Source organism: Heptranchias perlo, chromosome 1 (genome assembly GCF_035084215.1).
Source record: "Heptranchias perlo isolate sHepPer1 chromosome 1, sHepPer1.hap1, whole genome shotgun sequence".
Taxonomy (NCBI): Eukaryota; Metazoa; Chordata; class Chondrichthyes; order Hexanchiformes; family Hexanchidae; genus Heptranchias; species Heptranchias perlo.
This window is the reverse complement of record NC_090325.1, coordinates 39,349,879-39,559,024: the sequence shown is the minus strand read 5'-3', so window position 1 is coordinate 39,559,024 and position 209,146 is coordinate 39,349,879. Positions and strand designations below refer to the sequence as shown.

At 44.2% G+C, this 209,146-nt stretch overlaps 1 protein-coding gene across 2 annotated transcripts; it reads right to left on the bottom strand.

The window, feature by feature from the left end:
* Positions 1–3,059: 3,059 nt before the first annotated feature.
* LOC137321608 (mucosa-associated lymphoid tissue lymphoma translocation protein 1-like) lies at positions 3,060–140,085 on the bottom strand. 2 transcript variants are annotated; one of them, XM_067984066.1, is made up of 17 exons: positions 140,034–140,085; positions 139,416–139,699; positions 122,125–122,291; positions 120,400–120,524; positions 113,913–114,060; positions 88,833–89,011; positions 85,642–85,738; positions 83,161–83,187; positions 81,320–81,364; positions 65,340–65,543; positions 39,642–39,819; positions 36,145–36,219; positions 33,121–33,248; positions 30,611–30,760; positions 27,102–27,259; positions 18,550–18,675; positions 3,060–8,687 (listed from the first exon to the last, which is right to left on the bottom strand). In XM_067984066.1, exons 2-17 carry the CDS (start codon positions 139,565–139,567, stop codon positions 8,187–8,189), a joined length of 2,460 nt encoding a protein of 819 aa, XP_067840167.1. In that variant the 5' UTR covers positions 139,568–139,699; positions 140,034–140,085; the 3' UTR covers positions 3,060–8,186. The 2 variants fall into 2 exon arrangements, with proteins under 2 accessions (XP_067840167.1, XP_067840175.1); XM_067984074.1 differs by having other exon boundaries at positions 139,784–140,076.
* Between the last annotated feature and the right edge of the window lie 69,061 nt (positions 140,086–209,146).

Here is a 209,146-nt window from a genome sequence, read left to right as displayed (position 1 = left end):
GGGAATGGGGGGAGAGAGGGAGTTGAGGAATGGGTGGAGAGAGGGAGACGGGGAATGGGTAGAGAGAGGGAGACTGGGGAATGGGTAGAGAGAGGGAGACTGGGGAATGGGTAGAGAGAGGGAGACTGGGGAATGGGTGGAGAGAGGGAGACTGGGGAATGGGTAGAGAGAGGGAGACTGGAGAATGGGTGGAGAGAGGGAGGCAGGGGAATGGGTAGAGAGAGGGAGACTGGAGAATGGGTGGAGAGAGGGAGGCAGGGGAATGGGTAGAGAGAGGGAGACTGGAGAATGGGTGGAGAGAGGGAGACTGGGGAATGGGTAGAGAGAGGGAGACTGGGGAATGGGTGGAGAGAGGGAGACGGGGAATGGGTAGAGAGAGGGAGACTGGAGAATGGGTGGAGAGAGGGAGGCAGGGGAATGGGTAGAGAGAGGGAGACTGGAGAATGGGTGGAGAGAGGGAGACTGGGGAATGGGGGGAGAGAGGGAGTTGAGGAATGGGTAGAGAGAGGGAGACTGGAGAATGGGTGGAGAGAGGGAGACTGGGGAATGGGTGGAGAGAGGGAGACTGGGGAATGGGGGGAGAGAGGGAGACTGGGAAATGGATGGAGAGAGGGAGATTGAGTAATGGGTAGAGAGGAGGAGACTGGGAAATGGGTAGAGAGGGAGACTGGAGAATGGGTGGAGAGAAGGAGACTGCAGAATGAGTGTAGTGAGGTGGACTGGGGAATGGGGGAGAGAGGGAAACCGAGGAATGGGCGGGGGGGGAGAGGGAGACTGGGGAATGAGGGTGGGGGCTCTGGGTGAGAGAAGAGTACAGGATAGGGGGATTGGGGCTGGGCGGGGAGGGGAGAAAGGAGGACGGTGAAATGGGGTGAGCATGGGGTCCATTTTCCTGCAGAGCCAGGAGCAGCAGCGGAAGGAACCTGGTGAGAGTTGGTGGCTGTGGGAGAGGATCAGCCAGTTAAGGGGAGAGTGAAAACTTGGGACTTTACTGTGGGTAAATAGTGTAAGATTGTTGCACTGGTGGGCAAATGGGAAACAAGGAGATAGAGACCGAGGATTCTCACTGGAAGAACCAAGGGGAAAGGGAGAAGGAAGGTTTTTTGGACTGAGGGCTATTCGACCATAGGATACTTCACTACAAGTGCCTATCGAGGTAGGGACCAGAACATAATTTAAAAGGAAACAGGATAAATATTTGAAAAGGAGGAATATAAACAGATCAGAATGGATTGGGGTTACAGGAGAGAGTGCCAGCAACAGCATAGGGGGCTGAATGGCCTCATCCTGTGCTGTAATTTTTATCATTTTATGAAAACTCTCCTTTATTGAATCCCAGGTCCAGGGACATCCCAAAAATAAATTTTAAAAACTCTTAATTTTTAATGCCATTACATTGTGTTTTAAAAATTAAAATAATTCTGTGATCATACTTTTATGATTATCACAACTAGCAGCAGTACCACTAAATTCTTGTTGATGTCAGTGTTGAGCTATTGGAAGTTACTGTTCCTAACATTACCACAAGTAGCAACTTCTACCATTATTAACCTACACTTACGCCACAGGTATGTCATCAGAGTTTACATCACCAGTACATTGTTCATCACCAAGAATGGCTTGGTAATCCCAACACTGACCGAGCTGGCTGAGTCCTGGAGGACATAGCTGCCAGACTGGGCTTGCAGCAGGTGGTGAGAGAACCAACATGAGAGATTAACCTACTTGACCTCGTCCTAACCAAACTACCTGTGGCTGATACATCTATCCACAACAGCAATTGTAGGATTTACCACCGCACAGTCCTTGTGGAGACCAAGTCTTGTCTTCACACTGAGGGCACCACCCTCCATCCCGTGTGGCACTTCCACCGTGCTAAATGGGATAGATTAAGAACAGATCTAGCAGCTGAAAAGTGGACATCCATGTGATGCTGTGACTCATCATCAGCAGCAGAATTGTATTCTACCACAATCTGCAACCTCATGGCCCGGCATATTCCTCACTCCTCCATCACCATCAAACCAGATGACCAACCCTGGTTCAAAGAGGAGTGTAGAAGAACATACCAGGAGCAGCACAAGGCGCAACTGAAAATGAGGTGCCAACCTGGTGAAGCTACAACACAAGACTGCTTGCATGCTAAACAGTGGAAGCAGCATGCTATAGACAGAGCTGAGCTATCCACAACCAACAGGTCAGGTCAAAACTCTACAGTCTTGCTACATTCAATGGTGGTGGACAATTAGGCAACATCCCCACCCTCAGTGATGGTGGATACAGAATTTGAGACATGATGTGTTAAGTGTAGCATGCATGGGACGAAAAAGTTGACTTAGGGCGTATGGTTCCTAAAGCTCTCCACCATTGGGGTTTTCCTCGTGTCGTTTCTGGTTCTGTTGTAGATTAATTGATAGAGATTGATTGCTATGATTAGTCAACAGCGCCATTGTTATTGTATCATGTGACTACCAGGATGTTAGAAGGCGAACTAGATGAACCGTGGTCTTTTCTCGTTTAGCAATTCCTGTGTTCCTATGAAAGCAGTTCCATTGTTTCTCATCATGATGGACGGGGCCGTTGGTTCTATACTTCATGGGTCAAGAATGTTTGTACATTTCACACACCTACTCTGCCATTCATTCATTAACTTCTAAAGCATCAATACAACAATTCCCAATCACAACTGCGTTACAGTGTCCTTTTCTTCTGCATGTGTGTTTTAATTTTTTTCTTACTTTCCTTTTCTGCTTTTTTCTCTCTTTCTTAATCAATTTCTTTCTTGCCCTCTCTTGATTTCTCTTTCTGTATCTAATTTGACTCTAATTCACCCTATTTTCTTCTCTGTTGTTCACTCTGTGTCTTTCTCCATCCTTATTGGCTAAGGAGATAGACCAGTGGTCATGATGTTCATGCGGTCCCAGATGTGACGTTGACATCGTTGCACCATTATCACTTCGACGTTCCAGCAATTTGCGACGAGGTAAAAAGTCCAATTAACATCGCTTGTTGTGAGATGCACCATTTTAGCAATTTCTGGCCCATTGTTAGAGTCACAATATGGTTAAAGAATGTTTAATTACAACTATGTAGAAAACATTTCAGAATACAAAAGTAAATTTGAACATTTTCAACAGTTTTGACGTGGCTAAAAAACAGTAGTAGTATTGCTTCGAGTACTGTGAGCTCTTTGTTTTTCTATTAGGTATGTGACAATAACGTAGCTTGTACATGTTTACAAAATACATCACAACGCAATGTGTAATAAAGGGACTATTTGATTAATGCAACAGGAACAATGTTTGAGAACTTTGTGCAGACCCATAATGCACATCTTAACAGCTTTTGAGAAATGGAAACAAATAATGCAAGAGCTAGCATTTTCTTTTTTCCTCACCTCCTCTCCTGAAGATGCTGACTCATAATCTGTACGTTTCCATGCGTACTGGCTACCCACCAGTACTTCACCCAAGTGGCCATTCTATGTGTGAAAACTTAGATAGTGAGCGTGGACAGGGTAGTTGACTGTGGAGGCCGCGTGAATTTCCGCAGGCTGGCAGCCGGTTCCAGCCTGAAAGAGGTGGGAAATTGGCTAGCAGCATGTTAATGAGGCCCAGTGGTTAAAATCACTACACAGTTAAGATATCACATCTTCATGCAGAAGATGCTGAATATGTGGAATAACCTACCCATGGAGGTGTTGGAAGCAGAGGACATTATAAATTTCAAGAGAGTGATGTTTACATTTTTGGCAGATCCTTCTCTCCTACTCTTTTCAACCCAGTTATCATTTGGGTTAGCTGTAGTGTATATGGTGTTTTACATGTCTTGGCCCTTTTATTGAATAGATGAAACATAAAGTGAAGTATGAAGTTTGTGAGCTTTGTGACTGGCCTGATGGTTAAAAATAATGTTTTCTGGTCCTCTAGAGTTCTATATTCCTACGGTCACAGGAACATATCTGGAAGGAGGGGGGAAGAGAAAGGGAGTTTGGTTAAGTATGTCTAGTAATACATCATAAGGAAATATGATCTCCAGGAATTTGGTTGTCTTAGAGAGTGAGGGCAGAGTTCTCAGAGTTTTTCCTCTAATTGGCTCCAGGTCTATGTTTTTTTTTGCCTTTCCTGGGAGTTAGTAATTACTAGCTCTTGAGGGAGATGGTGGATGAGGTTGTATTGTCTAACTGAAAGGGTGGGCATTAATTGGCATGACCTCATATGTTCATATCCACAGGTAGAGAGATAGAGGGGGCAAGGCTGTAGCGAGGCCAAAATCACTCCAAAAAAAACTTCTCGCTGTATTCCCACCCACTGCCATTTTAGTTCGGGCACTATAAATATTTGTTGGAAGGGTCCAGATGGCGCCATAAAATGAAGCTTGAGTGGTTTGGGAGTGGCATCTGAATATTGAGATGTTTTAGTCTTAAAACACAGTGATCCGGAATTTCCACGGGGGTTGTCACGACCTCCCACCATAACTTTGGCGCAGACCCCCGAGGAGGGCCAAGTGCCCTCGGAAGGGGCAGGAAGGAGATAACATATTATGACCGGCGGCCATGCAGACCAGGTTCTGGTCACACTTGTCTGTGCAATGTATATAGCAAAAACCTAAATGGTTTATAAAAGTTTCACCAAATATAGTGGACAAAGGAAAACTTCCTCACAATGGGTCTCCAGTTCTATCTTTGTATTTGATAATAAAGCTCACTTTCACTAAGGCAATGCTGTTAATGCTACAATTCTGGAATGCCTGAACAATGATTTCCAGTCTAGCTCTAAAATAAATTTAGGGTTGAAATTTAGGGGGACTGAGAGAGATGAATTATTGTGAATGGCTGTCGAGTAAAAACCACTGCGTCCTCATTGTGTTGAAATCAAGACTTACCACCGCATCTTCTGCTCTAACTCGTTCTTTTCTAGAATCTCAAAACTATGGAACTTCTTACTCCCACTGTCTCCTCTTCCTCCTGCAAACTACAAGTTTTTAAAATTTGGATTTGGAATCTCCTCAACACGACTTCCTGGCTTACTCCCATCTTTTGCTACAATTCTTTTACCCTTGTGGTCTTTTGCACTATAGGCCTTGGCCCTTCACCTAAGTTTTCCAATAAATAATGATAATCATAGAATCATAGAATGATGCAGCACACAAGGAGGCCATCAGGCCCATCGTGCCAGTGCTAGCTCTTTGGGAGAGCTATCCAATTAGTCCCACTCCCCTTCTCTTTCCCCATAGCCCTGCAAAATTTTCCCCTTCAGGTATCTATCCAATTCCCTTTTGAAAGTTGCTATTGAATTTGCTTCCATCACCCTTTCAGATAGTGCATTCCAGATCACAACAACTTGCTATGCAAAATGTTTTTTTTCCTCATGTCTCCTTTGGTTCTTTTGTCAATTACTTTAAATCTGTGTCCTCTGGTTATTGACCCTCCTGCCACTGGAAACGGTTTCTCCTTATTTACTCTATCAAAACCATTCATGATTTTGAACACAAAAGTATATGATTGTATGCTGATATATTGAATGTATGCTGAACACGACACAGAAAACATTTCAAAACACCTGTTGCAACGCAGTAGTTAAATCTCACCATAATGCTATAAATTCATGTTACTGTCATTCACTGCATAGTTCTAACAAATAAAGCTTGTATAATGAACATGAGTTTTGGTTGGTTCTGGAATGGCTTAGGCACTCTGTTGACAAATAAATGGGTTGCAACTTCGACACAAACCTTTCTCATATTTGGCTGTTTGGCATTGGAACCGACAGAATCTTTTAAAAATACAAGGGCTCCAAAATTCTACAAGCGGCTATCCCAGCAATGCCCTCCAATATTGCCCCCCCCCCACCCCCCGGGGTTTGAAAGGTGAGGGCACCTTGTATGCATGGGGCAGGTGGGCAAATGTACTAATTCAGGCGCATCTTTGGCACCTGCCTGCCCCATGCCAGTGGAATTCAGTTGGCCACCTATGGGAGGTGGGGAGCTGCCCAGTGCCCCCTGTCCATGGCACTGATCAGATCGGTCCCCAAGGAAGAGGTCTTCTTCTTTATGTTTTTTTTTCTCTTCAGGGTTCAGACTTCTAGCCAGGCCTGGACCCCACCAGTGGGACTTTACACATGCCCTGGTGGAGACTGGTACATCTCACTTTCCTCGGTATACCAACCAACACTAGCAGGCTGTGTCCCAATTAAGGCTCAGGAGGTTGATCTCCTGAGACAGGGAGTCCCTGTCTAGGCCCTAACCCCAGCCTGTCATTTGCCTGGTAAGAGGCAGATGGAAGTTCCACAAGTCAACGTAGAAACTCCTGGAATATGGTGGAGACCAATGTCACCAGGTCTCTCCCATTTCCTTAGGCATTCCACTGATCGCCTGTCATGAATTCAGTGGGCAAAACCTCAGAGGAATTTCAGGGCCATGAATTCTTCCAGAGAGCGCCATTGATAAAGAATATTTAGGACATTGCATGACAACGAGGAGGTTAAGTGTATGCTGTGATTTTCTAAGAAACAGATAAATATTATTGCACAGTTGTCTACTACTGCAGTAATATCATTAGATAAAAAGATATTATCTTTCTAAACATACCCCCACCCAAGAAATTGTACAGCTTCTATAATAGGAGAAATGTAGTTTATGTCTAAGTTTATAAGGGATACTGGGAGATGGAAACAGAATATCATAAAAGCAACAACCACCATCAGAAGTGAGAGTTAAAGGATGGGGTAGTGTGGTGTGCTGGCACACTGTTCTTTCACCTCAGGGCTGAGTTAAAATCCAGCCCAGATGGGACATAAATCACCCTCCACTGATGTAAGGAATGGAATGTAAAATGAGTTTGGCCAGTCTTAATCCAACACTTAGCAGGTATGAGTCTACAGAACAAAACGTATTTGGCATTAATTGACCACAAGGATAGCTGATGCAGAAAATTGAAATGTAACACTGGTACACTATGAGATGCTCTTCTGAGGTGAACCCTTAAGGCATATTATTGAGGCAAAGTACAGGGAACTTTATACCCGATAGCTGCATGTGCTATCCCTTACCTGGGAGTTCTGAATGTCGATGCTGTTGCTGGAGTCAGTGGTCAGTCCTGCTTTAAAAATTATAAACCTGCTCATCCCCAAATATGCACATGAAATGGTTTTATGTGTTGAAATCACTAAACTCATGCTCTAAATGATTTCATGTCAATTGATATTAAAGTATCATGTCCACAATCAAGCAGGAAGGAGTATGTACAGATTGGCCACTAGGACTAAAAGGAGCACAACTGATGCAATTTCCTTTTGTATTGACTACTTTATAATGTGTGACTCAGTGGAGTGCGCAGACATTGTGTGTGTGTGTGTGTGTGTGTGTGTGTATGTTTGTTATGGGTCATAGGTCCAAGCTGTATGGATAAGTTCTGTATTAGAATGTGACACAGCAACCCGCTAAAAGCACAAGTTATTCTTTGATCATCCTTCAGTACCATGTCCCAGCATATATCTATATATCTATATTAAAGAATGAAGTCATCAGTGGTTAGCTGAAGTGGCAGATGCACTCTGAATTTCTAAGAGTACTCCTGGATTTTCAGGCTACCGCTGATAGTATAGGACCTTTGAGTAAGGGAGATTATTAAAGAAAGTTCAAGGAATATTAAACATTTCCTGATGAGATACACATCGATATATACAGGTATACAGATATATATTTTGGAGATAGTGGCCAACATTCTCCTCTCCAATGGAATCGCATTGAAGGTGGTAGCGGGGGGTCTTTCTCCCTGCCCATTTCCTACATGTCTGACCCTAGCCATCATTAGGAAGCCTGCCTGGGGAGGGGTGAAAAATGGCCAATGACCTCCGAGGCTGCCCAAATTTTGAAAAAATTGTTGACCAAAACCCACCTACCCTACGCAGTTGATTGGCCTGCATCCGACTGCATAGACTAAGTTGGCTCTTCAACTTTTAAAAACTCTCCTCTACGGTCCTAACAACCCTGGATGCTTGGTATTCCTAGTGATCAGTGTTACTAGTGTGCAAATGATGGGAAATATCTTGGATGATTTTTCCCATCATTTGCGTGTCATTAGGCTGTATGTATTCTATATCCTGTAACTTCCAGTGGGGTGCCAGCATTGCTCCAGTGGAAAATCCTCCCCAGTATATTCAGAATAATTATTTGTGCATTTACGCTCACTCAGTGAACTGCAGGCAGTCAGTGAAATCAGACTGCAGATCATTGATATCATTCTCAACAGGGACATTGATCTCCCTTATGTTGCTACTACAGAAGCGAGGTCTTTGACCCCAGTCTGACATGAGTGCATATGTGGTATATTTACAGCTGTCAGAAGGAATGGTGCAGCCCATAGCACCCATTACAGCCGAATTTGGGTTGTAGACCCCGAGATGAGAGTTATCTTGATAATGTTGGTTGTGATGGTGATGGTAATGCTCAAATTCCGGACTATACGTCATGCTTCGCACTGGACTATGAGACGGGCTGTGCACTGGGCTGTGCGATGGACTGTGAGGCATAGGACAGGTCACGAGGCAGCTGTTCCTCCTGATAGTACGGTGGATGTCCAGCTTTGCGATGAGCGGTTTGCCTACGTCTACCTCCTTGGCTTCTTCTACAGATTCATCGAGTCCTTGGTACTGGTACCGAAGGCAGACTGTGAACACTAGCCGCTCCTACAGCAGAAGAACATGAATTGAGGTCTTTTTTTCTCCATCATTTTATTTAAACAAACTAAACACAACAAACGGATTACAAGTTGAAACAGGAAACTGGATAACATTTAAAAACTAATGGCCCAGGTAAAAACATTTCTTAAACTTTAAAATAGAAAAGCCGTATACCGATTTTTCACACTGGTATAGTATGGGTGTGTATTCTCAACATGGCATTTATAGTATAACTGTCTTGGAGTTTCTCCCGCTTTGTTGTTGTAACTTAGATGTGTTATGTAAACCTACTAATGTTATGAAATAATGAGAAGACACTCCTCCTAAAAAGGTTACTATGTGAATAGGATATTACAAAATAGAGATTGTTCAAATGAAGTATTATAACCTTGTACTATGTTTTTCAACTTGCAAAACATGACTGTGGGTTGTGGTTGTTACAGCTCGAATGAGATTATCAGAAGGACATTACTGGCAGAAAAATAAATCTTTAAATTCTGATATATATATATATAGCGAACATCTGCACTCAAAGGGGGTAATTTTTCACTTTGTCGATAGTGTAAAATGAGTGATAGCGTAAAATTGTTGATAGCGAGTTGGCAGCCCACTTTACATTTCTCCCGATTTTTATTTCCATTGACAAAAGAGAAAAACAGTTAAGAGATGCCTGAAATACACTCACTTTAATAATACTGTATACTTTCCATCATCTCCAGTGTATTTGCCACTGCCTAGCAAATCTGGGATACCCTTTCCACATGGGCGTAATTAATGTCTTATCTCCTGCATGTCAGAATGGTGGGAAATAGCATGCAGGACTGGCACACCCACAAATTAATATTTGAATGAAATGCCCACCAGTTCTGAGTCAGGCATTTCCATCAGCCTAGTCCCCCTCTCCACAGGAAACTGCAACATGGTGTAAAGCGATTGTAGGAACATGGGAACAGGAGCAGGCCGTTCATCACCTCGAGTCTGTTCCACCATTATTGTGGCTGATCTTGTATCTCAACTCCATACCACTTGATACCCTTTACCTGATGAAAATCTACCAGTGGATTGTAGTTCCACTGGGGTGAAACTGGTGACCATTTGCTACTCCAGCTATCTGATTGATGCTGCAATAATATGCAGTGGAAAATCCTGCCCCATATCTTGGTCTAGGGGAAAAGTTTCATTCTGTTTCCTGGGCGACCGAATGGTGTTGTCTTCCATTCAGCTCACATCCTCTAGCCCAGCTTTGTATGGGAGAGTTGTAACAATCAATGGGCTGTAGGTTCCCATCCGCGGACTCCGATATCTCACATGGGTTCACTGACTTTTGAAATTGTAGTAAAGGTAACATATATATATACACATCCAATATTTATAGTAAACCCAGACTGTTTATCAAAGTCATTTTCCACAGCTGGGATGAGGCCAGTCAACTCTTCTTCATGGCATTGAGTGGAGAACCAAAAAACAGTTGGGAACTTTACCAGGGAAAATGTTTTTTTTAAACAGTTGTTTGGGGTGGGGTGGGGTGGATTGGAGATAATGGGAAAATTGATCTCACCTCTCATAATTTTACACAGTTAGGCTGATAGGGTTAGATGAAGAGGGGTGGGAGGAGGCTCATGTGGAGCATAAATACAGACATAGACCAGTTGGGCCGAATGGCCTGTTTCTGTGCTGTAGACTCTATGTAATTCTATGTAATTTATGAGCGTTTTTCTTGTGTCAGCTGTCTATGGAATGTTATTCTCAGTGGTTGAGGAGACCCCATTCCATGGACCTCCCTCTACTTAATCTTCAACAATAACAACAACAAATTACATATCTATAAGGGGTAATTTTACGACTTCATTTTGCTGACAGGGAGCCTTACTCACAAGTAGCGCATATTAATTTTAATGGTCATAAAATCAAGCACAACACAATAGGGTTGAGCGAGGACAGAGAGAGGTCAAAAGACATGGATGAGAATTTTAGAAGTTGATACAGTGGGAAAAGGTAGTCAGTCAGGGGGCGATTTAAAACTGCCGAACATCCATTTCTCACCACAAAAACGGGCAGCCATTACAGAGAAGTACATAGAATGTACAGAACAGAAACAGTCCATTGAGCCCAACAGGTCCATGCCGGTGTTCATGCTCCACACAATCCTCCTCCCTCCCTACTTCATCTAACTCTATCAGCATATCGTTCTATTCCTTTCTCCATCATGTGTTTATCTAGCTTCCCCTTAAATGCATCTATGTTAGTCGCCTCAACTACTCCTTGTGGTAGCGAGTTCCACATTCTAACCACTCTTTGGGTAAAGAAGTTTCTCTTGAATTCCTTTTGGATTTATTCGTGAATTTCTAATATTTACGGCCCCTAGTTCTGCCCACCCCCACATGTGGGAACATCTTCTCTACAAAGCTAGGTGGGAATGTAAGCTGTGAGGAGGACACAAAAAGTCTGCAAAGGGATATAGACAGGTTAAGTGAGTGGGCAAGAAGGTGGCAGATGGAGTATAATGCGGGGAAATGTGAGGTTATTCACTTTGGTAGAAAGAATAGAAAAACAGAATATTTTTTAAAATGGTGAGAAACGATTACGTTTCAGAGGGATTTAGATGTCCTTGTACATGAAACACAGAAAGTTAACATGCAGGTACAGCAAGATATTAAGAAGGCAAATGGCATGTGGGCCTTTACTGCAAGGGGGTTGGAGTACAAGAGTAAGGAAATCTTGCTGCAATTGTACAGGGCTTTGGTGAGACCACACCTGGAGTAATGCGTACAATTTTGGTCTCCTTACCTAAGGAAGGATATACTTGCCTGAGAGGCGATGCAACAATAGAAACATAGAAAATAGGAATAAGAGTAGGCCATTCGGCCCTTCGGGACTGCTCCGCCATTCAAAATGATCATGGTTGATCGTCTAACTCAGTACCCTGTTCTTGTTTTTTCCCCATATCCCTTGATCCCTTTTGCAATAGAAACATCCCTTTAGCAAAGGTTCACTAGATTGATTCCTGGGATGAGAGGGTTATCCTATGAGGAAAAATTGAGTAGAATGGGCCTACACGCTGGAGTTTAGAAGAATGAGAAGTGATCTCATTGAAACATGTAAGATTCTGAGAGGGCTTGAAAGGGTAGATGCTGAGAGGCTGTTTCCCCTGGCTGGAGAGTCTAGAACTAGGGGGCATAGTCTCAGGATAAGGGGTCAGCCATTTAGGACTAAGATGAGGAGAAATTTCTTCACTCAGAGTTGTGAGTCTTTGGAATTCTCTACCCCAGAGGGCTGTGGATGCTCAGTTGTTGAGTATATTCAAGACTGAGTTTGATAGATTTTTGGACTTTAAGGGAATCAAGGGATATGGGGATCGGGCAGGAAAGTGGAGTTGAGGTTGAAGATCAGCCATGATCTTACTGAATGGCGGAGCAGGTTCGAGGAGCCATATGGCCTACTCCTATTTCTTATGTTCTTTTGTCTACCCTATCAAACCCTTTCATAATCTTAAAGACCTCTATCTGGTCACCCTCAGTCTTCTCTTTTCTGGAGAAAAGAGCCCCAGCCTGCTCAATTCTTTCCTGATAGGTATAAACTCTCAGTTCTGGTATCATCCTAGAATTATAAACTGGATGGCCAGGTAGTGAAGGATAGAATACTGGAGCCTAGTCTTCAGCTGCTTCCAAGTCTTTATTCACAGAGCTCCACATTTATACCCACACCACACCCTAGATCAGCTCTCTTACAAATTGATACGAAAGTTCCCAATTGATACGCACCACCTGACACTAATTATCCACCAATTAACACTAATTGATATAAATAACAAAGATACAATTAATACCTAGTAAATCTTTTTTGCACCTTCTCCAATGCCTCTATATCCTTTTTATAATATGGAGACCAGAACTGTTCACAGTACTCCAAGTGTGATCTAACCAAGGTTCTATACAAGTTTAACATAAACTTTTCTGCTTTTCAATTCTATCCCTCTAGAAATGAACCCCAGTGCTTGGATAGTTTTTCTTATGGCCTTATTAACCTGTGTCACTCCTTTTAGTGATTTGTGTATCTGTACCCCCAGATCCCTCTGCTCCTCTACCCCATTTAGACTCTTATTTTCCAAGGAATATGTGGCCTCCATATTCTTCCTACCAAAATATAACACTTCACATTTATCTATATTGGAATTAATTTGTCAATTACACACCCCATTCTGCAAGTTTAGTAATGTCTTGCTGTATTTTGTCGCAGTCCTTCTCGGTATTAACTATATCCCCCAATTTGGTATCGGCAGCAGTTGAAAATCCGTGAAGGGTGGGGGGGAATGGAGCGTACCTTGGCCGCTTCACTGATACCCAAGGCCTTCCTGATGCAACTTTCAGATGGGTCTCCTCTCCCAGGCCTGACCTGCCGGTCGGCTTCGTGTGGGAGCCGGCTGATTTCCCACCCTCTCACAACTGGCAAGGTGCAGCAGTGCCCGCACCTCGCCGGCAGCATTCAAAATGAGACCCGAAACTGAAATTGGCCATGGAATTCTGTATAACTTGGGGCTAGGAACCGCTGTAAGGAGAACATTGGAGAAATCAAGCCTTGAGGTGATAAAGGTACAGTTGAGGCTTTGTGGTTGTGGCCATTATTTAAGGGTTCAGGTAAGCAATGATGTGAAGATGAAAGTAAGTGCTCTCAGCAATTGACCAAATGTGGGGTTTTTGAAGCTCAGGTCAGGGTCAAGTAGGACACTGGGACCACATACCTTCGGGTTCATTCTTAGCAAGCAGCCAGAAGAGAGATGGAATCGGCATTGCTAGGCATAGCAGGAACTGAACGGGATGGCTTTGCTCATGATATGGAGGTGGTGGCGCTTATGATGGTAAGTAACCAGTTCTTGGGAGTGCAGAACTACAGCGCACAGGTTTAAAATTAATATGGCTCTAGTAAGACAAGAGATAGGAAGACTTCGCCCCTCCTCCCTGCTGGTTATGTGGACATGCTTCTAGCAAACGATCCTGTGTAAAGAGCTGGTTTTAAGGTTATCGGGATATTTGCAGTTGGTGCAAATTGGCTGTCATTTTTTTTTTACATTTCCAGTGATTACACTTCAAAAAAATACTTCATTGGCTGGAAAGTGCTTTGCGATGTACTGAGGTCATGAAAGGCATGATATAAATGCAAGTTCTTTCTTCTTCCTTTAGTTATGGATTGAGATGATCAAATATTCCACAGGGCATCAATAGTTCTTGTGTTACTAGGAGCAGAGGGCTTGTTGTCTGCACAGTTCCGATATCAGGGTGATTATCTTTGCAAATTAGGGAGTATTTATGTCAAAATTTGCCTCTAGTATTGATTAGATAGGGTGGAGTTTGTGGTAGGGTAAATTTTACCAGGCTTGTGATGGGAACAGGTTCTGTTGTGTCATGTTTTCTTATGTCCTTATGAATTTTTTTTTGTTCATTCTGGGAATATGAGCATCACTAGCAAGGCCAGTATTTATTGCCCATCCCTGGTTGCCCTTGAGAAGATGATGGTGAGCCGCCTTGAACCGCTGCAATCCGTCTGGTGAGGGTGCTCCCACAGTGCTGTTAGGTAGGGAGTTCCAAGATTTTGACCCAGCAACCATGAAGGAACAGCGATATATGTCCAAGTCGGGGTGGTTTGTGACTTGGAGGGGAACTTGGAGGTGTTGGTGTTCCCATGCACCTGCTGCCCTTGTCCTTCTAGTGGTGGGGGTCACGGATTTGGCAGGTACTGCCAAAGAAGCCTTGGGGATTTGTTGCAGTGTATTCTGTAGGTAGTACACACTGTTAGCCACGGTACTCCAGTGGTAGAGGGGATGGTTGTTTAAGCTGATCGATGGGGTGCTGAGCAAGCGAACTGCTTTGTTCTGGAAGTATCAAACTTCTTGAGTGTTGTTGTCGCTGCACCCATCCAGGTGAGTAGAGTATTCCATCACACTCCTAGCTTGTGTCCTGTAGGTGGTGAAGAGGCTTTGAGGATTCAGGAGGTGAGCCACTTGCCACAGAATACCCAGCCTTCGACCTGCTTTAATAGCCATGGCATTTATGTGCTGGTCCAGTTGAGTTTCTATTCAATAGAAATCCCCACATGTTGATGGTGGGGGATTTGGTAATAGTAATGTCATTGACTGTCAAGAGGAGGTGGTTAGACTCTCTCTTGTTTTCAATGGTCATTGCCTGGTACTAGTGTGTCGTGAATATTACTTGCCACTTATCAGTCCAAGCCTGGATATTGTCCAGGTCTTGCAGCATGCTGGCATGGACTGCTTCATTATCTGAGGAATTATTAACGGAGCTGATCACAGTGCAATAATCAGCGAACTGCCCCATTTCTAACCTTATAATGGAGGGAAGGTCATTGATGAAGCAGCTGAAGACAGTTGGGCCTAGCATGCTGTCCTGAGGAACTCCTGCAGCGGTGTCCAGGGGCTGAGATGAATGGCCTCCAAACAACTATAACCATCTTCCTTTATTCCAGGTATGACTCCAGCCACACAGTTGAATGCTGCCATGATGTCACCTCACCTCTGGAATTCAGCTCGTCTCCATGTTTAGATCAAGACTGGTGGAATGGGTGGACACATGGCAGATGAAATTTAATGCAGAGAAGTGTGAAGTGATACATTTTGGAGAGGTAACACAAAATAAAAAGGTACAATTCTAAAGGGGGTGCAGGAACAGAGCGACCTGGCGGTATATGTGCACAAATCTTTGAAGCTGTCAGGATAGGTTGAGAAAACGGTTAAAAAAGCATACGGGATCCTGGGCTTTATAAATAGAGGCATAGAGTACAAAAGCAAGGAAGTTATGTTGAACCTTTATAAAACACTGGTTTGGCTGTGTCTAACTCTGGGCACCGCATTTTAGAAAGGATGTGAAGGCCTCAGAGAGGGTGCAGAAAAGATTTACTGGAATGGTTCCAGGCATGAGGGACTTCAGTTACATGGATAGACTGGAGAAGCTGGAGTTGTTCTTCTTAGAGCAGAGAAGGTTAAGAGGAGATTTGATAGAAGTGTTCAAAATCATGAAGGGTTTAGATAAAGTAAATAAAGACAAACAGTTCCCATTGGCGGAAGGGTCGAGAACCAGAGAACACAGAATCAAGGTTATTGACAAAATAACCAAAGGCAACATGAGGAAAAACTTTTTTACGCAGCGAGTGGTTGTGATCTGGAATGCGCTGCCTGAAGGGGTGGTGAAAGCAGATTCGGTCATGGCTTTCAAAAAGGTATTGGGTAAATGCTTCAAGGGAAAAAATTTGCAGGGCTACGGAGGAAGAGCGGGGAAATGGGACTAACTGGATTGCTCTCACAAAGAGCTGGCAAGGGCTCGATGGGCCGAAGGACCTCCTTCTGCTCTGTAACCAATCTATGATTCTATGATCCTATGAAGGCGGTAATGAGATCTGGAGCCGAGTGTTCCTGGTGGAACGCAGACTGAGCATCGGCGAGCAGGTTATTGATGAGTAATTGCTGCATGATAGCACTGTCGATGACTTCTTCTAACACTTTGCTGATGATTGAAAGTAGGCTGATTGGGCCGTAATTGGCTGGGTTAGATTTGTCCTAGCTTTTTGTGGACAGGTCGCACCTGGGCAATTTTCCACGTTGTTGGGTAGATGCCAATGTTGTAGCTGTACTGGAGCAGCTGGGCTAGAGGCACGGCTAGTTCTGGAGCACACGTTTTGAATGAGGAGGGAAATAGAATTCCGGAAAGTTAGACTACAAAAGTTAAAATGCGAGCAACAGTTAGAGTATGTGTGTGTGTGTGTGTGTGTGTCTGTAGGGGGGAATCAAAACCACAAACTATGAGGTGTCCTACTTTAAAATGTATAATCCAAGCAACAATTTTGAAGGACTAAAAAGGTTAAAAGATTTTAAATGTAACAGCAACCGAGGAAAACACCAGGAAAAAAAAGCTTGGCAAAAGAGTGACGTGCACAGCTACATCTATAAAAAGAAAGATCAGGTTTTATTTTTGTTTACGCCTGGTTAATGAAACATTTACAAATACTGAACAATGTTATTAGAGAATGAGTGGAACTTTGTTTTTGCAATATTTTAGTTTCATATATCCCTCTGTGACCTAGTTCAGAGTATGTTTATAATGTTGCAGCCAGGAGCATTTCACCATGGAAAGTACACCAGTTGACGTAAATGAGAAAGCCAAACAGGTGCATTAAAGTTAAAGCTGCTGCATATGTCTCTGTTTCTTCCCTTGGCATGTCTGAATCCAAACTGAAGAGTAATGGTGTACCACAGAAGGGCTCTGTTTTGTTTGAAGTAAGGAATACACCAGAGACAACTTAGTAGGTCAGGAGATTCATTGAGAAGGCCTGAAATTGAATCTCAGTATTTTTTCCTTCCTGCATTTGACAATTCTCCAATAGACCAGTTAGATGGTCAATTCACAGCTGTCTTTAGCAGTCCAAATCTGGAGCTCGCTCCCCCAAAAGGCTGTGGATGCTGGGTCAATTTAAATTTTCAAGACTGGAATCAATAGATTTTTATTGGGTAAGAATATCAAGAGATATGAAGCAAAGACGGGTAAATGGAGTTCAGGTACAGATCAGTCATGATTTGATTGAATGGCAGAATGGGCTCGAAGGGTGTGGGTGTGTAGGTCCTGATGAATGGGCACAGAACCTGACCTGCTCTGGAATCCCTGTGCTCGCTGACCTACATTAGCACCCGATCCAGCAACACATCGAATTGAAAATTCTCAATCTTGTGTTCAAATCCCTCCATGGCTTCACCCCTCCCTATCCCCTCCAGCCCTCTCTGCACTCCTCCAATTCTGGCTTTCTGTACATCCCCGATTTCCAACGCTGTGCCTTCCACTGCCTAGGCCCTAAGCTCTGGAATTCTCTTTCTAAACTTCTCTGCCTCTCTCTCCTCCTTTAAGAGGCTCCTTAAAATCTACCTCTTTGACCAAGCTTTTGGTCACCTGTCCAAATATCTCATTGGCTCGGTGTCAAGTTTTGTCTGATAACGCTCTATGATGTTTTACTACATTAAAGGCGCTATATAAATACAAGTTGTTGTTGTTAAGTCATTTCATTTTTCTAACACTTCAAATAGGGGGAATTCTATTAGGAAGCCAATTGGAGACTATAATGGTGCTGGGGAGGAAAGAATTACAACAATTGACACAAAGGCCCATGAGAACTCAAGTATCGATTGAAAGAGAAAAGCAAAATAATCAAAATAGGGCTGAAATACTGCAGGTCAATGTATTTACCTGTGCCTTTTAATTCAGCTGATTTCCTATTAATTCTGGATCCCCATGAGTATTGTTTAGAAATGATTGCCTGCATGCCAAAACATCGGGAAGTAGCAGCAGCATGTCCCTCTTCTCAAAGGAATGCAGAAATGAGGCACCGCCTGTTTTAGACGGGTACTTCCTACACTGTTGGTTCCCACCCCTAGTAAACTACCACCGTGGCCTAAGGTGGGCCAGCTCTAGCGGGATGGAACTCCCACCCATTTTCCTCTACTATCAGCCCAATCTTAGCTGCTATAACAGGTGCCTGACACTGGAATATTTTGGCTTAAAATGTCAGCAGGATCAGTCGTGACCTAACATTTATTCTTTTCACTACATTTTCCTTACATTTTTACAAACCAATCTGAAGTTCTTTATTCAAATTTGAATTATCTGTTACTTCGATTTTGTTTGAGCACCAATCCCACTTGTATTATTTTATTTAAGTTGCTTAATTCAATTCACACATTTTTATTTTGAGCAAAAACTGACTTCAAATTAAGAGCAGTGCACTTACCAGATTGGTTTTAAATAGCACGGAATAAGAATCAGACATCATCTATTACAATGGTTTCATACCTGCATTCGGAATATGAACCTCTTACCTTCAGTTTCTGTAAGGCGCTCAGCCTGGTGTATAGGCACTGCTCTGGTAAATCCTTGGAGAGTAGGTAGCTGCCTGTTTCTTCTGGCGTTCCTTTGTTTGTCTTTTTAGGATCTATGTCTAGGTCCTGTTCTCATAACAAAAAAAATCATGAATAGTATTGGTTTGTGGTTTCATGTCTCAGGTATCAATCATGTTGAAAATAAATATAAATTAGTTACTGATAAGATCACTCTCATTCAGTTTTAGGTACAGCATGTTAGCTTTCAATATCAAAAATAAATAAGAGGTATTATGACCATATTATTACTTTATCTGCCTTAAGTTTGAACATGGTCTATAATGTGGATGTCTATTATTATCATTAACAACTAAAGAAAAAGATCACATTTGCTGTTTGTATAGTGTTTTACAGATAAAACATTGAAAAGCTGGAAGTGGTACGATCTTTGTTGGGCTGACAGTGAAACTTGAGAGCATTAAATTGAACTATCAGAAAAGACTTAACAGGCTAGGGCTCTCTTCTCTAGAAAAGAGAAGGCTGAGGGGTGACCTAATAGAGGTCTTTAAAATAATGTTGGGGTTTGACAGGGTTGACGTAGAGAAGATGTTTCCACTTGTGGGTTAGTCCAAAACTAGGGACCATAAATATAAGATCGTCACTAATAAATCCAATAAAGAATTCAGGAGAAACTTCTTTACCCAGAGAGTGGTTAAAATATGGAACTAGCTATCACATGGAGTAGTTGAGGCAAATAGCATAGATGTTTTTAAGGGGAAACTAGATAAGTGCATGAGGGAGAAAGGAATAGAAGGATATGCAGACAGGGTTAGATGAAATAGGGTGGGATGAGGCTCGTATGGAGCATTAAAAACCGGCACAGACCTGTAGGGCCGAATGGCCTGTTTCTGTGCTGTAAATTCTATATAATTCTATTAGGTGGCATGGTGATATACAGTGAAAATTTGAAAGTAACATACTACTGGATATGATGAATTTGCAATTTAAAAAAACACACAAGGTTTGATCAGATCATGCTCTGCCTGATTATCAAAACATTTTGCTACTACTGCATTTCTGCTTTATAACAGGTTTCACCTGATTTTCACTAGAATACATAAAGAACCCGACATTGAAATTGTTACGGAACAAAACATCTCTGTATACAAAGACAAATCAGTTCAACAGAATATTCATAGACTGTTCAAGCTGCACATTTGTGCTGGATGAGGAATCAACCTCATTGTTCTTCTCCAAACTTTCAGCAAGACATTGTTTTCCTTTTAAAAAACTGCACACAATGGTGGGGTGGGGGGGGATGATTTCCTCTGTGCAGCATGTGTAATGAATCCCATTTACAAAGAATGCGTTTGCGATTTTGCTACACGTAACACACAGAAGAAATCTTCCAAAAGTTGTCTCATAAATGATCTTCTGTATATAAGTTAGAACAACTTGTTTTGACTTATAAGGGTTTATTCAGTGATCCTGTGCTCCCAGCTGGACATCTCACTCAATGAGACCGTGGGTCAAATAATCATTTCTATAGTATTGTAGCCCCACCTCCACGGGTGCCCCCGTCAAGTGAGTTTTTCTGCTGAGAGGGCAGTATTTCTGAATTTACCCTATAGTGAAATGTCCTAGAGATGCATCTGATTACATGATTAGCTTTATTCATAACAGCTTCATTCAGACTGAATAGGCACCTTCACAATTTTCTGCCTATTAAAATGAATGGGTAGACAATCATGCAGAGGGCAATGACTTCTGCACCCAAATTCCTAATATTCACTCATGTTGTATGATGCTCTGTGCCAGGAGCATTATGTCATAAAATCTACCCCTATATCCACTGGATAATCCCAGTTGTTTAACTTGAGGAAATGACACTTCAATTGTACGCAGCCTGGGTCAGAGTCCATCTAGAGTACTGATTTCTGTTTTGGGCATCGCACCTCAGGAAAGATATATTGGCCTTTGAGGCGGGTACAGTGCAGATTCACCAGAATGATACCAGGTCTTGAAGGATTAAATTCTGAGAAAGTTTCATAATCTTGGTTTGTATTCCCTGGAAGGTTGAGAGGTGATCTCATCGAGGTGTTTAAAATGATAAAGGGATTCTATAGGATAGATACAGAGAATAGGGGAATCCAGAACAATCTTATAATGAGAGTGAGGCCATTTAGGAGTGGAATCAGGAAACACTTTTCACACAAAGGGTAGTAGAAATCTGGAACTCACTCCCCCAAAAGGCTGTGGATACTGGGTCAATAGAAATTTTCATGACTGAGACCGATAGATTTTTGTTAGGTAGTCAAGGAATATGGAGCAAAGGCAGATAAATGGAGTTGAGAATCAGTCATGACCTAATTGAATGGCGGAACGGCTTCGAAGGGCTGAATTGCCTACTGCTGTTCCTATATTCCTACTCAGTCAGCATTATATTTGGCAAATGTGGAAATTTGCAGGATTTAGTGTGACATTTCACGCAGCGATCAATCACTTGCCTTCCTTATGGCTTGTGTGTTCTTGAGATGAGCATCAATAGCAAGCCACATGGTGCTAGTGAACATTGTCCCTACTACAGACATTAGGTTAACTAGTCTAGCTAAAATTCCCTGACTCATACCCCATCTTTTTTTTTAATATTGGAATGACATTTGCTATTCTCCATCCTCAGGTAGAGCTCCTGCATTGGCAGAGCTCCTAAATATTTAACCAAAGTCTCCACATTCCCTCAACTTCATACACATCTAACAGATATTTCCCTTTCAAGTGTATGTCAACATACCAGTGGAGTACAATGAAATGCTAGTTATTCATTTTCCCATCACAGACATATACAGTGACATTTCTTCATCATACTTCACCATTACATTGATGCAGAATTCATCAGATGAAACATTATTGTATGGCATTGGTCACATAAATGGTCTGAGTAAGTGGCAACCATTTTAGTATTCTCCTGCCCTTAATGGACTACATTTTCTGAATGGTGCTGTTCTCATATGAACACTTACACACAATCGTACTGAATTACTTTAATCAGCCTGGTTATTTTAAATGGGTAAATGATTGTGATAAAAAAATTTCACAGAGGAATTTAGTACAAATGCAACATTGGTCAGAAAATATACCTTAACTGGACCACAGGGAGGGATACGTTATGACTTAAGTAAAATTATATCAATCACTTATTTAAACCTTGCATTAACCTCTGCTTACAGTAATAAAACATTTGCAGTTTTCAGTGTTCGCCCCAAAAATGTGAAGGGGCTTTCAATTTCTCAAACCATATATATTCTGAACTACTTTATTGTTTACCTCTTCAAGATTTGATTTCCTATTCTGTTTTTTTTTCTATGTTTCATAGCAGTGTTTTTATATTATATATGCCTGGCGTATCTAAAAAAAGACATTCTGTAGATCTTACTTTAATTTCAATTTTATTTTATTTGATGTATTTTACTCCTTTTCAATCCTCCCCACCCTGAACTTCAACTGAAAAGGTAGGCAGGTAGACAGCTGGATATCTTGTGGACAATGTCCGTGCCACCCTGTGGCCAGCTAGTGTGGGAATTCTGAACAGAACTGGGCTCATTGCCAAATCCTGCCAGCTAGGCATGCCAGCTCTGCTCTGCACTAAGCCTGAGGATCCAGTTGAGATTGACAGCTCACCATCTGGAGAGAATCTGAATGTAAAAGAGACCCAAGATTTGACTTTTATATGGATTTAAATACCATCTATGCTATTTTAAGATACTGAAGATACAAAAGCAGGTGCACATGATTATATTTACAAAATATATTCAGCTGGCTGCATGTTGAAACTATCTACTGTCACACTGTTAATGATAAGCATTGTGGTGCTGGTCCCGTAGTTTTGAAAGGTCACTTAGCCCAAGACAGGGTAACGAGGACCCTGAGTGGCCCCCATCCAATTGTGCCTGCTGTACTCCTACCCACAAAACAAGCCGATCTTTAGTTAAAATGCATTACTGAGGTACATGCTAGACTCATGCAACAATGAATGCTCTCACAAATGCTACCTGAATAAAATGTGTAAGAGGGGTAATCTTCTGAGTCCAGGCTATCAGCGGGGAGCCTCACCACCACCCCCACCCCCCCACCCCATCCCGTGCATGCTCGGAAATCACAGGCCCACAGTTTTCCAGCCATTCATTTTAATGGACGAAAAATCTTGGGCAGTGCACCCATGATTTCCTGACACGCAGAGTGGGCAAGCAAGGCTCCCCACCAGTAGCGTGAACTCAGAAAATCATCCCTAATTCTTCAACCAAAGTGAACAAGTTACTAGAGTCTATAGTTAAGGATAGAGTGGCTGAACACCTTAAAAATTTTCAGCTGATCAGAGTCAGTCAGCATGGATTTATAAAGGGTAGGTCATGCCTGATGAACCTGATTGAATTTTTTGATGAAGTGACTAAAGTAGTGGATAGGGGAATATCTATGAATGTTGTTTATATGGACTTCCAGAAGGCATTCGATAAAGTCCCTCATAAGAGACTGTTAGCTAAAGTTGAAGCTCATGGAATTGAGGGCAAATTATTGACCTGGTTAGGAAATTGGCTAAGTGTTAGGAGACAGAGAGTAGGGATAATGGGCAGGTATTCAAACTGGCAGGATGTGGCTAGTGGTGTCCCACAGGGACCTGTGTTGGGGCCTCAACTATTCACTGTATTTATTAACGACCTGGATGATGGGATAGAGAGCCACATAGCCAAGTTTACCGATGACACAAAGATAGGCAGCACTGTAAGCAATGTGGATGGAAGCGTAAAATTACAGAGATATTAATAGATTAGGAGAATGGCCAAAACTATGGCAAATAGATTTCAATGTAGGCAAATGTGAAGTCATCTACTTTGGAGTTAAAAGAATAGATCAGAGTACTTTCTGAATGGTGAAAAGCTCGAAACAGTGGAGGTCCAAAGAGACTTAGGGATCCAAGTACATAGATCATTAAAATGTCATGGACAGGTACAGAAAATAATCAAAAAGGCTAATGGAATGCTGGCCTTTGTATCTAGAGGACTAGAATACTAGGGGGTAGAAGTTATGCTACAGCTATACAAAACCCTGGTAGACCACGCCTGGAGTATTGTATTCAGTTCTAGGCACCGTACCTTAGGAAGGATATACTGGCCTTGGAGGGAGTGCAGCGTAAATTTGCTAGAATGATACCTGGACTGCAAGAGTTAAATTACAAGGAGAGATTACATAAACTAGGGTTGTATTCCCTGGAATTTAGAAAATTAATGGTGATTTGATCGAAGCTTTCAAGATATTAAGGGGAACCGATAGGGTAGATAAAAAGAGACTACTTCCAATGGTTGGGGATTCTAGGACTAAGGGACATAGCCTAAAAATTAGAGGCAGGACTTTCAGGAGTGAAGTTAGGAAACACTTCTACACGCAAAGGGTGGTAGAAGTTTGGAACACTCTTCTGCAAACAGCAGTTGATGCTAGCTCAATTGTTAACTTTAAATCTGAGATTGATAGATTTTTGGTAACCAAAAATATTAAGGGATATGGGGCGAAGGCGGGTATATGGAATTAGGTCACAGAGCAGCCATGACCTCATTGAATGGCGGAACAGGCTTGAGGGGCTAAATGGCCTACTCCTGTTCCTATGAACAGTAAAAATCATTTTTTTAAAAAAAGGCCAAAGATTTACAGAAATTAGATTGTGATTCTGTTTCAAAAAACACTTGTGACTCCATGATAGCAGTCACTGAGGAGCAGACTCCCAATTAGACTTTTACCCCCAGTATTCTAATGATATAAACAGGAATTATCCACCTTGGTGATGTCAACGTTCTTCCCATTACTGGCTGTTTGACTCAAAACTTCAGCACAACACAATGAATGACTCCAATTCTGAAATGTCGAGCAGCTTAGATTGAACAAGAAATGGTCATTCAGTTCATCTCAACATTTATGCCCGTGCACAGTGCCCTAGTAAACTATTTTACCTTCGGCTTCCCTTCTAGGTAATTACTTAATATCAATAAAATAATCAGTAATTTTTACAGAACTTGGGAAACCCTAATTATCATTAAATGATTGATGGTTAGGATTTCCTAATTCAATACAATCGGTCATCTTTTTGCAATAAAAATACCCCAGTCTCTTTGGAATGTTCTATCCCAGGAGTGTCCATGATTTACGAACATAGGAACAGGAGTAGGCCATACGGCCCCTCAAGCCTGTTCCGCCATTCAGTTAGTTCAAGGTTGATCTGTACCTCAACCCTATTTACCTACTTTGCTCCATATTCCTTGATACCCTTACCCAACAAGAATCTATCGACCTCAGTCTTGAAAGCTTCAATTGACCTAGTATCCACAGCCTTTGGGAGTGAGAGTACAAACATACGAACGTATGAATTAAGAGCAGGAGTAGGCCATACAGCCCCTCGAGCCTGCTCTGCCATTTGATAAGATCATGGCTGATCTGATGGTGACCTCAACCCTACTTTCCTGACTTCCTACTATAACCTTTGACTCCCTTGTTAATCAGGAATCTATCTAACTCAGCCTCCACCGCACTCTGGGGAAGGGATTCCACACACTCACAACCCTATGAGAGAATTTTTTTTTCCTCATCTCCGTCTTAAATGGGAGACCCCTTATTTTTAAACTGTGTCCCCTAGTTCCAGTCTCTCCCACAAGGGGAAACATCCTCTCAGCATCTACCCCTCAGAGTTCCAATTTTCTACTACCCTTTGTTTGAAGAAGTGCTTCCTGAATTCACTCTAGACCAATATACTTTCCTGAGGTTTAGTGCCCAAAACTGAACACAGTACTCCAGATGGGGACTGACCAAGGCTCTGTACAACTGAAGCATAATTTCCTCACTTTTGTATTCCAACCCCCTTGAGATAAAGGCTAACATTCCATTAGCCTTTTTGATTACCTTTTATACCTGTGCACTAACTTTTAGTGATTTGTGCACTTGAATACCTAAATCCCTTTGCTCCTCCACAGTTCCTAGTCTCTCAGCAGTAAGAAAATATTCCAATTTGTCTTTCTCAGATCCAAAGTGGATGACTTTCACTATCCCATATTGAAGTCCATATGCCAAAGATTTGCACACTCACTTAGTCTGTCCATGTCCCTTTGCAACTTCCTGCTCCCATCTACACAACTTACTGTGCCTTTAAGTACTTTTGTACAGTGCCTTTTTTCCTATTTGTTCCTCTTCCATATTCTGTCTCTATCTTACTAATCCTCTTTTGTATTCTCTCGGTCTTATTTCTATTTAAAATTCAATTTTACTTTATTTTTACCGAATCTACCCTATCCTATTTTTCCAAATCATTTCTTCCTAATACAAAATGAAGGTGCTGATTTTAACTCTGAGTGGGAGGGTGGCCAGGCGAGTTAGAAACTCATCCGCTGCTGCAGAAAACAGGCCTGGGCTATTTTAACTCCCGGGCCTCATTAACATGTTGCCAGAACAGGCAGGAAGTGGGTGGAAAGTGGCCGCTGGCCTCCATAAAGTCAGGCAGCCCACGACCACCCGCCAGCATGCAGGTAAGTAGGGAAGGGGGTTGCAGGGGGCTCTTGCGAAAGGGAAGGAGTGGAATGCAGGGCAAAGGAAGCCTAAACTTTCCTGTGAGGCCATTAGGGGCAAGTCCCGATCCTCTTCTGATTGGCTTCAGACTGGTGAGAAAACTACAGCGACTTCCCCACTCAGGCCTGAGTTAAATTTACAGTCTTGACCCATGATCTGCATATTTAAAGAAGGACCCCGTCGGCTTCAGGTGGATGCTTTTTCCGCCTGCTCAGAAGAGATGGTTAAAATCAGGATCAGCGTAAAGCAGGTGGGAAATCAGCGGGTAAGTCACCCGAGGCATTTTAACTGCCCATCCGCCCAGTTTCCACTGGTTAAAATCCCCTCTACGTTTTAAACACTCTAATTACTTGTTTTCTTCTGGCTCCTACTCTCTACTTTGGACATGGAAGTTTTAAAAATAAATTTCTGATTGGTTGAAAAGTGACTTAAAGGACCAGAGTTCCAGTTACGTGTTAGAACCTGGAATGGCCAATGCATTCCTGCAGTCCACAGTGCTCAGGAGGTTTATTATGGCAAAATATGATCCCAAAAATCCTATGTTGGAACAGGGCAGAGAGCAGATTAAAACATGAGACAGTCCTTTAAAAATCCAAATGATTTTTGAATTTCCAGCTTCATTCTTAATAGTACAGAACTTTATTTGGATTAAAGCCTGTTCAGCAGCCAGTCAACCGGCATCATTTAAAAAAATAATCGAACATATTTAATAACGATTTAAGTAATAGTTTTCAGATTTGAGTTTTCAGTCATACATCATGTCGCACTTGTTAAATTTAACTGCAGTGTTAATTTAATTACATAAATTTAATTATGTTCCATGAACATAATCAAGAATTTTCCTCGACTACCTTTCTAACAGAACACTGACGTGCTGGCACTTAAACTGTGTCAGTGCAGCCAACTATCAATTACAACAATGAACCTCTTAGGAGAAAGAAAACAATTTTTACCAGTGGAAAATCCGTGACATATGCCTCGCACATTATAATTTCTTTTGGTTTCTTCACAATTCGTGTATAAATTATCATGACATTTGAGAACTCGGCAGCAAAACCAAGTTGAATTTGGACACCGCAGTCAAACTCAAGCCACATACTTTCAGGTAGTTCTGAAAACACATAAATATCAGATGACAGTTAATGGCAGTATAAACAGATCGGCTCGTACTACATCTGTTTTTCAATTTACTTATACCAAAAGTACATGAGATTGTAAATATGCAAATATAGGAAAGAAAATGGATAGAAAGGACCATCACGCTCATGAAACCCACCGCATCCAGACACTGGTGCAGCCTCGTACGCCATTTGCTGACCACTTAACCATGTTATCTCCTGGGAGAGGCAAAAAAAATAAAGAAAAAACCCACGGCCAATTCAAGAAAAACTCTGGGAAGTTCCTCTCCAAATCTTAGGCAATCAAACAAAACGCCTGGACACTGTCAAAGCCCATTATACTCCTCATCACCACAGCAAACTAACAATACACCTTTTGTCCCATGTCAAGTTTCCTTTTAAAGGGCAGTAGCAATTCCTTACCCATCGCAATTTTCGGCAGTTTGTTCCATTGGGCGAGGACTTTTTGCGAAACAGAAATACATCTAACTCTTTCCCTATGGATTTCATATGCCGGACCTCCAGTCCTACCACCCTATCCTTCTCTAATGACCTATCTAACCAGCCTGAGTCCAATATTGTCAGGATTTTAAAGCCTCATTCCCTCAAAGCCCAATATTTTTCCAAAGTAAATAATCCACTTTCATGGAGCCTGTCCTCAAACTCAAAGATTAGATGTTATCTTCTGAATCTTCTACAGAACTTCACCATATGCAGAGACCAAAACTGAACACAAAATTTCAATTGCGGACACACAAGAACCATATCTAGCCTAAGATAAGTGCCAGGCAATGACCATCTCCAACAAGAGAGAGTCTAACCACCTCCCCTTGACATTCAACGGCATTACCATCGCCAAATCCCCCACCATCAACATCCTGGGGGTCACCATTGACCAGAAACTTAACTGGACCAGCCATATAAATACTGTGGCTACGAGAGCAGGTCAGAGGCTGGGTATTCTGCGGCGAGTGACTCACCTCCTGACTCCCCAAAGCCTTTCCACCATCTACAAGGCACAAGTCAGGAGTGTGATGGAATACTCTCCACTTGCCTGGATGAGTGCAGCTCCAACAACACTCAAGAAGCTCGACACCATCCAAGATAAAGCAGCCCGCTTGATTGGCACCCCATCCACCACCCTAAACATTCACTCCCTTCACCACCGGCGCACTGTGGCTGCAGTGTGCACCATCCACAGGATGCACTGCAGCAACTCGCCAAGGCTTCTTCGACAGCACCTCCCAAACCCGCGACCTCTACCACCTAGAAGGACAAGGGCAGCAGGCGCATGGGAACAACACCACCTGCACGTTCCCCTCCAAGTCACACACCATCCCGACTTGGAAATATATCGCCGTTCCTTCATTGTCGCTGGGTCAAAATCCTGGAACTCCCTTCCTGACAGCACTGTGGGAGAACCGTCACCACACGGACTGCAGCGGTTCAAGAAGGTGGCTCACCACCACCTTCTCGAGGGCAATTAGGGATGGGCAATAAATGCCAGCCTTGCCAGCGACGCCCACATCCCGTGAACGAATAAAAAAAAAAGTATAGTACTCTTTGCTTCGTACTCAATGCAATACTCTATTTGCTTTCCCTACAACCATCACACACTGCTTGTGCACCTTTAACAAACTATTAACTATTACCCTTGAATCTCTCTTGTTCCATTACCTTAACAGATACACCTGCATGGTATAAACATACCTGGAGTTTGCTAACCTCAAGTGCATAACACTGCCCTTGTCCACTTTAAAGGCCATTTACCACACACGGGTCCATTCACTTGACTAAATCAGTCTGCAAACTAAAATACATGGCAGAAGCAGAATTATCTTCATCCACCATTCCGGTAACTTCTTCGCGGAATTCAATCAGATTAATGAGACGAGACCAAAGTTAACAAATGTCATGCTAGGAATTCCTAATAATTGCTGAACTCTCCAAGAGACCATAAATCATACCCCATATAATGCTTTCCAACATATTTCCTGTAACCAACATCAAACTGACAGGCCTATAATTAGCGGAATCTGAATTCTGATCCTTCTTCAATAATGAGACCACACAAGTTGTCCTCCAGTCCATGGGAACCAGTCCAGAACTTAAATCGGCTAATAAATATATGAGCCACTGGCTCACATACATTTCCTTGAACACCCTATGATAAATGGAATTGGGCCCAGCAGTATTATCAGCTTTTAGCGCATTAATGTTAGTTTAAATCTCTGCAGTTACTTCTTTTGAAGCAATTTTAGCAGTACACTTTATTTAGACACACTTCATAAAATACCATTGTTTCCATTTTTTCTTGGTACACTTCCACTCTTGTGTGCATACAGGGAAAAAGAGGAAAATTCACTAAGGAATATTGAGGAAAATGTGATGATGATTTGGAAGCACTGCAATATATGTACAAGTAACTTTAGCAATTCCCTAGGTTTGGGAATAGGGCAGGGTGGGAATTGGTATGAACTGTGCCCATTTTTCAATCTGCAATATTTCAAGCATTTGGCCCACTGCTAAATTCGTCAAGCCTACTTTTTATGCATCCTGAATGGTCTATGTTAATTAGGAGCCTAACGCCTGTTAAAGGACCCCTCTGCAAAATTTCGGGACGTCTCGGGTCTCTTGGTTCGGGCACACGCTGCTTCCGCAGCATTAAGTCGGGCCCAAAAAAAATTCTACCCTGGTGAGACTTACTCAAAACTAGAACTAAAAAGCATTTCTGGAGGAATGTAGACCATTTCCACAATCCATCTCAACCCCAACTCCAATTGTAAAAAAGATTCCCTGTTCTAGCGCTGCCATTCCTACGTTAATAAGAGGCAAAATCTATTGAACTAACTTTTATAAAATCAACAGTAGAGAAACTATTGCAAAGCTGCATCTGCAAACACCTTCAGCCGAGCTCTTTAGTTAGGAACATAGGAACATAGGATCATGATATTTGGGGTATGTTTTACAAATTAACATTGCCAGTGCAGAGTTTGCGCAGCAGGAGTGCACACTGGGAATCCAGTTGCGAAGATCAGTGTGTCTCGCGTCATTTTCCATCCACTAAAATGGAATGAAAATTGTGCGAGGCGCACTGACTTCTGCACCCGAATCCTCGACGTGCACTCCTGCCGCACAAAGCTCTGTGCTGGGAGAGCTGATTTGTAAAACCTAATCCACCCCCCCAACCCAATCGCTATGGCAGATTGTCGACATTCTTCCACTGGCTCAAATTTCATGTTTATTGCATACTTGAAATAACTGGACAACAAACTAGTGCTGTCACAGACCTAGCCCCAGTCCAAACCCCCCCAAGCCACTGCCAGATAGCAGGGATGCATTACCATGAGCTTTTGCCCACTGCAGGTTTCGTGCCAGGGATTCAGCGGAGCAGCCTGATGAATGGATCGGGTCGGTCAAGGCTCTCTTCTCACACAGACTGCTACGAATTTCCAGAGCTTGCTTTCCTTTAGTGAGGTCACATTTTCCCATATCTGCAATTTAAAATGTCAGTATTACATTAGGACGAGAAAAAAAAACTGCAAATGCGAAAAAATCTATAATAAAATCACTAAATGCTGGATATAAGCAGCAGGACTGCCAGACGTCTGAAAAGAAAAGTTAGCATTTTGGGCAGAAACCTTTCATCTGAACTAGAAAGATGAGGTAGAAGAGTTTAATAATTCTTTTAAAAATTGACAATCTTCAAATAAACCTGATAAGCGCCATTTCATAGATTTAAACCGATGTTTTTCAAAGGTCCTACTTGCACCATCACCTTTAGGAAGCTGGTACTAAAATCACTTTGACATATGGTTGGTATTTTAAACGGTACCAGCTGAAGCTTCAAGACCAATATGTCCTTTCGATTTACTGCACCCGCAATCTGTTGAAATGAATACACACCACATAATATAACTCCTTTGCCAGGATCTCATAACTGTGAAACATCTTCCCTTCCTCCTACAATCTAAAACTTGGTATCATCTAATCACAACTTCCTCACTCAATTCCAGTAGCCACCAAGGTCTGGCATGCAGGGGGTGGGGGAATTCTACCCTTCGAGGCAGGACTTCCACCCACCCTTCTGTTTCTGTCCCACATTCCTGGACCGGGGCTCAGTACAGATGCATGGCAGGCTCCTGCTGGTGCACAGGCAGAGAATCCGGAGAGGTGCTTTGGTGAGCATGCCACTGCAGCACTTGAAGAGGCAGTGAGAGATCTTAAAGGGGCGGAAGCAGCCAAAAGACTGAAAGGAAAGCTCCCAATGAGGCTTTAGGTGAGACCGAGGCCTTCAGCGGGTAAGTCTCTGGGGCCAGCTGGAGGGAGAGAAGGTGGCAGTAGGTCACACCGCCTGAATTTTTCAGCATTCTCCTTCGTAGTGCTGCTGATTTCAGGCAGGATCATAGAGGAGAATATCCCCCCCTCATTTGTTTTTTTACTCTAGATATAAATGTAACTTAAGTATATATCTATTGAAATAAAAACAGAAAATATTGGAAACACTCAGCAGGTCAGGCAGCATCTGTGGAGGGAGAAAGAGTTAACATTTTAGGTTGATGACCTTTCATCAGAACCACTGATGCATTTTCACCAATCAGGGATGAGGGACTTCAGTTACATGGATAGACTGGAGAAGCTGGGGTTGTACTCCTTGGAACAGAGAAGGTTGAGAGGAGATTTGATAGAGGTATTCAAAATCATGAAGGGTTTAGACAGAGTAGATAGAGAGAAACTGTTCCCATTGGCAGAAGGGTCAAGAACCAGAGGATATAGATTTAAGGCGATTGGCAAAAGAACCAAAGGCGACATGAGAAAAAACATTTTTACACAGTGAGTGGTTATGATCTGAAATGCACTGCCTAATGGGGTGGTGGAGGCAGATTCAATCATGGCTTTCAAAAGGGAATTGGATAAGTACTTGAAGGGAAAAAAATTGCAGGACTATGGGGATAGGACGGGGGAGTGGGACTAGCTGGATTGCTCTTGCAGAGGCTTGCACGGACTTTATGGGCCAAATGGCCTCCTTCTGTGCTGTAACCATTCTATGATTCTATAATTCTAATTTGGCATCATCTGCATCCGTCTTACCTGTGGAGAGAGTTGCTTCACCGTGACTGCAAACATGATCTTTTCAGTGCAGTCATTAGACTCAATTGTTTATTTTGACGGACTGGGTGGCGTAGTGGCCGTAATAACATTGCAACGCCTGGAATATACATTTAAATACAGCCTGTTCTGATGGATGAAAGTTTTATCTCTGCTAGCAGTAAAGGTTTTCCATGAAATATCTTGGATGGTATCAATCATTGTTCCAATGGGCGTCCACGATTTGGTGCAATTTGTCATAAAATCGGGAACTTTACTTAGAAAAACCATTAGGATTGCTCATGTGGTAAATGGAAATGTTTGCACTGATATAGCTAAGAAAGTGTTATGCGAACACAGCATGGTCCCACAATCAACGAGTTAATGGATGACTAAACAATCTGTTTTTGGTGTTGGTTGAGGGAGGAATATCGGTCAGGATAACTCCCTGGTCTACTTTGAATAGTGTCATGCATCCACCTGAGGAGGCAGATGGAGTTCTCTGCTTAGAGTATCATTTGAAAGATGGCATCTCTAACAATGCACCAGACCCCTGAAGTGTCAGCCTAGATTATGTGCTCAAGTCTGTAGTGGAGCTTGAACCCGCAACCATCTGACTCAGAAGGCAAGAGGGATACCAACTGTGTGGATCTCTCAGTAGTTTAGTTTGGAGACTCAAGTATGGCAATGGGTTTCCATGTATATCAAATATGCAGTTGACAAAAAAGAAGCACAACTACTCTAGTCATCAAAATAAAGCAATCACCTTCTGCAACTCTGTCAAGCAACACCGTGATCTTTTCATCCTCCAGCAGACGTTCCTTCAGAAATTTCATAAAAATTCCATTTGCTAATCCAAAATGCTGAATTTCAAAGGCTTCTGCCCCTTGACATCTTGAAACATAGAAAAGAAACATGTTACATGTACAATCTTTTTAAATTCTTCCTTTCCCTTTCATCACATGGGTCTCCTTGCATCATACACCATTACTAGACCAAGAGCGTGGGCAGAATACCAAGCTTCTGTCAATGCCACTGTTTAACTGTCTGCTGTAAGGTGTGTACGAACAATGGGAAAACAGATGAATCAAAAATTTAATTTGCCCTACCATTGTTATTTTGCTTCCAATGCTTCCTGCTAACTGAGCTAAAACTGCAAATATTAACATGGGGCAGTGCAGTGAGGTAGTGTGTTGCACTCTGCCACCTGGTCAGTTCTGCATTCCAGCTGTGCTAATGACAGGGAAGTGGAGGGTCATCATCTAGATTGACATAACCACCGACAAAACAATGGTAAGGACACTTAAGCGCCACTTAAAGCAAACTCTGCCACTCAGAGCAAACAATGCCCTGCCCACACACCCATGATTTAAGGCCGGCTCAAGTCAATTTTAATTCTCAATAAAAAGTTTGAACTTAACCATCTGATTCAGTCATTCTCAAACAATCTTAGCCTGGTCCCCACCAAAGAATTCTCAGCCTCTTATGACCCTCCAGCCAAAGATATTGGTAGTCCACAAAATACTCTCATCTTTCACTTCTGTTTTTCTTTGCTTTTACTCTTTTGCTTTCTCTATTCTCCACTTTTCTTTTGCTCTCCTCCATCACTTCTCTTTCTCTCTCACTGTCCTTGTCTTTGGTTTCCCTGATTTTCATCACTCCTCCATTGGCGGTCATGCCTTCAGCTGCCTAGGCCCTAAGCTCTGGAATTCCCTCCCTAAACCACTCCACCATTCAACCTCTCTCTTATCCTTTAAGACGCTCCTTAAAACTACCTCTTTAACTGTCCTAATGCCTTATGTGGTTCAATGTCAAATTCTGTCTGATCATGCTCCTGTGAAGTTCCTTGGGTCATTTTACTACGTTAAAGGCGCTATATAAATGCAAATTGTTGTTGTTTCTCTCTCCTGTTACTTCTGTTTCTATCTCTTTGGTGCTTTTGTTCCACCCACTCTCCTCCACTTCTACTTCTTGCTCTCCCCCTCACTTTTATCTCTTCTCCAGTTTTGTATTTCTCTTCTCTCTCTCCCTCTCAGGTTTTTCCTCTTTCACATTCCCTTTTTGTTCCCTTTCTCACTTCTTTTTGTCTGTTTTCTTTTCACTCTACTTCTTAGAGTATTGGAGCTGTCAGCTGGAGAGCAGTATGGGGAAGCCCAAAGGTTGGGCCTCTCAATAAGCCAGGGAGCAGGACTCTCTAAGAGAACAAAGAACAGGAGTGGGAGTTTCAAAAGATAGAGAGAGAATGGGAGGAGGACTTTCAAAAGGAAGAGAGAGGGAGAGAGATATCGGGAGCAGGACTTTCAAAGGGAACAAAGAACAGTAGCAGGACTTTCAAAAAAGAGAGAGAATGGAGGTGAGGCCTTCAAAGGGAACAGAGAATGATGGTAAGAGTTTCAAACAACAGGGAACTGGAGCAAGACTTTCAAAGAACAGAGGACGGCAGTAGAATCTTTAAGAGCATGGGGCAGCAGTAAATTGATAAGCTGACTCCTGTCAAAACGTTAGCCGAGACTGTCCTGACCATCCTGGCTGTTAGTTGTGCCAGTAGACATTCTGCATAACCTCGGAGAGAAGCATTAAAAGTCAGAGGGAGGCTCACCCTATTCTACTATCATGCATAGTAGCTGGTCATGTGGCTGCAATGACACAGGCCTGCAAGCAGTTTTCTTGCTCACCTCCCAACCAAACATGATATACAATGCAAGGGTGAAAATGTGTATTATGCAGCTAATTCCACAATCCCAAGGTCGCAGTGGAGAGCCACACTCACAGGCAGTGCGGTCAGAGAATCTGGTCTCCAATCTTGCAATGGGGGCCTCAAACAGGCATTAGGCCCCTTATTTGCATGTGCAAAGGCCAAATGCTTGTATCAGGCGTGAGCACTGCACACCGATTCTTTGGCTTTTACCAATATGGCGCACTTCCGGCTCGTAATGAGCGTGCACTTCCTGCCCGCCATATTGGCAGCTCAGGAGGTCGTTTAGCACCCGAAAAATGAGCACTGCGCAGAAGAATTTCTAGGCCCTTATGTGTTCAACACCTCCATCCACATAAATATTAGCAAAACACAATATGATTATGGGTATTGTTTTTCTGGCAACAGAAATATTAAAAACTGAATTTCAGACCATCATTTTTTTCTCAGATTTGTGTATTACTTTTACACCCTCTAGATCATCATCACATTTTAAAAATACAATATAACAGCATTTGCAAAATTATCTTTAAGGCAATGAAAGAGTTTGATAGGTTAGATGTAGAGAATATGTTTCCACTTGTGGGGGAGTCCAGAACTAGAAGTCATCAACATTAGATAGTCACTAATAAATCCAATAGGGAATTCAGGAGAAACTTCTTTAGCCAAAAAGTGGTAAGAATGTGGAACGCGCTACCACAAGGAGAAGTTGAGACAAATAGCATAGATGTATTTAAGGAGATAAGCACACAAAGGAGAAAGGAATAGAAGGGTCTGCTGATAGGATTAGATGAAGTAGGGAGGGAGGAGGTTCGTGTGGCACATAAACGCCGGCATAGACCAGTTGGGTTGAACGGCCTGTTTCTGTGCTGTAGACTCGATGTAACACAAAGTAACAAGAGGAAGTCTGTTAAATAACTTTTCTGCTTCTAATTTGATTTTTAAATAATCCAAGAAAAACCAAACAGTTGAGACCGATCTAGACTGCTTTGACTTTGATTTGCCCAAATTTACAAATTTTAATGACTAATTCAGCATGAATCTCTACATAGTTAATGGAATGGAATCCTTCGTCATGATGGTCAAAATGCTTACGTTGCATATCCAAACACAATATTGGCTGTAACTCTCAAGGCCTCCATATTCGGAATGGTATCATCGTGCACATTCCTGCAAACACAGAAATCGAGTAGTTCATTCCTCACAGTACATTATACCCACATTCACCCCTCACAGTGTATTGTACCCACATTCACCCCTCACAGTGTATTGTACCCACATTCACCCCTCACAGTGTATTATACCCACATTCACCCCTCACAGTGTATTGTACCCACATTCACCCCTCACAGTGTATTGTACCCACATTCACCCCTCACAGTGTATTATACCCACATTCACCCCTCAGTGTATTGTACCCACATTCACCCCGCACAGTGTATTGTACCCACATTCACCCCTCACAGTGTATTATACCCACATTCACCCCTCAGTGTATTGTACCCACATTCACCCCTCACAGTGTATTGTACCCACATTCACCCCTCAGTGTATTATACCCACATTCACCCCTCACAGTGTATTATACCCACGTTCACCCCTCACAATACATTATACCCACTTTCACCCCTCACATTACATTATACCCACATTCACCCTCACAGTGTATTATACCCACATTCACCCCTCACAGTGTATTATACCCACGTTCACCCCTCACAATACATTATACCCACATTCACCCCTCACAATACATTATACCCACATTCACCCCTCACAGTGTATTATACCCACATTCACCCCTCACAGTGTATTATACCCACATTCACCCCTCACAGTGTATTATACCCACATTCACCCCTCACAGTGTATTATACCCACATTCACCCCTCACAATACATTATACCCACATTCACCCCTCACAGTATATTATACCCACATTCACCCCTCACAGTGTATTATACCCACATTCACCCCTCACAGTGTATTATACCCACATTCACCCCTCACAATACATTATACCCACTTTCACCCCTCACAATACATTATACCCACTTTCACCCCTCACAGTACATTATACCCACATTCACCCCTCACAGTGTATTGTACCCACATTCACCCCTCACAGTGTATTGTACCCACATTCACCCCTCACAGTGTATTATACCCACATTCACCCCTCAGTGTATTGTACCCACATTCACCCCGCACAGTGTATTGTACCCACATTCACCCCTCACAGTGTATTATACCCACATTCACCCCTCAGTGTATTGTACCCACATTCACCCCTCACAGTGTATTGTACCCACATTCACCCCTCAGTGTATTATACCCACATTCACCCCTCACAGTGTATTATACCCACGTTCACCCCTCACAATACATTATACACACTTTCACCCCTCACATTACATTATACCCACATTCACCCTCACAGTGTATTATACCCACATTCACCCCTCACAGTGTATTATACCCACGTTCACCCCTCACAATACATTATACCCACATTCACCCCTCACAATACATTATACCCACATTCACCCCTCACAGTGTATTATACCCACATTCACCCCTCACAGTGTATTATACCCACATTCACCCCTCACAGTGTATTATACCCACATTCACCCCTCACAGTGTATTATACCCACATTCACCCCTCACAATACATTATACCCACATTCACCCCTCACAGTATATTATACCCACATTCACCCCTCACAGTGTATTATACCCACATTCACCCCTCACAGTGTATTATACCCACATTCACCCCTCACAATACATTATACCCACTTTCACCCCTCACAATACATTATACCCACTTTCACCCCTCACATTACATTATACCCACATTCACCCCTCACAATACATTATACCCACTTTCACCCCTCACATTACATTATACCCACATTCACCTCTCACAATACATGATACCCACATTCACCCCTCACAGTGTATTATACCCACATTCACCCCTCACAGTGTATTGTACCCACATTCACCCCTCACAGTGTATTATACCCACTTTCACCCCTCACAATACATTATACCCACATTCACCCCTCACAATACATTATACCCACATTCACCCCTCACAGTATATTTAATCCACATTCACCCCTCACAGTGTATTATACCCACATTCACCCCTCACAGTGTATTATACCCACATTCACCCCTCACAGTGTATTATACCCACATTCACCCCTCACAGTGTATTATACCCACATTCACCCCTCACAATACATTATACCCACATTCACCCCTCACAGTGTATTATACCCACATTCACCCCTCACAGTGTATTATACCCACATTCACCCCTCACAGTGTATTATACCCACATTCACCCCTCACAGTGTATTATACCCACATTCACCCCTCACAGTGTATTATACCCACATTCACCCCTCACAATACATTATACCCACATTCACCCCTCACAATACATTATACCCACATTCACCCCTCACAGTATATTTAATCCACATTCACCCCTCACAGTGTATTATACCCACATTCCTCCCACATTCATTCCTCATTGTGTATTATACCCACATTCACCCCTCACAGTGTATTATACCCACATTCCTCCCACATTCATTCCTCATTGTGTATTATACCCACATTCACCCCCGATTGTGTATTATACCCACATTCATCCCACACAGTACATTATACCCACATTAATCCCTCACAGTGTTTTATACCCACATTAATCCCTCACAGTGTTTTATACCCACATTCACCACCTACACTGCATTATACCCACATTCACCACTCAGTAGATTATACCTACATTAATCCCTCACAGTGCATTATATTCACATTCCCCTACCTCACAGGTACAGAGGCTAACTGTAGTGTCTTATTGCAGGCCCAACTAAGATCAGTTAATTCAGCACAAACCAAGAATTGAGAGATTTTCCTGTTATTTATGGCGCAAAGCCGCAGTGATGCATTTGCTCACTACGTAGCTGGGGAACTCTCCATTCCCCTTCTTTTGCCCCCCAGATTCTCCTAAGTTGAGAGGAAAGGTGGATGATCTGCCCTCAGCTGCTGCAAGGCTACTCTGACACTGGCATGAGTGACTTGAGATAACTCTCACTTCAATTTTCCTGCCCATCCCATGGCCTCTGCTCAACAGAGCATCTCCTTGTGGAAGCATGGCTAAGATTGGGGCCTCAGTACATGGAGCACTGCAAATACAAATGCACAACCTATCACATCATGGCCCAGCGAGGTTGGCTGACAGAAATGTGAAATAAAATGAATAAAGTTATCTGATAAAAAAAATTGGGATTTAAAAAAAATACTTCTACTTCTTTGCTAATATTAGCAATATTAATAAATCTGTGAAAGTTTGCTATCATTACTGTTGTACCTAAACCATTAGGGTAGGTCTTCTTTCCCCATCCCAGTCCCAACTATATGACAAAGTCAGTATTAGAGCTGTTTGGCTGTCACTGTCTTACTGACCTTGGGATGGCTCCAAAGATGGAGATGGAAGCTTACAATGAAAGCAATCTATCTAGTCCTATTAAATGAAAAATGGTGCAAGTTTCTCTGGTTGTTACATGTACCTTTTCCTGCACATGTCCAGCAGGAAGACATTCAATCCCGTCTCCTTCTCTTGCATCAGCTTTAGGATGCTCTGCACACACAAACAGTTTGCCGATCTATAGGGATTCGGAGCATTAATCGGCACCATAAAACTGTTTCCATAGTTTTCGTATCCGTGCCCAGCATAGTACAACAAACCTGTAATAATTAACCCAGACATACATTAAGTCAAACACAGTGATCACTATTAACAGACACTTTCATTGGGCACCAGGTATTAGGTGCCTTGAATTGGGTATGTCAGCCTTCAGCTGGAAACTCTCTGCACAAAGGCACACACAGAGGAAACTTGAATGTGAGATATGGGAATAAGTAGCAGACTCAGTCAACATATGAAAACAACACGCAGTTTAAGGGAAAAGAGATGAATAAGGAAATAAATGTCAGGCACGATGGCATCGAGGACTGACTTATTAACACTTCAAAAATCTAAAGCTTTCCTCTTTCAAACTGGTTACTTTTTATAATCACTGTGGAAACACAAGAAATTTCTCAATAAATGTTTTGCTCATCAAGGCAAGGGATGTCATTCCATTTTGGATATCAATGCTATTATCAAACATATCCAGGTCAGACATAGTGAAGTTCCTTCTACTCTGCCCAACAATGTGCCTCAGCTGAAAACTCAGAGGATCACTCCTATTGCAACAATGTGACATTCAGTTTCCCATACCAACCATCCTGAGGTCTCTCAAAGTGGGACTGCCAATTTGTACCAGTTTTGTGCCATGGGCACATCCCACTAAGAACTGGATTAAGAATTCCCAAACTCATTCCACATAGGATCGTTATAGAGAGGATAGTTTTAACCCATCACTCTGGGCTAGATGTGAGCTGACTTTCATGTATTTCGCTGCAGGTGGTGGTGTAGAGAGTCTGTCTCCATGCCTTTTCGATATTCCTCCTCCCTTAGCGGAGACCTAGTTTTCATTCCCAGGCTTCCTTCAGGTTTTCTATCAGGTCTATGGTTGTGGAGATAAACATGGTGCAGGAGACTAACCTGTTAGGAAGTGGAAGAAGTGTTCCAGGTGTTTTGGCTAATGTGAAGTCCTCAAAATATTATGTGGTTCTGGTGGTAGTGCCTCATCTGGAGATAGCAATATAGGCACTATAGGACATATTGGGAGAGATGAAATCTGTCAACTAACTGGTGGAAGAGCAAGATTTTACCATGTAGGGCAGCTGACCTAATCTGGTGAACTTTGTCACAGCAGGCTCTGAATCCACCAGAGATGAGTACTCCTAGGAGCACTCCATTGTTCTATATTTTGAAGAGGGCTAGTAAATATGGTAGGAATTTCCATGAGGCATAGACCTCACTCCAGACTGGCAAGGTTACAGCAACAATGGGGAGTTTGTGGCCCCTTGGTGGTCTTTTCTGAGGTAGACTTTGTAGTGGAATTAATAGGAGAAGTCCTAGTCTCCATTTCCAGCTATGAGTTTTTCTGGAAGGCCAGGGGCCCAGGAGTAGTGTCTGAAGTTTGGGAGGCCAACACCCCTCTCTTCTTTTGGACATTGAAGGCATTTGCATATCCATCACCAATTGCCTGCTCAGAGAAACAACTATCTAAGTCAGAGCATTGTTCGGCTGGTAACTTGACAGGCAGCATCTTAAATGCTCATACTTTGCAGGGGTGCCCATTAAAGGTAATGGATTAAGAAAGAGACCTGGGGGTAATAGCTGATAACTCATAAAGGTGCACAAAGTGTGAGATGGTTATAGGGAAGGCAGTTTTTAGGTTGCTTTGCTAGGACTATCGAGTATAAAATGAAGAGTATTATACTTAGGCTATGTAAGGCTTTGGTACTTGAAGTATTATATCCAGTTTTGATCCCTGCATTTGGCAAAAGATATCAAGGAGAGCAACCATAATGATACCTAGCCTCCGGGCTCTTAATTATCAGAATAGGCTCCAATTGTTAGCTTTTATTCCCAGATTTCTCTGGTTTTATGGTTACGGAGGTAAGCATGGTGCAGGAGACTGTTAGGGATTGGAGGAAGAGTTTCAGGGATTTTGGCTAATGCGAAGCCTGCAAAATATTGCAGGATTCCGGAGGTAGTTCCACATCTGCAGAAAAGAAAGCTCAACTTACTTTTTGAGGCCTTCCTGACCTTGCTGCCTGCCCTCCTCGGGCTCTCTGATCTGAGGGAGGACCAGGCACAAGGACCAACTGCAACTTCTTTGCGCACCCCTGTAAAAGGGTGCCGGCCCAGTGAACCTGAAGGAAAATTAGATGGGATGCCCCAGTAGCCCACTCCCATCTCATTTTCATGACTTACCGATGCTGTGCCTGCTCCTGCTCCAAATGCAAGCACTCCGCCCCCACTTTGGTGGAGCCCAGGAAGGCCCGAAGTTTGTTCCCTGATCTATGCTGTTAGCTGATCTCAGCCAAGGTAGCAGTTGGGGTGCCACAATTGCCATCATCCTCATTGAGACCCAGATCAAGTTCTAGTGACTCCTGCTAGAAAGCCGAGGTGAGGACAGGATCAAGCTCAGCTGTGATCACCCACAGTCAAAGAGCCTATCCACAGTCACTCATAAAGAGTGAAGTACCAGAGGGTGAATGGTGAATGCAGAGAACAGAATAAAAATGGGTGAAAAAAATCATGCATCTTCTTTAATCTGTACTGTCAGAACAGTGGAGCAAAGCTGGCAGTGGCCCAAATAAGATTACATCTAAGACGTGGTTTCACTTCACTTTGCTTCACACCAGTAGTAGTAGTAAAAGAGATCAGCTTGTCATTCATCACATTGCAGTACGTGGGATGCTACTGATGCAGAATGACTGCCAAGTGTGCCTGCATGAGAACAAGCTCCGTGCTTTGAAAAATAATTCATTGCATCAAGTGCTTTGAGGTGCTTCATCATTTTCTTTGGTTGACTGGCTGTCTAGTACAATTGGAAACCTATCACCACACTTGAGTCTCCAAGGCAAACTGCTGAGAAATCTGCATAATAGGGTTTCCATTTGTTTAATGTAGAGTCACACTTTATCCCCTTGTGGATACGCCCCATTTACCTAACCTGAGAGAACTGAGTCACAGGTTAGCATCAGCCAGGACTTAGTGGTTGCAGGAGTACTGCTAGAGTTTTGAGAATTGGTTAACAGACAGAAAACAGAGAGTAGGAATAAACGGGTCTTTTTCAGGTCGGCAGACTGTGACTAGTGGAGTACCGCAGGGATCGGTGCTTGGGCCCCAGCTATTCACAATCTATATCAATGATTTGGATGAGGGGACCAAATGTAATATTTCCAAGTTTGCTGATGACAGGTAAGCTTCCTGCTGCTTGTTTATTACCCATTAGGGCTTTAACTTGTAGGGTCACCTGGAACTAACTGGGAGGAATCCCAACCCCCACTGACACTGTATCACTGACGATATTATTAGTATTAAATGACCACTATCTTTTCCCCTGGCACCAATTTTCCCCTTCATTTCTCTTCTGAAGACATTGTCCTAAAAATGCCATACAGCGAGTTGCACTGCTTTTAGGCCAATGGAAGATGAACTTCACCCGCCAATGGCCTGGACAGGTATTTACATCAGAATTGTATATCCATTGGAGTCATGACTAGCGTAAAACTCTCGTAAAATAGGAGCAATGCGTTGGTATGCATGGAAAATAGCCAGTCCTGGCTGAAGATTGCAACAGCAGACTGGGGCAGCATCAGATAAGGAACAGTGCCTAAATCAGTGAGTTGACTGTCAAATAGCTTGACTGGATGTCTCATGACTGTCTTTGTGCCACTTTATAAGAATGTCTAACACAGGAGAACCCGGCAGAGGCGGGCATAGAAGGTAGCAGGACACGACGCAGAGGAAGAAAAAAGATGCCACAACATAGACACCTACACGGTCATTGTGGCATTCCTGTGAAGCACCACAGCCACAAGATTATACCCACTTCTGTGTCTTCTTAATCCCAAGGGGCATAATGTTCACACATACTTAGCTGGTGTGAGATTTGAATGCTTTTTCTTGCAATATGGAATTGGACATTAACTTAGAAACAATTGACAGCTTTTAAAGATACAGCATCAGCCAAACAGACAGAACAAACCGCTGTTACCATGGTCCCTTTGTGCCGCTGGACTTTTGATTATTTTAAAACTGCAGTTCGTATGGGAAAGCTTCCAGAAGTTTTAAACAAGTCAACACACCACAGAATTGATACTATTGAGAAACTGTGAGATAGTTAAAATCATGGTCACAAAAAATCAGATGAGCCACAGATAATGGGGGCCTTCACATTCCAAAGTGCTTGAAAAGCCAGATGAGCACAGATAAGGGAAGCCATCACATTTCAAAGTGCTGAGCTAATTGTACCTGGTTTTGAATTGTCCATCAAAGAGGCCTAATCAGAGGAGGTGATTGGACAGAATGACACTTCCATTACTTTACTTAAGCTCTAAAGTGCAAAAACAACATAAAAAGAAGACATCGCAATGGAACTGACACTGCAGTCAGAGGACAGAGCATCAGGGGCTCACCTCAAGAAGGAGGACAACATCAAGAAGAAGACACAACACCCCTGGGTGTGACAGACTGATCACCCAGCAATCTCAATGACCATTCTCTACTTCGGAAAGGTTGTACGAACTTGTGCCAATAAAGTTGTCTAGCCTTAAAACAATTTGTTCGTGAAGTACTTTTCCAAAAGTTACCGTCCAGAGTTCACCAACCCTTGGGCATTGGTAAGGATTGGATAGACAAACCCTACACTCGTATTCTCCTTTCCTGCAGATCACCACAACAAGGCACAGGAAGAGGAAAATGATGATGATGAGGAGGAGAAATAACAGACACAAAGCCACAACTACTTCCTTGTGAACTATGATAATGAAGAGGATGAGGAGGATGATAATGAAGAAGAAGATGAATTTGGACTGAAAGTCACCCACGAGTTCCCGCAGAAACCTCCTGCTCCATGTTCCTCTTCCCAAATCCCTTAAATTTACCCCCTACATCAATTGCTTTCTCGTCCCCACACGCTACTTCAGATGCTTTCACCCGGGGGAATTAGATAGTGTTAGTAAGGATGTGGCACTAGTGATTCACAGAATACGAGGGAGCCAAAGGAATGGGGAGTGGGTGAGGATGTGCCCCCTTCCCAACAGAGGCTGAGGAGTTGTGGGATCCAGAACTAATGGGCATTTGCCTGAAAAGAAGGATGTTCGAGGGACATACCTACCTGCAGGCTCTGAAGTCAGTCTCTGAGCATGTGCAGAAACTGTATCAAAAGTGTCAGCCTTGGCTCAGTGGTAACACTTTCACCTCTGAGGCAGAAGGTCGTGGGTTCAAGCCCCACTCCAGAGACATTGAGCATTTCATCTAGGCTGACACTTCAGTGTAGAACTGAGGGAGTGCTGCACTGTTGCAGGTGAGGTCTTCTGGGTGAAATGTTAAATAGAGGTTCCATCTGCTTTCTCAGGTGGATGTGAAAGATCCCATGGCACTATTTGAAGAAGAGCAGGGGGCTTCTCCTGGTGTCCCAGTCAAAATGTAATCTTCAACCAACATCACTAAAACGGGTGATCTGGTTTTTTAAATCTCATCACTGTTTGTGGGATCTTTCTGTGTCAAAATTTGTTGCTACCTTTACCTACATTATAACAGTGACTACAATTGAAAAGTACTTAATTGCCTGTGAAGCACTTTGGGATGTCCTGAGGGAGGAAAATAGGTACCTAGTAGTAATTACAAGGCAGAAATCTCATCAAGGAGTGGATTAAAAAATCTGCTTAGTCTCTTTCTGAAAGTTTTAAAGTGAACAGGAATCATGAAATATTTGTATCAGAGGAACAACAGAATGGCACTGGCACAGCTACAGTTAAATGGCCCTTAGTAAAAAAAAAAGAGCAGGTCATATGAGAAGGTGTAAATCACGATCATAAGAGCTGTACATCTTACTTTACATCTAATAATACATGGTATTGTAAAAAAAACTTTGGCTAGTGAGGAACTGCCTTAGTTAACGAAAAGCTGGAGGCTCCAGTTGCTTCACACGTTAAATGAAACTTGGGAATACGTAGATGTAAGTCTGTTACTTGATATGCAAGTGAATCATGCTCGCTGCTGACAAGTGACTCTAAGCTGTTATAGATGTCAATGAACCTTGTGAGTAGGCCTAATTTTCACCTTCTTGACAGTCTATCAATATATAGAAACAAAACTGCCTCTATAGTCTGCACGCAGAATCATTCATTGCTATTTATGTCCCAGTGCTTCATGTTTGCATCTGTTCAGGTTGGAATGTGGCAACATGAAGAGTTTAAAACTCCTTCAACAGAAATATCAAAGTCAAGACTAGAGACGCCACAGTCTTAAAACCGTGCCTATAATTATCCTGATTTAAAAGGCAAAACCTATCTCTAAGCTAGTTTATGTGATTAATTAGCTTGCTGGAATACTGCTTTACATTATGCCCTTTCAAAAATGATATACATTGCACATACGCACTAGGACGCCTGTGAGTCAACTTCAAGTGTTTTCACACATGCCTTAAAAATAAAGGCATTCAGCAATCCTTCAGTGAGTCAGGAGCAGCTTTAGATGGCTAGAAGTTGGAGACAATGTTTTCTGCTCTAACTTTGTTTTGATTGACTATTGATATACCAGGCTAGATTCTTCTATCGGTGTTTCCCATTTAAAATAAACCGATAGTTAACCATTTAAATTAAATGGTTCACCATGATGTTAAATAAAACAGATGAGAAAATCTAGCCTACTGAGTTTTTGGACATGGAAATAAGATCTTATACCCACATTTTTGAAAATGACCATTCTTTTCCCCACCAATAATACAGCTGCCTTCTACCAGCCCCAATATACCACTCCACTTGTTATAGGGCTACTCTTGATTGGCCCTCAGAAGCTGTCTAAAAATTTCTCAACAGGAAAAGCAGAATGCCTAACATGACCAACTGAAAACTCCAAAAATAGGCGTGCCATCTGTCTGATTTAGGATTGACAGACTGATTTTTGAGTGAGGTATCTGTGAATTCTACCAAGTAAACTTATACATCAAAGGTTTAATTTTCATCTTTAGCGCTCCCAGTGCAAAGCTTAGCATCTGAGACCACACATCTGGAATGCCAGCATGTTCAGCTCTGAGCAGAGAGTACTACAGATGAAAATTTACCCACAAAATTTATCTTCCCACAAATATCAATATCTTATGATGAGTTATTAAGGTTTTCAACAATCAGCAGCAGCAAATAAGACATCAAAGGTCCGATTTTCAGAACGCATGCAGCCAGTTGGGAGCCTCGCCCACCGACCATGCACATCAGGAAATCGAGGGCACACTGTGCACGATATTCTGTTGCCTTTAATGAATGGGAACTCTGGGTGCAATTTCTAGATATGCATGGCAGGCAGGCAAAGCTCCTCACCCATCGCTTGAGCTCGGAAAATTACACCCTAGAGCTCAAGAAATGATCCCTATCTCGCTCCCCACCTGACTCTGGACTTAGGAAAAGCTGGCAACCCTGTCCACAGCACAGCAGATATTTTCTACAACATAGGATTGGGAACCATTTCACCCTTGCCCCCAAAACTACATCAATGCAGGACATACTTGGAGAGAGGGTTGGAGTCACAAGGGCACTGCAGAGGATGGTAGATTTTCCTCTCCATTGCACCCAGGAAATCAGAATTTCCCAGGTGTAGTGCAGAGGAAAAAGGGCTGGTGATCCTTGACAACAGGCCCACCATTCTGATTTTTATAAGATGGGAGGGCTCCGTTCCTGGCTTCCTGCCTCAGTTTCCATGTCATCCATTTGTGCCCGAAAAAATGAAAATTCTGTTATCACTCCTATAAAACTCTGTAATAAAATGCAATAACTAAATGTTCACTCATCCAGATGTGCTGACTAGGCACCTCAACATAAAGGTGCCTAATCACTGGGGTAAGTGTGCAAGTTTGTGAATTGTACTGTTAGGAGGAGCATGGTGGAGGCCCAACTTTGTCCAAAGTGACAGAGTGGCCTCCTGCAATGAGTGAGGATCTCCCCCCACCACCTGTCAAATGGACCTTTGCAGCTGCCACAGGCTGATCGCTGCAACACGTCCATTTCAACTGGGAGTTTTTCCCCCAGTACGGGAAACAGTCTCAGTTGTTTGGAAAATCCCACCCCTCCTAAAATATCTCGTTAATCAGGTCTGTAAACGACCTGAAGTACCTAAATAATTACCTTAAGTGGCATCCCGCCGGCTTTAATTGCCGGGAATCCCAAGTTTACCAATAATGACACAAAAGCTGATTTTATAAACATCGAAATGTCATTCATAACCCAGGAGGTCCTGGTCATGATAGCGATGTTTTTTTTTGGCACCAGATCAAACCTTATGTATTCAGATATAAGTTAGAGGTAAGGTAGGCAGATGATCAGCAGTATCCTCGTTAAAAAATCTACCAGCACAGAGATATGGCTTCTCCTCAAAGTATTGAATCACCAGGACATGAACAGCCACTGAGCACGAAGCATGTGCCAGCTCCAAGATTGAAGGTAAAATGGAAGGGCCAGTGGGAACTTCTAGGCCCAATGAGATGGACTAGGAGAATTGGAGGTTGGCAAGAGTGCCTTTAAAGTATGTGCTGGTTCATCAAAGATATGACAATGTTTTGTCCATCACATACACAAAGGTGGACAAACGCTGTTAGGAATTGAGGCATGCAGCTCAGAAACATATCCTTCCATCTCTGGCATACATAATGTGCAGCAGTAAAAGCAGAAAATGCTGGAAATACTCAGCAGGTCAGGCAGCATCTGTGGAGCAAGAAACAGAGTTAACGTTTCAGGTTGATGACCTTCCGTCAGAACTGGAAGAACTAAAGATTTAACTGTTTTTAAGCAAGTACAGAAACAGGGAAAGGGGGGGGGAAGGGAAGAAGAGATGGGCAGGGAGAACAAAATGTAAGGTCTGTGATAGGGTGGAGGGTAGGAGTGATCAATTGACAAAAGGGATGATGGTGCAAGGCATGAGGGTGGTAATGGCACAAGTAAAGTAATAAAAGATGGGTCTAGAGGAGATGTAAATGGCAACATCAGAACCATTACCAGCACCTGCTCTCCGAAAAAATGGGAGCAGTGGTTATAATCTGAAGTCATCGAAATCAATGTTGGTTGTAAAGTGCCTAATCGAAAGATGAGGTGCTGTTCTTCAAGCTTCCGTTGAACTTCATTGGAACAGTGTAGGAGGCCTGACCTAATGAGTATTTCCAGCATTTCTGTTTTTATTTCAGATTTACAGAACCCGCAGTGTTTTGCTTTTGATAATATGCAGCAGTAATTGCAATCTCCACTGTACTCCAGAGTGGAGAGAATGACATCTCACACAGTGAAAACCTCTTTGATCACTGGTGAAGAAACGTAAGAACAATGTTCTGATTGCTGCTACCTATGGCATGGGCTGTAATATGCAACTCCTGAAGTCAGGGCTAGACGATTTTGGAGAGAGAATCTAGTACAGAAAGCTGTCGAGTATGTTAAGGACACTGGCACCATTCCTGGGGAAAGAGGGAGTTGTTCCAACAGGACAGGCTCCATAAAAACCGGGCTGGGACCAGCGTCCTGGTGAATCGAATAACGAGGGCTGCAGACAGGGCTTTAAATTAAAAAGGTCGGGGGGGGGGTCGGGAGGTCAGGTGAGGGGAAATTTAGAAATCTAATGAGAAAAGTTAAGAAAATCAAACGGTGTAGTGATTTGGGTAAAGATAAGCAGTGTGTGGCAGGAAGGGACAGAAAGTTTACCAATAATAGTGCAACAACAAGTAAGGTCAAAGCAGGAAAAAAATTATAAACATCAGAATTAAAGGCTCTTTATCTGAATGCACGGAGCATTCGTAACAAGATAGATGAATTAATTGCACAAATAGAGATAAATGGATTTGACCTAATAGCCATTACAGAGACATGGGGCTCGCTTTTAGCACCCCCGAGCGGGTGTGTACGTGACGGGGGGGGGGGCTCCGAAAATCGGGGATTCCCGGGTTCCCCAGTGACGCGCTGACATGCGCGCGCAGCTCCCGCATGTGGGATTCCCGGCAATTAAAGCCGGCGGGATGCCACTTAAGGTAATTATTTAGGTACTTCAGGTCGTTTACAGACCTGATTAACGAGATATTTTAGGAGGGGTGGGATTTTCCAAACAACTGAGACTGTTTCCCGTACTGGGGGAAAAACTCCCAGTTGAAATGGACGTGTTGCAGCGATCAGCCTGTGGCAGCTGCAAAGGTCCATTTGACAGGTGGTGGGGGGAGATCCTCACCCATTGCAGGAGGCCACTCTGTCACTTTGGACAAAGAAGGGCCTCCACCATGCTCCTCCTAACAGTACAATTCACAAACTTGCACACTTACCCCAGTGTGCAGACACGTTTACCTACCTTACGGACCCCCTCTTCCGAATGGGGGCCGCCGTAGCTGCAGTCATGACTTCCTCGGAGGACGAACAGCATCACCAGCCTCGCCGGCCACACCGTCCACCTCTGACACATGGAGCTCCACAACACAGTGCTGTGACACATCTACCTGCACAGCAGGAGGGAGGACACTCACAGAGAAAGATGCGTTGCAGAAGGCACTACCCTCGCCACAGGGTCTACAGACCAAGGCTCAGCTTCCTGGACCTCTCTGAGCAGCAGTGCACACGGAGGCTCAGAGTCACGACATGTAGTCGTGGACATCTGCAGCCTAATTCATGCTGAGCTGCTCCCGGCTGGCCCGAGCACCATCTTCCTACCTGTTGCTGTCAAAGTCACCACTGCCCTCAACAACTTCTCCTTCGTATCCTTCCAGGGTGCCACCGGGGACATCGCCGACGTCTCTCAGCCGTCTGCACAAAAGAGCCCTGCAAATACACCTACACCCACTCTGCAGTGACACAATGGGTGGCATCAGTTGTGGGTCTTCATAGTGATCCTCAGGAAAGGGCATTATTGCACAAACCAGACAAGATTCGCAAAGACGTGGCAGTAGTGGTGACAATATAATATGTAATGTGAGTTGATCAGAAATCAAATATAAGTAAAAACCATGACAAACCCTCAAACATCCTTGATCAGCTCCTTCATGCTCATGACACGTTTGCCTTACGCTGCCTACTGCACATATGTGATGCATGCCCTGTGGCTGCAGCACAGGTAGTGGCAGGTTGAGTGAGGCTGACCGTGAAAGAGATGCATGAGAGGGTGAGTATGAGATAGAGCCATGAGATTGTATGAGGATTGGGTTGAGTGGTAGTGGTGGGATGAGTACTGGTGAGGTGAGTAAATGCAGTTAAGATGAGGATGAGCTTTGAGCGGGTGTGAGGAGTGATGTGACAGAGTAGTGTTGGCAGTGCAGAAGGAGATGTGGGGCGGGGGTGGTGATGTGGCAGACGGAGTGTAGGGGAATGAGTAAGTGTACTCACTTCGGCTGACCTACTTAGGTCATTGAAGCGCCTCCTGCACTGTATGCAGGTGGGCGATATGTTGTTGGTGCTGGTGACCTCCTCTGCCACCTCAAGCTAGGCCTTCGTGGTGGCAGAGGCAGGCCGCTTCCTCCCGCCCGCTGGGGAGAAGATCTCTGTCCTCCCCCTCCTCCTCACCCCATCTAATGATACCTGGAGTGAGGCATCATTAAACTGGGAGCAGCTTTCCCCCTGGGCTGCTCCCTGCTATAATTTTGCCTATTTTCTGCAGCATCAGTCAGTGGAGGACTGCCCCTTTAAATAGGGCTCCTCCAGCTGACAGCCTATGCTGCGAATGCGCAGTCCGCCCGCTGCGCAGCTTTCGAGCGCGAAACCTGGAAGCAAAGGTAAGCACCTTCAATCAAGCTGTGAATGCGTGTGGAGCACCCAGATTTCACTGGGCGCGTTACATTATGGGGGATTTTAACTATCATATTAACTGGACAAATCAAATTGGGCAGGTAGCCTTGAGGAAGAGTTTATTGAGTGTATTAGGGATGGATTTCTTGAGCAGTATGTAACTGAACCAACAAGGGGGCAAGCAACCTTGGACCTGGTCCTGTGTAATGAGCCAGGATTAATTAATAATGTCCTAGTTAAGGATCCCCTTGGAATGAGTGACCATAACATGGTTACATTCCATATCCAATTAGAGGGTGAGAAGGTTGGTTCTCAAATAAGCGTACTGAGCTTGAATAAAGGAGACTATGATGGTATGAGAGCGGAATTGATTAAAGTGGACTGGGAAAATAGATTAAAGGGTAAGACGGTACATGAGCAGTGGTGTTCATTTAAGGAGTTATTTTACAACTTTCAAAACAAATATATTCCACTGAGGAAAAAAGGGTGTAAAAGAAATGACAGCCATCCGTGGATAAGTAAAGAAATTAAGGACAGTATCCGACTAAAAACAAGGACATATAAGGTAGCCAAACTTAGTGGGAGGATAGAAGATTGGGAAGTCTTCAAAAGACAGCAAAAAGTAACAAAAGGATTGATTGAGAAAGGGAAGATAGATTATGAAAATAAATTAGCAAAAAATATAAAAACAGATAGCAAGAGTTTCTACAGTTATATAAAAAGAAAAAGGGTGGCTAAGGCAAACGTAGGTCCTTTAGAGGATGAGACCGGGAAATTAATGGTGGGAAACATGGAGATGGCAAAAATGCTGAACAAATATTTTGTTTCAGTCTTTACGGTAGAGGACACTAAGAATATCCCAACACTGGACAAACAGGGGGCTCTAGGGGGGGAGGAGCTAAATACGATTAAAATCACGAAGGAATTGGTACTCAGTAAATTAATGGGACTCAAGGCAGATAAATCCCCTGGACCTGATGGCTTCCATCCTAGGGTCTTGAGGGAAGTGGCAGTAGGGATTGTGGATGCTTTGGTAATAATTTTCCAAAATTCTCTGGACTCGGCAAAGGTCCCGGCAGATTGGAAAACTGCCAATGTAACACCCTTATTTAAAAAGGGTAGTAGGCAGAAGGCTGGAAATTATAGACCAGTTAGCTTAACATCTGTGGTGGGTAAAATTTTGGAGTCTATTATTAAGGAGACAGTAGCAGAACATTTGGATAAACATAATTCAATAGGACAAAGTCAGCATGGCTTTACAAAGGGGAATTCATGTCTGACAAATTTGCTTGAGTTCTTTGAGGACATAACGTACAGGGTGGATAAAGGGGAACCAGTGGACGTAGTGTATTTGGACTTCCAGAAGGCATTCGACAAGGTGCCACATAAAAGATTATTGCTCAAGATAAAGAATCACTGGATTGGGGGTAATATTCTGGCATGGGTGGAGGATTGGTTATCTAACAGGAAGCAGAGAGTTGGGATAAATGGTACATTCTCGGACTGGCAACCTGTAGCCAGTGGTGTTCCGCAGGGGTCGGTGCTGGGTCCCCAACTCTTTACAATCTATATTAACGATTTGGAGGAGGGGACCGAGTGTAACATATCAAAGTTTGCAGATGATACAAAGATGGGAGGGAAAGTAGAGAGTGAGGAGGACATAAAAAACCTACAAGGGGATATAGACAGGCTGGGTGAGTGGGCGGAGATTTGGCAGATGCAATACAATATTGGAAAATGTGAGGTTATGCACTTTGGCAGGAAAAATCGGAGAGCAAGTTATTATCTTAATGGCGAGAAACTGGAAAGTACTGCAGTACAAAGGGATCTGGGGATCCTAGTGCAAGAAAATCAAAAGGTTAGTTTGCAGGTGCAGCAGGTGATCAAGAAGGCCAACGGAATGTTGGCTTTTATTGCTAGGGGGATAGAATATAAAAACAGGGAGGTATTGCTGCAGTTATATAAGGTATTGGTGAGACCGCACCTGGAATACTGCATACAGTTTTGGTCTCCATACTTAAGAAAAGACATACTTGCTCTCGAGGCAGTACAAAGAAGGTTCACTCAGTTAATCTCGGGGATGAGGGGGCGGACATATGAGGAGAGGTTGAGTAGATTGGGACTCTACTCATTGGAGTTCAGAAGAATGAGAGGCGATCTTATTGAAACATATAAGATTGTGAAGGGGCTTGATCGGGTGGATGCGGTGAGGATGTTCCCAAGGATGGTTGAAACTAGAACTAGGGGGCATAATCTTAGAATAAGGGGCTGCTCTTTCAAAACTGAGATGAGGAAAAACTTCTTCACTCAGAGGGTAGTAGGTCTGTGGAATTTGCTGCCCCAGGAAGCTGTGGAAGCTACATCATTAAATAAATTTAAAACAGAAATAGACAGTTTCCTAGAAGTAAAGGGAATTAGGGGTTACGGGGAGCGGGCAGGAAATTGGACATGAATTTAGATTTGAGGTTAGGATCAGATCAGCCATGATCTTATTGAATGGCGGAGCAGGCTCGAGGGGCCGATTGGCCTACTCCTGCTCCTATTTCTTATGTTCTTATGTTACCCACGCGCCCAGTCGATCCCCCGCTGCCAACCCACTTCCCTCCTAATATCGGGCCCATGGTTGCAAAATGACCAAGGTTGGGAAGTAAATATTCCAGGATACATGACATTTAGAAAAGACAGGCAGAATGGAAAAGGAGCGGGTGTCGCCCTAATAATAAAGGATGACATAAGGACAGGGGTGAGAAAGGATCTTGGCTCGGAAGATCAGGAAGTAGAATCAATATAGATGGAAATAAGAAATAACAAGGGGCAGAAAACAGCGGTGGGAGTAGTTTATAGGCCCCCAATTGTAGCAATACCGTTGGACAGAGTATTAATCATCAAATAATAGGAACTTGTAACAAAGGAAATGCAGTCATCATGGAGGACTTTAATCTGCATATAGACTGGGCAAAACAAATTGGCGAAGATAGTTTGGAAGTTCATGGAATGTATTCCAAATTGGCAAAGGAAGTTTGGAAGTTCATGGAATGTATTCAAGATAGTTTCCAAGAGCAATACGTCATGGAACCAACCAGGGAACAGGCTATTTTAGATCTTATATTGTGTAATGAGATAGGGTTAATTAGTAATCTCACAGTAAAAGAGCCTCTGGGGAAGAGAGATCATAATATGATAGAATTTCACATTGAGTTTGAAAGTAACATACTTAAGTCAGAAACTAGAGTCTTAAACCTTAAATAAAGCCAATTACATAGGTATGAGGGGCGAGTTGACAAAGGTAGATTGGGAAATTAAATTGAAGGGTTTGACAGTTGAAAAGCAATGGCAAAAATTTAAAGAAATATTTCAATAGTCTCAACAAATATATATTCCTTTGAGAAATAAAAACTCCACAGGAAAAGTGATCCACATGTGGCTAACTAACGAAGTTAAGGAGAGTATTAGATTGAAAGAAGAGGCCTATAATATTGCTAAGAAGAGTAATAAGTCTGGGGATTGGGAGAGTTTTAGGAACCAACAAAGGACGACCAAAAAATTGATATAGAGAGAGAAAATAGAATATGAAAGTAAACTAGCATGAAATATAAAAACAGATTGTAAGAGCTTCTACAAGTATGTAAAAAGGAAGAGAGTAGCAAAAGGAAACATTGGTCCCTTAGAGGCTGAGACAGGAGAAATTCTAATGGACAATCAGGAAATGGCAGATGCATTAAACAAATATTTTGTATCTGTCTTCACAGTAGAAAACACAAAATGAATACCAAAAGTAGTGGGGAACCAAGGGGTGAATGAGAGTGAGGAACTTAAAACAGTTAATATTACTAGAGAAAAAGTACTGGACAAACTAATGGAACTAAAAGCTGATAAATCCCTTTGACCTGATGGCCTACATCCTAGAGTTGTAAAAGAGATGGCTGCAGAGATAGTGGATACATTGGTTATGATCTTCCAAACTTCTCTAGATTCTGGAATGGTCCCAGTGTAACTGGAAGGTAGTAAATGTTACCCCACTAGTCAAGGGAGGGAGAGGGAAAACAGGGAACTACAGGCCAATTAGCTTGACAACGGTCGTCGGGAAAATGCTGGAATCCATTATTAAGAAAGTGGTAACAGGGCACTTAGAAAATCAGAATAAGATTAGGCAGAGTCAACATGGTTTTATGAAAGGGAAATCGTGTTTGACAAATTTATTAGAGTTTTTTGAGGATGTAACTAGCAGTGTAGATAAAGGGGAACCAATGGATGTAGTATATTTGGATTTTCAAAAGGCATTCGGTAAAGTGCTACATAAAAGGTTGTTACACAAGGTAAGGGCTTATGGGGTTGGGGATAATATATTAGCATGGATAGATGATTGGTTAAAGGACAGAAAACAGAGAGTAGGGATAAACAAGTCATTCTCAGGTTGGCAGGCTGTAACTAGTGGGGTGCTGCAAGGATTGGTGCTTGGGCCTCGGCTATTTACAATCTAAACTAATGACTTAGGTGAAGGGACCGAGTGTAATGATTCCAAGTTTGCTGACGATATAAAGCTAGGTGGAAAAGTAAGCTGTGAGGAGGACACTAAGAGTCTGCAAAGGGATATAGACAGATTAAGTGAGTGGGCAAGAAGGTGGCAGATGGAGTATAATGTGGGGAAATGTGAGGTTATTCACTTTGGTAAGAAGAATAGAAAAACAGAATATTTTTTAAATGGTGAGAAACTATTAAATGTTGGTTTTCAGAGAGACTTGGGTGCCCTCGTACAAGAAACACAAAAAGTGAGTATGCCAGTACAGCAGGCAATTAGGAAAGCAAATGGCATGTTGGCCTTTATTGCAAGGGTGTTGGAGTATAAGGTTAGGGAAGTCTTACTACAGTTGTACCGGGCTTTAGTGAGACCTCACCTGGAGTACTACATACAGTTTTGGTCTCCTAATCTAAGGAAGGATCTACTTGCCTCAGAGGTGGTGCAACGAAGGTTCACTAGATTCATTCCTGGGATGAGAGGGTTATCCTATGAAGAGAGGTTGAGTAGAATGGGCCTATACTCTCTGGAGTTTAGAAGAATGAGAGGTGATCTCATTGAAACATATAAGATTATGAGGGGGCTTGACAGAGTAGATGTTGAAAGATTGGTTCCCCTGGCTAGAGAGTCTAGAATTAGGGGGCATATTCGCAGGATAAGGGGTTGGCCATTCAAGACTGAGATGAGGAGGAATTTCTTCACTCAGGGTTGTGAATCTTTGGAATTCTCTACCCCAGAGGATTGTGGATGCTGAGTCATTGAGTATATTCAAGGCTGAGATGGATAGATTATTGGACTCTAGGGGAAATCAAGAGATATGGGGATCAGACGGGAAAATGGAGTTGAGGTTGAAGATCGGCCATGATCTGATTGAATGGCAGAGCAGGCTCAAGGGACCGTATGGTGTACTCCTGCTCCTATTTCTTATGTTCTTATGAAAGGCTTTTGCCACCTAAAGTATGCATAAACACAGAGCTTTCGGTGCTGCTCTCTGCATGTTGCAAAGAGGCAATATTCCTTTCTGCTGTCAAAAGTAGACTGATTCTTATCAAATTTTCATCTGCAACAGAAAAGACTTCTCAGCAACAGCCACAGGATGCGTTGGTGGGCACTTGAAGCCTCAGACTCGCAGCCTCATGCATTCAGCTATCTTGCTTGCAATCACAATTAGTAGGGTGTTTGAGCATGCTCCTGCTTGAAAGAGATCAAGCTGCCACAGAAAGAACTCAGCTGCACCAACTATTGTTAGTTTGGTTTGTCCTGAGTTCACCACTTTTTAAATCCACACTGAAAGCAAGGCTGACTTATATTATCTGGTGTCATCTAAAGAGAACAATACACCCAGGCTATATGCACGGGGTGAAATGAAAATGAGCACAGAAATACCTACAACGCATCGATTCCCTTGACACTTTCAACTCCCTGATCATAAAACATTTTTACAGTAATTACAAAGGTTATTTTTGACAGCCATGTTCATGCAGATCCCTTGAAAAATGATTCCACTGTACAAAACTTCTGTTGCTGATTTTAAGTTGACTTATTTATCCAATTTATGGAATGCACTGGCCACAACTGGATTATTCATTGACTAAATGATAAAATCAGAAAACTAACTCGATCTTTTAAAATTAATTCTGCAAATATTTTAAAACTTTTCCCTCCTTTTCCCCCCTCCTCTCCATTCTGGAGCATGGTTTCACAGACTGGCAAGCTCTCTTCACTCAAGTGCTCGTTTTTCATCAGTTTTCCGACTCAAATGGGCCCGAATATTTACGGGGAGGCGGGGAGGGTGCAGATGAGGCCAAAAAAGGCCGAAGAAACCGGCAAGGCCAGGGACGGGGAGGTCCTGCCACTCTTAACAACAGGACCTCATTAACATCTTGTAGCTCCATCTCCCGCCTGGCAGCCGGCCAAATGGACAGCCTGGCCGGCGGGCAGAGGGTATTACCAGCGGCAGGAGGCTGCAGCCAGGGACCCTTGAGGACGGTCCCTGGCTGTCGGGAGGGGGAGAAGGTCAGCAATAGGGGCTGAGAGGGGGGTGGGAGGGGGGAGATTAGCAATTGGGGGTGGTAGGGGTGGGCGGAGAGGCCCCTAAGGGGGGCTGGGGGGATGCTGGAGATCAGGGCTGGGGGAGGGAGGCTGGTGATTGGGGTGGGGGGCCGGGGTGGGGGGGGGGGGGGGGGGGGGAGATTGGCGATCGGGACTAGGGGAGGCTGAAGGATTCCTTGAGGGGCACGGGGAGCATTCCTGCTCCTTCTGGCCCCACAAGGAGTGCTAAAATAGACTTACCTTGGGGAGCCAGCAGCTCACGCCTCCACTGCCGAGTTCCTTGACCCCCTGGGAAACCCGTGCAGCATGAGTTAATTGCAAATGCACTGTAGGAGCCTGATTTGAATATGTTAATAACGTCCCACCGTCGGACACCCCGATATCCGCTGCCGTAAAAATGGCGTTTGCAACCATCTTCAGCCAGAAGTGCCGAGTGGATGATCCAACTCGGCCTCCTCCCGATATACCCATCAACACAGAAGCCAATCTTCAGCCAATTCGATTCACTCCATGTGATATCAAGAAACGGCTGAGTGCACTGGATACAGCAAAGGCTATGAGCCCCGACAACATCCCGGCTGTAGTGCTGAAGACTTGTGCTCCAGAACTAGCTGCACCTCCAGCCAAGCTGTTCCAGTACAGCTACAACATTGGCGTCTAGCCGACAATGTGGAAAATTGCCCAGGTATGTCCTGTCCACAAAAAGCAGGACAAATCCATTCCGGCCAATTACCGCCCCATCAGTCTACTCTCAATCATCAGCAAAGTGATGGAAGGTGTCGTCGACAGTGCTATCAAGCGGCACTTACTCACCAATAACATCCTCACCGATGCTCAGTTTGGGTTCCGCCAGGACCACTCGGCTCCAGACCTCATTACAGCCTTGGTCCAAACATGGACAAAAGAGCTGAATTCCAGAGGTGAGGTGAGAGTGACTGCCCTTGACATCAAGGCAGCATTTGACCGAGTGTGACACCAAGGAGCCCTAGTAAAACTGAAATCAATGGGAATCGGGGGAAAGCTCTCCTGTGGCTGGAGTCATACCTGGCACAAAGGAAGATGGTAGTGGTTGTTGGAGGCCAATCATCTCAGCCCCAGGGCATTGCTGCAGGAGTTCCTCAGGGCAGTGTCCTAGGCCCAACCATCTTCAGCTGCTTCATCAATGACCTTCCCTCCATTATAAGGTCAGAAATGGGGATGTTCGCTGATGATTGCACAATGTTCGATTCGCAACCCCTCAGATAGTGAAGCAGTCCGTGCCCACATGCAGCAAGACCTGGACAACATCCAGGCTTGGGCTCATAAGTGGCAAGTAACATTCACACCAGATAAGTGCCAGGCAATGACCATCTCCAACAAGAGAGAGTCTAACCACCTCCCCTTGACATTCAACGGCATTACCATCGCCGAATCCCCCACCATCAACATCCAGGGGGTCACCATTGACCAGAAACTTAACTGGACCAGCCATATAAATATTGTGGCTACAACAGCAGGTCAGAGGCTGGGTATTCTGCGACGAGTGACTCACCTCCTGACTCCCCAAAGCCTTTCCACCATCTACAAGGCACAAGTCAGGAGTGTGATGGAATACTCTCCACTTGCCTGGATGAGTGCAGCTCCAACAACACTCAAGAAGCTCGACACCATCCAGGACAAAGCAGCCCGCTTGATTGGCACCCCATCCACCACCCTAAACATTCACTCCCTTCACCACCAGCGCACTGTGGCTGCAGTGTGCACCATCCACAGGATGCACTGCAGCAACTCGCGAAGGCTTCTTTGACAGCACCTCCCAAACCCGCGACCTCTACCACCTAGAAGGACAAGAGCAGCCGGCACATGGGAACAACACCACCTGCACGTTCCCCTCTAAGTCACACACCATCCCGACTTGGAAATGTATCGCCGTTCCTTCATCGTCACTGGGTCAAAATCCTGGAACTCCCTTCCTAACAGCACTGTGGGAGAACCTTCACCACACGGACTGCAGCGGTTTAAGAAGGCAGCTCACCACCACCTTGTCAAGGGCAATTAGGGATGGGCATTAAATGCTGGCCTCGCCAGCGATGCCCACATCCCGTGAACGAATAAAAAAAATGTGCGACGGATTGGGGTCATGTTCTCCGCATTTCACTTTTTAACCCCCGACCCTCTCCCGGGGCGGGGGGGGGGGGGCGGGGCGGGTTGCGAGGGATATTATCGAGGCCTGAGTGTCAGCAGGGTATTCAACTGTGGAAAGTATTACAGCTGGATTCAATCCTGTCCTCACCTGGCATTCACGCACTTTCCAGCAGGGGCCAGTAGATAATAATCAGGACCAGCTGACAGCAACTAGGTCATCACAGATCATGTAACACGCATTACACTCAACATCTCCACCTGTGGCACACACACCACTCAACAACTTTCTGCAGAATGCACAAGACCCTCAACCTCTCCCGTCTATGATAACACACAATAGCAAATGTCTCCTTGAGCAACACACACTCAACCTTTCCCCATTTGATGCACACACTATCTGTATCTAACTCTATCACTATCACTATCTAACTCTATCTGTGAGGCTGTCTTGTAATTATCCAGTCAGCCTCAGTCCTGAAAACTCAAATTCCATTTCTTTTTCATGCAAGACCAGAGCGGGGTAACTAAGCTAAGGCAAGTCATGGCAGCAGACCTCGCACCCGTGATATGCTCCTCCTGCAAGATGTGGGAAGTCATGGACACTACCAGTGTCCCTGCCGACCATGTGTGCGGGAAGTGTGTCCACCTGCAGCTACTGACCGATCGTATCTCGGAGCTGGAGCTGCGGGTGGACTCACTGTGGAGCATCCGCGATGCAGAGAAACTCGTGGATAGCACGTTTAGCGAGTTGGTCACACCGCAGGTAAAGGGTATACAGGCAGGAAGTGAATGGGTGACCACCAGGAAGAGTAAGAGATGCAGGCAGGTCGTGCAGGGGTCCCCTGTGGCCATCCCCCTCTCAAACAGATATGCCACTTTGGATGCTGTTGGGGGGGATGACTTATCAGGGGAAGGCAGCAGCAGCCAACTTCCTGGCACCACGGGTAGCTCTGCTGCACAGGCTGGGAGGAAAAAGAGTGGCAGAGCTATAGTGATAGGGGACTCAATTGTAAGGGGAATAGACAGGCGTTTCTGCGGCCGCAACCGAGACTCCAGGATGGTGTGTTGCCTCCCTGGTGCAAGGATCAAGGATGTCTCGGAGCGGCTACAGAACATTTTGGAGGGGGAGGGCGAACAGCCAGCTGTCGTGGTGCACATAGGCACCAACGATATAGGTAAAAAAGGGGATGAGGTCCTAAAAGCAGAATATAGGGAGTTAGGAGGTAAATTAAAAAATAGGACCTCAAAGGTAGTAATCTCAGGATTGCTGCCAGTGCCACGTGCTAGTCAGAGTAGAAATAGGAGGATATTTCAAATGAATACGTGGCTAGAGGAATGGTGCAAGGGGGAGGGATTCAAATTCCTGGGACACTGGAAACGGTTCTGGGGGAGGTGGGACCAGTACAAACCGGACGGTCTGCACCTGGGCAGGGCCGGGACCGCTGTCCTAGGAGGAGTGTTTGCTAGTGCTGTTGGGGAGGGTTTAAACTAAAGTGGCAGGGGGTTGGGAACCTGAGCAGGGAGAGAGAGGAAAGCGTAACAGGAAGGGACAGAAGGTATGGAGTAATAGGTAAAGTGTTAAAAAAGGAAAAAGCAGGAACTAAGCGTCACAAAACAGATTTGAAAGTTCTTTATCTGAATGCACGTAGCATTCGTAATAAAATGGACGAGTTAACGGCACAAATAACTACGTATGGGTATGATCTTGTGGCCATTACAGAAACATGGCTGCAGGGTGACAACGACTGGGAATTAAATATGCCAGGGTATTTAACAATCAGGAAGGACAGGCAGGAAGGAAGGGGAGGTGGGGTGGCTATGTTAATAAAGGAAGGAATCACTGTAATACAGAGAAATGATATTGGGACAAAGCATCAAGATAATGAAACAGTTTGGGTGGAGATAAGGAATAATAAGGGGAAAAAAACATTAGTGGGTGTAGTATATAGGCCTCCTAATAGTTGCAACTCTGCTGGAAGAAGTATTAATCAGGAGATAGTCGGGGCATGTAATAAGGGAACAGCCATAATTATGGGGGATTTTAATTATCATATTAACTGGACAAATCAAATTGGGCAGAGCAGCCTTGAGGACGAGTTCATTGAGTGCATCAGGGATGGATTTCTTGAGCAGTATGTAACTGATCCTACAAGGGGGCAGGCAACCTTGGACCTGGTCCTGTGTAATGAGTCAGGATTAATTAATAATGTCCTAGTTAAGGATCCCCTTGGAACGAGCGACCACAACATGGTTGAATTCCATATCCAATTAGAGGGTGAGAAGGTTGATTCTCAAACAAGCGTACTGAGCTTGAATAAAGGAGACTATGATGGTATGAGAGCGGAATTGATTAAAGTGGACTGGGAAAATAGATTAAAGGGTAAGACGGTACATGAGCAGTGGTGTTCATTTAGGGAGTTATTTTACAACTTTCAAAATAAATATATTCCACTGAGGAAAAAAGGGTGTAAAAGAAATGACAGCCATCCGTGGCTAAATAAAGAAATCAAGGATAGTATCCGACTAAAAACAAGGACATATAAGGTAGCCAAACTTAGTGGGAGGATAGAAGATTGGGAATTCTTCAAAAGACAGCAAAAAGTAACTAAAGGATTGATTAAGAAAGGGAAGTTAGATTATGAAAAGAAATTAGCAAAAAATATAAAAACAGATAGCAAGAGTTTCTATAGTTATATAAAAAGAAAAAGGGTGGCTAAGGCAAACGTAGGTCCCTTAGAGGATGAGACCGGGAAATTAATGGTGGGAAACATGGAGATGGCAAAAATGCTGAACAAATATTTTGTTTCAGTCTTTACAGTAGAGGACACTAAGAATATCCCAACACTGGACAAACAGGGGACTCTCGGGGGGGGAGGAGCTAAATACGATTAAAATCACTCAGGAGATGGTACTCAGTAAAATAATGGGACTCAAGGCGGATAAATCCCCTGGACCTGATGGCTTCCATCCTAGGGTCTTGAGGGAAGTGGCAGTAGGGATTGTGGATGCTTTGGTGATAGTTTTCCAAAATTCCCTGGACTCAGGAGAGGACCCGGCAGATTGGAAAACTGCTAATGTAACACCGTTATTTAAAAAGGGTAGTAGGCAGAAGGCTGGAAATTATAGGCCAGTTAGCTTAACATCTGTGGTGGGTAAAATTTTGGAGTCTATTATTAAGGAGACAGTAACGGAACATTTAGATAAGCATAATTTAATAGGACAAAGTCAGCATGGCTTTATGAAGGGGAAGTCATGTCTGACAAATTTGCTTGAGTTCTTCGAGGATATAACGTATAGGGTGGATAAAGGGGAACCAGTGGACGTAGTGTATTTAGACTTCCAGAAGGCATTCGACAAGGTGCCACATAAAAGATTATTACTTAAGATAAAAAATCACGGGATTGGGGGTAATATTCTGGCATGGGTGGAGGATTGGTTATCGAACAGGAAGCAGAGAGTTGGGATAAATGGTTCATTTTCGGACTGGCAACCAGTAACCAGTGGTGTTCCACAGGGGTCGGTGCTGGGTCCCCAACTCTTTACAATCTATATTAACGATTTGGAGGAGGGGACCGAGTGCAACATATCAAAATTTGCAGATGATACAAAGATGGGAGGGAAAGTAGAGAGTGAGGAGGACATAAAAAACCTGCAAGGGGATATAGACAGGCTGGGTGAGTGGGCGGAGATTTGGCAGATGAAATATAATATTGGAAAATGTGAGGTTATGCACTTTGGCAGGAAAAATCAGAGAGCAAGTTATTTTCTTAATGGCGAGAGACTGGAAAGTACTGCAGTACAAAGGGATCTGGGGGTCCTAGTGCAAGAAAATCAAAAAGTTGGTATGCAGGTGCAGCAGGTGATCAAGAAAGCCAACGGAATGTTGGCTTTTATTGCTAGGGGGATAGAATATAAAAACAAGGAGGTATTGCTGCAGTTATATAAGGTATTGGTGAGACCACACCTGGAATAGTGCATACAGTTTTGGTCTCCATACTTAAGAAAAGACATACTTGCTCTCGAGGCAGTACAAAGAAGGTTCACTCGGTTAATCCCGGGGATGAGGGGGCGGACATATGAGGAGAGGTTGAGTAGATTGGGACTCTACTCATTGGAGTTCAGAAGAATGAGAGGCGATCTTATTGAAACATATAAGATTGTGAAGGGTCTTGATCGGGTGGATGCAGTAAGGATGTTCCCAAAGATGGGTGAAACTAGAACTAGGGGGCATAATCTTAGAATAAGGGGCTGCTCTTTCAAAACTGAGATGAGGAGAAACTTCTTCACTCAGAGGGTGGTCGGTCTGTGGAATTTGCTGCCCCAGGAAGCTGTGGAAGCTACATCATTAGATAAATTTAAAACAGAAATAGACAGTTTTCTAGAAGTAAAGGGAATTAGGGGTTATGGGGAGCGGGCAGGAAATTGGACATGAAGCTGAGTTCGGATCGGTCAATGCCCTGTGGGTGGCGGAGAGGGCCCAGGGGCTATGTGGCCGGGTCCTGCTCCGACTTCTTGTGTTCTTTAGATTTGTGGTTGGGATCAGATCAGCCATGATCTTATTGAATGGCGGAGCAGGCTCGAGGGGCCGATTGGCCTACTCCTGCTCCAATTTCTTATGTTCTTATGTTCTTATGTTCTTAAGACAAAGACACAGAGGAACTCTGTTATCTATCTCACCCTGTTTCAGGAGGGATGTACAAGGGGCAGCTAATCCCATATTGCCTGTTGTTACACTATCGCCCAATGGCCAAAATTACCCCATCTGACTCACAATTAATGAGTCACAATGCACATAACCCAGAAGCAATGAAGTGAATTGAGATTAGTACAGGCCAAAAATCGAATTTGGGACCTTCCTGGTCTGTGTGACACAGTTCCACACTGAGCATTGTATTTATTAACTGAGCCACTGCGTACCCAGGGATATTCATTTGATTGAACTACAGTTCTTCTACTCCTTGATCACACTAAGACCATATGGAGAGTTGTTTTAAAACATGAATAAACAGTATAAATCTAAGCCCTCAAAAGGCCATAGTGTGTCAAGTAATTTGCTTTGAATTTGATCCCCTCCCTCCGGAAACTGCCATTTTGAAGTAACATGATTTAACTGCCAGAGCACATTGAAATGTATTGAAAACAAACATACCATACACTCCCTTGTCCAGCAAGAGTAAGAATTCATACACTGCATTCCGCATCTCCGATTCGGTGAGGTCCAACAAAGATACCACTTTAAAATCGAGCTGCCGCAGCAAATTGGTCAGTTCGTATACATCCACCATTGGTGCCTTTAGCTTAGGATGGTTGTGATAGGACATGTTGCCAATCAGAAGAGCCACCTTGTCTGTAGCTACAAAGATAATGATTTTAGAATAATATCACTTTCATAGCACCAAAATGTGCTCTTTTTAAATATCTAGATGAGAATTACAGTACTGAAACGCAGTAATTTTTTCTCTGACCCTTTATTTATTCTGCTTACACTCAATTGTCAGAATGGAATTTGTTAAAAAGGTTACTCTAATATTGGCATTTTTTCACAGCCCAAAACTGGATAGAGTCTGGGATTTTGGGCAGGACTTTAGCATGATTTAATTCATCTTTATTTTGTCCATTTTTGGCTTCAAATCTCCCCTCTACTTTTTCTACAACAAAATAAAGTTCATCAGTTTGCACCTTCAGTAAGGAGTAAAGTTCTAGTTATTTGATATGATATATTTTATATTCTATATATATTTTGCCTCTAATTACCAGGCAGCAAACTTCAGTCCTAAATGTATATACGAATGATCTAACTGATATAAATCTAAAAACCCATGCAAGCAGAACTTTTTTAGCCACTCTTGCTATCTACTAACTAACCACTGTTCGTACACAGACAGAAACACAACTAGGGGCTGCCAACAAAAAAAACGTTTTAAAAAGAAGAGGCTTGCAAAACACAGAATTCTGTCTGCTGAAAATATGGCAATAGTTTTTCAATTGACCCTGTACCAGGTAACTGAGGTAGCATAAAGATGCAGTTGATGTTTTACCTCCTGAAAGCGTTAGTTGCACACAGTTAATAAACAAATAGGTGCAGCAGCATCACATCACAAACTCAGGATAGCGAGAGAAAAAAGACTGAGGGAATGGAGTACAAAAGTTGGGGAGAACAAGGAAAGATTGTCCAAGTTTTTACTATGAACCAAGATCACCATGAATAACTTTACACTTTTTACACTTCCAATTGTAAAAACAGTGAACATTTGGTATGTCGTGTAAACAGTAGTGGTCAGGGGAGTGCACCACTTTAATGAATTAAATGCAAATCACTTTTACTCATACTGAACTTGCCTCTCAGCAGTAACCAACCTTTACACGGCAGCTGGGACAATATAGAAATTCAGAGAAGTCTTGGGGAGAGAAGCACAATGTCGGGGTGGGTAGGGGCAGAAGCAGAAAAGTCAGGTAGGTCAGGTGAGAAGTGTGCAGCGAGAGAAACCCGAGAGTTGGGTGGGTGGAGAGAGAAGCACAAGAGAGTGGCTAGAATACGGAATCCATAAATTTTTTAAAAATGCAATTAGATAGCTGCTTGAAAAAGAGGGATATTAATGGGCATGGGAGTGATCAGGAGAGTGAGATTAGGCTAGGTGGTTTGTGGGGAAAAACACTAGCAAACACTTGATGGACTGAATGGCCTGTTTTTGTGCTGTAACGTTCTATGAATCTAAGAGTCGGGGTTTGAGAGAAGAAGTACAAGGGCCGAGGAATGTGGGGAAAGTCGTGCAACAGTTGGGTTGGACATGGGGGTGTACTCGTGTACACTTTTTAATCTCCTGAGGTGGTGAAAATAAATGCTGTACCTGGCTCCTCGCTCAGAACTCCTGCTGTCCCTCTGGGAGGGTGCAGTGGGCAGGAATGTCAGGAATCCCAATCTTGCAAAACTATTGTGAAAATTCCTGCCTTCGACAGCATCCCATCTCTCGGAGCAGCAGAAGGTAGGAGCAGAGAACAGCGTAGAGGGAGAAAATCAGCAGGAACTGAGGAGTGAGGGGAGAGAAATGTGCCAGTGGGTACTGAGGGGGTGGAAAGTGCCAGCATGAACCGAAGGGGAGAGAGGTGTACCGATGTGAACTGTGGGGAGAGAGGGTGAACAGTGAGAGTATGATTTGGGAAAAGAGGAGTGTTAGCATGAATGGAGGGAAGGGGAAGAAGGTGGTCATCAGGATTTGAGGGAGGAGAAGGAGAAGAGTGCTAGCATGAACTACAGGTGGGGGTAAGTGCCAGCAAGAACTGAGAGGGAGGAGTGTGAATTGAGGTGGAAGAGAAACAAGAATTCCAGCAAAAAGAGATTAAAGTATATCAGCTTGAACTAGAGGAACGAGGGGAAGAAGAAAACTGCTTCTTGAATTTAGGGTGGTGTGAATAAGGTTGCCTCCATGTCCGTGCCGGAATCCGAGGAAATTAAACTAAGTCTTTAATTTACTATACGCACTATATTTTTAACTATAAACTATAAATAAATAGCTAAATAATTAAATATTCAGAATAATTAATTGCTAATTAATTTAAAATCAAGCTAAAATCCATCTAATAAATATAATCTAGACCTTAAGTATTTCTGATAGTTCTAGAATTAAATTAATATTAATTAATAAATAAATAAATAAATGGCCATGCAGGCTGTATGTCAGGACTGTGATATGTGAGTTTGTGGACAGTGAGACTGTCCCAGATTGCCACGTCTGCTTGAAATGTCTCTTTCTTGAGTCACTCCAGCTCAGAATCCTTCAGCTGGAGTGCGAGTTAGAGACACTCCGACACATAAGTCAGCAGGGGAACAAAGGGGAAGTAGAGAAGGAGGTCCCGTAGACACTGGTCCTATCCAGCAGGTACAATGTACTTTCTACCTGTGAGGATAAGGTTGTAGGCTGTGGGGAGGACAGCCAGAATGCTAACCATGGCACCATGGAGCAGGAGGCAGTCCAAGGTGGGGAGGAGCAGAATAGAAAGGTTGTAGTCATAGGGGATTCAATAATTAGGGTCCTCTGCAATCGTGACCAAAAATCCAGGAGGGTGTGTTGCCTACCTGGTGCAAGGGTAACGGATATCTCGGAGCAACTGGAGAGGAACTTGGAAAGAGAGTTGTCGTGGTCCATGTTGGAACCAATGACATAGGGTGGAAAAGGGAGGAGGTCCTGCTAAGGGAATATCAGGAGTTAGGAATTAAATTTAAAAACAGGACCTCATGGGTGGTAATCTCGGGATTACTACCCGAGCCATGTGCTAATTGGCACAGGGATAGACAGATCAGGAAGGTGAATGTGTGCCTGAAAGAATGGTGTGGGAAGGAGGGGTTCCATTTCATGGGACACTGGCACCGGTACTGGGACAGGAAGGAGGTGTACTGCTGGGACAGGCTCCACCTGAACTGGAATGGGACCAATGTCCTAGTGGAAAGGATAAATAGGCCTGTTGATAGGACTTTAAACTAGTAAGACTGAGGGAGGGATCTGGTGAGCATAACATAAGTGGGAGAACCGTCACCACATGGACTGCAGCGATTCAAGAAGGCGGCTCACCACCACCTTCTCGAGGGCAATTAGGGATGGGCAATAAATGCCGGCCTTGCCAGCGACGCCCACATCCCGTGAACGAATAAAAAATTTTTTAAAAAATAAATAAATAAATAAATAAATAAATAAAAGAAATAGGAAATGAGAGTAAAGGTCAGACCAAGATAAGAAATAAGGGTAACATAAATGGTCAGTTAAACAAATACTTTGGTTCTGTCTTCACAGAAGAGAACACAAATAACTTCCCAGAAATGCTAGGGAACCAAGAGACCAGTGAGAAGGAGGAATTAAAGGAAATTAGTATTAGTAAAAAAAAAGTGCTGGAGAAATTAATGGGACTGAAAGCCGATAAATGCCCAGGGCGTGATAATCTGCATCCCAGAGTACTAAAAGAAGTAGCCAAGGAAATAATGGATGCATTAGTTGTCATCTTCCAAAATTCTATAGATTATGGAACAGTTCCTACAGATTGGAGGGTGGCAAATGTAACCCCACGATTTAAAAAAGGAGGGAGAGAAAACAGGGAACTACAGATCGGTTAGCCTAACTTCAGTAGTAGGGAAAATGCTAGTCTATTATAAAGGATGTGATAACAGGACACTTAGAAAATATCAACGGGATTAGACAAAGTCAACATGGATTTATGAAAGGGAAATCATGTATGACAAACCTACTGGAGTTTTTTGAGGATGTAACTGGGAGAATAGATGAGGGAGAACCAGTAGATGTAGTTTATTTGGATTTTCAGAAGGCCTTTGATAAAGTCCCACACAAGAGGTTAGTGTGCAAAATTAAAGCACATGGGATTGGGGGTAATATACTGGCATGCATTGAAAATTGGTTAAAAGACAGTAAACAGAGAGTAGGAATAAACGGGTCTTTTTCGGGGTGGCAGGCAGTGACTGGTGGGGTACCGCAGGGATCAATGCTTGGGCCCCAGCTATTCACAATATATATCAATGATTTGGATGAGGGAACCAAATGTAATATTTCCAAGTTTGCTGACGACACAAAACTAGATGGGATTGTGAGTAGTGAGGAGGATGCAAAGAGGCTTCAAGGCGATTTAGACAAGTTGAGTGAGTGGGCAAATACATGGCAGATGCAGTATAATGTGGATAAATATGAAGTTATCCACTTTGGAAGGAAAAACAGAAAGGTAGAGTATCATTTAAATGATTTGCCTTCCTAACTGCTTGCTGCACCTGCATATTTACTTTCAGTGACTGGTGTACAAGAACACCCAGGTTCCTTTGTACATCAACATTCACTCAGACGGTGGTGAACCTGTGGAATTCTCAACCACAGAAGGCTGTGGAGGCCAAGTCACTGAATATATTTAAGAAGGAGATAGATAGATTTCTAGACACACAAGACATCAAGGGGTATGGGGAGAGAGCAGGAATATGGTATTGAGATAGAGGATCATATTGAATGGCAGAGCAGGCTCGAAGGACCGAATGGCCTACTCCTGCTCCCATTTTCTATGTTTCTATGTTTCAGTCAACAAATACAGTAATGGAACATCAGTACAAAATGACTGTTAAAAATAAAGTAAGGGGAACAATTATTAAAAATAAATTAAATTGCCTGTATAGGAGGGAACTGGAGGCAATAATTCATAACGAGGACCCAGATGTAGTAGGGATGACTGAAACATGGCTTAATAAAGAACAGGACTAGCAGTTAAATATTGCAGGATATCATGTATTTAGAAAGGATAGGGAAGGAAGAAGGGGGAGGGGCTGGGGTAGCTGTACTAATTGTACTAACATAATGGCAATAGAAGAAGGGGACATTAGTAACATTAAGATAGAAAAAAGAATCCATATGGATTGAGACAAAGAATAAGAAGGGATTGATCATGTTACGAGGTATATTTAGAGAGCACCTAATAGTGGAAGAGAAGTGGAGGGTGAAATATGTAGGCAAATCTATGAAATGAGCAAAAAACATCGAATAATAATCATGGGAGATTTCAACTACCCTCAAATAAACTGGCAAGAAGAGGTAGGGAAAGGGGAAAGGGGAATGGAGATTTTACTGTGTGTACAGGATTCCTTTTTTTTTATTCGTTCACGGGATGTGGGCGTCGCTGGCAAGGCCGGCATTTATTGCCCATCCCTAATTGCCCTCGAGAAGGTGGTGGTGAGCCGCCTTCTTGAACCGCTGCAGTCCGTGTGGTGACGGTTCTCCCACAGTGCTGTTAGGAAGGGAGTTCCAGGATTTTGACCCAGCGACAATGAAGGAACGGCGATATATTTCCAAGTCGGGATGGTGTGTGACTTGGAGGGGAACGTGCAGGTGGTGTTGTTCCCATGCGCCTGCTGCCCTTGTCCTTCTAGGTGGTAGAGGTCGCGGGTTTGGGAGGTGCTGTCGAAGAAGCCTTGGCGAGTTGCTGCAGTGCATCCTGTGGATGGTACACACTGCAGCCACAGTGCGCCGGTGGTGAAGGGAGTGAATGTTTAGGGTGGTGGATGGGGTGCCAATCAAGCGGGCTGCTTTATCTTGGATGGTGTCGAGCTTCTTGAGTGTTGTTGGAGCTGCACTCATCCAGGCAAGTGGAGAGTATTCCATCACACTCCTGACTTGTGCCTTGTAGATGGTGGAAAGGCTTTGGGGAGTCAGGAGGTGAGTCACTCGCCGCAGAATACCCAGCCTCTGACCTGCTCTCGTAGCCACAGTATTTATATGGCTGGTCCAGTTAAGTTTCTGGTCAATGGTGACCCCCAGGATGTTGATGGTGGGGGATTCGGCGATGGTAATGCCGTTGAATGTTAAGGGGAGGTGGTTAGACTCTCTCTTGTTGGAGATGGTCATTGCCTGGCACTTATCTGGCGCGAATGTTACTTGCCACTTATGAGCCCAAGCCTGGATGTTGTCCAGGTCTTGCTGCATGCAGGCTCGGACTGCTTCATTATCTGAGGGGTTGCGAATGGAACTGAACACTGTGCAGTCATCAGCGAACATCCCCATTTCTGACCTTATGATGGAGGGAAGGTCATTGATGAAGCAGCTGAAGATGGTTGGGCCTAGGACACTGCCCTGAGGAACTCCTGCAGCATACTTTCTTACCAAGTATGTGAGAGGACCAACAAGAGAGGAATCACTACTGGATCTAGTAATGGGAAATGAACTGGAGCAGGTAAGAGAAGTAACTGGAGCAGATAAGAGAAGTAAGAGTAGGAGAACATCTAAGCAATAGCGATCATAACATAATAAGGTTTCAAGTAATGATTGAGAAAGACATAAGTAAGACAAAGACCAAAGTAATAGATTGTAAAAAAGTTAATTTTATGGGGAGAAACATAAAAACGGACTGTAAAAGCTTCCATAGATATGTAAAAAGGAAAAAAATGGCGAAGGCAAATGTGGGTCCCTTACAGACAGAGAAGGGAGAATTTATAATGGGGAATAAGGAAGTGGTAGAGAAATTAAACAAATACTTTGGGCTCGAATTTAGCAGGCCTGCGGGTTCCCAGCGGGTGGTCCTCCGGGAGCGTCGAAAACGCGGACGGGTAATTGTGTGCGTCCCCCACGCGATCGCGGGATAATTGGACACATTAAGGCCTGCTTCCGGGTTCTGCGCTCCCCAGCTGCGTGCCGGCCGGCTGCGCATGCGCAGTACCGTCGACGCGATGTAGGAGCTCCAGTTAAAGGGGCAGTCTCCCAAAGCCCCTCCTGCTGCAAGCAAGAGGTCTGGGAGAATGGCTCAACCAAGGGGAAAGGCTGCGCCCCGTTTTTCAGATCTGGCACTGCAGCTGATGCTGGAGGGCGTGAGGAGGAGGAGGGAAACACTCTTCCCTGAGGATGGGCGCAAGTTCCCTGCCGCCGCAACCAGGAAGGCATGGGCAGAGGTGGCGGCGGAGGTGAGCAGCAGGGGCAACACCCCAAGGACTTGGGAGCAGTGCCGCAAGCGCTTCAATGACCTGACTAGGTCTGGCAAGGTGAGTACACCAACGCACCCTCCCACATCCCGTCCCCACCATCACGCCAAGCAGATCACAACCCCCTCCTGCACAGCCACCACTGCGCTCCATCAGCAATCCTCACAGCCACTCATTCACCATCCTCGCCGTGCACGCAAGTACCCACCGTCCCTGACCCCACCCGAACACTACCACACACCCCAATCCCCATGCAATGGGATGGGCACGTGGCCCACACTTCCTCCCATCCGTTCCGCGCCACGCTCAACCCAACCACACCGATGCTCGATGCGTCTCACGATGCAAGACGCACCCACTCACACATCTGTGTTTTGCCTTCACAGGAGAAGAGGAGCAAGAACAATAGGGAAAGGGCACGCACCGGAGGTGGGCCGCCGCAAGTGGTGGAGCTCACCGACGCAGAGGTGGAGGCGCTCGACCTCGCCCGCACGCGACATTGCCTGTCGGTGGCCGATGGCGAGTGTGTCGCTGCCGAAACGGCCGGTAAGGGAAAGCTGACACTCAACACCCATGATCGCGAGTGACCGTATCATCACCTGCCATCAGGCGCACTGTCAAGTTGGTCCACATGCCTCAAAGTGCCCTCTGTTCTCTTGCAGGTGCGTCTTTGGATCAAGCGAGCATGGAGGGCGATTCCTCAGAGGACATGGCGGTCTCTGAGGGTGCATCGTCACATCAGAGCCAACCATCCACCAGCGCAGAGACACGCACCTCGGTGGGTCCCCCTCGCCAACTAGTTGGGGTAGCACTTGGTGAGTCACTGCGCACGAGTGAGCATGAGCAGACCCTGGTGGCAGGGGCAGCCGCGGAGGGTCCGCGACGGAGGGAGCACTCATCTCCAGGCTCTGCTCAGCCGGACCCAGATGCTGAACCCAGGGGGCCACCAGAGAAAAGGAGAGTCGTCGAGGGCCACCAGCTAATTGCTGAGGTGCTGGCAGAGGTGCCGCGCGCATTGTCCACAATAGCGCAGGCGATGGAGGAGTCCACCTCCTGCATGTGGGCATTGGTGGCGCAGGCACAGGAGGGTACCGGCGACACAGTGTCGCGGGTAGGTGCGGGACTGTCTGCGGTGGAGGACAGGCTGGCCTCCCTCGAGCGTCACGCACAGCTCCACTTCGAGTCCTTGCAGGCCCTCACAACGTCTGTACGGATTCAGGGTGAGCAACATTCCGACGCCACCAACAGGCTGAGGGATACAATAGGGGTGGCCTTGCAAGGCCTCACACATGCCATCCAAACTGCCGTCCAGCAGGGTGGAAGGGGTGATGTGGGCCGAGGCCAAGAGAGGGATGATGGTGACCGGGGACATGGAAGCGGGGACGCCTCTCAAGGCGTCCCCACGTCCCACCCGTCGCCCACCTCTCAACCAGTACCCGCAATGGTGCCTCCTCTCCAGGTGGCCGAGTCTGCCCCTGCCCCGGTGCAGGAGGAGCAGTCTGTGGAGGTGCCCTCACGGGCACCGAAACCCAGGGGCCGTCCGCCAAAAGCATCTACCCGGTCAAGGCAAGAAGACGAGCAACCTGCCACTACCTCTGCTGGAGCCACAGGGGTAGCACCACGTAGGGGTTCCCGGAGAAGAATTCCAAAGGCCTTATAATCACAAAGGGAATACACCAGGGTGTTTATTATTTTGTACTTTGTTTCTTAAATGATGTCACATTCCACATATTAAATAGTCTATTCTCACCACTCCTGCCACCTCTCGTCCATTCTTCCGCGGTTTGTGCAATAGTTGCGTTCCGTGGAGGCCATCATGACGGCGAACACCTGCTGCCACCCATTGGGCACACTGCTGTGGGTGCAGGATTACTGGCAGCACTCTTCAGTGGAGGGGGCTGGTATGGCCGCTCGCATGTGCAGGTGAGGAGATGCGAGCGCCTCGCAGTGTCTGACTCTAGGAGAACCGTTGACGTATGAGTGCGTCCCTGGCCCGGCGACCATCCCGGTGAGTCGCGGCTCGGCGCATGGGTCGTCCAACATCCTCGGGCGCGTCCTCCTCCTCCGCCTCCTCCGCCTCCACCTCCTCCTCCTCCTCCTCGCCCTCGCCTTCCTCAATGTGGGTGGCGGGTGTGGATGGGGCCTCCTCCAGCGGCACCCCTCTCTGTTGGGCCATGTTGTGCAGGGCACAGCAGACAACTATGATTCGTCCCACTCTGAATGGTGTGTATTGGAGCGCTCCCCCAGAACGATCAAGGCACCTGAAGCGCATCTTGAGAAGCCCGATGGTCTGCTCAATTGTAGACCTGGTAGCAGTGTGGCTGTCATTGTACCGACGCTCCGGCTCGGTGATGGGGTTCCTCAGAGGTGTCATGAGCCACGTGTGGAGGGGATACCCCTTGTCGCCGAGGAGCCAGCCGTTGCCGGCGTTGGGTGCCTGCAGGATGGGCGGGACGGCGGACTCCCTGAGGACGAAGGCATCGTGGCAGCTGCCGGGGTATCTGGCGCACACGTGTAGGAATCTCTGGCGGTGGTCACAGATGAGCTGGGCGTTCATGGAGTGATACCCCTTCCTGTTGATGAACAGCCCTGGCTCATGCGGAGGTGCCCGTATTGCGATGTGGGTGCAGTCGATTACACCCTGCACCCGTGGGAAGCCGGCCATGGCATGGAATCCAACCGCCCTCTCCATCTGGCTGCGCTCGTCCATGGCGAAGTTGATGTAGTGGGAGGCCCTGCGGAACAACCCATCGGTGACCTGCCTTATGCACTTGTGTGCAGAGGACTGACAGACCCCGGTGATGTCCCCGGTGGCACCCTGGAAGGAACCGGATGCGAAGAAGTTGAGGGCAGTGGTGACTTTGACAGCGACAGGTAAGAAGATGCTGCTTGGTCCATCAGGGAGCAGCTCGTCGTTAAGGAGGCTGCAGATGTCGGCGACTACCTGGCGATTGACTCTGAGCCTCCGTATGCACTGCTCCTCGGAGAGGTCCATGAAGCTGAGCCTCGCTCTGTACACCCTGTGCGGAGGGTAGTGCCTCCTGCGACGCATCTCTCTCTGCGGTTGCCCTCCCTCCTGCTGTGCAGGTGGGTGTGCCGCAGCACCGTGTTGGGGGGCCCCACCTCTCCGAGGCGGACGGCGTGGACTGCGAGGCTGCTGGGGCTGGTCATCCTGTTCGTCCTCCGACGATGTAAACGCACCACCCATCTGGCAGGTGTTGGTGTGAGGGGTTGTGCAGGGTAGGTGGGTGGGTCCTCGGACTGGGGCTGCGGTTTCGTGTCGGTCTGTCCTCTGGCTTGGCGGGGGTTGGTGGAGGGCAGGGGTTGCCCTATGTGACGCGGTGGCCTCCTGCGTGGGTGAGGGCGCTCCCCCGTGGAGCGCACCTTGGCACCTGGCACAGGCTGCTGGCTGCAACACGCCTGGTTTGAAGGGTCCTGTTTCCCCCAGTGTGGGAAACTGACTGCTTTGACCGTAAAATCCCACACTTCCTCTTTTAACAGCTGCTTCAGCTCATTAACTGACCACAACGAGCAAGTTAAGTGCTCTCAAGTGGAACCCCGCTGGCTTTAATTGCCTGCGGGATTCCCACCAGCGGGGCTTGCGCGCGCAGCCCCGCACGTCAGCGCGGTACCCGGAAGTGGCCGGGATTTCGTCCGAATCCGGTCACGTGATCGGAGATCGGGATTTTCGGGGCCCCCCCGCTGGAAACCCGCAGGTAACCCGACCCTAAAATCGAGCCCTTTGTGTCTGTCTTCACCTCGCAGAAATACTAGAGAACCAAGGGTCTGGCGAGTATGAGGAACTGAAAGAAATTAGTATTAGTATAAAAATAGTATTAGAGAAATTAATGGGACTGAAAGTCGATAAATCCCAAGGTCCTCTTGATCTACATCCCAGGGTTTTGAAAGAGGTGGCTATAGAGATAGTGGATGCATTGGTTGTCATCTTCCAAAATTCTATAGATTCTGGAACGGTTCCTGTAGATTGGAGGGCAGCAAATGTAACCCCACTATTTAAGAAAGGAGGGAGAGAGAAAACAGAGAACTACAGACCTGTTAGCCTGACATCAGTAGTAGGGAAAATGCTGGAATCTATTATAAAGGATGTGATAACAGGACACTTAGAAAATAATAATAGGATTTGGCAGAGTCAACATGGATTTATGAAAGGGAAATCATGTTTGACAAACCTATTGGAGTTCCTTAAGGATGTAACTAGTGGAATAGATATGGGGGAACCAGTGCAGAAGGCTTTCGATAAGGTCCCACACAGGAGGTTGGTGAGCAAAGTTAGAGCACATGGAATTGGGGGTAATATATTGGCATGGATTAAGAATTGGTTAACAGACAGAAAACGGAGAGTAGGAATAAACGGGTCTTTTTCAGGTTGGCAGACTGTGACTAGTGGGGTACCGCAGGGATTGGTGCTTGGGCCCCAGCTATTCACGATCTATATCAATGATTTGGATGAGGGGACCAAATGTAATATTTCCAAGTTTGCTGATGACACAAAACTGGGTGGGAATGTGAGTTGTGAGGAGGATGCAAAAAGTTTCTAGGGGAAATAGACAGGTTAAGTGAGTGGGCAAGAACATGGCAGATGGAATATAATGTGGAAAAATGTGAAGTTATCCACTTTGGTAGGAAAAACAGACATGCGGAGTATTTTTTAAATGATGAGAGATTGGGAAATGTTGATGTTCAAAGGGACCTGGGTGTCCTTGTACATGAGTCACTGAAAGCTAACATGCAGGTGCAGCAAGCAATTAGGAAGGCAAATGGTATGTTGGCCTTTATTACAAAAGGATTTGAGTACAGGAGTAAAGATGTCTTACTGCAATTATATAGGGCCTCGGTGAGACTGCACCTGGGGTATTGTGTACAATTTTGGTCTCCTTACCTAAGAAAGGATATACTTGCCATAGAGGGAGTGTAACAAATCCATCCTGAGATGGCGGGACTGTCGTATGAGGAGAGAATTGAGGAGAGACTAGGCCTGTATTCTCTAGAGTTTCGAAGAATGAGAGGTGATTTCATTGAAACATACAAAACTCTTACAGGGCTCGACAGGGTAGATGCAAGGAGGATGTTTCCCTGGCTGGGGAGTCTAGAACCAGGGGTCACAGTCGCAGAATAAAGGGTAGGCCATTTAGGACTGAGATGAGGAGAAATTTCTTCTCTCAGAGGGTGGTGAATCTTTAGCATTCTCTACCCCAGAGGGCTGTGGAGGCTCAGTCATTGAGTACATTCAAAACAGAGATCGATAGATTTCTAGATATTAAAGGCATCAAGGGATGTGGGGATGGTGCAGGAAAATGGCGTTGAGGTAGAAGATCAGCCATGATCTTGTTGAATGGCGGAGCAGGCTCGAGGGGCAGAATGGCCTACTCCTGTTCCTATTTCTTATGTTCTTATGGGATGAGAGTGGAACTAGGAATTGGATAAATATTTGAAGGGGAAAAGTTTGCAGGGCTATGGGGAGAGAGCGGAGGAATGGGACTAACTGGATTGTTCTTACAAAGAGCCGGCACAGACACAATGGGCCAAAAGGCCTCCTGTGCTGTAATGGTTCTATGATTCTATGATTCTATGGTAAACTGGAAAAAAATGTTGACAGACAAAGAAATAAAACAGCAGTGGGAAATATTTTAAATGGTGATCAATAGAGTTTCGGAGAAATATATTCTTCTAAAAAGCAAAAACAAACTAGCCAACAATGAAACACCATGGATGAATAAAGAGTTAAGGGTAAAATTGAAACTAAAGAAAAAGGCATACTCAAAGTACATAGACAATAAAGGAGAGGATGATAAAAGAGAATAAGAGGAGGTTAGGAAAGAAGTCAAAAAACAATTAGGAAAGCAAAGAGGAACTACGAGATTAAATTATCAAGGTATATAAAATATATAGTGAAGTATTCTACAGACAAATAAATAACAAAAGAAAAATCAGGATAGGGATAGGGCCACTAAGGGATGCACAAGATAAACTCACAGGTAATGACAGTGAAATGGCAGAAATATTGAATAGCTACTTTGCCTCAGTATTTACCAGGCAGACTAACAAGGTGGGCATGACACTAGAAGAAGAGATCAAAAAAGATATTAAAATATTTAAGATAGAGAGGGGGGAAATAATTGATAATCTAATCAAACTTAGAGAGGATAAAACCCCTGGTCCAGATAGATTGCATCCGCAAATATTAAAAGAGGTTAGGGAGGAGATAGCAGAGGCACTATTACATATATATAAAAATTCATTAGAAAAGGGAATAGTGTCAGAGGACTGGCGTTCAGCTAATGTTATTCCCATATTCAAAAAGGGAGATAGAACCAGTCCAGGGAACTAGAGACCAATTAGCTTAAGGTCGGTGGTACGAAAGATAATGGAATCTTTACTCAAAGATGTAATAGAAAAACATCTTTTTTTTTTGAAAAACATCTAGAGAACGAAAATATAATAAAGAATAGTAAGCATGGATTTCAGAAGGGAAAGTCATGCTTGATCAACCTTATTGAATTCTTTGAGGAAGTAACAGAAAGAGTAGACAAGAGTAATGTAGTAGATGTAATATATTTGGATTTTCAAAAGGCCTTCGATAAGGTGACGCATTGTAGACTCATGACTAAGATCAGAGCATATGGAGTCAGGGAGCATATAGCAGAATGGATAGCAAGTTGGCTACAAAACAGAAAACCGAGTAGGGGTTAAGGGTAGCTACTCAGAGTGGCAAAAGGTGGGAAGTGATGTTCCACAGGGATCGGTGCTGGGAACATTGTTGTTCACAATTTACATTAACGATTTGGATTCGGGAATTGGAAATATAATTTCAAAATTTGCAGATGACACCAAAATTAGGAGGTGTGATTAATACAAAGGAGGAATTCGTCAAAATGCAAGAGGACATTAATAAACTTGCAGAATGGGTGTGTAATCGGCAATGAATTTCAATATAGATAAGTGTGAGGTGGTGTATTTTGGCAGGAAGAATAAGGAGGCCACATACCGCTTGGATAATCAGAGTCTATATGGGGTAGAAAACCAAAGAGATCTAGGGGTACAGATACACAAATCTCTAAAAGTAACGACATTGGTTAATAAGGCCATAAAAAAAAGCAAATCAAGGGCTCATTTCTGGAGGGATAGAATTGAAAAGCAAAATACTTTGCCCCAGCATTTTGGAGAAGTTATGTGAAATTTGTATGGAACCATGGTTAGACTACATTTGGAGTACTGTGCACAGTTCTGGTCTCCATATTATAGAAAGGATATAGAGGCATTGAAGAGGGTGCAAAAAAAATTCTCAAGGATGATAACAGATCTGAGAGGACATACTTATCAGGAAAGGAAAAGAGAAGTCTGAGGGGTGACCTGATAGATGTCTTTAAGATAATGAAAGGATTTGATAGGGTAGATGTAGATAAAATGTTTCCACTTGTGGGGGAGTCCAAAACTAGAGGTCATAAATATAAAACTGTTGCTAATAAATCCAATAAGGAATTCAGGAGAAATTTCTTTACCCCAAGAGTGGTAAGAATGTCGAACTCGCTACCACAAGGAGTAGTTGAGGCAAATAGCATAGATGCATTTAAGGGGAAGCTAGATAAACACAAGAGAGAGAAAGGAATAGAAGGGTCTGCTGATAGGGTTAGACGAAGTAGGGAGGAAGGAGGTTCGTGTGGAACATAAACGCCAGCATAGACCAGTTGGGCTGAATTGCCTGTTTCTATGCTGTAGTTTTGAAGTAACTCGATGTATGCCTGTGGCCCACTGTATTTTCATTGTAACTATGTGTCATAGGCCTAATACTCAGCTATTTTGGAACAGTTGGTCAATTTTTACTATTTCCCTGCTGCTGCCCATCCTTAACAATCTTTGCCACAAGTGAGAAATCCTGGTCTCTGATGCCAAAATGAAACAGAGCTGGCAGTTAGGAGCATCAGCCAGGACCCACACTAAGGAGCACATCAAGGTAGTAGAGTGTTTCTGTAATCTCGGGAGGGAGGTGGGGAGGGGGAGGGGGTGCGGGGATTAAGAAACAGAGACCCCTCTGTGAACTGCAGGGAGCAGGTAAGAGGGAGTGAGTGCTTCTGTGAAGTGGAAGGAGAGCCTACCTGTGAAAAGAGGAAAGTGGCTATTGATGTAACTTTTTAGGAAATGTGGTCTGGTTGGTCTGATCATTATGGATTAACAAAAAAACAATTACTTTTTCTATAATTTATTAGATTAAAATATCAATCATGAAGTAAAATGTTTAAAATGCACCATTTTTAACATATTCTTAAAGCTCCCTAGAAATGTTTGCACCCATACACATGGGCAGGGGAAACATTAACAGGAAGAAGTAACGTATAAGCTCAAATTTACTGCTGATGCCCCAGGACATCCAAAAGTACAAAAGTCAGGACAGGTGGACTAAGGAGAAAAGGAGATGAACATCACATCCAGACTCAACCAGAACAGAGCCAGTAAAAGTTGTTGAAAGATCAGAATGCCATATCGAACCTCTCCGCCTCACTTTAACACCAATTCATAATGGACTTGAATCAATAAGATTTGGGTGAAGTTAGTTTAGTGATACAACCAGAGGGAGAAAAAGTAACGCTTCACACGAGCTTGATTTATTGTATTTGTATCATATCTACACAGTGAGAACAGAAAAAGAAGGAAACTGTACTCACCATAATGTCTTTGGTTAAATCCTAGGTCTGGCTGTCCAACCTCAGCTGGATTACCCGATAGCAGAAAAAGAAAGTTAATACTTTTGATTACATAATCGCAGTGCTATCTTGTTCAAGGCCTTGCTTTCTATAGCAACTGTCCACCAATTTACAACAATCATAGTCAGGTCAAGGCAATATTTATAACTACATTAAAGATTTAACAGCTTTTATGATTCATCAATTTCTATTACAACCATCCATTTTTCTTCTTTTTATGTAAATCTAGCTAACTCCTACTCTTTAGGAAAATACTAGCTTGGATTTTTTCATTGGACACAAGCCCGATTTTAAGTGGGACAAAGCAAGATTCATGCCAGCCAAAGTCATGACTATTGACTTCAATTTAATTCCTGAGTAATTTGAGACATGTCATGTGGAAAGTGTAGCATGCTTGGGAGGAATCTATATATGTAAGGGGCCTCTTGCCTGTGTTAAGCAGCTGCCATGGAGATGTCCTTAGGGTGCAGGATGTTGGTCCTGGAGATTGGGCCTCATTACGCCAATTTTACATTTGTAAAACAGGCACAGCAAGGTCCAATTTCTACCCCTAGACTTTTCACACCCTTCCTATTAATTTAAATCTTCCTCCACTGCTATTTATCCTCTCCATAAAGACACTGTTTCCTGTTCAGTCCTTGTACCTGTTACAAATTATTAAACAGGTAAAGGCACACTCTAGATCATAGGAGTGAGGACTGACCTATGGGAATGGTCTGAGATGCTGAATCGGAGAAAAATATCCAGAGACAAAACATTTCTGGCTATCCCATCTCTTGGGAAGCGCCAAACAGATCCCCCCAGTGATGTGTTTCAGATTGGAAACTTATCTGACTCACTCAGATTGTGTCCTATCATTCCACTGCACAGTGCATGAGAAGGTCCAACATCTTGCCCCATAGGACCACCCTTGTACTGTCCCTGTTTGGTTAATGCATGGCCCCAATGTAAAATTGAACTATACCAATCCAATATTGATCCCCAGTCACAGCTGAGTTAAAATATCAGTCAGGGGAAATTAACATGTCTGGCTGTCTAAATACTTACCTTATTTCTTAATTGATGTTTAAGATTTCAATGAAGTTCATAGAACAAGTCCTACCCTCAAGCAACCTACTGAGCGATTGAATACTTTACTGGTTCGAAGCTCTCCTGTGCCATACTGCAATGGTCTAAGTGGGTGTGGCGATCACATCGGCGTTAATTCAGCAAATTCGATCTGGCCATTGATTTTAATGGGGGGCGTGGCTATGATAATTAGCTGTTCGACATTTTCGGCGCGAGTCTGCGAGGAGCAGCCAAAAGTCCCAGCAAATGGTGGCATGGGGTACATAATGGCACAAGTCACTCACAATATAATTTCCTGGAATTTCTGCACCGTAACAATGACGTACGCTGCAGATGCACCACGACCATGACGCAAGTTTTCAACAAATTCGCACATAAAGAACAGGTACTTGGGCAGCGGTTCTGGAGGGCTGCTGGCAGCTATGGAACTGTACCCAAACAAGTCAGTGCCATCAGGAGAAAAGGAGATTAAAAAAATCAGGATTTTTTAAAAAAACAACTAGGAAAGGGAAAACATTTTTTTCCTCAAAGTAGTTGCGCTAACAATATTTTATAAAATAGACTTAAACTTGCATCGGCAAATGGTTATGAAGCTAATAGCAGCACTGTGGGGGCAATCCACAAAGATAACAATACCTGCGGGCCCCATAAGCATCCACATAACATCTGCCACCATGAAAACTCAAAACCTATTTCCGTAGAGACTGGGACACATTGCAAAAAAAAACACTTACTTGTTTCTTCAGGGACCTTCAACTCATCTGAAAGAGATCCAACAAAGAAAACGTTTGGTAATGGTTAAAAATATAGTCCCTATTTTCAAATTTCAAAAAATCTATCAGAAATCCCATCTGACCTGCAGGCTAAAGTGACACATGCAAAAAGATACACCAGCAATGGTACTTAACTCACAAGCTTAGTTTCCAGTCAAGAGTTCAATTGGTTGAGATACCAGACAAGCCACCTTAACCATCATACTACTCATCTCTGGCTTTCTTACAGTAAAAGCTTATACTACTTTGGTCCAAAGAGTAATTGGATTAAGTTGATTAACCCCCGAAAACGGGCGCTGGATTCGCAGTGCGCATTTAACCCGCGCCCAGTCGTTGAGATGCAGGCAGCACGTAACATTCGTGCTGCCTGCTGTTTTACATGATTGCTGCATGCAGCCAGCACTACTTGCACTGTTGAGTGGCTGCTCACCAGCAGGGGGCCCAGATATCACGAGTGGCTAGCACCACATAAAGGCAGCCTGCAGGAAGTGGTGGAAGTCAATGGTGATGTGAATCTGTGTTGCAATATAGTGAAGCATGGTGATGATGGGAACTCTGGAATTTTTAATGAGCAACAACCTGGCTGCTTAAAGTTTGCGGGACTCTTATATTATGAAAATATAAGATATGGTTCTGAACGGAGATTAGACATCGCACATGTAAAACACAGATGCAGGTCCTGTCCCCATGTTTACAAACTGTTGAGTTATATTAAAACATTGAATAAAGAATGCACACTATTAAATCCCACATCCTCCAATCTGCACGCCAGATCCCACCAATCTGCCGATCTGAGTTTGTACCAGGCCTGCGAGAGAGTGTGCACCAAGGTTCTCTGATGATGCTTAAGAGGCCTTGGTGCAAGAGATGGACAGGAGGAGGAACATCCTATATCCGCAGGGGGCAAGAGGCCCTCCAGACATATGCTCCCGAGGAAGTGGGAGACAGTACGGGACGAAGTCAATGACAGGCACATAGCACCCCGAACATGGATGCAGCGCAGGAAGAGGTTCAATGATTTAACACGAGTGGTCAAAGTGCGTGAATTCAACTGTCAAGTGGCATCTCCTACCAACTGCATCACTAGTCGCATCCACTGCTTGACGCACTACACCCCCCATCACCCACCCACTAACAAACTCTTTCAATCAGTACTCAACTCTTCCAATCAGATGCTCCATCACACCTTCACACATTACCACTATTGCAAGCTGCACACCCACAACTCACAGGTCACACACAATAGCAGCTATTCAACCATGACAACCACATCACCCAAACATTTTGCAGGACAGTCAACGACACACGTCCCACTTCCTTGCAGGAGAAGGTGGCACATAACAGGAGGCAGCAAGTGGCAGTGGCTCCATGGAACATGAACCTGCTGTCCTCTCTCAGGATGACAGCATTCCTGTCCCACCCCTGCCACTCTGCCAGTGCCCTTGCTGTTGTTAGACAGCCCACTCCCTATAGAGTACTGAAACTTCATTATAGGAACATAGGAACAGGAGTAGGCCATTTAGCCCCTTAAGCCTGTTCCACCGTTCAATGAGATCATGGCTGATCTGTGGCCTAACTCCGTATACCCGCCTTAGCCCCATATCCCTGAATACCTTTAGTTAATAAAAATCTATCAATCTCAAATTTAAAATTAACAATTGAGCTAGCATCAACTGCCGTTTGGGGAAGAGAGTTCCAAACTTCTACCACCCTTTACATCTAGAAGCGTTTCCTAACTGCATTCCTGAAAGTCCTGGTTCTAATTTTTAGGCTATGTCCCCTCGTCCTAGTATTCAAGTATGGAAGACCTCCAAAAACAGGTACAAATGCATCAGCAGCCAGAAGCAATAATCCAGCAACGAATCTGTAACTCTTGCATGATTCCTTTAAATAGCACTGGTGGGGCGGGGGGTCCTCCATGCCGTTTAAGACCTGTTCAGCTGTGCGAGGCTGGAGCATGGAATTCCAAAATCGCATCTGTCCTTTTAAATCAGCGTTGCACACTGATCTGCCGCATAATCTCCCTACTTTACATGCTGCCAGTGTTCGTTAGGTGCATGTGTACAAACACCTTTACCAATATGGCGTCCTGCGCACGTCACACTGGAAGTGTGCACGCGCATCTCAGATGCCATTTTCAGTGCTTAGGAGTCTGTGTAACGCCTAAACAGGGTTATGTGGCCCAATTTAGCCCTCTATGCCTATGATGGGATAACATTTTCTCTCTCATCCCCACTATCCCAAAATTATAGTTTTACACAACAAGCAACAGCAACTTGCATTTATATAGCGCCTTGAACGCAATAAAGATTATAGTAAATGCAGCATCATATTACAATGTATCATGGGCTGATATTGATTATATGTATTTGTTATACAAGGTCAACTCTCAATAAAGTTTTTGAATAATGTTGATGAATCTCAAATAGAGTAACTCCTTACCTATAATGATGTCTGCTTCCATACTCCATTGTTCTGCCTTGTCATTGAACACATGGCAACGGTACTGTCCCTGGTTGTCCAGATTTATTTTACTCAACTATTTTCAAATAAAGGTGTGTTTGGATAAGTTACTTACATGAACAAAATGTAAAGTACAACACCTGTATCAGGAGCAATTTTCCAAGCTCACACTGCTGGTGAGGAGCCTCGCCCAACAGGTGTGCAAATCAGGAAACTGTGGAGGTGCTGCCCATGATTTCCCAATATGCATTTCTAGCAAGCCAGGCTCCCACAAGCAGCGTGAATATGGAAAATTGGCTCTAATGCAGATGCAATTTTTTTAAATATAAAATAAATCAATAGTATTGTACTTAACCATTAGAAAGAAGCAACTTGAGCATAGGGAGCAGGCCTTAGCATGAAATCTAAGATTTTCTACCTTTCACAACCTCAGGATGTTTCAAAGCGCTTTACAGCACATGAAGTATTTTTGAAAGTGTAGTCACTGTTGTAATATAGAAAACGTGGCAGCCAATTTGCACACAGCAAGCTCCCATAAACAGCAACGACCAGATAATCTGTTTTAGTGATGTTGGTTGAGGGATAAATATTGGCCAAGACACCGTGGAGAACTGCCCTGCTCTTCTTTGAATGGTGCCGTGGGATCTTTTACAGCCACCTGAGAGGTCAAGCAGGGCCTCGGTTTAATGTCTCATCCGAAAGATGGCACCTCCAACAGTGCAGCATTCCCTTAGTGCTGCACTGGAAGTGTCAGCCTGGATTTTGGGTTCAAGTCTCTGGAGTGGGACTTGAAACCACAGCCTTTTGACTCAGAGGCAAGAGTGCGATCACTGAGCCAAAATGGACACACTTATCATAAAACATATTGGGGTGGATTTTGACTTTTAGGAGACCGGCCAGCAGAGTATGCTGACCAACGATGAAGAGACCCCTGCACGTTTGAGGCCCCAGCCTCATTTAAATTCAGCAGGCGAGCTGCGGGGCCCCAAACAGGCAGTGTGCCGGAATGAGGCCTCAAGATCGGGCTGGGCAGCCGCAAGCAAGATAAGTTGCAGGGGTCCGGGGGTGGGGGGGGGGGGGGGGGGTGGGGGGAGGGGTGGGGGGAGGGGGTCGCGATTGCCAAGTACCCTGAGGAGACCACGGCCTCCTCCGGGGCCCACAAAAAAATTCAACACTTACCTTTGGCAGGTCTGTTTAGTTCCATCAACCATGGAATTGGTCGGAGTGTGCACAGCAGAGGCTCCGACCAGTTCCGACCTAAAATGGCAATCAAGGTCCTATTTAAGTCACAGGACCCCTATTTACATATTTGAAGGGGCCTTTTGCCTAAAACTTTAGGCCCCTTTCAAAATGGAATCGGCCGCATCACTGGGGTTAACAGGGTGGTAAGACTTCCAACCAAACTGTGAGGCTGTTACTGTCCTGTTAATGCCAGGCGAGGGCAGTGAAAATCGACACCACCATCTTTTGTTAAAAAAAAATCCTAAAGGCCGTAGTATTAGGCACATCACAAGTTATAAAACAGAGAAACAACTGTTATTGATTCAGGGAAATTGTTGGCCAGAGCACCAGGATAACTCCCTGATTTTCTTCAATTGTAAACAATTTTACAACACCAAGTTATAGTCCAGCAATTTTATTTTAAATTCACAAGCTTTCGGAGGCTTCCTCCTTCCTCAGGTAAATGTTCAGGAGCTCCTCGAAGCCTACGCATTTATACATATAGAACAATACATGGTGTTTACAGAATGCCCCTGCAACTGCCCGTTGGCAAGGCAATCACCGTGTTCAGACAGAGAGGTGTCACCTGCAGAACCCCCGAATACACATTCAACAAAAAAACAAACAGGAAAAAAAACAGAGAGAGGCAGAAACATCTGGAAGGCAGAGAAAGCCAGCAAATGGACGCTGTTCTCTTGAAAGCTAGGTAATTTGCTGCGAACGATGGTCTGTTTGAGGTTGGGTGGCTGTTTAAAGGCGAGCAAATTACCTAGCTTTCAAGAGAACAGCGTCCACGACACCACACAACCCTGCCACGGTAACCTCTGCAAGACATGCCAGATCATCGACACAGATACCACCATCACACGAGAGGACACCACTCACCAGGTGCATGGTTCATACTCCTGTGACTCGGCCAACGTTGTCTACCTCATACGTTGCAGGAAAGGATGCCCCAGAGCATGGTACATTGGCGAGACCATGCAGACGCTGCGACAACGGATGAACGGACACCGCGCAACAATCGCCAAACAGGAGGGTTCCCTCCCAGTCGGGGAACACTTCAGCAGTCATGGACATTCATCCACCGACCTTCGGGTAAGCGTACTCCAAGGCGGCCTTCGAGACACACGACAACGCAAAATCGTCGAGCAGAAATTGATAGCCAAGTTCCGCACCCATGAGGACGGCCTCAACCGGGATCTTGGGTTCATGTCACGCTACACGTTACCCCACCAGTGAACAAATGTTATCTGTTTTTAATATAATGGGTCATTTGCTGGCTTTCTCTGCCTTCCGGATGTTTCTGCCTCTCTCTGTTTTTTTTCCTGTTTGTTTTTTTGTTGAATGTGTATTCGGGGGTTCTGCAGGTGACACCTCTCTGTCTGAACACGGTGATTGCCTTGGCAACGGGCAGTTGCAGGGGCATTCTGTAAACACCATGTATTGTTCTATATGTATAAATGCGTAGGCTTCGAGGAGCTCCTGAACATTTACCTGAGGAAGGAGGAAGCCTCCGAAAGCTTATGAATTTAAAATAAAATTGCTGGACTATAACTTGGTGTTGTAAAATTGTTTACAATTGTCAACCCCAGTCCATCACCGGCATCTCCACATCATGATTTTCTTCAAACAGAGCAATGGGATCCTCAATATCTACCTGCCACAGGCAGATGGGACCTCGGCATCTCCAAAAATGCAGCACTTTTGCAGTATTGCACTGTAGTATCGGGCTAGATTGTGTCCTGGTATGAGTTTCAAGCCCACAACCTTCTGACTCTGAGATAGCTATTATTCATCAATCAGCACAAGTGTCCAGAGAAGTACATCCAGGGGTGGTGGGGGGAGGGGGGTTGGGGGGGAGGGTGGGAGAAAAAAATTGTACATTTAAACATGGTATACTTTTCACAGGGTACACATAAACAGAGCCTTACGGCACTGGAAATTACCTTGTAGTGCCTTTCGCAGCCATTGCTGACTGGTAGTCCATTTCTCAGCCATTGATAACATGGCATCGGTATGCCAATTGCCGTACATTCTAATACCAGTGTGTCTCCTACCATCAGGTTTTGGGCTTGGGGCTGAGTTATAATCTGAAGCCTGGCCTCCGTGGTATAGAATCTTCTTCCTGGAAAGAAAACAATTCTATTTTCACCAGTTGGTCACCAAATATCTATTGTTTAAACTTTCACCTCTCCTAGGAGATCACATGGTTTTGAGCGGATTGGGGAGAGTATATTTTGTGATACACAAGTTGTCACAATTGTGTGGGACAGGCTGGATGGACCAGAGGGTCTTTTCCTGTCGGTATTGTTTGTATGTTCAATTATAAAGAGATGACATATGAGCTTGACCTATTTTATAGGCACAAAGTGACAGTTTTAGGATCAAGGCAGTGTCCACACCACAGAAGTTGAATCTCCTGCGGGGGAGGAGGAGGAGGGAATACTAAAAGTAATAGAAATGACAAATATGGCTGTCACTGGTAAGCTGAGGAAGATAAAGAAAGACAAGTCACCATGCTCAGATGGATTCCATACATCTTTGACAGCACCTCCCAAACCCGCGACCTCTACCACCTAGAAGGACAAGGGCAGCAGGCATATGGGAACAACACCACCTGCACATTCCCCTCCAACTCACACACCATCCCGACTTGGAAATATATCGCCGTTCCTTCATCATCACTGGGTCAAAATCCTGGAACTCCCTTCCTAACAGCACTGTGGGAGAACCTTCACCACACGGACTGCAGCGGTTCAAGAAGGCGGCTCACCACCACCTTCTCGAGGGCAATTAGGGATGGGCAATAAATGCTGGCCTTGCCTGCGATGCCCACATCCCATGAATGAATAAAAAGATAAAGAAGTGGATTGTGAATTCGGTCATATCCTTGACACTGTCTCTAGGGAATTAATAGAAACAGGAGCGGTGTCCAAGAATTGGAAAGTAGCTAACATAACATCAACTTTTAAAAAGGGGCATAGGAATGACCCAAGAAATTACAGGCCAGTGAGCCCAATGTATTTTTTTATTTTGTTTTTTTTATTCATTCTCAGGATATGGGTATCACTAGCAAGGCTGGCATTTATTGCCCATCCCTAGTTGCCCTTGAGAAGGTGGCGGTGAGCCTTCTTCTTGAACCACTGCAGTCCGTGTTGTGAAGGTACTCCCACAGTGCTGTTGTATAGGGAGTTCAAGGATTTTGATCCATCGACAATGGAGAAATGGCGATATATGTCCAAGTTGGGATGGTGTGTGAGTTGGAGGGGTGATGGTGTTCCTATGCACCTGCTACCCTTGTTCTTCTAGGTGGTTGAGGTCGTGGGTTTGGGAGGTGCTGTCGAAGAATCCTTGGCGAGCTGCTGCAATGCATCCTATAGATAGTACACACTACAGCCACAGTGCGCCGATGGTGGAGGGAATGATTACAATGGTGGATGGGGTACCGATCAAGTGGACTGCTTTGACCTGGATGGTGTCGAGCTTCTTGTGTGTTGTTGCAGCTGCACTCATCCAGGCAAGTGGAGAGTATTCCATCACACTCCTGACTTGTGTCTTGTTGGTGGTGGAGAGGCTTTGGGGAGTCAGGAGATGAGTCACTCGCCGTAGAATATCCAGCCTCTGACCTGCTCTGGTAGTCACAGTTTTAATGTGGTGGTCCAGTTGAGTTTCTGGTGAATGGCAACGCCCAGGATGTTGATGATGGGGGATTTGGCGATGGTAATGCCATTGAATGTCAAGGGATATTGTGAGTAAAGTATTATAAGGCATTCTGAAAGAGGAGAGAATGAAAGATCTAGATGGGTATTGTATCGTAAGAGAGAGTCAGCATAGATTTATGAAGGGAAATGTAGTATGACAAATTTAACTCCTAACTGGGTAAACAGAAATAAAACTGTCCAAGTTTACAGATGAGACCAAATAGGAAGGGGGTGAGGTTCAAACAATGGGGAACAAGCTAACCAATTTCAATGGGTTGGGAAGGTACACTGATGAGTGGAAAATGGCACTTAATGTGGGCAAATGCAAGATAATGAGACAAGGGAAGGGAAACAAACAGTGTGACTATAAACTAAATGGCTTTAGGATACAGGACATAACACAAGAAAAGAATGTGGGGTTATTTGGGTATAACTCACTGAAACACACAGCACAGAATGCAGCAGCAGTAAGGAAAACTAACTGATCCTTGGCATTTTTGTAAGGGGAATAGAGCACAAATCCCAGAAGGTGATAAACCGGCAGGAGTCCTTGTTAGAGGCCTGGCAGATTTTACTGTCGGTCCCCATTTGAATGCCGCTGCTCACCTGTTTTGGCGGAAAGTGGCAGCTGGCTGAAGGGGGTCGGGGTGGGAACACGAAGATCGCGTGGCACGGAGGCCACCCACCTGCACCAAGAGAAGGCTGCCGGCAGCAAGGAGACTCCGGGAAAGGAGGATCCAGGAAAGGAGGGTGTGTTGCCCTAACCCCAGCTGATTTTGCAGCCTCAGGATTATTTCTATCATTTCGACAGGCTCCCTTGCCTGACTGGAGTAGAGGTGCAGAATGTATGTTGTTAAGATATGCCTGCTCTGACAAAAATGTTTTGTTTTTGGCCTATATTCAATGTTTTAATTTGTAATTTGCGTTGCTAGAAAAAGGATATAAGGGGTTAACTCCCAGGGTCACACAAAGCATTTTTTTTCCCCACAAAGAGCCATCAGCTCAAGCCACGGATTGATTGCTAGGTTTTCTTCAAGGCATGAGTTTCTCATATCCACACAATGGTGGTCCAAAGTGTTAATTGGTTAATCAACCTGGGAGGTCATTATTTACAAGCCCAAACATCTTTTGCCATTGACAGATTGCCCAAAGTATTGTTTCTCAGAAATACTTTGAGACACCTTTTTGCTTAAATTGGTGATCTATTTAATGTGCTCAGCATGGCACACAGTCAGGCTACAAGAAATCTCCTTCGCTAGACCATTCCAAGCATCTGTTAATCTGTGAATAACTGCTGGTCTGCGGTGATTATGAGTGATGCATTTACCTGTTGCTTTTTGTTTCAGGATAGCTGAGGAGCTGATCACAAGCCCTCTGGACACAGATCAAAGGAAAGGCCACAGCCTGCGGCTGTGACTTTCACTGACAGCTGCTTGAGATCTTTTGAGAAGAGGGTTGAGTCCTCGATTGGGTAGAGTTGTCATGTGATGGACAGTTTGGGGGTCAGAGGCAGCTCCTTAAAAAATTATTTTGACAGTCCACAGCCACAGTCAGTCAGTCAACTTCAGTCTCAGAGTCGACAGCTATTGAGATATTTCTTTTAAAGTCAGTGCCACTTAAATGAGGGAGTTAGGCTAGATTGAGTTTACAGTAATTGGCCTTTTATTTAAGGTCTGTGTTAAGAAAGAAAGCAACTCACATATTTATTATTTTTATGTATTTGAAGGATGTAGAGAAATGTATATTCACTGTGTTGGTTATTATTCATTTACTTGCCTAATGTAAGTAATGATGTGGAGATGCCGGTGATGGACTGGGGTTGACAATTGTAAACAATTTTACAACACCAAGTTATAGTCCAGCAATTTTATTTTAAATTCACAAGCTTTCGGAGATTTTCTCCTTCCTCAGGCAAATGTTTCAAGATCTCCTTGAAGCCTACGCATTTATACATATTGAACAATAATAAATGGTGTTTACAGACTGCCCCTGCAACTGCCCGTTGCCAAGGCAATCACCGTGTTCAGACAGAGAGGTGTTACCTGCAGAACCTCCGAATACACATTCAATAAAAAAACAAACAGGGAAAAAAAAACAGAGAAAAAAAAACACAGAGAGAGGCAGAAACATCCGGAAGGCAGAGAGAGCCAGCAAATGACCCATTATATTAAAAACAGATAACATTTGTTCGCTGGTGGGGTAACGTGTAGCGTGACATGAACCCAAGATCCCGGTTGAGGCCGTCCTCATGGGTGCGGAACTTGGCTATCAATTTCTGCTCGACGATTTTGCGTTGTCGTGTGTCTCGAAGGCCGCCTTGGAGTACGCTTACCCGAAGGTCGGTGGATGAATGTCCATGACTGCTGAAGTGTTCCCCGACTGGGAGGGAACCCTCCTGTTTGGCGATTGTTGCGCGGTGTCCGTTCATCCGTTGTCGCAGCGTCTGCATGGTCTCGCCAATGTACCATGCTCTGGGGCATCCTTTCCTGCAACGTATGAGGTAGACAACGTTGGCTGAGTTACAGGAGTATGAACCATGCACCTGGTGGGTGGTGTCATCTCGTGTGATGGTGGTATCTGTGTCGATGATCTGGCATGTCTTGCAGAGGTTACCGTGGCAGGGTTGTGTGGCGTCGTGGACGCTGTTCTCTTGAAAGCTAGGTAGTTTGCTGCGAACGATGGTCTGTTTGAGGTTGGGTGGCTGTTTAAAGGCGAGTAGTGGAGGTGTGGGGATGGCCATAGCGAGGTGTTTGTCCTCATTGATGACATGTTGAAGGCTGCGGAGAACATGTCGTAGTTTCTCCGCTCCGGGGAAGTACTGGACGACAAAGGGTACTCTGTTGGTTGCGTCCCGTGTTAGTCTCCTGAGGAGGTCTATGCGATTTTTTGCTGTGGCCCGTCGGAACTGTCGATCGATGAGTCGAGCGTCATATCCCGTTCTTACTAGGGCGTCTTTCAGCGTCTGTAGGTGTCCATCGCGTTCCTCCTCGTCTGAGCAGACCCTGTGTATTCGCAGGGCCTGTCCATAGGGGATGGCCTCTTTGACGTGGTTAGGGTGGAAGCTGGAAAAGTGGAGCATCGTGAGGTTGTCCGTGGGCTTGCGGTAGAGTGAGGTGCTGAGGTGCCCGTCTTTGATGGAGATTCGTGTGTCCAAGAAAGAAACTGATTCTGAGGAGTAGTCCATGGTGAGCTTGATGGTGGGATGGAACTTGTTGATGTTATCGTGTAGTCTCTTTAGTGATTCCTTGCCGTGGGTCCATAGAAAGAAAATGTCGTCGATGTATCTGGTGTATAGTGTTGGTTGGAGGTCTTGTGCAGTGAAGAAGTCCTGCTCGAACTTGTGCATGAAAATGTTGGCGTATTGGGGTGCGAATTTGGTCCCCATGGCTGTTCCGTGTGTTTGGGTAAAGAACTGGTTATCGAAGGTGAAGACATTGTGATCCAGGATGAAGCGGATGAGTTGTAGGATGGCTTCCGGAGATTGGCTGTTGTTGGTGTTGAGTATTGATGCTGTCGCAGCGATGCCGTCATCGTGGGGGATACTGGTGTATAGTGCCGAGACGTCCATCGTGGTGAGAAGTGTTCCTGGTTCAACTGGTCCGTGGGTACTGAGTTTTTGTAGGAAGTCTGTAGTGTCACGACAGAAGCTGGGGGTTCCCTGTACGATGGGTTTCAGGATGCCCTCGATGTATCCAGAGAGGTTCTCACACAGGGTTCCGTTGCCTGATACGATGGGACGTCCGGGTGTGTTGGCTTTGTGTATCTTTGGGAGGCAGTAGAAGTCTCCCACGCGGGGATTACGTGGGATGAGAATGCGTAGGATGCTTTGAAGGTCTGGATCGAAGGTCTTGATCAGTTTGTTGAGCTGGTGGGTGTGTTCTTTGGTCGGATCTGCGGGTAACCGTCTGTAGTGTTCCTGGTTGTCCAGTTGTCGGTATGCTTCTTTGCAATAGTCTGTTCTGTTCTGTATGACTATGGCTCCTCCTTTGTCCGCTGGTTTGATGACGATGTTGCGGTTGGTCTTGGTCCTCCCAGTCGGGGAACACTTCAGCAGTCATGGACATTCATCCACCGACCTTCGGGTAAGCGTACTCCAAGGCGGCCTTCGAGACACACGACAACGCAAAATCGTCGAGCAGAAATTGATAGCCAAGTTCCGCACCCATGAGGACGGCCTCAACCGGGATCTTGGGTTCATGTCACGCTACACGTTACCCCACCAGCGAACAAATGTTATCTGTTTTTAATATAATGGGTCATTTGCTGGCTCTCTCTGCCTTCCGGATGTTTCTGCCTCTCTCTGTGTTTTTTTTTCTCTGTTTTTTTTTCCCTGTTTGTTTTTTTATTGAATGTGTATTCGGAGGTTCTGCAGGTAACACCTCTCTGTCTGAACACGGTGATTGCCTTGGCAACGGGCAGTTGCAGGGGCAGTCTGTAAACACCATTTATTATTGTTCAATATGTATAAATGCGTAGGCTTCAAGGAGATCTTGAAACATTTGCCTGAGGAAGGAGAAAATCTCCGAAAGCTTGTGAATTTAAAATAAAATTGCTGGACTATAACTTGGTGTTGTAAAATTGTTTACTAATGTAAGTAAAACCACTTGTTAATTTACAGCCTACATCTTGATTTGGTAGAAGTGCATATCCAGTCCACTCTTTGATGAGGGGAAAAGCATGTAGCAGCATGTGATACATTCCTGTAGCCGGTGTTCTTTATTCTTTACAATACAAGGTATTCAAAATCATGAAGGGTCTAGACAGAGTGGATAGAGAGAAACTGTTCCTATTGGCGGGTCAAGAACCAGAGAACATAGATTTAAGGTGATTGGCAAAAGAACCAAAGATGACAGGAGGAAAACTTTTTTACACAGTGAATGGTTAGGATCTGGACTGCACTGCCCGAGGGAGTGGTGGAGGCAGATTCAATCATGGCCTTCAAAAGGGAACCGGATAAGCACTTGAAACGAAAAAATGTGCAGAGCTACGGGGATAGGGCAGGGCAGTGGGACGAGCTGGATTGCTCATGCATAGAGCCGGTGCAGACTCAATGGGCCAAATGGCTTCCTTCCATGCTGTAACTTTCTATGATTCTAAGTCAGCAGAAACAAGGAGAGCCTATCTAACCAATTCTGTTTGAAATATTTCTACATCAGTTTTCAGGATGAGTTCAGTTCATTTTCATTTCAAATGTCCTTGAGCTGCTTTGTCTGAGTCTGCATTCATTGTACTTCATTTATACAGTGCCTTTAATGTAATAAAATGTCCCAAAGCAGCTCACAGAAGTGAAGATGGATGTCTGAGCAGTGGTCGAAGAGGAACTAGGGAGCTGACAAAATGTATGGTAAAAGAGGTAGATTTTGAGGAAGCTTTTGAAGGGAGGCAGAGAGATAGCAAGGAAGCAGAGTTTGGGGACTGTGTTCCAGAGTATAGTGACCAGATGGCTGAAAGATAAATTTATTCACGAGATCATAAGATAATTGTGGGTGTATGCACCGTATGCAAGTATCCTCCTGGGCAGCATATTAGCTGCAGTGTGAGCTCGTCTTGCGACAACTGATTTTGCTGCCCCAAGGAATTACCCAGGAGATCACTGCTACCAATTTCTGTGCTCCCAGCTCCATTCCTACCTGACACTTTTACTTTGCTCTGGGAGTGAGCTCTTTACTGTGGGCTGGAGGGTTAGATGAAGAGGGGTGGGAGGAGGCTCGTGTGGAGCATAAACACTGGCATGGACCAGTTGGGCCGAATGGCCCGTTTCTGTGCTGTACATTCTATGTAATTGTATATAATTCTATGAAGTCATGATCTCGCAATAGTTTTTGCCAGATAAGAATTTCCACTTGCAGTGTAGGGTACAAGCGTGATCCTGGAGTGAAGCGGCAGCATTCGGTAAGAATGGAGCCTGGACCAGCAACGAGAAAAGTGTGAATGAGAAGCAATGGGAGCAATTTTAACCTAAGTGCAAACTGACGGAATCAGCAGCAACACTGGTTTTACCTCTAGCACGATTTTATTCTCCACTGAAGTCAACAGAGAGTAATATTGGGTGGGGTGTAAAACCAGTGTTCCACCCGATCCCATGGGTTTCCCACCCAGCAAGTTAGGTTAAAATTACCCCCAGTATTTCTGTGAACTGGCAGGAGGAGAGGGGGCCTCTGTGAAAGGAATAGAAGGGGATTGTGACTGCTCACATAGCTTTTGGGGAGGTGATGGTCTGTTTGCTCTGTGATTATGAACAAACTCAAGTGTCACCTATTTTTCTTATAATTTTTTTAAAACTAAAAACAAACTTTTCATTGCAAAAATAGCATTCTAAAATTAACCAGAATACAATATTTTTAAATGTAATAATTGAAAATTTTCTGGGGAAACATGTCTCCAAAACCTCTAGAAATAAACACACCAGAGGAATGGAGGCAACATTTGGACGGAATGTGTACCATCCCAGATTTGCTACCCTTCTTGATTAAAAACATTATGAACTTTTGGGGGGAATCAAATATAGATCAGGTGACTGCAATGCTGAACACCTCCGTTTTATGCACAGGTGTGACCCTGACCTTGCCATTTTAACTGCCCCTCCCATTCCCACTCTAACTGCTCCATTTTCCTCCTACCATACTGTTCCAGCCAGGCTTAACTCAAAGCTTCAAGAGTATCTCATGGTCTCATTTTTCTGCTAGGCACTCTGCAGCCATTTTTCAATGGGGAGGGCCATGGGCAAGTCTTCCGCCCACCCCTCCCCCCCAAACCAAGAGAGCGTTCCTGAAGAGTTCCTGGGCTACCCTAGGAATGTTGCCATTTACGTCCTAAAACAGACTCAGTGGAAATCTCGCCAGCTGAGAACTGCTATCAGTTTTGCTAGGGCCCATGGAAAGGCTCCAAACCTTCAAAAGTGAAAAGTAATCAATCTGAGTGAAGTACCAGAATTGCTCCCTTCAGAGCCAAAAACTTCTTGCACAATTTTTTCTTTCCAGCATGGGAAGGGACTCGGGCTCTTCAGGCAGGGAAGCTGTGGGCTGCTCCACCTTTCAACGGCAGACTGAAGCAGGGGTAGCTGAAGTTCCTTTGCCAGCAGCCCATCCCTACTATGCTAATGGTCCCATCCCCACAACTTGGGATGATGTCAGAGTCCTCGATCATGGGAATAATAAGGCTCTGGTCTACCTCACATTCATTGGTGGAGTGAGACCATTGTAGGTTTGCATCCAATGACTTCAATAACGTCAGACTTTAATATTTGCTATTTTCTTTACAGCAGGAGGTGCTTGTAATGTAGCTTTGGTATCCTTGGAGAGAGTAGATGTGTTAAAACTTGGATTAGAGACCCTTCATCAGAACACAGTGCTGATGGGCATTGAGTGGGGGGGAGGTTGACCCATGATGTCCTTTTTTTTGAGATCCACTGTTTTTTGCTAGCACTTTCTGTTTTAATTTCTGATCTGTTGCAATTGTAGCCTTTCTTTTTCTTTCTCCATTCCCCTCATTTTTTGTGTGGGCCTCTCCACATTTTCATGTTCTTTTGTCCGTTTTATGTCTGTCCATCACCTCACTGATGATCGTTTATAACATCTAATAGTTTTTGAATTAACAGTTTTGCAGGTCATTCAACCCATTAACTCCCTCTCTGTAATTGGTAGATCTGTTGATTCGCTCCCCTCTTCCCCTCCACCTTTTTTTCTCTTTTATTTTTCCAACCTTACTCAAATGAATGCTCATCTTTCAGTCTTCAGTTTTGATGAAGGGTACACACCTGAAACTGCATAACCTGCCTTTTGTCTTTACAGATGCTGATTGACCTGCTGTGTATTTCCAGAAATTCGTGTTTTGTTTAGATTTTCAGCATTTGCAGTTTTCTTCTATTTGATCTTTTAGGCACAGGTAAATGCCATTAGGTCCAAACAAGGTTGGCTTTTTTTGATGGATCAACCAGATCTACTCAGCACGGCCCTCAATCTCTTCATTCTCCAGAAATGCACAAAATTGTCTCTTGAACCCCATTTATACCAACTGCTTCAATGATCTTTTCTGGTAACTTATTGTACAACACAACCCCACTATCCTTTGAGTATAAAGGTTTTGTTCAGCTTCCTTTCTAACTTCCTAATTTTTAACTTGGTATCCCCTTGGTATTTGAACTGTTCACCATAATGAACAATTTGTCTTGTTTCCTTGATCATCCCTAATTGTTGTTCAAGGTTTAATTAGATTGTTGGCTTTTATTTCAATGGTGAAATTGAGAGAATTTGTCTGTTCTATTCATCATCCCAATGGAAAAGTTTCTTATTCATGTATTTTATAGGGAAGTATATGCAGCCCACACAGTTGCCAACAAATATTCCTGATCTTTATCTCAGTTCCTGTCTCCATTACTCAAGCAACTGACATTCATAGTTATTGTCACAGAGAGATTTCTACTTTGCATAATTGTATTAGTCATACTCACAATACCATTTTCTGTATTTAATGGAAAAAATGAGGAATCACAATTTGAATTCCCAGTGTATCTACTGCTCTTTGTAGCGTTGCTCCATATCCAAAGGTATTATACCCTTTTCTTCCTGACATCTGTAAGGTGCACTTCATGTAACTATAAAAAGTGGCACCTTCCCAAAATCCACTCTAACATCAATCTATCTGGATAACTAACAGATGAGTATTACTATAATATCACAAAAATAACCTGCAATTGATAGTCCGAGGGACATCGAAGGTTCTGTGAGTAATTTTCTTTGTAGACCACCACCCAAGGTAGTTTCCTTACAGTTAACAGGGAAATTCCCTGTGTTTTGGGAAATCTATCTGTAAGTGTGAACACCATAGTTAGCAATGCGTGTGTGCACACATGCATAAGAACATGCGGTTAGCAGTTTGTGTGTATCTATAAAAACACAGGGTCACGAGTGTGGGAATGTGAACGGGAGTTAGAACTGATTATATGCAGGGTTAGGAGTATGTTTGTGAGCCAGTGAATGATGATTAGGATGAAATGAGTGAAATGGTGATTAACAACCAAAGCCATCATTTTCATCCCCTGCAACAAAGTCCATACCCATGCCACTAACTCCATCCCCCCATCCCTGTTCATCATCTTCGCCTGAACCAGACTGTACGCAATCTAAGTATTCTGTTTGACCCTGAGCTGAGCTTCCTATTCTCCCCACCATAAAACCGCCTACTTCCAGCTCCATAACATCAGCCGCCTCAGCCCCCATCTCAACCCCACTGGCTGCTGATATCCTCATCCATGCCTTTGTCACTTCCAACTCCTCCATCCTCCTCTGTAAACTTTAGCTCATCCAAAAGTCTTCTGCCTGCATACTATTCCACACCAAATCCCCCTTACCCATCACTCCTGCCAATGCCTCAAATCTAAGGTAGTCATCCTCACATTTTAAATCCATCTGTGACCTTGCCCCTTCATATCGCTATAACATTCTCAAGCTCTACAAACCACATTCTCTGCTCTTCTAACTCTGGCCTCTTGTGCATCCCACCATTGGTGGCTGCGCATTCAGCCACCTAGTTACCACTCTCTGGAATTCCCTTCCTAAACCCCTCTCCCTCCCTCTCCTTCTTTAAGACACTCCTTTAAATTCACCTCTTTGACCAATCTTTTGGTCACCCGGCCTAGTGTCTCCTTCTTTGGCTTGGCAACCTTATGTTTTTGTGAAGTGCCTTGGGACATTTTTTATGCTAAGGTTGTTACGTCGAATTACATTGAAATTACAGCACAAAAACAGGCCATTCGGCCCAATTGGTCAATGCCAGCGTTTGTGCTCCAGACGGGCCTCCTCCTTCCCTACTTCATCTGATCTTATCAGCACACCCTTCTATTCCTTTCTCCCTCATGTGTTTATCTAGCTTCCCCTTAAATGCATTGTTGTTGTACAGAGTGGTTCTGTTTACTTCTTAAAAATTGCTACTGGCATCAAGCTGTGCATTCTGGTAAATATTGTAAGGGGAATTGATTGCACAGAACGGCATCTGAACAAAGTAAGGTCAAGAATTGCAGCTGGGTTTTAGTGTGGATTAGTAGAAACAAACAAACAATGAACCTGTATTTATATAGCACCTTTTACAAGTACCTCAGGACTTCCCAAAGTGCTTCACAGCCAATAAATTACTTTTTACATGCAGGCATTGTTGTAATGTAGGGGCCTTAGTTTAACGCATCATCCAAAAGACAGCACCTCCGACCATGCAACACTCTCTGTAATGCACTGAAGCATCGGCCGAGATTATGTGGTCAAGTCTCTGAAGTGGGGCTTCAACCCACTACCTTCTGACAAAGGCAAGAGTACTATCATTGGGTTGACACTGATTGTAGAGCATTATACACAAGAGTGATAAATAGGAAATAGGTACCTACAGAAAAGGTGGAAAAAGGATTTCTATGTGCCCGATTTTACCAGGGGTGCGGGTTCTCGGCGGATCGGCCAGCGGGCGCGTTAGTGGGTTGCCCGCGCGATCGAGGCAGGCAACAAACTAATTGGATCCAATTACCTGCTCCTCCGGGTTCCCCGATGCTGATCTGCGCGTCGGGCGGGCTGCGCATGCGCAGTAAGATCTGTCAGCTGGAGGCGCTCTATTTAAAGGGGCAGTCCTCCACTGACAGATGCTGCCACAAACAGCAAAAATTACATCATGGAGCAGCCCAGGGGGAAGGCTGCTCCCAGTTTAATGATGCCTCACCCCAGGTATCATTAGATGGGGTGAGGAGGAGGGGGAGGACAGAGATCTTCCCCCCGGCGGGCGGGAGGAAGCGGCCCACCTCTGCCACCAAGAAGGCCTGGCTCGAGGTGGCAGAGGGGGTCACCTGCGCCACCAACATATCGCCCACCTGCATACAGTGCAGGAGGCGCTCCAATGACCTCAGTAGGTCAGCCACAGTGAGAACACGTAGTCTTTCCCCTACACTCCGCCTGCCACAACACTGCCCCCACCCCACATCTCCTTCGGCACTGCCAACACTACTCTGTCACATGACCCCTCATACCCACTCAAACCTCAACCTCAACTTACCTGCACCTACTCACCTTGCGAGTACTCACCCGCCACTAACACACAACCCAATCCTCATACAATGTCATGGCTCTATCTCATACTCACCCGCTCGTGCATCTCTCTCATGGCCAGCCTCACTCAACCTGCCACCACCTGTGCTGCAGCCACAGGGCATGCATCACATATGTGCAGTAGGCAGCGTAAGGCAAACGTGTCGTGAGCATGAAGGGGATGCACAAGGGTGTTTGAGGGATTGTCATGGTTCTTACTTCTATTGAATTAAAGAACAACTCACATCACACATTATATTGGCACCACTACTGCCATGTCTTCGCGAATCCTGTCCGGTTTGTGCAATAATGCCCGCTCCTGGGTATCCCTATGAGGACCCACCACTGATGCCACCCAGTGTGTCACTGCAGAGTGGGTGTATTTGCAGGGTTCTTCTGCGCAGACGACTGAGAGACATCGGGGATGTCCCCGGTTGCAGCCTGGAAGGCTGTGGAGCAGAAGTTCGGGAGGGCAGTGGTGACTTTGACAGCGACAGGTAGGAAGATGGTGCACGGGCCAGCCAGGAGCAGCTCAGCATGAAAGAGGCTGCAGATGTCCACGGCTACATGTCGAGTGACTCTGAGCCTCCGTGTGCACTGCTGCTCAGAGAGGTCCAGGAGGCTGAGCCTCGGTCTGTGGACCCTGTGGCGAGGGTAGTGCCCTCTGCGACGCATCTCTCTCTGCGGTAGCCCTCCCTCCTGCTGTACAGGTGGATGTGTCACAGCACTCTGTTGTGGAGCTCCACGTGTCAGAGGTGGACGGCGTGGATGGCGAGCCTGGTGAGGCTGGTGATGCCGTTCGCCCTCTGAGGAGGTCATGACTGCAGCTACGGCGGCCCCCATCCGCAAGATGTACATCTGATGGGGTCCGCAAGGTAGGTACATGTCTCCAGACCCCTGGGTAAGTGTGCAGGTTGGTGACTTCGACCATCAGGAGGAGGGTGGTGGAGGCCAAACTTTGTCCCAAGTGACAGAGCGGCCTCCTGCAATGGCTGAGGGTCTCCCTCCCCCCCCCCCCACCCCCACCCCCCCCCCCCACCTGTCAAATGGACCTTTGCAGCTGCCACAGGCTGCCGGCTGCAACACGTCCATTTCAACTGGGACTGTTTCCCCCAGTGTGTGAAACAGTCCCATGTTTATCCAAAATCACACACAGTCCCTTAATCAGGTCAGTTAATGACCTGAACAACCAAAGTAAATACACTCAAGTAGCATCCCGCTGGCTTTAATTGCCTGCGGGATTTCCACCAGCGGGGGCTGCGCACGCACCCCCGCATGTCAGCGTGGAACCCGGACGTGGGCGGGATCGAGGCGCGATCCGGTCCCGCTCCGGGATTTCGGGATTTTCGGGGCCCCCCCGCCGAGAACGCACCCGGTAGCGGGTGCTAAAATCGGGCCCTATGTGTTTCCATTCACTGTGAAGCTGTTTTCAAGCTGCCTAAGTGAATGCTGAGAGAAACCTTGGGGGTGTTTAATTACAAATTGAAATAGTTTCTCTTAACCCTGTATAACTCATGGGTGAAGGCACATTTATTACGTTGTGCTGTTTTGGGCATCATATCTTCAAAAGGGCATTGATGAGTTGGGGGGGGTGGCGGTGGTGGTGGTGGGGAGGAGACAGATGATTCTCGGACAAAGAACTGATCTTTAATTTCGAAAGAAGATAATAGTGAGAGAATGTGAAGCACACCTCTGAAATGCTTTAAGGTGCTAACAGGCATAGATAATGTTGATTAAAGCAGGTTATTTAACTTCAGCAGTGATTGTAAAACTAGAAGGTGAGTACAAAATTAAGCATGTGTAGAGAACAGAAGACTTCTTTATACAGTTTCAGATGTAAAATTACTTCCAGACAAACATATAGAATCATAGAAAGTTAAGGCACAGAAGGAGGCCATTCGGCCCTTCGTGTCTGTGCCAGGCATGATGGGCCAAAAAAGAGCTATCCAGCTTAAGCCCACTTTCCAGTACTTGGTCCCTAGCCCAGCAGGTTACGGCACTTCAAGTGCACACCCAACTACTTTTTAAAATGAGTTGAGGGTTTCTGCCTCTACCACCCTTTCAGGCAGTGAGTTCCAGGCCCCCATCACCCTCTGGGTGAAAGAAGTTCTCCTCAGCTCCCCTCTAATCCTTCTACCAATTACTTCAAATCTATGCCCCATGGTCACTGACCCTTCTGCTAAGGGAAATAGGTCCTCCCTATCCACTCTATCTAGTCCCCTCATAATTTTGTACACCTCAATTAAATCACCCTCAGCCTCCTCTGTTCCAATGAAAACAACCCCAGCCTATCCAATCTTTCCTCATAGCTAAAATTCTCCAGTCCTGGCAACAACCTCGTAAATCTCCTCTGTACCCTCTCTAGTGCAATCACATCTTTCCTGTAATGTGGTGACCAGAACTGTATGCAGTACTCAAGATGGGGCCTAACCAGTGTTTTATACAGTTCCAGCATAACCTGCCTGCTCTTAGATTCCGTGCCTCAGCTAATAAAGGAAAGTATCCCGTATGCCTTTTTAACCAACTTATCTACCCGTCCTGCTACCTTCAGGGATCTGTGGACATGCACTCCAAGGTCCCTCTGCTCCTCTAAACCTCTCAGTATCCTCCCATTTATTGTGTATTCCCTTGCCTTGTTTGCACTCCCCAAATGCACTACCTCACACTTCTCTGGATTGAATTCCATTTGCCACTTTTCTGCGCACCTGACCAGTCCATTGATATCTTCCTGCAGTCTACAGCTTCCCTCCTCACTATCAACCACACGGCCAATTTTTGTATCATCTGCAAACTTCTTAATCATTTCCCTTACATTTAGGTTTAAATCATTCATATATACCACAAAAAGCAAGGAACCTCGTACTGAACCCTGTGGAACCCCACAGGTAAAAGCCTTCCAGGCACAAAAATACCCGTCGACCATTATCCTTTGCTTCCTGCCACTGAGCCAATTTTGGATCCAACTTGCCACTTTCCCTTGGATCCCACAGGCTTTTACTTTTTTGACCAGTCTGCCATGTGGAACCTTGTCAAAAACCTTGCTAAAATCCATGTAGACTCCATCAAATGCGCTATCCTCATCGACCCTCCTTGTTACCGCCTCAAAAAATTCAATCAAGTTAGTCAGACACAACCTTCCCTTAACAAATCCATGCTGACTGTCCTTGATTAATCCATGCCTTTTTAAATGACGATTAATACTGTCCCTCAGAATAGTTTCCAATAATTTGCCCACCATCGAGGTTAGGCTGACTGGCCTGCAATTACTCGGTCTATCCTTTCTCCCTTTTTAAACAACGGTACAACATTAGCAGTCCTCCAATCGTCCGACACCACGCCTGTAGCCAGAAAGGATTTGAGTAAATGAAGATTTGAAAAGTAGCCAATACCAAGCTGCGTAAGTCATTTTTAAAAAAAAGCTAGATCTTGAAGAGTCGGTGGGTGAATGTCTTACAAGGTGTGGTATTGGGCCACACAGATCAGGGAAGCTACAACTTCAATCCCTGGTCTGCTCTAAGTTAGTCAATTTCAACCAAGCAGTAGTGGAAGTACTGCAATTGGCCATGGAGCTCCAGGATTTGAAAGGTGAAGGGTAAAACAGACAAGGTTAGTCTTCTTGATTTCTATATAGAAACCCCGGCTGGAATTGCAAGTTTGTGGATGTCAGAGAAGAACAGGATTGGGCTCAGCTATAATGATCTGCCATGACCATATGGCCTACCAAAATGTAAAGAATGGCCAATTGGGGCAAGGTAGCAACTGGCTATTGCCACCTGTGGAACTGTATCTCAATGAATCACCACCTTTGGAGGGTGGGAGGCAGGGGACGTGGAGTAATGGAGAAATTTGTACATGTATAGAGATAGATGATCAAAATAACTAATGAAATACAATGACTCTTGTGTTGTTAGGGTCACGGAAAATCATGTGTAAATACAGCTTGTCAAGGTTGAGTAATAGAAGTATTAATATTACGTTTACTTGACTGAAGATTTGCCTAGGGAAGTCATGGAGATTTCATAGGCCATTATTTCTCTGGTCCAACTAATTGTGTCTTTTTATCAATGGGGAATACATGCTATAGTCCAAATTTATTAGAACCATTATTTCAAAAATAAAGCTTTAGCAAACTATCCCATTTCACCTGATAGCAAAACATATCCAACAGGAACTGAAATGTCAGCATGTTCCTAGGTTATGTCATGTCTGCAATATGATAAATGTAAAAGCTATCCTTTCAATGACGTAACTGGCAGATTAAGCTCTGTGCCTAGACAGTTTCCTCACCACAGGGTTTCAAATCAGAATGAATGAGTCACAGAAGAGCTGGAGTAGTAGTTAGGGTGCAACAATTGACCTCTGCAGTCCTAGATTAGGGAGAGGGGGCAAACCATTGTTCCTGTTCCTGATCAGTATTCAGAATCCCTGCTGCTAAGTGTGCATGCATATATGTACTGGGTGAGGACAGGATAAATTGTGATGCCTTTCATGAATGAACAGCCTACTGATACTCAGACTTAGAAAATCAGGCATGCCCATTTTTGGGGGGCGCACTCCTGCTCCTACTCCTGCTGGCTCCACATTCAGGGAAGTATATTTTAAAAGCTTACTTTGTTAGTTGCAGCCTAACAGGTGGTCCCTTTAAGGACTGCCTGTTAGACCGCATGTAGGCCTGGTTCTCCTGAGTGCAGCCAGGACTGGCTGTCTCAAGGCAAACCAATATTGCAGTGGGGGCCACAAACAGGCATTAGGCCCTTTATTTGCATATGCAAAAGACCTAACACCTGTTTTAGACATGGGCACTGCATGGCAATTTTTTGTCCTTTGCCAATATGGTGGGTGGCGCACTTCCAGCTCGTAATGAGCGTACACTTCCTGCCCGCTATATTGAAGGCTTAGGAAGCCAGTTAGCACCCTAAAAATGGCCGCTGCAGAGCCGAATTTCTGGGCCTCAGTATCTAAATTCACATAGAAAAAGAATGGTCATTGAGGCAAAATAACAACAGGGGACTGCCATTGTCCGTGAAGCTTATCCTAGCAAGAGTCAGTGCTTTCAGGAGAGAAGGAAAGGAAACTGAGAAAACAAAAAGGACATCAGTTCAACTGACTGCAGTAGCCATTTAAGGCAACAATGAACATTAAGATCTGTTTCAATACCAATGCATTTCTGAATTCACTGAAACATAGTTCTTATGGCTCTTATAAAATCTGAACTGCTTACAGATACAACTTAATTTATTCTTGATGCAGAAATGCAACAATATCAACATGCCTTATGTCAAGGAGAGTTCTGCATTTGTGTATTTTAGTTTTATTCAGAAACGTGCTGCTGCTTGTGAGCTACAAGGATACGCAATGGATAGAATGTATTACAATTCAGTTGCACATTCAGGGCTTCTGATGCTTTCATAAACTACAAGAGTGAAGTGAATGGGGTTTATCAAATTCTACTGAACCCCAAGTTTTATATTACATCCATAAAACACATCCAGTCTGTGCTAACACAAATCTATACAGATGCAGCTCTTGGTAGTGGTAGAGGGTAGATAATTTAATAGTATTGTCACGGAGGTAAGTTGGAATCAATATTCCATAAGAATTTCAGCCAATACTCCGTAATGTTGGCCTAATTCACTTCTTGTGCAATTCTTTTAGTTTATCACCTCAAATTTCTCTGACCAATAGCAGCAACAGTGACAGGCCTTCAACTACCAGAACATCACCCAAGGCAAATACAGCTCAAGTTGTTCTCTCTAGATCTTACCCATATTTTTTTTTAATTCATTCATGGGATGTGGGCGTCGCTGGCGAGGCCGGCATTTATTGCCCATCCCTAATTGCCCTCGAGAAGGTGGTGGTGAGCCGCCTTCTTGAACCGCTGCAGTCCGTGTGGTGAAAGTTCTCCCAATACTGCTTAGTATTTTTCACAATTTATGTGGACACATTATAAACATTTGACAAGCACACCATTAACTTTACTGAAATCCTAGTGTCAACAAAGTCGCATCTTTTTCAACACCAATGGTTGTTGTCATAGATACTAGCAACTGACTCCTACAATTGAATTACATGATTTGAAAGGGACCGCTATAATAGTACTTTTTTTTATTCGTTCATGGGATGTGGGCGTCGCTGGCGAGGACAGCATTTATTGCCCATCCCTAATTGCCCTCGAGAAGGTGGTGGTGAGCTGCCTTCTTGAACCGCTGCAGTCCGTGTGATGACGGTTCTCCCACAGTGCTGTTAGGAAGGGAGTTCCAGGATTTTGACCCAGCGACAATGAAGGAACGGCGATATATTTCCAAGTCGGGATGGTGTGTGACTTGGAGGGGAACGTGCAGGTGGTGTTGTTCCCATGTGCCTGCTGCCCTTGTCCTTCTAGGTGGTAGAGGTCGCGGGTTTGGGAGGTGCTGTCGAAGAAGCCTTGGCGAGTTGCTGCAGTGCATCCTGTGGATGGTACACACTGCAGCCACAGTGCGCCGGTGGTGAAGGGAGTGAATGTTTAGGGTGGTGGATGGGGTGCCAATCAAGCGGGCTGCTTTATCTTGGATGGTGTCGAGCTTCTTGAGTGTTGTTGGAGTGTTGTTGGAGCTGCACTCATCCAGGCAAGTGGAGAGTATTCCATCACACTCCTGACTTGTGCCTTGTAGATGGTGGAAAGGCTTTGGGGAGTCAGGAGGTGAGTCACTCGCCGCAGAATACCCAGCCTCTGACCTGCTCTCGTAGCCACAGTATTTATATGGCTGGTCCAGTTAAGTTTCTGGTCAATGGTAACCACCAGGATGTTGATGGTGGGGGATTCGGCGATGGTAATGCCGTTGAATGTCAAGGGGAGGTGGTTAGACTCTCTCTTGTTGGTGATGGGCCATTTCAGAGGGCAATTAAGAATCAACCACATTGCTGTGGGTCTGGAGTCACATATCGGCCAGACCGGGTAAGGACGGCAGGTTTCCTTCCCTAAAGGACATTAGTGAACCAGATGGGTTTTTACGACAATCCGGTAGTTTCATAGCCATCATTACTGATACTAGTATTTTAATTCCAGATTTTTATTTAATTAATTGAAGTTATACTGGGTCTTATTTCACAGCACACTATATGGAAACTTTGTATTTCAATTTTGCACATAATATATTCTTAACATGGCAGAAGCACACCAATGGACAAAACCAGCTCAGCATGTTAAGCAGGTTGCAGAGGAGGCAGTTGTTCTAGCAACAGAGGCAAGGCCAATGAATAAGTTGGTCTTCTCTCATGTTATGATGTGGAGATGCCGGTGATGGACTGGGGTGGACAAATGTAAGGAGTCTTACAACACCAGGTTATAGTCCAACAGTTTTATTTGAAATCACAAGCTTTCGGAGGCTTCCTCCTTCGTCAGGTGACAAAGGAGGAAGCCTCCAAAAGCTTGTGATTTCAAATAAAGCTGTTGGACTATAACCTGGTGTTGTAAGACTCCTTACATTTCTCTCATGTTGGCTGTATGGAGTTCAGATGGTTTATGGTTCAGAGTGTCATTGATACCAGGGAAAGTTTGCATCTTCACTTCATAAAGGTAAAAGCGTCCGAAGTTAAAACAGTTTTACTAAATCAGAATGAGTGCTTATAGAGCTTTCTAATACAGGCTGTGGCATCCAGTTTGTTCTGAGTGCTTATACACATTTCAGGAAAAGGAGGTGAGGAGACATTAGTTTGATTATGCAATGGTTACAGTGTCTAAACCATAGAATAGCAACAGTGTGACTCTTGCTAGGGTATAGATTTGACATGCTGGCAGCCTGCAGGTACCTCTCCTTTGTGATCATTCTTTTTGTTGAACCCAAACAGTGAGTGTTCATCTCTCTGGGACAGCACAGCCAAGTCTGTCCTTTATTCATTCAATGGCCCCGATATTAGCGGGGAGGTGGGTTGGCAGCGGTGGGGGGCTTGAGGCAAACCCGCATGAACCAAACTTACCGTTTCCGACGCAATCGCACGTTGATTGCTGATGATTAATGTCCTCTCCAGGTTTTGCACTCAGCAGCCAGCCTGATTGATAGACTGGCTGCCATCAGGAGCTGCAACACGAGGGGTGGGGGGGTGGGGAGAGAGAGGGTGTGACGTCATCAGGCGCTGGACTGGAAGATTGGGGGGGGAGTAGAGGGAGAGATCGGGGGGGGAGGAGGAGAGGAAAAGGGAGATCGGGGAGAGGAGAGGAGAGGAGAGGGGGAGGGGGAGGAGAGGAGAGGGGGAGAGGAGAGGAGAGGGGAAGATCGGGGGGGCGGGGGAGAGGAGAGGAGAGGGGGAGATCGGGGGGCAGAGGAGAGGAGAGGGGGAGATCGGGAGGCGGGGGAGAGGAGAGTAGAGGGGGAGATCGGGGGGGGAGGGGAGAGGAGAGGAGAGGAGAGGAGGGGGAGATCGGGGGGGCGGGGGAGAGGAGAGGAGAGGGGGAGATCGGGGGGGGGGGAGGAGAGGAGAGGGGGAGATCGGGGGGGGAGGAGAGGAGAGGGGGAGATCGGGGGGGAGGAGAGGAGAGGGGGAGATCAGGGGGGGAGGAGAGGGGGAGTTCGGGGGAAGATCGGAAGTGTGAGATCAGAGGAAGATCGAGGGGACATCGGGATGGTGAAGAGGGGGATATCGGAGCGGGAGACATCGGACATCGGAGCAGATTTCAAAAGGCAGCTGCATTTAGTGTTTTAACTGGGCGTGAATCAGAAGCGATGGGCAAGCCGCCCAGGTAAGTTAAAAATCTTTCTAATCACTTACTCTGTCACAGGTTAAGTGCCTTAAATACCTCAATGAGGTACATTTGGCTCATTAACTGTCATCCCGCCGGCTTTAATTGCCGGCGGGACTTCCGATTTCGGATCGCACGGGTGCACACAGATGAGTCCCTGGGAAACTCAGAAGCCGGTGGGTTGGAGCCGGCATCCAAACCCGAACAGGATTTGCGCGATTTTCAGAACCCCCACACTCTCAACGCACCCGCATTTGCCTCCTAAAATCACCCCCAATGTCCATGAGCATGTGTAAGGAATCTTACAACACCAGGTTATAGTCCAACAGTTTTATTTGAAAATCACAAGCTTTCGGAGTTTACCTCCTTCGTCAGGTGAGTGAGCATGCACCTTCCAGCAAGCTCACTAGGTAGGAATGAAGACTGGGAAGCCTGGCTGATTTTTTTTTCCATCTTACTCATTGTGGACAATTGTAGCACCCCTACTACTGCCCTGGCTAAGATTAGTTAACTCCGTACGGACTGAGGCCTTCCTGGTCAGTATGTCTTAGTTCCACAATGGGCGCTACACTTACAAACTGAGTTATCAGGGGAACCTCTGGGTACTTTCCATTTCCATTGCCAATGTACAGCATAGAACATCCGCAACAAATCATATTCATATCATAGTAGGTACAGCACAGGAGAAGGCCATTCGGCTTATCGTGCCTGTGTTGGCTCTTTGAAAGAGTCATAGTCATAGAGTCATAGAGTTATACAGCACGGATAGAGGCCCTTCGGCCCATCGTGTCCGCGCCGGCCATCAAGCCCTGTCTACTCTAATCCCATATTCCAGCATTTGGTCCGTAGCCTTGTATGCTATGGCATTTCAAGTGCTCATCCAAATGCTTCTTGAATGTTGTAAGGGTTCCTGCTTCCACAACCCTTTCAGGCAGTGAGTTCCAGACTCCAACCACCCTCTGGGTGAAAAAGTTCTTTCTCAAATCCCCTCTAAACCTCCCGCCTTTTACCTTGAATCTATGTCCCCTTGTTATAGAACCCTCAACGAAGGGAAAAAGCTCCTTAGTATCCATCCTATCTGTGCCCCTCATAATTTTGTACACCTCAATCATGTCCCCCCTCAGCCTCCTCTGCTCCAAGGAAAACAAACCCAATCTTCCCAGTCTCTCTTCATAGCTGAAGCGCTCCAGCCCTGGTAACATCCTGGTGAATCTCCTCTGCACCCTCTCCAAAGCGATCACATCCTTCCTGTAGTGTGGCGACCAGAACTGCACACAGTACTCCAGCTGTGGCCTAACCAGTGTTTTATAAAGCTCCATCATAACCTCCTTGCTCTTATATTCTATGCCTCGGCTAATAAAGGCAAGTATCCCATATGCCTTCTTTACCACCTTATCTACCTGTTCCGCCGCCTTCAGGGATCTGTGAACTTGCACACCAAGATCCCTCTGACCCTCTGTCTTGCCTAGGGTCCTCCCATTCATTGTGTATTCCCTTGCCTTGTTAGTCCCTCCAAAGTGCATCACCTCGCACTTTTCCGGGTTAAATTCCATTTGCCACTGTTCCGCCCATCTGACCAACCCATCTATATCGTCCTGCAGACTGAGGCTATCCTCCTCGCTATTTACCACCCTACCAATTTTTGTATCATCAGCGAACTTACTGATCATACCTTTTACATTCATATCCAAGTCATTAATGTAGACCACAAACAGCAAGGGACCCAGCACCGATCCCTGTGGTACCCCACTGGCCACAGGCTTCCAGTCACAAAAACAACCTTCGACCATCACCCTCTGCCTTCTGCCACTAAGCCAGTTTTGTATCCAAAGTGCCAAGGCACCCTGGATTCCATGGGCTCGTACCTTCTTCACCAGTCTCCTGTGGGGGACTTTATCGAAGGCCTTACTGAAATCCATGTATACCACATCCACTGCGTTACCCTCATCCACACGCCTAGTCACCCCCTCAAAAAATTCAATCAAATTAGTCAGACATGATCTTCCCTTGACAAAGCCATGTTGACTATCCCTGATTAATCCAAAAGAGCTATCCAATTAGTCCCATTCCCGTACTCTTTCCCCATAGCCATGTAAGTTTTCTTCCTTCAAGTATTTATCTAATTCCCTTTTGAAAGTTACTATTGAATCTGCTTCCACCACCATTTCAGGCAGTGCATTCCAGATCATTACAACTCGCTGCGTTAAAAAAATGTTTCCTCATGTCGCCTCTGGCTCTTTTGCCGATCACATTAAATCCGTGTCCTCTGGTTACCAACCCTTATGCCACTGGAAACAGTTTCTCCTTATTTACTCTATCAAAACCGTTCATGATTTTGAACACCTCTATCAAATCTCCCCTTAACCTTCTCTGTTCTAAGGAGAACAACCCCAGCTTCTCCAGTCTCTCCACATAACTCAACTCCCTCATCTCTGCTCCATTCTAGTAAATCTCTTCTGCACCCTCTCGAAGGCCTTGACATCCTTCCTAAAGTGTGGTGCCCAGAACTGAACACAATACTCCAGCTGAGGCCTAACCAGTGTTTTATAAAAGGTTCAGCATAACTTCCTTGCTTTTGCACTCTATGCCTCTGTTAACAAACCCCAGGATCCCATTTGTTTGTCCTGTCACCGTCAAAGATTTATGTATGTGCATCCCAGGTCTCTCTGTTCCTGCACCCACTTTAAAATTGTACCATTTAGTTTATATTGCCTCTCATCATTCTCCCTACCAAAATGCATCACTTCACACTTCTCTGCGTTAAATTTCATCTGCCATGTGTCTGCCCATGTTCTCCAGAAGTGTGTTACTATCCTCCACAATGTTTACTACATTTCTGAGTTTCATGCAATCTGCAAACTTTGAAATTATATCCTCTATACCCAAGTCCAGGTCATTAATGTATAACAAAAAGAGCAGTGGTCCTAATACTGACCACCGGGGAACACCATTGTATACTTCCCTCCAGTCTGAAAAACAACCATTCACTACTACTCTCTGCTTTCTGTCCCTTTGCCAATTTTGTATCCACACTGCAACTCTCTCTTTAATCCCATCGGCTTTAATTTTGCTAACAAATCTATTATGTGGTACTTTATCAAATGCCTTTTGAAAGTCCATGTGCACCACATCAACCCTCTCCATTACCTTGTCAAAGAACTCAATCAAGTTTGTCAAACACTATTTTCCTTTAACAAATCGTGCTAACTTTTATTTATTAGCCCATACTATTCTAAGTGCCACTTAATTTTGTCCCGGATTATTATCTCTCAAAGTCTCCCCACCATCGACATAAGACTGACTGGCCTGTAATTGCCGGTTTTATCCGTCTCCCCTTTTTTGAACAGGGGTGTAACATTTGCAATCCTCCAGTCCTCCGGTACCATCCCCATATCAAAGAAGGATTGGAAGATTGGGGCCAGAGCCACTGCAATTTCAACCCTAATTTCCCTCAGAATGAACTAATTTTTTTTTAAACTATAGGCTACAGAATATTTTACACAGCATATTCTACAGCCAGTGTAATTTTTGATAGAAGTTGCTACTTACCGTAGGCAGCACTGAAATTATAAACTTCCAGCTGTGCCCAGAGACTAAATTCAAAAGAACAGCCACTGTTCACTCTGCAGATGTACCACCCTGTATCATTTATAGTGACTGGATTAATCACAAGCTCTGGGGTGTTGCCATTTGGAACCTATGTGTTAATGAAAAGAAAAATCATTTTTTAAATATTGGTCATCCAATTCCAAAAATATCTATTCCAATTCCAAAAACATCTATCCACTTTCTAGATAATGAATTGATCGCCCACGGTGCTGCTCACCGAAAAAAATTATAAATGTGTGTTGCTCCTGTAACTGTCCCTCCATTTGTTTCTCATTCTCTAATGGTTAAGTTGTTGGCAACTTTCTGCATTGTTTCATTTATGTAATATTACATATTCTTACTGATATGTACTGGGATGCGTGAGGATCTATCATGCTAGGTATATTTTGGAGAATCTTTTCATTGCAATCTGACATTCAAACGCTGGAGGCAGTGCAGAGAGCCATAAGATTGATCCCTAGTGTCGGGGGTCTGAATTATAAGGAACGACTGGGCAGATTTGGGCTTTTCTACTGCGAAGGAGGTGTCTAAGAGGGAAAAGATAGGAAATGGCATGGAAAAAGTTAATCCAGGGTGCTACTTTAAATTAAACTGTGGGAGTAGGACAAGGAGACACAGGTTCAAACTAATACAAAGTAATTTTAGGACTGATACCAAAAAGGTCCTCTTTACACAGAGAGTGACCAACACATGGAATTAACTTTCTGACAGAGATAAAAACTCTTGAGTCATTTAAGAAACAGTTATATGTAGCAATGGAAGGTGTGTCAGATTATTCTGGATGGATGAATTAAGATGGGCCAAATGGCCTTCCTGATCCATGCAGATCTCATGAACTACTGGAACCACAGACTATTTCCTCTGGTTAGGCGTGATTGACGATGGGGGTCATCAAATTAAAACTGTCACTAAGACAGTGAGGAGATAGGTTGGTCGAAATTTATTTATGCAGAGTTGTTGAAGCATGGAATGCTGTGTCACAAGGTGTCGTTGTAACAGAGACCATTGCATCTTTTAAGGGAAGAGTATATAAACATTTTAAGCAAATAAAAATACAGGGCTATGGGAAAAGATCGAGGCAGTGGGATTAGTTTTGGTTTGCTCTAGTGAAGAGCTAGCACAGGCATGGAGACCAACTTTAAGTGATGAGGTTTCTGGCTCTGAAAATGGACGGTAGGTTGGCAGACAGAGAGAGGAATAGAGGTCATGTTTTTAGAACTGTTTACTTTGAACTGAAACAAGTACATTTTATATTACAATTATAAAGTTGATTCCATAAGCTTGAAGGATTTAGAGGAGCAAATTTGCAGGGAAATTACACAGATGTGCAAGAACCATAGAGTAGTGATAATGGGGGACTTCAACTATCCTAATATAGACTGGGATAGTAATAGTGTAAGGGGAAAAGAGGGGGAGGAATTTTTGAAGTGTGTTCAGAAGAACTTTCTTGACCAGTACATTTCCAGCCCAACGGGGAAGGAGGCATTGCTGGATCTGGTCCTGGGAAATGAGGTGGAGCAAGTGTCAATGGGGGAACATTTAGGGAACAGTGATCATAGTATCATAAGGTTTAGTTTAGCTATGGAAAAGGACGAGGACCACTCTAAAGGAAAAATACTCAATTGGAGCAGGGCCAATTTCAATGGGATGAGAACAGATCTGGCCCAGGTAAATTGGAATCAAAGATTGGCAGGCAAAACTGTAATTGGACAATGGGCGGCCTATAAAGAGGAGATGGTTCGGGTACAGTCTAGGTCCATTCCCACGAGGGAGAAAGGTAGGGCAACAAAAGCCAGAACTCCCTGGATGACAAAAGAGATAGAGAGTAAGTTGCAGCAGAAAAAAGGGACATGTGACAGATGTCAGGTTGATAATACAAGTGAGGACCAGGTTGAATATAGAAAGTTCAGAGGAGAGGTGAAAAAGGAAATAAAAGGGGCAAAGAGAGAGTATGAGAATAGACTGGTGGCTAGCATAAAAGGGAATCCAAAAGTCTTCTAAGGCATGTAAACAGTAAACGGGTTGTAAGAGGAGGGGTGGGACTGGTTAGGGACCAAAAAGGAGATCTACGCATGGAGGCAGATGGCATGGCTGAGGTATTAAATGAGTACTTTGTATGTGTCTTTACCAAGAAAGAAGATGCTGCCAAAGTCACAGTAAGTAAAGAGGTGGTTGAGATACTGGATTGATAAAGATGAGGTACTAAAAAGGCTAGCTGAACTTAAAGTAGATAAGTCACCCGATCCGGATGGGATGCATCCTAGGTTGCTGAGGGAAGTAAGGGTGGAAATTGCAGAGGTACTGGCCATAAACTTCCAATCATCCTTAGTTACAGAGGACTGGAGAATTGCAAATGTTACACCCTTGTTCAAAAAAGGGCTTAAGGATAAACCCAGCAATTACAGGCCAGTCAGTTTAACCTCAGTAGTGGCAAAACGTTTAGAAACGATAATCCTGGACAAAATTAACAGTCACTTGGACAAGTGTGGATTAATTAAGAAAAGCCAGCATGGATTTGTTAAAGGAAAATCGCATTTAACCAACTTGATTGAGTTTTTTGATGAGGTAACAGAGAGGGTCTATGAGTGCAATGCGGTTGATGTAGTGTATATGGATTTCCAAAAGGCGTTTGATAAAGTGCCGCAAAATAGGCTTGTCATCAAAGTTGAAGCCCACGGAATAAAGGGGGCAGTGGCAGCATGGATACGAAATTGGCTAAGTAATAAGAAACAAAGTAATGGTGAATGGTTGTTTTTCAGACTGGAGGGAGGTATACAATGGTGCTCCCCAGGGCTCGATACTAGGAGTATTGCTTTTTTTGATATATATTAATGACTTGAACTTGGGTGTACAGAGCACAATTTCAAAATTTACAGATGACACAAAACTTGGAAGTGTAATAAACAGTGAGGAGGATAGTGTTAGACTTCAAGAGGACATGTGGCAGATGAAATTCAACGCAGAAAAGTGTGAAGTGACATATCTCGGTAGGAAGAATGAGGAGAGGCAATATAAACTAAAGGGTACAATTCTAAAAGGGGTGCAGGAACGGAGAGATCTGGGGGTACATGTGCACAAATCATTGCAGGTGGCAGGACAGGTTTAGAATTTGGTTAAAAAAACATATGGGATCCTGGGCTTTATAAATAGAGGCAGAGAGTAAAAAAGCAAGGAGGTTATGATGAAACTTTATAAAACACCGGTTCGGCCACAACTGGAGTATTGTGTCCAGTTCTGGGCACCGGAATTTAGGGGGCCTTAGAGAGGGTGCAGAAGAGATTTACCAGAATGATTCCAGGGATGAAGGACTTCAGTTACGTACATAGACTGGAGAAACTGGGGTTGTTCTCCTTTGGGCAGGGAAGGTTGAGAGGAAATTTGAAGGGTCTGGACAGAGTAGATAAGAGAAACTGTTCCCATTGGCGGAGGGTGTCAAGAACCAGAGGACATAGATTTAAGGTGATTGGCAAAAGAACCAAAGGTGACATGAAAAAAAACTTTTTTTGCACAGTGAGTTGTTATGATCTGAAATGCACTGTCTGAGGGGGTGGTGGAGGCAGATTCAATCGTGTCTTTCAAAAGGGAATTGGATAAGTTCTTGAAGGGAAAAAACTTGCAAGGCTATGGGGGTAGGGCAGGGGAGTGGGACTAGCTGGATTGCTCTTGCAGAGAGCTGGCATGGACTCAACGGACCGAATGGCCTCCTTCCGTGCTGAAACCATTCTATGATTCTATGATTCAAAACAAAGGAGAAAGGACAGACGGCAAAACCAAATTAAGGAAAGTCAGCATACCGCAAGAGGAAAAATGACAATGAAACTCGGTCAGAGTCAAGGTTTTAAAATCAGTAGACATACTTAAAAATTCAGTTACTCGATACATTGTAGCACTAATATAACTTGCCACAGTGCAGTAGGATGCACAGTCAGTCCTTCAGTCCACCACATTCCTGATTGTAGGTGTGTCACTGCAGGGAGTTTATCGAGAGCTTACATCTCCCATTTGTACCTACTGAACTGACAGCTCAATAAACAGCCAGGGCGTCATCCTGTGAATGTATTTCACCACTATCCTCTTATTTGCACTATATTAAGAAGCAGCGGATTTGTTTTTTTAGATTGAGAAATCTAGGTGAAGGCCAAAGTCCACAGTTAAGTCACTAGTGAAAATCTGTCACTATATTTTGAATTACTCTGCTATAAATGAGAGTTCACATATGGGTGAAGAGTAAGGAACACATTCCCAGTAGAATTAATTTTCAAGTGAACCCAAAAGCCAGTGACATAAAAACATTTACAAAGTTTGGGAGAAATCCAAGAAATCATTTTGTAATTACTGAAATCAATGAAAATAAAAGTTCACATTTTTGATGGCTTTTAAATAACAAGGGAGGTGCAGGCTCAAATCTTGGCTTCTGCTTAGTTCGCTGATCTCAGCTTGGTGACAGGAGGGATGTTACAATTGGTCTCACGGCCCACTGACTGGAGAGAGAATGAACAAAAAAAATCAGCTGGGAGTCTTACTCCTGATCGCCATCCAGTGACGCTTTCTGAAAAGTGCAGACATCGGGTGAGGACAGCACCGAGCTCATCTGTAACACCCCATAGCTGAAGTCTGCTGAATATCAAGGATCACACATAAAGAATGACCACTAAGCTAAAGTGGCCAATGGCCCTGGTAGAATCATACCCCAGCAGGAGTCAGCACCATCAGAAGAAGTGGGGAGCAGAGGGAAGAAAACTGAAGGGACTCAAGGCAGATAAATCCCCTGGACCTGATGGCTTACATCCTAGGGTCTTGAGGGAAGTGGCAGTAGGGATTGTGGATGCTTTGGTAATAATTTTCCAAAATTCTCTGGACTCGGCAAAGGTCCCGGCAGATTGGAAAACTGCCAATGTAACACCCTTATTTAAAAAGGGTAGTAGGCAGAAGGCTGGAAATTATAGACCAGTTAGCTTAACATCTGTGGTGGGTAAAATTTTGGAGTCTATTATTAAGGAGACAGTAGCAGAACATTTGGATAAACATAATTTAATAGGACAAAGTCAGCATGGCTTTACTAAGGGGAAGTCATGTCTGACAAATTTGCTTGAGTTCTTTGAGGATATAACGTATAGGGTGGATAAAGGGGAACCAGTGGACGTAGTGTATTTGGACTTCCAGAAGGCATTCGACAAGGTGCCACATAAAAGATTATTGCTCAAGATAAAGAATCACTGGATTGGAGGTAATATTCTGGCATGGGTGGAGGATTGGTTGTCTAACAGGAAGCAGAGAGTTGGGATAAATGGTACATTCTCGGACTGGCAACCTGTAGCCAGTGGTGTTCCGCAGGGGTCGGTGCTGGGTCCCCAACTCTTTACAATCTATATTAACGATTTGGAGGAGGGGACCGAGTGTAACATATCAAAGTTTGCAAATGATACAAAGATGGGAGGGAAAGTAGAGAGTGAGGAGGACATAAAAAACCTACAAAGGGATATAGACAGGCTGGGTGAGTGAGCGGAGATTTGGCAGATGCAATACAATATTGGAAAATGTGAGGTTATGCACTATGGCAGGAAAAATCGGAGAGCAAGTTATTATCTTAATGGCGAGCAACTGGAAAGTACTGCAGTACAAAGGGATCTGGGGGTCCTAGTGCAAGAAAATCAAAAAGTTAGTTTGCAGGTGCAGCAGGTGATCAAGAAGGCCAACGGAATGTTGGCTTTTATTGCTAGGGGGATAGAATATAAAAACAGGGAGGTATTGCTGCAGTTATATAAGGTATTGGTGAGACCGCACCTGGAATACTGCATACAGTTTTGGTCTCCATACTTAAGAAAAGACATACTTGCTCTCGAGGCAGTACAAAGAAGGTTCACTCGGTTAATCACGGGGATGAGGGGGTGGACATATGAGGAGAGGTTGAGTAGATTGGGACTCTACTCATTGGAGTTCAGAAGAATGAGAGGCGATCTTATTGAAACATATAAGATTGTGAAGGGGCTTGATCGGGTGGATGCGGTAAGGATGTTCCCAAGGATGGGTGAAACTAGAACTAGGGGGCATAATCTTAGAATAAGGGGCTGCTCTTTCAAAACTGAGATGAGGAGAAACTTCTTCACTCAGAGGGTAGTAGGTCTGTGGAATTTGCTGCCCCAGGAAGCTGTGGAAGCTACATCATTAAATAAATTTAAAACAGAAATAGACAGTTTCCTAGAAGTAAAGGGAATTAGGGGTTACGGGGAGCGGGCAGGAAATTGGACATGAATTTAGATTTGAGGTTAGGATCAGATCAGCCATGATCTTATTGAATGGCGGAGCAGGCTCGAGGGGCCGATTGGCCTACTCCTGCTCCTATTTCTTATGTTCTTATGTTCTTATGAAAATATATAAAGTTAAATTAAATGATGCCATTTTTGGGAAGGCTCTTCCATATCCATACCTCTGTATTCTTTCTAAACCACTGATATTCAACATTCGGATGTCCTGCTGCTTGGCAATAGAGCCTCACCGCCTGACCAGCCAGTACTGCCTGGGAAACTGGCTGAATGAGAATCTTCAATGAAGCTGAAATGAAAAGGCATCATAAAGAAACAAAACAAAGTTTCAAAAATCATTTGGATATTTATCATATACAGTCAGCTGCTTCCTAAACTAACATGCTTTACTGTGACACAAATCCATGTTCACATGGAAAGACTTTAGAGCACTTCAGATGCAGTATTTTCCAGCATGTGGGAGCATACTGTAATCATTCCAGGCAGCTTACTTCTTTCTGTCAGTTGAGTTTAGGGAAACTTATGTCCTAGCTATACTGGCCTACAAAGGAAAGGTCACATCTACAATTAGGACTTGGTGGTGTAGTGGTTATTGTACCGAGTGAACAATCTCGAGCTTGAGTTCAAATCCCACCATGGCAAACTGTGGAACTGAATTCAATAAATCTGGTAATTTGTGGGCTAGCACCAGAAAAGCCGCCACATTATTGTGAATAACCCAACTGGTTCACTAATGTCTTTCAGGGAATAAAACTTACCAACCCTATCCAATCTTGCTCACATGTGACTCTAGTCCACATAACATGATTGACTCTTAATGGTCTTTCAAGTGACCCAGTAAGCCACTTAGTTGTTCAAGAAGGCCCATCACCACCTTCTCAGCACAACTAGAGATTGGCAATAAATGCCCAAGAAGAATTTTTTTTAAAAATTGACTTCATCTCCACCTTTATTTTCCAATATAATTGGTGCAAATCGCAGGTGTTGAATTAAATAACTCTCAGCAGACCAATCTTCAGCAGGTGTAACATTCAATGGAAGGCCCAGAGTTTTCATGGTGATCACCTAATGGATACTTCCTATTTTAGGCATCCACTATCGGCATCAAACACCGAGACCTGAATTCCATTTACTATGATAGACTCCTCACTCGGTGAGATCCAAATTTAAAGTTGCATTGACTTGACCAAAAGTGGAGCGTCAACACTCACTTCACCTTCTTGCCTGTAAGAGGATTCTGAGAAACTTGAAGACTTCAAATGAATCCATGAGCTAAGTAACTAACAGCTGATATTTGAAATGCTGAGAAATAATGGGAGCAATTTTAACTTTGGGTGGAGTTTGGACGGGTGGCAGGAATTTCAGCGGCGCTTCTGCAGAGCCAAGCCAGAGGTTGTATGTTAAAGGAGGGGAAGACAAGCAGCAAGATGCGCCAGCAGCAGGCTGGAATGCTTTAAAAAAAAAACTTACCTTGCGCTGTTTTGTTAACGGTTTGCAGCGGTCCCTTTAAGGATGGCTGGTTAAGCCAATCAATGCTTAGTACCAATGAACTGAGCACGCCCGGTGCACCTTCCACCAATTGGTACCTCAAAATTGTATTGGGTCCTATAACTGCTGTAGGATCCTGGTTTGCATATTAAAAGTGGCCTCCCGCCTGAAACAGGTGGGTGCTCTGGCCACCCATTTTCACTATGGGTCAGAAATGGCAGCAGCCATATCACAAACGGGAACAAGGCAGTAAGTGGTGTGGTGCCATGTTCAGCCCACTATTGCCCCGTTCCCACCAGTCGAAGGCTCTGGGACCAATGGGTCTATTATAGAAATGATAACGTTTAGCAAATGTTCCACATACTCAGTAAACAAATGATTGAAAAGCCCTTGAAACCAACCTGAAGATCTCAGAAGCTGAAAGGCTTCGGTGTGTCCCATTGCTTGAAGGAACTCCAACAGGTCTTTCACAGTCACGCCCCGGTTACCCATCACATGGAGTAAACTTCGGCTAGGGCTTCCTTCTGGATCCAATACTTTCAACGAGCACTTATCTAGGTCCTCTGAGCTGTAAAAAGAATATTTGCATGTGATGTCTTTGAGATCATGAAAGGAACTGACAAAGTGGATCCAATAAGTTGTTAATCATTAAATAACAAAAAGTACTAACTTAGAAGCAAGAAGGGAAGCTAGGCAAAACTTTTGAAGCCAAAAAGTAATAAACTTAAGAAGTAAGTCACCATGAGCGGCACTGAAGTAATTAGTATAAATGGGTTCAAGAGGCAACTAATGCATTTCATCAAGAAGAGAATGGATTGAGGGATGTGGTAAGAAGCATGTAGGTAGGGTTCAAATCAATCAAAAAGGGGCTGAATTGTTGGGCCGAATGGCCTTTTCCTGTTAAGCATCATTTTGAGTTCAAGAGTTGCTGGCACAAGTACTGTATACAATTCAGGCTTTTCTCCCAACACTTGGCTGAAAGATAATTTCCATAAGCAGATGGAGACTTGTATGAACCAAAATCTGTGACCTTTTATGTATCTTGCATGGGTTAGCATGTCATGTTAAAGAATTAACCTCTTATCTCAAAAGATCACTCACTGGAGATTACTTGGGATGCTCACCTCAATCTTCTCGTACTTCTGAAATGTGGAAAATAACAGGTTGACAGACCAAGGCTACATGCTTAATTTATTTACTGCTTACATAATACGCAGAAGCCAAAAGGTACAGCTAGATACTGAAACAGCACAGATTCTTAGAAACAATAAAACTGGATCAGTCCACTAGGAGTTAATGTATCTTTTTCAGAACAGAATTCTTTGAATATGATAAGTGACAGAGCTTTTGGATAAAATCGTTCATAGAACTTCAAGATACAATGTTGTAGATACACTTCCAGTTCACCCATGAAGTTTGAACCTTTTACCAGAACTAAAAATTACAGAAGAATCACACTGTGCCTTTAAACACCCATAGTCAAAGATACAATAAGAGAGTATTGCATCGAGTGCAAATTACATAGAAGTACATAGAAATTACAACACAGAAATAGGCGGTACAGCACAACTAGCCCACATTGGTGTTTATCCTACATATGAACAGTAGTCCTAATCCCATGTGCCCCCCTGCTCACATTTCCCTTTATTCTCCTTCCCTTCAACTACCAATCTAACCTATTTTTAAATGTTGATATTGTCTTTGGTCCCCGCCACAAACTCCATCCCTCTCCCTGGCCACTGTCTGAGACTGAACCAGACCATTTGCAACCTTGACATCCTATATGACCTGGAGATGAGCTTCCGACCACATATCTACTCCATCATCAAAACCACCCATCTCCACCCCTACCTCAGCTCATATGCTGCTGAAACCCTCATCCATGTCTTTATTACCTCTGAACTGGACTATTCCAATGCTCTCCTGGCAGGGCTCCCATCTTCCACCCTCCATTAACTTGAGCTCATTCAAAACTCTGCTGCCCGTATCCTAACTCACACCAACTCTCGTTCACCCATCATCCCTGCGCTCACTGACCTACATTGGCTCCTGGTCCGGGAACACCTCGATTTTAAAATTCTCATCCTTGTTTTCAAATCCCTCCATGGCCTCGCCCCATTCTATCTCTGTAACCTCCTTCAGTCTTACAACCCTCCAGATCTCTGCGTTCCTCCAATTGTTGCCTCTTGGCGGTCGTGCCTTCAGCTGTCGAGGCTCTAAGCTCTGGAATTCCCTCCCTAAACCTCTCTACCTCTCTCTCCTCCTTTAAGACCCTCCTTAAAACCTACCTCTTTAACCAAGCTTTTGGTCACCTGTTCTAATACCTCCTTATATGGCTGAGTCAAATTTTGTTTGATAACGCTCCTGTGAAGTGCATTGGGATGTTTTACTATGTTAAAGGCGCTATATAAATGCAAGTTGTTGTTGTTGTTGACATGGTCTCTGCTTCAATGATTAACTCTGGTAGTGCATTCCACAGCCTCACCTAAAAAAGGTTCTCCTGCTCTCTTCTAAACCTCTTACATTTTATATATATACATCCCCTCAATCGCTGAAACAGTCTGTTTCTATCTACTCTGTCCCATCCCTTCATGGTATATATTTGTGGTATATATTAATGATTTGGACTTGAATGTAGGGGGCATGATTGGCAAATTTGCAGACAACACAAAAATTGGCCGTGTAGTTGATAGTGAAGAGGATAGCTGTAGACTCCAAGAAGATATCAATGGGTTGGTGGAGTGGGCGGAAAAGTGGCAAATGGAGTTCAACCCGGAGAAATATGAGGTAATGCACTTAGGGAGGGCAAACAGTAAAAGGAATACGCAGTAAATGGGAATATATTGAGAGGGGTAGAGGAAGTGAGAGATCTTGGAGTGCACGTGCACAGGTCCCTGAAGATGGCAGTACAGGTGGATAAGGTTGTGAAGAAGGCATACGGAATGCTCTCCGTTATTAGCCGAGGTATAGAATACAAAAGCAGGGATGTAATGATGGAACTGTATAAAACGCTGGTAACGCCACAGCTGGAGTACTGTGCGCAGTTCTGGTCACCACATTACAGGAAGGATGTAATTGCTCTGGAGAGAGTGCAGAGAAGATTTACAAAAATGTTGCCAGGGCTTGAAAATTACAGCTACGAGGAGAGATTGGATCAGCTGGGGTTATTTTCCTTGGAGCAGAGGAGGCTGAGGGGATTCTTGATTGAGGTGTACAAAATTATGAGGGGCCCAGATAGAGTAGACAGGAAGTACCTGTTTCCCTTAGCGGAGAGTTCAAGAACTAGAGGACATAGATTTAAGCTGATTGGTGGAAGGATTAGAGGGGACATGCGGAAAAACTTTTTTACCCAGAGGGTGGTGGGTGTATGGAATTCACTGTCCCAATTGGTGGTAGTGGCAGGGACCCTCAACTCTTTTAAAAAGTACCTGAACCTGCACCTAAAGTGCTGTAAGCTGCAGGGCTACGGACCGGGTGCTGGAAGGTGGGATTAGAATGGGCACCTGGTTGTTCTTCGAACTGGCGCGGACACGATCGGCCGAATGGCCCCTTCTGTGCTGTATCTTTTCTATGGTTCTATGGTTCATAATTTTAAACACCTCTTTTAATCTTCTCTGTTCTTATGAGCAATTTATCATACATTTTCCAAATCTTAAATAGCAGCTCAGGCCTTAAAATGTACAATTTTTTGCTACCAGAAGAAACCCCCTTTGGCCTAATTTCCAGATCAATCAACATTGAGTGTTCCTGTAGACAATTCATCTCCCATCCTTCATTTTAAACCTTGATAAGGGAAGACAACTTCCATTTTAACACTAGGCATTTCAAAACTGTATGAAATAAAAACAGAAATTTCCCTATTTGGCACAGCTTCCACAGTAGATAAAGCAGTGTGTATAACATTCCATGGAGATATTTAGCATTAAGACAGGAGGCCACTTTGTAGCTGCAACACCTCTGGTCTGGTCTGACTCCTATAGTGCTTCCCCAGTCACGATCTTCCAAGATGCTGTCAAAAATAGAAATAACCTATTCTATTCCTGAATGTTGAAAGACATGCCAAACAAGAACCATCGAACCAAGATGGCTGATGAGATTACAATGGGCTTATGAGTTAAATGAAGGTACAGCATTAGTTGCACCACAGTACGCTGTTATTTTTACCTGTGGAAGACAGGCAGACAAGTGGTTTTCCTGAGTCTAGACCATATCTACTGCTGCTGCATTTGCACTCCTGCATTGACGACTTCACTTTTCTCGGGTTAAAGATTTTTCTCTCTAAGTGAAGGGTTGCATCCAGGCACAATCAATTCCTGCCTGACTTGCATGAAAAAAAAACACTAAGAGATTTCTAGGAATATTAAACCTAACATACGGGCAGATAACATAGCCATGTGAAAGTTCATGCATCTCTTGGTAGTATTTAATCCTTCACATGTTTCTGACCAGATGTCCCTAACAGTAGCTATCGCAGCGTAAATTCTGTGGTCCCAGCATTGAGCTATGCTGAAAGGGAGCATGGATCAGAGAATTAGGCCTAAGGTGTTGTAGCCCTCTCTCTGACCAGCACTTCCTTGATGAGCAGCTCAACATTTGGAGCACAGGATTGCTGAAATTAAAAACAAAATTCTTTTACTTAACTCTCATTATAACTATATTTAAGTAAGAGTTTTTCTTTAACTTTATACACAAAGAAAAATGTATCTCAGTGTGTTTTGTATAGTTTATGCAATAATGAAGGATCCAATGTGTTACATCACCACAAGTACCGTGAGTATTTCCCCTTAATTTACACACATAAAAATCCATTCTACACCCTAACTGCAACATACTGCAGCTCTATGGTTTGTAATCAGGTCTACAAAACCCTACACTACAAAGATTATTACAGGACTGCTTTATCCCAAAGTAGTCATGCAAAAAATATTCTCCTTTTCTGACTCGGCCACCACCTTTCTGTCACATCTAAGGCTGTGGTGTCAAACATGACATTTTATCACTTGAGTCTCAGTATTGACACCATTCCTGCTGCTCCACTGAAATCATTAGGAGTGGGGAGGGGCAGTGAGACTACAGACAAGGCTAAGCACCAAAATTCCAGCATCCCATCATCAGAAAGAGCAAAATATGACATTAATTAGCCTCCTGATTAAAGCTGTGTTGCAGAGATTTTTTTAAAAAATGTAACTTCAAAATATATTTCAATTAGATATGGGGACGAGGTTAACCTTGAGTCTTCTGCAAAAAGTAAGGTCATCACAGCACCTTGTTGTGGCGTGTTCCTTTAAACAGCAGGATCTTATTGCATTACTTGCTAGATTATATCCTGCTTTTTTCAGTCTCCTTACTGATAGCAGCTTTCCCTGACATTGGCCTCTTAAGGTTGTCATTGCTTTCATATTTTCACACTCTTCACCTTTGAAGAACAGTGTGAAGTAGTGGAAGGATTCGCCAGCTAATTAACAGTCTGACAGGCTGCGATGTAAATGCTCCTTCCATGGCTGTAACCGTCTTCATACCAGCCGATAGAGTGGTTAGGGCCACTTAAGGTGACTGCACTATAATTTTACAGACTGAGAGACCGACATGTTTTTGGAGGGGCTTCCCCATATTTAGTCACATGTACAAATATTGAAGTAAGGACTTTCCACTGGGGACTTTCCAGCATTTAGTCATGTGCAATTTGAGCATCAAACAAACAATTATATCCAGGGCCCTTTAATTATCTGAAACATCATAAATTATAATTAACAGAACATTCTGTAACCACAGAAAAGAAATCTAATCCATTTTATAATATTAGCTCCGCAGTGAACACTTTACATCAGTTAAGACTATATTTCGACATGAATATTTGGCCTCTAGTTTGTAATTTATGTATAGAGGATATGTAATGAGGGACATTCGAACATACAGCTCACTCCATGAGTGAACTATAACTCACAAAGAAGTCTGTGCTTCTACACCACAGCTGCAGTCTAGGGCATGCAGACTGCACTGTTTATATTTCATATCTGGATAACATTTTATTGCCAAATTCTTGTGTTACTGTAGAAAGTGCACAAGTATCCTCACACAAGTAGAAGTAATATACCTTTATTCACCTAATCAAGCCACGGAATCGAAAATAAAACTCATCATACTACATGTGACATTCCAGAAAAACAAATAATGAATCAAGGACTGGAGCTCACTAAGGTTAACGTAAGCAAGAACACGGTATAGAATCATAGAAGGTTACAGCACGGAAGGAGGCCTTTCAGCCCATCAAGTCCATGCCGGCTCTATGCACGAGCAATCCAGCTGGTCCCACTGTCCCGCCCTATCCCCCTAGCCCTGCACATTTTTTCGTTTCAAGTACTTATCCAGTTCCCTTTTGAAGGCCACGATTGAATCTGCCTCCTCCACTCCCTCAGGCAGTGCATTCCAGATCCTAACCACTCGCTGTGTAAAAAAGTTTTTCCTCATATCACCTTTGGTTCTTTTGCCAATCACCTTAAATCTACACCCTCTGGTTCTTGTCCCTTCTGCCAATGGGAATGGTTTCTCTCTATCCACTCTGTCTAGACCCTTCATGATTTTGAATACCTCTATCAAATCTCTTCTCAACCATCTCTGTTCCAAGAAGAACAATCCCAGCTTCTCCAGTCTATCCACATAATTTAAGTCCCTCATCCCTGGAATCATTCTAGTACATCTCCTCTGCACCCTCTCTAAGGCCTTCACATATTAGAAAAAATAATAGCACTAAAGACAAATCCCCAGGACCTGATGGTTTCCACCTTAGGGTTTGAAAGGAAGTAGGTGAGGAAATTGCAAATGCTTTAGCCATAATCTTCCAAAGCTCTTTCGATTCAGGAATTATCCCTTTAGATTAGAAAATTGCAAATGTAACTCCATTAGTTAAGAAAGATGAGAGAGAGAGAAGCCAGGACATTATTGACCTGTTAGTCTAACATCTGTTGTGGAAAAGTTATTGAAATCTATAATTAAGGACAGGGTGACTGAGCACTGAGAGAAATTTGAGCTCATGAGAGAGAGCCAACATGGACTTGTAAAGGGTAGGTCATGTCTATTGAACCTAATTGAATCTTTTTTGAGTAAGTAACTAAAGTTATAGGCAGGGAAATGTCTATGGATGTCGTTTATATGGACTTCCAGAAGGCATTTGATAAGGTTCCACATAAGAGACTGTTAGCTAATATTAAATCTCATGGAATTGAAGACAAATTATTGACCTGGTTAGGAGATTAGTCAGGCGGTAGAAGACAGAGAGTAGGGCTAATGGATATGTACTCAAATTGGAAGGAAGTAACTAGTGGTGTCCCACAAGGATCTGGGCTCTGGCCTTAACTATTCATTATATTTATTATTGACTTAGATAACACAATAAAGAGGCTTATATCCAAGTTTGCCGATGACACAAAGATTGATGGCATAGTAGGTAGTGTAGATGGGAGCATAAAATTACAAACAGACATTGATAGGTTAAGTGAGTGGGCAAAACTGTGGCAGATGGATTTCAAACACAGGTAAGTGTGAGGTCATCCATTTTGGACCAAACAAGGATAGATCCAAGTATTTTTTAAATGGTGAAAAGCAGGAACAGTGGAGATCCAAAGAGATTTAGGGGTCCATGTACAAAGATCACTAGTCAGGTACAAAAAGATAATCAAAATGGCTAATGGAATGTTAGTCTTTAGATCTAGAGGGCTAGGATGTAAAGGGAAGTTTTGCGCAGGCTATACAAAACCCTGGTTAGACCACATCTGGGACAGTTCTGGGCATTGCACCTTAGAAAGAATATATTGGCCTTGGAGGGAGTGCAGTGCAGATTCACTAGAATGTTACCAGGGCTCCAACGGTTAGATTATGAGGAGAGATTACATAAACTGGTCTTGTATTCCTGGGAATATAGAAGGTTAAGGGGTGATTTGATTGAAATTTTTAGGATTTTGAAAGGAATTGATAGGGTAGATAGAGAGAAACTTTTTCCACTGGTGGGGGAGTCTAGGACTAGGGGACATGACCTTAAAATCAGTACCAGGCCATTCAGGAGAGAAATTCAGAAACGCTTCTTTGCTCCAAGGGTGGTAGATGTGTGGAACTCTCTCCCACAAAAAGTAGTGGAAGGTATCTCAATTAATCATTTTAAATCTGAGATCGACAGATTTTTGCTAGCTAAGGGTATTAAGGGATATGGAGACAAGGCAGGTGGATGGAGTTAGGATACAGATCAGCCATGATCTCAATGAATGGCAGAACAGGCTTGAGGGACTGAATGTTCTACTCCTGTTCCTATGTTCCTACTTAAAATAGTTGGTCACTGTTGTTTTGTAGGCAAACATGCCAGCCAATTTGCACACAATAAGGTCCCATAAACAGAGAATGAGATGAATGACCATTTAATGGGTGTTTGGTTGCGTTGGCCGAGGGAGAAATGCCAGCCAGGATGCCAAGAAAACTTCCTGCCCTTCTTCGAATATTTTTAACACCCACCTGCAATAATAGACCAAGTAGATAGGACCTCGGTTTAATGTCCCATCTGAAAGACAGCACCTTCAATAATGCAGGACAAAGGATCAAACCAGCAATCTAATTGGTCAGAACAGCTCAGGTGCACAGTACACTATACTGTTTACAAACTGAACCATCAGGAGAGCTCCAAAAGTAAAACATATCACACTATTTGCTTGGCTCATCTGCCAATCAAAAATAAAACATTTGAACAACTTAGCTGATCTGCTCACATAATGACAAATAAGAAAAACTCACCATATTATTTGCCAATATGATGCATAACTAGAATCATACAGCACAGGAGGCCATTCAGTCCATCGTGCCTGTGCCAGCTCTTTGAAAGAGCTGTCTAATTAGTCCCATTCCCCTACATATTCCCTTGTAAGTATTTATCCAATTCCCTTTTGAAAGTTACTATTGAACCTGCTTCCACCACACTTTCAAGGAAGTACATTCCAGATCATAACAACTCACTGCATAAAACAATTTCTCCTCTGTGTCATCTGGTTACCGACCCTCCTGTCAGTGGAAACAGTTTCTCCTTATTTACTCCATCAAAACCCCTCATAATTTTGAACACCTCTATTAAATCTCCCCTTAACCTCCTCTGCTCGAAGGAGAACAATCCCTTCTGAAGTCCCTCATCCCTGGTACCATTCTAGTAAATCTCATCTCCAAGGCCTTGACATCCGTACAGGGTACGGTAGCATAGTGGTTATGTTACTGGACTAGTAATCCAGGGGCCTGGACTAATAATCTGGAGTCATAAGTTCAAATTTAAATTTAATTAATTAAAAATAAAATCTGGAATAAAAAAAACTAGTATCAGTAATGGTGGCCATGAAACTACCAGACTGTTGTAAAAACCCACCTGGTTCACTAATCCCCTTTAGGGAAGGAAACCTGCCGTCCTTACCCGGTCTGGCCCACATCTGACTCCAGACCCACATAAATGTGGTTGATTCTTAATCGCCCTATGAAATGGCCCAGCAAGCCACTTAGTTGGCAAGAAGGCAGCTCACTACCACCTTCTCAAGGACAATTAGGAATGGGCAATAAATGCTGGCCTTGCCAGCGACGCCCACATCCCTTGAACGAATAAATTTTTAAAAATCCTTCCTAAAGTGTGGAGCCCAGAATTGGATACAATTCTGAGGCTGAGGCCCAACCAGTAATTTATAAAGCTTTACCATAATGTCCTTGCTTTTGTACCCTATGCCCCTATGCATAAAGCCAAGGATCCGTATGCTTTTTTAACAGTGTTATCAACCTGTCCTGTCATCTTCAAAGATTTATGTACATAAACCCTTGGGTCTCTCTGTTTCTGCACCCACTATAAAACTGTACCATTTAGTTTATATTGCCTCCCCTCATTCTTCCTTCCAAAATGCATTGCTTCACACTTCTCTGGATTAAATTTGATCTGACATGTGTCTGCCCATTTCACCAATCTGTCTATGATATATAGCTGATAGTTGATCTATAACTAAATATATATTTGATAAATTTTATTGGTTTACACATTTAAATTTAGTGTCTATGTGGACTGAAGACTATCTCCCTGAGCTGTTTAAACTTCCCAGGCCTTGAGGATTAAAAAAGGCAGCTCCCTGATTGCTGCGTTTAGACCAACGATGGGAGTAGCCTTTTTCACCAATCAGGCAGTAGCCTTTGCCAGTCCTCTGGGCTTGAGAAAAGGCTGAAGGTTCCAAACTCTGCGCTTTATGATTGAACTTACAATTAGCAGCTAATAAGGAGGACACATCAATAGAAAGTGCAACAGGCAAGGAAAACACATCAGTGTGCATGCTGGACAAGGAGGACAAGTCGATTCCAGTTGCGGTCTAACCAATGTCATGTACAAACTCAACATCACTTCCATATTATTATATTCAATATCCCTATGTATAAAACTCATCTACCTTTCTGGGACTACAGAATTTTACAGCACAGAATGAAGCCATTCAGCCCATCGGATTCATAAAGAGCTAACCATTTAATCGCATTCCCCTGCCCTTTTAAATTTTTCTTTTTCAAATATTTATTCAATTCCCTTTTAAAAGCTATTATGAATGCTGCTCACACTACTGCTTCTGTTAGCTCATTCCATATCCTAACAACTCTTAGTAAAATGATAAAAGGAAATAAAGCAGTTATTTTTTACAATTTAGCATATATTCTTTCTCCAAAAGTATATCACCTCACATTTACTGCATTAAATTTCATTTTCTACCTGGATTCCCACATTTACTGATCTATGTACTTGCCCCCTAGATCTCTCTGTTCCTCAATTCTGTTTTGAGTCTTACTGTTCAGGGTTTACTTTCGTTCACTTTTTCTTTAAAGGGACTATTTTACATTTCGTTGCATTGAACTATATCTACCATCTAGCTGCCAATTCCACTGAGTTGTCTATGTTCTTTTGACATATTTTGCATTCTTCCTCGCAGTTTGCCAAGCTCCCCAATTTGGAGGTATGAGCAAACTTTGATATTATTCCTCCTGTGCCTATGTCCAAACCATTTCTATAAATGTAAAACAAAAGAGGTTCCAGCACAGATCCCTGGGGAACACAACTACCCCAATCCAAAAAGCATCTACTTACCTCTATTCTTTGCTTTCTATTCCCAAGCCATCCCTCTATCTCCTTTAATATCATGTGCCTTAATTTTCGTAACAAGTCTATTTTGTGCCACATTATCAAATACCTTTTGAAAATCCATTTATAGAACATCCATTACATCCCCTATACATTCTGTGATTTCCTCCAAACATTCAAGTAAATTAATCAAGCACAATCTGTCCTTTACAAATCCATGCTGTCTCTTACTGACCAGTCATGTCTTTCTGAATATTCACCAATTTCCTCCCATATTATTGACTGTCTGGGCTTTGGAAGTTTTCCCACAATAGGGGGAAAGACTAATAGGTCTATAATTTTTTAGCTTAGCCTTTTCCCTTTCCTGAACAGCGGGGTAACATTTGCACCTTCCACTACAGTATTCCCATTTCCAAAGGTTTTTGGAAACTTAGGGTTAAATGTCTCTGCTATCTTATCCCAAACTTCTTGCATATCAAGGTATGGTGCTTTTTCTATTTTAATCCCATTAACTTTGACATGGATGGGTTTCTGGGGCTGAGAAAATTGATCATATATATTTAAAAGTATGAAATAAAACTTTTGAACATAAAATGGGTGAGCACTTTGAACAAAAAGTATTTATACCTTAGACTTTCCTTCACCTTTAATGCTAAATACCTTAAGTTCTGATTAGAACTTAAATTTATTTGGCAAAAGAAATTACTGAACAAGTACTTTCAATTAAGTATTTGAATCACAAACTAGCTCACGTGTCAAATTTTAGTAAGCATTCACCTTTCTTATGCTCCATTTTGCTTGGATTTTTGTTTATTTTCAGTAATTTGCTGCATTCAGGTTTCTGGTGAATGGTATATATTTTTTAAACTTTTCTTAGTTCAGTATTTGCAGCAAAATTGTAAACACATTATAAAGAACACGTTTATGATCTTGTAACAAATAGCAAACACAGCAAATCTTCTCTTCCCACCACTCCCCCATCCCACCTAAGTCAGGTATAGCAGTTAGCTGTAGTGTAAAACTTCCCCTACTCTGTCCCAATAATGTACCTTAATCTCAGCCGCAGAAAAATAGCCCCTATTGCACCAGCATGAATTTTTCCACTTATAGGAACCCGAGTAGGCCATTCAGCCCCTCAAGCCGGTTCTGCCATTCAATGAGATCATGACTGATCTGTATTATAACTCCATTTACTCATCTTGGCTCCATATCCCTCAATACCCTTGGCTAGCAAAAAACCTATCGACCTCAGATTTTAAATTATTAATTGAACTAGCATCTACTGCTTTTTGTGGGAGAGAATTCCGTACTTCTACCACCTTTTGCGTGAAGAAGTGTATCCTAACTTCTCTCCCAAATGGCCTGGTACTGATTTTAAGATTATGTCCCCTTGTCTTAGACTCCCCCACCAGCGGAAAATGTTTCTCTCTATCTACCTATCAACTCCTTTTAAAATCCTAAAAGCCTCAAACAAATCACCCCTCAACCTTCTATATTCCCGGGATTACAAGCCCAGTTTATGTAATCTCTCCTCATAATTTAACCCTTGGAGCCTTGGTAACATTCTAATGAATCTGCACTGCACTCCTTCCAAGGCCAATATATTCTTTCTAAGGTGCGGTGTCCAGAATTGAACACAATACTCCAGATGTGGTCTAACCAAGGATTTGTGTAGCTGAAGCAAAACTTTCCCTCCTTTATAATCTAACCCTCTAGATATAAAGGCTAACATTCCATTAGCCTTTTTGATTATTTTTTCTATCTGACCACTACATTTTAGTGATCTGTGTACATGGTCTTTGGACCTCCACTGTTCCTAGCTCTTCACCATTTAAAAAATACTCTGATCTATTCTTTTTTGGTCCAAAATGGATGACCTCACACTTACCCACATTGAAATCCATCAGGCTAATTTTCCCACTCAATCTATCAATCTCTCTTTGTAATTTTATGCTCCTTTTTTACGCTACTTACTATCTTTGTATCATCGGCAAACTTGGATATGTGTTATCCCAGTCATTAATAAATATAGTGAATAGTTGAGGCCCCAGCACAGATCCTTTTAGGACACCACTAGTCACTTCCTTCCAGTTCGATAATACCCATTATCCCGACTCTCTGACTTCTACCACCTAACCAATCTCCTAACCAGGTCAATAATTTGGCATCAGTTCCATGAGCTTTAATTTTAGCTAACAGTCTCTTATGTAGCATCTTATTAAATGCCTTCTTAAAGTCCATATTAACTACATCCATAAACAGTGCCCTGTCTACTACTTTAATTACTTCCTCAAACAATTTAATTACATTCATTAGACATGACTCACCCTTTACAAGTCCATGTTGGCTCTCTCTAATGAGCTCAAATTTCTCTTCTCTAAGTGTTCAGTCACCCTGTCCTTAATTATAGATTCCAATAACTTCCCCACAACAGATGTTGGACTAGCAGGTCTATAATTTCCTGGTTTCTCTCTCTCTCATCGAATGGAGTTACATTTGCAATTTTCCAATCTAAAGGGGACAATTCCTGAGTTGAGAGAGCTTTGGATGATTAAGGCTAAAACATCTGCAATTCCCTCACCAACTTCCTTTAAAACCCTAGGGTAGAAACCATCAGGTCCTGGGGATTTGGCAGTCTTTAGTGTCATTATTTTTTGCTGATACTGTTTTCTTGCTTACGTTAACTTTAGTGAGTTCCACTTTGCTCACTAGCTATGGCCTGCATTAAATTGCCAATTTACACAAAATCAGAAAGCTGTAGTGCTGTCGTGCCACCATTTGTATTTGTTTAAGCATTAGAATCTCAAATTTGCTCTAGTTTGCTTTTGAGTTTGGTTATTTTGGTATTGGGTCACTTCTTTAGCAACTTTTATTCTGAGCGGGGAAGAAGACGGGGGGAGGGTGTGGGGCGAATTCCTGGCAGGAAACCCGGAAGTATAGGTTTTGACGTAAGACGTCTTTTATTGTTTTTTTTGTCGGTTTCCCGCCCTACAGATCAGCCTGATTGACAGGAGGGCCGCAGTCAGACGGGAGAAGAGGAAGGAAGCGGATGCGAGAAGGTAAGTCTTAGATGTTGGGAGGGGTCGGGGTCGGGAGTCATGGACATCGGGGGGGGGGGGGGGGTGGGTGGGAGAGATCGTGGTGGGGGGGGGGGGTGGGAGAGATCGTGGTGGGGGGGGGTGGGAGAGATCGTGGTGGGGGGGGGGTGGGAGAGATCGTGGCGGGGGGGGGTGGGAGAGATCGTGGCGGAGGGGGGGTGGGTGAGATCGTGGCGGGGGGGGGGGTGGGAGAGATCGGGTGGGGGGGGGTGAGAGAGATCGTGGTGGGGGGGGGTGGGAGAGATCGTGGTGGTGGGGGGGGCCGGAGATCGTGGTTGAGGGGGCCGGAGATCGTGGTTGAGGGGGGGGGAGGACGGAGATCGTGGTTTGGGGGGGGGGGCGGAGATCGTGGTTTGGGGGGGGTGGAGATCGTGGTTTGGGGGGGGGGGGGCGGAGATCGTGGTTTGGGGGGGGGGGCGGAGATCGTGGTTTGGGGGGGGTGCGGAGATCGTGGTTTGGGGGGGTTGCGGAGATCGTGGTTTGGGGGGGGGGCGGAGATCGTGGTTTGGGGGGGGGGGCGGAGATCGTGGTTTGGTGGGGGGGGGCGGAGATCGTGGTTTGGGGGGGGTGCGGAGATCGTGGTTTGGGGGGGTGCGGAGATCGTGGTTTGGGGGGGGGGCGGAGATCCTGGTTTGGGGGGGGGGCGGAGATCGTGGTTTGGGGGGGGGGCGGAGATCCTGGTTTGGGGGGGGGCAGAGATCATGGTTGGGGGGGGGGGGCAGAGATCATGGTTGGGGGGGGGCAGAGATCGTGGTTGGGGGGGGGGCAGAGATCGTGGTTGGGGGGGGCAGAGATCGTGTCGTGTCTTGGGCCTGGGGGAAGCACTCCTGCTGTGCTATAAAAGCACTTACCTGCAGTTTCGTGCCTTGTCGCCTCCTCTCACATTGCATGAAGTAGAAAAGGCCCGGGAATCCCGGCCCCCAGGGGTTAAAAACAAAAAAGCAGTAAAAATGGAGGCCCACAGTCATCTTGAAAGCTTTTAGTGACCGACCCGTCTTCTAAGAGCGGGTTGGTCACCCACCCCTCGTCTCGCCTCCATTAAAGCAGGAATTGGGAGTGGTTGAAGGCGGGTTTTAGATTTTTAAAATTTTAACTGCTGCCCTGCCCCGCCCCCAACCCACCCATTTTTCTGAGTTAAAATTTAGGCCCAAGTTTCTACTTACTCAATGATGCAAATTATTTTTTCCCCTGCATTTATCTTATGTTCCTCTGCCGTGTTCTCAGAGGCTAGACTTCATCCTGTTTTCTCTTTTACATATTCTCCCTGAAAGACTTTCTTCAATCTGATTTCTTTGTCTCCTTTCTGTCTTTATCACTTAAACTATTCTCCTATTTTCTCAACTCAGCCTTTTCCTTTATTTACCAGCTTTTACAATTTGCCTGTTCTACTATCTGACCCTTTATCTTTTTCCCTATCTCTTCATGGTACTTGTCTGCCTCTCTTTATTCCACTACAATACACCATCAACTTTTTCAGGATTTTGGTTTTGCAGCCTTTCCAGTGACCTTCTGCTCAAACTGAATCTCACACAATTTCAGGCTCTCTTTCATGCTGTCACTTAAAGAGGGGCCATGGCAATAGCACCAGCCATTGCAGTACCCAAACTTGAGAAAGGTAATTGGTTAGGTTCTAATGTACAAAAATTGCCCACAAGGGAGAATTCCTAACAAAAAGAGCAGTAGGAAGGAGGATTTCCCCACCAACCGATCAGGCAGATATCAGCCCAAACTAATGGAAACCCAGGTACTCTAGCTGGGAGAAGAAATTACATCCTCCAGCGTGAACTGCACATCAACAAGCATTGCATAGTCTGAAAAATATAATAGGGCTGGACTAAGCCATATGGACCATGAACATCCCAGATTTCATTCCCAGTTTTTGCTAAGTTTTTCTTGCTGGTCAACTAATTGTCTGACATTTGCAGACACCCATCACCAAAGCAAGCTATTGAGAAATTTATGCCTGTACAGTTCCAGTTTTCCCAATGCGGAGTGCATACTTTCTCCCCGTAGGGACACACCCGCTTAGCTAAATCCTGAGAGCTTAGAAGCAGGTTGGCAGAGCCAAGGCTTAGGGATCTCCTAAAATATGCAGAGGTACTGCTGGAGCTTAACCAATCAAAACCATGTAGTTTACCAAAACAGAGCACTGGTAAGTTTCCCACGGCTTGTCCAATTAGGGCCACCCTACCCTTTAAGGCAGTGTTTTGCAGTTTTATCTGGAACTGGGGGAAGAGTCCCAGTCCCAGTGACAGGTCTACAGTTCCATTAGGGAGTGAGGCAGGCTATTACATACCTGACTGCTTCAGGTATCAGAATACAAATCTGCCACAACAGGTTCCAAAAAAGGCATGTCATCTTCGAGCTATCTTAACTCCAATGATGCTCCCTTGCCTTACCAGCAAGAAGGATAGTATGTCATTAGACAAGCACATGTTTGAGCTCTTATTAGATGGACAGCAGGTACCAGAAGTTCTTCACAAGGCGAGCAGTACACGCAAGGTAAAATTTGCAGATGCATTCTCACCATCCTGCTGACCAAAGCATGGATATACACTACACCTCTTCCCCTTTTACTGCAACTATTAACTTTTTACTGACTTAACTAGAAAGAGTGCAGAAAAGATTTACTAGGATGCTACCGGGACTTGATGGTTTGACTTATAGGGAGAGGTTAGATAGACTGGGACTTTTTTCCCTGGAGAGTAGGAGGTTAAGGGGTGATCTTATAGAAGTCTATAAAATAATGAGGGGCATAGATAAGGTCGATAGTCAAAATCTTTTCCCAAAGGTAGGGGAGTCTATAACGAGGGGACATAGATTTAAGGTGAGAGGGGAGAGATACAAAAGGGTCCAGAGGGGCAATTTTTTCACTCAAAGGGTGGTGAGTGTCTGGAATGAGCTGCCAGAGGCAGTAGTAGAGGCGGGTACAATTTTGTCTTTTAAAAAGCATTTGGACAGTTACATGGGTAAGATGGGTATAGAGGGATATGGGCCAAGTGCAGGCAATTGGGACTAGCTTGGTGGTATAGACTGGGCGACATGGACATGTTGGGCCGAAGGGCCTGTTTCCATGTTGTAAACTTCTATAACTAATCTCAACTGGAGTGGCAGTAGAGACAATACAAATGGCCTCTAGGCTAAGGAAGTGGGAGGGGTCAATCGGGCTTCTTGCTCCTGATCACTATCCATTAACATCTGCTGTCAATTGCACTTGTGAAGTCAGGATAAGGCTTGGTTGTGATGCCCATCACAGTTGATTAGCCTGTGAGCACTCAAATTCATGCATTAATAATGGCTGCTTGGGTAAGGCATGAGAGGAGTACCCATGAAATCGTACATCAATATCAGTCAGCTTCAGCAGAAGATCTGAAGAAAGGGGCCAATTTTTGTTTTTTTTAAAAAAGAAGTGATTCTTGTGAAAAGTTAGTTGTTTTTATAAAACAAAGTCCAATACTTTTTTTAAACACTATACCTGAGTCTGAAACGCTTATCAGCTCCCACAATCTCTGCCAGTTTCCTCCATCCGCGGTTGTTGGTCTTGTCCAGCAGATCACTTATTTTCTTCAGCATAGGCTCCTTCAGGCTGTTGATGTTTAACGGGGTGACCTGCATGGATTCTGCCATTGCAGCAAGTCAGTGCAAAGGACCTTCCTTCCTCCCAGCTCTGGCGGCGTTGCTGTCATTGAATGCTCGGAGTGCCAGTAGCCGCCTGCAATTCTCGCAGCCACCCACTCGCCCGGTCAGGAGAGGCAAAACCTATCAAAGAGAACATGTCCAGTCAGCTTTCAAAAGATCACCTCGATTGGACGCCTTTCTATTAAAAAAAAGTGCAACACTTACTGGAAATGGAGATTTCAAACTGCTGATTCCAAAAGAATTTTTAAAAGTTGTACAAAGTTATTCTAAATATAAATTGATCAACTGTCGAAGCCCCTATCTCACTCGCGATCTTGCTGTTGTACTGAAACAGTCAGCTCTCAGTAATAAAGTAGGAAGCGATCTCATCTCTGTCTAATAACTATCCTCTTTCCGTTTAACTGTAAAGATAACACAATGACTCAAACTAAGAAAAGACGTTCTGTAAAAGTACCTACTACTGATGATCTGTGCACAGGTAGGCACTTCCTGGTACTTTGGTGATACAACACTGAATCAGGAAGTATTGAAACTCCCCACCCCCCAGAAAAAAACTCGATGCAAAGACCCATGGGCATTGTAGTTCTTACTTAATATGAAATTGACTTCCAAATAAAAACAAAGGAACTTGCATTTATATAGTGCATTTCGCGGTCTCAGGATGTCCCAAGTTCACTGCTTTTGAAGTATATCTGTGTAGTTCGGAAATGCAGCAGCCAATTTGCGCCCAGCAAGGTCTCACAAACAGCAGTGAAATAAATGACCAATTAAGCAGTTTTTCAAGGTGAGTTATTATAGCTCAGTTTACACAATAATACATTGAAGTATTTTCATTATAGCTCTCTCCATGGCTTGGTCAGTAAATGAAGGCACAATGTGGTACTGAGCCATCCAAACTACAAAGGTCACAAGTTCAATTCCTGAATTTGTTAACTTATCTCAGCCAGGGTGGGTGGTGCCAGAGATACTGGTCCAGAATTATATGCAGCGGTGATATTGGCGATGAGCACCATAAGTTAGACTGTTGTGCCCACCGATCCTCCAATGGTGAATTCACGCTACAATTTTCTGGAAAATAATGGTCCAGAAATCGCTTGAAAAATAATGGCGACTTTATGGTGCACGCCATTATTGCTGCGTAAAAAACCCAGCAATTTGTGGCGAGGAAGAGATACACCATGAGTTACGAATCACCACAAACTGCTGGAAGATTTGCACCTTTCCGTCGTTAGCCTCGCAAGAATGGGAGCTCACCGTCAACCTCCCAATTGAAATGAATTGTGTGTCAAGAAATTGCTGGTTTTGTGTTATAAATACTTTTCCTTTCTGCTCTCTCCCTCTCAATCCACTCCTTCTTGCCCTCTCTTCATTTCTCTTTCTGTATCTAATTTGATTCTAATTCACCCTATTTCCTTCTCCATCGTTCGCTCTGTTTCTTTCTCTGTCTTTAAATTTCATTTGTTAGGGAGATAGACCATTGGACCCGATGTCCAACGGGCCGCAGATGCCTCGTTGACTTCGCCACGCATTATCAATTCACATTTCCAGCAATTTGCATCGCATAAATGACACGTGGGAACATGGGAACACCACCACCTGTATGTTCCCCTCCAAGTCACACAGCATCCCGATGTGGAAATATATCGCCGTTCCTTCAACATCGCTGGGTCAAAATCCTGGAACTCCCGACCTAACAGCACTGTGGGAGAACTTTCACCACACGGACTGCAGCGGTTCAAGAAGGCGGCTCACCACCACCTTCTCGAGGGCAATTAGGAATGGCCAATAAAAATGCTGACCTTGCCAGCGACGCCCACATCCCATGAACGAATTTAAAAAAACGTCCTGAAGGGTCAGGTAAAAAATCCAATTTCCGTGCTTGCCGCGAGATGTGGCACTCCAACAATTTCTGGGCCAATTGGAATACAATGCAGCGAGCACAGCAGCGGATTAGGAATGGCACAGCCAATGTCTGATACACATCTAAGGGCCCGACACAGAACGGACCAATATGTTATTTAGCAGGGATGCATTGCCGAGCGATGGCTCTGATCTGATATCGTGAGGATGGGCCGCAGTATGTACAAACAGCATGTCCAGGTCGGGTTTAATTTGATTGATTAGTTTGTACTGAAACAGTATAAACATAAAAATTGGTATTAAGAAGAGGCCTGTATGCATAGGGTTGTCTCCTGAATGGCGTGCGGTCCTTAGCCATATTTCATTACCAGTTGCAATCCATGCTTAGCGCACAAGCTCAATAAATAGTAATATAAAAATAATATCAGTCATAAGAAAATCAGTACAGAAGCAAAATACTGTGGAGGCTGTAAATCTGAAATAAAAACAAAAAATGCTGGAAACAGTCAGCAGGTCAGGCACCATCTGTGGAGAGAGAAACAGATTTAACATTTCAGGGCGGTGACCTTTCATCAGAACTGAAAGATGTTGGCTTCGGGCTGCACATAGTGACACCACTATTCCCAGCCAGAATGGAGATGATGGGGTAATTCTCCCGTCAATCACACCTGGAGACCGCACTGCTGTAAGTGACTGGGTTGATTTTATGGAGGATTTATGTCTGAGTAAATAAACTTTGTTTACTTTGCTGTTTGCTCTGTTTTGCTGTAAAATTCACATAAATCTTGCCAGCGACAAGTCCCACCCCGCCTCCAACTCATTGGCTGACACAGTGGTGTCAATAGTCATCGTGAAAGGTTAAGGATGAATCGCTTTTAAGTAAGTGCAGAGCCAGGGGAAGGGGGGCAGGGAAAGAACAAAAAGGAAAGGTCTGTGATAGGGTGGAGGGTAGGAGTAATTAAATGACAAATGTGATGATGGTGCATAGAACCATAGAAAAGATACAGCACACCGGCTCGAAGAACAACCAGGTGCCCATTATAATCCCACCTTCCAGCACCCGGTCCGTAGCCCTGCAGCTTACAGCACTTTAGGTGCAGGTTCAGGTACTTTTTAAAAGAGTTGAGGGTCCCTGCCTCTGCCACCAATTCGGGCAGCGAATTCCATACACCCACCACCCTCTGGGTAAAAAAGTTTTTCCTCGTCCCCTCTAATCCTTCCGCCGATCAGCTTAAATCTATGTCCTCTAGTTCTTGAACTCTCCGCTAGGGGAAACAGGTACTTCCTGTCTACTCTATCTGGGCTCCTCATAATTTTGTAAACCTCAATAAAGTCACCCCTCAGCCTCCTCTGCTCCAAGGAAAATAACCCCAGCCTATCCAATCTCTCCTCATAGCTGCAATTTTCAAGCCCTGGCAACATTCTTGTAAATCTTCTCTACACTCTCTCCAGAGCAATTACATCCTTCCTGTAATGTGGTGACCAAAACTGCGCATAATACTCCAGCTGTGGCCTTACCAGCGTTTTATACAGTTCTATCATTGCATCCCTGCTTTTGTATTCTATACCTCGGCTAATAACAGAGAGCATTCCGTATGCCTTCTTCACAACCTTATCCACCCGTACTGCCATCTTCAGGGACCTGTGTACATGCATTCCAAGGTCTCTCACTTCCTCTACCCCACTCTATATATTCCTGTTTACTGCGTATTCCCTTTTATGTTTGCTCTCCCTGAGTGCATTACCTCACACTTCTCTGGGTTGAACTCCATTTGCCACTTTTCTGCCCACTCCACCAACCCATTGATATCTTCTTGGAGTCTACAGCTATCCTCTTCACTATCAACTACACGGCCAATTTTTGTGTTGTCTGCAAATTTGCCAATCATGCGCCCTACTTTCAAGTCCAAATCATTAATATATATTACAAACAGCAAGGGACCAAACACTGAGCCCTGTGGCACACCACTGGAAACGGATTTCCATTCGCAAAGACATCCATCGACTTTTACCCTTTGTTTCCTGTTACTGAGCCAATTTTGGATCCAATTCGCCGCATTTCCCTGTATCCCATGGGCTTTTACCTTTCTGACCAGTCTGCCATGTGGGACCTGCATTAGGGTTAGGGTTAGGGTTAGGGATAGTATTAGATCCAAAGAGGAGGCATATAAAATTGCCAGAAAAAGCATCAAGCCTGAGGATTGGGAACAGTTCAGAATTCAGCAAAGGAGGACAAAGAGATTGATTAAGAGGGGAAAAATAGAGTATGAGAGTAAACTAGCAGGGAATATATAAACTGACTGTAAAAACTTCTATAAATATGTCAAGAGAAAAAGATTAGTGAAGACAAATGTATGTCCCTTACAGTCAAAAATGGGGGAAATTATAATGGGGAACAAGAAATGGCAGAACAATTAAACACATACTTTGGTTCTGTCTTCACAAAGAAGGACACAAATAACCTGCCAGAAATGTTAGGGAACCAAGGGTCTAGTGAGAGGGAGGAACTGACGGAAACCAGTATTAGTAAAAAAAAAAGCGCTAAAGGCTGACAAATCCCCAGGGCCTGATAATCTACATCCCAGAGTACTAAAGGAAGTGGCCCTGGAAATAGTGGATGCATTGGTGATCATCTTCCAAAATTCTATTGACTCTGGAACAGTTCCTACAGATTGGAGGGTGGCAAATGTAACCCCACTATTTAAAAAAGGGAGAGAAAAAACAGGGAATTACAGACCAGTTAGCCTAACATCAATAGTGGGGAAAATGCTTGGATTCTATTATAAAAGATGTGATAACAGAACACTTCGAGGGCATTAACGGGATTGGACAAAGTCAGCATGGGTTTATGAAAGGGAAATCATGCTTAACAAATCTGCTGGAGTTTTTTGAGGATGTAACTAGTAGAATATATAGGGGAGAACCAGTGGATGTGGTGTATTTGGATTTTCAGAAGGCTTTTGATAAGGTCCCTCACAAGAGGTTAGTGTGCAAAATTAAAGCACATGGAATTGGGGGGAATATACTGGCATGGATTGAGAATTGGTTGACAGACAGAAAACAGAGAGTAGGAATAAACGGGTCTTTTTCTGGGTGGCAGGCAATGACTAGTGGGGTACCGCAGGGATCAGTGCTTGGGCCCCAGCTATTCACATTATATATCAATGATTTGGATGAGGGAACTAAATGTAACATTTCCAAGTTTGCAGACGACACAAAGCTGGGATGGAATGTGAGCTGTGAGGAGGATGCAAATGTGCTTCAATGTGATTTAGACAAGTTGGGTGAGCGGGCAAGATATGACAGATGCAGTATAACGTGGACAAATATGAGGTTATCCACTTTGGTTGTAAAAACAGAAAGGCAGATTATCTGAATGGTGATAGATTGAGAAAAGGGGAGGTGCGACGAGACCTGGGTGTCCTTGTACACCAGTCGCTGAAAGCGAGCATTCGGGTGCAGCAAGCAGTTAGGAAGGCGAATGGTATGTTAGCATCATTGCAAGAGGATTTGAGTACAGGAGCAGGGATGTCTTACTGCAGTTATACAGGGATTTGGTGAGACCACATCTGGAGTATTGTGTGCAGTTTTGGTCTCCTTATCTGAGGAAAGATGTCCTTGCCATGGAGGCAGTGCAACAAAGGTTTACCAGACTGATTCCTGGGATGGCAGGACTGTCGTATGAGGAGAGATTGGGTCGACTCGGCCTATATTCACTAGAGTTTAGAAGAATGAGAGGTGATCTCATCGAAACATATAAAATTCTAACAGGACGAGACAGACTAGATGCAGGGAGGATGTTCCCGATGGATGGGGAGTCCAGAACCAGGGGTCACAGTCTCAGGATATGAGGTATGCCATTTAGAACCGAGTTGAGGAGAAATTGTGGAACCTGTGGAATTCTCTACCACAGAAGGCAGTGGAGGCGTTAGGTGTATTCAAGAAGGAGATAGATATATTTCTTAATGCTAAAGGGATCAAGGGATATGGGGACAAAGCGGGCAGAGGGTACTGAGTTAGACGATCAACCATGATCATTTAGAATGGAGGAGCAGGCCCGAAGGGCCGAATGGCCTACTCTTGCTCCTATTTTCTATGTTTCTCTGTCATTCTTGTGACTCTGTGCTCTACCCTTTCAAAGGCAAATATATCTTTCCTGAGGTTCAGTACCAAAAGCTGAATGCAATAATCCAGATCGGGTCTGAACAAGGCTGTGTACCACTGAAGAGTCACTTCCTCACTTTTGAATTCCAACCCCTTGAGATAAAGGTCATTATTCCATTAGCCTTTTTGATTACTTTATGTATCTGTGCACTAGCTTTATTGATTTGTGTACATGGATACATAAATCCCTTTGCTCCTCCACAGCTCCTAGTCTCTCACCATTAAATAAATATTCTGATTGTCTGTCTCGTATCCAAAGTGGATGACCTCACACTTCCCCACATTGAATTCCATCGGCCATAGTTTTGTCCATTCACTTAGTCTGTCTATGTCCCTTTGTAACTTCCTGCTCCCATCCACACAACTTACTGTGCCTTACTGCACTGTGAAAATCCATATAAATCATATCCACTGCATTTCCTTTATCTATTGTTGCTTTTTATTTCTTCAAAAAATTATATCAGGTTACTCAAGTAAATCCTGCCTTTTAGAAATCCATGCTGGCTGGTCTTGATTAATTCCTATTTCTCCAAGTGCTCAGTAATTTCTTCCCGTTTTATAGACGCCAGTGATTTATCAATACCTGAAGTAATGCCAGTTGGCTTATAATTTTCTATCTTTTCCATGTTTCCTTTTTTGAAGAGGGTTATCACCTTTGCCATCCTTGAGTCTTCTGGCACAACTTTTCTTTCCACAGAATTTTGGAAAATTATAGTTAGAGTTTCCGTTATTTCTTTGCAAGCTTCCCTCGGGATTCTTGGCAGTAAACCATCAGGTTGGTGAATTTACTGCCTTATTTTTGAGTAACTTCTTCAGTACCATTTCTCTTTGATTTGTAACCTCAACCAACGGCTCTACATCTATCCCTGATAGTTCCATAATCTCAATAATCACCTCCTCTGTGAAAACTGAGGCAAAGTACTTATTTAGTGTCTTTGCCAATCCCTCACTCGTCAGCTTGCCTCTTTCATCTCTTAGCAACCCTACCCCGACCATTGTTATTCTTTTACTACTGAATTGCCTATAGAAAGCCTTTTTATTGTTCTTTATGTTTATTTTCTAATTTTCTCTCATCCTCCCCAGTCTTACTAATCTCCCTTTTTGTAGCTATCCTATATATTCTTTATATTTGTCCCTATATCTGCCAAGTCTTTTTTTAGTTTCAAATCTGATCTAAGTCTCTTTATTTATTCATGAAACCTCAGTCTTTGATATAGTCCCTTTTTTCTTTACTTGATTTCTATCCATTCCATCCCCTGTTTAAATGTGTCCCATTGCTGATCTAAGGTTCTATTTGTCAATTGTTCCTTCCCTTTAATTTGGGGAATCACACTGTAATTTGTTTTTTCCAATCAAGGATCCTTGACCTCAACTCTTTTTTTCTCTTTTCTATTCTTACATTGAAACTAATTAAACTGTGGTCACTGCTTTCCAAATGTCCCCATAATTTTAGATCACCTATTCTTCTTCATTCCCTAGAACCAAGTCAAGTAACACTTCCTCGTTGGAGTAGCAACATATTAACTTTGAAAATAGTCCTGAACACACTGCAAAATAAATTTCCCCTTTCTCAGTCAAACATCTTCCCTATCCCATTCTATTTTTGAATAATCAAAATATTTTTAAATTATAACTACATTGTTAATACCTACATCTGTAATTTGTCTGCAAATTTCATCTTGATTTCGTTTCCACTGTTTGCCGGTTTGTAATATACTCTCACTAATGTGATTAAACCCTTGTTGTTCCTCAAGTCACTCCAAAGGGATCAATTGGATTGTTTTTCTATTTAAATCCTTATGTTCTAATTCTATGCTATTGCATCTAATAACGCTATCTTCCTCCTTTCCCTGTTATTTAGCATTTCTGCCATTTTATGATTTTCCCATATTTCCACCCAAATTGGTCTTTAATGCTCCAACTACTTTATATGTAGATACAAAATTTCTTGACACTCTCTTGCTGGTATTTGCAATCTATCTTTCTATTGCCTTCTCTATTTTATTTTATTTTTCCTCAAATCACATTTTAGGATTCACAGTCCAGTTTACTTTTTGAGCAGAGTGGTGGAGGTGAAAACCCTGGAATCATTTAACAAAAAAATATATATATGCAGCAACGGAGGAAGTGTTTTGGATGAATGTGGGAATTGAATGATGGTGTTCGTTAAATCAACAACGCACAAATCCAAACGCTTATCTTCTGAAACATCCAGGAATTGTGTAAAGTCAGCCAACATCCCAGACTCTTCCATCACCATCCCTGGGTACGTCCTGTCCCACCGGCAGGACAGACCGATCAGAGGTGGTGGTACGGTGATACACAGTCAGGAGGGAGTGGCCCTGGGAGTCCTCAACATTGATTCTGGACCCCAGGAAATCTCATAGCATCAGGTCAAACATGGGCAAGGAAACCTCCTGCTGATTACCACCTACCGCCCTCCTTCAGCTGATGAATCAGCCCTCCTCCACGTTGAACACCACTTGGAGGAAGCACTGAGGGTAGCAAGGGCACAGAATGTACTCTGGGCAATCGTGCCCATTGTGATAGGAAGTGGATATCACGTCTTTCGCATGTTTACTCGGCCAATCTCTTCCCTTCCATCTTCCTCTGTATTCTGGGCTCTAAAAAAAGGTCAGAGATAAAGTTAACTATATAGTTATAGAATCATAGAATCATAGAAGTTACAACATGGAAACAGGCCCTTCGGCCCAACATGTCCATGTCGCCCAGTTTATACCACTAAGCTAGTCCCAATTGCCTGCACTTGGCCCATATCCCTCGATACCCATCTTCCCCATGTAACTGTCCAAATGCTTTTTAAAAGACAAAATTGTACCCGCCTCTACTACTGCCTCTGGCAGCTCGTTCCAGACACTCACCACCCTTTGAGTGAAAAAATTGCCCCTCTGGATCCTTTTGTATCTCTCCCCTCTCACCTTAAATCTGTGCCCCCTCGTTATAGACTCCCCTACCTTTGGGAAAAGATTTTGACTATCGACCTTATCTATGCCCCTCATTATTTTATAAACTTCTATAAGATCACCCCTTAACCTCCTACTCTCCAGGGAATAAAGTCCCAGTCTGTCTAACCTCTCCCTGTAAGTCAAACCATCAAGTCCCGGTAGCATCCTAGTAAATCTTTTCTGCACTCTTTCTAGTTTAATAATATCCTTTCTATAATAGGGTGACCAGAACTGTACACAGTACTCCAAGTGTGGCCTCACCAATGCCCTGTACAACTTCAACAAGACATCCCAACTCCTGCATTCAATGTTCTGACCAATGAAACCAAGCATGCTGAATGCCTTCTTCACCACCCTATCCACCTGTGACTCCACTTTCAAGGAGTAATCATAGCCACTGAGTTGCATTTCCCATGCAAGTGTGCACATAATCATCGAATTCCAGGCTGAAAGTATCATTAACGGAGCTGCAATCAGTGACCCTGATAATGTATTGTACATTACAAAGAGTAAAACAGTGTGCTCTTCAACTCATTGTGAACAACAACACTTATTATTAACAAAAATTTGGAAAAATGGGAGAAGATTTTCATCTAGGCGTCAAGCATTGTCTGAGCAGAGCACAGAGGGGAACATTTTGCACAAAGGATTGCACACCAGGAAAAGAACCTGCCTGATTTTCCTTACATTTAAATTAATCAAAGGAAAATCCAGCAGCTTCTGTAAGGGGTATGTGATCCTCCCTGCCAGTATTTCCTTTCTGCCCTCCTCCCAGGCGATGCTTAACTCCCAGGCATTAAAGATGAAAATCTACCCCATGCTCTCATAAAAATTACACTGTACTAAAAGGTTACTGCAAGATTTCAACACAAAAAAAGAATGATTGTGGCATTAAGGGTTCTTTTGTACATGGAACTTCAACGATTCTGCGAAGAAAAAAAATAACAGACTCGGCACAAATTTCTGCATCAACTCTGCAGCCTAAGGCACAAATTGGGTGCACACACTTCAGCTCACAAATTGCAGCAGATTGCAGAATAACAATCTAGTAGGAAAAGACCTACTCTCCCAATTCTGTTACACCCCCCGTGCCTGTTGCACACCTGCTCCGCCAATGCACAACACTGCAGAATCTAACCTTAGATCTTTTCAATTGGAATATAGATAGCAGAATCAATTCAATGTCGATAGTGAAAAATAATTATTAACATAAGCTGAACTGAGGTACACAGTGGTGATCAGGAAAGAGATCTACAGGTTATAGAAACCATCAGTAGCAACTATTTACATTCATATAACACTTTTAACAAAGTAAATATCCTAAGTAGCTTTCCAGGAATTGGGGGGGGGGGGAGAGAAATAAATTGAATAGATAGAAGGAATAAAGGAATGATCACTGAGCAACAGTGGGAGAGTTAGGAGAGATGCCTAAAAGCTTGGTGAAGAAATGGGTTTTGAGAAGGTTTTTAAATATAAAGAGAGAAGAGGAGAGGCAAAGGGATTTGGGAAGAGAGTTTCAGGGAACAGAGCTGACGTGAGGCGACTTAAGGCTCTGTCACCAATGATGAAGTGAAGGAAGGGCAGATGCACGCAAGGCGGACTGAAGGATGTGGGAGAGGATATAAGGCTGGAAGAATTTTTAGAGACAGGGTTGGGTAAGGCTGTGGAAGGATTTGGACATGAGGACAAGGATTTTAAATTCAACGTGTTAGGAGACTGGAAGTCAATGTATAAAAGTGAGGACAGTGGTGATGGGTGAGCAGGATTGAGTGCAGGTCTGCAAAGAATATAGAAAGACTACACCTCAAAAAAGTAACCATTGGAACAATTACATAACTGAAATGATTATTATCAATAACTAAAACAAATAATTCCAATAAATGTAATCATTATAAATTTGTTTCAGAATTTATCGCAGTACCTAACTGGAGTGATAGATCAGCCATTATTGGGTTAATTATTGGGTTAATTATTTACTAATGATATGATAATGCTAGGAAGCAATTTGCTATGTTGGAATATAATACAGCAGGCATCAGGGATATTGCTATTGGAAGACATTATCATACTGCTGACTAGCGATGATTAAACTGGAACATCGGGTAATATTGCCTACAAATAATTGAAAATAATTTGCATGGGCATCAGGTAGAGCAGTTGAATTTTGTAGGTTCTATTTAATAGTTTGGTCTCTTAGTAGAGGCTGCATGTATGCCTTATCTTTAAGCATAAGGTTTTATTAAGAGTTACAATACAAGATAAGTAGTAAAAAATGTTAAAATACAATAGTACAAGTTATAACACACTGAGTAAGATGTTGCAATATAACCTAGCAAAAGCTTTACACCAACAAGGTTCCCGAGGGGATCAAATTTGACCCTGTGTTAAGATATTGAGCTGTCCAGTCGCTCCAAGAATATTCAAACAAATACATTTTATGCTTCTTCCTTTATACCCACAATCATAGATCAAAATCTGCTGTATCCCAAACTTCCTTTGTGTTCACATGTCAATCAATTTCTCTGTAAGCCAAACACCATCTGCTGACTCCTTACTTTCCCCAACAAGTAACGCTTCCCATGCCATCATGTTTATAAACATCGACAGTACTCAGAGACATCGCGTCTCATGACGTGATCAACCAAGAACATTTTTAGTTAACAAGTTTGAGACAATCTTGAATACATTCAGAACAATATCCAATGAAAACCTTCAGGAAAAGTACTGTTACTGACAAATGTTTCCATTTGTTTCACCTTTCCTGATAGCACTCTCTCTTGTGGTAAGGTTTCACATGTTAGTTCTCTGCTACCTTTCCCAAATGACCATTCTTCCTGTCCTCACCTGAAATCCATTTTCCAGTTGTAGACAAGAATAGGAACCCTTACAATATATTTCCCCTCCTTAACCCAGGTGCACTGACTGCAGCCTTGACTGAGATCAACTAATTTTGCACAGAATAAGAAGCGAATTTGGGTTCTTCCTTGTTTTAATAGCTCAATACCATGGCAAGCAATATATTTACCAACTGAGCCATCGGAGGAGCTTCGAATTATCTTAAGGATATAAGTGTGCTTTCCCTATAGGATCCATCTTTAAAATAACTGATAGATCAGTACAAATAGAAATAGAAATATTCAATATAATTTAATATAATGGGCACCATGTTAAATTATGCAACACAATCCTATCGAAGGGAAATAAAGTAAATAGAGGTTAAAGCAAAGGGAATTGCTTACTAATAGATTGAGAAAACTGACATATTGAATAAGAACAACAGTGCATACTAACACCATTCACTGAAATTAGTCTCCAGTGTTGTCCAAAACTCAAGTTACCCAGTAAACCTACTCACCACCATAATGTATCACGTTTTTATACACTATAACTGTAATGTGTGATATTTTAAATCAAAAGAATTGCAATAGAGTGAGAAAGAAGAGAGATGAAATTGCGTGAGTTAAAATTCAAATCAATTTTCTATTCCAGTTTCTCATTGGATGTTTCATTTATGCAATAGATGAATGATTTGTAAACATATAGTTATGACAGAAAATGATAATTATATGGAAATTTATAATTTGTATTGTGTAATTTAGCAGCTCCCTTTTTAGATGCTGTGACCCTAAAAATTCTGAGTCCCGTATATGTGTGTGTGTGTATGAGGGGGGGCGGGGGTGGGGGAGAGCAACTGCATATTTAAAGCTGTGTCCTCAGAAGCAGAACCAGAACCAACACGATGCAAGGTGAAGACATGGCTCCAACTTGAAATAGTGGAAGTGGCAAAAGATCTGCCAACACAGCAGCCAGGACTATGTAGCAGGAGGTGGCACAGGCAATGGGTGGCAACTCCCTTACTTCCAGGATCCCTCTCAAGTGCAGAAAGATATTTAATGACCTCACAAAGGCAGCAAAGGTAAGTGTGATAACACCAAGCTGTCATTCGTCAAACTTCAGATCAATATTAACCCTAAAAGTGCAGCAACAAATTCAAGGATATAAGCATGTGAACTAAATGAGCTATGCTGATTGCTTCACATGAAACATGAAACACAGGAAAAGCTTTTTACGCAGCGAGTGGTTAGGATCTGGAATGCACTGCCGGGGTTGGGGGGGAGGGGTTTGTGGTGGTGGAGGCAGATTCAATCATGGCTTTCAAAAGGGAACTGGATAAGTATTTGAAAGGAAAACATTTGCAGGGCAACGGGGATAGGACAGGGGAGTGGGACTTGCTGGATTGCTCTTACATAGAGCCGGCACAGACTCGATGGGCCGAATGGCCTCCTTCCATGTTGTAACCTTTCTATGATTCTATGAAAGAGTTACATTATGCCACTGATGAATCATTTTCAGTAATAGGAAGTCCATAAGAGAAATGACATGCATTCTCCGACAGCTGTCAAATAAACCAGTCTGAGACCAAGAGCAACAACCAACCTGTTGTCATGCAGGAAAAATGACACATAACTTGTGGAAACAACATCTATTGAAGGAAGAACAGCAATCATTTATCCATTAACCCAGCAGGTGGTGACAATTGAGATATCGGATCCCACTCAGCTGAGATGATTGCAGAAGGAGATGTGGGAGGTCCAACATCCTGCATTGGTTTGGTTTGAGCAGAACAAGTGATAATGCTCAAAGACTTTTAAAAAATCAGTTTTTTTGACATATTCTAATTGGATTTTAAAGGAATGAAATAATGGTGTGGATTGACATTAGGGGCTCTTATGACTATGAGTGCAATCCAATGAAAATTAATGGACCACTCACTCAATGTATCTTACTCCTGTGTCACACGTAATGAACTGGGCTGCCCTGACCAACAGGGCATTAATTACCTTATGGAACTAAGGGCAGCAAACTGAGTGACCTAACTAAAGTCATCTGGTGCCCCGTGGAATGAGCCAGTGACCAAAAAATTAAGTATAGTACTGCCCTGTTTTATGAGGATGTTTGAAGATCTCCCTGTAGAATAGTTCAAAATTCGGCTAGGGCTTCTGGGGTGAACTGTATTCTCCTTACATATAATTCTAAGGAGATATTCAAATAATATTTGGGTGTATACACCTTGTGGCTGGATACCTGATGTCTTTTGGGTCAAATTGGCTTCAAGATGACAGATCTGGTAATGAAAGACTGGAACCAAATCAACCCTCTATGGCAGACTTGGTAATCAGATACCTGAACTAGATGTCTGCCATACTCCAGGGCAGTGATGATTGACTAGCAATCCTGGAGCATTAATGTGACCTATTAATGTGTCACTTGGCTCCAGATAACCTTGTAAGCCAGTGCCTTAAAGGGGTATGGTGATCTTAGCTGGACAAGTAGCAAGATGCTTATCAAAGCTCTGTGCTGCTTTTAACTGGTTAAACACCCCTGTGCAAACCTGAGGGGAGTCTCTTGCCAACCTGCTCTCTGGACTTGGGTAAATGGGATGTGACCTTATGAGAGAAGAGAGCATACATTTCATATTGGGCAAATAGAAACTCTACCTGTGCTGTTATCAGTAAAAAGGCTTGAAAGACTTACATTTATATAGCACCTTTCATGACCTCAGGGCGTCCCAAAGTGCTGTACAGCCAATGAGGTATTTTTTAAGTGTAGTCACTGTTGTAATGTAGGAAACGCAGCAGCCAATTTGCACCGAACAGTGAGGTAATGACCGGATAATCTGTTGTGTTTTAGTGATGTTGGTTGAAGGATAAATATTGGCCAGGACACCGGGGAGAATTCCCCTGCTCTTCTTTGAAATAGTGCCACAGAGTCTTTTACGTCCACCTGAGAGGGCAAATAGGGCCTCGGTTTAACTTCTCATCCAAAAGACAGCATAGTATTCCCTCAGTACTGCACTAGAGTATCAGTCCAGATTTTGTGCTCAAGTCTCTGGAGCAAGACTTGAACCCACAATGTTCTTGACTCAAGAGGTGAGAGTGCTACCAATTGAGCCACAGATGACATAAGTAGCTTGGTGTGAAGACTCTTCAGTATGTTGATGAGCTTCTATGCATGTCAGGCACCCACTGACCAAACAAGGAAGGCAAAAGAATAAGACAAAACACCAAACCTCTCTGATCTGCAATGTAAACAAGCAATTCAAGGTCAACTGCAAAAAAGTCAAAAACTACAGACACTGAAGTTCTGAAACCAGAACATAAAACGCTGGAAATACAGCAGATCAGTCAGCATGTGTGGAGGAAACAGATAAGTTAACATTTCAGGTGTGTATTCCTCATCAAATCTCAGTCAACTGTAGTCACTAAAAATCAAAACTGGAGCTCATTCTAATATTAATTGTAGTTGGTACTTAACATTAAGTACAAGGCTTTGCTTCTTAATCAAGTTTCATGGAAGTGGAAGCAATTCATTGCTTTTCTTGGTTACTAAAATTATGAATTATTCAATGTATTTAAATAAAATCACCCACTATTATAAGTAAGCGTACAGATAAATTGAAGCTGGAGATGTTGGAATCTCCATTAAACATGGCATATTGCATGACATTTTTAAAAATAATTTAGTGCTGAATTACATTTCTCAGCAGGGATTGCCATGGTCTGGTGTAGAACACTAACAGCTGCTTAATAAAGCGCAAAGGCATAGAATCATAGAATCATAGAACTTACAGCCCATCGTGCCTGTGCCGGCTCTTTGAAAGAGCTGTCCAATTTAGTCCTAAACCCCAGCTTTTTCCCCATAACCCTGCAAAATTAGTTCTCTTCAAGTACATGTCCAATTGCCTTTTGAAAGTTCCTATGGAATCTGCTTCCACCATCATGTCAGGTAGTCTGTTCCAGATCTTAATAACTGTCTATGTGAAAAAAATTCTCTTCATTTCCCCTCTAGTTCTTTTGCCAATTATTTTAAATCAATGACCTCTGGTTACCGACCCAATTACCAGAGGAAACAGTTTCTCCCTATTTGCTCTATCAAAACCCCTCATTATTTTGACTACCTCTGTAAGTCCTCCCTTTAACCTTCTCTGCTCTGAGGAGAACAATCCCAGCTTCTCCAATCTTTCCACATAACTGAAGTCACTCATCCCTGATATCATCCTGGTAAACCTCCTCAAGGTCTTGACATCTTTCCTAAAGTGTGGTGCCCAGAATTGTACACAATACTCCAGCTGAAGCCTAACCAGTGATTTGGAAAGGTTTAGCATGACTTCCTTGTTTTTGTATTCAGTGCCCCTATTTACAAAGCCAAGTATCCCATACGCTTTCTTAACCACCTTATTAAATTACCCTGCATCTTCAAATATCCACCCCCAGATCTGTCTGCTCTTGCACCCCCTTCAAAATAGTTCCATTTAGATTATACTGCCTCTCTATGTTGTTCCTCCCAAAGTGCATCACTTTGCACTTATCCGCATTAAATTGCATCTGCCCATTTCACCAGTCTGTCTATGTTCCCCTGAAGTCTGTTACTATCCTCCTCACTATTTACTGTGTTGCCAAGTTTTGTATCATCCGCAAACTTCAAAATTGTGCTCCCTATGCCCAAGTCCAGGTCATTTATATATAAAAAGAAAAGCAATGGTCCCTGGGAGACCCCACTGCATACTTCTCTCCAGTTAGAAAAACATCCATTCACCACTACTCTCTGCCTCCTGTCACATACCCAAGTTACCACCATCTCTTTAATCCCATGTGCTTCTATTTTCTGAATGTCAGAGGTGGCAGCAGGCACCAACTAATTAGTTACTAATTCTTACAGGTTTAGGGTTTTGTTTTAGATATTTTCTTGGGTACAGCGGTGCTGGCCACTCCCATAAGTGATCTGAGCATCTTATAATCAGAACTACGCCCTTACTGGCCAATATCTAATTATATGATAATGTAACCCAAGCACCTAACAAGAGGACCCTCTTGTGATCAAAGCTGGATATCAGGACCTGGAAATTAATGAGGCCGCAATCTGCTTGTGTAAGTGCCACAAAACAGAACCCCTGCCTGTTTTTGTTCAAGGCCGGATACCCTGTCCTAAAATATGTGGAAGGGGTATAGCAGAGGTGGGTTACTGATTTTAAGCCCTTCTCAGGTTGAGTGGAGGCCCAAATGGGCCGAAGATAATTTTTTTTCTTTCTTCTATCTTCGACTCTCAGTGGAGCCACTTAATGCTAAAAAAAAGTAATTGATCCCCTCTGGGATAAACTACCTTTTTGTGGTGAAGGTTTGGGGCCTTTGGAAGGCCTCAGTGGAACTCATGCCAGCTCTCAACTAACGTGAGCTCTACTGAGGCCTATTAAAGACGCAAAGGGAGTAATTTCTTGGGCAAACTCTGGAACTCCCCATGACACGTTCCCTTGGCATGGGGCTGGGGGTAAGCAGAAGATCCATCCATGCTCTCCTCTCAACCAGAATTTAAAGGTTCCATCTAAACGGTGCAGAATCTCGTGGAGCCAGATCCAGCCCATATTCTGAGCCTCTCCCAGGTATAAATATGACCCTGTGTGCACTTCTCCAATCTTTATAAAAATGGAACAAAATACTTGGTAAGACGAAGTCAGATAAAATCATTCAGCTGCGTTATTTCACGGACAGCAAGTGAATATACAGAGCAAATGCTCTTATCAAAGCAAATTCAACCTTACCTCTGTCTTTGATATGAGGAAAATAATAATAAACCAGCTCCCAACTAGAAATTATCCCTCTTATAAAGGGGGCCAATTTGAAAATTATCTGTACTTTTAAACTGGTGTTGTCAGCTTTACCTACACGTGTTTTGCAATTGCTGCATTTTGATTCCTCTCAAAATCTGCCAATACTGGCGCAAATACCCGTCTGATTTATGGAAGTAGCCTATCTCTAAACTGACCCCAGAATCTCCACCATATTTATGTGGCAGAGCAGGATCATGGATATTGGGGCCAAGGAGACTAAAACCAGAACCTCAATCAAATGTTTCAAATTTAAGTCAGTTAGAGACTTGAGAGGAATAATTTAAATTTTAAAAGTGCTGTGTCATTGGCTCAGATTGTATATAGTTGACAATTCCCTTTTAAATTTGAATGGTTAGATGTTCAAAAATTGAGTCAGTTCTAGTAATCTCTTCTGGGATAGACAGATTTTTTACTTTTCGTGTAGTGCCAGGTCGAGCAGGAGTACTCTTCCAGGCCCCATAAAGATGGCCTTAAACTCGCCTTCTTCCTGAATGTGAGACAGTCGAGGAAGCCGATCCATCCACCGACCTTGTGTAAACGGGCAGCCTCTGGGCTGTGTGATTTTCTGCCGCATTCTGCCCATTTTGGCCAGCTGTATTTAAATGAGGCACGGGAGTTCAGATAGCTCATTTCTGGAGCAGCGGACGGCTTAGAAATTCGATGGTGCCGCGCCCATTTTTCCGGTTCTAAACAGGTGCCTAGTTCTCCAATATGGTGGGCAGAATGTGCGAGCTGCAAGTACGCTGCCCGCCATATTGGTGTTGACAAAAATACAGGGCCCACACCTGGTACAGGCGTTAGGTCCATTGCATATGCAAATAAGAGCCTAATGCCTGTTTGAGGCCCTCTGTGCAATATTGTATTACCCTGAATGTAGCTGGGCCGACTCTGTTCACAAAAGCCAGGTCTACATGTAGCCTAACCAGTGGTCCTTAAAGGGACTGCTGCAAGTTGCCACCATAAAGGTAGGTTTGTTGAAAAAACTTACCTGAATGTGGAGCTGAGTGGATGCATCCCATCTGGTCCGGGTGACCTACCTATTTAAAGTATAGCCAGCCTTTCTGGTACCTCCTCTTTATCAATTATTAGCTCATCCAGTATCTCAACTACTCCTCTTTTACTGTGACTTTGGCAGCATCTTCTTCCTTGGTAAAGACAGATACAAAGTACTCATTTACTACCTCAGCCATGCCCTCTGCCTCCATGCGTAGATCTCCTTTTTGGACCCTAATCGGCCTCACCCCTCCTCTTACTACCCGTTTACTATTTATATGCCTATAGAAGACTTTTGGATTCCCTTTACTGTTAGCTGCCAGTCTATTCTTATAATCTCTCTTTGCCCCTCTTATTTCCTTTTTCACTTCTCCTCTGTACTTTCTATATTCAGCCTGGTTCTCACTTGTATTATCAACCTGACATCTGTAATACACCCCCTTTTCTGCTTCATCTTACTCTCTATCTATTTCATCATCCAGGAGCTCTGACTTTGGTTGCCCTGCCTTTCCCCCTTGTGAGAATGTACCTAGACCACACCCGAATCATCTCTTCTTTAAAGGCCACCTATTATTCAATTACAGTTTTGCCTGCCAATCTTTGATTCCCATTTACCCGGGCCAGATCCGTTCTCAACCCATTTAAATTGGCCCTCCTCCAATTAAGTATTTTTATTCTAGATTGGTCCCTGTCCTTTTCCATAACTAATCTAAACTTTATGATACTATGATCACTGTTCCCTAAATGTTCCCCCACTGACACTTGCTCCACTTGGCCCACTTCATTCCCCAGAACTAGATCCAGCAATACCTCCTTCCTCATTGGGCCGGAAATATACCAATCAAGAAAGTTCTCCTGAACACACTTCAGAAATTCCTCCCCCTCTTTGCCCTTTACACTATTACTATCCCAGTCTATATTAGGATAGTTGAAGTCCCCCATTATTACTACTCTATAGTTCTCTGTAATTTCTCTGCAAATGTGTTCCTCTCTATCCTTCCTTCTAGTTGGTGGCCTATAGAATACATCCAGTAGTGTAATGGCGCCTCTGTTGTTTCTTAACTCTAATCAAATAGATTCTGTCCTTGACCACTTTAGGACATCCTTTCTCTCCAGCATTGCAATATTCTCCTTAATCAATACTGCCACCACCCCCCTCCTTTTCTTCCTTCCCGATCTTTCCTGAACACCTTGTACTGAGGAATATTTAATACCTAATCCTGCCCTTTTTTGAGCCAGATCTCCGGTATTGCCATTACATCATATTGGCATGTGGCTATTTGCACCTGCAGCTCACCAACCTTATTTACCACACTTCATGCATTTACACACATGCACTGTAAACCTATCTTAGACCTTCTCGTATTCTCTCTTAGTCTGATCCCACCTAATACTGTGCTATTTCTTACCCTGGTGCTATTTGTCTCTCCCAATCCTTTGTGCACCTTTCAAATGCTAATTGGACAAAAAGATGACATTCCTTAATCCTATGTCCTTTTGGTCAAAAACAATATAAAAAGAAGACCTCATGGTGAAATTAGTCTCTCTCCCTACCACGCTGCAGTTGAAAAGACCCACGCAGCATTTGAACATCGCGCAAGAAGAAGAGGACCTCGAGATACGAGTAGCTGATCACTTCTGAGCTGCCTTGTTGATGCAAAATCCTTGGTTTAAAGATTGTATATAGAATGTGATTTGCCTGATGTGTGTATCAATTGTTAAGTCATTAAATAATAATGTTGCGAATTACTAAGTGTATAACGGGTAAAGAAAGCTCATATGTATGGTTTGATTTTTCTTCATGATTGCCTGCATGAATTATAACGTCATTAAATAATTACTTTTGATTAACGGAACGACCGTGAGGGTAACTTTCTTTGCTTGACTATTCGACCAGGATATTCGTCAAGAATCACAGGAAATCAGCTGTTCCCTACACATCTCAACAATATTTGGATTTAAATAATTAGGATGTCCTCCCAGGTAAAATCAGATCTCAATTTGTGACTTTATTCCCCACAGCAAAACTCTACAGATTCCTTGGAGTGCCAACTTAGACACGGGAAAAGATTTGCCATTTTAAAAATAAAGTCCCTTCGTTCTGCTGGCTGATCCCCTGTAGCATTACTGATTATGAGTAAGAAGATAGTCTATTTCTTAATGACAGGAGAATTTTTTTTTTATTCGTTCACGGGATGTGGGCGTCGCTGGCGAGGCCAGCATTTATTGCCCATCCCTAATTGCCCTTGAGAAGGTGGTGGTGAGCTGCCTTCTTGAACCGCTGCAGTCCGTGTGGTGACGGTTCTCCCACAGTGCTGTTAGGAAGGGAGTTCCAGGATTTTGACCCAGCGACAATGAAGGAACGGCGATATATTTCCAAGTCGGGATGGTGTGTGACTTGGAGGGGAACGTGCAGGTGGTGTTGTTCCCATGTGCCTGCTGCTCTTGTCCTTCTAGGTGGTAGAGGTCGCGGGTTTGGGAGGTGCTGTCGAAGAAGCCTTGGCGGGTTGCTGCAGTGCATCCTGTGGATGGTACACACTGCAGCCACAGTGCGCCGGTGGTGAAGGGAGTGAATGTTTAGGGTGGTGGATGGGGTCCCAATCAAACGGGCTGCTTTGTCTTGGATGGTGTCGAGCTTCTTGAGTGTTGTTGGAGCTGCACTCATCCAAGCAAGTGGAGAGTATTCCATCACACTCCTGACTTGTGCCTTGTAGATGGTGGAAAGGCTTTGGGGAGTCAGGAGGTGAGTCACTCGCCGCAGAATCATAGAATCATAGAAGTTACAACATGGAAACAGGCCCTTCAGCCCAACACGTCCATGTCGCCCAGTTTATACCACTAAGCTAGTCCCAATTGCCTGCACTTGGCCCATATCCCTCTATACCCATCTTACCCATGTAACTGTCCAAATGCTTTTTAAAAGACAAAATTGTACCCGCCTCTACTACTGCCTCTGGCAGCTCGTTCCAGACACTCACCACCGTTTGAGTGAAAAAATTGCCCCTCTGGACCCTTTTGTATCTATCCCCTCTCACCTTAAATCTATGCCCCCTCGTTATAGACTCCCCTACCTTTGGGAAAAGATTTTGACTATCGACCTTATCTATGCCCCTCATTATTTTATAGACTTCTATAAGATCACCCCTTAACCTCCTACTCTCCAGGGAAAAAGGTCCCAGTCTATCTAACCTCTCCCTATAAGTCAAACCATCAAGTCCCGGTAGCATCCTAGTAAATCTTTTCTGCGCTCTTTCTAGTTTAATAATATCCTTTCTATAATAGGGTGACCAGAACTGTACACAGTATTCCAAGTGTGGCCTTACTAATGTCTTGTACAACTTCATCAAGACATCCCAACTCCTGTATTCAATGTTCTGACCAATGAAACCAAGCATGCTGAATGCCTTCTTCACCACCCTATCCACCTGTGACTCCACTTTCAAGGAGCTATGAACCTGTACTCCAAGATCTCTTTGTTCTATAACTCTCCCCAACGTCCTGGCCCGATTCGATCTCCCAAAATGCATCACCTCACATTTATCTAAATTAAACTCCATCTGCCATTCATCGGCCCACTGGCCCAATTTATCAAGATCCCGTTGCAATCCGAGATAACCTTCTTCACTGTCCACAATGCCACCAATCTTGGTGTCATCTGCAAACTTATCTGACCTGCTCTCATAGCCACAGTATTTATGTGGCTGGTCCAGTTAAGTTTCTGGTCAGTGGTGACCCCCAGGATATTGATGGTGGGGGATTCGGCGATGGTAATGCCGTTGAATGTGGTTAGAGTCTCTCTTGTTGGAGATGGTCATTGCCTGGCACTTATCTGGTGCGAATGTTACTTGCCACTTATGAGCCCAAGCCTGGATGTTGTCCAGGTCTTGCTGCATGCGGGCTCGGATTGCTTCATTATTTGAGGGGTTGCGAATGGAACTGAACACTGTGCAGTCATCAGCGAACATCCCCATTTCTGACCTTATGATGGAGGGAAGGTCATTGATGAAGCAGCTGAAGATGGTTGGGCCTAGGACACTGCCCTGAGGAACTCCTGCAGCAATGTCCTGGGGCTGAGATGATTAGCCTCCAACAACCACTACCATCTTCCTTTGTGCTAGGTATGGCTCCAGCAACTGGAGAGTTTTCCCCCTGATTCCCATTGACTTCAATTTTACGAGGGCACCTTGGTGCCACACTCGGTCAAATGCTGCCTTGATGTCAAGGGCAGTCACTCTCACCTCACCTCTGGAATTCAGCTCTTTTGTCCATGTTTGGACCAAGGCTGTAATGAGGTCTGGAGCCGAGTGGTCCTGGCGGAACCCAAACTGAGCATGTTATTGGTGAGTAAGTGCCGCTTGATAGCACTGTCGACGACACCTTCCATCACTTTGCTGATGATTGAGAGTAGACTGATGGGGCGGTAATTGGCCGGATTGGATTTGTCCTGCTTTTTGTGGACAGGACATACCTGGGCAATTTTCCACATTGTCGGGTAGATGCCAGTGTTGCAGCTGTACTGGAACAGCTTAGCCAGAGGCGCAGCTAGTTCTGGAGCACAAGTCTTCAGCACTACAGCTGGGATGTTGTCGGGGCCCATAGCCTTTGCTGCATCCAGTGCACTCAGCCGTTTCTTGATATCACGTGGAGTGAATCGAATTGGCCGAAGACTGACTTCCGTGATGGTGGGGATATCGGGAGGAGGCTGAGATGGATCATCCACTCGGCACTTCTGGCTGAAGATGGTTGCAAACGCTTCAGCCTTGTCTTTTGCACTCACGTGCTGGACTCCGCCATCATTGAGGATGGGGATGTTTGCAGAGCCTCCTCCTCCCATTAGTTGTTTAATTGTCCACCACCATTCACGACTGGATGTGGCAGGACTGCAGAGCTTTGATCTGATCCGTTGGTTGTGGAATCGCTTAGCACTGTCTATAGCATGTTGCTTCCGCTGTTTAGCATGCATGTAGTTCTGAGTTGTAGCTTCACCAGGTTGGCACCTCATTTTTAGGCACGCCTGGTGCTGCTCCTGGCATGCTCTTCTACACTCCTCATTGAACCAGGGTTGATCCCCTGGCTTGTTGGTAATGGTAGAGTGAGGAATATGCCGGGCCATGAGGTTACAGATTGTGCTGGAATACAATTCTGCTGCTGATGGCCCACAGCGCCTCATGGATGCCCAGTTTTGAGCTGCTAGATCTGTTCTGAATCTATCCCATTTAGCACGGTGGTAGTGCCACACAACACATTGGATGGTGTCCTCAGTGCGAAGACAGGACTTCATCTCCACGAGGACTGTGCGGTGGTCACTCCTACCAATACTGTCATGGACAGATGCATTTGCGACAGGTAGATTGGTGAGGACGGGGTCAAGTAAGTTTTTCCCTCGTGTTGGTTCGCTCACCACCTGCCGCAGGCCCAGTCTAGCAGCTATGTCCTTCAGGACTCGGCCAATAGTGGTGCTACCGAGCCACTCTTGTTGATGGACATTGAAGTCCCCCACCCAGAGTACATTTTGTGCCCTTGCTACCCTCAGTGCTTCCTCCAAGTGGTGCTCAACATGGAGGAGGACTGATTCATCAGCTGAGGGAGGACGGTAGGTGGTAATCAGCAGGAGGTTTCCTTGCCCATGTTTGACCTGATGCCATGAGATTTCATGGGGTCCAGAGTCAATGTTGAGGACTCCCAGGGCCACTCCCTCCTGACTGTATATCACTGTACCGCCACCTCTGGTGGGTCTGTCCTGCCGGTCGGACAGGACATACCCAGGGATGGTGATGGAAGAGTCTGGGACATTGGCTGAAAGGTATGATTCTGTGAGCATGGCTATGTCAGGCTGTTGCTTGACTCGTCTGTGGGACAGCTCTCCCAATTTTGGCACAAGTCCCCAGATGTTAGTAAGGAGGACCTTGCAGGGTCGACTGGGCTTGGTGTTTTGCCGTTGTCGTGTCCGGTACCTAGTGGTCCGATGCCTAGTGGTCCATCCGGTTTTATTCTTATTATGACTTTTCGCAGCGAGATTTTACAACTGAGTGGCTTGCTAGGCCATTTCAGAGGGCAATTAAGAGTCAACCACATTGCTGTGGGTCTGGAGTCACATATAGGCCAGACCGGGTAAGGACGGCAGGTTTCCTTCCCTAAAGGACATCAGTGAACCAGATGGGTTTTTACGACAATCCGGTAGTTTCATGGCCATCATGACTGATACTAGTATTTTAATTCCAGATTTTTATTTAATTAATTGAATTTAATTAATTGAATTTAAATTCACCAGCTGCCATGGCGGGATTTGAACTCATGACTCTGGATTTTAGTCCAGGCCTCTGGATTACTAGTCCAGTAACATAACCACTATGCTACCGTACCCATGTAAGACATAATGGTTCATAATAAAATTCATATCTCAGACATTGCTTATGGATAACAACAGGGGAAATAGTCTCTCTTCCTCTAAATGCCTTTGCTTCTTTTTGTTTGTGTATATGACTATTAAACACTCACTGTGGTGTCTGTATCTCTCTGTCCAATTTTTCACATTGTTTTTTCCTCACCCTTCTGTCAAGGGTCTTCGGATTTTTTTTATATTAAGGATAGGGGGATGGGCACCAGAATGTAGCATTAGAAAGGAGATACAAGGTGCACAAAGGATTGGGAGAGACAGAGGTGGGATTAGGTGGGATAAGACTAAGAGAGAATATGAGAAGGTCTAAGATATGTGAACGCACAAAGTGTGGTAAATAAGGTTGGTGAGCTGCAGGCGCAAATTGCCACATGGGAATATGATCTAGTGGTGATAACGGAGACCTGGCTCAAAAAAGGGCAGGATACAAGATCCAGGATTTTAATATTCCAGTGGGATGTCAGCGGGATTGGGGGAGGGTTAATGGGGGCGTGGGAAACCCGAAAAAATATCCCTACCTTTCCCCATGCGATTGCGGCCTAATTGATGGCCCTTAATGTGACTTCCGGGTTTGCTGTCTGAAAGCTGCGCAGCGGGCGGACTGCGCACCGGGATGACCTGCTGCCAGCTGGAGTATTTAAAGGGCCATTGCATCAATGACTTTTGTTGGAGAAAGGAGGATTTTTAAGTTAAGTTCTGTCCATTCCAATCGAAGTACGTTTTAATGAAATGCTAACTGTTCATTACTGCCAATCAACCCTTCTGGCACTGAAAATTAACATAAGTGTGGCGTCTCATTCCTTCAAGTTTTAATTGTTCGTTGGAGATTTTAATATTGTCAACTTTAAAATTTTTTTTTTTACTTTCCCTCGCTGCAATATTATCAGTTCGCACTTTCAGCAACTTGCCACTCAAAAAATTTAAAAACCTAAACTGCAAGGGCAAGTCTAACTAATGGCAGACACTATTAGATTCATTCCTACAGCAAAATCTGGCCCATTAGGACAGGTAACCAAAAGCTTGGTCAAAGGGATAGGTTTAAGGAGCATCTTAAAGGAGGAAAGAGAGGTAGAAAGGCGGAGAGGTTTAGGGAGAGCTTAGAGTCTAGTCAGCTGAAGGCACAGCCGCCAATGCTGGTGCGATGAAAATCGGGGATGTGCAAGAGGTCAGAATTGGAGGAGCGCAGAGATCTCGGAGGGTTGTAGGGCTGGAGGACATTGCTGAGATACGAAGTGGCAAGGCCATGGAGGCACTTGAGAGCAAGGATGAAAATTTTAAAATTGTGGTGTTGCCGGACTGGGAGTCAATGTAGATCAGCAAGGGTGATGGGTGAACGGGTGACCCCAACTCTCACAGTCTATCCTGATAATTAAGAATTGGAAGATTTTATATCACCCTGTTATCCTTTCTGTATCCTCTCCAATGCCTCAATATCCTTAATCAATTCCGGGGTCCAAAACTGGTCGCAATACTCCAAGTGCGATGTACCAAAGCCTAAGTAGAGTATTCTTCATTTGCCCTCAGCGGTCCGACCAATACAGTCTAAAATAAGGTTTTCTTTTGCTATAGTAACCTCACACAGCTTGTGCACATTTAATATTGATCAACTACTACCTCCAGGCCTCTTTCTTGATTTGTTTTGTTAAGCGGACACTTTTGCACAGTATAGACATTCCTGGAGTTCCCTTGCCCAAGTCCACATTAAGTAATTTAAAATTGTGAAAGGGTTTGATTGATAGGGTAGACATAGAGAAGATGTTATGGGGGGAATCCAAAACTAGGGGCCATAATTATAAGATAGTCACCAATAAATCCAATAAGAAATTCAGGAGAAACTTCCTTACTCAGAGAGTGGTGAGAATATGGAATTTGCGACTACATGGAGTAGTTGGGAATAGAATAGATGCATTTAAGGGGAAGCTCGGTAAGTACATGAGGGAGAAAGGAATAGAAGGTTATGCTGATAGGGTGGGATGAAGTAAGGTGGAAGAAGCATGGCTTTACGGAGGGGAAGTCATGTCTGACAAATTTGCTTGAGTTCTTTGAGGACATAACGTACAGGGTGGATAAAGGGGAACCAGTGGACGTAGTGTATTTGGACTTCCAGAAGGCATTCGACAAGGTGCCACATAAAAGATTATTGCTCAAGATAAAGAATCACTGGATTGGGGGTAATATTCTGGCATGGGTGGAGGATTGGTTATCTAACAGGAAGCAGAGAGTTGGGATAAATGGTTCATTCTCGGACTGGCAACCAGCAGCCTGTGGTGTTCCGCAGGGGTCGATGCTGGGTCCCCAACTCTTTACAATCTATATTAACGATTTGGAGTAGGGGACCGAGTATAACATATCAAAGTTTGCAGATGATACAAAGATGGGAGGGAAAGTAGAGAGTGGGGAGGACATTAAAGACCTACAAGGGGATATAGACAGGCTGGGTGAGTGGGCAGAGATTTGGCAGATGCAATACAATATTGGAAAATGTGAGGTTATGCACTTTGGCAGGAAAAATCAGAGAGCAAGTTATTATCTTAATGGCGAGAAACTGGAATGTACTGCAGTACAAAGGGATCTGGGGATCCTAGTGCAAGAAGATCAAAAAGTTAGTATGCAGGTGCAGCAGGTGATCAAGAAGGCCAACGGAATGTTGGCTTTTATTGCTAGGGGGATAGAATATAAAAACAGGGAGGTATTGCTGCAGTTATATAAGGTATTGGTGAGACCACACCTGGAATACTGCATACAGTTTTGGTCTCCATGCTTAAGCAAAGATATACTTGCTCTCAAGGCAGTACAAAGAAGGTTCACTCGGTTAATCCCGGGGATGAGGGGGCGGACATATGAGGAGAGGTTGAGTAGATTGGGACTCTACTCATTGGAGTTCAGAAGAATGAGAGGCGATCTTATTGAAACATATAAGATTGTGAAGGGGCTTGATCGGGTGGATGCGGTAAGGATGTTCCCAAGGATGGGTGAAACTAGAACTAGGGGGCATAATCTTAGAATAAGGGGCTGCTCTTTCAAAACTGAGATGAGGAGAAACTTCTTCAATCAGAGGGTAGTAGGTCTGTGGAATTTGCTGCCCCAGGAAGCTGTGGAAGCTACATCATTAAATAAATTTAAAACAGAAATCGACAGTTTCCAAGAAGTAAAGGGAATTAGGGGTTATGGGGAGCGGGCAGGAAATCGGACATGAATTTAGATTTGAGGTTAGGATCAGATCAGCCATGATCTTATTGAATGGCGGAGCAGGCTCGAGGGGCCGATTGGCCTACTCCTGCTCCTATTTCTTATCTTCTTATGTTCTAAAGTTCTTCCTGATTTCGCTTCTGAATGGCCTATCACTAATTTTAAGATTAGCCTACAGGGTTTGCCAAACACTGTTTCATCAAGGTGAGGCCCGTTTAACTGGACGGGTCACATCATGACATCACAGGGCAAGCCTCAAGCTCACACTGCACATCACAGTGAGATCAGACATCACAATAGGTTTGTAAACCAGGTCAATTTGAGGCAGGAGGCTACACTAACAGTTTAAATGAAGGAAAGGGAGCTGCACTGACTGTAAATAACTGGCTGATCTATCGAGGAGTGATTGTGGTCGGGAAGAAGATCTGAACATGTTTACTTTGTGATGGGAACACAAACAATGAAAACATCATCAACCAGCAGATTAGACAGAAGGTTGTAGACATTGAAAGGTTTATCTTGTATCATTATTTGTGAAAATCATGACGAGCAATATGAAGTTTAACAGACCCAGTAATATTGATGCATAGCAGGGTGGAATAGTTGCATTTGTTACCACCAGTAGATTTTCCATGGTGTTGCCGATAAGTTGTCTGGGAACTCGAGCCTGGGTATTGATGTTAACGGTGCCCCACTCCCGGGTCCCTCACTGTTGTCCCTCACTGACTGGCTACTACCAGTTCACGAGTTTGGTGCTCACTTCTGTGAATGGACACAACTACTTAACTTCATTGGTAGATCTTCCATGGCATTGCTCACAGGTAGTCAAAGAAAGTCAGCATGGATTAGTGAAGGTTTAATCTAATAAAACATTTTGAGGAGGTCACTAACACGGCGGACAGGGAGTGTCTATGGCTGTTGTCCATATGGACTTCCAGAAGGCATTTGATGAGGTTCCACACAGGAGAACATTAGCAAAAATGCATGGAATTGGAGGTAACCTTCTGATATGGGTTGGTAATTGGTTGGGAGATAGGAGACAGAAAGTAGGGATAAAGGGTATATTCTCTGATTGGTGGATGTGACGAGTGGTGTTCTGTACTGGGGCCTCAGCTTTTCACTATATTTTTCAATGACTTAGATGAAGGAATAGAGAGCCATAAATCCAAGTTTGCTCACAATACTAAGTTAGGTGTCATAGTAAGTGGTGTGGATGGGAGCGGAAAGTTGCAAAGGGACATTGATAGATTAAGTGAGTGGGCAAAACTGTGTCAGATGGAGTTCAATGTGGGGAAATGCAAAGTCATCCACTTTAGACTGAAGAAAGATAGATAAGAATATTTTCTAAATGGTGAGAAGCCAGGTATTGGTGGACAGGTCTAAAAAATAATTTAAAAAGCTAATGGAATGTTAGCCTTTATCTCAAGGAGGCCAGAATACAAATGGTTGGAAGTTATACGACAGTTGTATTGAGCTCTGGTTAGACCGCATCTGGAGTATTACGTTCAGTCCCGGGCAGCACACCTCAGGAGGGATATATTGGTCTTGGAGGGGGTGCAGAGCAGATTTGCCAGAATGATACCAGGGCTAAAAGGGTTAAATTATGATGACATGTTGCATAGACCAGTATTATGTTCCCTTGAGTATAGAAGATTAAGAGGTGATCTAATTGAGGTGTTTATGGTGATTAAAGGATATGATAGAGTAGATAGAAACTATTTCCTCTCGAGCTAGGCCGTCCAGGGCTGATGTCAGGAAGTACTTCTTTACACAAAGGGTAGTGGAAAGTTAGGAACTTCCTCATCCAAAAAGCTGTTGAGGCGAGATCAATCAAAAATTCAAATATTAGAGTGAAAGACTGATGTTAGATAGGTTATTAAGGGATATGGCGAGTAGATGGAGTTAAGATCCAGATCCTCTACTCCAGTTGCTATGTTCTAAGTTTATCAAGGGTGATGGATCAAAGGCAGGTAAATGGAGTTGAGATACAGATCAGCCATCATCTAATTAAATGGTGGAACGGGCTGAATGGCCGACTCCTGTTGTTGCAAATGTATACAACTACTTAACATCATTGATAGAAGGCAAACAATCCCATCACTGCCGATCGCCTGCGCACCCTGTTCTCTAGATCGTAACCACATGGAAATCTGTTATTGCATTCTAGCACATCAAGTCATTGTAACCTAAATGAAGCCCAAGGCTTTGCCAAACACTGTTTCATCAAGGTGAGGCCCTTTTAACTGGACGGGTCAAACTGTGACATCACAGGGCAAGTTTCACCCTCACACTGCGCATCAGAGTGAGATCAGACATCACAATAGGTTTGTAAACTGGGTAAATTTGAGGCGGGAGACTGCACAACCAGTTTAAGTGAAGGAAAGGGAGCTGCACTGACTGTAACTAACTGGCTGATCTATTGAGGAGTGAAAGAAGTCGGGTAAAAGATCAGAACATTTTTTCTTTGTGAAGGGAACACAATCGATGAAAACATGAACCAACAGATTAGGCAGAAGGTTGCGGATATTGAAAGGTTTGTCTTTACCTGTTTATCTTGTATCATAATTTGTGATAGTCATTACTAGCAATTTGAACAGTTTAATAGACCCAGTAATAGTGATGCACAGTCGGGTGGAATAGATGGATTTGTTGTCACTAGCAGATCTTCCATGGCATTTCTCATGGGTTTTCTGGAGCCTCGTTATTGATGGTTACTCAGCTCCACTCTCAGGTCTCTCCCTGTTGTCCCTCACTGACCAGCTGCAGCCAGACCTTGAGTTTGGTGCTCATTCCCTGTCCTGTAAATGTATACCACTACTTAACATCATTGGTAGATCTCCCATGGCAATGCTCAGGATAGTCAGTTGGAGGGCAACAGTTATAAATGTTTACTGGGCCTCACTCTAAAGGCAGACATTTACCCCTGCTACCTGCAGGTACATAATAGAGCTTAACGGAGCTGGTTCATCTCCCGTGGCCTTTCTCTCAGGCAAGGACTTGTTGAAAAGCCTCAATTCCAACAATATGTATGGCCCAACAGGTATTAGGTTCAGTTACATCTAAGTTCCCCACCAGCACCAGCCAGCTCGGCCGCTACACTGGCACCAACCCAGCATCAGTCAGTTCTGGTCAATGGTATCCGGCACCACCGATGACCTGGAGCGCCCAGCCCTACTGCATTCCAAACCCAAGATTGCAGACATTGAAAGGTTTGTCTTTACCTGTTTATCTTGTATCATAATTTGTGAAAGTCATAACGAGCAATTTGAACAGTTTAACACACCCAATAATATTGATACGCAGTCGGGTGGAATAGTTCATTTTGTTGACACTAGGTAGTCTGGGGCCTCGACCCTGGTTACTGATGGTTACTGAGTCCAATCTCAGGTTCCTCACTGTTGTCCCTCACTGATCAACTGCATGCTGGTCCTTAAGTTTGGTGATCACTCGCTGTAGCTGTAAATGTATACAACTACTTAACATCATTGATAGTTCTCCCATGGCATTGCTCGTAGGTAGTCAAAGAAAGTCAGCATGGATTAGTGAAGGTTTAATCTAATAAAACATTTTGAGGAGGTCACTAGCACGGCGGACAGGGAGTGTCTATTGCTGTTGTCCATATGGACTTCCAGAAGGCATTTGATGAGGTTCCACACAGGACATCATTAGCAAAAATGCATGGAATTGGAGGTAACCTTCTGATATGGGTTGGTAATTGGTTGGGAGATAGGAGACAGAAATTAGGGATAAAGGGAATGTTCTCTGATTGGTGGATGTGACGAGTGGTGTTCTGTACTGGGGCCTCAGCTTTTCACTATATTTTTCAATGACTTAGATGAAGGAATAGAGAGCCATAAATCCAAGTTTGCTCACAATACTAAGTTAGGTGTCATAGTAAGTGGTGTGGATGGGAGTGGAAAGTTGCAAAGGGACATTGATAGATCAAGTGAGTGGGCAAAACTGTGGCAGATGGAGTTCAATGTGGGGAAATGCAAAGTCATCCACTTTAGACCGAAGAAAGATAGATCAGAATATTTTCTAAATGGTGAGAAACCAGGTACTGGTGGACAGGTCTAATAAACAATTTAAAAAGCGAAAGGAATGTTAGTCTTTATCTCAAGGAGTCTGGAATACAAATGGTTGGAAGTTATACTACAGTTGTATAGAGCTCTGGTTAGACCGCATCTGGAGTATTACGTTCAGTCCTGGGCACCACACATCAGGAGGGATATATTGGTCTTGGAGGGGGTGCAGAGCAGATTTGCCAGAATGATACCAGGGCTAAAAGGGTTAAATTATGAGGCCATGTTGCATAGACTAGTATTATGTTCCCTTGAGTATAGAAGATTAAGGGGTGATCTAATTGAGGTGTTTATGGTGATTAAAGGATATGATAGAGTGGATAGAAACAATTTCCTCTGGTGAGGGAGTCCAGAACAAGGGGTGGAACCTTAAAGATAGAGCTCGGCTGTCCAGGGCTGATGTCAGGAAGTACTTCTTTACACAAATGGTAGTGGAAAGTTAGGAACTCCCTCATCCAAAGAGCTGTTGTGGCTAGGTCAATGAAAAATTTCAAATATTAGAGTGAAAGACTTAAGTTAGATAGGTTATTAAGGGACATGGATCAAAGGCAGGTAATTGGAGTTGAGCTACGGATCAGCCATCATCTAATTAAATGGTGGAATGAGCTGAATAGCCTACTTAACATCATTGATAGAAGGCAAACAATCACATCACTGCCCATCGCCTGCGCACCCTGTTCTCCAGGTCGTAACCACATGGAAATCTGTTATTCCATTCGCGCACATCAAGTCATTGTAACCTAAATGAAGCCCAAGGCTTTGCCAAACACTGTTTCATCAAGGTGAGGCCCTTTTAACTGGACGGGTCAAACCGTGACATCACAGGGCAAGTTTCACCCTCACACTGCGCATCAGAGTGAGATCAGACATCACAATAGGTTTGTAAACTGGGTAAATTTGAGGCGGGAGGCTGCACAACCAGTTTAAGTGAAGGAAAGGGAGCTGCACTGACTGTAACTAACTGGCTGATCTATCTAGGAGTGAATGTGGTTGGGTAAAAGATCTGAACATGTTTACTTTGTGAAGGGAACACAATCGATGAAAACATGAACCAACAGATTAGGCAGAAGGTTGCGGATATTGAAAGGTTTGTCTTTACCTGTTTATCTTGTATCATAATTTGTGATAGTCATTACTAGCAATTTGAACAGTTTAATAGACTCAGTAATAGTGATGCACAGTCGGGTGGAATAGATGGATTTGTTGTCACTAGTAGATCTTCCATGGCATTTCTCACGGGTTTTCTGGAGCCTCGTTATTGATGGTTACTCAGCTCCACTCTCAGGTCTCTCCCTGTTGTCCCTCACTGACCAGCTGCAGCCAGACCTTGAGTTTGGTGCTCATTCCCTGTCCTGTAAATGTATACCACTACTTAACATCATTGGTGGACCTCCCATGGCTATGCTCAGGATAGTCAGTTGGAGGGGTGCTGATTTCCTGTCCTGTAAATGTATACAACTACTTAACATCATTGGTAGATCTCCCATGGCAATGCTCAGGATAGTCAGTTGGAGGGCAACAGTTATAAATGTTTACTGGGCCTCACTCTGAAGGCAGACATTTACCCCCTGCTACCTGCAGGTACATAATAGAGCTGAACGGAGCTGGTTCATCTCCCGTGGCCTTTCTCTCAGGCAAGGACTTGTTGAAAAGCCTCAATTCCAACAATATGTATGGCCCAACAGGTATTAGGTTCAGTTACATCTAAGTTCCCCACCAGCACCAGCCAGCTCGGCCGCTACACTGGCACCAACCCAGCATCAGTCAGTTCTGGTCAATGGTATCCGGCACCACCGATGACCTGGAGCGCCCAGCCCTACTGCATTCCAAACCCAAGAAACACAAATGCTGTTTCAGAAGGACATTGGAATGTTGGAATCATCCTTCACCAAGAGAAGGGGTCACAGAGAAGGCAAACAATCCCATCACTGCCCATCGCCCGCGCACCCTGTTCTCGAGATCGTAACCACATGGAAATCTGTTATTGCATTCTAGCGCATCAAGTCATTGTAACCCAAATGAAGCCCAAGGGTTTGTCAAACACTGTTTATCAAGGTGAGGCACCCCTTTAACTGGATGGGGCAAACCGTGACATCACAGGGAAGCCTCACCCTCACACCATGTATCACAGTGAGATCAGACATCACAATAGGTTTGTAAACTCGATAAATTTCAGGCAGGAGGCTGCACAACCAGTTTAAGTGAAGGAAAGGGAGCTGCACTGACTGTAACTAACTGGCTGATCTATCTAGGAGTGAATGTGGTTGGTTAAAAGATCTGAACATGTTTACTTTGTGAAGGGAACACAATCGATGAAAACATGAACCAACAGATTAGACAGAAGATTGCAGACATTGAAAGGTTTGTCTTTACCTGTTTATCTTGTATCATAATTTGTGAAAGTCATAACGAGCAATTTGAACAGTTTAACACACCCAATAATATTGATACGCAGTCGGGTGGAATAGTTCATTTTGTTGACACGAGGTCGTCTGGGGCCTGGACCCTGGTTCCTGATGGTGACTGAGTCCAATCTCAGGTTCCTCACTGTTGTCCCTTACTGATCAACTGCATGCTAGTCCTTAAGTTTGGTGTTCACTCGCTGTTGCTGTAAATGTATACAACTACTTAACATCATTGATAGTTCGCCCATGGCATTGCTCGTAGGTAGTCAAAGAAAGTCAGCATGGATTAGTGAAGGTTTAATCTAATAAAACATTTTGAGGAGGTCACTAACACGGCGGACAGGGAGTGTCTATTGCTGTTGTCCATATGGACTTCCAGAAGGCATTTGATGAGGTTCCACACAGGAGAACATTAGCAAAAATGCATGGAATTGGAGGTAACCTTCTGATATGGGTTGGTAATTGGTTGGGAGATAGGAGACAGAAATTAGGGATAAAGGGTATATTCTCTGATTGGTGGATGTGACGAGTGTTGTTCCATACTGGGGCCTCAGGTTTTTACTATATTTTTCAATGACTTAGATGAAGGAATAGAGAGCCATAAATCCAAGTGGTGTCATAGTAAGTGATATAGATCGGAGCGGAAAGTTGCAAAGGGACATTGATAGATTAAGTGAGTGGGCAAAACTGTTGCAGATGTAGCTCAATGTGAGGAAATGCAAAGTCATCCACTTTAGACCTGAGAAAGATAGATAAGAATATTTTCTAAATGGTGAGAAACCAGGTACTGGTGGACAGGTCTAAAAAATAATTTTAAAAGCTAATGGAATGTTAGCCTTTATCTCAAGGAGGTTGGAAGTTATACTACAGTTGTATCGAGCTCTGGTTAGACCGCATCTGGAGTATTGCGTTCATCCCGGGCAGCACACCTCAGGAGGGATATATTGGTCTTGGAGGGGGTGCAGAGCAGATTTGCCAGAATGATACCAGGGCTAAAAGGGTTAAATTCTGAGCACATGTTGCATCGACTAGTATTATGTTCCCTTGAGTATAAAAGATTAAGGGGTGATCTAATTGAGGTGTTTATGATTAAAGGATATGATAGAGTAGATAGAAACAATTTCCTCTGGAGAGGGTGTCCAGTTATTAAGGGATCAGCCATCACCTAATTAAATGGTGGAACAGGCAGAATGCCCTACTCCTGTCGCTGCAAATGTATACAACTACTTAACATCATTGATAGAAGGCAAACAATCCCATCACTGCCCATCGCCTGCGCACCCTGTTCTCCAGGTCGTAACCACATGGAAATCTGTTATTCCATTCGCGCACATCAAGTCATTGTAACCTAAATGAAGCCCAAGGCTTTGCCAAACACTGTTTCATCAAGGTGAGGCCCTTTTAACTGGACGGGTCAAACCGTGACATCACAGGGCAAGTTTCACCCTCACACTGCGTATCACAGTGAGATCAGACATCACAATAGGTTTGTAAACTGGGTAAATTTGAGGCGGGAGGCTGCACAACCAGTTTAAGTGAAGGAAAGGGAGCTGCACTGACTGTAACTAACTGGCTGATCTATCTAGGAGTGAATGTGGTTGGGTAAAAGATCTGAACATGTTTACTTTGTGAAGGGAACACAATCGATGATAACATGAACCAACAGATTAGGCAGAAGGTTGCGGATATTGAAAGGTTTGTCTTCACCTGTTTATCTTGTATCATAATTTGTGATAGTCATTACTAGCAATTTGAACAGTTTAATAGACCCAGTAATAGTGATGCACAGTCGGGTGGAATAGATGGATTTGTTGTCACTAGCAGATCTTCCATGGCATTTCTCATGGGTTTTCTGGAGCCTCGTTATTGATGGCTACTCAGCTCCACTCTCAGGTCTCTCCCTGTTGTCCCTCACTGACCAGCTGCAGCCAGACCTTGAGTTTGGTGCTCATTCCCTGTCCTGTAAATGTATACCACTACTTAACATCATTGGTAGATCTCCCATGGCAATGCTCAGGATAGTCAGTTGGAGGGCAACAGTTATAAATGTTTACTGGGCCTCACTCTAAAGGCAGACATTTACCCCTTTTACCTGCAGGTACATAATAGAGCTTAACGAAGCTGGTTCATCTCCCGTGGCCTTTCTCTCAGGCAAGGACTTGTTGAAAAGCCTCAATTCCAACAATATGTATGGCCCAACAGGTATTAGGTTCAGTTACATCTAAGTTCCCCACCAGCACCAGCCAGCTCGGCCGCTACACTGGCACCAACCCAGCATCAGTCAGTTCTGGTCAATGGTATCCGGCACCACCGATGACCTGGAGCGCCCAGCCCTACTGCATTCCAAACCCAAGATTGCAGACATTGAAAGGTTTGTCTTTACCTGTTTATCTTGTATCATAATTTGTGAAAGTCATAACGAGCAATTTGAACAGTTTAACACACCCAATAATATTGATACGCAGTCGGGTGGAATAGTTCATTTTGTTGACACTAGGTAGTCTGGGGCCTAGACCCTGGTTACTGATGGTTACTGAGTCCAATCTCAGGTTCCTCACTGTTGTCCCTCACTGATCAACTGCATGCTGGTCCTTAAGTTTGGTGATCACTCGCTGTAGCTGTAAATGTATACAACTACTTAACATCATTGATAGTTCTCCCATGGCATTGCTCGTAGGTAGTCAAAGAAAGTCAGCATGGATTAGTGAAGGTTTAATCTAATAAAACATTTTGAGGAGGTCACTAGCACGGCGGACAGGGAGTGTCTATTGCTGTTGTCCATATGGACTTCCAGAAGGCATTTGATGAGGTTCCACACAGGACATCATTAGCAAAAATGCATGGAATTGGAGGTAACCTTCTGATATGGGTTGGTAATTGGTTGGGAGATAGGAGACAGAAATTAGGGATAAAGGGAATGTTCTCTGATTGGTGGATGTGACGAGTGGTGTTCTGTACTGGGGCCTCAGCTTTTCACTATATTTTTCAATGACTTAGATGAAGGAATAGAGAGCCATAAATCCAAGTTTGCTCACAATACTAAGTTAGGTGTCATAGTAAGTGGTGTGGATGGGAGTGGAAAGTTGCAAAGGGACATTGATAGATCAAGTGAGTGGGCAAAACTGTGGCAGATGGAGTTCAATGTGGGGAAATGCAAAGTCATCCACTTTAGACCGAAGAAAGATAGATAAGAATATTTTCTAAATGGTGAGAAACCAGGTACTGGTGGACAGGTCTAATAAACAATTTAAAAAGCGAAAGGAATGTTAGTCTTTATCTCAAGGAGTCTGGAATACAAATGGTTGGAAGTTATACTACAGTTGTATAGAGCTCTGGTTAGACCGCATCTGGAGTATTACGTTCAGTCCTGGGCACCACACATCAGGAGGGATATATTGGTCTTGGAGGGGGTGCAGAGCAGATTTGCCAGAATGATACCAGGGCTAAAAGGGTTAAATTATGAGGCCATGTTGCATAGACTAGTATTATGTTCCCTTGAGTATAGAAGATTAAGGGGTGATCTAATTGAGGTGTTTATGGTGATTAAAGGATATGATAGAGTGGATAGAAACAATTTCCTCTGGTGAGGGAGTCCAGAACAAGGGGTGGAACCTTAAAGATAGAGCTAGGCTGTCCAGGGCTGATGTCAGGAAGTACTTCTTTACACAAATGGTAGTGGAAAGTTAGGAACTCCCTCATCCAAAGAGCTGTTGTGGCTCGGTCAATGAAAAATTTCAAATATTAGAGTGAAAGACTTACGTTAGATAGGTTATTAAGGGACATGGATCAAAGGCAGGTAAATGGAGTTGAGCTACGGATCAGCCATCATCTAATTAAATGGTGGAATGAGCTGAATAGCCTACTTAACATCATTGATAGAAGGCAAACAATCACATCACTGCCCATCGCCTGCGCACCCTGTTCTCCAGGTCGTAACCACATGGAAATCTGTTATTCCATTCGAGCACATCAAGTCATTGTAACCTAAATGAAGCCCAAGGGTTTGCCAAACACTGTTTCATCAAGGTGAGGCCCTTTTAACTGGACGGGTCAAACCGTGACATCACAGGGCAAGTTTCACCCTCACACTGCGCATCACAGTGAGATCAGACATCACAATAGGTTTGTAAACTGGGTAAATTTGAGGCAGGAGACTGCACAACCAGTTTAAGTGAAGGAAAGGGAGCTGCACTGACTGTAACCAACTGGCTGATCTATCGAGGAGTGAATGTGGTTGGGTAAAAGATCTGAACATATTTACTTTGTGAAGGGAACACAATCGATGAAAACATGAACCAACAGATTAGGCAGAAGGTTGCGGATATTGAAAGGTTTGTCTTTACCTGTTTATCTTGTATCATAACGAGCAATTTGAACAGTTTAACACACCCAATAATATTGATACGCAGTCGGGTGGAATAGTTCATTTTGTTGACACGAGGTAGTCTGGGGCCTGGACCCTGGTTACTGAGTCCAATCTCAGGTTCCTCACTGTTGTCCCTTACTGATCAACTGCATGCTAGTCCATAAGTTTGGTGATCACTCGCTGTAGCTGTAAATGTATACAACTACTTAACATCATTGATAGTTCGCCCATGGCATTGCTCGTAGGTAGTCAAAGAAAGTCAGCATGGATTAGTGAAGGTTTAATCTAATAAAACATTTTGAGGAGGTCACTAACACGGCGGACAGGGAGTGTCTATGGCTGTTGTCCATATGGACTTCCAGAAGGCATTTGATGAGGTTCCACACAGGAGAACATTAGCAAAAATGCATGGAATTGGAGGTAACCTTCTGATATGGGTTGGTAATTGGTTGGGAGATAGGAGACAGAAAGTAGGGATAAAGGGTATATTCTCTGATTGGTGGATGTGACGAGTGGTGTTCCGTACTTGGGCCTCAGCTTTTCACTATATTTTTCAATGACTTAGATGAAGGAATAGAGAGCCATAAATCCAAGTTTGCTCACAATACTAATTTCGGTGTCATAGTAAGTGGTGTGGATTGGAGTGGAAAGTTGCAAAGGGACATTGATAGATCAAAACTGTGTCAGATGGAGTTCAATGTGGGGAAATGCAAAGTCATCCACTTTAGACCTAAGAAAGATAGATAAGAATATTTTCTAAATGGTGAGAAACCAGGTACTGGTGGACAGGTCAAAAAAGTAATTTAAAAAGCTGATGGAATGTTAGCCTTTAACTCAAAGCAGCTGGAATACAAATGGTTGAAAGTTATACTACAGTTGTACAGAGCTCTGGTTAGACCGCATCTGGAGTATTACGTTCAGTCCCGGGCACCACACCTCAGGAGGGATATATTGGTCTTGGATTTCCAGAATGATACCAGGGTTAAATTATGAGGCCATGTTGCATAGACTAGTATTATGTTCCCTTGAGTATAGAAGATTAAGGGGTGATCTAATTGAGGTGTTTATGGTGATTAAAGGATATGATATGATAGACTCTGGTGAGGGAGTCCAGAACAAGGGGTAGAACCTTAAAGATAGAGCTAGGCCGTCCAAAAAGCTGTTGAGGCGAGGTCAATCAAAAATTTCAAATATGAGAGTGAAAGACTGATGTTAGATAGGTTATTAAGGGATATGGTGGGTGGATGGACTTATCAAGGCATATGGATCAAAGGCAGGTAAATGGATTTGAGATACATCATCTAATTAAATGGTAGAATGGGCTCAATAGCCTACTCCTGTTGTTGCAAATGTATACAACTAAACATCATTGATAGAAGGCAAACAATCCCATCACTGCCCATCGCCTTCGCACCTTGTTCCCTAGGTCATAACCACATGGAAATCTGTTATTGCATTCTAGCACATCAAATCATTGTAACCTAAATGAAGCCCAAGGCTTTGCCAAACACTGTTTCATCAAGGTGAGGCCCTTTTAACTGGACGGGTCAAACCGTGACATCACAGGGCAAGTTTCACCCTCACACTGCGCATCACAGTGAGATCAGACATCACAATAGGTTTGTAAACTGGGTAAATTTGAGGCAGGAGGCTGCACAACCAGTTTAAGTGAAGGAAAGGGAGCTGCACTGACTGTAACTAACTGGCTGATTTATTGAGGAGTGAATGAAGTCGGGTGGAAGATCTGAATATGTTTACTTTGCGAAAGGAACACAATCGATGAAAAAATGAACCAACGATTAGGCAGAAGGTTGCGGATATTGAAAGGTTTGTCATTACCTGTTTATCTTGTATCATAATTTGTGATAGTTATTACAAGCAATATGAACAGTTTAATAGACCCAGTAATAGTGATGCACAGTTGGGTGGAATAGATGGATTTGTTGTCACGAGTGGATCTTCCATCGCATTTCTTATGGGTTTCCTGGAGCCTCATTACTGATGGTTACTCAGCTCCACTCTCAGGTCTCTCCCTGTGGTCCCTCACTGACCAGCTGCAGCCAGACCTTGAGTTTGGTGCTCATTTCCTGTCAGACATTTACCCCGTGTTACCTGCAGGTACATAATAGAGCTTAACGGAACTGGTTCATCTCCCGTGGACTTTCTCTCAGGCAAGGACTTGTTGAAAAGCCTCAACTCCAACAATATGTATGGCCCAGCAGGAATTAGGTTCAGCTCCATCTAAGGTCCCCCCCAGCATCCGTCAGTCCTGGTCAATGGTATCCGGCACCACCGATGACCTGGAGCGCCCAGCCCTACTGCATTCCAAACCCAAGAAACACAAATGCTGTTTCAGAAGGACATTGGAGCATTGAAACCATCCTTCACCAAGAGAAGGGGGCACGGAGAAGACAAACAATCCCATCACTGCCCATCGCCCGCACACCCTGTTTTCTGGATCGTAACCACATGGAAATCTGTTATTGCATTCTAGCGCATCAGGTCATTGTAACCTAAATGAAGCCCAAGGGTTTGCCAAACACTGTTTATCAAGGTGAGGTGCCCCTTTAACTGGATGAGGCAAACTGTGACATCACAGGGAAGCCTCACCCTCACACCACGCATCACAGTGAGATCAGACATCACAATAAGTTTGTAAACTGGATAAATTTGAGGCAGGAGACTGAACAACCAGTTTAAGTGAAGGAAAGGGAGCTGCACTGACTGTAACTAACTGGCTGATCTATCTAGGAGTGAATGTGGTCAGGTAAAGTCACTCGGCTATCTGAACCATTTACAGGCAGAAGCATGCAGAACCAGTTAACTTTGTGCACTCCTAACTGTTGAGTTCATTTGAAACAAATAATCTCATATGAAAGTTTCCCCCCACATGTTTACTTTTGAAGGGAACACAATCGATGAAAACATGAACCAACAGATTAGACAGAAGATTGCAGACATTGAAAGTTTGTCTTTACCTGTTTATCTTGTATCATAATTTGTGAAAGTCATAATGAGCAATTTGAACAGTTTAACACACCCAATAATATTGATACGCAGTCGGGTGGAATAGTTCATTTTGTTGACACGAGGTAGTCTGGGGCCTGGACCCTGGTTACTGATGGTTACTGAGTCCAATCTCAGGTTCCTCACTGTTGTCCCTCACTGATCAACTGCATGCTGGTCCTTAAGTTTGGTGTTCACTCGCTGTTGCTGTAAATGTATACAACTACTTAACATCATTGATAGTTCTCCCATGGCATTGCTCGTAGGTAGTCAAAGAAAGTCAGCATGGATTAGTGAAGGTTTAATCTAATAAAACATTTTGAGGAGGTCACTAACACGGCGGACAGGGAGTGTCTATGGCTGTTGTCCATATGGACTTCCAGAAGGCATTTGATGAGGTTCCACACAGGAGAACATTAGCAAAAATGCATGGAATTGGAGGTAACCTTCTGATATGGGTTGGTAATTGGTTGGGAGATAGGAGACAGAAAGTAGGGATAAAGGGAATGTTCTCTGATTGGTGGATGTGACGAGTGTTGTTCCATACTGGGGCCTCAGGTTTTTACTATATTTTTCAATGACTTAGATGAAGGAATAGAGAGCCATAAATCGAAGTGGTGTCATAGTAAGTGATATAGATCGGAGCGGAAAGTTGCAAAGGGACATTGATAGATTAAGTGAGTGGGCAAAACTGTTGCAGATGTAGTTCAATGTGAGGAAATGCAAAGTCATCCACTTTAGACCTGAGAAAGATAGATAAGAATATTTTCTAAATGGTGAGAAACCAGGTACTGGTGGACAGGTCTAAAAAATAATTTTAAAAGCTAATGGAATGTTAGCCTTTATCTCAAGGAGGTTGGAAGTTATACTACAGTTGTATCGAGCTCTGGTTAGACCGCATCTGGAGTATTACGTTCATCCCGGGCAGCACACCTCAGGAGGGATATATTGGTCTTGGAGGGGATGCAGAGCAGATTTGCCAGAATGATACCAGGGCTAAAAGGGTTAAATTCTGAGCACATGTTGCATAGACTAGTATTATGTTCCCTTGAGTATAAAAGATTAAGGGGTGATCTAATTGAGGTGTTTATGATTAAAGGATATGATAGAGTAGATGGAAACAATTTCCTCTGGAGAGGGTGTCCAGTTATTAAGGGATCAGCCATCATCTAATTAAATGGTGGAACGGGCAGAATGCCCTACTCCTGTTGCTGCAAATGTATACAACTGCTTAACATCATTGATAGAAGGCAAACAATCACATCACTGCCCATCGCCTGCGCACCCTATTCTCTAGGTCGTAACCACATGGAAATCTGTTATTCCATTCTAGCACATCAAGTCATTGTAACCTAAATGAAGCCCAAGGGTTTGCCAAACACTGTTTATCAAGATGTGGAGATGCCGGTGATGGACTGGGGTTGACAATTGTAAACAATTTTACAACACCAAGTTATAGTCCAGCAATTTTATTTTAAATTCACAAGCTTTCGGAGATTTTCTCCTTCCTCAGGTAAATGTTCAGGATCTCCTTGAAGCCTACGCATTTATACATATGTATAAATGCGTAGGCTTCAAGGAGATCCTGAACATTTACCTGAGGAAGGAGAAAATCTCCGAAAGCTTGTGAATTTAAAATAAAATTGCTGGACTATAACTTGGTGTTGTAAAATTGTTTACAACTGTTTATCAAGGTGAGGCCCTTTTAACTGGACGGGTCAAACCGTGACATCACAGGGCAAGTTTCACCCTCACACTGCGCATCACAGTGAGATCAGACATCACAATAGGTTTGTAAACTGGGTAAATTTGAGGCGGGAGGCTGCACAACCAGTTTAAGTGAAGGAAAGGGAGCTGCACTGACTGTAACTAACTGGCTGATCTATTGAGGAGTGAATGAAGTCGGGTTATAAATGTTTACTGGACCACGGTTATAAATGTTTACTGGACGTCACTCTAACGGCAGACATTTACCCCCTGCTACCTGCAGGTACATAATCGCCAGCTCCGCCGCTCCACTGGCAACAACCCAGCATCAGTCAGTCCTGGTCAATGGTATCCGGCACCACCGATGACCTGGAGCGCCCAGCCCTACTGCATTCCAAACCCAAGAAACACAAATGCTGTTTCAGAAGGACATTGGAGCATTGAAATCGATGAAAACATGAACCAACAGATTAGGCAGAAGGTTGCGGATATTGAAAGGTTTGTCTTTACCTGTTTATCTTGTATCATAATTATTAGTTATTACAAGCAATATGAACAGTTTAATAGACCCAGTAATAGTGATGCACAGTCGGGTGGAATAGTTGGATTTGTTGTCACTAGTAGATCTTCCATGGCATTTCTCATGGGTTTTCTGGAGCCTCGTTACTGATGGTGACTCAGCTCCACTCTCAGGACACTCCCTGTTGTCCCTCACTGACCATCTGCTGCCAGACCTTGAGTTTGGTGCTCATGTCCTGTCCTGTAAATGTATACAACTACTTAATATCATTTGTAGATCTCCCATGACTCTGCTCAGGATAGTCAGTTGGAGGGCCAGAGTTATAAATGTTTACTGGACCACGGTTATAAATGTTTACTTGACCACGGTTATAAATGTTTACTGGACGTCACCCTAAAGACAGACATTTACCCCCTGCTACCTGCAGGTACATAATAGCCAGCTCCGCCGTTCCACTGGCAACAACCCAGCATCAGTCAGTCCTGGTCAATGGTATCCGGCACCACCGATGACTTGGAGCGCCCAGCCCAACTGCATTCCAAACCCAAGAAACACAAATGCTGTTTCAGAAGGACATTGGAATGTTGGAATCATCCTTCACCAAGAGAAGGGGTCACGGAGAAGGCAAACAATCCCATCACTGCCCATCGCCCGCGCACCCTGTTCTCGAGATCGTAACCACATGGAAATCTGTTATTGCATTCTAGCGCATCAGGTCATTGTAACCTAAATGAAGCCCAAGGGTTTGCCAAACACTGTTTATCAAGATGAGGCACCCCTTTAATTGGATGAGGCAAACCGTGACATCACGGGGAAGCCTCACCCTCACACCACGCATCACAGTGAGATCAGACATCACAATAGGTTTGTAAACTGGATACCAGTTTAAGTGAAGGAAAGGGAGCTTCACTGATTGTAACTAACTGGCTGATCTATCTAGGAGTGAATGTGGTCGGGTAGAAGATCTGAACATGAAAACATGAACCAACAGATTAGACAGAAGATTGCAGACATTGAAAGGTTTGTCTTTACCTGTTTATCTTGTATCATAATTTGTGAAAGTCAGAACGAGCAATTTGAACAGTTTAACACACCCAATAATATTGATACGCAGTCGGGTGGAATAGTTCATTTTGTTGACACGAGGTAGTCTGGGGCCTGGACCCTGGTTACTGATGGTTACTGAGTCCAATCTCAGGTTCCTCACTGTTGTCCCTTACTGATCAACTGCATGCGAGTCCTTAAGTTTGGTGTTCACTCGCTGTTGCTGTAAATGTATACAACTACTTAACATCATTGATAGTTCTCCCGTGGCATTGCTCGTAGGTAGTCAAAGAAAGTCAGCATGGATTAGTGAAGGTTTCATCTAATAAAACATTTTGAGGAGGTCACTAACACGGCGGACAGGGAGTGTCTATGGCTGTTGTCCATATGGACTTCCAGAAGGCATTTGATGAGGTTCCACACAGGACATCATTAGCAAAAATGCATGGAATTGGAGGTAATCTTCTGATATGGGTTGGTAATTGGTTGGGAGATAGGAGACAGAAATTAGGGATAAAGGGTATATTCTCTGATTGGTGGATGTGACGAGTGTTGTTCCGTACTGGGGCCTCAGGTTTTCACTATATTTTTCAATGACTTAGATGAAGGAATAGAGAGCCATAAATCCAAGTGGTGTCATAGTAAGTGATATAGATCGGAGCGGAAAGTTGCAAAGGGACATTGATAGATTAAGTGAGTGGGCAAAACTGTTGCAGATGTAGTTCAATGTGAGGAAATGCAAAGTCATCCACTTTAGACCTGAGAAAGATAGATAAGAATATTTTCTAAATGGTGAGAAACCAGGTACCGGTGGACAGGTCTAAAAAATAATTTAAAAAGCTAATGGCTTTTATCTCAAGGAGGTTAGAAGTTATACCACAGTTGTATCGAGCTCTGGTTAGACCGCATCTGCAGTATTACGTTCAGTCCTGAGCAGCACACCGCAGGAGGGATATATTGGTCTTGGAGGGGGTGCAGAGCAGATTTGCCAGAATGATACCAGGGCTGAAATGGCTAAATTCTGAGCACATGTTGCATCGACTAGTATTATGTTCCCTTGAGTATAAAAGATTAAGGGGTGATCTAATTGAGGTGTTTATGGTGATTAAAGGATATGATAGAGTGGATAGAAACAATTTCCTCTGGTGAGGGAGTCCAGAACAAGGGGTAGAACCTTAAAGATAGAGCTAGGCCGTCCAGGGCTGATGTCAGGAAGTACTTCTTTACACAAAGGGTGGTGGAAAGTTGTTGAGGCTAGGTCAATGAAAATTTTCAAATATTAGAGTGAAAGACTTGTGTTAGATAGGTTATTAAGGGATATGTTGGGTCGATGGAGTTAAGATAGAGATCCTCTACTCCAGTTGCTATGTTCCTAAGTTTATCAAGGGATATGGATCAAAGGCAGGTAAATGGAGTTGAGATACAGATCAGCAATCATCTAATTAAATGGTGGATTAAATTAATTAAGGCAAACAATCCCATCACTGCCCATCGCCCGCACACCCTGTTTTCTGGATCGTAACCACATGGAAATCTGTTATTGCATTCTAGCGCATCAGGTCATTGTAACCTAAATGAAGCCCAAGGGTTTGCCAAACACTGTTTATCAAGGTGAGGTGCCCCTTTAACTGGATGAGGCAAACTGTGACATCACAGGGAAGCCTCACCCTCACACCACGCATCACAGTGAGATCAGACATCACAATAAGTTTGTAAACTGGGTAAATTTGAGGCGGGAGGCTGCACAACCAGTTTAAGTGAAGGAAAGGGAGCTGCACTGACTGTAACTAACTGGCTGATCAATTTGGAGTGAATGTGGTCGGGTAGAAGATCTTAACATGTTTAGTTTGTGAAGGGAACACAATCGATGAAAACATGAACCAACAGATTAGACTGAAGATTGCAGACATTGAAATATCATAATTTGTTGAACAGTTTAACACACCCAATAATATTGATACGCATTCGGCTGGAATAGTTCATTTTGTTGACACTAGGTCGTCTGGGGCCTGGACCCTGGTTACTGATGGTTACTGAGTCCAATGGTGAGAAACCAGGTACTGGTGGACAGGTCTAAAAAATAATTTAAAAAGCTAATGGCTTTTATCTCAAGGAGGTTAGAAGTTATACTACAGTTGTATCGAGCTCTGGTTAGACCGCATCTGCCCATCGCCTGCACACCCTGTTCTCTAGATCGTAACCACATGGAAATTTGTTATTGCATTCTGGCACATCAAGTTATTGTAACCTAAATGAAGCCCAAGGCTTTGCCAAACACTGTTTATCAAGGTGAGGTGCCCCTTTAACTGGATGGGGCAAACTGTGACATCACAGGGAAGCCTCACCCTCACACCACGCATCACAGTGAGATCAGACATCACAATAGGTTTGTAAACTCGATAAATTTGAGGCAGGAGACTGCACAACCAGTTTAAGTGAAGGAAAGGGAGCTGCACTGACTGTAACTAACTGGCTGATCTATCTAGGAGTGAATGTGGTCGGGTAGAAGATCTTAACATGTTTAGTTTGTGAAGGGAACACAATCGATGAAAACATGAACCAACAGATTAGACAGAAGATTGCAGACATTGAAATATCATAATTTGTTGAACAGTTTAACACACCCAATAATATTGATACGCATTCGGCTGGAATAGTTCATTTTGTTGACATTAGGTCATCTGGGGCCTGGACCCTGGTTACTGATGGTTACTGAGTCCAATCTCAGGTTCCTCACTGTTGTCCCTTACTGATCAAATGCTGTTAGTCCTTAAGTTTGGTGATCACTCGCTGTTGCTGTAAATGTATACAACTACTTAACATCATTGATATTTCTCTCATAGTATTGCTCCGGTCGTCAAATAAAGTCAGCATGGCTTTATGAAGGGTAGGGTCATGTCTGACTAATCTAGTAAAACATCTTGAGGAGATCACCATCATGATGGATGTTGTCTATATGGACTTCCAGTAGGCACTTTATAAAATTCACACAGGAGATTATTAGTAAAATCGAGAGTGCATGGAATTGGAGGTAACCTTCTGACATGGATTTGTAATTGTTTGGGAGATAGGAGACATAGAATATTGATAAAGGGGAGATAGGAGACATAGAATATTGATAAAGGGAATGTTCTTGGATGGGCAGGATGTGATAAGTGGTGTTCATACAATTGGAGAATTGCAGAATGGGCTATTTGGCCCATTGTGCCTATGCCGGCTCTTTGAAAGAGCTAACCAATTAGTCCCATTCCCCATGGCCCTGCAAATTTCTCCCCTTCCAGTAATTATCCAATTACCATTCTAGTAAATCTCCTCTGCACCCTTTCTAAGGCATTGACATCCTTCCCAAAGTGTGGTGCCCAGAATTGGACACAATACTTCAGCTGGGGCCTGACCATGGAAGAAATCGGGCGAATTTGGAAATGTAGTAATCAGTGATGGTGGACCCCCACGCCCCTGATGATGGACCCCCCCCCCCACCGATCTTCTCCAAGGTCCACCCAATGATATCCATGTCCCCCCAACTCCCTCCCCTCGATTTCTTCCATCGCCCGTGATCACTCTCTCCCACCCTCCCTCCTCTCTGATTTGCGACACAAATAATTACCTTCAGTTGAGTTACGATCACACAATGTGACGCACTCATTTGACTTTGGGTTCCCCACGCGATTATCGATGCAAGGGCTGGGTTGCCGGCTCCATGCTAAAATCCTGCCCTAAGTCTGTTTATAAAGCCCCAAGATCCCATATGCTTTTTTAACAGCCTTCTCAACTTGTCCTGCCACCTTCAAAGATTTGCGTACATACACCCCCAGGTCTCTTTGTTCCTGCACCCCCTTTAAAATGGCACCATTTAGTTTATATTTTCTCTCTTCATTCTCCCCAACAAAATGCATCACTTCAAATTTCTTACGTTAAATTGCATCTGCCATGGGACTTTCCATTTCACCAGTCTGTCTATGGCCTCCTGAAGTCTGTTACTATCTTTCTCACTGTTTACTACACTTTCAAATTTTGAAATTATGTCCTATACACCCAAGTCCAGGTCATTAATATATATTAATTTCCCCAGTACTGGGGCCTCAGCTTTTCACTATATTTATCAATGACAACCGTATATCCACGTTTGCTGACAACACTAAGTTAGGTGGCAGAGTAAGTAGTGTCAATGGGAGCAGAAAGGTACTGCCATCTAATGCACTCTGATAGTGCCAGTGATCCTGGTTCACCTGATGGCATTGCAGCCATTCTGGACCTTCTCCCTGATTCTGAAGAAGGTGTCAATTGTCCAACTCCAGAACTGGTGGAATCTTTTGCCTTTAATACTCAGGTGGCACCAGACTGTGTGGCCAGTAACGTTACAAGAAAAGAAACAAGTCGATCAGATTTTCACCCAGTATATTTACAGGTTAAATGGTTTACAATATGGGGGGAGCTATAAAATGGCTGTAGTTGTCCTTGTTGCAATCCAGTATTTTTGTGTGCAATTTCTTGTTCTGCTACAGGTACATGGTTGGTGTAATTTCTTGTTCTGCCACAGGTACATGGTTGGTATCAGGATGAGCGAGAGAACACATCCTGAACTAAGTGCAACTAAAATTCTCCATATGTGTCCCATCCATTTCTCAGTGCCAACTCTACATCTTTTAATTTGTTTTTTAATTGATGGCCAGGCACCGACTCTACTCCAACTCCAGGCTCAGTTCGGATTGGCCTGGTTAGGGCCCAGCCCATCTCCGACCGATGTTGGTGAGAGGTCCATCTTGGGACTGAACAGGAAAGTCTCAAGGGGGGACGCTCTGGTTGTTGCCTCGATGGTTTAGAATGGGACGGGTTAGTTCAGGCCACTCGCCGAACAGACCCTGCCATCCCAATCCATACCATCAGGTGAAGCCCCGGTACCAACTTGTACTGAAGCCTCTCAGGACAAAGAGGAAGAGTCCTCTGCTGGAACCAACTGCTGTGAGATGTCCATGCCAGAGCCAACCCAGCCCTGGAAGATTTCTCTCCGGTTGGCACCAGCTTTTTTGGGGGCACCACCCTCAGAGGACTCGACCCCACTCAGGGTCACGTATGCTGCAGGTGAGTTCCACTTTGGTAAGGGCGATCGCAGATCTCCATTCACATTTTATAGATCTGTGTCTGTCCCCCGCCACTGTGGATCCACCTCCAGCTGCTCAGGAGTGTGATGGAATATTCTTCACTTGCCTGGATGAGTGCAGCTCCAACAACACTCAAGAAGCTCGACACCATCCAGGACAAAGCAGCCCGCTTGATTGGCACCCCATCCACTCCCTTCACCACCGGTGCACTGTGGCTGCAGTGTGTACCATCCACAGGATGCACTGCAGCAACTCGCCAAGGCTTCTTCAACAGCACCTCCCAAACCCGCGACCTCTACCACCTAGAAGGACAAGGGCAGCAGGCACATCGGAACAACACCACCTGCACGTTCCCCTCCAAGTCACACACCATCCCGACTTGGAAATATATCGCCGTTCCTTCATCGTCCTGGGTCAAAATCCTGGAATTCCCTTCCTAACAGCACTGTGGGAGAACCTTCACCACACGGACTGCAGCGGTTCAAGAAGGTGGCTCACCACCACCTTCTCAAGGGCAATTAGGGATGGGCAATAAATGCTGGCCTCTCCAGCGATGCTCATATCCCATGAACGAATAAAAAAAAAAGTCCCCGTTCATTTTTTACAGGTCTGTGACTGCCCCCCGTCACTGTGGATCCAGCTCCAGCTGCTCACTTCAACTACCGAGGGGCGTCCAGACATCAGCCCCTGTCACTTGGGGGAGCTGTCACTGGGGCTCATGCTCGCGGGTTTGACTCGACCAACGGTTGTAGTCATGAGCTTCAGTTGTGAAAGCATCAGAAGGAAGGTTATTGCCCAGGAAACTACTGCTGTTCCACCCACCAGAATCTAAATGGTGGGTCATGTAGGATCTGGAGGACCTTCCTCAGTTCGGTGGGAACCATCCCAACTGGATTTCCCATCTTCAGAACCCCAGTTGGAAGCCTGAGTCAGACGGCGACCAAAAGTCGCTGAGGCTTTTTCATGTATTCAACACTAGGGTGACCTAGAGTCTGAAACTGTCAGTTTCAGAAGACCCTGCACCTGAAGGGTTGAGTCTTTACTTGGGGTCTTGCAGAAGCCTCAGGCACCCACCTTTGAAGGATTCATCCTACCAATCTCCATGCAGTTTGGGCGGTCTTGATAAGTACCTTCTGTTGTGGCAAACATGGACAGCATCCAGAATGGCATCACCACCCTGCTTTCACACCTTTCAGTTCGCAGATTCAGCTGGCGAACTTCAGTTGTGAAAGCATCAGAAAGAAAGTTGCTGCCAAGAAAACTAGTCCTGTTCCACCCAGCAGAACCCATGTGACATGTGGGATCTGGTGGACATTCCTGCAGGGTTTGGTGCACATCCGTATTCCCTGCAGCCAAATCCAATGGATGGCCAGCTTTTCTTATCAGCAGGCTAATGCCTCGCAGGTGAGTGAGGGAACAATCCCTGCCACAGAATGAGGATCACCTTCAGAGACCATCACTGCAGCAGTAGGCTGTGTGGGCGTCCTCAATGTGGGAGCAGGGTCGATCATCCAGTGGATCTGGCATCACCACTTAACTTGGCTGCGCACCTTAGGGTGTTTTAAGGAACTGCAGCAGCACTGGAGCAGATATCATTTTGTGCTGAGGAATTCTTTGGCGAGCAAGTGGTGAGCAACTGCAGGGCTATGAGCATGTCCAGCAGAACCTTTAGGCATTCCCAGATTGGCACCCAAGGGAACACTGTCTCAGTTTTTAGCTTACCCCACCAGCGACAGCAGCCATTTCAAGGCTTTAGCTGGACTGCAATGCCCTTGTACCATGCCAGCCTGTCATTACAGATTAGGACCTGGATTGCAGGGAGCTTGCAACAAGTAACCTTTGACAACTTGTCTAGCTCCACCTCCTTAAGCAATGATCTGGCCTTGATAGCCTACCACAGAACTGGATGGGTGCGTCATTCCCAATACGTCCATGTGGAAGTGGTTCACTCTGGACTCTTGGGCCCAGGATACCAGAAGTAGTGAGTATCCAATGCATTTGCAGATTGAGCCTCTGTGTATTCACAACCTGGTTTGGTTTGACCATCAGAGGACCCATCAACTAGTGGGCATACTGGTAGGTGACATCCGTGTCTTTTACCATTCACACTGAGAGCGAGTGAGTGATTGTCACAGTCAGCTTCGCCCTCCAGAAGGCTCAACTGTTGGGGATATTTCTCCAATTGAGCCTTGTTCCAACAGTAATGTTTCCACAGGCCTCCTTTGTCACAGCTTCTGAACTAGAGCTGTTAGTCCTGGGAGCACAGTGTTCTCCAGGGGTTGATGTTACAGCCACAAGGCTCTTCAACTAATGCTTTGACATATGGGTATGGCTTTGACAGTCAGGATGAATGGGCTTCTAGTACAGTGGACATGGATGACTTCACTTGGTGTTTCAACAGTCTTGAGGTGTGAACGGTACAATAGGACATTATCCACTTTCAGACTTGGTGCGGGCTAAGTAAGTGTGTCTCCAGATAGACAACATGCCAGTATGTCTACAAACATGGTGGGACCCACTCCCGGGTCCCTCTGTCAAGATGACACATTGCTTTCCATTGGTGCTTGAATGACGGAGTGACACTCTTGTTGCCACATTTGGCCGGAGTGGACCACACAACAGTCGGCACACTCAGCTGCTCTGTAGTCCACCCTGATGAGTGGATGATCCACACTGAGGTAGTCCAGAATATCCTCAGGACTTGGTGGGGAGAGTGGGGGGGGGCGGTGTGGTTACCAAATTGATCGACTTGCTTGCATCAGCAAATAATCACCAATCTGTTCGAGTACCTCAGGCAGTCAGGGTGGAGGCTGAGACAGTTTTTCATTCTTTTGTTTCTAGATTCTGTTGCTCGGGTTTGCCTGATCTCCAGGATGCTACAGAAACATGCAGCAGAAGATGGTTCTGGTTAACCTTTACTAGCCTCACGAACCGTGCTTCTCAGAAACCCCGGTGTTGAATTCTACCAATCTGACTTCAGAAGCCCACGGGAGAACACCATGTCATTTGAAGAGTAAAGACCACCCTATTCTTTTTAGGGAACCTTTATTTTTTGACTTCCTCCACACACTGCTCGATACTGTCCAACTGGTACTCAGGGTGAGAAGGGAATAAATTCCGGCTCACAGGACAAACAGGACAAAGTGAGTGTTATTTACGGGCGCTAGATCCAAACAGTAAGCTGAACCATCAGGATCTGGATTTGGATCCTGCCAGCTTCTGCTTGATGGCCTGGCTGTTGAGATGGAATCCCTACTAGATTAGGGTATACCAGCAGTGTGATGCCAACTGTGGTAGACATATTACTTGTGTCACAAAAACATCTTCAACATGGAGTCACCCTCATATCTCCACCAGACATCACTGTTCAGATTGGCATGCATGGGTAATGCTCACTTCATCATGTCTGTCCTGGTCATTTAAGTCTCAGTTCCCATACAAGTACCTCCATCCTCCTTGTCCTCAGTACTACTTAGTTAGCCCCCACAGTGTGAGCAGAATGTCTGAAGATCAGACTCCTTGTAAGCTGCTCCTATGTATGCTCCTCTTCATTCTTCAAGTAACAAGGCATTTTCCACCCACCTGGTTGACTCTTGGACCTTATGGGGGACTGTTTGCTATGTTTCTTTTCTTCGATCTGGGTTGCCTTTGGGTGTCAACATACTGAGTTCTGGAGTGTACTAAAAGTTAACACTACAGAAGCCAGGCAGGTTGGGGAAAAACATGTGGGCGTGCCCTCCAAAATTAGGACATCTAAAAAAAAATGTCTTTAAAAGGAGGTCATGCCTTAAGAGATTTTCCCCAGATAAATTGTACCCAATGCTTCCCGATGATTAGGTGCAAATTCTGCCCCATTCTGCCCATCAATGTTTCATCCAATCACTGCTGGCTTAGTAACTCAGTACCAGTGATTTTTTTTTATTCGTTCATGGGATGTGGGCATCGCTGCAAGGCCAGCATTTATTGCCCATCCCTAATTGCCCTCGAGAAGGTGATGATAAGTCACCTTGAACCGCTGCAGTTCGTGTGGTGAAGGTTCTCCAACAGTGCTATTAGGTAGGGAGTTCCAGGATTTTGACCCAGTGACGATGAAGGAACGGCGATATACTTCCAAGTCGGGATGGTGTGTGACTTGGACGGGAACGTGCAGGTGGTGTTGTTCCCATGTGTCTGCTTCCCTTGTCCTTCTAGGTGGTAGAGCTCGCGGGTTTGGGAGGTGCTCTCGAAGAAGCCATGGCGACTTGCTGCAGTGCATCCTGTGGATGGTACATACTGCAACCTCAGTGTGCCGGTGGTGAAGGGGGTGAATGTTTAGAGTGGTAGATGGGATACCAATCAAACGGGCTGCTTTGTCCTGGATGGTGTCGAGCTCCTTGAGTGTTGTTGGAGCTGCACTCATCCAGGCAAGTGGAGAGTATTCCATCACACCCCTGACTTGTGCCTTGTAGATGGTGGAAAGGCTTTGGGGAGTCAGGAGGTGAGTCACATGCCGCAGAATACCCAGCCTCTGACCTGCTCTTGTAGCCACAGTGTTTATGTGGCTGGTCCAGTTAAGTTTCTGGTCAATGGTGACCCCCAGGATGTTGGTGATGGGGGATTCGGCGATAGTAATGCCGTTGAATGTCAAGGGGAGGTAGTTAGACTCTCTCTTGTTGGAGATGGTCATTGCCTGGCACTTGACTGGCACGAATGTTACTTGCCACTTATCAGCCCAAGCCTGGATGTTGTCCAGGTCTTGCTGCATGCAGGCACGGACTGCTTCATTATCTGAGGGGTTGCAAATGGAACTGAACACTGTGCAATCATCAGTGAACATTCCCATTTCTGACCTTATGATGGAGGGAAGTTCAATGATGAAGCAGCTGAAGATGGTTGGGCCAAGGACACTGCCCTAAGGAACTCCTGCAGCAATGTCCTGGGGCTGAAATGATTGGTTGCCAACAACCACTGCCATCTTCTTTGTGCCAGGTGTGAATCCAGCCACTGGAGAGTTTTCCCCCTGATTCCCATTGACTTCAATTTTACTCGGACTCCTTGATGCCACATTTGGTCAAATGCTGCCTTGATGTCAAAGGCAGTCACTCTCACCTCACCTCTGCAATTCAGCTCTTTTGTCCATGTTTGGACCAAGGCTGTAATGAGGTCTGGAGCCGAGTGGTCCTGGCAGAACCCAAATTGAGCATCGGCGAGCAGGTTATTGGTGAGTAAGTGCCACTTGATGGCACTGTCGACGATACCTTCCATCACTTTCCTGATGATTGAGAGTAGACTGATAGGGTGGTAATTGACCTGGGCAATTTTCCTCATTGTTGGGTAGATGCCAGTGTTGCAGCTGTACTGGAACAGTTTGGCTAGAGGCGCGGCCAGCTCTGGAGCACAAGTCTTCAGCACTACAGCTGGGATGTTGTCGGGGCCCATAGACTTTGTTGTATCCAGTGCACTCAGCCGTTTCTTGATATCACGTGGAGTGAATCAAATTGGCTGAAGTGTGGCTTCTGTGATGGTGGAGATATCGGGAGGAGGCCAAGATGGATCATCTACTCAGCACTTCTGGCTGAAAATGGTTCCAAACACTTCAGCCTTGTCTTTTGCACTCACGTGCTGGACTCTGCTATCATTGAGTTCACAGAGCCTACTCCTCCCGTTAGTTGTTTAATTGTCCACCACCATTCATGACTGGATGTGGCAGGACTGCAGAGCTTTGATCTGATCCGTTGGTTGTGGAATCGCTTAGCTCTGTCTATAGCATGTTGCTTCCACTGTTTAGCATGCATGTCGTCCTGAGTTGTAGCTTCACCAGGTTGGCACCTCATTTTTAGGTACGCCCGGTGCTGCTCCTGGCATGCTCTTCTACACTCTTCATTGAACCAGGGTTGATCCCCTGGCTTGTTGGTAATGGTAGAGTGAGGAATATGCCGGGCTACGAGGTTACAGATTGTGCTGGAATACAATTCTGCTGCTGCTGATGGCCCACAGCGCCTCATGGATGCCCAGTTTTGAGCTGCTAGATCTGTTCTGAATCTATCCCATTTAGCACGGTGGTAGTGCCACACAACACGTTGGATGGTATCCTCAGTGCGAAGATGGGACTTTGTCTCCACGAGGACTGTGTGGTGGTCACTCCGACCAATACCGTCATGGACAGATGCACCTGCGACAGGTAGATTGGTGAGGACGAGGTCAAGTAGGTTTTTCCCTTATGTTGGTTCGCTCACCACCCGCCACAGACCCAGTCTGGCAGCTATATCCTTCAGGATTCAGCCAGCTCAGTTAATAGTGGTGCTGCCAAGCCACTCTTGGTAATGGACATTGAAGTCCCCCACCCAGAGTACATTTTGTGCCCTTGCTACTCTTAGTGCTTCCTCCAAGTGGTGCTCAACATGGAGGAGGACTGATTCATCAGCTGAGGTAGGGCGGTAGGTGGTAATCAGCAGAAGGCTTGGGATTAGATTGCAGTGAATTAAAGAAATCGGATCAGGTCCCAGTGAATTAAAGGATGTTTCAGTTGGCATTTTTTTTAAAAAAAGATTGGGACAGTTTTTGTTCAGCAGGACAGCACAGAAGTGGGAACTCTGGACAACCCACCAACCGGTTTCAAGTCATCACTGAATGTCCGGGTAGTAGCTGCTGGTACCGAGCTGGAGACCAGGCTGCAAGGCCCTGTGTTCAGATGGTGTCTGCAGAGTAGGAGTGGAAAAGCAATCGCACTGTATTCCAACGACTTAAATGTGAGAAGTTTAACATCTGGAAATAAACATGGAAGGAAAATTGACTAACTGTGTTTTCTGATTTGTGCATAGATCATAGTAAGGAACAGAAAGGGGAAGAGATGTGTCCTCCGATGGGGATTACAGAATGGAGATTGTCCCTGGACTCAGCTACTGACTGGGTGAACTCTCTGAGTCACACACCAGGGTGGGCCCAGAGGCAATCCCCAGTCTGCACATACAAACGTACAAAAAGAAAGGCATGTAAAGACTATCAGGCCCATCCACCTCATCCCATGCAATAGGCAGTACGATCCTGCATGCTGCCATCCCACCTCCTAGTAATGCTTTCTCTTAGAGCAGACAAAGAAATGTAGCCAATTCAGGAAAAACTCTGAGCAATTCCTCTCCCACTCTCTGAGGCTCCAGGAGAGACACATCACAATCTAAACTAATCACTAACTCCCTACAACTATCAATGTTCTCTCAGGAACTTGTCAAGTTCCCTTTTAACAGACTGCAGTGAATCCACATTCACCACAGGTTGCATATGTTTGTTCCAGAGGGTGAAGACTCTGTGACAAGTCATACTATCAGGTATCCATAGACACAGCCTCCAGTCCTACCATCCCTTCCATTTCAAATAACCACATTGCATCCAATACCTTCATCATTTTAAAGACATCCATCATATCCCCTATCAGCCTGCACTTCACCAAAATAAATAACCCCAACTCTCACAGGCTGTCCTCATAATTAAGAGCTCGAAGATTTGGGATCATCCTGTTACTCCTTCTGCATTCTCTCCAATGCCTCAATTTCCCTCAAGTGCTGGGTCCAAAACTAGTCACAATACTCCGAGTGTGGATTTCCCAAAGCCTCATGTCGCTTAAAAATTGTATTCATCATTAACCCTCAGTGATCATACCAATACAACAACAACCTGCATTTATGTAACACTTTTCACGTAGTAAGAAGGACTTTTCCTTTCTGCCTCTTTTTTTTCTCTCTCTCTTAATCCAATCTTTCTTTCCCTCACTTTATTTCTCTTTCTGTACCTGACTTGACATTGAATTCACCCATTCTAATGTACACTTCCATTTAAGTCTTTGTGCTGTTAATTTCACACTTGTTTAGGGAGTTGAACAGTTGCTTGACCTGTTCACCCAGATGCCCTATTTCCCTCGCTGCGACATTACCAGCTCGCACTTTCAGCAACTTGCCACGCAAAAAAATAAAAACCTAAACATGCAAAGGCAAGTCTAACTAATGGCAGATTGCGTTAGATTCACCCATACAGCAAAAGCAGGCCCCGCTATATAAATGAAACTTCTTGTTTCTTCTCTCCTCTTATGTTGTCTGCATGGCTGTCATACGTGTTTTTTTACTGGTGTACACAGTATGGAGAATTTTCTGCATCTCTGCTAGTGGCACAGAATCTTAGCAGGCAGAGTTCAAGAAGTCAGGCCCAATTACAAGATTACAGAGCAGATGCAGCAATGTGGATAAACACCTTTAAAAGTAAGAACTAGATGGACTCTCCCAATGACCTTGTGGCTAAAGATATTACATAGGATTCTCAAAAAACACTTTTATGCTGCCAATTGTTTAGTTTGGAGTCCAGTTGATCAGTGTCTGGAGCCAGCTTTCTGCATTCTGCTCGCCTTATCACAGTGATTGAAGAATTGTTTATAGGTCTAAGTTCTGGTATCATTAAAAGAGCCACTGGCATACTGTGTCAGCAATGTGTACTATCTCCAGGATGCACTGGAGCTACTCACCAGGGTTTCTTCAGCAGCATGACCCATAACCTCTACCACTAAGAAGGACAAAGCTAGCAGACCCATGCAAACACCAACTCCAAGTTGCCCTCCAAGTCACACACCATCCTGATATAGATATATAACACCATTCTTTCATCATGGCAGGGCCAAAATCCTCGAACTCCTTACCTAGCAGCATTGTGGGAGCACCTTCACCACACTGACTGCAGCAATTCAAGAAGAAGGCCCACTACCACCTTCTCAGGGGCAACTAGGAATGAGTAATAAATACTGGCCTTTCCAACGCCGCCCACATCCCAAGAATGAATTAAAAAAAGATACCGGGAGTTGGCTCACAGATGCTAGTGTTACAATATAAATTGGCATAAGCAGTGCACACTACAAGATCCTGAGTTTGCTTCCACAGCAAGAGAAGCAACAAGAATGATCCTAACATCAATTTGCATTTATATAACATCTTTAACGCAGCAAAATGTCCCAGGGTACTGCGGAGAAGTATAAGCAAAAATAGCACCGAGCCAAAGAAGGAGCTATTAGGATGGGTGACCAAAATCTTGGTCAAAGAGGAGGTTTTTAAGGAGGGTCTTAAAAGGAGGCAAGGGAGGTGGAGGGGTTTGGGGAGGGAATTCCTGAAAGTTGTACCTTAGCGGTTGAGGCATAGCTGCCAAAGATGGGGCAAAGGCAATAGGGTTGGACAGGAAGCCAAAGTCAGAAGAATGTAAGGTTGGGTGGGAGGGTGTAGGGGGCTGGGGGGTCGTAGGGCTGCATGAAGTTATAAAGATAGGAGATGGAGTAGATCAGGGAGGGATTTAAACATAAGGATGAGAATTTTAAATTTGAGAACTTGGGGGACCAGGAGCCAATGCATAATGAGGATGTTCCTAACTTGCATAATAAATGGGGTCTTGATCAGCCGAGCATACAATATTTATGCACGTGAAGTTAATGGAACATCAACATATGCCATTCTAATTACTTTGAAAAGAACACATCAGCAGTTATCCTTTGATGCATCAGATGTTATTCTCCTACCATTTTCTTTGCCTGCCAATCTCCTCTCCTGTCCTAAAAGCATGGTGGAGTACAGCTTCACCGATGACAGCTCTCCTCCGGTACATTGCCTTTTATGATATGTTTAATACCCTTTTGTAATTCAGCAGCTGAATGAAATGGAAGAGTCAGCAAAAAGTTAGAAGGAATTATAAATAAGTGCTGAATTGAATTTAAAACAACAAATTAGCCATTTGGGGTTATTCATAAATAGCTACATTTTCACAATGTGGAGCACTTCATGTGGAAATGCATCTGAACTCATTTTTTTTAAAGTTCCAGAGACAGACCTGAAAACTATTGGTCAATAAATATAACATCTTACAGGGAAAAATATGGCTGAGAAATCTTGAAATGACTCTATGTGAATCTGAACAGAATAATCTCAAGGCCCAAGCATTAATAAAAGCATAACGTATTAAACAGCAGTCAAGAGTGAACTCATGAAAGGGAGGTGAAGTTTAACTAAACCACAGAAGATTGTTGACATGATGGACATACGGAATGCAGCTGATATATACTTGGATTTTCAGAGAGCATTTAACAAGGTTTCACATTGTTATATTTAGGATGTATTAAAAATCTTATGTTTGTGCATTTTTCCTGTCTATGAAACTTTAATTCCTGTGTGAACTTTTTACCATCATAAATTCCTATGTCCACATTGCCGATGTACCACTTGCCATGCTGTAATTACATCCTCTCACCAGTGGTGGTACTGTAGCACTTTGGATTTACATCAGCAAGCTCCTCCTGTACTGCAGAGAAATATCTTATAAATCTCAGGTCTGCATGCTCATGTCCAATTATCCCTTTCTAAATCCACTTTACCTGAAGACTACCCTTGATCTTGACTCCCCCTTTGTAACATCATAGGATAGTGATTCTTCAAGTTGTTGTTGTTCTATGTTTCATCTTTGTATCTGAAACCTCGTGTTCCAGCTTTTTGATTAACACTCAAGCAATCAGAAACTAAAGCAATCAATGAAATACTTAGAAATCAAAAATCAACCTCCTTTCACTCAACCTGACAGTTCCTTGCTTACAGAGCAGCAAAAGAGGCAAGTCAAAGTCCTAATGTACACTCATAGCTAATCTGAGACATCTTTTCTTTGCAACTTTTATACCTTCCTGACCTACAGACCTCTTGGGTTTGTCTTACATCCCTTGCACCTTCCTGACTTTCTGGTCCCTCTTCTCAATTCTTATTAGCAATCTCACTTTCTTTATCCTAAAATAAGGAAATAAGGTCCAGCCAGTTTTGGCAATTGGATGGTTTTGCCAGGTGTGCACCAGCATGAAGTAAGGGGAGGATCAAACAATAGAAAAGAGTTGAGGTCTTTCACACAGTGGGAATCTTACAAGCAATCTTGTCTTCCCCATCCTAAAATATCCTTATAGGGGAAATTAAGAGAGGGCCGAGCAGTAGCCATCAACGGTCTTCAGAGTTGCAGGGGAGCTGGGAGAAGCATTCCAGCAGCTCCCGACTCCACATTCAGGTAAGTATATTTTACAAAACTTAGCTCTTTGGTGGCATCCTCCAGCAGTCCCTTGAAGTACTGTTGGTTATGCCACATGTAGACTACGTTTCACTGAATGGAACGGCTGCATTCAGAGTAAACCAATTTGGTAAAGGCATTAGGCTCCTTTATTTACAAATGCAAAGGGCTTATCGCCTGTTTCAGGCAAGCACCCTGGATGCCTCTTTTGATGCTTATATCAATATGGCGGGCACGCACTTCCGGTGCACACTTCCCAGCTCCCCTACAACTCCGACCATTTTGATCGCCCTGCACAACTATGCCACGGCAGAAGGTCTGGACCCTGACATACCGGAGGGGGAGCCAATTGAAACAGAAGATCCTGGACTGCGGGACCCAGAGCCATGGGACGTGACACATCTGCAGGAGGGTCAGGGTGGTCAGAGCACGGTTTGGGCTGCACACTTTACCCAATGATCATTCCCACAGATTCGCAACAAGAAGGAGGGTCAGACACGGCTCTCTTTAACTTCAAAGACTTACCATTACAAAAAAATGTCTCGTATGTTTAGTGAACATTAACTAGAAATTTTAACAACTAACTGTAAATGTATCCTGAAAATGTTAAACTATATTTAGACATTTGAACAAATTATTCCAGGAACTCCAATAAACCTCAAACAGACCCTGAGAAAAATAGTTTAATTACAAACAGAGTTTTATAGCAATGTTAAACTCTTTGAACTACTTTAAAATTTGACCTACTATTTACAATGATAAACCTTTAATGAACATTATTCAACATTAGGAACCGTTGGAAACCTGAAACTTATGTAAACTTTAACAATTGTTTCAACTTTGCCAAACTTTGAAATTTAAATAAAGATTTAACCTCTTTGTATCAAAAAGGTTTTACGTAGCAGCAATAACAGTTATAAATCTAAGTAGTCATCGAACATGACATGACAGTGACGTTCACAATCTTCCAGCCAGGCAGCTTCCCTCCAAAACCCCCCACAGAAAAAATAGGAAAAAGGAGGTCGTAGAGACAGGAATCATATTTCCCTTTACTCCCTCCAGGCACCACGCTTGGCCCCAGTGCCCTCCGGCCGACTGCTCCCCTGCAACATGTCCCAGTAAATTCAGTGTTGATTGTATCCCCTTAATAAATCCTGATGTTTCTCATCAGTGTGTTAGGCAAGTATTAATGGCATCAGGCGATAAGGATAAAAGAGAGAACAAAACAAATTGTCTTAAAGTTACATAGACAATTTGCCCACCCTGCTTGTCAGCGTTTAAAGATCCTGCTTAAAAGATGCAGGTGTAGTTGATGAGGAATATACGAGGCTCATAGAAGAGATTAGTGAGAACTGTGAATAAAGGCTTGGAAGCAACTGAAGACCAGGCTGCAGTATTCTATCCTCCACCACCTGGCTATCCAATTTATTACGCTCAGGACCAGAGGCCTGGGGCGTAATGGGAGGATGCCAGGCCGTGGGTCTGTGTTCAGTCCATGCTGACGACCCTATGCTCCTGGACCAGAGCTGCTGCTTGCTATGTCCCAGGAGGGAGATCCTGAGCTGCCTTGTGCAGCCTGTTGTGTACAGGTGGCACCATGCCTGCTGTTGGGAGGCCAGAACCCTGACTCGTGCTGCCGCCTTTCCACTGTGGTGTTCGACTGGCACATTGGCAGCGTCAGTTCCCACAAGTCACGCCCTCCAGTCTGTCACCCAAAGCCTCAAGAGCAGAAGTTTGAGCTTCCATCAAGGTGGAAGCCCTGACTGCTCCCTCACCATCCCCTGCTGGACTACCTGCTGCATGTCGCAATGCAGCCACCACCTACTGCATTGCTTGTCGCATCTCTAATTATTGCCTGTGCAATGTTGGGGCTGAGCATTACAGCAGACTCAGAGACCACACCTGCGAGAAGCTCCACGTCATTGCTGATGGATCCCAGAGTCCTCATGCTCCTCTAATGCTCCGCCAGCAGACGCCTCCTGAGGCCTGCAGTCGTCAAATCAGACTCCACTAACTCACCAGTCAGTGGTAACCTTCTAGCCAGTTTCTCCGGAGAGGTGGTGGCATCCTCCAGTTTCACAAAGTCTCTCTGGTCCCTAAAACTGGTGCTGGAGAGGTGACATAGTCTTGAGGTGCTCGCTTGCCCTGGTGGAATGTGTCCACGCTGGTATCCGGATAAGAAGAGCCGAGTGACACCGACTCTGTTTGAGGGTGGCCTGAAGGTGGGGAAGAGGGTGGACTCCCAGGCAAGAAGGTAGGTGTGAGGCTCCGGCTTTCCTTTGCCCACTCATGTGCCAGTTCAATGAGAACAAGTTGCATGGCAAAGCCAGGACCCACATTCTCCAGCTCCTCCAGAAGCTGCTCCCCTGCCCTCTCCTCCATCCTTTCCCCCTCCTTCACCTCCCCCTTGTGCCCATCCTCCTGGACAGCAACTGCCGTTTGGCACCTTGAATGACCTGTAGGAAGAAAAAAAGAGGGTTAGAGTAATTGCCTTTGCCACTTCTGAGATGTCCCATGGGAGACTGGGCCCCTATACTGGAGCATTGAGAGATAGAAAGCAGACTGGTGACAGGTACTCATCTGGCTCTGGACTCTCCCACCCCCCACCTTGGCCCCCACCATGGCCACAATGGTGAGACAACACACTAGCTCCACTATCTTCTCCTCATGGGGGTTCAGGTAGCACAGGTTTGGACCCACCACCTGTCCTTGACCTCTTCCAGGTATTTTGCACCATCTTGCCCTGCAAAGACAAAAAGAGAGAAACATTAGGCTTGCAGTCATTTGAATGTGTCCACGCTGGTATCCGGATAAGAAGAGCCTGGCTTTGCCATGCAACTTGTTCTCATTGAACTGGCACAAGAACAGCTGAGAGGAGCCGAGCCGAGCGGAGGAAGCGTCCGATAAAAGGCGGGATTTCAGAGCGCTGAGAACAGCTGAGAGGAGCCGAGCCGAGCGGAGGGAGCGTCCGATAAAAGGCGGGATTTCAGAGCGCTGAGAACAGCTGAGAGGAGCCGAGCGGAGGGAGCGTCCGATAAAAGGCGGGATTTCAGAGCGCTGAGAACAGCTGAGAGGAGCCGAGCGGAGAGGAGGGAGCGTCCGATAAAAGGCGGGATTTCAGAGCGCTGAGAACAGCTGAGAGGAGCCGAGCCGAGCGGAGGGAGCGTCCGATAAAAGGCGGGATTTCAGAGCGCTGAGAACAGCTGAGAGGAGCCGAGCCGAGCGGAGGGAGCGTCCGATAAAAGGCGGGATTTCAGAGCGCTGAGAACAGCTGAGAGGAGCCGAGCCGAGCGGAGGGAGCGTCCGATAAAAGGCGGGATTTCAGAGCGCTGAGAACAGCTGAGAGGAGCCGAGCCGAGCGGAGGGAGCGTCCGATAAAAGGCGGGATTTCAGAGCGCTGAGAACAGCTGAGAGGAGCCGAGCCGAGCGGAGGGAGCGTCCGATAAAAGGCGGGATTTCAGAGCGCTGAGAACAGCTGAGAGGAGCCGAGCGGAGGGAGCGTCCGATAAAAGGCGGGATTTCAGAGCGCTGAGAACAGCTGAGAGGAGCCGAGCCGAGCGGAGGGAGCGTCCGATAAAAGGCGGGATTTCAGAGCGCTGAGAACAGCTGAGAGGAGCCGAGCCGAGCGGAGGGAGCGTCCGATAAAAGGCGGGATTTCAGAGCGCTGAGAGGAGCCGAGCCGAGCGGAGCTGCAACCGAGTTCGAAGTGACGTCAGGAATCAGATCGGGACGCGACACAGGGGAGGCACCTGATTGGTGAGTAGGTTCAGGTGAGTATTTCTCCTTATCTCCAGTAACTGAAGTAAAAGGAAAGGGAAGGTCTGCAGGTCTTATAGGAAGTAGCGTTTATTTTTTAGTGAATCAAGGTCCCTAGTGTAGTTAACATTCTCTAAATTGAGAACAATTTAAAGGAGTAAACTCCTTAGAGGGAGTGGTAAGTAGTTTTTCTTTCCTTTTTTTTTCTCTTGACATTGTAGTTGTTCTTAAGCTAATTTAAGGGTTAAGTCATGGCAGGAGATCCCAGCGCCGTGTCATGTTCCTCTTGTGGGATGTGGGAATTCAGGGCTCCTTCCTGTATCCCTGATTCCTTCACCTGCGGGAAGTGTGTCCAGCTGCAGCTATTGTTTGACCGCTTGACGGCTCTGGAGCTGCGGATGGACTCACTTTGGAGCATCCGCGATGCTGAGAAAGTCGTGGATAGCACGTTCAGTGAGTTGGTCACACCGCAGATAAAAATTACTGAGGGAGATAGTGAATGGGTGACCAACAGACAGAGGAAGAGTAGGAAGGCAGTGCAGGGGTCCCCTGCGGTCATCTCCCTCCAAAACAGGTATACCGTTTTGGATACTGTTGGCGGAGATGGCTCACCAGGGGAAGGTGGCAGTGGCCAGGTTCATGGCACCGTGGCTGGCTCTGCTGCACAGGAGGGCAGGAAAAAGAGTGGCAGAGCTATAGTGATAGGGGACTCGATTGTAAGGGGAATAGACAGGCGTTTCTGCGGACGCAACCGAGACTCCAGGATGGTATGTTGCCTCCCTGGTGCAAGGGTCAAGGATGTCTCGGAGCGGCTGCAGGACATTCTGGAGGGGGAGGGTGAACAGCCAGTTGTCGTGGTGCATATAGGCACCAACGATATAGGTAAAAAACAGGATGAGGTCCTACAAGCTGAATTTAGGGAGTTAGGAGTTAAACTAAAGAGTAGGACCTCAAAGGTAGTAATCTCAGGATTGCTACCAGTGCCACGGGTTAGTCAGAGTAGGAATGACAGGATAGCTAAGATGAATACGTGGCTTGAGAGATGGTGCAAGCTGGAGGGATTCAAATTCCTGGGCCATTGGAACCGGTTCTGGGGGAGGTGGGACCAGTACAAATTGGACGGTCTGCATCTGGGCAGGACTGGAACCAATGTCCTAGGGGGAGTGTTTGCCAGTGCTGTTGGGGAGGGTTTAAACTAATGTGGCAGGGGGATGGGAACCGATGCAGGAAGTCAGTGGGAAATAAAGTGGTGACAGAAACAAAAGGCAGTAAGGGAGAGTGTACAGAACATGACCAGACAGATGGTCTGAGAAAGCAGGGCAAAGACCAAGGGAAGTCTAGATTAAACTGCATTTATTTCAATGCAAGAAGTCTGATGGGCAAGGCAGATGAACTCAGGGCATGGATGGGTACATGGGACTGGGATGTTATAGCTATTACTGAAACATGGCTAAGGGAGGGGCAGGACTGGCAGCTCAATGTTCCAGGGTACAGATGCTATAGGAAAGATAGAGCAGGAGGTAAGAGAGGAGGGGGAGTTGCGTTCTTGATTAGGGAGAACATCACGGCAGTAGTGAGAGGGGATATATCCGAGGGTTCGCCCACTGAGTCCATATGGGTAGAACTGAAAAATAAGAAGGGAGAGATCACTTTGATAGGATTGTACTACAGACCCCCAAATAGTCAACGGGAAATTGAGGAGCAAATATGTAAGGAGATTACAGACAGCTGCAAGAAAAATAGGGTGGTAATAGTAGGGGACTTCAACTTTCCCAACATTGACTGGGACAGCCATAGCATTAGGGGCTTGGATGGAGAGAAATTTGTTGAGTGTATTCAGGAGGAATTTCTCATTCAGTATGTGGATGGCCCGACTAGAGAGGGGGCAAAACTTGACCTCCTCTTGGGAAATAAGGAAGGGCAGGTGACAGAAGTGTTAGTGAGGGATCACTTTGGGACCAGTGATCATAATTCCATTAGTTTTAAGATAGCTATGGAGAAGGATAGGTCTGGCCCAAAAAGTTAAAATTCTAAATTGGGGAAAGGCCAATTTTGATGGTATTAGACAGGAACTTTCAGAAGTTGATTGGGAGAGTCTGTTGGCAGGCAAAGGGACGTCTGGTAAGTGGGAGGCTTTCAAAAGTGTGTTAACCAGGGTTCAGGGTAAGCACATTCCTTATAAAGTGAAGGGCAAGGCTGGTAGAAGTAGGGAACCTTGGATGACTCGGGAGATTGAGGCACTAGTCAAAAAGAAGAAGGAGGCATATGACATGCATAGGCAGCTGGGATCAAGTGGATCCCTTGAAGAGTATAGAGATTGCCGGAGTAGAGTTAAGAGAGAAATCAGGAGGGCAAAAAGGGGATATGAGATTGCTTTGGCAGATCAGGCAAAGGTGAATCCAAAGAGCTTCTACAAATACATAAAGGGCAAAAGGGTAACTAGGGAGAGAGTAGGGCCTCTTAAGGATCAACAAGGTCATCTAAGTGCGGAACCACAAGAGATGGGTGAGATCCTGAATGAATATTTCACATCGGTATTTACGGTTGAGAAAGGCATGGATGTTAGGGAACTTGGGGAAATAAATAGTGATGTCTTGAGGAGTGTACATATTACAGAGAGGGAGGTGCTGGAAGTCTTAACGCGCATCAAGGTAGATAAATCTCCGGGACCTGATGAAATGTATCCCAGGACGTTATGGGAGGTTAGGGAGGAAATTGCGGGTCCCCTAGCAGAGATATTTGAATCATCCACCGCTACAGGTGAGGTGCCTGAAGATTGGAGGGTAGCAAATGTTGTGCCTTTGTTTAAGAAGGGCGGCAGGGAAAAGCCTGGGAACTACAGACCAGTGAGCCTGACATCTGTAGTGGGTAAGTTGTTAGAGGGTATTCTGAGGGACAGAATCTACAGGCATTTGGAGAGGCAGGGACTAATTAGGAACAGTCAGCATGGTTTTGTGAGAGGAAAATCATGTCTCACGAATTTGATTGAGTTTTTTGAAGGGGTAACCAAGAAGATAGATGAGGGCTGTGCAGTAGACGTGGTCTACATGGACTTCAGCAAAGCATTTGACAAGGTACCGCATGGTAGGTTGTTACATAAGGTTAAATCTCATGGGATCCAAGGTGAGGTAGCCAATTGGATACAAAATTGGCTTGACGACAGAAGACAGAGGGTGGTTGTCGAGGGTTGTTTTTCAAACTGGATGCCTGTGTCCAGCGGTGTGCCTCAGGGATCGGTGCTGGGTCCGCTGTTATTTGTTATTTATATTAATGATTTGGATGAGAATTTAGGAGGCATGGTTAGTAAGTTTGCAGATGACACCAAGATTGGTGGCATTGTGGACAGTGAAGAAGGTTATCTAGGATTGCAACGGGATCTTGATAAATTGGGCCAGTGGGCCGATGAATGGCAGATGGAGTTTAATTTAGATAAATGTGAGGTGATGCATTTTGGTAGATCGAATCGGGCCAGGACCTACTCCGTTAATGGTAGGGCGTTGGGGAGAGTTATAGAACAAAGAGATCTAGGAGTACAGATTCATAGCTCCTTGAAAGTGGAGTCACAGGTGGATAGGGTGGTGAAGAAGGCATTAGGCATGCTTGGTTTCATTGGTCAGAACATTGAATGCAGGAGTTGGGATGTCTTGTTGAAGTTGTACAGGGCATTGGTGAGGCCACACTTGGAGTACTGTGTACAGTTCTGGTCACCCTATTATAGAAAGGATATTATTAAACTCGAAAGAGTGCAGAAAAGATTTACTAGGATGCTACCGGGACTTGATGGTTTGACTTACAGGGAGAGGTTAGACAGACTGGGACTTTATTCCCTGGAGAGTAGGAGGTTAAGGGGTGATCTTATAGAAGTCTATAAAATAATGAGGGGCATAGATAAGGTCGATAGTCAAAATCTTTTCCCAAAGGTAGGGGAGTCTATAACGAGGGGGCACAGATTTAAGGTGAGAGGGGAGAGATACAAAAGGATCCAGAGGGGCAATTTTTTCACTCAAAGGGTGGTGAGTGTCTGGAACGAGCTGCCAGAGGCAGTAGTAGAGGCGGGTACAATTTTGTCTTTTAAAAAGCATTTGGACAGTTACATGGGGAAGATGGGTATCGAGGGATATGGGCCAAGTGCAGGCAATTGGGACTAGCTTAGTGGTATAAACTGGGCGACATGGACATGTTGGGCCGAAGGGCCTGTTTCCATGTTGTAACTTCTATGATTCTATGATTCTATGAATATGTGGAACAAGTGAAGGTGTAACTGATCTGCAACTTTCTCAGGGTTTCTGCCTCATGGACTTGAGT

Coding starts and splice junctions, on each gene's coding strand:
- LOC137321608 (XM_067984066.1), bottom strand. CDS start 139,567: ATGGCAGAATCCATGCAGGTCACCCCGTTAAACATCAACAGCCTGAAG. Junction 65,544..81,319: donor ATTTAACCAAAGACATTATG/GTGAGTACAGTT, acceptor TTATCTTTGTAG/CTACAGACAAGGTGGCTCTT. Junction 8,688..18,549: donor GCGCCTTACAGAAACTGAAG/GTAAGAGGTTCA, acceptor CTTCTGCTGTAG/GAGCGGCTAGTGTTCACAGT.